Genomic DNA, 263,022 nt, shown 5'->3' with positions numbered 1-263,022 from the left:
GTGGAGGTGTTCGCACGCCGGTAGCGACCAGAGGAAGCGACCCAGCCGCTCGATGTTCCCTCCTTGTTGGAGGACTTCGCAGACACATGCCACTTGTTCCTGCGTAAAACCAAACGTCGGAAGCATGGACATGGCGACAATGTAAATCAATTCAGATTATATTGTGCCTTACTTCCACGGTGCTCCGCTCAGTCTCACATTAAATCAAAACGCAATAAGTCCATGAGCGACAAAAGGTCCCAAAATAGACTTAAACTTCAAACAGCCTCAGGTTAAGTGTAATATCCAACAGCGTGTTGTGGAGTAAACTCAAGTCTACCCAGCCATGCGGAACCCCAGGCGACAAATCCTCATAAAGTTGTTGAGAAAGAGAGAACGTCGCTGCTCCTTCACCGTCCTCCTCCACCTTTTCTTTGGCGTTTCAACATAACCTTCTCGCGGAGACCGGGCTCGCTGGCTCGTTTTAATAATATTATTCTAAGCTGGCAAGACAAGCGATCATATGAACTCTGATTGGTCGGTTATCTGACCCGGGGATGGTGAGGATAAGACAATAGCCTTAGTCAAATTATTCTCCATGGTTACGCTGTCACTCAAAGTAACCTGAGACGCTTTGAGGTGGCTCCCTGGCAAAGTCAACTCGATTGTTCCCTTCACTAGCAGCCCGCCTACCAACAGAAATATTGCTCAGATTTTTCTTCTAAAACAGTTTTTTTTTTTCTCCCCCTCACTTTGACGGACACCCCGGGCAGCCAAAGAGCGCAGAGCTGTGAGAGTGTGGAGCAGGAGAAGGAGGCGCACAGGTCCCGCAGCTGGGGGAAGGATGGCGCCAGAGCGCACAGAGTCTGTTGAAGTTTGTCTTCAAGCCTCAAGCGGTTGTACTAATCAATCAAGATGTCCAGGAGCTTTAAAGTTCATCACCATTTTATATAAGAGGAACGACAAGAAGTGTACAGTTTGATGAAAAGTTTGTGAAAAGTATGTGACCTGCTTACTGAAACTGACATTAAGCAAAACTAACAAATAATTTCAATGTATTCTCCCAGACAGGACAGGAAAAATATGTCTACTCATCTCAAATTAATAAAGAGAAATGTGATTTCTGATCACCTCAAGTTTTCTTTTAAATGAAACTAAGAACCATCTTTATCTAAAGAACTTAAAGTTGGTTTACAAGTGAATGAAAATGGAAAATAGCTTCACTTATTGCTGCTGTATACAAGACTATATTGTACGCGTAAAAATTCCTAACATTTAGACACGTATTACAGATTATCACAAAATAAAATGAGAAACAAAAAAACAAATATGACTTAAGACGCGTGGAAAGTATTCATAAAATAAAAAATTGCATCAATGAAATCTGTGCCCAAGTGATCATAAAGTGCCCACTTGCTGGTTTGATTCGAATTTACATGAATAATTGAATTAATTGTTTATGTGGTACATTGTTCATGGTCACTTTTTTTTTTTTTTTTTTAAATGTAATGCTTGCATAAAATAAACAAATTCCTCTAGAATATAGGCTATTCGGTGATATGGTTTTGTTAGTTGGTGAATGTGATAGAGAAAAAGATGGAACTTGGTAGGCCAAATGAAGTGTGAGGTGATGACGGCACGAGAGCACAGAATGACAAACATTGTTAAGGTGTGCTGACGGTCTGAAGCGCTCGTGAGAGCTGCGGAGTTTGTTGGACGGAGAGCAGAGGAGGAGGAAGAGGAGGAGGAGGAGGAGGAGGAGGAGGAGGAGGAGAGGCTGCCGTGTAGAGGAGAAGAAAAAGCGGAATCAAAACCTGCAGCGCACCGGTGAGACTAAACTTTCTGTTTGTGTTTAGGTCGTCTGGCTGACACGTTTTAGTGACAGAGCAAAGGAAGATGGATGTCAGAAATTAAAATCCCGATCTGATTTGAAGACAAGATTTATAGAAATGCCATAAGTAAATATTAAAATATAATGATTAGGAAAAATCAAAGCTGAAAACAAACTTTAGAAATGATCTGCCCGTTGAAAAAGATTACTTTTTTTTTGCAGACTGCCTTACGCTTGGAGAAAAATGGCAAGATGTTGAGCATAAAAACAGCCATGTGCTGTCGTGATGTTGTCAGGTGAATTGTACCGTATGTCACGGTATGCCCCCCCTCCTCCCCCACATGTGTTATTGACTGTTGGCTCAAAGATTGACCAGTTGCTAGATTTCTATCGCCTCACCATGGGACCTCTTCATTATAGACACTCAGGATCACATCACTGCGCACTGCTGCCTCCACACACACGCACGCACGCACACACACACACACACGCGCGCGCGCGCGCACACACACACGCACACGCGCGCGCGCACACACACACACACACACACACACACACACACACACACACACACAGCTTTCATCTCATAACGTAATATTACCTGTGCGCCACTAAAAAGCCTAGACTCAACTTAAAAGACAAATTGAACTTCTGACGCTTGTCTAATAAAAAGGCAGCCTGCAAAAAATGTACGAATTAAAAAGTGTCTTTTTGGAGGTAATTCGCGTTCCTCTTTAACTTATTGCTTTCATCTAATGACAAGCGTTTTACATTATTATCATCACATTTTATATTTGCAGCAAAGCGCCAATCTGACTCAAGAGCTGTGCAAAATCTTAGGGGTTTAGAAATCGATGTTGTGTCACTTATTTTTGCTGATCAAAATTAATTAATAAATTATTTCCCGCTGTTTGGCCTAAGAGGCTATTCCTGTAAGTGAAGCATTTTGAAATGTACCATTTCCTGTATTTATGAAGTAAGTTTATCAGTAGAGATGTGGAGTCCTGTAAGATGAGCCTGATCCCTGTTTCGCGTTGTGTTCTCCCTGTGTTTAATAAATTGTCTTGGGTTTGGCCTGAAGCACAGTTCACACAGTATTAAGGCATTAGGCTGACTGCTGGTCGTCAGGGGAGCGGGGCCCGTCTGAAATTGATAGTGAGAAAATTCGAGCAAGCGTAAGGCTACATACACTGCTCACACAGAATCACACAGAAAGAAACAAAAAAACATAAATATTAATAAAGTAATCATAATAATCCGATCTGTTAAAAAATAATTACGATGTCATATATTAATAATAATATAACGTTGCAAATAAACTATGAAATAACTTCATTCTTTCAATTTGTTGACTTTGATTCAGACAGCTTCAAAGAAAGCTCGTGCGCAGAGGCGCGAGGCCGATGAGTGAACGTAAGAGCGCCTCTTAGCTACACAGTTTGACAGACGATAAAAACTTATCAGCTACCCCCATCTAACACACACACACACACACACACACACACACACACACACACACACACACACACACAAACCCTCACAGTGCACTCACTGTTTCACTGTGCGGTTATAGCACAGTCCTGTCCTGTTTTGACTCTTAATATAGAGCATCATATTGCCTAACGTGTCCATACATTTTACGGACTAAAAATATTCTTGAACGTGTAATTTAAAAGTAAATAAATTGGAATATCAGTGTTAGCTCTACATAGGGACCATGAGGGGTCTCATTAGATAATATGCTAATGCTAAGACCATATAAGCATGACTTTGTCCTTGTTGATAATTGAATTAATTTTCTTTTTTTTGCAAAGTTGCAGTTTAGCCATATCTGTTGAGAACTGACTGTGTCCTTAGTCATTAGGATTGATTTAGGGGATAATGGGGGCAGATGTAGCCAAAAATAGGGTTTTGACTCTGCATGGGGGTCATGAGGGGTCTCTTAATGCCCATGCAATGACTGTATGCTGGCTTTCATCTGACATGTATTTATAATCTCACATTAGTTTGTAAAAGGTTTCCAGTTTTAGTTATAATCACTTCTAACCTACAGATTGAGTTGAACAAGTAAAACTATTAAACAAAATAATGTGTTAAATGGGATTCTTTGGCATCATTGGTTGAAAAACACTTTCAATATTCCATCCCTGAGGAAAGCTTCCCATCACCCTCATCCTGTTGACATCTCTCAACAGACCCCTGCTTTTGTTCTACTAGAATGCATCTGACAAAAAAGTTGTACAATCAGGAAAAATGTTTTTTTTTTTTTTTTTTTTTTATGTGAAGATGAATCAGAACCAACTCAAGAGAAGAATTGTCAGTTAAATTGTACAAATACAAAACAAATACAAAACCTCTTCTATTGAACCAGCTGTAAAGTATGCTGCATGTGTGTGTGTGTTTGTGTGTGTGTGTGTGTGTGTGTGTGTGTGTGTGTGTGTGTGTGTGTGTGTGTGTGTACGAGCAGTTACAGGGCAGATCTGGGTCCTGTGTCTGGCCCTTGACAGTGTTTGTAAACTGCTTGTTTCCACGCATCAGTTTGATCAGAGGGAAACAGTCATTATTACAGCCGCTGATGAATGAAGATCACATTTCTCCTAATAGCCAACCCCCTTATTTTCACAACCTCCCTCTGCTCTTCACCAGGACCTGCACTAATTGAGCTGATTACTGCAAGATGTGTGTTTTGGTGTGTGTTGCAATGCCTATGTGTTGGGATTGAAGGGACATGGCTTTTATTTTCTACGCACAGTGACCTGAGACAGGCACAACAAGGGGTTGATGAGTAACATTCTTTCAGACAGACATGCAAAGGAATTATTAAAGCCAGAACCGGTGTGTCTATACTGGTTAGAGGGATGTGAATGAGGGCCTATCCAATAATTGGTTGTTTACATCTATCTTGTTACCCCAGAGGCCGGGGCTATCCTGCAGAGCGAGGAAGAGATTTCAATAAACCACACAGGCAAGCAGCAGTGAGGGGCGGGACAGAGGGGCGTGTGTGTATGTGTGGAAGTCTTGTCTTGATTTTCAGAAATCTCTTACCGGCAGCAGGTTCATCAGATTGAAAGTTTTGTATTTAAGGCCCACTCCAAAATCTAAAGGCCTGAAGGAAAACAGCATTTTCACAGGTAGCTGAAACAATGAGACAAGCATTACTTACCGTTCATGAAGATCACAGAAGAATGAACTAAATCAGCCAGAAAAGACTATTCTATATATTGTTGACTCAATATTGGAACATGTTGTTGTCTTTTAAAAAAGAGCCTCTAAATTTAGTTCAAAAATCCTGCTGATTTGTTGCATAAATACTCAGTACGAGATGTTTTAGATGTTCTATTCTCTATCAGTTATCACTTTAAATTATATCAAAACATACAGTGTACAAGTAGTTTAACTTTCATGTCGTTAAAAATATGAGTCAACATTTTTATTAAACAAGTAAAAAATACTGTGATACAGGAACGTTTTGATGAAGTACTATTTACAAATTCTCATATACTGACTCTAAAAGTCATAAACAATTTCTGATGAGGTGATATTATGTCCTGGATGGAAATATAAACTGATTTCAATCTGCAATTAGCAGGTATGACGTTTTAAGCAAAAATCCGCTCGGGGCATCTACCTTCCACAAATTTGCAACCTAAACAATTAACTGGAGTGAGGATTATGAATCAAGCACAGCATGTTCATGTGTGCGGTTCTATCTATCACAAGCAAGCAGAAAAAAGATTTAACAAACCAGACTGCTGTGGAGCAATTTTACGCCTTAATTGCAGCTGCCCTGAGAACAGGAGCAAATAGCAACAAGTGTCTGCTTTTCTACAAGGCTGGTCATTGGAGCTGATGAGCTTAAGTGTGTTCGTGTGAAAGAGAGAGAGAGAGAGTGTGTGTGTGTGTGTGTGTGTGTGTGTGTGTGTGTGTGTGTGTGTCTGTGTGTGTGTGTGTGTGTGTGAGTGTGTGTGCCGCCTGCTGCTGATGTTAATTTATTCGATCAATCACCCCATTTGATTCCTGTTTATTTTCAGGAGTCATATGGTCATTTCAGCCGCACACTGAGCCCTTTATGCTCTGCCAAGGCGTTTCCCACTAAGAGCTTATAGCATGCATGCGTCTACAATTTGGAGAGGAGAAGGGTTCCAGCACCCTCAGATATTTCACGGTTGCTAACCTTCATCGCGAAATCCCCCCAGACCTGTATCTCGTCAAAGCTGCAGTGAGCGAGCGTGCAGGTATATGAGCTTCACACATACCCTGATTTATGCCAATACTCTGGACTTGTTTTAAATGTCCGCAAACACACTTATGTGCAATTATGTCTTATCATCTACAATTTTGCAAATGCTGCACACGAGAAAGTGTAGACTTTTTTTCTAGAAGTTTTCTAGCTTTAAACTAATACAATTTGTGCAGTAGATGTAGTTTCTAGAGCTGCATGTTGACAATTTATTGCAAACCCTGCTAGCCCTTAACCTGCTCCTGCTTCACAGTATTTTAATATGACAAGTAACTAAGAAACCTCCCTGGGACCCATATGCACTAGGATCAGATAAACCTCAGCCTACTTGGCATTAAAGCAGGCACAAGACTGGGACATTTAATAGGATCACGATAAGCAAATGCATCTGGTCTTGTAAGATTTGCAATAGCAAATTAATGCCTGTTTTGGCCAGACACAAGCGGGAGAAGTTTTCTCCACCCCAAAAACAAATAAAAAGAGGACTCCTCTACGATACCGCAATGTTATTTTAGTGTGACTTTAAGGCTCAAACTTGGATCAGAACTTGTTTTGAAAAGTGAAACAGTGAGGGAAGCAAATAAGACATAAAACAACAACATGTGAAAATACCCACAGAGAGCCCCCTGCAGCTTTACACTGTTCTGCTTGTTAATTAATAACTCTGAGAAAACTTGGCCCATATGGACAGCTTTTGATTTTTATTCGAGTAAATGTGTGAGTTCCTAAACTTAGGATTCTCTTAAAGCCCAACCAGGGGATCTCAGTATCCTGTGTGAACCATATAGATCTTATAGTATTCCTTTACATACATTCAGGATTTCTACTTATAGCAAAAGTCTGCAGCATCGCTTAAAATGTCCCTTATGCAACGTTCTTACTTTTTACAGAGCTGGAACTCATATGTCAGGAAAGAATTTATTAAAAGTGACCGGCAGTAATTAGTAATGTGCTAATGCTTGAATTTGTACCCAGTCCTGTATGCAGGCCTTTTACAACTCTTGGTGGTTTCACTTGAAACACAGGCCTGACCCCGTGTCAGCGGCCATATGGGCAGTAAATAGTTCCATGATAGAGTCAGTGGCTGTAGTGATACAGTATCAGAGCGTAAAGTCTTATTATATGTGATCTGTATGGTGTTTTTTATGGCATGAATACGATTGAAAATAAGGTTTAAATATGTGATTGATGGTTTGTTTTACTGTGTCCAGTTTTACTTTTTGGCATTGGCCTCAGTGTGTTAGCATATAGAAATAACTTTTGTCAATGCTTTGCCATCATGCCTTTATCATTATATATAACACTAATTCATAAACAATTACAATTTTCAACAGCTATATATATTTGTTGCGACCGTATTATCATAAACCTATGTTATCACTGAGGATTCTATTGACGCTGCACCCCACACCTGCTCGTAACTCGCCATTTGGATGCTAGCATTGGAACTCTCTCACAATGATATTGCTTATAATCTTATGTTTGGCAGGATTGGTTTTTAACATAGTTAATCTAAGTTTAGCAGGCTAGTATGCTAAGATGTTTTAAAAGAGCTTAACAAAATGTACAGCTGAGGATAGGTATCAGTTCTGTAGGTATCTGAAAATAAACCTGAATATTAAATAAAACAATATTTTCCGATTATGGAGAAAAATTAAGACTCTTAAAAATGTCACGGTTGGTTATATAAGTGTTAACAAAATTTCAGTGAAATACATCAAGTTGTTGAAATATTTCAGTCTGGAAATTAGTGGTGGACTGACCAATAGACCAACATAAAGCATAAAACACAAACCAAAGGGTAAAACGTGCCCACAAAAATACATATTCTCTCTAGCAGCTCATAATGGATTCTAAACAACACAAGAAGATTTAAATGAGGAGTGATTCATGCTGTCATCACAGAAAATACCACCAAAATATCCTCTGATCAGTCCTTAAATGAGATCTTTATTGCCCCTAAGGGATATCCACCATGCATCAAGAGCACAAATACCATGGTCACTGCCTTTTCTGCATTTTTTACTTTTATCTTTTTTTCACATTTTTTTTAACATGCCAAATGTAATAGTTATTCCAGCTCTGCAAACCCCACTTCAAATCTGAGGTTTCCAAGAAATCCCATTAACATTGTGTCTACTTTCATCGTCTAAATGACTTCTCACTCATTAAACCAACCCATCCATCAAACTTTTCGCTGTTCTCTGCACAGTATTTGGCATTAAATGACATATTGTGAAGATGAAGGCAAGTGTTTGTTTTGTAAATAGGAGTGTGTCCCGGAGTATCACGCATTTGTTTTTATTAGATTTCCTGATTGCTTTTTAACTCTGCCTGCAGGGTATATTAAATGCCTGAAAACCTCTGAACACTGGGTCCAGGAAGCTAACAATTATAGTCAATCTGAGCATATGGCAACCACAGCTCTGTGAGAGAATGGATGGGGCTTCGGCTGAGGAACGGACACATGCATCGTTACACTTAGGCTTAGTTTCACTAGACAAGTTGCTGTTTATGTCAGTGACTCAACATATTCCTTATAAACGTTTTAATACAAATCAGATGGAAAAGTACTCAGATGTACAACATTTTTGGGAGACCCTAAATCAACCAGATGATATTTTTGTTCATGATCTGTTTTAAATGTATATGAGGTTCACAAGCCTATAAATCCAATCTATTAGCTCCATCTTTTTATGTATGAGCATATCAATTCAATTTAAAAATCTTTCTAAAGACTCATGCTTGGCATCAGAGTGAACTTTGGTCAGCTGCAAAGTAGAACTTTAGAACACAACTGGAAAACAATCATTGTCAAAAGTTTCATTGGTCCACACAATATCTCCCCATGGATGACCACAACACCAGTCAGAATAATAGTCAGATAATTGTTTTGGTGAAATAGAAGTCAATACTGACTTAAAGGAGATATGAAAACTTCAGTATTTCACCAAAACCTTCCTCTCATTTTATCAGAGTGTAATAAAGCTTAAATCCAATACCATGTGGGGCACAAACATACCTCTCTGGAGGCAAAGTCATGTGCTTTCAGGCTAAAACTTCCAGTGACCAACCTCTACTTACCTATAAAATAATTACAACGCTGAATTTTAGAAGACTTGAACAGTAAATGTGATTCGTACTGTGGAATAGAGGCTTAACTCCAGAGCTCTCAGCTCTCTTAATCACCACGGAACAGCAAAGCATGTCTCCTTTAAAGTCACTACTGAATCGAAGAGATAGTCAGCAGATGGTTGTGTTTTGACTGAATGTCCTGAGAGTTGCAAGCAATTCCATTGCAGTTCACTGTTATGTTTTAGCTTTTGGGTCTATAAAAGCATAAGCACGAGTATTTTGGCTGTAAAATGAAATAATTCCTTCATGGAACTGCTATCCCTGTGTCTACATACATTTGTGCTGAGTTTCCCTGAGAGAGTGTGTTCGAGTTCACTCTAAGAGTCCTCTCCGGACCACCAACAAAAAGTTGGCGTCAAGCTGATAATGATATACAGTCTGATCTACAACCAATAGAGCTTTTTGTACGAGCTCTCGGGGTCATCTCTTATGAAGACGTGCCTCTCAGCTTGCAGGGGGATGATGAGCTTCACACAAGCAGAAAGAGAGGATTACTGTCAATTGCTCCCAAATTGCAATAATACCCGTTGCCGGGCCACCCACACATGTGCTGAGAGACAAGTGATAAATTGCTGCATGTGTCCATTCCACAGTGGCAACTCATGACTCCAGCACACTGTCCATAAACATCTCCGTTCTCTTACACCGTTTGACAAATGGAAACAAGTGGAGGGCTATCACTGTCTAAATTGTTAAGTTGGATAAAGAGGTTCAAGATAACGGGCTGATTTTTTTAGCTTAATATTTGTTATCAGGCTAAATGTTTCTCTTTACATTGTTTATCTTTCTCTTAATAAGAAGTTTTAAAGAGGCGAAGAAAAACAAGTGTGTAGGCTGGATAATGTAACTCGTGTAGTGTTGTCTTTGGAAGAAAAAGAACAAGAAATGTTTGCAGTTAGCGGTTGCTGTAGCTTTAACATTTTTGAGGTGAAAGTGTATTTTTGGCAAATCAAATGTTATCTCACATTTTTATCTTTTGAGTACACATGAACGTTTCCCATAGGCAGCTGTTTCAAAAGATCAATATTTGTCATAAGAGTTTAAAAAAAATGGTGTATCTATCTCATAATCATACGTCTTTAAGGGCTAATATCTATGAACACTGAGTTTTTTTTGCTGTGGCTATTGGTAGTTTGCATTTCTAAATGTCACTGGAAAACTGTTGCTGTTGCAAAGCAAAAATGGAGCAATCGGTGGTGCAGCAGTTCAGTTCCCTAAAGCCTCAGCTTAATGCCTTGTCATTTCTAAATACGGGACTTGTTCTCTGTTGGTACTGTCTTGGTGAGAAAGGCATTATTTCAAAATAGTTCAAAAACGTTTAACAAGATGACTACACACTATTTCGATACATCACAGTGCCCTATTGTAGAGTGGACAGTAAGTAAATATAAGAAAGATTTCCACCATGCAGCGAATTCTAGCCACTCAAAATAAATACAGCATATCATATTTGGGATCCATGGCAATTAGTCCTGATCGTATCATTCCTCTGCTCAAAAGCCGAGCAGATGGCTAATCCAGTCTCACTATCTAATCAGAGCCGTCTTCTAATGACGAGATAATTTCATAAGAGGCCTTTTGTCTGTGAATATTCAGGAGCAGCATGGGGGAGATCGCAGATATTCATCATCGGCACAGACTGGAGACAGAGCCCAATAAATGACACATTTGCTTCCTGCCTGTCTCTAACAGAGGAATGGCAGAATGCAGTGAATGTGGTACAGTGTGTTTGTGTGTTGTAATGTGTGGGTGGACAGCAGCTGCAGAGTTTTGCATTTGCTTTTCTGAATATGTATGTGTATGTTCTCTTGTGCATATTGGTGTTTGTGTGCGGACGTGGAGTTTAGTCAAGCTAATAGACAAGGCATTAATGTAGAATTAACACCTTCAGGTCAGGGCACCCCAAAAGAAAAAAAAACTCTTCAGGTCAGGGCACCCCAAAAGTAAAAAAAACTCTAACAATGTAGCTGCTTAATAAAGTGTGTGTGTGTGTGTGTGTGTGTGTGTGTGTTTTGTCTTTATTTCTTTCTTTTTAATGTTTTTCTTTATGGTTATGACTGTTAAAGTCTCAATTCTTTATAATAAGACAAATCCAGAAAAAAAAGGTGTAGAAATGACATAATACAAAATCATTTATCTTTATAAAATCCGATGCGGCAGTAAAATGCAGCCATGTTTCTGTGTGTTCACCACATGGACACACCAACTCGTGAGGAGACATGTTATTTATTGCACAGCAGGAAGTCACAACCCGGGACAGACAGACAAATAATATATAGATGCACGACGGGCAAGATCTTCTTTTAGCCAGCTCTAAGCTCAGAGCTGTTCATCATGTTGGATTTCTGCTCGCTGTTTCCTGCAAACTGCACGTAGCCTGACGTTGTGCTTCTATCATGGGATGGAGTTCAGGAAGTAAATATCAAACACACACAGTGAATCTTTTCCTGAACTCAACCACCAGTTAGACACACACACACACACACACACACACACACACATACCCTACACACACACACACACACAAACATACCCTACACACACACGCACACACACATGAGCTTAGTGGCAGACAGGGTTGTTGCTGCAGAGTCATATTTACATCAGCCAGTGTAATATTATCAATAAAAGCCAAGAGGACAGCAGCTTGCCATAACTCACGACAGGCAGTGAGCGGCACACAGCTGCTCAGAGTTCATCTTCCTCTGAAGCCACGGGGGAGACAAAGAGAGATGTTAGAGCGGGACAAGAAAGAGAGACCGCAGTGAGGGTAAAAATGAAAGAAGAAAGGACCAAGGGCGATAAAGACATGAAAAGAAAGAGGTGTGTGCTGCTTCTTTAGGACAGCTATCTATCAAAGTAATTTTACAGGGCTGATAATTATTATGTTTTATGGTAAGGGCTCCAACAAACCATTGTTTGTATTATTGACACGTAAGCTTTAATTGATCACGGTAAATTAAAAAATATTACACAATTTCAGGATCGAGTAAAAAGTCCCATTGCAACTTCCAATCCCATATGACGTTGTTAAATGTGATGTTGTACAAAGTCAATATTCCAAACACTTTAAAGTAAGATTTAAATCATAGAAAACAGAACTGTTGAAAATCCTGGGGGGGGGGGGGGGGGGGGGGGGGATGCTTGATAGCTTGACCAATGACTCAAATGATTAAATAATTATAAAGACCACTCACAGATTTATTTACTAGACTAGAGATACAGTTTAGTTTTAGCTCTTAATGTCATAAATTGATTTTAGGTATCATTGATACATAATAAGATTATTTTTATTTTTATGTAAAACAATTTTAATGTCCAATTAATTCTTTGAATTTAATTTTGAATACATTAAATGTAACAAGTAACAATAAGTAAAAAAAATAAAACATGTATAAAGGATTTTTTTGGGCTGTTGTACCAAACAGTTGGACAAGATTTGAGGCACTGAAATCAGTTTGATTCCCATGCTTATGAATAAGCTCACTCATTTTCCATATCATAAGCACTTAATGTCTACTTTTAAAAAACTTATCTGTATCACAATACTGACTTCAGCTAAAAATCTAATTTAAAACCATTCTAGACCCACCTGTCCAGACTGTCTAACCCAGTGATTTTGTGAGTCACGGATGGATTTTGGTTGATGAGTTCAATCTGAATCAATAGGAGTTCTACTTTGGTCATCATGTTTTTTCTTCTTTGATTAAATTAGGTGTCACGTCTCATTTTGGAACCATGCTCATCAAATACTTCATCACTGGCCCGCTCGGTTTCACAGCAGACTCTGGTTGACCTCATCGAGTGACCTTAACCAATCACAGATCAAAGTCATCAGGTTCCTGGCTGCTCGGGTTAATCAGAGGACCACCCCGAAGAGCCAATCAGGTAACGTCTTACTCGACTTAAACGAATTAGGCTGCTTTTGACCAGAATCTATGTAAGATTTAGGTTCTTCTACTTTCTCTAAGCAGTGAGTCCGTCCAGAGGGGATTTAATTCTTTGATTTCATTACATCAGTCATTAGTCATTTGTTTAATTTGGGCTTTGAGGGATATGGGTGTGTGTGCAAAACAATAGTGAGTGAGTCAACTGTAGGGAAGGAAACAATTAGGCTTCAAACAGAAAGAATTAAACTCTAGAGCACTCAAGTCTTACTATGAAACTTCATATATTGTCCTTATTGTTTAGTTTTGAGCAAGTATTCAAAAATAAATCCATTGTTTGGATTCTTTATTCAAAAACAAATCTCACAGTCAAACTTGTGTTTGTGGATGGTGTGTATGTGTCCACACATATGTATGCGTATATGTGTGTTTCTGTGTGTTGCTGAGAATGGAGCACTTGTATTCGTTGCCCCTTTTTGAGGGGAAGTGACATGAGATACTTAAAGACCAAAATTGCCTCACTTAGCCAAACAAACTGGCTCTCCGGACATACACACTCACTCACTCACACGCACGCACGCACGCACGCACGCACACACACACACACACACACACACACACACACACACACACACACACACACACACACACACACACACACACACACACACACACACACACACACGTCTAGAGCACTCTAATAGCCAATAAAGTCAGGATGTTCATTCCTCCTCTCAGGCTCACAAAAACTGAACGGCAAAATTATTGAGAGTAAACGGATTCCACTGTAGCTCTGCCCTAATGACCACACACACACACACACACACACACACACACACACACACACACACACACACACACACACACACACACACACGCACAATTATACACATATGGTTGGGGGGGTCAGTGAAGATAGCAGAGAGGATATACATAATAACCCTGACATGGCTTTTATTAGCCTTCAGCTCCTTTGAAACATCCCTGGCTGGGAGAGAATGCAGGCCTGCATATAAAAATACTCAACGTATATTGCAGCAAGACTTTGAAGTTTTCTTCACCTTTTTCTCAAGTTTTGAGACACTAGAAGTACATGCAACCATAGGACAAAACCTTAGGCGAATGGGAGTACATAAATATGAGTTTTAGGCACGTTTACCGTTAAAGGTCAGGCGTGTACAGGACAGTTCAGATACATGCAGAGAATCCCTATTTTAAATCTGTCTAATATATAAATAGTCCCTCCTAGATGGAAACCCCTCCAAGTCTTTATAAAATACAAAAACACTATAATATTTGAGTATCTGTGTCATGCAACAGAGGAGCTTTAGGCTTCCCAAACTCTAACCTACTGTTCTCAACACATGAGTAACGGTATACCTTCTAAACAGAGACAGTGCAACCTAGAGTCTTGAGGGTTTGAATGCATAGAAAGAGACACTGCTTCCAAAAATGTACAGTTCATTTCCTTCCTTGTCTTGATACTCCCATTTGTCCCATTTGCAAATTATTGTCCCGTCTCACATGGGGAATTTACTTTCCCTCCAAAGGACAATGTTTCCTCTAATCCCTCTACAAATTTAAAGAATTCTGTCAATTTATAGGGATGGATTAGGGAGGGATATGGGCCACGTACAGTGCAAGTGTGTGTGTGTGTGTGTGTGTGTGTGTGTGTGTGTGTGTGTGTGTGTGTGTGGAGAATCCATTCCCCCAATTCTTCTCATGGTTACTTTGGGGACCATACGTCCTTTGCGTCACCACAGCAGCAGAACAGCCTCTACAGTTACAGTCAGGCTCGGTGTGGAAGACAGAAGTGTTGTATAATAGAAGGCGGGAGGTGGGAGGTGGAGGGCATTAAATTGTGTGTGTGTATGTGTTTCTGTGTGTGTGTGTGTGTGTGTGTGTGTGTGTGTGTGTATGTGTGTGTGTGTGTGTGTGTGTGTGTGTGTGTGTGTATGTGTCGCTGCAGTGTTTTTGAAGAAGCAGATCTCTCCATATTGCCTTACCATCAATAAATCTAGGAGCTCGCTATAGTGCTGACATAAATTAGCCTGCAAACCCAACCCACCTACTAGTTCACAACTTCAACCTTTTCTTTAACATACACACTGATGCATCCATGCACACTTTGCACACTAACACACAAAGGCACAGACACCGTTTGGGGTAATTAGCGTTCTTCCTAGCTGGTGAGCCTGTTTCCTCCTCAGGGTCACTGATAGCAAAACGCCTGTTAAACTTTATATTCCCTGATGGGGCGAAACAGAAGGAGAGTACACTCTCATTAACACACTGCCCCTTATGTGTGTGCGTGTGTGTGTGTGTGTGTGTGTGTGTGTGTGTGTGTGTGTGTGTGTGCTTGTGAGTGTATACCTGGAGTTTAAAATATGTGTGTAGCTGTTTGGGTGGTGTTTCCATGGTCAGGCAGTCTTGTAAAGGTGAAAGGATACTCTTTAACTTCAGTTTAGACGGAGCCTTACTGCTCACATCTGTATTTGTAAGAAGAGGGACGATGTGTGTTTTACATTCTATGATGCCTCACACCATCTGTTTCTTCAATTATTATTATTTTTTATAATAGTTTAACTTATTTGTATGCCAGTAAAAAAATCACAGGATTTTGACTATAAAGCATTTGTCTTGGTTGATAATGAGATGAAAAGGAAACATGTCAGATAGATTAATCTTAATCCCTGCAGTCAAATTATGAAGTGGTAAAACATTGTTTAAACACACTCTAAACAAAGTGGTGCTGAGCAGATGTATTGAAGTTAGTTGTCAAGCAAACATTCTCTTGTTCTATCACCTAAAAAAATAATAATTTGGCTTCTTTGCGTCGCAATATGGGACAGAACAATAAACATGATTAGATTTGGAAGATCGGTCAGATATACTTTGAGATGTTGTTTGGGCTGAAAATTTGGATTTTTCTAATTGTTTCAAATTCAACACAATTTACCAGGCAATCAAATAATTGTCATAAAAAAATGTGAAAAAAATGGGTTTTTTTTGCAGCTCTCAACAAAAAATGTAGCCCTTAGTTCTATGACTGACCAGTACAAAGTATTTCAATCAATCAAAGCAGGTCTTCTGTTTTGTAAATGCATATTTTGTGTAGAGAAGAGCTCATTTTCAAAAGCAGATAACGCATATCAATTTATTGTTTATTTCAGGTAATAAAACTCAGACTGAAGTTATGTGACTTTGTCCCAGTTCTCCATTGGCTGTATTGTGTCGTTGCACCAGAAGAGATTTTGGATCAGGCAACAGCTCTATTTAATGTGCTTATCAAAACTCTCATTTATCTGTTTTTGCAAATTAACTCGTTGCAAAACGTTGAAAATTATTCTTCCCTGCCCAACAACACAAACAAGCAGCTTTTATGTATTTGTTCAAGAAGCAATTATTTCCAGAATTTATAAATGTGTCTTTGAATGACAATAAAAGTAAAAGAGCATGATGGATATAAATAATGTTAAATGAAATAATGTTTGCCTTCAATGTGTTGTATTATTCTCTAATCTTTATAATTTATTATTTTATAGTGTAACTAGAAAAGCCAAATACTGATATAGTAAGATCTAGAGATAATACCAAACACATCAGTCATAGATGAATCATTCGTATATGCACACTGGATCACTCTGTACAAAATGAGGGATGTGGGTGATTTTAATGGACTCAGCAAAAAAAAAAAAAAAAAGTGCTCTGAGGCACTCTGACGTTTGAAAACACACACCTAATTCACACTAGTTTACTTCACACTGGGTGAATTAAAGTGATTCTGTAGATAGCTGTGAAAGCTTATCCCTTGCAACTCAGCAGAATCTAAAGCCCTTTTTCTTATGTGATCATTTTAGGTAATTGAATAAATTCCCAGCGCTCTGTGTGGAATTAGAAGAAGGGAGACTTTGGTCAGAGGAGAGCTTTTAAGAAACCCGGGAACACACATCAGAGGGCCGGCAGTCGATGCTAATGTAATGAACGTTTACAATTACCTGCCTCTCACCTTCCCTGTTGGCGTATATCTGCAATCTTAACTGCTCTCGTCCAGTTTGTTTTCATAAATATACTCTATCACTTTTTTTCTCATCTCTGGCCTGCCTTGAACATGAAATATTTGGTGTTTGAGAGAAGGGGTTCTGTGTGTGCGTGGAGGGGACGGGGGCTGTGTACGATGCCAGAACTCGCACTTCTGGTTGGAAAAAAAGGGCTCTGAGTTTTTCGTCAGACGTGCGGCACAGACAGACACGGTGAAGGAAAGACTTTTTGAAAGCGCAGGCCAAGAGCAACAGAAAACACTCCCTCTTGACCGTGTGGTCAAAAATGGGTGTAGAGGGAGCAGCGGCATCTGGCCGCTCGCCCAGAGAGAGAAGGGGGAGCGTGTGTACCCGCCTCGGCAAATCTGCGATGTGCCCCTCTCTGCTGCCAGCTGCAGGACAAGGGTTTAATGTAGGAGATGGTGGAGGGGACAAGTAGAGCTGAGAGAGGAAGACGGGCAGACAGATTAAAAAAAAAAAGGAGCATCAGTGAGTAAGACAGGCAGACAGGGAGACAGAATCAGGTAAAGTAGCGCCAGGGAGGAGGATACTGAGAAGCGCAGAGGTGTATCATGAACAAGGTCAGAAAGACACAGCTAGGAAGAACAGGAAATGATACAGGATATATCCTCTCGTTCTCTCTCGGCCCATGCTGTAAGTGACAGCGCTGCAGAGGGAAGTTGACATTGCTGAAGTATGAATTTCACCCGTTTGTGTTTTGCGGAAAACACAGAATCGAGGCTGTCTGTCTGGATCAGGCGGCTGCGCCCTTGACCCCTGGATGCCCCCTCTGAAGCAGACGGCAGGGTTTTATTGGCCAGTCAGGTTCAATTTATTAAACACTACGTAACTCTATTCTCGGTGTTTGAATTAGGCTTTCCAAACGTGGTTGTGATATGTCTTTGGACATGCATATAAAAGGCATGTCAGACTTTTCTGATAGATACATGCTGTGCTCCCCACAGTGTCACTGCTAAACTAGCATGCATGCTAACCTATAAAACAGATGCTTATATGAAAAAGTGCACACTTATAAAACAATGCTCCTTCAGCATTTTTAGATACATGTTCCAGCTGTCATTATTTTCAGCTTAGAATGAAACCAACATGTCCTATGAGAGACAAAAGGGCTTGAGGCGGACTCCTCATATGTACAGATTCTTTGGAAAGTAATTTTGAATGTTTGTCTCATAGAAATACAAACAAATGCATCAAACATGATACATTCTCTTAAAGTGCAACGTAAATACCGCTTTAAGGTTTCTCAGTGAAATGAAAGGAAATATTTTCTACTAATTCAACCTCGGCTCAGGCAAAAAAATCTGCCTCAATCAGAAACACAAACAAAATGCACGTAGAACCAAAGTTTACATATCGGGATACACATGAATATTCGCACACAGATGCACTCACGCACACACGCACAGAACAGAAGGGAATGGGATATACTCAGCTGTAGAGTGGTGGGGTAAAGTGAGACCTTCCTGTAATCAAAGGAAACTGTGCTTTACAATAAAGGCTGTTTTGAAATGGTCTGTGGCCTGAAGGATGGATCCCGGTGTTGGAATGAGGAAGAGAAAAAAAAACCACAAAGACAAGAAAAAAGTAGAACAGAGCAGCTGAGAAGTAGCGGACTGAGCAATATTAATGATAATGTGTTGTGAAGCGTTTTGTCTGGTTTTCTTTTGTATTCTCTTCTTTTCTTCTAACATTGTAGTTTGCAGTGTGTTTGTGAGTATCATGGGTGACATCCATCACTTGAATGGATGGAGACTCTGCAAAAGCAGCCTTACAGTGAAAGCAGGGCGGGGCATATTCCCTTTCCAAAATCTACAAAAACCACGAGTCTGGAATCAATCTGCTATCATACAAGACACACACAAACACACACGTTTTAATCTTTAACCCTGGTGAGACTGTGCCGTGCTATTTTTCATCCCTGTTAGTTTATGTGTTGTAATGTTGGATCAGGTCTGGGATTCTGGTTTCGCCGCTACATCTCTGGCTTCACCTGCTGCTGAAGCTCTTTACCAGAGCGCTGGGAGTTAACGGCTGCCATAAATAGTCAGAGGAGTGTGTGCAGCGGCCTGCAGGGCAGCCCAGGGCAAAGATATATCTGACAGGAAAGAAGCAAATCTCTGCTCCATGATACCTGCTATAAAAAGTCACGTTTCAGCCCTTAAAGCTTTCAGATCAGAGACGAGGTTATTTCTGATAGACTGAACAAACAAATACAAAGAAAGTATGTGAGGTGTCTGCAGCAGTACACTTTCTTTGATTTGTAAGCTACTGTCTCAGAAATAGATTACACATGGACAGAGTCTTTACAGCAAACATAAATAAAGTCAGTTCAGAGTGAAAGCGCATCAAATTTTGTTTTTGATACATGAAGCCAAAGAATTTGATTTGACCTAACTTTATATTTTTTCCATTTTGGGGCCAACTGGCCTGTGAAGATATCGATTCAACAAGACTATTTTTGTGTAAGGATTTTAAAGTATGAAGGTGGTTAGCAGTGCACTAGGGACTTTTGAGGTGAATATAAGCAGAGTATATTCAAAGGCATCAATCATGCAAATATACCAAAATTCTGTCTTCATTTTTTTTCACAATTATTCTTCATTAATAGTCAGTCCTTATTTGTAACTTTATCCTGATCATATCTAAATAGCCTGCCTTGGGTCACCAATTATACAAGTATTTAATAGTTTATTTTCTTGATTGATTAATGACTTATCGTTTTTTAATCTTTTGAGATAAAAATATAAATTCATCAACTATCGTGAATAAACCAAACAAATCTAACACACACTGTTAATGAAAAGGCCACCAAATTAAGAAAAAAGTCGATTAGCTTCCACGTGCAAATGACAAGAAAAACTTGAGTCTAATGGTTGCTGGAGTGCAGGAAAAAAAAGTGTTTACATTACTGTAAGCAAGCAGTAAAGGCTTCTATATTTAGTTTACATCAGGATATGAAAATTTGAGCTGGATAGAATTAAATATTTTTTATTGTGTCAGGGTCTGACCTGTATCAGCAAGATAGGCAAACATATGTCAAATGTGCTTTGAGGTTAGATCTTTAAGAAGTGCAACAGGTGTTATAAACATTTAAAGATTATGAGAAAAACAATTGTGAAGTGAACAAAAGGAAAAGTCAGTGAGTGACGAGATGGAAAAGGGGATCATGCTCTACAAGCATGCTTGGGGTTAGAATATTTGATGTAAATCTGCCCATAAAATCAGAATACAAACTAGAGCAAACACCTTTAACCTGATGATGTACCAGAAGAAAAAGTCCGACCAAGTTATATCCCCATTATAAGTGATGAAACAACATTTTTAGGGGACTAAAAATAATCTCCCATTGATTCTTCCTGTCTATTTTTACTCCTAAATAGTGTTTTCAGGATCTCGGTTGCTAAGAAAAATCAATCTTATTTACCTTATGAGAAAAAGGGATGATTATGTAATTTATTTCAGATAATGTGAGCTGTAGCAAACTGTTCTGACTTCTGATACTCATGACTCTCAGGGCTTTCAGGTGAAAGATGCCTCCAAGGGATTAATAGTTCTTTAATTCTAAAATGTTATGAACCAGTCCAAGCCAGATGTATCTATCAGACATCAGGAAGTGACTCAGACACTCCACTAAACGAACAGACAGCATATTGTTCCTCTGTGGCTCTTTGCCGCCTCACCTCTGCCTCTGCCTGCTTAATTAAAGGTTAATTACGTGGAATAAGAACGCACGTCCTTTTGTCTTTCCATCCACGCAGAGCAGAGCAGAGCGGAGCAGAGCAGAGCGTGTGTGCTGGGTGAGTCGGATATCTGGAATTTATCAACTTGTTCAGGAAATGAGAGCCAAGCCCCACCTAACTCTTGAAGTGTGTGAGCAGGTACAAAATCAACATATGGGAGTGTGGGTAGTGCTTATTCGCACACATACACACACACACACGCACGCACACACACACACGCACACACACAGAAGAATTCAGCTCTCCCTCTGTCATTTGTAATCAAGAATATGATCCCTCATCCCATCTGGGTTGTCTGACTAGGTGGGCTGTAACATGCACACAACAACACATCCTACAAAACACATGCACGGATGGAAATGCAGACAAATGCAAAGATGGCCAGACTATCTGTGGGTTACTGATGGTTGAAACAACTGTATGCTTCACCTTAACCATCACAAATTGCAGATGGTTCTTGTATAAGTTGGCATTGTAGCCACTCTGACACAAGCATGCGCATGCACACATGCACGCACGCACACACACACACGCACACACGCACAGCACACAACACACACACATATAAACATAAAAACATTTTGTATCTTCTCTCAAGCATTCTAAAAAAAAAAAAAAAGGCAGCGATGCATTGGAGTTGGCCTCGAGAACAAAATTACAAGTTCTATTGTAAAGGTGAGTTTGTGTATGCGTTTTGTGTGTTAGTGTGTTTGTTCACCTTCAGGTTGATTTAGTCAAGTAAATCCTTGTCTTACTGTAAGAGGCCTCCTCATCACATCATGATCCCCTCTGGTCACTTTCTCAATTGGGTGCTGTGTGTGTGTGTGTGTATGTGTGCAAGCGAAGACAGAGGTCAATAAGATAACATTTGGAGGACCACCTGCCAGGAAGCTTAGTTTGCACAATACAAAGTCTCAACTAACCCGTCACTGTGTGTGTCTCTGTGTGTGTGTTTGTGTGACTGTGTCCACATCTTGGCACAGACATGTGAACATACATTAAACCAGACACAAACAACACGTCTTCTCATCCAGGTCACGTGTTTGTTACACTGAAACAAACTGAATCAATAGTTTTAATTAAAGACAGATAAGGCTGAAATAAAAACACTCAATGTACAAATTTGTAAAATCAATCTTCTATTCCCAAGGTTGTATTGTTACACAACCACAGATTCCCTTTTCTAATCATCAGTCCATTGTCAGAAGAAAAGTTTTCCTTTAAAGGACAAAGAAACAAAGCACTCTTCTTGGAAAAAAAAGTTAAAATCATTTACACAATAAAGCTATTTCATGGTGAAAATCATAAAAATGCACAATTCGTTACTTTGTTGTTACTATTGAAATAGACTTTAACAAGTTTTGCGACCAGCTCACTGCCCCATAACCTGGAGTAGAGGAGCGTCTACATCATTAGCTTTAACTAGCTTCACAAATAGCAACTCACAGGACGGTTCACTTCACACAGACACACATAGGGAGGTACAAATGTAGGAAAAAAAGTTCTTAATGGTCCTTCAGTTGGTACATTAACCTAAGTCTTTAGCTTTTAGATTTTAGAGAAGGAACTAAAACTCTGAGTTTAATCAGAGTTTAAGTTTTAATCCACAAGAGAGCAAAGATGAGCTGAACATTTTATTGTGACTGTGTGTGTGTGTGTGTGTGTGTGTGTGTGTATGTGTGTGTTCATTCAGCTCTGTGCTCGCACTTGAAGTGTGTAGGTGTGTGTGCGCATGCCTCACAACTAGAGGAATTTAAATTGTCTGAGACATAGGAGGATTTAATTTTTTCCCTGTACATCTATCTTTCACTCCCTTTGCTCCTTTTTTTTTTTTCGCTGTCCTTTCTTCCATGAAACAATAAAATTGTCTGGCTCTAAGTTATGGAGAGCGTTTGAAGTGGCTGGAGGAGCCAGTAAATTTAGTGGGCACCTTTGGGAGCCTGTTCAGCGGTGCAGTGGCTGTACCTATATTTCATGTGTGCATGTGCTCGTGCCTGAGTTTGTATGTGTGCGTGTGCTCACATGAGTCCAGGCTGTGTTTCTGTGTGTGATACAAATGTGCTCAGATTTGGTGTGTGCACTTGCATGTGTGTCTTTTTTGTGTGTGTTTCTCTCTATTTCATTGTCACACCGATTTGTGGCCCTCTACATCGGGTTTCCCAGGATGCTGTAAATCTTGTTGGAAAAACTGAATAAGAGATAGATACACTCGTCTTTGTGTATATGTGATTGAGCACTTACATGTTGCATAGAAAGTTCATATTTCCCTTTTTTTTAGCAAATCAATGATTTTTTTTAATCTATTTTTCCCTTCAACCTTTTTCTTCTAGTTTCTTCTTTGAACCACATATTTTTTATTTGGATTACAAGCATATTATGAGAACTAACTATGCATGTCAAGAGTTAGCTGGTGATCAATGGTCTTTGTCGTGTGCCAAAGTGTAATGTCAAAGGAAAGAAATGAGGAGCATAAAACGTCTTTGACTTGCCATTTTTCTCTGCAATATTTTTTGATGTGTCAGGGCCCCAACCCATTTTAGACTGGTGACTTGATCCTTTCTTCAAACTCTTCTCAATTCCCCAACATGGCCAAGTCACATGGGAGTTATAGGTCTACTTAAAACTTCTGACTCACTACAAAGTGATCTTTGTATCCTTACTGTAGGTCCTTATAGCTTTGAACAATCCAGCTCACTGCACTGTTCCAGTTTTAAGACATCCTCTGTGTTGATGCTACTAGAGAAGCTCCTCTTCTTTGGGATTGTTGTCCAATCAAAATGTACGCTCACCTGAATCACTGAAAACTAAACTTAAAACTTGTCTGTTTACGTCAGCTTACAAGTTTTCCTGCTCTTAGAAATAAACAATTGTAATCTACATTATATTCAGTTGTTTTTGGCCATGGTAACCTGTATTAACTGTATATTACACATTTAAGTATTGGTGTACTTGCATCTGTATGTATTTATGAATGTACTGGGGATTCATGTGAATATTGCACGTTGTCTTTTATGACCTTATTTATGTATATTTCATAAATTTGAACACAATTGCTTCATATTTCAAATGTTGTGCAACTAATTTGTGTATCCTACAAATATTGCTCAATACCGTTTTATTTTCAGAACAGCCCTTTAAGACATACGGCACCTTTTAATATCTGGCCATATTAAACTTTGAATTGGCTTTGAACTTAATCCTCATTAAAAATGGAAAAGGGGACTGCTAAACGTTTAAACAATGGGTCAAAATTTCCATACTAAGAAAAAAGTCAAAAAAAGCCTTGTATTTAGTCTGCAATCATGAGCACAATATGAGAAAGGCATTATTGTATTCTGTCACTCAGTGAGCTTTTTTAATGTGTTATCTAAACTACAACTACGCTCAGACAGGCTTTCCCTGCATTAAGTGAACTTTATTGAGTCTATTGTCTTGCTCAACGGTACTACAGCAGGTGTAGTACACTACTGTGTCGTCTGGATTCAGTAGATTCACATTTTCAAACAAGAATCTACATAACTTTAACCATCGAAGCTGCATCGAGTCCTCTTCTATTTCATGTTTAATAATATTTATATCATATATCATATAATTATATTAACATATCTATGTTAAATGGTGCCATTATTGATATACTAAAAATGTATAAAACATCTGTTATGATATAAACTGTGCTTCATTTGAGTAATGTTAGCAGGATATTTAATTCTGATTCCACTGATTCCAAGTTTCTTCAATCCCTTCACTTATATGTAGTATCATAGTCTACATTTTATTAACTGGGTGTATATTATACTCTGTAGTAAATGCAGCATTAAAAATTAGTTCTAAAACACGGCAGGGATGTGATGATATGAAAAATGAATATGCAAATTTTTAATGTATCCTCTGCCCCTGTCTTTTTCTACTCCTCTTTTTATTTCCCATCCTTCCCTGCCTACCGCCTCACCTCTCTCTCTCTGTCTTTCTCCCTTCCTCTCTCAGTTTTCCTAGACACCTGTGCAGGTCTAGTGTTTCAGCCGAGTCCCTGAAAAATAAATGTGGAGCTCCAATCTCTTAATCCACTCGGCTCCACGCAGCCACGTCACATGACACCACCCAGACAACAGTGGAGGGAGAGATTGTTTTGTCTGACGGTGTGTGTGTGTGTGTGTGTGTGTGTGTGTGTGTGTGTGTGTGTGTGTGTGTGTGTGTGTGTGTGTGTGTGTGTGTGTGTGTCTGAATGAGAGAGAGCCAAAGAAAGGGAAAGCAAAAAGAAATCACTTGAAAAAAAAATTGGGGTTTGTATTTTCTATTCTCATGTCTGTCTAGGTGTCTGGATGCTGTTTGTGTTTGAAAAGAGGAACTAAAGTTGGGAAAGAGGAGTGGAATGATCTCTTTTCATTCAAATCAAGGCCCTTGGCCCTTGATTTGTGTGAGTGTGTGTGTGTGTGTGTGTGTGTGTGTGTGTGTGTGTCTGTGTGTGACTGTGTTTTGGGATGATACCTTATCCACGGCAATCAGTCTGACCTCCACTCTGGAGTGAACTGCGCTCAATGATTAATGGATCTGCCTCCGTGCTCAGTCGCCAAGGCAACCCGAAACCCGATAGCCCTCAGGAATTCACTAGCTCGCCCTCAAAGTTAGGTTGTATGTGTGTGTTGCTAGGCTGTGGGTGGGAGGAAGACTGAGGCTGAATGTGAGGCTTTGGAAAGATGGAGTTGCTTGTGGTAAAAGTAGGGAAAGCATTTCTGTATATTTTATATTTAATAATTTTCAGTTTTGGTTTAAAAATTTGTCTTGAATGTTTTTACTATCACTACCTCTCTTTTTTTGAGAAAATGCAAAATCATTACATCATTGCAATCAACTTCAATAAGTGATTTGTGGTTTAATCCTTGTTCAGAGATCAGGGCTCAGCTTTCTTTGTGTCAAAATGTCAAACACAAGCCAAAAATGTTATTTTGTATGAAAATTTGCTGATTTTTTTGCTTAAATGCTGTTTGCTTCTGTGTGTTGTGTGTTTGCTTGCTGTCCAGTCTTGTTTGTAAGCTTGTGAGAGGCCCTTCGTCAATCTGAACCTGCTGATGAGTAAATCCATGTTAACAAGATGGCAGCTCTTAAGTTGAAGTGCTGCGGCCCAGCTTTTGGACTATACGCCTGACAGACCAACTTAACACTACCATGTTATTTTTAAAGGGGCCACTTAACACCTTATTGATCTGCAGACCACGGGGGCTCATTAGACGAAGGCTCAGGGTTAGTGTGGTGTACATGAAGCAAGGTCTGAAGATTCCATGCCACAGGACAAATTCTAATAAAGAACTATTTTACTCCCTGTAGCTGGCTCGTTACTCAGTTGTGGTTTTGGTCAGCCTTAGCTCTTACCGATGTAATTCTGAAGGTCCTCATCTCATTTTTGAACTTTTCAGTTAATAAGTGTTTTCCAGGAAGGTCATCTTAAGCAGAGCTGCCAAGTGTCACGTACTTGAACTTAAGAGTCATGCAATTGAGCATCATCACACAGTCACCACTAATCCTCCTATTTCACACTGAGAATCATAAATCTGCCATACTCAGATCCCTATTCTGCTTCTTATTGGCTTACCCAGATATTAACCCTAACCCCCCCATCAGTCCTCATGCCTGAATCTAACCAAGAGACAATGAGGACTAACCAATCAGAGGCAAAGTAGGGCGGGTCATGCTGTCACCATCTCAGGAGAAGAAAACAAACTTTCACATGACAGGCTTGCAAACATTTAAAAAAAAACAACTGTGTTAGCTGAATAATGCAGTGACCATCTTTCAACTGAAGCAGAAGGATAAATGGTATGTAACCAACTCATTTTGAAATGAATTATGTTATTTTCTTAGCCTAATAAAGTGCGTTCTTAAATAGTCACTCCGAGCAGGAGTAAGTAATTGGCTGGTAAACAGGGGTGACTTTTGCAGAGGAACAGCTATGACTAAAAAGTTTAGTCATTTTTCATTTTAGTGTAGGGTGTCAGATTTGCACACATGCAGCTCAGGAGTTTTGTGCACGGGTAAAGACAACACTAGACTATTAAGCTCTCCATATCTTAAACACACAGTGTACAATTTCTGTCCACAGTGGTCTCGGGTTTCTAAACAAAATTATTAGAAGAAGTTGTATAATGTTATGAAGTGTGGGATAATTTTCTATCTTCATTCCTTATTTTTAGCTGTTTTTTTTGTTTCCCTCGAAATTGGTCGAACACACTGAACACACTGAACACACTGAACACACTGAACACACTGATACCTTCAGTATTTACAGATTTCTGAGGATCCAGAGTTGGAAACATTTGGGATCATTTCAGAGCACAACACAACTAAATATAAAGTAAAGGTCTGGTTGAATTTAGACATTTAAAATGAAGAAATGTTACTTGTCGTTTTGGGGGGTATTGCCTTGTGTTTGAGTAAGGGGCTGACGATATGTGTGTGTGTGTGTGTGTGTGTGTGTGTGTATGAGTGGATATGTATCTGGTACATATCAGAGCCTGTGTGATAGTTAAAGGATGAATCTCTAGCAGGAAAGCACAAAGATGGCACTCTCACAATCTCTGTATTATATCTAACATACACAGAAATACCATCCCTGTGTGTGTGAATGTGTGTATCTGCATAATGTTTGTGCATCTGTGTGTGTAAATACAATAACTAGCACGCTTAGCTTCATGTTATCCTGTCTGTGATATCTTCGATTTCTTTTTGTTACACTTTCAATCCAGGGAATAAAAGTCACCTTTCTGATTTACTCTTCCTCATTTTTTCTTTTATAAATTACACAGTGGGAAACACTGCACTGTCTAGTGTAACACTGAATATATGCAATACATTTATCAATGGGATTATCATTTTGGGGGAAAGAAGAAACAAACAGAGACATTATGCCATTAACATGGAAATAATTCAGCTGATATAAGCATATTTTGTTTGTACATCTCTTCTCCATGGGTTTTAAATAGGATTTTTGTTGTATTATTTACTAAGAGATAAAACCTTTCCCATAAAGAGAAATGAACCAACTCAAACTGTATAATAAGGATTTATCTACAGAGTCTGAAATATATTTCTGATTAAAGTTTTTGTGTCTTACTGTCAGATACTGATCAGACTGCTGGTAATGTTGGTGCTCACCTGTGAGAGTGTGTTTGTGTGTCACTGTCTGGTCTATGTGTGTATGTGCTGAGTGACGGACGCAGCGGGGGTATCAGTGACAGTGTGTCAGGCGTGCAAACTCAGACTGACCTGGGGTCAGCTTTGGCCCTCCAGATCTCTCAGCACACACACAAACACTATTTTCTTGTTTCTCTTGTTCTGTTACTATTCCTGATTACCATTGCTTCGTCAAAAAGGATACAGCTTTTAGAGTTACTTGTGGTCATATTATCTGGGCAAGCCGCAATCTCTGCTGATGAAAAAAAAAAAAAAGTGCAAAAAACCTGCGGTTCATTTAGTGTCCACTTCAGGCTGGCTACAGAGACCCCAGCAGTCACATACACACCCATTCTAAAAAGCCTGTTTTTAAAACAGGAATAACATGTTTACAGCCTGGTGCAAAAAAACAAATTGTTTCTGATTGGCTCACGTTTTATAGGCACAAACTGTACGGGGGTTGAGTTTTTCAAAAACTTATCCGATTCAATTTCATGAAGGATAAGAATTACTCATAATAAGTTGCATGGCTGACCTGAATGAAGGGCAACATGGTGTAGCTGTTTGTCAGAAGGCTTATAAGCTGCCTCAGCTTGCCTGTCATTAGGTTGACCGCAAGTTAGGTTGAGACAGCATTTTCAGTATGGTGACCTCCAGGCCCCAAAAGCCTGCTTCAGAAACTAATGGGTGACACTAAGGCTTTGTCTATGTTTATTCTATATTTCTAGAACAAGTTATAAGAAGTACACTATATGACCTAATGGCATAAACACTAACCCTTTCCTGTTCGATCAAACCTGAATAACGCAGACGGTTGACATTTCAGATGGATTGTTCTTTTGTGTAAGTGTCTTACAGCGTTACATGAAAGGAACATGCGTTAATGAAAGGATAAATTGGATGGAGAATAAAGAAGTTATAGATAATATCTTAGTGTTTATAATAGGGCAAGTCTTTTAAGGTTTGATTTGGACAAAACATAATGTCAAAGATTCATTGTGAAGAAAAAAAAATTCTAGCAGCGTATCGCCAGGGCTCTGCCCCACTTTCTAAAGTAGGCAAACAGGACTTTATAACATGTAGGGGGAAAAAACACACAACTTTGAGAAATTAGATCTTGTTTAGCGGTAGCTTTGCTAAGTTGGCTGCCCGGCTACCGGCACCATTGCCCGGCTTGAGTAGGCTACGGGACTTCCGTCTGCCAGGATTTTGAACTTGTCAGGCCCGGGGGGCAGAGGGCTCTCTGTGGGTGAAATGTCAGTGTTTGATGACAGGGAGACTGTTAAACTGTTGCAAAGAGATGAGTAGCGAGTTCAACACGGACTCCGGGGACGGCGAAAGCACAAAGTGTCAGGCTGGTAAAGCGGGTGACATTCCCCATATTTAAAAACTAACAGTGCAGCACAAAGAAATACATTTTATTGATGTCTGAGGAGAGGACTTTGGAATGGATGTAGAATAAATGGGGTTGATCCCAATGACTGGATTTTGCATGTAAACAAGGGAGTTATCTTTAAGGTCTGAACTTTAAATGTGTGATTTTATGACAAGATAATTGTGACACTTCAGGTAGATGCTTCCAGTCCCAGAAGGTAGTAAAAGCGAAAACCATCTATGTCATATTTTTCACTTGGAGGTGACTGTACATGTGTTTTTGGATCCAAACATAGACAGTTAGGTTACCATAAACAAGACAGAGTCAGACAAAGTTCAAGTGGACATACAGTCCAGTATTTCCAAACACTGAGGCAAAAGCAGCAGAAATGTTTAATCATAGTGGAACATCTGAAATAAAGACTTCACTGTGTCTCTGCCCAGGAATGAGTCCAGTCCAGAAAGTCCAGTAAAATGTTTGTTTATGGGTGTGTGTATGTTTGCATATGACACTATAATTGTTTGTGACATGGAAGGGAGGTCTCGGGCCATCTTACTGTAATTTAATAATGCATGTATGAGTATGGAGAGGAACAGGAAAGGTGTGTTTGGAAAATGTGTGTGTGATGATAAAGGAAAAAGAGAAACTATGTTCCTCAGGTCAAATTATCTGTCTCAACACATGTAGACTATGATACAATGAGCCGGAGCGTATCAATGATTGGACTTGTCATTTGCGGATGAATAGCAGAACGTTATAAAGTTCAGTGGTATTATGTTAGAGTCGCTCTGTCAGCCTGTTTTTCACACTCTGAGCCCTGATGAGCGGCTGAAATTAGTCATAATCACAACACTGACGTCTCTGTCTCCTGCAGACATGACAGCACACTGCTGTGTCCTCTGGTCCAGTGTGAGCTGTGTTTATGTCAGTGTGTACTTTTGTAAAATGACTGTCCATACATACATCAGTTCTGTGGTGGCATCCAGTTCAAGTATAGCAATGTTCAAAGATTCTTAAAGGAGCAGTGACAAAATTCAATGACAGGGACTGCTTCTGTTACTTTACTATACGTTTCTCAAAGGTCCAGTGAAGAGTTTATAACCAATGAAACAGGCTGAATTTATTGCTGATGTTTAGAGCATCAAGACCAATTCATTTATTTAGAGATTATTTTCTTATAGTAATTTCTAATGCCTGTTAATGCTGCCACCAGGTTGGTGTCAGACGAGGTTAACTGCATGACGTGGAACATTTTCCATGGAAAAGATTTGTCAGAAAACACTACTTACACACAGGATAAGATTAGCAAAGACATACGAAATACCGACATATTTCAATTCCTCACATTAATCTGAGTGAAAAGACCTAACCAACAATGAATTGTTCCTGCTTACAAGTATCACTTGTCGATTGAAGGTGAACTAGGGCCTGTTAAGGCTTGGAACTAAGCCATTTTCAAAAGGGGTTTGAAAGACTATATAACTGTACATTGATATTGATTATACTTTGGACAATTTTCTCAACTTTGAGTTATTAAACTGTCGATCACATGTCTGGTGTTTTTGCTTGCACATGGAGTACACACAGATTTACACACCCACCTCCCACTGCAAAGCAACCATGAAGAAAGTGGATGTCTTGTTGAGAAAAAAAAGAAAAACTAAGGGGAAGACAACAGACAGTGAAAGAAAGCCCCATTTATAAACTGTTATCGCATGCTTTATTTATAAGTCTTAATTCATTTGTGTGTATACATCTACCCTAAAACGTATGGAAAAGCATGGGTTAATATGTCGGCATGCACATGTGTACCCTCGCATGTGTGTGCAATGAGAAGCCTGACAAAATGAAAGGCGGCGAGTGGAGCAGGGTTCAGCACGGGCCAGACCTCCAGCCCTAATCAGGTTACATGATTAATGAGGGGGGGAAATGGGCTCATGTTGTATTAAGAAAATGTGTGTTTGAACCCAAAGCGGCGGGTATCAGCAGCCTAATGCATCAGCCATCGACTGGACACCTGAGATCCACGCTCTGCTGCAGGCGCTGTTAGCTCACTCCCAGCGGGGAGATGCTGCATCGATTCCCCTCAAACTCCCTCTTATTCACTCACTCTTTCCTGTGTCTCTTTTTTTTTTTCTCCTTTTTCTTTTTCTCATTTTCTGTCCCTCCATGCATTTCTTTCACTCCTTCTGTGTTTCATTTAATTACCCCTTTCCTGCCTCTCTTTTTCTGCTCTTAATCTGTCTTCCTCTTCTTTCCTTACCTCTTTTCTCTCCGCTAGCCAAATGTCTTAGTGGGTTAGCACAAATCACACAATAGCATCAGTGTTTTCTGTGTCTGTATTTTTCTACCTCTGTGTGATTTAAGTTCAATACTGGCTCATGAACGATGGCCAACACTCAACCCTCACAACACAAACATTGGACTGTCATTTAATCTATGGGACTCGTGGCACCACAGGTTTGTCTGATATATTAGCTAGTGCTGCCCTGTCCAATAAAGACTATATCCATAAAGAAAGTGTGTAGAAACAGGCGGACTACTTTCTGGCCAGATTTCCATGACAGGACAAAGGTTTATTCAATATTCAGGTCCTCAAGTTTCCACAAAGAAGAAAAAAAATCATTTGAAGGTTTTCATGTCAAAACAAGATTTACTTTGTAAATTAGACGTTTTCGACTTCTTTGAAGCTGTCTGTATCTGGACACTCTCTGGGGAGGTGAGTTGTTTCATGCACAGTAGCTGCAGCACACACGCAGGAGCTGAGGAGTGATTAGTCTGGATTGAAACACAAACAAACATAGTCCTCGCTTATTTTCCCCTGGAACAATATTCAGTTTTCTATCTTATCAACAGCAGTGATTACAGTGAAACAAATTGTGGAGTTATATTAATATGTTTGTGCTGATTCCTGGCCCTGCTGCAGAGTTAACCCTCGATAGACCGCATAGAGAGGCAGTTCTTTGTGTTTCACGTTAGCCACTGGTGGCGCCTGTCATATTTAAATCCTTACCAGTGTGTCAAAAACAGAAAATGAAGTACATGCTGTGTACTATTGAACTTCAAGCTATTGTCAATAACTGTAAATGAATATAAACATTCAAATGATGAGATTTGTGGGGGTTTTTTTCACTAATGAAAATCCTGTGGTTGTGCTTTAGAGAGAGATCCTGACATATTATGAACTTTGAAATTCAATAAAGGCATTGTAAGGCATATTATTGTAAAAATTCACAGCCCATCATAACAGTTGGTAAACAGTATGATATACCTGTCTGTTACAGCCGCAGATAGATGCTGTTTACCAGTGAGAGCTGTGGAGAGGAGTCAGTAGGACTGATCGGGTAACTTAACTTTTTTTGGCTTTTTTCTTCCTCATATACAGTAGTGACCTACTACTACTACATAACTCCGCTTCACCTACGTTTTGTGGGATATAGCTTATGAAATGTGTCTTATATTTAAAACTCCTGAAGCATCTGTTCTGCTGTCAGATGCTAATTGTTGACTTAGTAAGGAAACAGGAAACTGTTTAGGATCACATATTGATCATAAAATTTGAGAAAACTTTAATAGTGTGGCATTTCAGTTATTTATTGATTGTATGTAAAAAGCAACTTATTATGGTTTAAGAGCTATTTTTTTTCTGCTTTTTTTTTCTTCAAATGTTTCAACGTATATTCAGAATAAACGGCAACATGGATGTGTGGCTTATAAAATGGATACAGTTGATCTATTTATTTCTGTAGAGAGGTTTTTTTGTTTGGATTAAGTGAAAAAAAGAAAAGAAAAGGTTTTGCTCTTTTGTTAACTTCAGCAACATTCAAAAGTGTCTGGAGGGTTAGGTAGAGTGAGGGATAGAAGCTGTGGCAAGCACAAGACCAAAGGGTCACAGGGTGCAGAAAGTGTCCTTTTGACAGCATCAGGTGTGTTTCCTCAGTATGAAAGCTAACGGTGTTTAGCAAAGTAAACAGTAAGAATATGGATTGAAATCAGGATATGAAGAGGTTGTGACACGGACAAAGATGAAGTTTTCCTCCTTGTGGTGTCGTTTACTCCCTGGCTCAAGTGAATATGTCAGATTTATGAATAATCAGAGTGCAGTCTGTGTTTGCTCTCCTCAACTCAACCATCATCTCCAATGAGATAGTTTACTCTGAAAAGTTCAGTTACCGACTCACACACAAAGGAGAAAGTATGAGGCGTTCATTAAAACAAAATAACCCGCGGCTCAGAGAATCAAAGCAATAACGCAGACTGGATAAATAAATAAATGAATGAAATGAAGATCATGAAGGAGAGTCTGAGAAACGGTGACGAGACCGCAAGAAAAGCCTCCGGATATGGAAACAAACCTGCAATATATAGACAAACGATTAGCGTAGCATGTCATCAGTAAAGATGATTCACTGTTGTAGCGTCTCGTTTTGATGCACGCACACACGCACACACACACGCACACTCACACACACACACACACACACACACACACACACACACACACACACACACACACACACACACTCACACACACACACTCACACGCTCGCACTATGGATTCTGCAAATACAACAAGGAAAATATCTGTGTTTTCAAAGTATTACCAGTCATATTTTCACATTTCTTTCCCCCGCTGTTATAATTTTCTCCCCTGTCAAACAAATCAAAATGCCAAGACCAAACTGAGGCCGAGGGAGTGGCTCACATTTTCCACTGTCAGGTTCACAAACGCTGCTCTTACAAACAGGCTCTGTGCAGGAAGACATGACCTGTGTGTATACGTGCGTGCGTGGGTGTGAGGTGTGTGGGTGTAAGATGGCACTTGGCTCATGTTCAGGTCAGTTGGTACAGCTCACTCTGATGGAACTGTACTATCCTCTTACGCTGATCCGTGCGGACATCGCTTTAACGCTCTGTTAGTAAAACCAACCTTACATTTTTTTTTAAATAAAATAAAATGGTATTGCATTTTCATAACAATGTGCGCTTATGTTTTTTTTAATTTTGAAAAGTAAATGTTTTATAGAATTGAAAGTTATTCAATTTACTTGAAGAATAAAATAGCATCAACATTATAGTAAATTATATTTCATACTATAGATTGACAACACTGATAATTGCTATTAGAAATCCAGATTGTTGATGTTTAATGTAATGCTGTGTGAGTGTTTATTGAGTTAGAAATCTAGTTTAGATTCACTCAAGCGATTGTGCCTGGCCTGCAGATGTTTAACACTTCAGTGTCTGAATTCAATTTCTTTCCTAATCTGTTCAGTAGAGGGGACGATTCCATTCGCTGACACTGATATTTGTGTAAGTTTAAACCTAATTAAAATTGCCATCAAACCATTTACACTGAATTGGAGTGTTTCTTCAAAAGCCATGTGCCTAACTAAACTGAAACTATATATGTCAAAGGAAGGAAGAAAAAAAAGTGTGATGATAAAGCAGGCGTCCATTTCATCACCCAAACAGGATGGCCAGGTGATACGCTGCCCCCTGGTTACATTTCCCCTCAGAGCGCCATCCGTCATCGAGGGGTCAAAGCTCAGGAGATTTATCAAAACAGTTTGTGCAGCAAGAGGTACACAGAGGAGCCTCTCAGGATTAGAGATGGCCCGCTGTGTTTACAGCCATCTGCATTAAGACTTCTACAATCATCACCCAGGCATGTTCGGTGTGAACTCAGCAACCGGTCCAATGCGTGAACCATCACACACACACACACACACACACACACACACACACACACACACAAACACTACAGTACATACTCACTGCATTTGCTTTCTTCCCAGCTATACACTCGCACCACAGAAGAAGAATCAACATGTACTACTGTTACATGTTGGAGCACTGCTACTAGGATTGTCACAATGCCAAATTTTTAAACTGTGATTCAATACTAATCAAAATCAAACAATATTTATATCTGTTTTGATATCCTGTCGACATAAATATAAGTTCTAGTTATATATTGGCCGATTTTTTTGTTTTAAACTACAGAACTCCTGCACACTGTCTAAATTGCATAAATTAGATGGCTATGCAGTTGTGCAATTAAGACAGTGTTGTCTCTATTTTGCTTGCGGCAATATTAATGGAATAGTTTTTATAAGGCTTATGTAGCTTATACTACCAATTATAAAAATAATAGAGATCATAGGGTTTTAAAATATTGACGAATGTATCAAAGTTTCAACATTTGTGATGACGTAAACTGCTTCTTTCTGAGTACTTGTCCTTCCCATTGTTATTTTCCTTTTAAGGTAGTAAGAGCTTCTACAGGATTTTATGAAAACTGCTAAATCTGTTCCAGTGTAAACGGGAGTCTGTACTAAGGGGATCACTGAATCAATCCTTAAACTACACTGGATCCATTTTCGGACATTAGCAAACGTTGAATTTATCTGAAATCAATTATTTTCAGCAACTGTGAAACTTTCACAAAGAACCCAGACTCCTTTAACTTTCAAATAGTTTTTCTGTCTTCTTGGATAAGATATTTAAGCGTCCCCACTTATGTCTGAACAGAAGACAGCAAGAAGTAAAATTGTACCATTTTAAATTAATCAATGTGGTTGCTTGATGGAGACAAACAAAAATGTGCAGAAACCACTTATTGTCATCAGTGATTCGTGCTTCAATGCGTTATTATCTAAGTTGATGCAGCAGTGAAGCTCTTCCTTACAGCCTGGCCTGGATGCCTAGCTCTATGTTACTCATCCACAGACTGTATTTGATCCCTATTATGTTTGACGTGCGTTGATTGCTAGACAGCTGGTGTTGAATTGGAACTTGCCCCTGAGCATCTGAGTGGTCTTTTTAGCACATTATTTTGGTTTCTATGTAAACCTTAATATGATGTCTGTCTCAGCTTGGGCAACAAAGTCTATGAGGGAGGGTAACCAAAACTATCTTAATAATGAATCTTGGAAAAACTTAGGTTTAGTTCACATTTGTCCTTGTTAAAATAGAGTCCATAAATCTTTGAATGTCTCTTTCTCTCTGTGTTCTCGTCTTATGATGGTGCTGCCTCCATTAGCTGATGTTTGGACACCTGTAGGGGCTCCGGACTCGGCGAGGAAGGCTGTCATCGAGGGGCTTTGGTAAATCGAGAGATTATCCAAACAATGGGACACTAGCTAATAAAAACATGCCCCCCCCCCTTCATTGCATTAGTGCTGCATTAGCACAGAGGGTACGGAGAGAGGGGACACGGGGGTCTGAGTGATGTACGACCCAAAGCTATTAAAGGGACCTTCTGTAAATTATTAGTGATTTATTGGTCGTTCTATTGGTGAGTTGAGTTATTTAGAGGTTTTCTTATATAAGGGAGGTGAGGTGTGAAAAGACACACAGTTACAGAACAGGCAAGTAAAGACATGTTAATATTATCCTTATAATATGACAAATGATTTCATAAATATTCATAAAAATACAATATTGAGATGGTAAAGTTGTAATTAACTAATAAAGTAGCATACAGATACATATAGTGTGGATGTCTTACAAACATTTGAATTAATATTTTCATATTCTAACCTAACATACACCTATATTTCTCCTGTATGTATTATTTTTTGTTTTATTTTTTCAATGAGTAGAAACAAGAATATTGCTCTAGTGAGGATTATTGTTTTAGAAAATATCTATTTCGACATCAAATGTATGCTTAAGGTATTTAAAATAACCCTTATCCATCTCAATTTATTCTACTACAAATTCTGAATAAAATCAATGACGTCAGGTGACAAAGTCATAATTAGGAAGCTGCCTGTTTTACAGTCTGAGTGTGTGTCCCCGTGTGTGTGTGCTGTGTGTGTACTGGGCCTGAGAACACAGGGAGCACAGTATTCTCTGTGCTGCTGTACAGCAGACACACTCAGGGTGTGTACGCCGGTCATAGGCATAAACCTCAATTTCTGTCCATGACATTTATTAACTCCTACAAATACGACAGCTGCTGTTATTTTTTCTCAAGGCACGGAGAATGAAATCATCGAATTTCCTTCACATAACCTTGGGTATTTTTTTGTGAAGTTTCTCAGGGTGAATTAAGGGAAAGGTTTCAATGCATTAAATCATTTATTTACACAGCAAAATGTCTCCTTTTCCACCAGCGACCAGCATGGCGTAGGTGCCTGAACACACTGTAATCCATTTATACAGTCTGTTAATATATGAGCGAGGGGTGAAGGGTTTAATTTAAAGCAAATGAGATTGGTTAGAATAAATCTGCTTCATCTTTCTGACTTATATATATGCAATGTTCTCACTGTTTAACTCGTATGCATTATGAGAGCTTGTGCTTCAGCTCAAATATTCAAGAAATAAATGCATTAGATTAATGATTTCGAGTGTTTATTTAAACATGTGTTGTGTGAGCAGTTTGAATGTGAATAAAGCGAGACAGCGTTATGCCATTAGGGTGTAATTGCAGGTCTCTGAGGTAGTCAGGCCACTGCTGGTAATAACAGTCAGAGAGAGAGGGAATCTGCCTTTTATTAAAAACTGCTCTGGTGACTGGGAGTAAATTCATTATCTGACTCTATTAGCTTCAGCAGAGCGGGAATAAAGTAGTGACGAGGTACTGCAAAACACCTCAGGCAAATGAAGACTGTGTGTGTTTGTTGTTTTTTTTTTTTTTTTATCCCAGCTCATGAAAGCCCCTCACATTGTCTTCAATCAGTAGCTCAGCAGAGGATATCCAATGTGAAATCAGATTTGAACTCCTTTTAAAAATAGACCATTTTATGCAAAGTTTTCTTATCAAGGATGTTCATGCATAAAATCAATACATTTTATCTTTATTATAAATACAACATTTTGAGCCCTAACACTAATTAAGAATAAAAAAATGTCACCTTTTTGGGTTGAGGTGAATCCTGTGTTCTCTGCTGCAGGAGGGCTGCAGCTCAGTTGGTAGAGTCGTTGTCTGTCAACCAGTAGGTTGAGGGTTTGATCCCCAGCTGAGCCATATGTCTGTTGTGTCCTTGGGTAAGACACTTAACCCTTTTATCAGAAGTGGTGTATGAATGGGATTAGTTACTTCTGATGGATGATACTACATAGCAATCACTACCATCAGTGTGTGAAAGGGTGTGACATGCAGTGTAAAAGACTAGAAGAGCGCAATATAAGCTGAAGTCCATTTACCATTTATGATGTCCACAGTTACACTTGTTTAAGACATAAACACATACAGCAAGGTCCCTATAGTCGTCATTTATCATTTAACGCATATAGTCAATTATATCAGGGGAAACAGGCAGACCGCCGCTCATCTTCCTCTATCCTGCTTGGAAATACAGCACAGAGTACATTTCAGCTCGTATACATCCATTCATCTCCCACCACTTTACCCCGCTCTCTGCTTCCTCTGTTATGTTTCAACTTATAGGACATATTAATCCCTCAAAAAGCCTCTCCGCGTCTCCTTTTCTAAACTATTTTAGAGCAGAAACACGATGGCAGCTCAGCTAGAAGGGGCTCAGTCAGTTTGATGTATGCAGACATGTCTGTGGGAGATTTCCTCTGCAGATAAAGTCAACAGTTTCTGATTTTTAAGCGTTATCTTTCTCTGTATTATCCGCTGCTGCGACTTAAATTATGTCTCCGATAGGCTGCTTTTACACAAGGGGTTTTGGACTGTGTTGTATGAGGATGAAATAATGGTAAAATTCATGAATATCAACAAAGAAACAAAGTCAGTGCTGAGGTTAGTCTTGTTGATGTTGCTTATAAAAACACTGATTAAAGAGCTAAAACTAAACCAAAACTAAAACGTGAAACATGTACCGAAATTATGTTGAGTTTGTTTTGCAACTTGTTCCAACAAAAAAAAATCACTATTCATTTATTAACTAGAGCAACACAGTGAAATCCCTATATCTAAAAACAATACAAGTTTCAGGAGTTAGGCATCATTAGGCCGCTTAAGTTATCAATTTAGTGATCAATTCATCTTCTCCTATTTGTTTTTTTACTTTATTATTCCAGGAAGGGAAATTCAAGTTTACACTTTGTTATTGAGAGACTACTCACACACATACTGTAGAACTGAAATACTCACATGCACAAACGGGACCTATGTACATGTATTAATGGTGAAATGTCAGAGTGGGGCTGTTCACAGGGAGCACTCCTGAGCTGTTCGGAGTTTGGTACCTCATCAGTCATTTCCATACTTAAGTATGTACTTGGCGACCCTCCTGTTCCCAGCCTAAGTCCCTACATGCTGAGCTACTGCTACTGCTGCTGCTGCTGCCGCTGCTGAGGAAACTGGGGGTGAATAACTTGTTGTGCAGCAGTGACAGTGAAGGTGGGAGTCCACAGGTGTTTGAGGAGCAGACTGTGTGGGCCTATCAGGTTGCAATATTGACCTGAGGTCTGGCTCGAGTTGTAATGGAGAGTTTGAAGATAGAGGGTAAAAAAAATAAAGATTAATCACTGCGTTTGAGAAGAATAGATAGAGAAATACAATTTGGAAAAGTATCCAATATTTGAGTGTTTAAGAAACACAAAAATAAAAAATAAAATAAAATAAAAAACATTTTAAGTGACATTAACTTATTTATTATTATAATAATGAAAAAAAAGCCTCATGATAAACAGAGATGTAATATATAGCCATGAAATCTCTGCAGCTCTTTATATTGTAGAAGTTAGTTTTAATTGCCAAAGCAGAAACAAAACCAGACTTCTGCAAAATGAAATAGAGCGTATTTGTTTTTCCTTAAACAGTTTAAAATGTGATCTCATAAAGGGAAGCTGCAGATGAATGAGACAGTTGAATATGGAAATTCATCAGGTGAACAGACAATCATTGTTTGGTGTCAGGTCATCACTGCCCTTCATACTGTAAGAGAATTCCTGTGGAGTGAATTACATTTTCTATGTCTGCTTATAGAACTGTATGAATGACATGATACTCTGGATACTCAAGATAAAAAGTTTGCTAAAGAATGTGGGTGGACCTGAACTTAAAAATATTCATGCTATTTAATTTTCTTTCAGTCTTCTAAGTAACTTCTTGTACATAATGTTTTGTATTTAATATGTGATAAAATTAGAGAAGTGTGTGACCTGATGCGCCTTGTGTTTTGCCTTAAATCTTCCAACACTGTATTTAGGCTATATTAAAAATTGCCCCTTCTGGATTTCCTCTTTAACATGTATTGATTCTTCGAGAAAAAAATAAAATCTTGGTTTTTGGCTGTAAGAACGTTGATTCTGTCTCACAGAAACCCTCCTATAATTTTGGATTAAGACTGTGCCTTCAACATCAGAGAGAAGCATGCCACACCTGACTGTTAATTCCTACCTAACCACCGTTTGGGAGTTTCAACTCTGTTGCAGATGCCATAGGCTGAAAAATATTTCTTGTGGCTCTGAGGATTTTAGAACTGGCTGTTTTGCACAGCACTCTTCCATGTTGTGTTGTGTAGCTGTCTGACTTAAATGCAAAACTGAATTTCTCTTTTCTCATATTTAACATTCCCTTTAAACTTCTAAGAAAATGCAAACATTGATTCCTACTTTATTTCTTCCTCTTTTTTTTTTTTTTGTATTGAAAGGACTGGACTTTTTGGGGCGACTGCATTTCACGTCGGGGGGGCTATTAGGAACAGATGGACGAGGTGATGACCCTCCCCGGCAGGCGAGAGCAGCGGCTCAACTGCCACTCAAAATCCCAGCGTGTGGATGTGTGTGACTGTGGATTTGTGTGTCGGAGGACGGAGGGGGGTTGTGTTATGGCTGTGAGGGTGCTACGGCAAACAGGGTCCCGTGATACGAGTGACTGACACTCCTGCAACATCTGTTCTATGGAAAAAGTCGCTCTTTGTGTCACTCTGACTTCCTCACCAACAATCTCCCTGGAACCCACACATGCACACACAGAAGAGTCAGATGATCTTTTCATTTTACAGTAAAGCCGAGAGGAATGGTGAAATTACATTAGGGCAGAATAAGATACTCCATTTATGGTGTGGCTCTTTGCAGGCCTCTCTGCACGGTTGACAGAGGAGGCTGCACTGATGCCTTTACCCTTCTCTTCTCCTTCCTCCCTCCACTTCCCTGCGCCTCCACCTCCGATCAGGTTTCTCTCCGTCCATCAGTGGAGAGGAGGATGAGGGGTAGAAGAAAGAGAGGAGGTGGGGGAGGTTTGTTCTGATCAATGGCAGGAAACCAGACGATGGGAAGAGAAGACGTGAAACAGATAGGCCCCATAACCTGCCTACCTACCTACCAGGATACCGCAATCATCTCTCTCTCTCTCTCGCTCTCTCATTCTCTCCATCTCTTCCTTGCCCACTTCTGTCTTCCTATCTGTGACTAACACACAGTCATCTCTGTTGAAACACAGTCCGGACACCACACATACAAACACGTATTTGACCGCAAACATGCTGGGAAAAAAACACAGAAGGCCCCGAGCTTATATGACAAAACACACACACACACACACACACACACACACACACACACACACACACACACACACACACACACACACACACACACACACACACACACACACACACACACACACACACACACACACACACACACACACACACACACACACACTTACACACAGCATCTTGCACAAAGCATATATAGCTCTCCCTTTAGGCTGTATGCATATCTATTTACCAGCTCCTTATGGGAGAATGATTAATAATATACAAAATTAGAATATATTCTTCCCCCAGCTCTATGCAAATCACAAACATATTGCTTTCTGTCTCCAGGGGAGAGGGGGACACACACACACAATCCCACACATGAATACACTGCTGCATGTGAATACATGTACACACACGTCGTCCCAGATATGTGTAATTAAGGCAGACTGAGACAATAGCTGTCTCGTTTGAGTTTATTAATTTGTGATACTTTAATACCGTTTATCATCAGCATTTTATGGTGGACAACAGCGATGCTGATTCCTCAAGGTGCTTATTAGCAGAATGAGAGCTAGCTGGTTATTTAGCTCTATTCCTCTGGAGCAAATTATGCAGAATTAGATCCTGGCAGGGGTATGAAACTCACGCTAACCAACTAACCAATGTCTGCAATACAATGGAGACTATAGGGCTTTCATTACATTACAACACAGTGCTAAAACGATCTCCACACTTATGTTTCACAGATTTGAAAAGTAGAATTCACAATTTTTGAGTGAAGTGTTGCATATATTGTGTCCCTGAATGTGTGCGGGATGCATATACACACGTGTGTGTTTCTGATCTATACGGTGCAGCCTTCTGAGCTCTTGCCACCCCGGCTAACTCTTAACTCCTGTCAAAACATGGAGCTTTAAATTAAATTAGGAGTCCTTGCTGCAGTCCCCGCTGAGCCCCCCAACCAACGCCTTTAACACCCTACACTGCTCGGGAACACACACACACACACCCCCACACATACACACACTGCTTTCCCACATCTTTGAGATACATAGTCATATGAAAGACGCACAGTTATCAATAGCACAAATCTCTATACTTACACAAACATCACGACAATGAGTAAGAGTATGTTTGATTTTTTTAAGAGAATGCACTGAAGACACACATGCAGAGGAAAGAAACAGGAATATTTTGGCCAGCTCAGCCTTAAAAGTCAGTCTCTGTTAATTCACTGCAGCTGAAACACAGATAAAGATACCTTTCCAGTGTTGCTCAAGTCTTAAGACTTTCCTTGACCTTTGAATTATTAATAACATTATATTTATGTGGTTATTGGAGCTTATTAAGTTTACTGTATGGCCCACAGCCCTGTTTTTGGATATGAAACCAAAAGCTCTTAGTGTTACAAGAGTCAAGTTATTATTTTTTTTACTATATTTAGCCTGAATATGGAAAAGCTATTTTCTTGCAGCAAAGTAACGCAGTTCTTATTTTCTTGGCCACAATCAATGAGAAAGCACCAGAAATGTGAGTCACATGGCGTTTTAAACCACAAATATTAGCCGATAATTGGACACACACTGAGATGGTTTGTGTCTGTGTTGTGTCCACTGGAGTTTGGTCTCTGTTGCATAAGTGGCACTGTTCTGTGTTTTATCCACAGATTACGCTCGTTTTGTTCGGTGTTGTTGGCAGATCAAGTTGCTCTATTAGAAATCGTGTTAAAACAATACTGTGGAAGTGAGAGGCTCATTAATCATCGGGCTGACTAGGGCTCTGGACAATGTTGACGAGTAATGAGTGTGTTCCTAACCTATAAAACATTTGGGCTGCTGGTAGTCAGGTGGATAATTATAACAGAGGTGATGGTACAAAAATATTCTGTGTGCCATCAACTCTGCTGACAGGTGTAGTCAAGGGCAGGTTTTTTTGTGTGTTTTTTTTTACAGTTTATATACCTGCTTAGAGAAGAAGACAAATATATCACTATTCCAATTTCTGATATTAGTGTTTCTGTTTATTGGTTTGCGTACTGAATTCTCTTTCCTATAAACCAATACTAAAAACAGATAGTGTAGTTGAAGTTCATGTTGATGAACATGGAATTATTTAGAAAATATTTTATTAAACAATCTTTAAATAATAAATACTTACATAAGTTCCCCACCATTAATATCAAACCATTATTTATTTGTGAATACATTTTTATTTAACATAAAATGTGGCCCTCTCACTACACATGACTCAACACATTATTCATAAAGGTTTTTATCAGGTACATCAATTTATGAATGAGTTGCTGTTCTAGTCTGGCTCCCACGAATGACAGTTAAGTGGTGTGTGGGACATAACCTCTACTTGGGGACTGAGCAAAAGGTTACTGCAGTGCATGTGCTGATGTGTGTGTGTGTGTGTGTGTGTGTGTGTGTGTGTGTGTGTGTGTGCATGTGCATGTGCGTGCGTGGGTGTGTGCGTGTTTGGTGAGTATTGAGCAGAGGCCACTGCAATGCAACCCAACACCAGCTCTTTGTCTGAGGAGCGACTCGCCTCACTACTAACCAGAATGAATCGTCTTTTCTGCATTTATTTAACAGTGAACACATTTTTCATTTGTAATTAAATTACTTAAATTACAACTTTTAAGAACTTTCATTTTCATGACATCATGTAATTTTAACTTTCAATTTTCTTGAATAAAATGTGAATTAGTAACTTTAAAAAAAATCCTTTTCAGTCAATTTAACATCTTAATTTGCAGTGAAATTGAACTGTTAATGTAAAGCAGAGCTTGGGATACAAACTGTATTTCATCACTAACAATAAAATTCACAGCTTTAATGAGCTATAGAGTTCACTGGTTCTCCCCAGAGATTTAGAAACAAGAGGATGTAAAGGTTAAGAGCAGAAAAACCTCACCTGTTTTATCAGAATAGTCTGCCAAATCCTTTTTTTTTTCTTTACAGTTTCTTAACCACATATTGAAGGTTAGAGAAGAAAAACAAAAAGATAAACAGCTTTTAGTTATCCAAGCCTTAGACAGGAGTGTTACAATATCTCCTGTAAACTGTTTGCACGTGAGGCAGTTTGTGTGTGTGTGTGTGTGTGTGTGTGCCCATGTGTTATCCATCCCTCCAGAGACAGGACAATTGTTTGTTGTGATATTGTAATAAAGCCCTGCGGCCCTCTTAAACTAATCAGTCTCTCTCCCTCCCTCTTTGCAGATAGATCATTTGTCTGGGCCGTGGGCAGCACGGAGCAGTGAAGCTGATGTGTCTGCCTCTGGCCTTCGCCTCATGTGACACACTTTCTGCCTGTCCTGCCTGACACGTTAGCATACAGCCAGCCTATCAGTCACTCAGGCGGCTCCAGCTGCTGGTGCTTGTGGCTCTGGAGGTGATGATACATGATAATCATTTAAAGGTAACAAAGCTTAGCTATTCTGCATTATTAAAGCCAGCGATATTAGAAGGGATTAAGTTTCAGCAGGTCTAAGTGATTTTTATGAAGTTACTTGTATCATTTATCAAATTATACATGGAATTTGACATTACTTTTAAAACGTTTTATAACACTGTTGCCGTCGTTATGTATCATCTTTATTTTTTCATTAAAATGGTTTGCCTGTGCCGTTTTATTCTTGTTCTTTAAGACACTTTCAGCAGCATGTTTCTATGAAATGCAGTTTATACATTAAAGTTTAGTTAACTTAAAGTTAAGTTAAAGCTAAAAATATGTTGCAAATCACAGACACTCTGCCCTCCAGTCTAAACATGGCCTTCCTCTGTACATTCAGGTTTCCGTTGTCCATTTCCATCCTCCATTTTCTTAAGTTTGGTTGTTCAAGTCCATTAAGCTGGATGTTACAATTCACTTAGCAGACGCTGTACCTCTGAATAAATCAAACAAATCATCTGTTTATGAATTATAGATATACTGATGAAATGTGCATCACTATTTTCTGGACAAAATCTAAAGAATGAAATAATAGTTCAAATCAAATGCATTATATTGATATCTAAATTCCATAACAAGTATATGTTTCCCTTTTCAGCAGACTAACAATTTTGGAATTGCCAAGTTTTCATTTTCCTGTGTTGTACGATGATACAATCTCTGTTTCAAATTTATAGGAGGTTTTCATGATGTTCATCAATATTACAATAAGATATCAAGAATATTGTGCCACTTTCTTTTCTAATCCCTTTCTTGCAAAAACTAAACAAATGTGTCTTAATTTGTGACTCAGTTCAGTCGACTACAACTTTAACATACAAACCTGTTTTCATGTATAATACACATAAGCAATAAATGAGTTCAAGTTGACACACACACACACGCTCACACACACGCTCTCACACACACACACACACACACACACACACACACACACACACACACACACACACACACACACACACACACACACACACACACACACACACACACACACACACACACACACACACACACTTGTTTCAGTTTCAGCTGAGGTCAAGGCTGTATGAATTTGAGAAGCTTACTGTGCTTGAAAAATAAATGACTGACATTGGACAAAGTGAAAATAAAAAAAGCAGCAACACTGGTGTAAAGGAAGTCTCAGTGACGAGTCTTTAGCATGCACCGTTTGTGTGTTTGTATGTGCAATGCTTGCCTGTAGGGTGGTGATGATGGCCATGATGATGGTGATGATGATTGGTTAATTGCAGGCAGCTTGCAAGTGCAATATGGAGCTCATTCTGTGTGTGTACATGTGTGTGTGAATGTGTGTGTGTGTGAATGTGTGTGTGTGTGTGTGTGTGTGTGTGTGTTGTTCACAGGTTGTAGTGCAATGGACAGGGCCTGCGGTGGCTGTGAGAGGCATGTAATATGTTTAAATAGGGCAAAGTAGTGTTTGGAGAATTGGTAATTACTTACATCCCTGTCTGGCCAGAGGGACACTGTCCAGATCTCACCCCTCCACCACACACTCCCCCACACACCCCTCCCCACACAGACTCTCATGCACACACATACCGTACACACAAAACAATATGAGGCTCAAGACCCAAACTACACAGTCAATGCCCATGAGTGACTCTGCCAATCAACAACAATCATCCCAATAGTAGCATAGCAGGTTTCAAGGCAAAATAGACCATCAAGCTGTGGCACAATCAGGAACACCTTTCACTCTGGTGGCAATTTTTGAGAAAAAATGAGCTCTTACACATTTGCAGAAAGTTGTAGTCGCAATATCTTTATTTCCTCCCTTGTTAAAATATAGTATTTGCAATTGTTTAAAGTTAAGAAAATTTTGGGGGAACATGTGCATTATCCAATTCTTTGCCAGCAGTGTCATAACTGTTTATTTCAAAGTCAAATGTCTTTCTACTTCTCCATCATGCTGCTCAACTCTGATTTATTCAGTTTCACTAGTTTGATTAGTAAACAGCCCACTTAAACCTTTATTAGCCATATTCAGACGTTTATCTTTTAAGTGCACACTTAATTTTTTCTGGGGGAAGTGGGGGTATTATTTATTTATAATAAATAACATTTATAGAGAATCAAAAAAATAAACTGTTAAGTCTAAACTGATCCCGTTCTTTAGTGCAGAAGCTAAAGTCCTCATCTATGACTTTCATTAAAGGCCATACTTTCATTAAACTTAAAGGATAAGCTCTCTTGTGCCATTTTTCTGCTCATTTTTGTAAAAATGTAGCAACAATCATGAACCTCTGAGCTCAGGCAATACACTTACTGTGAATAAACGTCTTTAAACAGAGAACTAAACTTCTCCTAAATCACATATGTCTGCACCTATATGTGTGTGTTTTGGTTGAAAAGGTCACAAGTGGCGCCAAACTCGTTTCCGGATTGGGTGTTTAACTTGACTTTCCGCTGTCTCCTTTTCAGAAGTTCTGGCACTGAGACATGGAGTCATGACCACAATACCACATTCTGCGTAAGAGGACCTTTTCCTCACTCATAATATTGACTCTGATAATGTTTTTCATCACTACGTGGCAGCAGCAGATCAGATGATCAGCAATCTGCACAGACCAAACACATGGCAGCTTCTGCTTGAGTGAAGGACAGAACGACTAATGTTACTTTTACCTTTTTAACTCTGAATCAATAAAAGACGCTCTTTCAGTTAGGACTGATTTAAGGAGCGTGTGTGGGTGCTGTTTGCTCATTGAGAAGTATGCACTTGCTCTGCCTATCGCACTAAGAAAAATGGACATGAAAATATACAGAATTGGCTGTAATTATACGTGAAGGTTTATTTAAGTTTGAGGGTAACGAGGGAAAAAAAAAAGACAGACAGACAGAAATCCAGATGAGGGGCTTGTATGCGTGTTGAGTGCGGTGGGTTAGGCCTTTGTGTGTGTGTGTGTGTGTGTGTGTGTGTGTGTGTGTGTGTGTGTGTGTGTGTGTCTGTCTGTATTTCACATTGTGGCTTGATGATGTTGTCTGGGCCAATCTGTCGGAGTGAATGGTTTGAATTTACTAGCCCACGACAGTCAAATTGTCCTAATCACTAAGTAAATAGATACTTCCCCAAGCTATCAGGGCACACACCGACAAAACTGCCCACAAGGAAGAGGTGGAGGGGTGAAAAAACAGAAACTCTCACTGTTAATTGTTGTTTTCCTTCTTATTCCAACCTATAAACACCCGGTGTAATTATTCATAAGTGCCACTTTGATTCGGCCAAATTTGTTTGAAAGAGGCTTAAGGTGTTTCGCTTGATTTATTCCCTTACAGAGTTTGGGTTTGTGCACAGAGGGTCTCTTGCTCGCAGCGTTTTCAGTTAAATTGAAGCTGAGGGCCATGGGTTGGATCGAGTTACACACCTTGTGCCCCTTTCTGAATGACTTGTCTCTAATCTAACCCAATCTGGCTTTCTGCAAACCTTCTGGTGCTATATTTCTTTACATGCATCGGGTCTTAAGGTAGGATAACAACTGATGAATATAATCCACTCAAATGAATTAGATTTGTTGTAAAAAAAAAAAAAAAAAAAAAAAACCTTTTAGCTGCAGCGAATCCACCACCTCCTGTAAACATTTAATTTAAGTTTACAGCAGATTATGTCCTGAAACTTGAGTCTATCTTGATTTAAAAAGCACAAACAAATGGGCACACTCATAACACAGGAAATTAGCTTGGATAAGCATGTGCAACAGGGCATTCATACCACATTATGCCACTTTGCAAATACAAAAGTATAATTCAGAAATTTGTCAATCCTCTGGAATATATTTCTGGAGTTTAAGATAGTTCATGTTTTGAAATTGAATTAGATGTTATGTAAGCTAAATGAAAACATGAATATAAAGTAATTTAGAGCATCTGTTTCGAACACTTTTAATTTCTCCACATGAAACATCTGACATTATGCGTTCAGTTCATATAACATTAAATAAATGCTGTGTTTGTTGTTGAAAATCAAGGCCCAGTCAGGTTAGAGCACGGTTCACCACTGATTTGAACATTAGAGTGTAGTTCAGGCCAAGTCAGCAACCCAACACCAGAATATAGGGTGTCTGTCATGCCTGGTTTACACTGGACCCATGTCTGGAACAGGAGAAGTGAGGATCCTGTGACATGACCAAGATTGAAACTCTCAAGTGGAGCAAGACTCACACGGTGTCTTGGGAGGAGTTTTGAAAAATGCCACTTAATACATTTGACACAGATCTGGTGTTTGGTCCATTTCCACTTTGAAATACTAAAAGGAACAATTAAGAAGCCTTGAGGCAGTATTATGGCCTGTGTTGGCGCTGATACACCATGTGTTATGAAGAAAATGTCATTACGTGAGGAAACATGAGCTCAGGACAGTTACATAAATCAATTTGTAAGGTTTTATTGTACTGATCTTTGATATAAGAGTAAAACTAACTCTCACTTGGCTGAAAAAGCCTACAGGAGGAATGTCAACATGAAATAAAATCGAGGATTAAAAAATACATTTGGATTTTTATTTTGATTTGAATTTGTTTTGACTTCCCGTACTGTCCACAGTGGGCTGCGTTTGAGGAAAAAACAAGTACAAGATTGTCTAGACACTTGTGTATCAGATGTCCACATAACGTGGCTTATAGGAGCTCCCAGTCTACTTAATGTACCTAAACAGCAGCCGCAAGCTTTACAGTCTCACATTAATGACAACACCAAATACCACAGCCTGCCTTTAAGCTGTAAACTGTAAACGAGGCAGCTAACAGTGTGTGTGCGTGCGTGAGTAACAGTTCTGACTGTACTAATAGATTTTTAGCAGTTTGTAATGGAGACACAGTTTTTATAGCATGTGTACGAATGTGTGTGAACTGCGTGTCTAATGTTTCTGTGTGTGAGAGTTTGTGTGTGTTTACGGGCTAATTAGGACTGGAGTTACACCATAATTCGTTTTGTGGCATTCCCACAGCACAGAGGATCGTGTTGCAGCTCATATGCATAATTAGGGAAAATAAACATTGAGGCCTTTGGTTGGCTGCTGGAAATCTTTCAACACTATGCTTTTTTTTTTCTTCTCATCCTCCTTTCTCCTTTTATCTTCTTTGTTCTGACAATAAAACACATTTTCTTTCCTTTCTTCCAGTTTTCAAGGGTTAAAGGGGACCGAGGAACAGTTCCTATTACATTTACATAAAGACAAAAATTAAATCACATCCATGCACAACCACTTTGATTCTTAATAGCTCCCATAAAAGTGTAGAACTAGAGAAAACAGAAAGCAGAGGGATCTAATGCAGAGTCAATCAAGATAGGAGCCAGAGGAAATACAAAAATAAAGTATTTTTTAGCAAGCTTACCCTCACACAACCACACACAACCTCACAATTCAAGTTTGGAGGTAAGCCAGCTACAGTACCTTTTCTGGTACTCATTTTGGTTATGGTGGTAGAACTGAGCTAGCTTACACACCTAAATGTATGTATACCGCCTCCTGTTGCACTGCAGGATCAGCCCTTTCCAAGAAAGGAAAAGCTCTAGACTAGTGAAATATAGAAACATATATCATAACTCTATCATTGTTGGTGTGGGTATTTTGTGGCTTTTAGGAAAACTAACAGCAAAAATAAAACTTTTTTCCATCTCTGCCGTTCCATTTCTGTCTGTTTTATTTTGTTAAATTCACATTGGCTCTTCAGAGCAGACACATGATGTCAATCCCTCTATTTATTATTATGTTTATTTTGCTCACACTTTCTTCATAACAAGCTGGAAATGTCAGCCTCAGTTCCTCACTATGTGTCTCTTGGCTGAGCATTAGAAGACATGACAGCAAGGAGTCTGTTTTTCCTGTGTGTGTGTGTGTGTGTGTGTGTGTGTGTGTGTGTGTGTGTGTGTGTGTGAGTGTGTGTGTGTGTGTGTGTGTGTGTGTGTGTGTGTGTGTGTGTCTGTTACTGTATGATTTTTCTTTACACTTCAGGCTGACATTGACTTTAGCCATTTAGATGTGTATTTGTGTTTCTCCAGACTCACGGGCCATGCTCACTTTGCTGCAGCTGACAAGCTGACATGTCTATTTGTTTGTGTAGGTATGCATGTGTGCAGGTGAGTGGGTGTGTGTGCATGTGCATGAGTGTGTTGTCATATTTACAGAACTCCTTAATGAGAAATAATTGAGGTACAGTACTGACCATTGTTTTTAAGCCACAGTCAAATTATTTTTTCAGGTAACCTGTTTGTATTTTAAAACAACATGTTCCTCAACAGATGAAAAGACATTTCAGAGCAAGTGAAAAGTCGTCCCCGGCCCTCTTTGATCAGCTCTGATGGAGTTGTGTTTACAAGGCTGATTTTAAAATGGCTGTGACCTGGGGGTGTTTATAAGGTGAATTTTGCTTGAACATCTCAGAAGTCACTGAAACAGACTTGCCACAGGGGGAGAAATTAGTTCCAGAGAGGAGGGGGGAGATATATGTATGTGTGTGTGTGTGTGTGTGTGTGTGTGTGTGTGTGTGTGTGTGTGAGTGGGAGATAGAGAGAGAGAGAGAGAGAGTTTATTTCAGTCATCTTCTAACTAATGAAAACTCATACAGTAATAGAAAATAAATATTGAGAGTAAGAGGGGCAGGATTAAAATAGGTTGAGGAGAAATATGGTTGACAGGTGCAATGCTTTATTGTGTTACTGTTAAAATATGCAATTATATGAAAGCAGCAAGAGGTCTTCCCTTGAGTCTGGTTTGATAAAATAAACACACAAAAACCGTTCAGAATGTCTTAAAACTTAAATCAAATTGTATATAGGTTTATATATTAAAGCCAATAATTTATCGTGTTTATTATGAGTCTTCATGGATATGAGCGTTTGTAGTTGGGCTGTTACTGTGAGCCATGCACACTTTTCAGGCTGGATGCAGAACAGACTAACTTGTTGATAATCAGGCTGCCACTGAGTGTTAGGGTTTCCATGGTCGTGCACATAAACAACCTGAGAGGGTTTCTTTTGTTAGTAGCCGTATCTGAACGGAGGGATTAGTCCCCTGCTTTTGTCTACTCACACACACAACTGTTCTTATCCATTTATGTACCAATCAAAGCTTTTACATGTTTTGTTTTTAAAATGTTAACCTCTCAACAGTTAACACAATCTTAACCTAGCTTTTTTTTAAAAGTATATATAACTACATTATAAATGAGTTATGCATGCTACAGTTAAATAAACCAAGTTATCTTAATACATCTTAATTCATACAAATCCTGTGTGAGATCATCCATTAAGCATTACATCGGGCTATCACATCTTCTCTCATCTTGTAAACTTTATGTCAACATGCTGTCAAAACATTTTCAATACATTGCATTAGATCTTAATCTGCTTAACTGTAACACTACATATTTGGTGTGATTGTGTGAAACAGGATTAGTCCATCACTGAGAAAGACTTAGATGGATTTGAAGTAGTTCATTTTAGTCCAGGTCACATAAACGATGCCTGATAGAAAAGGTTTGATTTCCATCAAATCCACCAGGGACAGGTTCTCTTAGCTCTACAAACCAACACAACCACTCCCACAATTTAAAGCAGACACTGAAACAGACACACCTGTACAAGCCGAAGCAGCAAAGTGTAGTGATTACTTAATTCCATAAAAAAAAGTGGTGGAGGGAGAAGAAAAAAACACACACTCACACACACACACACACGGGCTCACCAAGAGTCATTGCTGAGCCCGTTTTGTCCAACAGCTGCACTTCCTCACTGCTCCGACTCAGCACATTTCCATCAACCACCTCTGCCAGACCACAACACACTGCAACAAAAGCCCACTTTAACACACACACACACACACACACACACACACACACACACACACACACACACACACACACACACACACACACACACACACACACACACACACACACACACACACACACACACAGCTGAGTGCATTAGCTGTATAGACTAATGAAAATGTCTTGCTGAACAAGAAAGAAAAAAAACGTGTACTATGAAATTGCTTGCAGACTGCTATGAATTTGTGTGTGTGTGTGTGTGTGTGTGTGTGTGTGTGTGTGTGTGTGTGTGTGTGTGTGTGTGTGTGTGTGTGTGTGTGTGTGTTTGTGTGGTGAGAACAGCAACTTTTCAATCTAATACTTTGTATCTAACTACTACAACTTCTCTCTGTCTATCTTCCCTTGTCTTCTACCCCTTCACATCCCCTTTCTGGCCATTCATTTACACTTGTCAAGAGGTGGCCATTAAGCCCAAAAAGCCCGCACTGAAATTTTATTACAAAACCATTTGTATTCCTGAAAGAAAAATAAATCCAACGTCCCCTCTGACTGCATTAGAGAGGCGGTTTGGTGATTTGTTTAGGTTGATAACACTCACGGCCCGGCGGCCACTCAAACAGAGCTGGGGCTGGAAAATAACTAGACCTTCTTTCTGTCTCCATTGCTTGCTTTCTTTCCTCATACAAGAGCCCTTGTCTGAACGTTAACCAGCTGGCTGTAACATAGAGTCATACTTTATTTGACTTCTATTAGGAGAACAAGACGTCTAATGAAGAACGCTGTTTATGCACTGTGGTATCTATATGTCTGTGGAGGGGAGGAAGAAAGAGAGTAAGGAATGGAGGAGGGGAACTGGTCTCACTAAAGCAGTTGGATTTGCTCAGAGCTCTTGTAAAAGCAATTGGGTCCAATCAAAACGACCAGGAGGGAGACGGCTAACGGGTTGGGGCGGGGGGAGGGGGACTCGTGGCTCAAATGTGTCCCATTGACTGTCTGCACTCGTGTGCTAATTGGTTTGCATGTAAGTCTGAAGGTCTTTAGTAGACATTCAGGCCAACTGCTTCTCCATTGAGCTACAAATTCTTCCATCTCCTGTTCAAAAACTTCAATCTCAGATCGTTTCTTCTGGCTGCTTCATAGTTGCAGTGTTTCATGACAGTATCCATACCCATGCGCGGGCGGATTTGGGTTTTATCTTCCTGACATAGTAGCAATTGTACAATATGATGGCCTTGGAAAAGTAATGGATATTCACATGGAGCCGCCAGAATGGAAACCCAACTCTAGATGACTGAGAAAACGCTCCCACATCTCTTGTTAAATTGTCTCAGTCTGCTCATTCATTTATTGCAATTTGTTTTTTTCTTCTCTCTCTTGGCAAAGCACATTGGGCTTTGTTTGAAGTCTACTTTGGGCCAGTAAAAGGACTCCCGGTCCTTCCCATGGCTGTGTAAATGACAGCTAGTGAAACATGATACACTGAGCCCGGCTTTAAAAAAAAAAAAAAAGGGCCATGATAGCCATGCTGCTCACTCTGTTAATCAAATTTTGCCGTAATTGTCATCCAAAGATTTTAAAGGACGCAGAGGGAAAACCATGAGACAAACCTCTGAACCTGCAGCCCTGAGGTCAGCAGGTGTGTGTGTGTGTGTGTGTGTGTGTGTGTGTGTGTGTGTGTGTGTGTGTGTGTGTGTGTGTGTGTGTGTGTGTGTGTGTGTGTGTGCGTTTGTCATCAGGGATCGTCTGAGAGTTTGTATATGGTCATGCTGAGTTAAAGAGCCGTGTCGGAGCTCTCCTGAGGGAGCCTATCTTCCACCCACTCTTTGTCTCTCAGTCTGGTTGTCTGTTTCTATGTCTCTCCATGTTAAGTCCTCCCACCGCTCTGTCTGCTTTTACTTTGTCCTTCTTCATCCTCACCGGCCTTTCACTCTCCTCATTTTTAACCGTGGTGTCTCTTTATGATATTATCCAAGAAAAGAGAACAAAAGCTTAAACGACCAATATGTAGGACATCTACTGAATTAAATCTTAAAATGACATTACCATATCACCAGACATTTAAGAAACATACTGTGTTGAAGTAGTGGCTTCTGTGACTATACTGCAGCAGCCAGTAAGTCCTCCTCCTAAGTTTTGAATCCGTTCAGATTGGTTTGTTTTTGTTTTGACCAGAGAAAGTAGGTGGTTATAGGCACCCCCACATGGCCGTTTTAGAAGCCCCTCGGTTTGCCATGAGACCAGTTATGAAGGAAAATCAATAGGTGTTGCAGTGATGGAAGCGGGCAAGCAACTGGTTCAGATATAACTGATTCTACCCGACCTCAAAATGCTCAGCTTTTTTTTTCACAACACCAGAAACACAAAAAAAATTGAGAGAGGTTATAACGCAGAAAGGTTTTAAAACCAATACACAGCTGGATAAACACTGAAACTTCCATGTCTGCAACATGCCAACAACATGACAACTCTCTCTAATGTTTTGAATTCGGACTGCAGTACCAACTTTAAACGCTTCGTGTCAAGAGTTACATATTGCTCCTTCAATCACGTCTTACTAGGTTGACGTGCTTCTTTACCATCCAATTCTCTCTGTTCCACAGCAAAGATTGATTAAAAGGCAGGAAAAAGAACAGTTCTTATTTTGAAGAAGTTGAAATTAATACAAGATCAATTAAACTTCTCCTCTTCACATACTTTGTTTGCTAATATCTCGGGATCACACATTTCAATGGCCGTATATATTTTTCTAAAATTTTATGTAGAATGAAGCTTCAGATTCTGAAACGTCAGTAAGACACATGTTCGACAATTTCTCAATTCATAGTTAAAGCCCAGTCCCAGACCAGACCAACATGTGGCTCTTCCATCAGCGGAAGTCTGGCTGCTTTAAAGGGGAGTGGGAGGTGGAGTACGATCTCTGTGAGCAATTCAGAACCAAATGAAGAGTAACAACTATTATTTTGTTTTGCCTCATACTCCAATGTGTCATTTCAAAAAAACAATGTGTCAGCATTTATTAACCAGGTCAAACACAATTAACATCTACAGTGCTATGCTGATAAAGGCAATTCAGAAAATGAGTAATAATGATCCGTGGGTGTTTTGAAACAACACGAGTCTATTGTCTGTTTTTTTTTTTTATTCTTAAATATAAAGAAGGACTAAGAAAATAGCCAAACTCGTGAAACACATTATATCGCCAATAATTCAACATGCCACCAGGACTCTAACCAGGGAATTAAATAAAAAGAGTTTCTCCCATTGGACAACCTGCATGACTTCACATCACTCAGCAAGCGTTTCACAGGGTAACAGACCGTATTACAGCACGGGGCAAATATGCACTTTATCGCCTACTCAAGCCTTTGATTTTCCTTATGCTCCATTTGGATTTGACATAAATTGTGCAATATGGTAGTCTTGATTCCTGCTCCAGGCGGACGGGCAGCTGGCTGCAGGAGATGAAAGACAGAGAGAGGGAGGAGTGTGGGGCGATTCATGGTCCGAAACGTAACTCTGTTTGTGCCAAACGAAGCATTCGAATCGTGACTGTGTTTATGTGTGTGCCTGTGCGTGTCAATTCACACCCGTGCGCTACTGACTGTGCGTTTAACAAGGCGTTCTAGTGATCCTGCAAGCACAAGTGTTTACCCAAAGTCCTGACCTCTTAGCACTGACACTTTCCCTGCTGATATAAATACCACACGCACACACAAACACACATATGGCAGCAACAGAGTAGGTAACTCAATCCTCATTGTCCTCCATTTTCTCCATTGGCTGCCACCTGCCACATGTGCCTGCTTGGACCCAATCAGAGTCCATGTCCTTAATGATACAATGGATATTTTTAAACCAAGCACTTGTTGTTGAGAGGCCTTCTGTAAAAAAAAAAATTGTGTTAGGTTGAAAGTGGGATTATATTGGGTTGCAGGGCATTCATGTGTGTGTTGGGAAACTGGATAGGTCAGAGGAACCTGTGCTAATATGTCCAGAAGAATGCTCATGACGAGGTGCTAACTCACAGTGATTGCAACTGGTGGTGCCAGAGAGAGTGAGAGAGTGAGAGAGAGAGAGAGAGAGAGAGAGAGAGAGAGAGAGAACGCTCCAGTTTTATTTGGGTGGCTGTGGAAAGGTCCCATCATGCTTCATGTTGACAGGACATTTGTCAAAGCTGCAGTGATGCAACTGGCCTGGGTCTTTTCTGTCACGTCGCATGGTTCAAGTTACCCCGAAATATTTCTTGTTGGAAAAAATTGGTTCAAATATTTTGACAGCATGGATGTCAAATGATTCAGCAAGTAAACTCAATGAGGCCTTACTCATTTCAGTCTAATGAATCTACAGATTTACAATAACAAGTGAAAATATCAAAACCATAGTCATTACTTGATTTGAAGAGTTTCAATGTTTCTGGTTTAGTTCTAAAAGTCTTCTAATAGTCTGAAATTATATGCATTGTATTATGATTAGCCAAATAAATGCAGCATTTAAACTTTAAACTAATATGCATTTTTTAAACACCACTGATGTAACAGGTGTATCTCATGTTAAAAAAAAAAAACCCAACATTTAGTTTTCCTATCCCAGTGATTCCCTAAGTGAGGCATGTGACGTCGAGAGGGTGCCTGGAGTTATGGCAGGTGGGGCCTGTCAAGACTTAACAAAAACAATGCACACCATTTTCCCCTGCCTAGCACATTTTGTGAGAGGACTTCAAGGTAAATGTAAGGCTGAAAATGAATCTACACCAGACGTCACAAATGTGGAAATGTCATGTTGCAGTTTAACTTTAATTGCTTCCTCTTTAAAAGTGGCACGTTAGGTTTTTCAGTTTGATTTCACACGCTGAAGTTGCTATAGTTTCCGCAGACAAATGTTTGAGATAAATTCGAAAAAAATAGAGGTATTTGTTCGCAAAGAGCATGAATGACAGTGTGTTGAGTGGGGGCTTGAAAATATTTTCATGTGCCAAAAGGGGGGATTGCCGGCAGAAATGTTTGGGAACCACTGCCCTAACCCAAAGTTAAGACACACTGTATTTCATCACATTTAATCATGGTCTCCTCACCATTCCAGTTGTTTATGCAACTCTTTTTTGAACTAGATTCAAGGTCTGATTTGGATAGCCTAAAATGATTATCCCTGCAGCTCACATAATTATTTAACCAGGAAACCTTGTTGAGATTTAAAATCTCTGTTTTCAGGAGTGTCCTGGCCTAGAAAGGCAGCATGCATCCCACATATGTCTGCAGTCTGTATCACTCACCGCACAGAGTTCTCGGCTGTACTGAATGCCAGCGTTTTACAGACCTTCTTCAAATTTTCAAAAATGTAATAAGAAAAACAGAAAAGATAAAGGTTTTTGGACTGTATTTTATTGCATAATGACACAGCCTGCATTATATGCTTGCCTTGTCAAAATACGCTATGTGTATGTGTAGTTGTTGAAGAGGCAAAGTGAGCTCGAATAACAAACTCTGCCTTGTCAGCTGGATCTTTAAACATTTGAAATGATCCAACACTGGGAAGCTAGAATATCAAATACCCAATAAAACTAAAAGTCTACTTGGCAAAATTCAAGTTGACTTGTACAATATAGGTCTAGTGCTCTGCAGGCAGAAGAATGTGTATGTGGTGGGCTGAAGTAGTGCTTAAACAAACTGGCTTATTGTAAAATCAAACACGTCTTTATGCCAACACTTGCATAATCATAGATTTTTAGGTTAGTTTTTCTTAAAATTAGCTAAAGTACATGGTGTGAGTGGCCGAGTCTGCCATCTAGTCTAACTCCCGTGCTGGCACTGACACGTTTCTCAAAAAAAAAGGGGTCGAGCTGACTGGCATCTCCTGCAGCTAATACACTTACTATTGACTCTCCCTTTAACACTTCAATGTTACGGCAGGATCTTCAAAGATAACTTAGTTTAACTTGTCACATACCTTTTCATGTCAATAAGGCAATTGCAGTCATACAATTAGGCATTTGACCTCTAGCCATTATTAAGTACGTCTTATTTTCTGTTGAGACTAAATAATATCCTGTTCCAGGTACATCGTTTTTTTTTCCTTTCCTCACTGAAATGCACTTCTATGACATTGTCCGACTCATGATGCGCACTTTCAAGGAAAAACATCTAACAGTATTGGGGGATGCAGCCTTTTCTAATGCACACATTCTTCTTCATGCTCAAAATAAGGAGAATTGATTGATTGCATAGTTGTAGCCTTCAGACCCGGTCACTGTTGACACAACTGACATGGCGTCGCAATTGTAGTGTTTTTCACTTTAATGCCAACCCTTAGTGCCAACACTAAGATCACTGCTCAAAAAACACTGGCAATTCTGTATATGTGCAGCACATTAAGCCAATGAGCATATTCTTTAAAAAATGATGTTTAAAATGATGTTTTGATACTTACAGCTGTTAATTTGAATGTATCTACTCTCACTAATCTCACTGATGGGTTAACACACTCTGAAAGGCTCCTCATAGTGCTGGAAATTGAGGAAAACCTGTCATTGCAAACTCCCACCACCATGTCAACCACATGGTAATGTGTGTGTAAAGTATCTCTGTGTGCATTTACATGTGTGTGTGTGTGTGTGTGTGTGTGTGTGTGTGTGTGTGTGTGTGTGTGTGTGTGTGCGCGCGCGCAGCCAGCCTATACATTAAGAGTGGAATTTATGTAAAAGCTCTCATATTCAGCAGTCATTTCCTCTTTATGTTCAGGATCACTGTTTCTGAAAATGAAACTCTAACAAAAAATTAGGTTAAAAAGAAAAATAGTAAAAATAAAACGTTATAACACTAAAAAAGGTAAATCACAGTCATGGACTAATAGACTAAATTTAACTCTCATTGAGTGTATTTGCTTTCACTGAAACTTCATACGCATACAAAGATACAGAGTATTAATTACAGTCTTGATGCTAGAAATGTAGAAATATTTTCTTTAAATCTGATATACATATAGTGTGCAAACAGCCAATTCTATAATGTGCATGTTTGCTTATTTTATCTTTTTAATTTGTGTTCTTGCATGCCTGTTAAGTGTCTGCTTCTTGCCGTGTGTTTATATGTGTAGGAAAGTGACTGCATCTGCATTTCATTGTGTGTGCACGTACGTGCATTCATGCGTGTGTCTGTGTTTATCGATAGAGCTAATGGATTTTCTGCTGGCCCATAGTTTGTTTGTTCAGTAACTCAATATGGCAGCCAGTTTACAAGGCAAGCCTTCAGAATAGAAGCATGACTCATGACTCTGTCAGACACAACCATCAATGACCTGACAACCATATCAGGTAGCGAGAGAGAGAGAGAGAGAGAGAATAGAGAGAATAAAAGGAACTGTGATGATCAATATACTATCGAGGCAGGGCGACATTTTAACCTTAAAAGTGGGAAAAGAAAAGTTTGCAGGAAGGAAAAATAGAAAATCAGGATGACACGTTAACGAGAAATCACTCAAATTAGAAAAGAGGGATTTATATCAGTAGTGTGTTTTTTTCAAAGCACTGGAACCAAACATTTTGATTTTTACAGGGCAAATGAAGGTCAACAAAACATATTCAGATTTTATTACATAATTTGATCCGCAGACACACAGATGAGCAGGCAGGCTGCAGACAGAGTGTTGCTCACACAAGTCAGGTATAGTCTGACAGTCCTTCTCATTCTCTACACTCACCACATGAAAGGGATTTGAATCAAGCCCTCTATAAAATGCTGAATGTCTTATGGTGACTGGGAGTTTGAAAAGAGCAGATATTGACTGAGGTTAAATCATGGCTGCTGAATATCATCTGGATATGTACTGTATGCAGGGAAATGGCTATGAAGTGAGATTTCACTGAGTTCAATGGACATTTGAACGAACATTTCATTACATCTCTATGCCTTTATAGCTTATATAAGCATCGATGTGAATCAAAACTGACCGTAATGAAACTAAACACCTATGGCAATGATCCATTTTCATTTCCTAAATGTCTTCCCTGTCAAATGTTTTGACCTTTTATTAAAGGGCTTCAAACTATGTTATAATTGACCCTTCAGCCTAAGGCTCATTCCGCATTGGCCACTTTATGCCTTTGTTGATAGGACAGTAGAGAGAGACAGTAAATATTGGCAAGAGAGCGTGGGGAAAGACATGCAGCAAAAAGTCCATGGTTGGACTCGAACCTGGGACGTCCCGGAGGACTGTAGCCTCTGCACGCGGGGCGGCACAAACTAACCCCTGAGCTTAATCGAATACAAACAAAGCATAATTGAATTGTACATTATAAATAGAGAGATAATCATTATCAATCTTTTTTTTTAATCAAAGTTTTTAAATATTAATATTCTGTTTTTAGAAAAATGTAAAGTTATTAGAGTGGTAACTTCAAAGCATCAAATACAAAGCAGAGCAGAGATGCAAGGAATAAAAATGCTAAAGGAAAGAAAGAAAAGAACGAGTGGATGAAAATCAGAGAGAAGGGTAAAACCAAAGAGAAAGAAAAAAAGGGTGAAAGAACACCTATAGAGGATGTTCAGAAAACAAAAGCAGAGAATGAGTAAGCCTCATAAGCATTATTATTGAGGAAAAGTGTGTCAGAATGAAGCTTATAAATCTGGAATGACTGTGATCTTGACTGACTCCATCATATATCGCAATATATAAATCTCTTTCTCTGTCTTAGTCTGTCCTGCTCTCTTCCCCTGCATCAGCTCTATCCGTCCCCCGGCATTGTTCAGAGAAAAAGAGGATGGATCGTCTTACCTTTACAGGAAGACAGAAAAAAACAAAAACAGGCAGAACCTAAAACTCCCTAAAAACAAGGGGGAGAAAAAGGGGGAAGTGTTGGCAGTGGCTGGGAGGATGGAGGGGGAGACGAGTGAGTGAGAGGGTTTTTTGGGGCTTGTTGGAGGAGGGAAATAGGAAACCATCTCTCTGATTTGGATCACAATTACCCCAAAAATCTAATTTCTGCAGAAGTTAAGGTACTGTAAAACTCTGTATGAGATCTGTTTATATATTTACAACTAAGACCAATTGTAGAGCACGTTCACAAACACATATCAGGTACACTAATGCACAAACGCACAGGCTCTCACAACTTGGCATGTTGCATCATGCCAGCCTCATCGTGTTGCACCATGACAGCAGCATGATTTATGACATTAATTAGAACAGTTGATGAAAAACAATATCAATTAAATGACTTCTCAGATTACATTCCTGTAAATCACACCTGGAGTATCACTGACCTGTTTCTACTGATCTTAGTTCATGTAGACTGCAAAACACCTTTTTTCTCACTCCATGTTTCATGTCTGAGTTTTCAGTCAATATCACATATAAATGCAAAAAAAGCTAGTTTTGTGCCTTTTGAACTCTGATCGGTGTACAGAATATAACACAGTTAATTGAGCGCCCCATGTATGGATGCTATAGTCCTCAAAGTGGGCAGCCCAGGCTCAATTCTGACTTCTGGCTCCCATCCCACACGTCTCTCTCTCTCTCTCGACAATGTCAGCCTCTATCCTCTGTCCTACTGTATCTCTAAAAAAAAAAGGCATACAGCTTTAGTAATAATAATAATAATAATAATACAATTAAGTTACATAACTACAATTTTTAATGACCATGACTGTAATTTCTCACTGGTAACCTGTTTGTCATATTGGACGCTATGTTTATTAATGTTAAAAAAAAAAGCTGATTTATTGTTTTAATCTGACTAAAACTGGACTTTTAAAATATGTCAACCTGTAATTCAGACCTAACTTGAATTTCTTGGTGTTAGTCGGGATAACATCTAATTGGAGTGGTTCAACCCATGATCTACAGTTCCTGCGCCGGACTTTGACCTGGAAGTCAACAGCAAAAACAAAACAAGACTACGGTATCAACATGGAACGCGCCAGAGCAAGAAGAACCACGCATTTTTGGACAGTGTATGTTGTGTCAGCTGAAGAGTTACACCAGTTGAAGCACATGAATGGAACAAAAACAATTTGCTGACTGCTTACTAGTGTGTTGATTGTTTTTTTATGTGAAGTAATACTGTAGGTAAAAAAAATAAAAAAGGTCAAATAGTAACTAGGTGAAAGGGGGCATATTGCCACAAACCTTAGTGGAGTCTGACAACAGACAGTAAGTGTTATGTACATTAAGTAGAAGATTAAAAGACGATCATGAGACTAAAAAGATCATGAGCCATGCCACAGTGGAAGTCTTCTACCAAGGATATCAGACCAAGTTTCAAATGAAGAGACCTTAAAGACAGAATAGTTTATGCATAGTTAGAAATTGTCCCCTAATGATGAAGAAAAATACCCCACTACAAAGTATCTATAGTATATTTAGGAAAGCAGGATCACTGACAGATGAGGATGAAAACTCTGACCTGTATAACACCGTGCCTTGTACATACAGTATACTCAGTGCTTCCCTCCCATGTTTATGGTGAGGAGAGCCAAAATAAGAGTTCAATCCTTGTCTCGCCCTGCCTGTGAGCCATATCAGAGGGACTTTACAGAAAGTTAAGTCTTCTCACACACACAGAGGGTGGATGTTATCGTCATGATCAGGTATGTATGAGAAAAACGACACACAGACTCACTTGCCCTCTAGATAAGGAGGTACAAGTTTCCAGATTTCTACTGCAGCCATATCCTGTTACTAATACCCTGCCCTGGGCATGCACGCCTACACACACAAACACACGCACACGCGCACACACGCACACACACACACGCACACACACACACACACACACACACACGCACACACACACAAAGCCCTGGGGCATAGGAACAGCAACTTCCACTGTGAGCGTCTGTTTCTCACCCTTTTGCTTGCTCCTACCTCTCGATCACCTCTCAGCTCGCACTGTGACCTTTTCACACCTGTTCACATTGAACAAAGACAAACATATCTGGGAGTGAGAAATAATTACTTGTAAAAAATATAACTCACTGCTTTGAGTATCAAGTCATGGTACATTAATGACTAATAAACTAGGACGAAAATAAAAACAAAAAACATAGGGACATAAAACAGCTGAGTCCAAGAGTAGTAGACAACATGTTTTTGTGAGTACCTGCTTTAGGACTACAGATGAAACTTAACCTTTGTGATACTTCCTGCATATTTTTTTTTTTCTGTACCAAAACACTGCCAATGTTTGCGCAATTTAGGCAATATTTAAATTGCACATATAATGTCAGACAGCAGTGGAAATGCATTAAGAGATTGTGCGTATAGTAAAAAATGAATTTTTACGGTAAACTGCAGTGGATACATTATAAATACCAGTTATCACAGAATCATTGTTCAATGATATTTCGTTATTGTGGGTCACGTATCGCAAATTGGTAACAAAACGCTGCCAATGTAGTTATCCATTATAAGGTGGTGATGGAGTTTACCTGCAATTTTTTGATAAATAAAAATAAGTAATGACCCGATACTGGGTGCTTAGGACGTATATTTTTATTGCTGTGGTATCAAAACAGGTATCGAAAAAGATTACAATTCAGGTATTGTTACAATCCTAGAGAGTGCCACATCTTGTTGTGTCAATGCAATGCTAATAATGCATGCTAGTTACTGCAATAATAATAATAATAATAATAATAAATTAGATTTATATAACGCTTTTCTAAATACTCAAAGACTAATAGGCACAGTTGTTTTCAAATGCATTCCATGTCATCGTGTGTTTCAGAAACATTTGATATAGGAAAGAGAATCCGTAAACAAAACTTGAAACATTAATTAGTGGTTTTAGTTCCATCCCATACATCCGTTCGGTCACTGCTATCAAACACTTAATTACTACAGAAGAAGAGAATCTTTACCTCATGACTTCATGTGACACAAAGGATTGTATGACTTCCTTTCCCACACACCTTCCCTTAAGGCTGCATTTGCCCTTTTGACTCCAATAAATCAAAACAATAAACACATGACTGATTTACAGCCAACACATAAAGGTGTGACAGGATTAGCAGCTTTGCAACATGACGCTAAATTGCGGGCAGATGCCTCTTGTTATGTACCGCTCCTCTCTCTGTCCCTGGGTTAGTGTTGTAACAGTTTTATTGTGTACTGACGTTTCATTTGTTCATGAGGTAAGAAATAGAAACCAGCTAGTAGGTAGATAAAAATAGAAAGACGTGGACGATCAAAAACTGCAAGTGAGAGGAGAGCGAGTGCAGGTGAGCGCACTTTGGTTGCACATGTCAGAGGACTATGAGAACTTTTCATCTCTGGAACAGGTGCGACTCACTTCCTCAAGGCCAGGTTCAAAGGTTGTGAACTGAAAAGTGAGGTCATAGCAGGGATACATGAATTTGACTCTGAAACTTTATATTTCCCCCCAGTCTGTGACACCTGCATCCTTTGTCTGTGACTTCCATGTTTACCTCCTGCCTTCCTTTCAGCACACAAGTCACATTCACAAATGCTATGACTGGATCTATTGTGTCATTCTGAATTTCCTGTATTGTTCTTTGGATTGCACAGTTATACTTCCTAGTTAATTGGAAACAATATATTGACAATCAGCGATTTCCAAAGCAGACATTTCCGCAGATTCTGTTATAATTTGAAAAGTCATTTACAGCAGATTTACTAAGAAAGACAATGGGTAGGAAAAATATTGATACAGCAATATTTTGTCTAACTGACTCGTGTGAGACAATAATGAAATAGCTTGTGCCAAATATGATTCTATTTTTTAAAGGGTGCACTTAAAAGGAGTTTATGTGTGCATGTGCCTTGTGGTTAATTGGCCGAAGAAGTTGGCAGCAGGATAGAAAAAGAAGAAGACAGCAGCATAATGTCAGTTAGAGCTGAAAATACAAGAGAAAAAATAAAGCATGATAGGAGGTGAAACTATAATAAAATAGAATAAATACATTAGAAATATATCAATACTCACACTGTCGCTTTTATCGTGATATTATTATGTTATGGTGGACCACCCTTCAAATGTATTCCCTAATTAACTGAATGTATTCAGATCTGTATTGTATTGATCATGTTGTGAGTTATGCTTTGATTCCCCTGGTCAACAAGTTTATCAGTAAATCTAAAAGTAAACCACATAATAAACTTAACAAGATTATTAATATACCTCTATACTTTCATGTCTCACTTTCTTTTAGGCTTTTAAATATGAATCTTTGGATAACTAGGTTAAATGGGGACTTGATCAAAACGTGTCAAGTTGGTGTTTTCAAGCCAACTCGTTTACAAATGTTTGAGTAGAGAAGTCAATGTGTGTAAAATATCAGCTGCCATAATCGTTTCAAAAACACCAATAATAAGCCTCTGTCTAAGAAAAAAAAGTACAGCATGGCAGTTTTTCCCCCTTTTTCCTCATAACCTAGCATGTATCCCCTGCTGATTGTGTCAACACTAAGCTTAGCAGAAGCACCTGGATAACATGACAGCCTGTCACATACTTCCAAGAAGTACACACTCATACACACAACTAAGTAAAGTCTTGACAAGTTCACTCACAGCCTTAAGAGCGAGATTAGATAGGCCTACCTAACCCTAACACACACACACACACACACACACACACACACAGGCACAGTGAGTGGTTGGATGGACAGCTCCCACAGAACTAAATGGTAAACAGCAGGTTTTAGGTGACAGAGCTGGAATGTAGAAATGCTCATAATAAGCTGCTCTCTAACACTGCAGGGCAGGTCAATCTCTGTTTCTGTGAATGTGTGAGTGCTTATGATCAACCCCTTTGTTGGGAGAGAACCTGTCACTGCCAACGGTTCTCTGAGAGTGTGTGTGTGTGTGTGTGTGTATGTGTGTGTGTGTGTGTGTGTGTGTGTGTGTGTGTGTGTGTGTGTGTGTGCGCATGTGTGTTAAAGTGGAAGATTTAGCATGATGAAGTGGTTTAGGTCTGCCGAGATTAGATGTGTGAACAGCTGAGCACAAGGTGGCAAAAAGAGAAAGGCGATTGATTCTGCATGCACATTCTCAGCTTCCATGCTCAATTGTGTACATCTAGACAGTAAGATATAGCAATGAGTTTCAAGAATGAACCAGAAAATTGTTTGAAATACCAGTTTTCTAAAGAACCTTTTAGTCTTAGTATTGTTTTAAGGAGAAGCTTGATGCTAACTTAACATTGTATTCCCAGCTAGTCATTTTTTTTTTGAACATCTGATGTTGAAAACAATATCTTTGGTTTCTGACATTTTAAACTAGCTCAAGATTCAAGATCAACCATAAGATATTCTGTTGGATTTATGAGGTTATTTAGTTTAAATAGTTATTTCTGCCAACTGGAAGATTACTAATGATATGAATAAGTAACCATGGTTACAAGGTTTGAAACAAAATCCAGTTCAGAACTCATTTTTAACTCCAGCGTAGGGATCAGATTAATGTTAAATTTGAAAACAAGCCCAGCCCTGAATAACAAAAAATAAGCATCAATGTGAACTCTAAAAATCTCAGCTTCACCATGAAGACATGGTAAACACAGATATATGCTTTGAATGTTTGTATACTTTGTCAAACTTGTATTTTTTCCTTGAATAGTGTCAGACAGCATTACTATTAAAAGTTGTCTAGTGGACAGACCAAACAAGGCAAGGACTTGTACTTTTAACAGAGCTTTTGTGCATCATGATATGGTTATTTTGGCATCTGTATGAGTCTCTTATATGAATTAAATCAACTTATCTGTTTAGTTTGAATACTTAAGCAAGATTAGAGCTGCCATGTCACTTACAGAAATAGACACAGGTTGTTGTTTTCCATTGGAGAAATCCTGTTAGCATCAGCTTTACATATTAGGTACTGTAGTTGGAATCAGCAGTAAAGTTATTCCAGACACACTTCATGGTGGAGGCAGTGAAATTAGCCAAACTGTGTGCAACTCCAGTTGATGTTATGAACCCAGGGCGCAATAAACAAACATGTACACACAACACACACCATAAATCCTACGCCAAAACCATTACTCCTGGGAGAACACACACTTAATTGCATTTAAAAATGGCAACTGTGTTTGTATTACATCTGTAACCTTTGAGTGCACTTGACACTCTCACACAACCTTCCTTTGACTCTCTCCCTGACTCACCGCCAGAAACGACGGCGCAAATCTGCTTAGTTAATTAGATAGACAAACTGGTGTGACTACATATGTCAATGTCAGCAGCCTACAATGTTTTCCTCATCTTCATGTTCAGACTTATACATAGATTTGTGAAATAACAAACGCATTGTCATTACACAGACATACTGTCTCATTTCCTCACTGATGTGGTGTGTGTGTGTGTGTGTGTGTGTGTGTGTGTGTGTGTGTGTGTGTGTGTGTGTGTGTGTGTGTGTGTGTGCGCGTGTGTGTGTGCGTGCTACTTGAGTAGTGACAGAGGAGAGTCACAGAGAGTTCATCCAACAAGAACAGGAGGATCTGCCAGGACTGTCGTGTCCCAACAACTTTACAGGAAAGCTGACACACATACAAACACTCGCGCACCTAACACACACTGACACACACACAGACAACAATGCCCTCTGTATTCTCCACGACACTGTCAAAAAAAAAAAAAAAATATATAGATTTATGGGAGCGAGAAGATGAAGAAAATGAGATTTGCAGTCGGAGGAACTAATTGCGGGAAACACTCTGAATGAGAATAAATACGTCTAGAAACCACATTTACTATCCTGCCAACATCTCCTCTACCCGGCAGCCAAATCTTTATCAACCAATTTAAGCATTAATTTAAAAAAAGGGGGATACAAGTCTTCATATTTGAAGGAAAAAAAAACTTATTTCCCACATCTTTCCTGTGTCCCTGGAGTTTTCTGGAAGTCCCCCTTGTGTAAGTTAACACGGGCTGGGTCCCTTACGTAGTCAGAGCTTCTATCCCCTCGCCTTTGCCCCTCAAAAGCCTTCTGTTTTGGGCTAAGAGAGTCCAATTTCTGGGCCCTGTGATGGCAACAGGAGAAGGGCTTGGAACGGGGAGGTGCTAAGTGAGCAGGGGGCCAAGATAGAGCTTGGGGAGGGAGTCAACGGAGGAGGCCGACTATTGGTTCCCTCGCTGGGGAGAAGAGGAATGTCAGTGGGGGACAGGAGGGGAGACAGGGCATATATAAGAGGGGTATAAGTGTATGAGTGTGTGTTACTTGTGGATGTTTGTATGAACCATTTTCCCCCCACATTGCCCCCTTTAGGGAAACCCTGGAGAGAAATACACTCAGCACTTCATTCATTATACGCAGCAGTCGTCTGTCATCTGTGTACTCACACATACTGCACACACATGTGCACCGACAAGCACATGAATACAAGATTGGGACAGTACATGCAGTAAACACAGGGTAACCTCACATTAATATGTTAAGTATGTCACAATTACAGACAGTAATTTTGCAGGTTTAATCCCCTTTGGGAAGACTGATTTTGAAAGTGGAAAGCCCTTTTTTTCTTTGATTACTAGGATTGACACTACAGGAAAGAACTGACTTTAAATACAGGAGATAATAATGCATGATTCTGTTTGAGTGACGGTTTCCATTACTACTGAATGGTTAGTATCACACTAACTATTAATGGGGAAGGTGGTTTTTATGACATTCTTATATGGGGGCTGGAAAACATATCGATAGAACAATATATCTTTGTCCTGACTCGTGTGATACAATAATCAAATGTCTAATGCCAAATATTTGTGTTAATTTTGATAAAATATGGTGTTCTAAACAGATTTCCCCACTTCATGACTCCTTACAGTGCAACTTATGACACGTCTGTCTGTGCAGCAGACTAACTACATACATACACTCGTGCATTTTTAATATCTTCATCCTCACCTAACCCCGCTCAGCTCCGCAGCTCTATGCAGCCCACAATAAAAGACGGAAGGAGCTGGAAGGATGGCGGGAAGGATGCAACACTCCTGTGATAATAAACATGTGAAACAAACACCCTGACTGTCCAGGTCGGGTTTCTCTGCTGTGACGGCCGGGAGAATGAGGCAGAGGCCATTGTAATCAGAGCCTGAACAGAACACTGTAAAAGCAATGACTAGTGGAATAAACATGCACACAAGTGATCAAAGTTCCTGTGAGGTCACCTCACAAAGCCGTACCTCTCATCTCTTTACTGATATTGTCCTGAACATGTATGAGTTGTGTGTAGTGACAAAAAATCTCATACTGCTTCTTTATTGTCTTTATTTTAATAGTTAATGATATAAGTCACTCTTCGAATCTTTGCTGTGGGAAAACAAAAGTCAAAAGGCTGTTTCGTCAGCAATTAGTTTGTCACTTTACTTGTCGACTATGATCTTGTTCACTTTTGTAGCTCATTCAGAGGAAATACTGTTAAATTCAGTCCATTTAATATCGGTGCAGAAGCAAACACTCAGATAAAACAGATAAAAAACTGATATAAATGTATAAACAGGGAATTAAAATAAACAAACGGTGACTTACCCTGACAATGGTCAGGGTAATTGGATCAGAACCCAAGAGATGACAACAATCACAAGGGGAAAAGTGACACAGTCATAACCCCCCACACTATAACACACACCCAAGGACACTGAACTTCCATGAAATCGGTACATAAGCCTGATTTATAGCAGAATGTAGTAAAGTGAGCTTATTCTCTACACTGATCGCCACAGGATGTCATTCCTGCATGTGGCCTGCAACTTTAAAATCCTCCTTCTGAAGGCCAGACATGAAATATTGTTTAGCTCTAACGATGAATAACTGTTAAAGAACTAATCGGACCTCTCACAGAATATTTTTCCCCTGATGTCAAGCTATCATAAACTCAGTTTCTCTCAGCTGCTACTCGTTTTTTTTTTCCCTCAAATTTGATTTCTTTCACTTTTATACAAGTATATTTGTCCAAATGTATTAAGAAAGGACTTTCTTTTAATTTATATTCCTAATTTGTACTGCTTTATCCGTTTCTATTCTATCTTAAAGTGAGAAACTCAAAATGTATAATCTCCCAGTGGGATCAATAAAATATGACTGATCCTGATTCGGTCACATGCAAAATTGTCTCCATCGCCCCACACACACACACACACACACACACACACACACACACACACACACACACACACACACACACACACACACACACACACACACACACACACACACACACACACACACACACACACACACACACACACACACACACACACACACACACACACAAATTAGTGCATTTACTGAGGGTGGAAATTGAAAATGTACGTGTGAATAAGCTGCAGTTTCTCTTGCTGTCTCTCCCTCTCTCACTAGTCTTCTCAGTCTCACCTGAGCTAAAGGTCCTGGGAACAACACGCGTACTCCTGCACTGAGTGACAGCTCATGGCCCCGAGGCGAGCCAGCTCCGCCTCCAGGTGAGGTCTGACCCTCTCAGGTTTCCATCTCGACCCCATCATTCATCTCCTGCCTGCCCCTCCTCACTCTCATTTTCTTGTAATGCACCTTGAGGCTCATTCTGCCACCTGACAGCACAGCATATAAAACCCTGATGCAAAGTTGTGCAAGAGTTGCACAAAGACCATGTTATACTTTCTAGTACATATGCAAAAACATGGATAATGTTGAATGAAATAAATACATAGGATGGAGTTACTCAAAAAAAGATATGCAAATATTTAGAATATTAAAATGGCATACATAGACACAGAATCATGTGTGCACACATACACAAAAAGATCATAAAAAAGACACAACCAGCACCGAGCTTGGCAAAAAGGGTCATAGCTTGGTTCTTGATGTATGCCACTGTAAGTCTGTGTGTTTGCGTGTGTGTGTGTGTGTGTGTGTGCATGCGCAGAGCCCGAGGTATTGGAGTTTCAATTACAGTGAAGCTTCCTTTCCCAGGTGAAAAAGCCAAACAGAGGGAGGCAGACTTAAATCTCAGCCTCAGGGGGCCACAACACAGGCCGCACCCCCTCATGCCTCCACAAGTACGCTCCCACCTGTCAATAGATGTGTTTACATTCACTCTGATAATTTGATCAGATGAGCTAGTATGTTCTTACCATATCTGTCATTTACTAAACTTTACCATGTAATCATACTTCTATTAATGATGAAATGTGTGTTGCACAGTTCAATACGGTATGCACTGATGTCACCTTTCCTTTCCACCGGGCCACGACCCCCTCAGTCACACAGAGTAAAAAACATTCTGAGAAATGTCTGCTTTTCCGGAGCGCATATGTGAAAAAGGCTTATGAGTGCTTTCACACTTGGAGAAAACACCTGGAAGAACTCCTGATATTTGCAGTAGGAGCTGTATGTGTGAACGCCATAAGCCTAATTTTTTACTCAGACTACCTAAGTATCTTCTGCCAGCCCCTTAGCATTTTTTGCATGAAGTTCGAGTGGGCTGAAGGGCTGGTATTGCAGTTTAACCAAGAGTTACTGTGCAGGTGTGTGTGTGTGTGTGTGTGTGTGTGTGTGCTTGTGTTGCTGTCTTTAGGCCAGTCAGATAGTCCTGGCACTCTGGTTAAAGTACGCAGAGTATGAGCTACGAGGAACTAAAACAAAAAGAGACAGGGATAATGTTCTCAAGCATTTAAATTAAAGTGCCAAAAATGAGGTCTGAAAAATGTGTAAATTGAGACGGCTGTACCTCAAGCCATTCATTTCCTGCGGTATCTGGGTAAATATTATGAACTCTACTCTGGAATACTGAGCGCACTATCCATCATGACTTTTACAAGCCAAGTTTGAGCTCACTTTCTCTCAACTACTAACATAATTAGTTAGAGAGTTAGAGTGTCTTACTGTTTTCTAAAAGCAGAAAGGTGGTAAGCCACTCACATACAGGGATAGATGCAAAAACAGTTAATGGGTTCATAATTCTTTAAGTTTTACCCTTATATCTTTTACATTTCTGCATACAGGGTAATATTTAATTTTGGCTAACTTTGAAGGACACAGGTTTTTTTCTTTTTTTTTTTTACTTCTTTTTATGAATTTCTTTTTTACTACCTTGGCTTAAGAGAGCTGGTTCACTTTTAGATTTAAATTCTGCATCCTATGGCTATATGAGGAACCAGTTGAGATGACAGATTAGTGACAGGTCCAAAAAGATTAAGTCATTTCTTTTTTGTTTATTCTGTAAACATATTTTGGGTATCATATGCAGTGGACGGCAGTAAGTGTGCTCTCTATGATCTTCAATAATCCTTTCAGATCAGTTAAACTATTTGCTTTAGTGTTAGCAGTAACCCTAACCCAACTAGGATTCATCATTGATAATCAGGGTGTTCTAACTTTTGTTTTTAGCTCTACATCAAAATTAATGGTAAAATCAATGGCCTGTTTGCAGCATGTCTCACCATCATATCAGTGTGTCTTTGATCCATTGATCTTAATTCTCAAATGTGAGTGATTGTATGATGAGTAAATGTTATAATTAATCAAAATGATTGCAAAAGCTATGAAAACAAATGTGTGAATGTAACTATGAAACATCCAGAACTCTGTGATTTGGAATAGTTTACTAAAGTTAATTAAATACACTAAATAATGGTGACAACCGTCATAAATAAGAATAATTGAGGCCTTAGGCACAAATGAGAGAAGGAAAGAGGAAACTGGATGGATTTCTCTCCTCTTTCTGACGCCTCACACACTACCTGCCAGCTGGCTCGACAGAAGCAGAGACTTCTGGGATAGATTTATTTGTAGTGGTGGTCTAAATTGGCCCCACATCAGGATGGCCTCTCACTACAGAATTAATAACGATTGTTCCTGTTGGGAGTGTGTGTGGCTGTGTAGGATTCTGGCAGTCTTTCCATGACTGGCCTGCCCTCTCTAAGCGGTTCTCCTTCAGCAATACCGCACAAGCACACAGACACACAGACACACACACAAAGAAGTCCATTACCAGAGGCACTTTCAAAGACACACACACACACACACACACACGCCCTCCTCCTCATTCCTACTTGGCACTGGATGAACCGACCGCAGCACACAAAGAGGCTCAGGAGATAGAGCGTGATGACTAAAACTGCTTCTCATTCATCACTCTCTTTTCAACCCTCTCTTTCTCTCGCCTCTTAACTCGCCCATCATAAATACCACTGGTGCAAGAAAATCTATTTCCCCCATGTCCTCACGCATGCACACTAAAATAGAGTCATTTCAATGCCTGTCTAAACAATCATTTTCATGTCTGAGGAGTCGCTTGATACTCAGCTGAGATAAATTCACTGTGCCCTAAAAACCTGTGTTGGTACTGAAAATATACACAAAGAGGTGTTTATCTGGCAAGAACTGCATGAATTGAAGCACAATGATGATGTGCTTCCACAAGCAACAGACTTTTCAGGCTTTCATACCTGCTGCTGACACTGACAAGAGCAAAACCATTGTATAACATGTATTTGACGACAGTTATTATGAAAAGAATGTGTTCAAATTATTTGAATTAAAATAAACTGAAATGCATTTTTTTGGAATTAATTTAAATACAGATAAAGACCAACAAACCTTTAAAAGTAGGGGTGCCAAACGATTAATTTTCATAATCGTGATTCATTGCTCAACATTAATTGTTAATTGTGATCAATTGCATGTTTAATATTCCATTATCTTGCATTTTAAAACACTTTTCAGTCTATACTTACAATGTGAAGCAATTCTTACTAGTGTCTTAAATTCTGGAATAGAATGAATACAAAGACATACTTCAAAGTGCTCACAGTGTTTATTTTATTTTAAAGTGTTGAAAGGATGACACACACAGAAATATGCAGGAATGCATGTACGACACGATTCACTGACGCCCAATGATCCTTAGTTGATGCAACACATGTACAGTACAGGTCCTGTATGTATGAGACGATAGTTCCCCTACAACACTAAGGCATATAACTGGTCACAACATGCCAACATGTCAACATGCCCATATAGCAATGTAGTTATCGTCTTCAATTTAGATTCATCCAAAGGTCTGTGGGGATCAGAACTCTCCAAATCAGTGCTAGGCCTGCAGTGGTGATTTGGTTGGCCATTGACATCACTGATTAGCAGCAACCATAGACTAACCTGTATGCTGCTTGTAGGTGGAAGTTCAAACTTAAAGTAATTTGGTGATATCTGAATTCCATATTCCATTTGACACAAGGTTTCTCTACATCTAACTTGTCAAATGAGCTATCTGGCAGATTGTTAAAGTAAAATCAGCCACTGAGAGGTAAGGTGTTGTTGGTGTTTTTATTCTGTCACCGTGGTAGCAGGAAGACACCATGGTGGCTTAACTGTGTGCTAAAAGGGACAAAATAACACATGATTAATGCCATTTAAAAAATGTTAATTTCTGATCCTAATCGCATCACAATATGCTCAGTTGACAGCCCTAGTAATAGGATCAGAAAATATTATATATATATATATATATATATATATATATATATATATATATATATATATGTGCCAGTTGGTCTAAGAGTATATGAATGTAAATACTGTAAAACTCTCCCTCATGTATATTAACCATCTGTTACATAATTACACATTTATTATCATGTCATCTCAGCATTTCTCCACTACTTACCATTGCATTAATTGTCTTATTTAGCCTTAGTATATTTTAGTATTTTCTTATTTATGTTTATATTTAATGTTCTGATTCTGAACGCAATAAAAGAAACGCATCCACCAAAAATAATAATAATTTTGCTATTTGCACTTACAAAGTACAGAATTGACAGAAATTCAGGATATTTTAATACAATTACCTGCCTGTTTGCTCTCTCCCAAAAAGCCAAGTCAAGAAAAAGACTGAGTTCCCTCTTCTCGTGTCACACCATCTTTTTATGTTTTCTCTTCATTGCACTGTTCCATTCCCCCTTTTAGCACCCTCACTTGCTTATTTTCTCTTACTCCTGCCTGCATCGCTCTTTTCACCACCACATTGGTCAAATTGTGTGGTTCTGCCTTTTTAAAGCACACCACAGCCGTCTGCACTGGCAGTCTGAGAACTGTCACTGAGGCCATTAGAAAACCATTAACAAAGGATCGCACTCCTCCAATGCAATCACAGCCTGTTTGCCTTGGAAATGACGGCTGAAATAACATTTAAGTACAACAGAGGGACAAGGCCAAGGTCTTATTGTAAAGACTTAGATGTACGATTCTGGTCTATGCAAGAACTTGTGCAAGTGCAACAGGGCAGAGGGTCTTTTTTAATTTATGCAACAGTAAACAAGCCCATCAACAGCTCTATGCCATTTGTGCATGTGTAAAAGATGGAGAGCTCATGTTCAGGTCATTATAAGTGGAGAAAGCAGACTCTAAGACGGATTCCCAACTTTAAGTAATGCAGACGTCATATTGTTTAATTTGTTCTGCATTGCGTCTCCAAACTGGCTGAGCAACAACCATTCGTTCCATAACCTGCTTCCCCTAGTTGTATTTCTGCAAAGTTTTGCACACCTTCAGGGAACCATCTGTCTCGGCAGCATTGTAGCATGGCCCGTAGTATATCACACCTTAGTTTATCTTCTAGGAAGAGCTGTGAAGGAAGAAATGCAATGTGATATAGCTTGTGTGCAAACACACACATACACACACAACACACTGTGGACTGTCAAAGAACATCAGAGAGATCCTGAGGAATGCAAGAGTGGACCTATCATTACAGACGTACACACACACACTCACACAGAAACTCTAGCGGTTATCCAGCGGGTAGAAATATCATTATACAGTTAACTGTACTTTACAAATGGGCTGCCAACTGTCTCTGGAGTACCACATGACCACCACCAACTTCTACGATAGGCTGGCTTGAAGAACGGCATGAGTATCAGGTTAGCGATTGATTGGGTGAAGTGTGGTGGAACAGATGGAACAGAGAGGAAGTGTATTCCCAGGAAACCACACCAAACCATTGGGTTTTTCCACAGCCAGGTGAGATAGACACACACACACAAACACACTAACAAGACAATTCCTGAACCTACACCTCTCTCTCTCTCTGACTGGCTGAGGCTCTTCCTAGCTCTCTCTCTCTCTCTCTCTCTCTCTCTCTCTCTCCCTCCATCTGCGCTCACAGGCGATTTGGTTCTGCATAGATCTTCATTATGTTTAATTACCTTCTCAGGTTTCACTGGAATGAATCCACATGTGAGCGAGCTTGGGATGGGGGGTGGGCGTCATTTTCTTCTACTTATTCTGAAGCCATTTTTTTATCTCAAGATTGATAGTTAAATCTAACTGAAGAAGAAGTTAGGAGTTAGTGGTGCTTTGCTCTCTGACAAAGATTATGTTAGTGGCGGACATTGGAAAAATGACATTGCTGGTGAAAACAGTGAGCAGTGTTTCAATAAAAAATCTTTACCCTTTCCAACTTTGTGGGTTATTCAGAAGATGTCAGGAGCTCTTTCAGATAAACTTCAGAAAGAAAGGACAATTAAGGCATTTGCACACAATGCTATTAATAGCTGGTTCTAATATTACAATCTGTTTGAGTTGGAAACATTGTGTTGCATTTATTTTCATAACTGTTAAGAAAATTAATATATTTGGTAAAGAATAAAAGAGGCTACCCAAAGATTGAAGTTTCAAAATCACTTGGAAATGACAGTTTAAAAAGGATAATGCATTCGCTTGGGGGTAATTCAGTTACAGAATTTGTGACGATTTGGCCTTAGTTTTTGTACTCTTATTTACAGTATAAATATTTAAAGCATGTTTAAAGGGTGTTTTTCACATGATTGAGGTACAGCCTATATAATTACCACGCAGAGGGAAACGCATATATAAACACACAAAGGCTATCCTGTATCTGGACAAACTAAGTGACCAATTGCAGCAGCGCAGCACATATTCGTTACGCTCATTGTTATGATATACTATAACTGCTGCTTCCTCTACATTTTCTCTGCATGCAGACTGGAAACATAGTCTTGAACACTTCTCGACTTCCTTAACAGCACCAATATAATACAAGCCTTAGCCTTCAACTATAGATCACGGAGAGTAAGTTGACTGTGAAATGACAGAAAACAGAGGAGAGCTCAGAAAGTTTGGTGCTTGATGAAAATACATATTTTACAACACAGGACAACTGGGAGCAATGACTCGTGGGTTATGTATTTGGATATTACAAATGCTTGAAACCAAAGGGGAAATGAGTAAGGCCGTGGTATTGAAACAAACAACCCAACTAGCATAGTTTGTATCAAAGCTTCAAAAAACACAGGAAAATTGATTTTCCCCCAAAAAACAAAAGAGGTGTTTACCTCTGCCTACTGTGAACATCAACTTGTTTTAATGAAATGGAGTTTCTCTTTTGAAAACTCACTTGACTAACAATGAAGTTTGATCATATTGTACATAATGCAAGCCAAATGACCAGACAATATTCCCCCTGTTTACAACTGTATCATATTCTAGGACATGCCTGGCTGGGAAACACTGTGGGAGGGCAAAAGGAATTGCTGAGGAAGATCACAGGCTAGTGATTTTATTTACTTCTGAAAATAGTCTCATCTCCTTCCTCCTTTGGTGAACTATACAGTATACATTTCAATATTTACTTTGAAAGAAAATCCATCTGCATAGCTCTCCACTCCAAAAAATTCATTCAACACCATTTTTCCTCTGAGGGAAAATAAATTGTTCAATATTTCTCCACCATTACACTGGGACCAAAAAGGGGAAAAATAAACAAAAGCAACTGGAAATAGCCTCATGGGCAAACAGCTAAAGAAAATCTGTGGAATATTCTTTTAAGTGATGTTTCTCTAGTTTTCTGTCTTATAAGAGGTCGGCTTATGCACTCTCTAAAAATGGGTAACAGGATTGTACCTTTGTTAGCCTGGAATGGGGGAATAGTATATCACAAACATTTGCAAAAACAGTTATTTAACTATTGTCATACTTCACAAAAAGAAAAGAAAATACACTCGGCTACATTACAACAGTAAGCTTAATGTCTCTGTATTTCATCACAACTATTTTCCAACTCACTACTCTACAGTCAGACCTTTCTTTTCACCTGTCAAACACAAGCAGACTGTTGGTCAAAGGAACCAAGAGCATGATTTCTCACCACCTACACACATTAACTTCCAGCAATGGAACACCCAGCACCCACTGCAAGGGACTTTACCCATCTGTTGTGGATGATGAGGTGTGTGGGCATGGCTTAATACACTGCACCTCTGGGCAGGGCATTTGATCTGCAACAAGCTGTCTTCAACTATTAGTTTGGGATGCAAGAAAAGAAAATAAACAACAATTTGATCCCTAAAAAGAACCTTTAACCTTTTGTCTGACTGCTTTCTGAAATATTAAGAACCAATACAAGTCTTCTAACAAACATACAGCAGGCCGTTGATTTCTGTTAAACCTGCAAGCGTTCTACTTTGTAACCATGTAGTTGATTAAAACGATCTTATCTAGTGTCTTACAAAACATTAATAACTTGACTGTATGACTATTTTCGAGTGTACTTCCCATTGTGATGAATTCTGCTTCGATACAGAGATAACTGTGGGGGTTTGGAGCAGCACACATCTCCCACCAGATAACAATAGGTATCTTCCCTGTTGGTTCACTTACAGCCTAACTGGCGAGGGAGTGTTTTTGTGCCGTGCTTCAATATGGAGGGGATGATTGTGCAGGTGGCAAACTGTAAAATAGCTGAAAACAGCTCATATCTTGTTTCCTGGGCAGGTAAAGAACACAGAAATCAATGATGGATGGAGAAAATAATAAGGCAAGCAAATTGCCCATTATGTTGCCAGATAGGTGTTGGAAGCAGTTTGACTCAACTCCCTTTGCAGGCTTCTTGCTGAAAAAAAAACAATAACATGACTTTAAAGGACAAAACAAGGGAAGATTATTTCAAAGATTACCCGAAAGGTGTTGGCGTTGTTACTGTGAGAGAAGTGTTTCAAGCATAACTTGAGGAACACTACAATGTCCTCATGTCTTGGACTAACAGTTATTAGTTAAGTGAAGGACAAGTAGGACAGTCATGATTTGAATCACCAAAGTTCGGTTAATGTTTACATATGTCATGTTGGATGAATGTTTACATCAGTAAAAATCTGTTGGCTGAGTCAAATGTGAATAAGTTTAGCCTGGTGAGTGAACATGTTATGTACTGTACGGTAAATGTATTGACATTGTAATGAAGTATGGGAAATAGAATCTTTCTTCTAAAAAAAACATGTTTGTTTCCTTTTAACTAGAAATATGGATTTGACAAAACTGCAGGTGTTACATTAGAAGGTGTAAAATTGTCGTGAAAGTTTTCCATCAGAGATTCTTTAGAGCTTTCCTTAAGTGTTTTCTTCCTCTTACAGGTGCATTTAAAATACAGCCACTGGGAATTCACTTTCACTGGGTTTATCATCTGTGGTCATTAAAAGGTGCACCACACCCCAAAGATTTTAACTGCAGGTTAAATCCATGTTCAGGAAGCACTACTTTGGTAGAGTAAATCCATGTGTAATCTGTGTCAAGGAAATTGCTCCCATGTGTGTTAATGTTACTGACAGCACTATTAGTCTCTGGTATTAATGGCTTGCTGAAACACACAGCTAAACAAACAACTGCCACAGCTAGCTTACCCTGTCTTTGCCCTGAGGGGTCTCTGCACCGGCTAAAGATGTTACTCAGCCTCTCATACAGTAGCAGCTGCACTAACAGCCGCAACTTGACTGCTCCAAAGTGCTAATGGTTACGACTTCAATCAATGGCATTATCACCAAAATACTACAGTGGTGATCTGTTGATTTACAGATGTAAAGAAAGGTCTTTTAGTCTGTTGCTGCTGCACCAATCTATCAATGAATCTATGTTCAAATCTATTAATTTATCCTGGGACAAATCTATTTTTTATTTTTTTTTTACATCTATTCATGTACAGTAACTAGCTGAAACTACAGATAGGATAGGAAGCTCACTCTTTCCATTACATGAAAACACATGGTTAACAGTTAATGGGTAGGCACATTTCTCTCCTTTGTCTTTCTTATTATCATTTCATTTTCAATGAGCGCTGCCCATTGTCAAGAAGAGGTAGACATAATGTAAAAGGTCAAAACAATTGAAAATTGTCTGGGAATCAGTTGTCATGAGCTGTTGAGATACTGTATGATAAAGGCTGTCAAACAAATCAATTTTTCATAGTGATTGATCAATATACATTTCATTTCAATTATTTCGCTTTTAAAAATACAAATTGTTAGGCTTTTATTTTGAATTTTTGTCAAGGAACCCATTATGAATCAACAATTAATTAAAAAACTGAAAACAAGTGAAATGACTTAGCTGTTTTTTTTGTTTTTTTTTAAAGTGAATTGAGGCATTTAGAGATGTTGTTCTTATCCATCACTGCGACTACAGGGAGACACTGTGGTTTACCCTCAGTGCACCTAAAGGAAAAATGAACAGATTAGTTTCAAACCTTAATTAACGCGTTAACTAGTTAAATGCTGACAGCCCTATTTTGATACAGGAGTTTCTAAGAAATATTGCTTGAAGGGGATAGCAATCAATGCATCCATTAATATGTCACATTTTTTATGGGCCAGATAACGAGTTATTTCCATGGCCTCTTGGCTGTCCATTATGAAAATGCAACAGTAAGCTTAAGCACACTGCTGTTTTACATGTTTTTTTTTTCCAGCTCTCCATAAAAAGAGGGGAAAATGTAATCCAAAAGAAACAAGTCAAGACAGAAGAAGTTTTCCAAAATATTCATAACTTTACTGTGTAAGTGAATTCCCCCTAAAGTTCCCACTTCCTTCCTCCCCCTAACACAGTGTTGCTGTGGTGTCAGACGGAGCTCCCTGTGGGATGTACATGAGATGTGTCCATGAGATACACTCTCTGTGTGTGTCAGAGTGAACGCTATGTCTACATGTATTTGTGTGAATGTGTATGTTTTCAGACCCTATATGTCTGTATTTCTTGCCAGTGTTCTAAACTGGATGTGTATGAAGGGTTTGCCTATAGTAACTCCCCAGAGGTGGCAGCCTAACCAAAACACTCAGCTGCCAATCACTAAAAGCCACCAACCATGGTCATGACCCGGGAACAGGAAGAGGCCTTGTTGTCCCTGAGCGGATCTCATTGAGCTTCTCTGGAGGGAGCCATGCATACAGATATGAGTGTGTGTGTGTGTGTGTGTGTGTGTGTGTTTAACTGACTTTTCTGTATTGTTTGTGTTTGTGTTGTCTGAGTTCAGGATGAGTGGTGGCCTTTATTGTATCTTATTTCTATGACAACCTTCAATCAATATCACTTGATCTGATGTCTAGATAATAAAAATGGTATTTTTTATAGTGTACACGTCTTTTGGCGGGCTACTTCCCAAAAGTTCTTATTTCAAGTGACATAATGGGGAAACACTGAAACTTAAAACAACATATGAATCAAATTATTTCATACAAAACACAATATTAAAGAACAGCTAAGAAATTCAAAAAAATTGCATGCATCTAATAAGTCGGATTGGTATCTGTATCAATACCAACCTTGTGAATGACACAACCTTGACAATATGTAAGATATTTAGTAGTTTTAAAGCACCCCCACATGGCCATTATGGACACCCCTTGGTTTGTCAGACAAACGGCAAACCAACAGGTGTAGCAGCGATGAAAGCCGGCAAGCAAACTGGTTCAGATATAACTGATTCCAACCTAAAAAGCCTCTGCATTTTTGCACTAAGCTCCACGACAAGAAACCTGGCAAAACTAGGATAAATATTGGAGGGGCTTTTTAAAAAATGGAGAAAGGTTTCTAGACCGATGCAGAGCTGGTTAAACACTGAAGCTTCAGTGTCTATGACATGGCAATCTGCGTGCACATTGACTCTAGAGGAGGAGGGAGCGGATGGAGACAGCTCTTTCCAATGTTTTGAATTTGGACTGCAGTACCCATTTTAAATGCTACGTGTCAGAGTTACATATTGCTCCTTGAAGCAGTTGCATGCACAGGTTGATAGACTCAGAGGTGACCCAGACTACAAAATGTATTTTGTACATTTTATTTTTTTCTGTCTTGAATCTGTTTTTTTTTTTTTTTTTAATTCTGACTGTAATCTAAGGTATTCTTGTCATGTTAGCATAATTTATCCATACTCCATGGAGTGACATGTGATGTCTTTAATGCATCTCTTCTGTTGTTACTTCCCCATGCCATTTAAAACCATTGATTGAAGCTCCTTGAATAAGGTTTTACGTAGGTTTGATTTTTCTGAACTTTAACAAATAAACACAACTTTAAGTTTTGGTCTGTGTTGGTAAAAAACTATGTTATAACGGTTGTTGGATGTGGTCATGATGTTGCTGAAAAGGGGGGCCAATATACAGACTAACCACCTCCTAAGTATGACAATTTAAATTGCAAAAATTGCAAAATTAGAAAAACTGTTATATACATACTGTAGGATGTCCTTTGTGTGTAAAATGAATGATCCAGGCTAAAGTAAACTTAATAGAAAAGGCCCTGTCTCTTTTGTGTTGACACTGGCAGATCTTATAGCTGGAAAGTTTGGTTCTCCTATTTTTCCTTTGCTGTGCTTGTTTTTTTTTTAAAAAGGTTATGTAAGTAAAATGAAATTATACTTTCTTATATTCTGTGTAAAAGTGAGTAGGCTAGCAATCGCACACCTGGTACCTTTAACAATATTTATCCAGGCAGGAATGACTGCTTAGGGGACTTTTTCTTGACATAACTTCTCCTCTGATTCCCCTCGCATGGTTTCCACTCCACATACAAAACGACTTAATAGTGATTAAAACAAACACACAGTCTGAAGGCATTATCCACTTTGGAGATAAGTGGTGAAGCTGCTGGGGACTGGGGATTTTAAGTGACGTAGTTTTAAAACATGGTTAGCGAAGAGTTGGGAAATGAATATCAGCAAAACAGATGAACTGGAGGAGAGAGGAGAGAAACACAGGAAGGGAAGGAGGGAAGGAGGGGAGGACACAAAATCTGTGCCGGGGATGTTTAAGAGGAAAGGAGCAGCTTCTACCCCTGAGAAAATGTCACTACCTACCTGCTACTAATCAGATGCTTGCTCAATTAAGGTCATTCATCCTCTGGCTCTCTGGGGAAGCCTTCATCAGCAAAGAAAGGCTTTTTTTTTTTTTTATAACAAGCTGAGGCTGAAGGATATGTTATGTTATGGCTCTCATAAAGTTGATCAACTTTGCAGTTATAAGGTTTTTTTAATAAAATGGAGCCTATTTCCCCTGCAAAGCTTATAATTCCATAATTTATAAAGACTAATTTTCTTTGTCAGTATTTTCATGTCGGTGGCTCTTAAACTTTTTTTGAGCGTCCTGGTGATGTAGTATGTGAAAGGTTGACAGAGAGTGTGAGAAAAAGCACAGACAGAGACAAAAACACATGTACTGCGTGTTTGTATCCAAGCCAGTGAATGAAAAATACAGCCTGAAGTGTGTGTGTGTGTGTGTGTGTGTGTGTGTGTGTGTGTGTGTGTGTGTGTGTGTGTGTGTGTGTGTGTGTGTGTGTGTGTGTGTGTGTGTGTGTGTGTGTGTGTGTGTGTGTGTGTGTGTGTGTGTGTGTGTGTGTGTGTGTGTGTGTGTGTGTGTCCTGGCACGTGTGAGGTGGTGTGTGGGCGTCAAGAGGGAAAGCTCATAAAACCCATGATCACACTGATGAGGTCACGGGGAGTGAAACCGGAGAAAGCCTTTCATTTCCTGTCTCATTCCATCCCTTTCTCTCTCTCTCTCTCTCTCTCTCTCTCACTCCTACCTCCATTCATCCATCTCTCCTCCACCCTCCTGCCTGGACTTCACGCCTGTTTTTCACAAGTGATGCCAAAAGTCATAGTCTTTCTCACCCTCTGCCTATCTGGAATTTGTCAACACATACTGAAAAAAAACAAGATTATGAAAGCAGAAAAAGAATCCTGGTTGAGAGTTTAATAGTCGTTTTTCTTTCCTCTGGTCTTCACAACTTAATTATAACACATGATTAATAAATGACTTTAGTCACGATTGTCCTTGATGTTTTACTTGATCTTTCATTCCATCAAATACAAATGCTGCATATTCTCACAAATAAGTGAGACCATTCTGCATTTCTGCTTTAAAATGTATTTAATGATTAAAACAATGAATGAAAGCTGGTGTGCTCACTGTGTGTCGGGTAATATTTGGTAATACAAGGTGCACTGTAGTATGCTTGTGTGGGAGAGGTTAAAGTAGAAAGGAAAGGGCAGAATATGTGTGCATTTTTTTTATGTCTTTTAATAACTATTAGAACATCACAATAGCAGTATTTGTTACCCATGCAAAAAAAAAGAAGCACTGAAGCTGATGTGTAAATAACAATAACTAAAAAATATATATTTCATAAATAGTTTAATATCTTTTGCAAAGCCACCATGTATAAAAAATGAAGTGGAGGACAATGTGTGGATAAAACTCAAAACTTATAATTAAGAATGTATTTGGAAATATGCTCTTTTTAGATTGAGAGTGATCTATTTGCTAAACTATGGAAACATGTGAGCTGTATGCAGACAACATTTTGGACTAGTTAAAGTCAATAGCAAATAGGTTGCATCTTACAGTTCTGAGAGACCACAATTCATAGAAGCTAAAAAGTGGGAAGCTGCTTAACAGTTGTTTCAGTAAGTGAAAAGCCGATTTAATCCCCCGCCAGATGTTGTGTGAGTGTTCATGTGAGTACACTCTTTGGTAACGCTGTCAGAGTGAATGTGTATAGACCTCAGAGAACAAGCTCACACAACTTACATCTCTAGCCAAAAAGAGATTGAGTGTATGGATGTCAGTGGTCCCACAGCTAACCTGGAGTGATTTCTCGTTGGAAAAGAGAAACCAGCTCTTGCCATTGCAACACTGGGGCAACCATAGACATTAAACAACACAAAGGAAAAGAAGTCGAGGGAGAGCTGACAGCACGGGAGACTCTGGTTAGAGGTGTACAAGTCCTCACTTTACTTATGGGAAACAGAAACTCAAAATGTAACCAGCATATTCACCATAGTGCTTCTTGCAAATGCAGCTGCAGGTGGGGGTTATACTTCAAAACATAACAGACGCACACAAGGTGCTGAAATATATTGTTTGCATCACCTGAATAAAATCTGAAGTACCTAGAAACAAGCAATATTTATCAATATTTCACCATAACTAAGACCCAGCCCAGTGTTCACATTAAACCTCCTAAGTGTGAGAACTTAAATCTGTAGTACTTTGGTTTATTACCGTCTTCTCAGCCTACCTTCTGTACATCTTACACTGAGTAATAAGGAATGATATACTGTATAGGGAATATTTATTTTAATTGTATTGCCCGTATTGGATTTTTCTTGAATACAAATGGCCTGAAAACCATTTTTCTATTTTAATATCAAACAACATAAAGCTCAGGACTGTGGTTGCCAGTTGAGCACTTGCTTGTTTAAAGCGCTGCAGTCCTTTTGAGCTGTTTGCAGGGCTTAAGGATTCTACTCGTGTTTTTCAGACAGGTGATCAGGGAATCAGAGATCAACAGAGAAAGCTATTCTTTTTCTCAAAAGTTAGCTTAGCAGGATGTAGAGTTACTAGCTGTGAGCACTATTCTATCTGCTACTGTGTGGGGAAAAAAAGTTTGAAGATGATGTTTTATCCACCTGTGACTCCACAGCTGGATCTTGGAACAAAAGATGATAAAAGAGAGCCCTGCATGACAACCTTAGTTTGTTTTTTATTGCCAGGTTGACTCTTAGAAGCCTAGGACTCATGAAACATCAAATAGGTAAGATGTTCACGCTAACAGTCAATTTTCCTCACATTTCAAAGAATAATCTAAGCACACCTGAGCTCACTCCATAACACAACAGCTTTGAGCTTGTGCAGCAAAGGATTACAGAGAACTATAAAAAAAAAAACACTCCTGCAGTCACTCTTCTTCTTTACACCGGCTCATTACTGGTCAGCGTTTGACAAACACTCTGAGGGGCAGAAGTAGCTGGCTGCCTGATAGACTGTCCCATCTGTGTGCTCACGTTTAGCAGAGGGAGGAAAATTAAAGGTGCCAAAAGCTGGAATGGTGCTGAGGGAAGCTGTGTCTACTTCAAGGATTACAATGTGTCTCCGAAAAACAAACACAGGGGAATCTTTAAAAAAAAAAAAAAAAACAAGAGATTGTGCCGGGCTACATCTTATGAGATCAAAACAAAGAGAAGACAACAAAAGGACAAAGAGAGTCACCGTCAAATAAAACACAGCACATAGTTTGGGAGATGGAATTCTTTTCAGGAAATGAAAGACGAGGAAATACAGAAAGTAAATCTAGTCTGTGTGTAGTCTCTCAGCGCATCACTATTCAAACTGCCACTTCTGATTCATCTTGATCGAACATCTTTGTGTTTGCGTGTCTAGAATATATTCTATTTGTTCCCCCAAAGGGAGAGAGTGGATCTGCAGCACTAACAGTGATTAGATATTCTGAAGTCAGTATAATGTTTAGCACAGGGGACCTCAGGCTTTCTCACAGTGTTATTTTGTGTGTGTTTTTTTTATTTATTTATCTATTCCAGTTTCATAAAAAAAAATAGATAATGTGGATGGGGAGTCTGGGATTAATTTTGAAGCAGCTGATTAGTGTGTGTTTGTGTGTCCTGGGATAATTGTGTCTGGGACCATGCCTAAAAAGCCTTCAGGCTAGACTGCAGTCTGGGAGATACAAACACTCCCTCCTCCTCTACTCCCCGTCTCCACCCATCCCCCGCCTTGCTGACTTTGTCTTATCCCATTTTTCTGTCACCCAAAAGAAAAAACTTGGTCTTTAACCGGCTTCTTCTTTCTCTTTTCCAACACGTAAAGACTCACTCTTCTATTTCTCCCACTTGTAACTCCTTGCTTCATCATGACCTCCTTCCTACTTTCATTTCTCATTCATGCCCCTCGAACAGAAATCAGATCACGCTGATGTAATTTCTCAAAATCTTCATTTTGGTTGAATGTACATCAAGAGTGCAAGGTGACCAGGAAACTTTTTTATTTTTTTATGTATCATATTTCAATTCCTTTGTTTACAGAAGAAGCAGGTCAGTGTTTGAGGAACATCTTTAGCCCATCAGTTTGTTTTTCAAGTTTCCAAAAAAACAAAAACAAATACTTTTACTCACAAACTTTTTAGAACATTGCAAATAAAATGTCTTGAAATAATATTATATTCAAAGACAAGAAGAAACAAAAGCAGCTCAAGTATCGAACTATCAGCCATATTAAAGTGCAAATTATTATGGTTTCAAGGTAGATGATCAAAGCCTCCACTGATGATCAGAGGGCAGCAGTGTGTGCAGATAGCACATCAAGAAATTGAACAAAAGAGGTTTAGAGTTTGATCCAAATAACAGTACTACTCTGAGTATTAAAGTGCTGCCTGACACAATGACTTCCGAGGAATAAAAGTGTGCCAGTTGTTAGGTAGTTTACACTAACTGTACTTCACAGGAGTTCTAACAATGGTTCACTGTGGGCCTATTTTAATAACCAAATGGTCTTTAGCTTTTGTTAATTGCAGGATCTGCATACATTTTTCAATCATAAATGTAACAGGTTGCCTCTTAAAATGCCTTGTCTTTCTGCTAAAGTGTTCATAACTTTCCTGAAGTTATTTGTTTGAAGAAGATTTGTTTTTTTCCTGAAATATGTCCAGTCAAATTACAGTGGGATGCCAGTCATAGGAATTAAATGTTTCTACTGCAAGACCCTGATCAGGTCCAAGCCGATCCTTCCCCTCTCAGGTTCCACATTCAGGACCCGGACCTCCACCCGTTCCCCAGGTCCCAGAGCTAGGCTGCGTCTGCGCTGGCTGGCAGGCAGTTTGTCCAGGGTGATGTAGCTTTTGTGGATGAGGCCCGAGCGACCAACACCAATGTCTACAAAAGCCCCGAATAGAGTCGTGTTGTCCACCCGGCCGGTCAGCACTGTACCCACCCGCAGATCACTCATGGACACAATGCCCCGCTTAAAGTCCGCCTGCCCAAAATCTGGGGATGGCAAAAAAAGAGAGAGAGAATATCAAAAAGATGAGGGGGCTAAAGTGGAAGTGAGGAGGAGGGATCTATGACAAAAAGGTAAGGGTGTCAGATGGCACAGATGTTTTTGAGGAGTGATGGGGAAAAGGGGGGGTGGGGGGGGCAGGAAAGCAAGGGATGGGGCAGAAATGACAAACAGATATTACATTTCCAGCAGCAACCCGATACTTGTGTCTGCATACTTCCAAATTCCTCAGCATTCTGCTCTCTTTCCATTTGGCCTGTTCATGAGATATCTATTTTCCTTTCTGTAGCATTAACACAAACAAGGAAGGCTCGTGCCCCAGGAAATAGTCCGGTCCAATTATCCTCCGCTCAGCACTGATTTCATGCGGTAGACTCGGCTCATCTGTTTATTCAGCTGAGCGCTGGCGAGAAGGCCAAGCGTAGTGTAGTGCGTAGCTGCAACCAAATAGGACCAACCTGAGAGTGACCCTTAAAGCTTCTTTTTAATTTCAAGAAGAGTAGCCTGCACTAACAGGCAATCCAGGCATGACATCTTTTCCTCTCCACACCAAACTATGAGAATACTGAAAGCCCGGTGAAAAGTAATTTTCTTGTATTTGATAGAACTCTCTAGAAAGGAGTTATCCAAGGGGTCAGTTTTCTGTTGTTGTTGTTGTTGTAGTCGTCTTGTATTGTCGTACTTAATTGATTCAACAACAGCAACAGTTATAGAAGCTCTTCTTAACAAATTGGAGAAAGCTGATACTGATTTGTATTCCAGAAATCGTTAGTCTCAAAAATTGTCTGAACTCCAGTGTGTTTTCTATCACTTTTCAACTTCACATTTTTTTATATTGAGTAACAAAATGATGATAAAAAGTAAGTGTGGAATTTTTTTCTTAAAGCAAATTCGAGCGACAGCAAAGAAAATCCAAACGACTGTACTGTACGTGTTAGTGTGTCTGAACTTAAGAGTATAACATTAAGTAGAAAAACAGACATCTTTGTGTATCTGTAAAGATTTTCGGTCCAAAAACACAGTCTGCTGGACCCATCACACGCCGAAAAACATAGTGCTTGTGTTGTTGGACTATGGGGGAGGAAGCCACCATACTATCAGGTCGAGTTACACTGCCAAGACATGCTGATTATAATAAATGCACAAGAACAGTCAGTGTGTGTTTTGAATACAAAACCAGTCACAGAACTGTACAAAGACAAGTCGAAATTTCTCAGTCAATCAGGAACTATAAAAGAAAGTATGGGGAAAATGACTAAAGAAGTTACTGTGACTGCAAAGTTTCAGATATGTGCAGCCTATGACATTTTATGTGTTTCAAAGGAATTCAATATTTTTGTTTAGAGAGAAGATTTCTCTGTAGAATATTTGAGATCTACCATTATTCATATTTAGCAGAGAGTGTCTGAACTTGGCTGATATCATAATCTCAGTGCGGCTGTGAGTGGCAGGGGTCTTACTTTGTCGTATGTCGAACCCCGGAGGCTGTGTGAGACCATCTATGATGAGTTTAAGGGTCTCCGTTGTGGTGTCCACCGTCCTAGCAAGTTCCTCCACACTGCTGGTCCTAACCTTGCTCTCCACGCACTGCCGCAGGCCCGCACTCCCGATCTGGTCAGCGGCTCCACCCACGAGGAGAAGAAATCTGGATGTAGATAAAGTTTTCTAATCATGAAAAACATCAATTCAGAATGTGAAAATCATACGCATATAATATCAAGGCCAATAAGTGTTTTGTTTTTTTCAGAAAACTCCTAAAAAGTTACAGAAGGGGATGAGCTGCACTCAGACATTACCTGGATTTTTACCTCACAGCCCCCTCGTAAATTTTCCACCTGAAGTCGAGGTGAGCTGATGTTCGAACTCAGTGGATAATTTTAATCCTGTGTGTCTCTATCCTGTGATCAGTACATGAGCTTAGACTGTATGCGTGCATTCATGCGATCCTCATGCACATAATGAAACTGCTTCATAATGTTTTCTGTTGCCCGGTTTGTTCATCTCCGCTCTTTCCCGATATTGTGAATGTGTCAAACTACACAAAGCATTGATAGAAAGGCAAAAAATGTCATTATAGCGTCACACTTTGCCTTTTTCTCGACTTCTAAGTTGGTCATTTTACATCATGTCTTGCCCCCTGTGATCCCTCCCCTCCCATCCAATAGGGAAAGTCTCCAGCTGTGAGGAGCATGTGTGAACAAGCACCTCAGGAAGATTTCAGGGGCAGTCTGTCGGAAATGTTCTGAAAACATTCAGTACTGCATATGTGAAAATGGTTTCTGCTGTTGACTCACAAGAACAGGTTTTCATTAAAACGTTTGTTAAGAGGTTCTGGTAGGGCTAAAGCATTGGTAAAAACCTGGGGTTTAGAAGGATGGAATGAGAGAGGAAACAAAATAAAGGATGGTGAACAATTGGCAACAGACAAGGAATATTGATGAGTTTGAGAAAAGTATATGTAGCGTTGAAGAGTCATTGAACTATAAAAGAATCAAAAATGTAAAAGATGAAAACATCAAAGATATAAGAAAGATTGAGGAAAAAGCTAAGCTACTGCAGGTAAAATGAGAAAGAGCTGGGGGGAAGGAGGTAAAGGAGGGGAGGTGTGGGAGTAATTACACCGAAAGTCATGAGCTGCCGAGGTGCGGCTTTCTGTTCTAAAAGCACAAATACACACAGTTATTTCACCCCCTATTAAATCAGGTAAAGCCACAGTGGGCCGTAAACGCCCTGACACCTTCTCTCATGAAACTGCCTCCACTTCGCAAAGGTTGGACTGTTTGTTCATCAGTCAACTGCCTGGAAAAATCTCCTTCTGTCCCTTTATTTTAGCAGGAAGTCCCACCTCCGAAATGTCTAGACAGTCAGTCAAGCTACACCATTTATAATTCACAGAGCCTGAAATTTAAATCCAAATAAATTAGCTAGTCTACACTCTCTACACAAGACTTATAACAAACTGCCGATGGAAAGTGTTGTGAGTATTGTGCGTATTTATATATCATTTACAGTAGGCTCTCTTTGCAGCTGGTGATAGATGTGAATGCGTTTGCCTCTATGCATGTGTTCTAACCAGCCGGATAGCGTCCATGATGGATGTCGCTCACTGGCAGCCTGACGCCATATAGACTCTGCAGCTGTCCCCCCCCAGTGATGGACAGAACAGGTGGAGACACACATTCAGGAGCATACGCTCACACAAAGTTGATTCATACAAGTGTTGTTCAGAAATGCTTGTTTGGCACAAGCAGGGACAGTACGGATGTAACGGGACACGTCTTGTGTACAAACTATGTATGAGACAGCTGTGAGCGGAGAGGCCCCCTGCCACTAAAGTCCCAGACTGGGGTCCAAAAGTGCGAGACGAGCGGAATCAATCCCTCAACACCAGCAAGTGGGACTGGAGTAAAATAGAAGCTATGTTAGTGCCAGAAATGGCTTAGTGGTGAAACAGCACCTTTGGGCCAAAATTGATGCATGTCTAACACTAGGATCTTTTCTCCTGCGTCTCCCTCAGCTTCTCAGTTTTCTAGCAATATATCTCTTAACAGGAAAAGAAATACTTGCATCTTGGTGGCCTAGAAGGTCTAAGACGGATATCACATAGCCCACATGGTTTGAATCCACCCTGGGACCTTTGCTGCCTTTAATTCATCTTCCCTCTCTGTTACACATAACATTTTCTGACTTTTGTTACCGTCAGAATTTATAAAAGTACCCCAAAAAAATAGGCAAAACAATCTTCACAAGGTATCATCTTCAGGATCTACTGGGGTATAAAATGCAGCACAAGGAGTTTTATAGTCCTTTTAAAAGTATGGCAAGAGAAAGTGTATCATAAGTAACTTTTCTCCATCTTAAATCCCCTTATGGATATTCAAAGGAATCACATTGTTGACTGGAAATTTAGGAAAAGCCACTGAGACTTCCAGTGGTGACTGAATTATTCTGTTGCTATATATGATACATGACATAACGGTAGACTGGAGATTAATTTCAATGTTGCTCCTGTAGTCCATCATTCCCTCAACACTAAACATCCACAGGACTCACAAACACATAAAAACAGTAGATGAATACAAGTACATACAGATTGATTTTACCGTTATTGTGTACTGTCAAAACATTTGAAAATACTAATGCTTTGGCAACATTGTTCTTGAAACCTCCATGTTATAAAATAACTTGAAGCTGAAGCTGCAATGCTACTGGGGCATTATTCTACCAACTTCTGGGCAATTAGGCTGATTAGGGTGCTTTACATAAGTTTACTTTGCTAGAGAAATAAAATATAGAAGATGGTGAGGTGAGGGGAGGGGAGAGGAGAGGCTGAAAGCAGTGTAGAATTAATAGCAGCCTACATTCTTACATGGTTTTGGGTGGGTGGTGGGCTCTACTTTCAGGTGTGTGTGTATGTGTGTGTGTGTGTGTGTGTGTGTGTGTTGCCCATCTCATTTTCCAGGGGTGTATGTTAGTATTTAAGGGGTACCAAGAGTCCAGAGGCCTCCACCACTGTTGGGTGCATACTCATAATTACTACCAACACTTAGAGTGTGTGAGAGAGGGTGTGTGTGTGTGTGTGTGTGTGTGTGTGTGTGTGTGTGTGTGTGTGTGTGTGTGTGTGTGTGTGTGTGTGTGTGTGTGTGTGTGTGTGTGTGTGTGTGTGTGAAAGTATGGTTGGGTGGGCTGGGATATAGATTTTATCCAGGCCCACAGCAAAAATTCACTCTGTCTCGTATTATGGAAATATTGGACCCCGACTGTTGCATATCAGAGAAGTATTCACAGTGGACAGGACCCCCTTGTGTTATTTCTGAGTATATTATATATTTCATGGAAAAGACCAAAGTACTGTATATTATAGCTTTACTGATATATCGATGTGAAAGGGATATTTTTATCTATAAGCCAACATTTAACATCTTTTCCTGAAACAACGGTGAATAAACTGTGTGTACATCTGTGGCTGTGTTCTTGCTTGTGTGTGTGTGTGTGTGTGTGTGTGTGTGTCTGTGTGTGTGTGTGTGTGTGTGTGTGTGTGTGTGTGTGTGTGTGCTGTATTCATTTACAAGAAGGGGGTGATGTGTGGGCTGTGAGCAGTAATGGAGTATCCCATTTCTCTAATGTGATGAACCTGATATTCCTCATACACCATAAAGACACACAAACAGCATTCCTCCACTATCCTCCCTTCATCCAACTGTTTTCATCCGCTGCAGGTGAAGATGTGAGAAGAGCAGCGAGGCATCTCAGTGATGCCTGAACATTGAAATACAATACAATATGAGACTCATCAATGTTCCGAGGGATTCAAGGTAAAATGCTCATTCTGAAACTGTTTTCTTGCCGGAATGACATCAAAACTCAAAATAAGGCGGGGCCATGTATTGTTTCTTAACTGTGATTATTTCATTTTGATTCTGTACTTAATGATCATTATCTCAGAAAAATACCAAAAAATTAACCAAGATGGCACGATTTTACAGCTGTGATGTTGAGAGCTTTTGTCAGGAGGAGCCAAATCACACTAAATAATACACTTGTTGTGTCCAATAGTCGAACACAGGGTGAAGAATACTGAATGAAAGACTACAGAGAAAAAACTAGTCAAGGAGCAAGATGGAGAGTGATGTCTACTCATAATTTATTTCTTTTTTGACATATTGACTCTTGTTTAGCTAACTATACTGTATGATGTTTATTGTACCGCGACAGCTGACAAAATGTACTGTGGAAAAAGCTTAAAGGCAGGGTTGGTAATTTTCTCCAGATACACTTTTTAAGATTTTGGTTGAACTTGACTTTAGGTCCTCACAGACATTAATGACTCATGTGCTCTGAAAATGAAATGAAGAAAATAAGTCATCTGTAGCAGTTGTAAGCATGTCAAAACTTCTATCAATGTCTGCACAATCACGCCTCCCTGTCTCCCTGCTCGTTCTATAACTCTTGCGTGCACTAGCCCACACTCAAAGCACCTCACCAATTATTGAGTTTATACTGTGAGTTTGTTGTTGGCCAATGTGAGTAGTAAAACAGTCACTTGTTTGTTTTTTGTTTTTTACATGTATTATGCTAAAGTTTAGTGCTAACCAACAGCTGATTGAGACGACATAGTTTCTACACAATGCAAGTGATGAGCTGTGGTCTTTTTCTGGAGCAATGGTGCACGTGCATTTAATTGATGGGCGTTTAAGGGAGCACAGAGGGGAGGGGGGTGGGTGTAGATGGAGCACTGAAGGAAAGCTACTTTCAGAATCATGCTAGTTTTCGAAAATCACAAACCCTGCCTTTAAGATTGAGACTTGTAAAAAATCGTTATATCTTTTCCACAATAGATATTCTGCTTTTACAAGCACTGATAGTTGTATTCAATCTGATTTAGTTTTCACTGATTGTAGTTACACTGCAACCTCTATTAAAACCAACAATTGATAGAGAACAATTGTCATTTTATAACATAACTCTGACCCTTCAGCTTTAACCAAAAGAACTTACACAAAAACTAAATGACATTTAGAAACCTGCAGCAACACCTGCACTTAAAAACACAAACACAGCCAGGTGTGAGTAAAGATGAAGTTGACTTTTTAAGGGGCCCATTATAACAGCAGCAGCTTATGGAATTGTGACAACAAACTAAACTGATAAGAATGACAAAAAAGAGAAAGAGCTGGATGGATAGATGAAAAGAGAAATATCTATGTCCATTATAGGGAAAATGAAAGAAAGAGACGAAGGGAAAGGAAATGTAGCTGTTTGTTTTGAACCAAACTTTCTGATAAAGCCCTGTACTATTAAGTCAAAGCAGATCATATTGAAACACAAACACACATTGTCACTTTGCTGAAGTAGTAAAAATAAGCAAAAACACAGTTGACATTTGCGGTATATCTCTTCTTATATATGTGCACAGAAACACAGCGACCCACACGCATGCAGGAGGCCACTAAAGGCACATCAACATGAGGGGAGCAATGCTTAGAGCCACTAGTGTCAGAATGTATGTAGACTAAACACAGTTGAGTGACTACAGCTGCAGGAGAGAGAGGCCCTCCTCCCTCTCTCTCTCTTTTCTGTCTGTTTCTCCCTCTTCACACCACACATACACACAAACACACACACAAACACACACAAGGACAGGACATACAAGTCTTGGGCAGTTGTTCAATGTGCTTTTGATATCAGCATCAGCAGCGCTAACAATCATCTCTCACACAAGGACACACACACAGTCGTACAGACATACACACATACAAAGCCGACGTCTCCTCTCTTGTGTCCCATGTGTAAATCAAATCAGAGTCCTCCTCCACTATAACCAGCCCCATATGAGATGGTGTCAAAATCAAATCCATCTTAGTCTGAACATGCTCTGGCCAGTGGGTTGGCGGCTGAATAAGTCTATTTTTTGTATGTCGGTGTGCGCTGTACCTCTGTGCCACATCATAGGACTCGGGGTGTATGCAGGTCTGGTCCAGGGGGTTCAAGGAGGTTGGTATGTTGCCACAAGTTTTTCCTTTGCCCTTCTTAGAAACTGGTTTCTCTAGCACTGCTGCTGCAGGATGAGTTGAGAATTTGGCACTGTTTTTGTGAGGGGGGAAAAGGGTACAGTTTATATAAAATAATAGTAATAGAACCCCATACATTTCAGGACCAATGTTGAAAGTTATATTAGACTGAAAAAATTATTAATTACAGATGTGGTTGTCGATTTATATGGCATCTAATCACCGTTCAACGTACTCAGAGGGAGGCTCTTTGAACAAGTGACTTAACTAAAGAATATCAGACATAATATTACACTGTGAGGATTTACTAATAATACCAATTTACGTACTAATTTACCAGAGTGATGCGTCGATAAGGCTTCATTTTAAATTAAAGTGTAGGTCAAAACATTACAAGGAAGTCAGTCCAAACAAACTTCAAATCAAATGCTCAAGATGACAAAAAATATATATCCTTAAATCATCTCTGATGTGATCTATAAACAAAAGCAGTAAAAGTTCAATTTTGTCGACCTCTGTGTGTCACTGTATCCGTGCACAGCTGTAGTACTTGTGTGTACCTGGGAAGGGTCTGCGGGTTGATTCTGATGAAGCCGGCGCACTGCTGGTAGGATTTCGGCCCCATGCCTTTGACCAGTTTGAGCTGCTCCCTGTTGTTGAAGGGACCATTCTGCTCTCTCCATTCAGCAATACTCTTCGCTCTGCCAGCATTAAGGCCTGCTACATGCCTAGTAGATAAAACAAAGGAAACATGCATCACATCATGAATTGTATTATCAAAATTGTTTGTCTTCACAATATTTCCATTTAATAACAACAGACAAAGACGGTAGTGCAGATCCTGACCTGGCACTTAAATATCTGGTGAGTTAATTTGATCTGTTTTTGCCAGGCACTGAAAAGAGGTGATTTGAAACTTAATTAGGTCTACTCTGTTAACATTCAGAGTGACTCACCCCTGCTGAAACACGCAGCAATGTCAACACTCAACATAATACCTCGGTCATCAACACGTCTGTGAGTGTTTAAAGTGTGCAAGTGTGTGCAGGGTGACTTCTGGCAGGGATGGAAAAAGCTCACTTGCTCAGCAGACAGGTAAACAGATGACCTGATGCCTGCCCTGCAGCTAATGCCAGCTCATTTTATACAGTTTGGATCCACTGCAATGTGTGTACATATGAATTCGTACAGTACACTCCGACAAGGCTATGTGCTATGTGTGTCAGAGTAATGTGTGTGTATACCTTATTTAATACAACTCGCTGATTACAGTTAGTGCAGTAAATAAGGGAGGAGTGAAGCATTAGCTTCAACAGAAAGCTGCCAGGTTGTCTGTGTGTTTGTTTGTGTTTGCATGAGTGTGAGTGAAGCTCTGCCATGTTGTGACTGCTAAGGGAAAGCAAGCCCTCTTCATCATTGTTGCACGATTTGCATGTGGTGCGTTTGTGCATGTGTGTGTGTGTGCGTGTGTGTGTGCGTGTGTGTGTGCGTGTGTATGTGCATAGAAGAGCCATTTGCTCGTGTCATTTACCTCATCAGTATCTCAGAGCAGATGTTGATGTCCACACCCACAAAGCTCACACATTCCTGCACTACACCGTCCAGCGCTGCCTTCAGAGCTCCGGCCGGTACATCATGCTACAAGAAAACACATACAAACCAACATAAATATAATGATGTGGACAGCCAAATACTGCATGCACAGACAAACACAAACAGGGGGGATGTCAGACTGAAAACTCAAATTGAAAAAAATAAAATAAAATAAAAAAAACATTTATTTTGTCTTTCTGCTAACAGGTGTAAAAGGTGTAAGAGTTTCATGATCTTAGATGAATTTATAGTAGAAAGAAGTTGAAGTCGGAGTTTCGTTAGTCCAATGTTCAACCAATAATTAGGTTTTATTGCAGACTTTTTAACAATAATTATTAGTTAATATAATTTCCATGCTGTGAATGAATTCAATACAGTATAGGAACAAAATTTCCCAAAAAGCATAAATACAACTTAATCTTTAAAGAGTTAAAAAAAAAAAAACTACAGACTGATAACAACTTATAGACATCATGTGAGTTTGATTGACAGCAAGCAAATCTATGTCATAAAGAGAAAGAGGGAAACAGAGAAGAAGAGAGTGGGTGATAAAGGAGGGAGTGAGTGTAGAGTGGAATAGTAGAGAGATAGAGAATGTTTAGTTTGGCCTATCAAAAACCTCTCCCTCCAGATCACACAGTTTTCTCATTAGTGAAGCTCGCTGTCAATCAAGATCCTCCGAATGAACTCTTCACACTTCTCAACTATTAATCAGGACGTGTTTTCCAAAGGGACAGGAATCTTTTTCTTAATTAGGAACAGAGAGGACAGCCAATAACTAAATGAATGGAAAGGAAATTGGAGAAGAGAGGCCACACATCAAAGGCAGATATTATAAATTGATATAGCTAACTCTAATAAAATTCACAAAATGGTCAAAACATAACGTCAAAGTGAAATTTAAGACATAGTATGAGATCCAGCAGTCTACAGACGAACAGAAGTCCCTGAGCTGCAGCACAGAGCTGGAGTTCAGAGACGGATGCCTCAGCAACTGTTTCAGTATTAGCTGACAGTCTAAACCAGACTACTGTTTAACTGAGTGTGTGTGTGTGTTGCTATGTGTGTTTGTGTGTGCTGCTTGCAAACATGACTGAAACTAGCATAGGTTGTCTTGTAACATAATCAAGCTATGAGCAAACACTGGCTTGTAAACAGATGACAATAACGCCAGCTAGAAAACACACCCTTCACTGTCAGCATTAACAGGTCATCAGGACACATGAGGACAGTGAGGAACAAACACACAAACAGAGTAAGGTGAAAGAATACATTATTTTTGCTCATACTACTAATAGAAAAATAGAGAGAGCCTACATCACCAAGAATGAATTGTGTCTGCTTATAGCTCCAAAAATGTTGCTCCCGCTATCTGCTCCATCTTGATGTCTGATTCATAAAGCGTACAGCACTGATGATATTCAGGAGCAAAAAGTTGTGATTCTCCATGCAATGGACAGAAGCTATCTGCACCTGTACTCTGCATGGAGCTGTGCTCTCATGCAGACGGAGCACAATTTTGTGCACATAAAGATGATCGCTAGGAGGGAAGGGGAAACTTTTTCCATGTGTATTATGAGGCATTTCAAAGTAATGTTTACAGACTGTATTTACAGGTAATTTATTTTAAGTCATACAGAGGCTAAATCATTTTACTGATCACTGAAAAGTTTCCATGTGACATTTCTTATAAGTTCTGCAGAGTAGTAACCACTAAGTCTCAACAGACATCTATTGTTTTCACTCTAACTGCACGTGTCTGTTAGCACCAGGGTTTGTGAATTAGGCTATTTTTGCAATGAAGCTGATTTGCATTAAAAGGGGCAAATTTGCCCCAGAATGATTGCATAATGGTTTATTTAGACACACAGAGACGACGTTTGCTCTGCAGCGCTGTTGTGGGAGCATTAAACCATTTTCATGTCTTTTTGTCTTATTTGGTCGAGAGTAAGCAAAACTGTTTTCTTTTGCTGCAAAATCCAATTATTATTATAAATTTTTTTAATGGGATTACATCAACATAGAGAGACATACTGGCCCAGGTTATACTCTGCAATGGAGGCACCCACAGAGTCATGTTATCAGCGTGAAAACTTCAGGCTGCTATCCATGAGAACTCACAAAGCTAAAAACCTGCAAGGTGTTTTAACACTTTTCACAATGATCACAATTATGAATGAGCAAATATGGATGATTGACGAGCTCTTCTTCACGCTCTAATTGCTAAGTAAATAAGTTATAAGTAATAAGTAAGTAAATAAGATGGACGCTGTGTCAAGGTCTAAGCTTTGAAGTCAAGCATTTATTTTGTTAGAATTTAGCAGGTTGTGTCAATAGTTTAACATTCGAGATCTCTGTTTTTACATCACTGAACTTCTACTCACACATGACACCACTTGAGTAATATTGACACTGACACTTATTATATGGATGTATGTGTCTTGTAAAGGTGGATTTAAAAACTGTGAAAAATTCTAAAATAAAACAAATGCCCGTGAACTGGCTTCCAATAAAGGTGTAATTGCCACTTTAAAAGGATAACAAACAATAAAATAAGACTAGGGATTCATTTGAGTAAGTCTTAAACAGGCATTAGATAATAAATATTGAGCATAAAAGTGTTGATTATTAAAAACAATTTTAAAAAAACATATTGTTTTAAATATGGAACCTATTTGTAAATAACTGAAGACCTTATTCAAATTTAAGTAAATACTATAAAGGTTATTTCAACCTTCATTTTCCTAAAAATTTCCATTTACTTAAAAAACACCAATAAGACTGGTTTAAACAACAGTGAAAGGCATTTTCAGATCAATGTAGAAATACTGATGGATACCTGGGGAAAAAGTTTGCGTATTGGTGTATAATTGTTGGGTTGAAGAAACTCAGGTTTATTTTTTTATTATATTTTATTTTTGATAAAGTTCAATAGTTGAATGGAGTACTGTAATACCAGGAAGCGTTAATAGAAAATGATGATCATAGTATAGAGGGTGAGGTAGATTAAGAGAGACAATACAGCACTCTTGAGAATGCCCTACAACAGCCAGAGGCATTCTGAAGACAATAAAAAATAACTTTCCTATGAATGGAAAAAGTTCCCATGAATCTAGAATGAATGATGATTCTGATTTCCGGTGAGTGTATACATAAAGATGCGAGAGACAGAGATAGTAAGGGAGGAGAAAAAAGGAAATCACCTGTAATGTCACACTAGAGAATGTTTTCACACGAGAAAGTTGGCGGTGTGTAAAGACAGTGTGAGTTTTAACCTGCAGGAAAACCTCAACGAATGTGATCTCACATTCTTATTGAAACCTTATAGAGGTGGGAGCTGCTGGAGAGGATCTAAGGTTTTGACGATGCTAACACAGAGGAGCACATTGACCTCTGAACGTAACTGTGCTCAAATGAGGAATGGTGAAAACTGCATTGAAACTTGAATAAAGTGTGCTTTTAAAAAACAAGGAAATATCCACAAAGAATGAATCAATGTTTTGCTTGCTAATTATCTTTTAAAGTAGATTCCATTTTTGTATCGATAACTTTTGAAAAACAAGTTACAAAGTGCTTCACAATTATGACAAGCCAACATGAAAAAAGACAAATACTCAAATTATGAAAAAAAATTAAAACACATGAACAAAATCATAAATAAGCTGCCCACAACCCAAGAAAGGAAGGAAAAATTAAAGAGGATTCATTTTTGAAGGTTAGGGTTTGTTGTACACCACACAAAAAAAGTAAGAGAAGTTCATCTCTGGCTCCAGCGGCAGTGATTTAGTGTGACAGTGTTGGAGAGCAGGAGAGTAACTGTTTTAGAAAATGTGCAAGTTCTGCTCTGTTAAACATACATACACAGACTGTGAAGGTCCAAGGCCCTCATGGCGCTCTTCTCAGCTTACAGTGGCACAAAGCGCACCGATGGAGCATGGAGCCTTATATCTTTCTGTCTTGTAATTTATGTGTCCTTTATTTTCTCTCTGGCTAGTCCGAGACAAACTGGCTAATATGCATCAGAAATCACAAATGCACAAATGACTGAGCAGTCTTGTGTTGAGCTCCTCACTGTCAGTCGACTGTTTTGTACTCATCATCAGTTGCAGTAAGAGCTTCCTCTATGATTCCCTTTTTCATTTTCACCTACTGTAAGCTTTTTACCCAAGGACAACTTATTTTTAAACCTTTACAAACTCTCTAAGCTGCTATTTTATTGCGCAGTTTGCGACACATTATTTTTTATGTTGATATTGGCAAAAGATACTAAGACAATGTGCAATATGTATGTTGTGTTTTATGCATGCGTGTGTTTCTACTGTGGAGGCAACTGAATGTTTACAACACTTCAATCAAGTGCATCATATTGTATTGTATCATATCGTAATCCATCAGTCCATTCTTTCTTTCAAGACCCCTCTGATGAGGTTCCTAGCACACTGACCCAAGACCTAAAGGTGGAACTACAGCAGTTAGCTAGTTGGTCAATACACACATTCTGTGTTAAAAGGGCTGAATGCACACATTGCATGTTTTCAAACATCCCTCAGACCAACCAATAACCCCAAAGTCTACATTGAGAGTAACTATCTGCAGGGGAAAGTCAAAACAGAAAAGGGTTCAGGTACATGAAGGTACAAGTTAGGTACAGGTTTAGGAGGTATTACACTAAATATGTTCCACAGCAGCATAGCTTAAGGCCATACATTTCACACTTACTCCACTCCCCCATTCCTTCATCCTGATGCCCAGACCCCGAAACCTCAAAATCATACAGAGTCAATGAACTGGATCCCTATGTGTGAAGGTCATATTTGGATTGTCTGGAAAGCTGCTAAAACCAGCCAACCAATACAACAGAACAAAGTGTTTCTGTCTGCACCTTGAGTACTTAAAAGCTGCTGCGTTACCACATGTCAATCACAGAATTAAGAGAAAAAGGAGATCAGTGAGAAGAAGAGAAAGAACGGATACAAAATAAGCTTTTTTATTGTCATTTCACCGAAAACATGAAAATCATCAACCTTTTTGTTACAGAAACACACATGCAAGTTTCCTTTGGAACATGAGGGCTAAAGTCATTGATGAGAGACGAGGTGTTGACTGACAATAAAAGGCAGAGGTCGTGGGACTGACAGAAGCTTTATTAATTGAGCCACTAAGGGCTTAGTAGCTTAAAGCATGCTGGAGCCAGACTGGTTATATGTACAGGGAACCTAAGGGCGGAAATGATGGAAGGATAAGTGATGCTTACAAACTGTATGATAACATTGAAGTCAGTCTCTTTGTCAAATTCAATCAAGGATGTGAGAGACGTAAACCCCTATTTGGCAAATTACTTTCATGTTTCTATTTTTTCACATTCGGGTCTACCAAACTACAAGAGTTCAAAACACAAACATTCTTAGTTTCAAGTCATGTTGAATTTTCTTTACCAAACATTGGACATATTACAAGAATAGCCTGCACCATAAGTCCTGGGTTGGTGACCTTAAAAACATTTTGTGCCAGCAGCACTTTCATGTGTTTCCTTTGCTCCTAGACTTTGAGTACTGCTTGGTTTCACTGGAGCAGATGGTCGCCCACCCAGAACCTGGTTCTGCATGTTAAAGGAGTTTTTCCTCCCCTTGTTGCCAAACGCTTGCTCATGGTGGGAATTGTTGGGCCTCAATAAATAATATAAAACAGTACAGTCTCAATTTGCTCTATAGGAAAAATGACCCAAGAAAATGATTCACAATCTATGATTTTGAGCTATAAATTAAATGACTTTCCCTGACTTGGAGAGTGCAATCAATGCTCAAAATACTTTTTTTGTATAATCAGGGACTGAAAAATGTGCCCACACACAGCAACTTGGAATAAATATTACAAAATGCTGATATACCGGGTGTGAAGTAAGACTTAAGGGGAAGATAGTTGACAAGTGGAGACTGATCAAGAAAGTCATCTGAACTCCTAAAGCTACAAGACGCTGCAATCATCCTGAAAGATACAAAGAGTTTGCTTGAGTTTTGAAACGACTCAAATGTTTGTGACTCCTAGTTTTTTTAACTTTTAGTTCATCTATTGGTTGGCATGATTTATTGAAAATGTTTGAATGGTATTAGTTAATACTGACGCACACTTTACCAAGTAGCCTACTAAAGAAGACTAAAAGAAGAAGACTACATACGCGCTATTCAAGCTCAAGACTGTTTGCCATTTCTAATATCATGATTTGACCGAACACACTTTTGGCCTGATTATTTTTATAGTTTGAATCCATATTGAATGCCTGAATCAAACTGAAAGAGACACGGTGCAGTGATGCACATGGTTCAGGACTCGTTTTTCAGTTTGGGATCAACAAAGAACCGGACATATATCTGTCAATCTTTGGTTGTCAACTGTGACATGAAACATTTCTACAAATTGAACCTGCTATAAACGATTCCAAGAACTATAGGGTTCGAAAACGTATGTGTGAGTCATAGGTGTGAGTTTGTGTGTGTGTGTGTATGTGTGTGTGTGTGTGTGTGTGTGTGTGCAGGTATGAATACATTCATACTGTAGTTAAATGGCGTAATAAATCAGCAGCTGAAAGTGATACGACAGCAAGGAGATGGTTTTATGCTTTCCCCACACCTTCATGTACGCCTAATGGCTACTTCTCAACTTCCTGCAAAACAATCGCACACTCGCACACACATCACCTGAGGGAGTGCAAAACGAAGCGTGAGAAAAAATCAAAACAGAGACAGGCACAGGAAGTCCAAATGACAAACTGACTTCAGTATGATTTATGTACTTAGAACTAAGATGGTTAAGACTATTTGGGGCATCATTCATTTCATTATTTAAAAAGTTAAGTGTTTAAGGGGCTCAATGGTCAGTGGGTTCTGGTTCCAATCCGACCTGTGGCTTCTTTCCCACATGTCATTCCCCACTGTCTCTCTCCCCAACTTGGACTTCTGACTCTTTCAACTGTCCTGTCACTCATCTAAAGGCATAAAAAGCCCACAAACAAAAACCTTAAAGTGAAAAGTGTTTAAGACAAGTGTTGTATGTGGGCAAAATGTTAATTTCCTGTTGGGAATCAGCTGACTTTAGAAGATCCTTACAAGTGTTTAGTTAATTGTTGAATAAGTAGAGAATTAGCATGAGCTTGTTTAAATCAATTATTCAAGCTAACATAAGAGCTTGGCTCATCTCTCAACCTCACTCAACATATGATGACACAGACGCAGGCAGTGACAGCTCGAAGGGAAACAATTAAAATAGTAGGAGACAATTATTTGGCAGCTTCTGCCACCGATCGAGTCTTTAAGAGCATGTTTTTCTCATGCCTCAAAACACCACGACAGGAACAATCAATCACCGTCAACACCCCATTTCTTACTCTCCTTCCTTTTCCCAGCGCTGTCTGCTCCTGCCTCCCCTGCAGGCATTATCATACGAGAGTGAAAAAAAACATGCACAGGCGCTCACAGTTGCACAGCTGCACACTCACCATAGCAATATTAGAACAGCAACCAAAATTTGAAACGTTACATCACATGCATTTGCTGTAGGTTAAATCTAAAACTCGGTGACATTATACTAGCTATTACTGTGGTATGAAATTTAAAAAAAACAGTTTCAAAATGTTTTAGCTCTAAGTTTTTACTTTAAAAAAAGAGGTAACTTTTGCATTTTGTAAGGGTCAAGGAGCTGCAAATTCTGGGGAAATGATGGAGTGAAAGAAATGGAAGGATTTGAGAGGGGTGAGAGGAAGAGTGACAGTTTCTTTAATATCCGGCTCACGGGCACTGTTTTCTTACACAGCAGTGTGTGTCTGTGTGTGTGTGTATTTTCCAGTAGCAGTTAGTTTTACAGAGCTGGGAATTACCCAGCTGTCAACATACTATAGCAACAAAAAAAGAGGCTGATTGACAGAAGAAGGAGCTGTCCAAAGGCCACACCCACTAAACGTGTAATGATAAAAAGCCACGAGACGCCCGGAAATGTTTGTCCATGTAAGAATTCTGAACAGGAAACACAGTGAATCTCAAACCTCTCATACTAATATTTGCATTTTAAATGTACAGTACTGTATCCAACAACTTACACACTAATGACTTTCGCTCTTCACTCAAATAGACATGTGTCTGGCAAACTCAGCATCCAGAAAAACCTGTCAGCCCCTGGTGCTGTAGTGAAAACAGTGTTCCCACACCAATAGTTACGTCCAATCTGATTTTAATGGGCCTCACTTTTTTAGCCCTCAGCTCATTTCCTCCCTTCTCTCCGAGCTGTCACTCACTGAGTCAGCAGAGGGAGAGAGAAGGAGAGAGCATGCTGTGCCAGCTGTCTAGAGTTACATCTGCCCTTATGCTTTCTGGGTCTAACAGCAATAAACTTCTACAAAGTTCAAAATGCCACAACTGAAACAAAAAAGGACTTGCAAGACAACACCCACATGCCTGAGCGCACTTTTCTCACACTTCTTCTCCTGCATATACATTCACGCTTACAGTGATATAAAGCATATACACACATATGCAAGCACATGCACACATTTAACCATGAGACTCTTAAAAAGGGAGTGTGTGCATGTGCATGTTTGCCTGAGCTGCCACACAGGTCAGAGTGATGTCCCATCTCATATCTGTCAGCACCCGGAGTTTATTTACTCGGTTATATTATCATTTGTTGACCTAGTCACATGATCTGAGAGCGGGAGGTGCAGAACCCCAGGCACCCCAGAGAGCCCAGTCAGGATGTGATGAGAGACACGGGCCTGTGACCTAACACACTCAGGCACACATGCATGAGCACAAGTCCATGCACAAGATGAACCTCAGCTTTCTCTTTCAAATCTCCATTTTCTCCCTCTCCAGAACATCTCTCATGTCATTCCTTTTCCTTTGTCTTCTGTCACCCTCTGCTGTCCTTTTGTAACCCCTCTTCCTCTCTTCTGCTTCTCATTTAGAGTGAATGCCACCTAGGATTCTTTCTTAACAATGCTGGATTCTTTACTATGTTTGCACAGAAATACACGGATCCTCTGTTGCCCATCACAGGATAATAAAACTTTCATTTGCTCTCCGTGTCAGCTGCCAAATTGTTAAATAATAATGTTGACATTTTGGTTATCATTATGTGTAAGGATTCCCTCAATCCCCAGGAAGACTGATCATGAATGTGTTGATTAATCGTTAAATCATTTGTCATCTTTTCAATACTTGAGTTCAGATGTTTGGGAAGATTGTAGTTTAATTCATTAAAACAAGAGCTTTTTCTCTTTAAGAGGGGAAAATTATGCCTCTCCACTTTAAAGAAAATGTTTGCTCAAACAGGCCTTTTTTTTATATTCTCCCTTTGTGACATCACAAAGGGCAGTAAACCCTCCCCAAGGTAGGTGACGCTCCCACAGCTCTGTGTTTTTTCTTCCCCCTGAGTTTACCTTCTCACCGTATATAATTGGGCATGGTGCAAGAAAGTCACCCAAGCCCTTCTAGAGGGGCGGGGACACAGCTCACTCTTGTTTAAAGCTGTCTTATGTCCACAGAAACAGCCTGTTCTGAGCAGGGCTAAAATAGAGGGCTTTAAAGGCTTGTTAGAATACAGGATCGGAGCGGATTTTAAGTAAGAAACTTCACAGACATGTCTTGGGGAGCGCTGAGACTTATTTTAACTTGGTAATAAGAAGTATAACAGTGTTACCCACAAACGGTGGAATTTGCGGCTGAGCTGACATCCTTCTTTAAATTTTAGTGTATATTTTAATATTAAGTTTGTATTTATATCAAATGTGTTTTTCCCTCTAAATAAATTCACTTTTTGCAACAAACAACTTTAATCAGCTCATCTTATCCACGCACGCACACAGCCAAAAACACCAGGAGTATGCCTCGCATTTTAAAAAGTTCAAATTGATATTCCGATTTATAGGCATCTCAATCGGTGCTTTTTTAAGAGGGATGTACGGACAGTTGACATTTTCTCTCCCTCTCTTTCTCTCTGAAAATGATACTTTAACATCTTTGTAGCAATACGAGCAAAAACTGAAATAAAGTGTATTTTAATATAGTCACTGATGCAAAACTACTACAAAACTACCGGTACAACATATACAGGGAACTATTGCATTAAAAGCTGGTTTAGTGGGCACAATGCTCACACAAGTACACAGCACAGACACTTGAAGTGAACTAAATCAGCACTGAGCTAATTGTTGTTTCATCTGCACACACGCTTGGGCACTTAAAACGAGGAGCGGCATGAAGACAAGAAAAAACAAAAGTCCAAACTCACGTAATGCCTGTTTTTGGGAATTAGATTAGCTGTCAGCTTGAGCATCATCTGTTGATACAGGCCTCAGTCAAGTTGATCTGCTTCCCTGCTAGTTTCTTTTCTTTCAACCTGTTTTAGTTTGTCTCATTCCTCCATTCACATCTTTAGTTCTTTAGCTCAAAAGTCAAAAAAGTCAAATCAACAACAGACAAGAGCAGACTGTCCATATAACTTAGAGAAAACACTATGCCAATAAATGTAAAGCTCCCTACAGGGTGTTTTAACCAACTATGAAACAGATTGAAATTAATACTGACGCCTCTATCTGACCAACAATCCCATTCAAGGTCATAATTGTCCAAACAGAACATTTCTAAACGGTAAGTTTTAATGCCTGAAACCTCTGCTGCAGGTTATTTGTCAGAAAAAGGGCTGAAACACCCTTTTTCATTTTGGATGGCAAAGACACACAGTGAGTGATGTGTTAAGGAAAGCATGATCAGGGTTATTAAAAATACAACACTTGTACAGTACATGTACAGGACAAAATCAGCAAAGACATGTTCACTTTTTCAACAGGGTCGCCAGAATCAACACAAAGTGAAAGTTCCTCACAGGGGCTTTTATTGTTATAGGAATTTATCATTGTTTGATTACCATGTCAAATTTTGGGTTACATTGTGTTTTAATGGCTTTCTATGTTCTTCATATTTCTGAGATGAATGGGGGTTGTATGTTGATGTATGTACATTGTAAAGATAAAAAAAATAAAAATAAAAGGTGCTTTTTTCTGCATATTTGCAGTTTGAGAGCAAAAAATAAATATAGCAGACATTACTGACAATACACAGGGTGGGTGTGTGTGTGTGTGTGTGTGTGTGTGTGTGTGTGTGTGTGTGTGTGTGTGTGTGTGCGTGTGTGCTCATGGTTTATTGCTTATGTATTTTTACACCATCATCCTGTGACACACACACACACACACACACACACACACACACACACACACACACACACACACACACACACACACACACACACACACACACACACACACACACACACACACACACACACACACACACACACACACACACACACACACACACACACACACACACACACACACACACACACACACACACACACACACACACACACACACACACACACACACACACACACACACACACACACACACACACACACACACACACCAACTCGGCTGTTAGCATCAGTCTAACTCAAAGCAGATGTTCTACTGCCCAGGGACAATACGCTTTGACCCACAAGGAGCATCCTGAAAGACAAAGACAAACACACACTCACCTGGTATGTTCCAATGCCGATGTGTTTCGGATCGATTTTGACAAGCTCAGCCAGTGGATCCTGGACACGTCTTCCAATGGACACTGAATGGAGACAGATTAGAAATTAGTTGTCTCCTGAGATTCTCCAGCTTGTGTTTCTCATGCTATCTGAATCTTAGTTATTGAATATGCAAATCCATATTGTTTATAATTACTGAGTATGCAAATTGTCTGCATATTGCAGCACTGGCCTGAGGGCAGGCCAGACTTAATTGTCATTCTCCACCCCCAATAATAATAATTAAACCTGGCCTCCAACTGGAGTCTCAGCACCTGTCATTCAGCTTCTTCAAAGAATTTAACAAGACCCGTTCACACACGGTCAAAATAAGCGCATAACATAAACACACAGCCTCTTAACGATGGAGTCTGTACAGCTTCAGCTTGCTGCTGTTTCATATAAAGCATAATGTCTTTTCTATGAATAGGCTGGCAGGCACCAGTGACAAGAAGAAAAATTACAAACAACCTTTTTCACATACACACTATAACACATGACATCACCCTCCCCAACACACACAGGCATACAGAGTGGAAGAATAGCACACAATCACATCACTGTTCACATTCATATCATTCATGAAAAAAAAACAGCTCTTAGTGTTTAAATCCTACTTAGTAAAAGTTAGAGTTGGAATATGTCCTGAAACAGTCATATATTTGAGAAAATAAATGCACTTGGGTTCCCATCCATCTTGATGCATCTGATTTATTGAATGGTTTGAGTTCCAAAAGGTTATACTTGTTCAGCAAAAATAAGCAATTTTACTGGGGTCTATCGATTATCAGCCTGGCCGATTACCTGGGGCCGATATTCAGTATTGTATTGGCGTTTTATTAGACTGATCCCAGATAAAAATCAATTTATGAATTATAAAGTGTGCTACTTTTGCTCCGCTGCAGGTGTGACTTTCCCTCTGGGTGGCTGAACTTTCTGACAGGTGGATGCATTGTAGCTGTTGCAATGAGACTAAAGGTCTACCTCTTTGCCTGTTACTAAATTCACTGAAAGTTAGGTTGAGATAGCATTTCCAACATGGGTTCAAAACGCCTCTTCAGAAACCAATGGGTGACGTCACTGAGACTAAATCAATGTTTTATACAGTCTATGGATAAAACCGAAAGTTCCAGAACAACGTTATTGGCTTGTCTGTAATTCATCCCTTCACTGTTACTTATTATGTGTTTTTTTTATTTCCAGTGGTCAGCAAAGAAGTGTGCATGAAAGGCGTCACACTTGGATCTTTGAGGTAGAACGGACAGACAAAGAGAAAGAGAGGGATGGGGAGTTACAGAGGGAGCATGTCTGGAATCAATGGCTCTCCTCTCCTCTGGCTGCGGTGGGAGGCTGCTGCCTGAGATAATATTTAGACAGGGATGGAGTTTCAACCCCGGCCTTGCTCGGTGCACCACCAAAAACTCTCCAATCTATTCTGTCTCTAACACTATCCCTCTCTCCCTCTCTCGCTTTCCTTGAGAGGATCCAATTTGCAAATGGAATTCAGCATAATTCTGCAGCACTTATTGAAAATTACAAGCCAAATGCGTCTCTACAAAACTGGGAAGTAATGAAGAATCTAGAGAGGAAGGCCCCAATCAGACACAGGCAGGTAAATCAGGAGGAGCAGAAGAATGTGAAATCCAGTATTTTGGTGGAACAGAGGGACCGCTGCGATGTGGCTTCACTTATTTAGTTGCAGAAGGAAAGGTGAGAAAACAGAGGTGAGAAAATAGTTGTACTTATGAGGAGATGCAGCATGGTTTGTATTTTCTACTAAATCCATATGAAGAATAAGGGATCCTTACTCTCGCCTAACAAAGTACCCCCTCTTTTAAAAGCCACCCAAACTGCAGATTTCTCATGGCATTCATTAAAGGTATAAATATGGCTCTCCATGTCTCCCATTGCTGCTGACCACAGGAAACTAGTGAAGAATAATCCAGTTTCACATGATTTACGTCTTTCATAGAGGAAGTCTGCTGGAAACATTTGTTCTCCTAAACTGTGAGCTATTCTATCATATACTGCACTTTGTTCCCAAATGATATAGTATGTACAGTGAGCAAGGGACAGACTCTGTGTGAGTGTTACAAAAAGAGAGTGTACGGAGAGCAAACTGAGGACCACAATGGCAGAAATTCACTGATAATGTGAAAGTTATACGGCTGTTCATCTTCACTGCTCTCATGATTCAATTTAATTGTGATTATCCTGTCAAGGATTCGATTGAATCAAAATGCATCCTCAATTTTCCATACCACTGCACATGGCTACTTTTAGTCAATAAAGACAAGCAGATAAATATGAACTCCCTTTTATTATTATTTAGAAATCAATGTCAACATAAATGTATTAAGATTGTAAATCTCCAGCAGCAGCTGGAAAAATCTAAATTGCATTTCTTTTCTGAAAGTTATTTAAAAGTACTGCTGCTATGTTTAAAAAAATATATTTTCTAACTTTGGTAAACTAATAATAAGAGTCTTTATCTTCAATGTATCTTTAGGTTTTTGATTTCTTTTTGAAAAATAAAATTTAAATAGGTCATCTGGAGCGCAGATATTTTGATGGGCATGTTCTTTTAATTTTTGGAGTTTTGTTGATAAAACAATTTAGAAAAAATACATTATTTATTCCTTCACAACTAAGGCCACTTGTCATTAGACAATGGCCAATTTAAAAGCATAGAGAGATACAATTATAACGATGAGGATACCTGCACTCCGAATGTTGGGGTCCAAGTCTGGCATCTCTTTGACGGCCTCTGGACTCACACTGTAGATAGACGCTCCAGCCTCATTGGTTATACTGTGGAAAGAACAGGAAGATAAAAAGTGAGTAGGAAATGTCTGAGAGTGAGAGACCATGGGAGAGAAATTAATACACAAGAAAAGGAAACTACAGTTCGGTTAGCTCCACTAAAGTGGAGGAGAAGGAGACAAGAAGTGATGAAGGGAAAAAACATTGAGCATTTATCACTGCTCGAAAACAGAACAGCAAGGCTATGAAAGAAAATCAATACTGCCTTGCACCTTAAATAATGCAGCTGACCACTTCTCAAACTGCTTCCTTATTTGACTTTGATTAACTTTTATCAATCAGCCGACCATCATACGATCATCATTGCTAAAAAATTATTATCGCAAGTAGTCCTGCCTCTTGACTAAAAGAGCAACAATATAATCTTCCATCCATTAAAATCATTATTAAAATGAAAGCAGGTGAAGAAACACATGTATCAAGACTGCCAACATGAGTTTTCATTACTAAAATACTAAACAGAGTTTGTCAATTAAATTCACATTTAGTGGTATGGATAACCAAGTGACTTATCAGGAGCACAGAAAGAATAAAAGATGGTACATGGTACTGTATGTGGTCCCTATGTTCAGAAAGTATGAAATGTAGGTGTGTATTTGATACAGTAAAGGGCTTTGAGTCAGCAGACCTCAGCAGTGTACTCGCAATTGATGTGACACTACTGCCATCTAGAGCTTATTGAAGGGTACTACAAATTGTTTAAATCTGGCCCAGAAATCAGGAAAAGGTTGTGCTTTTGTTCATTCTTTGGGAAATCTTAGATAAATACTGAACGTTTCTGTCCTGACTAAAACATCCCCATGGTCAGATTGCTCCTATAAATGCGTTTTCAACTCAAACAGTGAAAACATAAAAAAAGCTATTTAACAATAAGTGACATGTCTTCCAATGGACACTGAATGGAGACAGAGCTTGTGGTTGATTGATAATGTCTGATCTTCAAATTACACTGAACACTAAGATATCTGCATTTAAAAAAAATGTAGGCCAGCCTCTGTCTGTTAGTGTTTTTTAGCAAACACTAGCTGCAGTCATAAACACATCACTGAAGTCCCAGATTACAGTACTTGATCTTCTACTTTCATGACAAATATTTAAATTGGACATTTTCATGAAGAGTTTAATTTCAGTCCCAGGCACAAAACCAACAGGGAGGGCCTTTCTGATTTAATTTATTGGTTGCTGCTTGCCAGCTTCATTTTGTTACATTAAAAAGGGAATTTGAGTTCAGTATTCAATTTAACTTTGTTTATCCATGTTTGATGTAATTTCCATTGTACTCCGTTTATATAGCCTTTGAGGAAAAATATTCAAATGAGGATTTAGGTTGGTTATTTCTGAAGAAGAATCAAGCGTAGTATATCACAAACCAAAATTACTCATTTAAAAAAAGGAATATAAATAACCATAACTGGAATAATTGCTGACAAAGACCTCCTTCTTAATACTTTGCATAACTGTCCAATAAAACAAAGATAGCAAAGATTTGTTAGACTCAGCTTTTCTTAAGCTTAAGTTTATATTTCCACGTCTACATCACCTATGCTATTTAAGTATAGATACATTTTATTTTACTGTTTCTACACAAAAAGAAAGGATACTTTTTGATCCCGTGTTAATGTATTCAGTCCAAAGTATGCCGCTTATCATCCATCACAAAACAGACGGGACAGTGGTACAACAAAGCCACTGATACCCGAGATAATACAACGGAAATACAACAGAAGCTGTCATGTTGTTTAGGCCTCCTTTTCTCTCGGGTGGAAGGAGAGACAGAGAGAGGAAAGACTGGAGGAAGAAAGGGGGGGGGCTTTTTCCTCGGGGCTGACCAATATGAAGAAAGGGTCAGCACCTCCCCAACATCCACAACTGAGAATGAGGCCCTCTGTGGTACACACAATAGCACACACACATACACACATAACAGATGCCTGGACCTTGCCACACAACCTTGCCAATTACAAGTATCTTGTTAATGAGGAGTGGCAGAGGCCTTCTGATGAGAATCACATTTAAATGAACTTGTCCTCCCTCCCTCTCTCTCTATTCAACCGCTCCTCCGCCTCACTGTTCTTTTTGTCAGCTCCCTATCCATCGTGCTGACAGCTGACATATCGCCATGGTGACACTGCTAACGAGCACTGGCACATGACCTTCAACGAGGTCAGAGCAGGGCCGGTCATTAAGCTGACACACTCAGCCTGCACACAGAGACACAAAGACACGCACAAGCACACACTTATTAATGCTGAGTAAGACAGAAAAAAAAAGCAGGAAAATGTCAAAGAATCAATGAGGCCTGGACAAAGTGAGAAATATAAGAGAAAATAATAATTTTGTGACAAATATTAGCAATAACTCAGTTTTATTAAGTCTATGGATTGTCTAACACCATACCTGTGTTTTTAACATGAGTCTCCTGAATAAAAACATAACCTAAAAGCAGTTCTTTTACAACTTAATTGGCATCTAATCTAATCTGAGAGTATCTGACTGCTAGCTCGTGCTTCATACCTGTATTAATGCATGAAGATGGTCTAACAGTTAGGCCTTAATACCCAGATCTACACCCAATGGGTACAATTTCCACATGCCAAGTGAAAAAGCAGTTTGTTAAAATTAATTTTATAACTTATTGGAATCATGTCAGACTTTTGTGATTTCAATGGAATTGCCATTAAGTGCATTACCCAAGAATCAATCTACCAAAATATCATGTAGTTCATTTTGTTAGGCCTTCAATTACACTATGTAGGAAAAAACTCAAAACCAACAACTTTTGCCTCACACTCTGTCCTCATTAAAAGACAGTGATCAATGGAGGTCAAGTTAAAGATCGGTTTTGTTCAAAGAAGACAGAAAAATAGACAAAAAAGAGAAAATAAATGGTCTGGCAGGCTATAGTGAGGTGAAACATTATAAGGAATAATTAAGAAAACACAAAGGATATGGATTTAATAGAGGGAGGCCAGCAGGCCCTATCATGTCCAACCTAATTAAGGCTGCCACCGGGGCAGCTGGGTAACAGCACTGTCATGGATACAGCTCTGAGCCCTCACTGCCACAGCCTCCATGAATGTGCTATAGTGAGGGCATCAGCCTGGCAGACAGCAGAAGGTTGTCTTCTCTCCAGCTCTCTGGCCTCAGTGCATGGATGGTCCAAGCGTGGACACACAACGCACACACTTGAAGACACAAAGTCAATCATGGCCTCTTGGTGTAAAGTGATGACTTGGTGCCCCTGTAGGGTAATCATTTATTTGCACTTGTTTGCTCCCTCAATTTTGTACACACACACACAAATGCATTAATACAGGCCAGCCTTTAGCTCCGTCCCATCCTGGGGCAAAGTCACAAATTGGCTCCCCTGTTTCTTCCTCTACTGGTTGTCTTTGAGACACACCCTGGGGCCTGACACACCAACACACACACACACACACTTTGTGACTGGGCCCCTTGCTGCCCCCTAAGAAACCCTACATTGGAAGAGATGGATACACACTTTGATACCTCATTACAGCCTTCTGGCTCACACGGCCCTAATCTAAATTAAAAACAGCTCATCAGATCAGTCAGAAAAGAAGAGGGCCAAATAAGATCACCAACTGATCTGATACACAGGACAACAAGTTAGTGGGAGGGGGAAAGAAAAGTAAGAGCAGATCTTAATATGTCAATGAGACTAGAGTACTTATCAGCGCTAATATATACAACAATAATTACTTGTTTTATAGATACATGCCATAACACTGTAAAGGCACATATTATTTAGGATTCATATTTGATTGAAGTTTCTAAATTCTAAAGAAGTAAAAAACTTTTGTTTATTTAGGTGAAATTTTGAAAAAAGAACAAGTTTTTGTTATAGATCAAACAACATTACGTTAGTTAATTTGACTGTTAGGCGTAAAACATAAGGTTATTTCACATGATTGATTTGTAGATTATTTTACAACAAGAACTGATCTAAAATGGCAAAAAGGTTCAATAACATGCCAGTGAAAATATCCAAAATTCTACAGTATAGTGATGCCTTAAATGTGTTTCTTCAATTTCTTTCATAATTGAAAATGAAAGCAGATCCCCTTAAATTGAAGAAGCTTTGACAACAAATATCTGCCTTTTTTCCCCCTTTCTTTTGATCAATATCCCTTCATTCATCCATTATTTGTGGAAAAACAGGTAAGCTTCTTAAAAACCAATTGAGTTTTCTTTCTTTTACATTTTCTTTGAATGAAATGTCATTTATGGGTGGAGTTACCTGGGCTTTTGTCATCAGGTGCGCAGCGTAACCTGTAATACATTACAACAAAGGCATGGAGGAGCTCAGCGGATATTGAACATTTGCCACTTGAGGTATAGCATAGCAGAATGAGGATTACATGAAGAAACCTGCACAGTATGAGGTCATGCTATAATGGCTTCATCTCTTATCTGTTTTTTTCCCAACTTAGTTCATGTTCAAAATAATTGGATTAGCCTCGTTCTGCTGCTTTAAATGGAGCTGTGATGGTCACATGTTACGTGCCCAAAATATATTCATACTGGAAAAAAATAAAATAAAAAACACACACACACACACACACACACACACACACACACATACACACACACACACACACACACACACACATAAGTTTCTCTGTCCCGGCTGCTCAAACAGCTTGGGTCCATTGTTCAGTCAGCTGCAAAGCTTTACCCCAGGGAGACAAATTGAGGGACGCACTATGTCTAAGTCCCACACAGACACACACACACGCACACACACGTCGGGTCTGAAGACGATGACATTTTTCACAGAGAAAAGCGTCCAAATGGCAGGTGTCAGGGGCCGTCAGTCTCCAGCGAGGCGCTAGAAGGCAGGCAGGCACTCGCACACACACATAAACTCCAACTGCCAGTGTGAGGCACGTCTGAAAAGAGCAAAGCCTCACAGACACTCATGTCAATCTGGTCGCAGGAAAGGCCTGCGCTTCTGTCACGCAAAATCGCATACACACCCGTATGCGCGCACACAGAACCCAAATCGCAAGTACACACATGGCATGTCACACTGACTCATCACACATGTTTGTCAAAGGCAGGACCATCCCAGGGAACAGTGGGACCCTAGGGGAGGATGGCATTGAGGGCAGTAGGAGGGAGGGGCAGGAGATGAGACACAGGCTGACCACCAGTGAGGCATGGTGGGAGGGGAAAGGGAGCTGTGGGTGATATGGATGAGGCTTGCAGATATTCGCTGTCCACCACCTGCGAATACCAAAGATCTTAAGCCACTGCAAGCTCCACACAAAAGTAAAAATATGCCAGTATGTGTCAAGAGACACTGCCTATTTGCCATAAATCCATGATGTAATACATCAAATAGTTTAAAGTTTGCAAGCGTAGAATGCTTTAGAGACTTTAGATTATCTTCCAGAAAATTACAGTTTTATGTTAAATTGTATAGTCTTTTATAAGACTTTTAAATCTAATTATCTGGCTCATAGCATGTAAGTATCTAAAGCATATCAGATGGTTGAGAGGGAAATGGAAAAACAATGGAAATGAGGATAGGATAAAAAAAAAGGATGGAAGGAACAGATAAAATGATAAGGACTAAAGTACAGAAGGAGGCCACAGATGTCATGTGTATTTTATTAATTATTTTCATCCTATTTTTCCTTTCCTTAATGTTTAATATACACGTTGTTTGGATTTAAAAAGTTCTGCCTTCCTCTACCCATCACGTATCAAGTCAAATACTTAACCTTTTCTTGTACCTATAGGTTTTGAATTAACATGTACCCACAGCTCAGCTGAGGTCTTTCCATGCCTCTTAATCCATCTGCTCCCCCGTTTGCTCCACCTTCTACCCAACCTTCAAACCTTCAGTGAGGCCTGAGTGCCTGGATCTCACTCAGTCATTGCTAGGCCTGCCACTGTATGTTCATCACTCACTCAGCCTGGCCCTGGGAGCATGCCTGGACACAGGACATGACAGGGGATACACACAAACACAGTCACAAATACAGTCTACACCACTGTCCTCCAGGTCCATCAGCTAGCCAGTAATAATGATCTCATCCCACCAGGAGTGGGCTGCAGGGCAAGACGGTCAAGGACTTATTGTATGCATGTCTGTGTGTCAGTGCAGGCGCACACTGTTGGCTATCGAAGTATATTTCCCACTGCAAATGCCTGTAATGCTCTTGGACAACTTTGAACCAGTCAAGGAGAGAGCCATGACCACCACAAGGAAGAGACTCTTAGAGTATGGCATCAAACATAAACACTTGTAGGAGAGCATAAACGAACTGACTATGGCAAAAGTAATCAAGTATTTTTTGTATCACCATGTTTCATGTAGGCCATTTAAAATAATTAGTTTGTATTAGTGAATTTTTAAATAAAGTTCTCAATTCAAGGCAGACAGGAGTGCTGACATTGAGACCCTGAAGGATGTTTGTGTGTTTATGAAGAGCATTAACAGGGTCGGTCATCTCATTGCCTTCAGGAGTGAAAGAACAAGTGGTCAAGAAATTGGACGTCGTTTTTAGTTGCCTGTAGCTGTGGTCCCTGTGTGTGTGTGTGTGTGTGTGTGTGTGTGTGTGTGTGTATCATCATCATCACTGCCCAAAGATCTCTGTAACCTTACCCAACATGTTCTTGCCCTCTGATATCATTAACATCAGCTTGTTGTCAACTTGTCGTCTGTCATGCACACAGCCTGAAACACACGTACTGAATAATTCAAATCGTTGTACCCCAATCAATGCACTGTCACAGCAAATAGAGGTTAAATTTAGCCAGAATTAATTGGAACAAACAGGTGTTAGTGACAATAACCACTCATATTTTGAAATTCTTAACACATACTCCTCCAAATACATACAGATGGTCTTAGCCTCATAAAACTGAGATCAATTGTTTCAGCTATAAAAGTGGAGTTTTTCCCCCCAAAATGACATCACAAACTGGCGTCCAGCAGGAGGTCTTTGAATTATTGGGACACAGCTGTATGTCAAATAAGGCACTGTGCATTCAGTGGGGGCCCTCACAGGCACAGACAAACCTTGTCAGATAAATAATACCTCATGCTGTATAATGTCCTGCAGGAGTCTGGTCATACGCAGAGGCATTGTTCAAGCTTAATCATGTAAAGGTTATGTTTTTGTAAATCTAATAGAGGATGAAGAGTCGAATCTGGTGATTTATTCCCCACTTAGCAAAGACAAACGTTAATGGAGATGAAGGACAATTACATGTGATCCAGTTTGAAAGCTGTCACACTTCATACCATGGTAACACTGACTACACTCACCTGTCTGCAGGAATATATTTTTATTTGAATTTTTTGTGAAGAATAATTACCAATTAAACAGCTGACTGTATAATTTGTTTAGGCAAGCTAATAATGAGGATATCTATCTTATTACAAAATCAATTTAACTAATTTTAAATGAGAATTAAGAATGAACTGTGATAATATAATCAGTATATATATATTAAATCACAGGAGAAACACACTCATTCATCACTGCTCATTAAAAGGCCTGATCAGTAAAGATGATAGATGTAGCCTTTAAAGTACAAGGTTTCATGTGAGGTAACAGTAAGTAGTGAGGATGCCAAGCCCTTACTTGTCAATGCATGTTTTTTTTTTAACCTAAATTCTCAAGCCAACCATTACCTCGGATACTAGATGACAGAAAACATGAATCCATATAATAAACTAAAACTGATCAGCTGATCATTAGGAAATGTTCCTAACGGCTCTAGACTGAAAACATATTTCTTATCGTCAATAAAAAAAACTTAAACAAACACACAAACAAACAGTATAAACGAGTGTGTGCTCTTCTTTGGCTGCTTTGGAAAAGGCCACACTCCTTTCAAAACAGAAGAGGTGACTCAGTGAGTACGATGAGTCTACTGAAACAGGACTAGGGCACTAAAAACTACATACACACACACAAACACTCACACACAAATATACAAGTAAGGATGTCCCGCAGGCTGCCATTTCTGGCTGTCATTCCAGCTGAGCATTGAGGCATAAGGACAGAGAGAGCGAGACAGGCGGGTGGAGAAGAAAGGGTGGAGAAGGGTGGGGGTGGTGACACAATGAAGGCTCACAGGGAGACAGGAAGCAGATGGTGCAAATGAGGCCGAGATCTTTAATGAACTACTGCACTGATAAGGCTGAGAGGAGAGGACAGGACAGGGTCGAGGAGTCCATACTATCTATACATATACTGTATATGTACTAGGTGCACATGCATGTACTGTATGTGCAGGAGGTACACACAGACACACAATATAACCCACAGCCATATTATATCTCTAAAAAGTAAACACTGTTAATCACTGGGTAATGTCACATTGGGATGAAGCGATGGAGAAAATGGAGGCAAGTACCGATAATGTTATAAACAAGAATTTAGTCGATAACCGATTTTCGATACTGAATAAATTGTTGTTGCTTATTTTATTTATGTTGTTACTAATTCCTCCAATCTGGCTGACAGAACACTGTTACTCAACATTATAAAACCGTAAGACAGTTTTAAAATCCTTAAGGCCTTCTTTACACTATCTTTGAATCTGCACAGATTCAATTGTATAAATTACAAAAAACAACCTTTAATTTGAAAGTTCAACATTTTTGTAAAATATTCCTTCAAAAGCACAATTTAGAAAACATAACTCCGATTCCTGGGACTTTCACAGGTTACTTCTGACTTTTAGAATTGATTTTAAAATTGTATTGCTTGTTTTTGTAGCCTAACGTGGTCAGGCACCTCTTACATTTGTGATCTTTTAACTTTCTACGAGCCCGATTGCTGTCTTCATCACTGAACTTTTATCTCTTCCTGAATCTCACCTTTTTACTAAAGGTGATCAAGCCTTTGCTTGGTTCATAAGCTTTAAAATTCCCCTCTAGAGGATCTCAGATTAGCCAAGTGTTCATTTATAAATCATCACCGGAACTTTTATTTCAAGTTAGGGCTCTTAACGGGTGTTCTTCTTGTTATTGTTGTTAATTGAACGTCTTGATATGATTGCATTTATGTCTGCTGGGGAGGCACCTTGTAACCCTGGTTTTTAAAGGTGCATTTTGTGCCTTCATTGATATGACAGTGGATAGAGTAGCAGACAGGGATAAGAAAGTGGGGGATGATGTGCTGGAAAGGAGCTGAAAGTCAGATTCGAACCCAGGCTGCTCGCTTAAAGGCCTCCGTACATGGGGCGTGTGACATAACCATTAAGCTATCCAGCGAAGCTGAAATCTCTGTTTTAAAGTTATTATTATAACTGGCTTGCTTTGCTTAAATTGATGTGTACTGCCATCAGTTTGTGTCAAATTATTTCCTGATAGGCTGCTATGTCAAAAAAGAATAAGATGATACTCCGATCATCTCATATCGGTTAATCCCTAATTTTAATGGCTTCTCCTACAAAACAAGGTACAGATGTTAAAAATTCTCGTAAAATCTTAACCTTATTGCAGCCTCGTCAAATAAACACAAAAAAAGTCAAATTTCACACAACTTGTGGATGTTTGCCTTGGAGCCCGAATACATCCTTGCAAGTGCACAGCTGTAGGATGACAAAGACACATGAATGTATAGGTAGAGATGTTTAAGTGACCTTGTAAATAGGATCAAAGACATGACAAAAGAGTATTCAGCTTGTCTTCGCTCTAAGAATGCCGTTTGTCTGCTCGGTGGTTTTTCATCATCAAGCCTGAGCCAGCTGCCTTTACACATGGGCTGCCTGAAAGACTCTCTCTACACGTGTCAATCAAAAACTGCTTGAACATGCTTGGGTATGAGGTCATCGCCAGCCCACAAACGCTCAAGCATATAGAGGAATGCACAGAGTCAAGGATTAAAGCGAAAACTGGGTCAATTAATTGTACTGGGGACATTCACAGTAAGTACTGAGGCCCCTTGCTGTTTCTGATGCTACATAGCCATTCTCCGTCATTGCCATCATCCTTGTTGTCGTGGTAATGAGGTTTCCTTAATGGCAGGTCAGGGTCAGCTGTGGGTCAGTCAGCAGGGGAGTGAGACCCTCATAGTTAGAAACAACAGACTCTCCTCCAGGCCAAGCATCCCTCCCTGCCCTCACAGCATCATCTTTCAAGGGATGTTTAGTCAGGATCGGCCCATAAAAGACTAAAATACCAAACATCTGGATATTTCTAAGGAGTCTTAAATAAAGAATATAATGATATCTCTTCTAATTCTGATTAGAGCTAAATTAACATGCAGTGTTTTTCCTTACGACGGGAAAGGCAGGGTTAAAAGTCATATGTTGCTGCGAATCATGGATTGTTCAAACTTGTTCCTTATATTGCTCTTCTTTTTATCTTATTAGAAGATTTTCTGGAGTGACAACAGTGATGCTACAAATGCCAAATACATGTATGCATCCAAATGTATCCAAACTTCTACTCTACTGCTGCAAAAAAAACTTTGAATATAAATAGCATTGATGGAAAACCAAAATTGTATTGTAGTTTTTGTTTTTTAAAGGATAAGTTTACTTCTTACTATAAATTGGGCAGCAAAATAATGAAGTGCTTAAAATTGACATTCCTAAATGCCACTCACAAATTTGTTTTTCACCTCGTAATGACAAAAGGACATTAAGTCACATTTGTATCATTTCTGCATCATCATACTTACACCCGGTAACAACTTAATCAGGGATTCATTAATAAGACATGATATGATAAAGAATTTTTATTAACTTTATGGCTTTACAATGATGTCAATACTTAATTGTGCTCAGAGATTTGAGGTTAATCTAACCCAATGGGTCCATAAACTATGGATGTTATATTCTCTGGAAAAACATCAGAGAGAATCCCACCTAAAATGTAAGACTGAGTAGTCTCTAAATGCTGCAATTTAAAAGGAAGAAACTAAAAATGGGGCTGGAGATTTAGGAATACAAGAATGAGAAAAAAAAAAGTTGGAGTGAAGGAGTGGAAAGAAGGCAAAAAGCAGTGTGTCTTTGCATTTTAATACAGACACACAAAGCTTGCACTTGAGCATACATGCCTTCTAGCCCACATCTTCCTCGGTCCAAAGAAACCAAAGTGAGACATACGACTAAATGACTCCAGGGCAAGATGATCTGGATAACAGAAACCACATTTCTATGGCTAACGTCAAAATAAAATCTCTCTGCTCTTACAAAGGTCATGTCTTTACTCCGTAAACTCTATTAAGGCAAGGGAAGATCATTCACACGTGTTGTATGCTGCAAATATACAGTTAATAAAATCAGGTGATATAAAACATTCAGCAAAAAACACATCAATCACAGATCCAAAACTCTTGTGTGTTGTGATAAATAGAAAGGCTGTTAGCTCCAGTAAAAGAATGAACAGAGAGATGTGAAATTTTGCATTTTTGGGGCTATTCAAGCTGGAGAAAATGTCTTAAAATTAAAATAACCAAATGCAAGTGAACTTAATAAATGTTCCACTTCAACTGTTTCAGTTCTTGCAGACAGACAGAAAATGGAACTCTAGGGAAAGAAATGTGGTCTAATACACCAACAGTATGACTCTGAAGTGTGCATGTGTACATGAACCCAAAGATTCTGAGAAAAGTCTAAATATGCTCACACACACATTGAAGCACAGCTCCTGATCGTTCTACTCCGTGGTCCTGAAGCTAACCTCAAGTCAACAAACACACATGGAGCTGAGCAGAGCGAGAAAGAGACGAAGAGCCAGTGGTTATTATGCTTGGACCGAGGTTTTGGACTGTTGTACTCTGAAGTGTGGACTGAGTCCGGTTACAGACACAACCTGGACCACAAAACGTCTCTTTAATTGGACCGAAGTGAAACATGGACCAGATGGCTTTAATAGACAATATTCGCTTGGGGGACCCATTCCACTTCTTTTTTCTCTCCATCTGTGTGCAGCTCTCTCTCTCACATTTCCTTACTCTGTTCTTTTGTCTTGAACATACTGTATCTAACTACCTTATTCAGCATCTCTTTCCTCTCCACACATGCTAATTTAAAAGCTTGGAAAGTTTTCTAAACAATCACAATTACCAAGTATCAAATAGTATCAAAGCGTGTCAAAAGTATTCAATCATTTCTGTACCTGCACATGAAGAATCTTCTGTTATTTTTTCTTGGCAGGAAATAACTGCAATATTTCTTTCTTCTTTTTTTTTAGCTGTGATCATCCTACTACTGCAGCTTCAAAACCATACAGTGTAAATATAAATGGAGAGAGCATGAGTGACGTCAGCCATTGACGAGGCTGATGAGGACAACAAGTAATTAGACAAAAATGTTTTTTTGTAACCAGCTGTTCAATTCTGATGTAGAAACTGGCATTTTTAAATTGGGTGTGTATGTGACGTCCTGGTCTCTTGGAGCCACCCTGAAGGGGACACTCGACTAACTGTAGTTTTTTGCCATCCATTGCAATCCTGGAGTTTGCCACTTGGGCAAATCTCATACTAAGTGGTAAAGTGGTGTAGCAAGATTGTAACCAAAGCTTTTAGAGTATTGTAACTCTATATGCCTGTGACAACTTGTAAAAATTAAAAAAGTTAAAAAATATTTCTCAATTGCAGCGTTAGTATCATTATATTAACAATTACTTTCAAGGTGCTGGTATGCAATTCATTAAAAAGACACCCAAAAGCAAATCCCAATACATGATAAACTATGCCATTTTAGTTATCGCTCAGGACAGCAGAGCTCATCCGTACTTCTGCTCATTTTCTTAACTAACTTATTTATTCAGAGGTAGCTGGAGCCTTTTCAAACAATTACTGGATGAAAAAACCTTACCAGTAGGACACATCCAGAGGGTGAAAACGGCGCCTGGAGATTAGGTCAGCAAAGAAGGACTCAGTCTCCCGACATGCTGTCCCGTTGCCGATGACAACCCTGGTACAGCTAGTGTGGACCAAAGAAAATTAAAATGAAAGAAACAATGAGGTACAAGACAGCAAAGAAAATGGCATAAAAATGAGGATACCTGTACCATTCACTTTCCCTGTTTATCATAATTGGTCAACGATTCATCAAAAAACATACAAGTACATTTTGTGTATCTTAGGTATATCTGTGGGTATAAAAAAAAATGGAGAGCGTACATCTACTGCCATTGCATTTAACTCAACTGAAATAGTACTTGTATATTGCTGGTTAAGAAAAGCAGCAGTACCTGTATTTCATCATAAGGTGGCACAGTTTGTCTGCTTCTCGATGCTGGCCTGAATTATGCAGGTACACAACATCAGTATGCAGAATCTGACCTTAGAACGGAGAGACAAGGAGACAGAAAATACAATATTAAAGGTATTATGATGGCAAAAGGCTTGTAAAAGCAATACCAACAGCCAAAGTCTCTCTACTACCATCACACACCATGGTTGTAATAACACATCTGGTCGTTCATGTTTACATGGCATCATCATAGGGAGACTCCTTAGCTTCATAACTGCTTTAATTTTAAACGTTGTGTAACCCAATGAGAAAGAGATGCTTGACCTCATATTTCTTTGCCAGGTCTTAACTGTTAACAGCACTGATACCGAAGCCTGTGGGAGTGTTTGACATTCAACAGCGAGACAAACTCAAGTCAATAAGCCCTTAATTTGCTTTAGCACTTTTTTTGTCTGATAGAGCTGTTAACCCTTGTAATGTGACTTCAATTATAAAAAAAATACCTTTGGGAAAATAAAATGGTTCTGTTATTATAAAGGTAATAAATAAGAAGGGACACTGTAAAACTCTCCTCAGAATTATTGCCACAGCAGTTCCTGTATCATAAACAAGTGCTTACAGGTGCAACAAAAATGTGCATATTGAATTGAACTTACTAGTAGGGGAGAGAATCGCCAGCTTACAACCATGTCTAAAGCCAGGGTCCACCCCCATGATGACACAGCCCCTGACTGGACACACCAACAGCCGCTGCCGGAGGTTTCTCACAAACAGGGCGATTGACTCCTTCTCTGCTGCACTTGTCAGCTTGGTCCTAAAGAGAGGGAAAGTAAGAGAACGGCAGGGAGAGAGGGAAAGATCCGCAGAGGAAGATTAGACCAAAAACAGGGAGGAGAGAAAATTACAAGCTGGTGTGATATGTTTAATTGAAATACCTTTTTATATAAAGGGAAAGACAAAAGAAGTGGGTAAAAAGAAGGGAAGAACCCAGACACAAGTTAAATGAGTTAGTGAATTTCAATGGATGAAGGTTCTACACAATGACAAGTCCCACTTTAAATACCTGTAACTCCTGGTGAGGAACGGCAGAATCAGCCTTTTATAAGAGTCCTCTACTGCATTCCTGATGATCGCATACAGGTCTTCTCTTGCAGATGTCTTTGGCCTCCACCTGTATTAAAACAGCCGTGACAGTTTGTGTCTTTTCTTCTGGTAAATACAATCATTAAGATTAAACGTGCTTACAGCTTGTCTCGCAAACTGACTCTCACTTAAAGAGCAAACATGCCACATATTGCACCACACAAATTTAAAAATACAAATAGAATACAAAATATGAATAGTTATGAACTAAATTTAATGCAGCCACACTGTTAAGGTTTTATAAACAGACCATTTCTTTCAAACTAATCAAAAAGATTGATGTGCACATTTGTCACCATTTTAAAATGATTTCACTCGTGTATTTTGTATTCCACTTTACAAATGTACCATTAAACGTATGTTGTTTTATTTTCTGTCATCTCTCCTTCAATGTAAAATTCAAGTGTGGTTTAAAATCAACTGATCATGCAGCACAAATCAAAGTTCTATCAAGAAAACTGTTTATTGACGATTCCATTTTTAAACTGTTCTTTGTGAAGAGAGAAAATATTCATTTTCAAACTCCTTGAATTTCTTGCTTGACTGAATATTTTTTGTTTTAGAAATTAATATTTTTGATTACTGCACCAACAGGTGGCGAAAAACGTGAATTCTATAATTACCACATAATGGCATATCCAATACATGCATGTGTGTGTGTGTGTATGCCTGTCTGCAGTGTAGGAGTGTTTGTGTATTATTGTACTTTTTACCTAATGTTGATGCACCATCCAGTGAAGTCACTCTTCACCCTATCCGGGATGTTCACCTTCACTGTCAGAATCTTCAGACTCTCCCCTCGGTTAATAGCCAGGGTCTGTACACACACGCAAGTGTCCATGCACACAAGCACGTACACACATCCAAGATACAAGAAAACAAAAACACACACAGACAAATGTCCCTTGTTAAATGCAGAACAACAGACTGTAGAAACAGCAGGTGAACATGAACACATGAAAAACAGACCCACTCACAAACTGTGCAGGTTACATGATTCTAGAGACAGATAACACTCAGGAATGCAGCCCAAATCCACAAAGATTATTTACTAAGGGTCTTTTATATCTGTTTTTAATTAGAGTATAATTTTAGGGACTCAGTAAAAAAAATTGAATTGTACTATTCTATTAATTCTCTGAAACTTCAGTTGAATTTAAACAACAAAGCTCCTGGTGACTGCAAGCATAAAAATCGAAGTGTTAGGGATCTTAATTTTACGGATGACTTTCCATTTGGAATCACCTTAGAAATAAGCGGGAAAGGGGCACAAGTTTTTGTGCCAATCGCACACATCGGGCTAAGTTAGTGTTGAAAAAGGTTACTGTGTGTGTGTGTACACAGCATATATGAGTAAAAAGCAACACACAACCAACCGTCAAAACACAAGCACAAAAACCACATCTCTTAACTCTTCACACACACGTGCGTGTAAAAGTGACACGCCTAGCAGTCTATCCTGTGGCCAGGCCTGCTGTGTTGTGTGCTGCTCCCCCCCTCGGAGAAACTGTTACATGCTGTTAAGCAAACAGTAGTAAGTGTCTGACCTTTTCGGTGGGGAACCTTTATCCCGCCACAGAACAGGGCCAAGAAACAAGACGTCAATCTGGAAACCAAGCGGAAGAAGCAAGCTGACAAATGCCACCACTACGCCACCATCAGCACTGAGACCGCAAGGCCTGCCCCCACCCGCACCCACACACGTGGTGCCATAACCATTACCACTCAGCAGCGCCTTCGGATGTGCTGCAGACACAGTCAACACACACACAGACAAAAATAAAAAAACACCAAACACAGCTAATGGCGCAGCAGAGGCAGGAATTAATGCAGCAGGCTTGCTTGAATTTGATTAAAAGTTAAGATTTCTCTTCTGTTGGCATGTGTCTGCTCAGGGCTGCCACTCTTGACTGTGATGACATTTCTCAAACGATCTTCATCAAAGCTTCAAACTTCAATGTGCTGTGAAAGGAAGGGAGCGAAAACGCTTCTTACTGAATTCTCTAAACATCTGGGAAAGCCTGGAAGTGAAATCAAAGAAGTAAATACAAAGCAACCTTACTAAACAGGACTTCTCCGGGTTTGACAGCTGATCTTTTTTTTTAGATTAATGTGTTTGCAAAAAACTTTGACATACAGGCATGGCGTGATTTTCATTTCAGGTTGATTACTATATGACTATAAGAAGTAAATGTGCATGTGGGGATTTGGTGATTAAAATGAAATCAGTGAGAGTATTATCACCTGAAAGATTCAATACTTGATCAGCAAAAACTGAGAACTCAATTCACAATACCACGGGAGAACAATAAGTTAATAGACAGTATGTATAAAACTGTGACTGGCTATACAAAACACTCTAACATTATTCCTGTTAATCCTTATATATTTAATCTTTTAGATGTAGCAGACCATTTTCCAAGACAAGTCTTTCCATAGTACGCATATATCCTAAGGTGATGCATATAAGCACTAGTGCAAAACAGCAAAGCCAAACTCAGCGCTCTGCTTTTCTGCATTCTTTCATTTAACTAACCAAACTTAACTTCTACTCCAACTGTTGTGAACTAAGAGGCACAAAAATAAGAAAAAAAAAATGTGATCTTTGCCATTTGTATCCTTTCTTGGATTTCCACTGTAGCTGGCCACTTCCCTCGCTGGTGATGATAAACAACCTGGTGTGTGTCTGTGTGTCTCTCAGTTTCTGCCCGGGTTGGGTCACTGGTGGGAGACAGAGGGTGATCTGAAAGGATGGCTGATGTGAGACAGCGTGGAGAAGCATGCGTTTGTGTGTTAGATGGGGCCAGTAGTGACACATAGCCAAGTACCGGCCAAACTCTGACAAGAGCAGACAGAATGTCTTTCCTAGACGCCCCTTCACCCTTCCACCAGCCCCCGAGGGAGGGCAGTCAGCCAACAACTGTCCTCTCTCTTTCTGTCTCCATCTCTGTCGCACCCTTTCTTTGTAGGAATACTATCATCAACACATCTATCCACCCTACATATCAAGGATAAACTAACAAACACACACAAACACAGTGACACATACAGATTCACAGCAGACCAGCACACGCCTTGACCTGGCTGACATGCATGATACACACTGCACTGTGTAAGAAAGAGGGGAAATGTTGCTGTAGAAAAAAAAAAGTTATTCTCTTTGCCGTATATAAGGATAAGGCTTAGCTTTACTTTGGCAAGAGGGATAAAAAAAGAAACAGATTCAAATTTAAAAAATACCTTTGGAACCATGTAATCAATACGAATATTTTTAAGTGGGATCCTGAAAAGGAAAAACCAACAGCTGTTAGTATGATGTTTAACAGATAGAATTGTAGTCTGTTGTTGTTAAACATTTGTTTAATATTTTGATAATTAAACATGAGTTATCTTCATAAAGATAATTATTATGTATTGCACCATTATTCCTTGAGATATAAACTTAGTTAATACTTCCTTTACAGGCATCGAAAGCTTTAAGAACACTACTCAAACATACACACACTGAGTTTGTCTGAGTGTGGAAATAAACTTGTTTTTCCCCACATGTCCATCAAAAAGTAGTCTTTTATTGATGAGAAAGTTCTGTTTATCATTGTTCCACTGCAGGCAAGCCCCAGATAACAACGTTAAACTACCATTTGATCACAACGCAAATCGCATTAAAAATACCCCACTGCACATTCGACAAATCAGCCCTGGCATTTTCAAGAGCGTACCGGCTGCTTATAGCTATAAGGTAAATGCATGCCCATACAACCTCAAATTAAAGCTGACAGAATTAAATCTGAGCTAATCATCTCAGCTGGTTATGTTAACTGGCTTATTCTTAAAGGCAGGGTTCGAGTTATGTGAGAGCCAATGGGAGCTCAGCTCCCATAGAAGGCGGCCGAGCTCCCATGAAAGCAGTACAACCATACATCTGTGAGGGTCTCTTAAGCAGACGCTTCATTCCCATTCAAACTGACAGGATTTTTCTCATATCTTTTTTTTTTACTATCATTTTCATATCATATGGAGTAATGATGAATAATACCTTAAGTCAGAAGTATAATCAATATAATATTAAAAGTGCATAAGGAAAACAATGTGCTTTTACCATAAATAAAGGCTCATAACAGAATATCATGTCCTACACTATTACATTAAAATTAAGAATGCTTACAAGGAGTCAACACTTGAGTGTTACAGCCAAAGTCAGAGCGTGGTTGGCAGGTAAACGTGATGATAATATCTAATAACGATGATGACATCAACACGATGATCATGATTAACAGTTGTTTTGATTATAGTTTGTCAGAGCACTGTGTTCGATTTAGTCAGTCAGGCTTTGTAACTCACATTATGATCTGATAAAAGCTAGAAATATCTTCTGAGCAATTAGATTCAAGGAATTTAACTGTTTGATGTGTGTATGGGGTGCACGAGCCACACGTGTCATGATAGAAAAAAAACATCATTATTCTATTAAAGCACAAAGGACTTTAGTGTTGAATTTATGTTTTTATTAACAGACTTACATCAATCAATTCCTTATGAATTCCAGGTCTAAATTACAGCTTCTCTTGATCTAACTTGATTGTAAAATTAATATCTTTCGATGTTGCACTGTTGGTCAGACAAAACAAGCCATCTGATGACATTTCCGGAAACATTTTTTAACCCAGAAAATAATTGAAAAAGTATAGAAACGGCAAAAAATAACCTGTCCCAACCCAAATCTTTTCAAGCCTAAAGTGCATTTCAATCACATGATAAACACGTAATGATCATGTATCCCTACATACAGTTTAAACTACCCTACTTCACTTAAATTCAGACTAAATTTCCTGCTTTGTATCTCTTTGGTAAACTATACATAAAGTATACAGTATATGGACTATACATATGGAAGACACAAATGCTTCTTCGATTGGTTACCACAGGGTGTTATTTCCAATCTATATTTGAATTCCCATGTTCACTGGACCGACGGTAACATCTCTCTGCCTCTCCCTTCATACATTGCCCCATCCATTTCCTTCAGCAAACCAGAAACGGTGCTTTAATGAAATGTGCTAAAGCAAGTGGGCGAGTGTGTGCTCACACACATGCCTCCTGTCAAAACACATCTCCCACCTGCTCCCACTTCCTGACAACTTGACGGCTAGAAAAGGTTCATTTTAGCCGGAATCTGACAGCTAGCAGGGTCAAAGCAGCCTGTGGATTAACCCTTCATGACAAAGGCGAGTCATCGAATTAAAGGCTTCTCAAACACTGAGAGCAGAGGGGAAAAGGGGAGGTGTGGAGTGGATGGGAGGGCTGAGTTTTCATCAGAAAAAGAGGCAGCGAGGCAGAGCAGGAGAGATAAGTGACGTACAAATCTTCAGCATCGCTCATCTGTTCACTCTTTTCCTCCCTTTTCCACCCCCACTCCCTCTCCCCATCCTGCTCCCGCCCGCCTGTGGGCCCAGCAGCAGTAGCTGTCACTACAAGAGAGCGCCTGTCAATCAAAGCTTCCTAATCCAATGGCATGTCGGCAGGGGACATGTCACATATGTTAAGAGGAGAGAATGAGGGGACTTGCAGGGTGTGCTTGTGTGTGAGCAAGTGTGTGCGCATGCATGTATGTGTATGTTATTGTATGACTGTAGGGCAGAGTGCGGTTTGCCAGTGAGTGTGGTGTGGCAGAGAGGCAGCGGGTGATAGAAGCTGTGGTGACACATGAGGCCCAGGACCAACTCTGAGTAACCCACTAGTCACTTGAGGGACAGAGGGGGAGCAGAGGAGGCAGAGCAGGGCACAGGTTGGGTAAATATGGAGGCACAAACGAGATTAACTGCGACTGACATGGCTAGTATTCAGAAGCAAGAAATGACACAAACACAAACCGATGGTGCGCTTTTATTTGTGTTTGTGTCTATGTTTTTGAGAAAGTAACAGATGAGCAAAACACACAACGCAGGTGTAAATATGTTTTAACCAACTCCTGGGACAGTCAGAGTCCCAAACCATGGCACTGTTATATTTGTAGACGCGGGCTAAAAAGTTTGGAAACCCCTGTTATAAATAAAGTCAAATGTGGTACTTTTTATTGTTTAGTATCTGGCTGACAAGAAAAAAAGGTGTGTCAGGAACTAGTTACACTAAAATCCAGTGATGCTTGTAGAGCAGATAACATTCCTAGATTAATCAAAGCCGGCAAGCCAGATAAAATGCAGAATTAGTAAAGGCTGTTTCGCAGTAACTGCAGATAGTATAGAAGAAGTCAACCTAAATATGATCTATGTAGGGTCAAGCTTTTGAGAACACTCGGTTCAAAAGTTAGACCATCATTCAGTCAGGTGAGTCAGTGTCCATCAGAGTGAATGAAAATTAAAGGTAGAAACACATATTCTAGAATTAATTAGTGTTATCTGTAATTCAATTTCATTTCCTTCACTTCCTTAAAAGTTGACTGGTACTTTGAATACAGTTAACCCTCATTTTTACTCCCTGAATAAAAAGTAACTCTCATGTTTAGTGACTTAGATTTGTTTGGGACTGTATTTAGTCCAATATTTAGTGGCTGATGCATTGAATTATTAACAAAACTGATGAAAACCCTGGACTCTCTACCTACCTGATGGGACTGGATGCGCTGGATGTTGTTGTTGAAGTTGAAGTAGAGGTGAAACTTGTCAATGTCCTTGTTTTTGTTTGGTTTTTGGTGGCCCTGGACAGCCTTCTCCTGCTCCCTCTCCTTTAGAGCTGACTTGGACACAGAGGATTGGATGGTCACAAAGCTGTTTTCACACCTGACACACAAAGACAGAAACACAGAGGGCAAGAAACAGAAGCAGGGTATTGTGTTATTATTGTATAATTTAAAAGATAGTCTTGTTTCAGTAGTGAAGAAACAAAGGCTACTGTCAGAAACAGACCAGAAGTTTGAACCGCTGTGCTAATGTTCTTACAATGTTTTGATGTAGCTGAGTGTCTCTGGGTCTTTTGCTATCATATCAGCTAAGATATGCTCCACACCTGTAGCCACTTCTTCCACTGACGACAGACCTATTATAAACACAAATACACAGAATTGTGATAGTATAAGTGACACACCGCATGCATGATATATGCAAGTCTAAATCTGTATGTTTTCACCACTTAAATCAAAGCTAAGAGTCTAACAAACATTGACCATTAGCTACTTGTGTACAAGCGTTTAAATCTTACCCTCAGTGCCAGGCTTTACCCATTCCCTTAAATCCAGCGTGTGTGGGGAGTCCAATAGAGCAGAGACGGCCACCTCAAGGCCGAGCGCTTTGGCCCTGCGAGCCTTCGTCAGCTTACTGCCTTTCTTATAAGGAGAATACTACAGACAAAGACAGAAGCCCAGACTTAGATGACTGACAAGAAGAGGGGGTAAGAGCAATGCTCAGGTGTTATTAAATAATATTGGAAGACACTTTATATAGTACTTTAGCATAAAAGACATGATTCTGACCACATGATCCAGTTCATCAAATGACCGGCAGCTCCTTAGTTCATGTTCAAGCTCAGCTGTCAAAACCCCGTCCTTCTTCAGGGTCTGAATCACAGACTGGGTCTTCTTTGATAGAGAGCTAAAGAAACACAAATATACATGAAATAAAAAAAACTGAAAGCCCAAATTTGTGGACATTGCAAAATGATAACCACACACCCAAGGTAAGGTGCATACAGTACATCTTAAAAAAGACCCACAAGTGATGGGCCTCAAACCTTGACCACTAGCACCATCAAGTGGCCAATGTAAAATCTGCAATATGTCTGGAAATTTTGCCTCTCTGAATGCATCTAATAAGTGCTGGTAAGAGTGTTCAAATGAGTTATTAAATTATTTATTTGTTTGTTTGTCCTTTAATAAGGTGGTTGGAATTTTTTCCTACCATAACTCCTCATACACGAGCTGGACATCACGTACAGCGTCGGCATCCATGTGGTTTATCATCTCTTTGCGGTAGCGGACCATAAATGGCACTGTGTTTTCCTCACGAAGCAGAGAAATGATATTTACACACACCCATCGCTCCACACATGTAAGGGTGGACAGCAACTGAAGGAAAGGACAAACATGAGTATTTAAACAGCACATTTCAACACAAAATAGACAAGTGGACAGTAAGACATGCCCATGTAAACACCAACTATTATAACATTCGATTAAAAAAAAGTTATTTTTTCTATTATAGGTGCTTATACAATTTAGAAAACTTTTACAAAAAGGAAAAAGAAGCATGGTATTCTTTCTGAATTTCATTAGAAGTATGATGGATGGACAGTGAAATGATAAGAGGAAAGAAATGAATGACTTTAGTAAACCAAAATGTATAATCTCCAACTTTGCAACAGGTTTTTATTAAGTACTTTTGTCAGCTGCCAATGCACAAATACTAGCAAAGGGTTTACAACTACTTCACTGAAAAAGTCAGTGTTTAAAATACTGAAAAGACATCACGCAATAGCAAGGGTTTTTTCACTATGACAATAATTTCCAATTATTCTCAACCTTTAAGTCTTAGCATACGCATGACACCCGATTATTTAATGTAGATTTCATTTGAGTGATTTTAATGATAATCAATTCATCAGACATATTGCTTCTCTTGTTAACTTTCTAACATCTGCTTATAGAACTAGAAATGTCATTCTGGGTGTGCAGGTTGGCCACACCGAGAGTTAGTGGTCAGGTTGTTTCCCCCATGTATAGAGACAGTAGTCCTGGGGTGGGTGGCCCGGGCTCCACTCCAACCCTCGACCCTTCATCCAGCATGTCATTCCCCACTCTCTTTTTACATTTTCCTACTCTACTTTCTTCTCGGTCGTCTAAATTAAAAGGAATAAAAAGCCCCCAAAAATGGAAATCATAAAAATAAGAAACATAATCAAAAAATTGTAAAGTTTGCTGTGTGGCTAACAACTGGTAATCATAGTGTCACGGATGCCCTGTTGGGCCAACTTCAAACCGTTGAAGCATCTCAAGCATTGTGTATTTAAATAAAAGCAGAGATTCTTCACTCCTGTGAAAGAAAGGGTGTACTAAAAATTACCTGGGCCAACTATTGTTAAACAAATAACTCCCACCCTTAGCCTTTTAAAGTGGTTGATATATCAGATTTATTTGGGACAGAAAGTTGAGGAAGACCTCAGTACAGACAAAAATGTTGCCCATAAATGTCCCATTACTGTAAATGCAAGAACAGTTTGCGTCCGTCAGTGAAGCAAAAGAACTATCCCTATCATGAAATGACTTAAAATATAGGCACATACTTTCAAATAAAATACACTAACGAATCATTCAATACCTCTATAAAGTCCCAGTTCATGTTGAGGTCATTCCTCAGACCATTTGCCAATGATGGTGGTAAAGCAGTTGGTTGTCCGAAAGTGGTACCACTGGTCTTCTGTTTCTTTTGGCAGGGCTCATCAAAAGTGAAATCCTCTGTTTCCACTTCCTCTTTCTTTGCTTTAAGCCCAGCTAGTGAGGATCCTGCACCTGCCCATCTGTCTGCCTTGTGGGCTTCTGGCATGACAAATGACAACCTCTACAAAAAAGACATAAAGATTCAATTGAAAAGGACTGACGCATTTACAGATATTGGTGATATGTTCTTTGTTAGAAAGTAACAACAGAGAACCACAAAAGAGAGCTTTGCTTGTTTTATAAAAAAAGAACAACATCTCTGCAAAAAAATGACTGGATTTATAGTTCAATAAACTAAGATTATTTAAGTATTTCTAACAGACAACAGTATACAAAGTTTAAGGAAAAGTAGCAAATAAGTGTATGTGTGGGTAAACTTTAACTCAAATAGCCATTAGTCTTACCTCCTCCTTTATTCGAACACTTGGCCCACTCTCATCCTCCTTCAGTACATGTGGACCATCTGCCAGTTTTTCTCCTGCCTTATTTTTGCCCTCTTCTATATTTTTCCTCTTTGTTCCAGCCAACCCAGATGCACCAGAATCCTTCAGGACTTTGGTGGCCTTAGTTTTTCGTTCTGCTGCAGGCTTGCGTGGTGCCCTTGGCTTAGGTTCTTTAGGCACTTTGGGTTCTTTGGGTATTTTGGGCTCCTTTGGTTTAGTAGCTCTCTTGGCAGATGCTTTCTTCTCCAAGGCTGAAGGGGCTGTGGCAGTTTTGCGGGGCAGTTTTGGTTTGGGCTCCTGCGGCCTCCATTCCTCAAAATCCTCATCGCTACTCAATGTCTGTGAGAAGGACCTGAAGGGAGAGTAGGAACAAAGTGCAAAATCAGCATGCATGCTTGATGCCTGTCTATTGTTTCCCCTAATGTGCCTGGTCTAGTCACTTGTCATCAGGGGTGCAAACTCATCAGGGATGAAAAAGGTCACATGGATCCAAACCCCAGGGGCATGCCCCCCCTGGAAGATTCTTTTTTTCTTAAATATTAGCTTTAAAAATGAATTGAAGAGTGAATTTACAAACTATTTTAGCATTCAGACCGACTAAAGAAGCAGTGCAAACAATAAGAAACACACAATTGCTTGTCTATATCTATGCTCTGTTTTAACTTTTTGATAAAGTTTCAGTGAAACATGAAAAACCCATGCTCCCAACCTTAGGTCCCCCCCCCCCCCCCCCCTCCAGAAAGGTGACAAGTTTGCACCCCTGTGTCATAAACATGGACTAGTGTTTCTAATCAATTTAACAACCTAATTGTATTGTCTCGCATATTATCTTAAAATATGACATTGAGTATGTTTGTTTCCTGATTAATCCTTAAGTATCTAACAAACTGTAATCAAGACAGACCAAAACATCACACTGAACACAAAGAAAACCCTGCAAAAAGTGTATTTATATAAAAAATGTAAATCACTTACAGGTCGGTGTCACAGTCTTTATACTCGACAGCCTTGGCAGCTGTTGTTCGGTGTCTTCGCATCATCTGTGAGACAAGAGTTCAGGTTAGTTTCTGCACTTTGAAGCTGCACCAGCTTATCATAAAGTCTTAAGTCAACATTAACTGGTTGAATTGTATCCGTCATTTTAACTCTACTTACACGTAGCCTAAGATAGTTAAAGGTGTTTGTAGCTAACTGACACGCTACAGATAAGCAGGGGAGGAAACCTGAGGCAGTGTTTAAATATCAATAGTTTTCTATCTACCATATCATCACAAAGGTAAGTTAGCTTAATTTTCAAATTTGGCGCGCCTCCGCTAGTAAAGTTAGCTGGCTGAATTACACGTTGCTTTTCCACACACTCCCGCATTTTTAAACACAGCCTTACGCCCAAGTAACTAGTTGTTATTGTTTACCTTTAAATTGTTGAATTATTTGCGGGTGTTCGGTAGGAAACTGTAGCAGGAACACCTGCTTCCTGCAACAGTACGAGTTCATCCAATGATAACATCATGCAAAAGGCGTAAAGGGCTTCTTCACAAAGCACACATACCGCCACCTGCTGGACTGGAGTGCAAAGGACTAGTTGAGCTAAAAACTCCAATTAACGTTTCACTGAGAATACTGGACGCTTTGTTTTTTTGTTTTGTTTTTTACATGTATTTATTGAGTTTTTACATTTTACAAAAAATACAATACATTTAACAAAGCATATAACAGTCAAACTACATTAAAAACAAGAAAAGAAAAATCCACTCCCCCCCCACCCCAAAGGGAAAATATATAATTAAAGAAAAGACAGACCTGAAGACAAAACAAAACGCAAAAACTAGGTAACGACATTATGTAATCATACACAGCTTAGCGTCACATCACGACAGTTAGGGACATATCACCTTCAAGTTACCAGAGTTTCTCCAACTTCACAGTCCTTTAAGAATGCAAGGAAGGGATTCCAGATCTCTTTGAATTTGGCTGATTTCTTTTTCATTGTGTATGTTAACTTTTCAAGGACAAGGCATGCTGATAGTTCTTTCAACCAGCGACCAACTGAAGGGCTCTTGACGTCTTTCCAGCAAAGAGAAATCATGCGTCTAGCTTGTACTAAACATAAGTCAGTTATTTTCTTCTCTTTGCTGTTTAGCATACAGTCCTTCGGATACAAATTAAGAATACAAAGTGTTACTGGACGCTTTGTGTCTATAACCAGTGGCGGTTCTAGATCACTTTTACTGAGGGGGCCAGGCTGGGGCCAGTTGTTTTAACAGAAAGGCACAATCAGCCCAGGACAAAAATAGACAAAGATGATCTAACTTAAAAAAAACAAAATGTTTATTGTACTGAAAACCAAATGATTCTTGTTGCTTCAGAGCTGGGGGGGAGCTCAGTGTTACAGGGGCACTGGCCCCTTTTGGCCGCTGCCTAGAACCGCCCATGTCTATAACGCACCGTTTTTCTAAAGTCCAGCTCACACAAGAGGAGGGGGAACTTGATTTGATACTGTAATTGTTCAACTGCCTTAGCAAATTCCCCTTGAGCCGCCTCTGTGCTCTCGCTTCCTTCTCAAATGTCAGAATTCCCTTGAATCTGCTTTTGATGGTCTTTTTTTTTTTACCACTATAAAATAGTTCGACAAGGCTTGGTTGTTTTTATGATATGCTTGTTAAGGCTGTTAATTTAACCCTTTAGGTAGGAAAATTAATTCATTGCAGTTCTCTATTGCATCTGGGCTAAAATAACACTTTTTTTCCTGTTTTTTCAAAACATGACCTTTGTTTTCAAATGTACAATATTTATCTCCATGGATATATTGCCCATTAAGGGTATAATTCCTCTGGTTAAAAAAAGAAAAACAATAAAACACATTTAGGAGAATTATTAAGATTTTGATTCTGAAGTAGGCTGCTTGGGAACAGCAAAAACTTCTTTAGCTGTATTTTAAGAAATATAGGTCATGGAATGAGTTGAGAAGACCTAATGAGTCTGGATTTATGATCTCATAAGCCTATAGGCTATGTACATATAGGCCTAAAGAAAAGACAGATGAGAGAAGATCCAATGGTCACAATATGGAAACATTTATTTCCGATTTTATTGAAATATCAAAGAACATTGTCATTATTCCATGTAACTTTTTTTGCTCTTGCTTCATGAAAAAGACATGATAATGATAAAGCATGTAAACAAACTGTCTAAACGCTGGTGTCTGGAGGATTGTGGAGGATCGTGATCTATGATCAAACAAAAATAAGTTGAAGAGATAGTGTTTAAGGCATTACCAATCCTTATACATTAATAATTTAACTCTAAATTAATTAGAAAGACACAACTGCATCTGCGTCCCTCAACCAAGACATTAAGATAGTAGGCTACTTGAAATAATAGGCTATAATCTACTAAAACCAAAACACTATTCTTGATATTTAAAAACAATGTCAGTGGTTAATGTAGTGTTTATGATTGGTAAATGTACATGTTTCATCAATTAATAATTCAAATATCATATTGGGGTTATAGAATCAATAATTGTAGGCCTATTCTTCTGTTTTATATAGCCTATTGTTTAAATGGCATTAGGATTAAGTTTATTTACATTTAATAATATGTTTTTTCCTATTGAAATTATTAGCTTTATTAAGCCTACATAAAATTAACAGCCGTCATTCTGTAGGCCTGTATGATTTTCCACGAGAACAAACATTACATTCCAAGTTAATAACCTTTACCAATATTTTCGGTAATACATATAAAAAGGTTTAGCAGAATGTATTTGAACTCTTCTCCTGGTAACAGATGATGCGTCAGCATTAGGAACCAATCAGGAAATAAATCTTTAAAAACGTCCATCCAGAGAAGGATTTACTCGTCGAAGTTCTGCGTGCGGGTTTTCCCCGCATGTTGCTTTCAGTTCCTCCTGTCTCCTTCAACCTTAAAGGTTACTCTCTGACTAAATTCGGTCATTGATACTTGTGAAACAGCTTGTAACCCACGCTGAAAAAAGGTATTTTCCTTTGTTCATTCGTTTATTCGTGTGTGTGTGTGCTCGTATGTGCATATATCTCATATACATTGAGTATGCATTGTAAGTGTGAGTTTTGTATCAGTATTATATTTGTTGTGTTTACACACTTTGACTGTTGTGTCTGTGTTTACAAGTTTTGGAAAGATGTCTGACCCAGAGACTCAGTACCAGCCTCTCGTTGGAGCTCCCAGCCAGCAGACAGCCGTCAATGAACCAGCACAGGGGTGAGAATATGAACTTGTTTTTTATTCCATCTTTTTGGGGTCCAAGCATGTTTGTCGCTATGGTAACACAAAACACTGTTGGTATCAATCATGTTTTCTTAACCCCTTTGCTAATATACATGTCCTTTATTTTATCATTCAGGTTGTACACCCAACACATTGCTCCTCTTGACTTTTTTTCTCCAATGTATTCTGAAGCTCTAATCAGCCTTTGATTTCGATGAATCTTCGTCAAATCAAGCAGTAGAGTCTTCAAACTTTTTTTGGTTTGTGTAGTCAATTATGTTTAAAAATAATTCAGGGACTGTCAAAAATGATGGTGTGCCAAACTGTGTTTTACATTCCGACTGTATATTTTCATAAAGAATGTGGAGCGATGGCTGGCTGAAAAATGAGGAAGTTAAACACAAAAAAAAAATTAGAAAATTAGAAAATGAAATTTGTTACAAGGATATGATCCTTTAGGTTGTAATGCTTTTGAATATTTAAAGTTGCTGTTGGATGTTTGATATAATTTTGGTTTATCGGAGTTAACAATAATCTTTTGTTTTTATTTTTAAAACAAGAGTGTAGGCTACTTGATGATTTAAGGTCAAGGTAAGGTTTGGAATGAGCGCTTAAGTGATTTGAGATAGCTATCAGTGTTGTTTTAATAAATGTACATTTTCATACAAGGTCTCAGAGAGATAGAAAAAGAAGGGTACAAGTCCAAAACTTTCATTGAAGTGTCTGCTTGACAACAGTTGACGTCATCACTTAGCTGATGACTCGGATTTCTCAGTTCCTCAGCCAACAATCAGCCTAACTCTAGTCTAACTTGCTCAGCTACTCTTTCAATTTTCGGTTCATTGCTTTTTTTCTGTATCTCCTTTTTGTTTTAAACACATTTTGTTATCAAATTAAAAGAAGATACCAGGGAAGGTGGCAATATACCGATCCTCAGACAGTTTAAAACGCCTCCCTTTCATGCTTTGTCTTCCTTCTGATTCCCACTCAGTATGTCAGTGTAAAACATTTTTTTTCTTTATTTCTCTACAACCCTCTACCTCCTCTCTTCTCCCCTTGCTTTGCAGTGGCCGTCCATCCCGCGCCTACAAGGTTGCAGGTTTAACCCTGTTAGCCTGTATCCTGATTGCGGGCCAGGCAATGGTTGCGTACTTCCTCCTCAGCCAGGGCAGCGACATCAAATCTCTGGAGGAGCAGAACAACAACCTGCAGGCTCAGCTGATGAAGGGGAGATCTAGTGAGGAGGATAAACTTGATTCAGATATCATTAGGATTTCCCAGAATGTCTCTTGCTGCAAAGATAAACTTCATTAGTCTGCCATCTTGTGAACAGCTACAGAAAATGCTAAATGTCACTCAAATCAAAACTGACTTGATATATTCATTAGACTTTTAAAAATGAATGGCTGAAGACCAAACCCAAAACTGTCTTCCTTTATTTTTTTTTCGAAATGTAAAAGTATTACACTCCACAACACTTTAAATGGGTTGTCATGGGAGTTGGGTTCCATCTGGAGAAAGGATAAGACGGAAAACATCACTAAATATAACCTGAAACAAATGTATTAAAGGAGCAATTCAATCTGTGCAAAGTGAACAGGTTGTATTGGTCTCCATTGACTTTACAGTTTTATCAGTGTGGATTCATACAGCAATTTATCTCTGTTTAGATCTTTTCATGTGTACTATTTTTTCTTCCTTTGACACAATCGTTCTCTGTTTGGCTGTAGGTTCAGGTCCCATGAGGATGCACATGCCAATGAATGCTCTGTCTGACATGCTGGATGTTTCAGCGGACGAGGTAAAAGAGACCAATGACAGATTCCAATGTTGATAAGTGGGTTTAAAAATACCATGACATCCTCATTTAGTGAATATTTTTGTTCAATACTGAACAAGGACAATACCCATTTCTTTTGCTTTAGTTATCAATGAAAAAAGATGCTGATACTGATGAGCATAACTGATTCAGTATAGCAGTATAGTGTTCAATTTGATGTCAAGATATAGGATAAATCCAGTTTTAAAGGTTAGTTAAAGCTCCTGTGAGGATTTTTTAGCTGGTTGGGAAACAGACTACAAACAGAAATGTATTATGATGCCACTCTATGACCTTTAAGGCCACAAATGACTAAATGGTTATTTTTGAATGTCTGTAACTGCAGCCACAGTGTCCAACTAACTTGTTCACAGCATGCTGCCAAAAAACCCTTTCTTTGCATTTTCAATGGGATAAAAATAATCACAGTGAGTGACTCATTCAACTGTTAAAGGATGCAGGATGAGATTATTCGTCAGGAAACAAACATGTACAGGACGAGACCAACACAGAGATTAGATGTATCCCTTGGTGCACAGGGGGCGCCAATGTACCAAGATGCAGACAGACAGTTCCTCACAGGAGTTCAGGTATTTTTAAACATGGCCCCCATCTTAAAACATTTAGATGTCTCAATGACTAATAGGTACAAAACAAAATGGAATTGAACCATTAGATGACCTCATCCAGCAGTCTTGAAACAGGCTGCAGTAACCAAACATAATCCTCTGCGGCCAATTTGCCGTTAGAAGTTTTTGTCGTATTTCTGTAGTTGTCAATTTAATAGCAGTAATATGTTTTGTGCTTGACTTCTGTTAATGGTTTAACTTAACGCATCTTGGTCTTTAATAAAAGGGGCTTTCTCTGTTTCCATACTGTTCTCATTTTTGACACTTAAAACAACAATCTGGGCTTCTCAGTGGCAATAACAAGGACTTTAAGTAGATTTACTCTGATCAGGTGAAGTTACCGCCTGTTTCAAGGTTGCTGACTTAGGTGATGCACTCGTCCTGTTCCAAAGTTTTTGTACCTTTGAGACATTAAGACGGAACATTTGTAAAAAATATGGTCCAGGTTTGAAAATGCAGAAATAGAAAAAATATGGTCCAGGTTTGAAAATGCAGAAATAAAAAAATATGGTCCAGGTTTGAAAATGCAGAAACAACCGTTTAATAAAGCGAAACTAATGCCCTTTGTATTTTTCCTAAGTGGAATGTTTTCCATCGTATTCTTGAAGAATTCTTGCAAGGTGTTGAATTTATTACATTCTTATTTTTACTAATGGATTGCAGGAAACTTCGACCACGGCCCAAGGAAAAGATGGTATGTACCTTACATATTCACTGTATGCTTATATGTATAAATAAAAGTTCTGACTAAAGATGCACATCATCTTCATTGGTTTTTCCAAACCTCTTACTATCTGACAGATAAAACGTAGATTTATTTTCTTTTCAAGCACCAGAGGCTACTGAGTGCCAGCTGGAGGCGTCTGGTTTGAAGACTGTACTGGTGCCAGGTTTCCGCCCCAGCTGTGATGAGCGCGGTCTCTACCGCCCCCAGCAGTGCTTCATGGGGAACTGCTGGTGTGTGAACCAAGCTAGCGGCAATGAGATCCCTGGATCCATGACCAAAGGAGCGGCCAGCTGTGGTGCAAACTACCTCATTGGTGAGACAAAGTTACCGCGCATGAAGTCAGATAAAGACAAATATATTTTATATTGTTACCGGGAACAAACAGTTATGTTTGGTGCTGATTCTAAATTTGTTCACAATAACTTTTCAATGAAAAATTTTGACGTAGTGTACATTACACTTTCTGAATAAAAATGTTATGGTGTTTTCGGACCAAACTGTTCTTTTCAAGAGGAACTATCCACTAGGGAGTTCCTTGAGAACTACACACCATGGGGACTTCTTTCTGTCTGCATTCGCACCGCCATAGTACCTACTCTGAGGCAGGAGCTAAAAAGGTTCCTCTAAACGGGGCTCTAGGAACTAAAATAGTTCATAGTTCCTGCGGTGTGGAATCAATAAAAAAGGGGGAGGGTTTCAACAGTTCCTAGAATTATGAAGAAGTTCCTGCGGTCCGAAAGCTGCTATTGTCTTTTACTTTTTGTACTTTCATTTGGATTCAGATGGAGCAGAGTTTAAACAAGAACTGAAATATTTGTTGTAATCAAAAGAACAATGATTTTGAATCCTGGATTTAAAATGAAAATGAAATATTGCTGAAGACCACATTTCTGTCTTTGTAGGCGGCCGAAGCAAAGTGCTCTCTCTGCCTGAAGTTGCTGCCTAAAACTGTGGTGAGTACACACACGGGGCTCATTCTGTTCATTTTGTATTCATAGACAAATATCTATGAGCAGTACTTTATATAGATTATGATTACATAGATTACTGTTATTGCTCCAATGAAGTTTCATTTGGCCAAAAGTAATTTTTTCATACTGTGATTGGTTGAATACTTTTGGAAAGAGATTTTCAATTGGAAATATGCATTGCTGCAAAAACAGGAATTAACTTACTGTTTGTGTTCTTCTTCCTGTTTCCTGGATAGTTGAAGCTGATGTAATCTCCTCCAGAGACCAGCAACAGATCAACAGCAGTCCAAATGATGACATTGCAACAACTTTTTCAACTTATAATCACCAACATTTTATATTAAATGATAAGTTAATTGGGTTTAAACGGCAGTTATTATCGACATAGAACTTTTGCTTTTAATCAAATCTTTTTTTGCTTCTAGAGTTGAAAGTGATACAATAGTTTGTTTGTGTTTTCCAGACTTGACGGTTTTATTCAAATGATGATTCAGCCAGTTTTGTCTAAAATAAACTTGTCACCTAGTTCCTTAAAAAAAACCCAGAAAATCAATATATCATGGGCAGATCATATTTTTTTATTAAGAAGAAATGTGGACTTTAGCATGTTAAAAACATTGGCATTTCCACTGCCCTTCAACAGGTATTTTAAAACATATTCAGATAAAGAGAGCAGTCAGCAGGATCTTAAATGTGTGGGTGAAGCTGAAGGGAGGGTGCTGTGACTTTAAAAGAACTGTCTCACATTTTAACACAATTAGTAAACCAGAAATAATCAAGCTTTGAGACAAGTGTATTTTATCCATTTATTTGAGAGACTAAAATAAACCATATAAAGACAGTTTTGGTTTGTTTTCTTTTTCAGTATTATTACATTTTCAAACTGTGAAGTTGAATACTACACAGTTGGATTTTGAGTGTTTCTGCATTGATGTGCATGAGTGAAAACAAAGGACAGCAAAAAAAGTTGCATTGGACAGTGAAATGAACTCTCCCATCAATGTACCCGTCAACCTCTATATTCCACAGCATACAGTCTTCAAATAAACGTATTGTGTTTTTCTTTATAAAAAGAGAGAAGGCATGCAAAAAACATGAACAAAAAACTGAACTGAAAAACTTGAAGCATGCAAAGCAGGGACAATTACAGAATGATTGTCAGTAGGCACAAGTTTTTTGGGGGTTCCAGTAACCACAGTACTTATAGTTTCCCAGCATGCTTTCCAGTCAAAGTAAATATTAAAACATAAATCTGAACACAAACACCCTTTATGGCTTTACTTGTCTGCCTGTTACAGGCCTGACAAATTACACATTGTGCAATCTTTTCACTGGCAGCGAAGGAATACCTCAGTTACCTACTGTTGCTATCATTTTAAAATATCTTAGTGCAGTTTTATATTTCTTTCCTCTGATAAGAATATATTTGTCTTTGAAAAAAAAAAGTTTTAGAAGAAAAGTTTTAAAATCATAAGCTCTTTTATCTTTTTGAAATATTTGCGTAATGATGTGAAATATCTAACCACCAAATGACAATTCAACTTCTATTGTTGAATATAGGCTAATGAAGTGAGCGACCCTTTAGGTGTTCAGTGCTGTGCATCATTTTCATTTATGACATACACTGACATGTAGCCATTCTTTAGACTAAATCTCTCTCTCCCTAGACAAGGGGAGGGAAATATCTGTACAGTATGCAGAACTCATCAAAACATGATGCATAAGCAAAATTATCATGTTGCTAATTGTCTTTAAAAGGTTTGGATATTACTAGGGATGAAAAGATTTTTGTAAGACAAAGTAAAAGTTTAAAATCCCTAAAACACATACAAGTGCAAATAATCAACTAGGTTCCAGCATATGAGAAAGGCAGCCTCATCCAATCAGAAGAGGCTATTGAACACATGGCATGAGATGATTTTATCAAGTCCAACCAGAGTAGGCACTCTAAAAATACATTTAACACACAAGAAATGTACACAGACACACTTAAAGCAATCTTTTAAAAACTCCAAAACGCAATTTAAACCATATCCTAAAGTCCTTTTTAAATACAAGTTCCACTTTGGCATACATTTGATGTCTGAAGGAGTTTGTTAAGGAGGAATACGCAAACATTTGGGGAGTAGTTTCTTGAAATGGGATTTTTTTTTTGCTGTCAGCTTTATGGTAATAAAAGTGACAGCTCTTTGAAAAGTGTTTTTTATGAACTGCTACAGGGATTAGGACTTCAAATATAAAAGAAAAATACCAACTACAAAGTGACATTTGAGAAACATGGTGGGAGGGTGTGTCGTGCCCGTAAAGACAGATCACAAGACAGATCACAAGATATCGGGAACTTTGCTCTGACACCTGCAAACAATGTGGAAACTGTACAGTACAAGTTGGGCAGGTTTTACACTGAAGAGCATCATGGGATGTAAGGTGAGACAAATTTAAACATGCTCCATCAAACCCTGAGCAAATTAGCTGTGACTGCTATAACCAATTTCTGACCACTAGAGGGCAGAAGACAACATGTTTCTAAAACTCACATGCTATTCTTTTACACATTTGCACCATTTTTATGCAAATCTGTCATATAAAAAGCTCAACAATCTCCCATCTGTCTGAGGAGCCAAAGAAATGTGGTTTGTCGCTTTGTAGTGCACCTCCTTTTTACAGGGAGATAAAATAGCTAACACAGGTAGCCTGTGCATGTGGATACTAGTTGGTCTCTGTATGTAGCAATACATTTTCAGGTTAAGTTTGGAGGTCAGAGATTGATTATTGCAGCTAGCATGATGATATTAATGATGGCAGTTTGTCTTAATTTCCATTATTGACCATAATGGCAAGAATATGAATTGTATTTCTTTTAACATACATTTTATCAATATACATGTTATCCACACACCCAGTCTAAACACAAATGTGTTCAGATTATTAATTCCTCTGAATGAATTTAAAAAAAACATGAACAAATATGTTAACCTTACTCTATAATTTCAACATGATAATCTATGGGGAAGTTGACAATAATTTATGAGAAGTTTTAACTTTGAAATACATATCTGTTCCCGTATGCAGCGCTATCGGCACGCTCTTCTTATGAAGCGCTTTCTTTCTCCCCCTCCTTTGTTTTCGTTTCAGTTTTCCGCCATTCTTTTTATTTGCTCCCTCCTCTCAGGTTGCTTATGTAGTCTTTGACTGTGCTTTCAATGTTGGGAACAGCATAATTTTGTGCAGCATAGATTCCTGTACAGGTTCCAACAACAACACCCATCAGTGCCGAGGAGCGTAGCCTTGCAACAACGTAACCGGCCAGAAAACCCTTCAGGAAAGGAGAGGCGAGGAAACTGCCACCCTAAGGAGAAAAGGACAGTAGAGATTAGCTGTGCGTCTGTGTAGACTGAGCAGTTGTATGCAATTTTTATTTATTTTTTTAAATAAAACTACATTGTCTGTGAACAAACTTAAAGCTGCACTATGGAGTTGTGGTGGTGAAATTTTAAAGTTGGAGAATGTAAACAATTCTATGCTCTATTTTCTGAACTGAATACACCAACTCTACTCATAGAAAAATGTAATCCCTGGAAAGCTGTTTAGAGCTTAAAGGTCCCATATTATGCTTTTTCTGGTTTTATATGCTCTTTAGTGTGTTTTCCAAGTGTCCTGTGTCCAGTGTCCAGACTTGGCACACGTGGGGACTCTGAACGTGGGCACTTCAGAGCCTTAGAGAGTCAGAAGCGAGCCGGTGCATGGAGCGGCAGTTCATGAAAACAGACACTTTTTATTTTATCTATTGTGAACATACTTTAGTAGGTACATAGATTAAATATACGAACCCTAAAAAGAGCATAATACGACCTCTTTAAAAGTTACAGTTACCTTTTCACTGTTGCGGGCCCCCACCATAAATTCTTGCGTTGCATTTTTATCATCAAACAGTGTTACAGGGACCAGATTTCCCTCTGAAGGTAAGTGTGTGTATAGAGTTACGAACATATGCCACAGAATCAGTACACTTCTCCAACTTTCAAATTCCTCTACCAAACCTACATACTGCCCCTTTACAGGATGAGTAACCAAATAATCTACATTGAAGTGGCTGTATGAGACTTACTGGAGGAACCCCAGCTTGTATCTCATCCTCCATCCGTCTCTGGATGTCTTCCAGCTGGTCCTTCAGCTCCACCAGGTCTTTGAGCTGGCCCAGAGGATTCTGTATACACATGCAAAGCAGACACACAACAATAGGTTAGAGTCACTAACCAGGGTTTTCTAAATGGAAAAAAGAAATGACACTAGTATGGTTATTCAATACATTTATACAGATGTGCAAGACCACTCTCTCACTAGGTTAGTCAACCTCATGTTTACGTCAGGGAAATGACAAGAACAACCTGATGATGTGACTCTATGACGACTACTATCCGACTTCTCGTCAATAAGTTAGCTTTATGCTAACTCTGCTAAGCTACTCAACAGGACTGCCTGCAAAGTGCCTTTCTTCATCAGCCAACGTTAGCATCTAATGCTAATTCATGAACTACGAACGAAAAGGTGAGTAGTTATTATAATACTGCAGCGTCAAAAGCGTCCAATAGAAAGTTAAAACACAAAGTTAAGGACACCGACCTTGTCATTTCCCATGTTGTCACTTGTGTTGGTGGTACCCATAGACGGTGGTACCTCTTCCTCCTTCTTCTTCTTCTTCTGTGGATTTTATTGGCAGCTGGCATCCAAAAAGTTGCATTACTGCCACCTGCTGGATTTAATTATTACTCACATTCCTAAATCCTCCTCAACAAACCTGTTCTCAAGAGATATTTAAACAAGCATCTTCGGCCTCTCTCCCCACACTCCAGAATACTTTTGAAATCTCTTCTCACGAGTCCCTCTCTCTCTCTCTCCATTTCTGACATCATGTTATATGTCTATGTGCTGCATACTTTCTACATTTAATACCTACATGTTCATTCTGCTAGATTGCATATCTCACAAAGACCAGATGAATGTTTTCCAATGATATGTAGAGTGCTATTTAAATTACTGTGACCAATTCTTAACCTGGACATTACGACCTCCTCTATTCTGTTGCTCCCTCTGTATTTCACTTGATCTATTTCCCTCTGAATAAATGTCTTCCCTTTGTCTGATTGTTCCAATACTGTTGCCATTGGTGGTACCTCTCTAGTCTCTTCTTCTTTTACGTGCGGTTTTGTTGAAAATGATTTCTACTGCCCTCCATTGGTTAGGCCTACATATCACACATACAGACCTTACCAAAGGCTTAAGCTGGGGTTTCCTTCTTTATTATTACCCTGGCTATATTTACCAAGACTTTCTAGCTAAATTGTATATGTAGATAGATACAGCTTCAGGGTTATACTTAACAGACAAGCCTTCATACACAATTGCCTTGCTGGTATTTTATTCTTACATTCCCTCTTATTTTGATAACTCTCAAATTCCTTGTTCCATTTTAATGGTAATGTATACACACATCAATGGCAGTATTGGCATTTATTTACATTTTTTAGTCTTTCGATAAAATGGGCAAGAGGAAAACCAAAAAATAAAAACAATATAGCCTATGACGTATAAGCTATATTGCATCTCAGAACAAGCACTATATCTTGTTTTGATTGGAAAGGCTACAAGCTTCAAAAATAAGTGCATGTCTCAGGAGAATTTTCTTGGAGCATTAAATCTGCTAACTTTCGAAGAAACCCTCCAGCACACGAAGAGGAAGCCAATTAACTTGGTCCTCCTCTTTACATTGTAAAGACATTTTTTCCCCCCTGTACTGTTGCTAGAGATTGTGCATTAGAGAGCACATCTGATTCGACACTGAGAGAGAAAACGAGTGAGTAAGAAGTGGAGTAAATAATTCGAGAGACAGAAGGCTTGAGTTTCACAGAAGCAAAGAGAAACTCATTAATCAGAGCTGTTAAGTTTTGCACTGTTTTTCTAACCATCACTGCCACAACTCACAGCCGGAAGAGGAAAGACAGATGAATTAGACTGTAACTAATGAGACCAGCATTTTTGCCCAGAAAAATTATCAGAAGAGTAACATTTGAAACATTGTGTGCCCTGCAAGTTACATTTAATGTGTCAGTATAAAGAGTGTGATTGATAGGTCACAAGTTGTATTCACAGAGAGACTGCGATTGAAAAATCAGAAGGGAGGCAGTATTAGAGACTTTTCAAAGCACAAGAGAGTGACTGCCAATCAAACATAGAAAGAGACAGGCAGATTCAGACTGCAAAGATCTTTATACTGCAGACTCATTTTGAAAGATTAATCTTGTCAGAGCATACTTTAATTCTTCTTATGCACTCATGGTTTCTTTTGTCACTGTAGAGGCCTGAAAATATTTAATCCTTACATTCTGCAAAACCGGAAGTCCATTAACCTTTCCATTTTTAGGGTTATCAAAGGACCCACCTGTTAGGGACCAAAGTATTTAACAGTCTGTTCAAGCTGGAATTAAACATTTGCTTTCGCAGATGAAACACGGCTCACACACTCCGCTGGACAGCAGGCGTTCAAGAGGCAGGAGGCAGGAATGGAGGTAAGGTGTCTGATCTTCAAAGCGGTGGATGGCTCAGGGGGTGTATTGATTCTGGCTGAGGCGTTGGCTGACTAATCTTTGGATGCCACTGTATAGGAAAGGTCACTGATGCTTTTGTGGCAGTCATCACAGTGATGTGCTTACAGGCAGGGGGAATTTAAATGAACGTGTCTGTCAGAAAGTGGATTTATGTTTTGACTGTCAGCTTGAGTTAAAAAGATGTCTGACGTTTTAAAGTCTTTCACTGAGAAACACACTGAAGTACAGTACATGAGGTGGTTTTTTGGAAGTCTGTTTGGATATGTGAGTCAGAACATCTCTGATGATGAAAAAAATAATTAACATTAACAATGATCTTAACTGATGTTTTGACACCTTCTACCCTAACCAGTATTGAGCCTCCTCGCAGGCTGTGGTCATGTCGTACTAGTGGTTCAGCTCTAATCCAAGCATTAATGCACTATGCCTTTTATTAATCTGTATTTGTATCTCATTTTCTTTATTGTGTTAGCTATTTGTCTGGTTTGCTTTCAAATTGTTTCTTAGTTATGTGTTGTATGAAATAAATTGCAGGACCGCTTTCTTTTTTCAAATAATTATCTTCTTCAATCTTCAATCAAACCAGTTCCAGCAGCCTCATTAACTGTAGACTGTATTAAATTGTCATCTACTTATAATAATGATACCGTTAGCTGTAACATTTGCCCTTTCTTACTGAACCATAAAAAGGAGGTGGTTGGTCTGCTTTAGGCTCACTTATTTTCAGTCAAGGAGTCGCACAATAAAGAATTAAAGTTTGTGCCCTCATGCCCTTCATTTAGGAGGACATAATTGTTTGTTAGTTTTTATAAATGAGTCTATGAGAAAATTGTGTTAAAAGCAGTGAGTTATAGTTTCATAATGTGCTCTGCAGCTTTGACAGTGTGCTGTTGGCTCTGGTACATGCTCTGCTCTGATGGGTACTGCATTATGTGGGGTGTTACAGTACCCTGTGTTGTCGAAGATACGACCATCCCTGTGTGTCTATGTCATACATTATATGCCACACATGCATTGCTGAATTTGTTTCTGTTTTCTTTTTGTGCTGTTTCTGTGCTGGTTAAACCGATTTATAGCAATTTGTGGAAGGATTTAGTTGAACAATCATTCTGATTTATTGCACTGTAAATAAAGTGTTTTTATTTATCCATTACATTTGAAATCTGCTGGAGAATATGATGTATTTCTTCATTACTTAAAATCTGAAAGCCTTTTACTGTAGTGTGGCCTGATGTTTGTGTGGGCTGAGTTGGCCCGTGTTCAGTTTGGTTCCCTCATTAGCCTCAGTGTTCAGTATTCAGCTTGTGTTCTCTCATGGCCACCGATACAGACTCTGCTGGCAGAGAGAAATGGGATTGGCTAATAGCAGGACTGAATAGAGAGGAACTTTGTAAAAAGTCCTAGATTGTCGGAGCTTACGCACCTATGTGCATGACTCAGCACAGTTGAGATGTGTAATTTAAAAATAATGCCTCCTGAAAAAATTATGAGTACTACATTAAATTAAGTATGGATTTTGTTTTTCCCAATTGTGTAGACAAATAAGAAAAGCAATATTTTCCTCCCACACAAAGGCTGCGACTTTAGCCAGATGATGTTTCTAACAAATAATAAAGGGGAGGGAAGGTCAGATTTTCTTTAATGACTGTGATACAATGTAAAGGATTTACACTTAAATTTAAAACTTTCCAATGTATTTGTCTCAATTTAACACCTAATCCAGGATCATTTGCATGGGTGGTTCAGGCTCCCTGTAGTTTCCTCTAAGAGAAGTTTGATCCCTTAATTCATGTTCCCTTTTACTGAGGGATGATCATTCGCAACAGCATCATTCAATTTAGTCAACAATTAACCTGCACAAATATACAGTGGCAATCAGTTGCTAACCTTTAGCATTCATCTTGAATGTTAATAATGCTTCCTGATAAGTAGCTTCTTTTGTGTAATAATCAGGAAGAAGCTTTCCTGATTATTACACAGATGAAAAAACTAATCACACAGACAAATTAAAATCGTCGGATATACTTTATTCAAATAAGTGATGAGTCTTTCTGTATAGCAGATGTTTCAAGTAGTGCTTAACCCTTTCAGGAGAAATGTGCGAATACTTTTAAACCATCAAGCAGATAGTGATTCTGCTTGTGTTACTGATGGAAATTAACTGTAGTTTTAAAGCACCCTATAAACCACATGGCATTATAGTTTCCTCTTATACATATTATTATAATTGGAGCTCCAATTATATTTGTCATATAATAAGTGGATTTGGATTTGTGTTTGCATTCTGCTGCTGTCTGCAAATGTCTTATCAGTATTAGCTGAGTCAAGGCAAGCAATTAAAACAGATTGTTTCCATTTCAAAGAGTAGAAGTGCACTGGCTCTTTGCCACTAATGATTTCAACATTTAGATGGAGTGCATGTGTGTGTGTGTGTGTGTGTGTGTGTGTGTGTGTGTGTGTGTGTGTGTGTGTGTGTGTGTGTGTGTGTGTGCAGCATACATGGGTTTACCTTGATCCCAGTTATAAGCCCATTAAAATTTTTAAGCTCTGTTGCTTCTCTGGCAAGACAAGGTAAGGAGAAGATAGGTACTGCTGCCTCACTGCACCACTCTGCTGTGATGAGCCAAGGTGTGTGTGTGTGTGTGCGTGTGTGTGTGTGTGTGTGTGTGTGTGTGTGAGTGTGAGTTTGTGTCATCCAAGTTGTATGTGTGTAGCCAATGCTTTTGAATTAGGAGGAAAAAAATGTCGGTCATATTTGAGTGTTGTTGGAAGAAAAAGAGAGCATGACAGTGTATTCAGGCACTGTTAGAAAAGAATGAAAAAGTGAAAGAGGGATGTCCTGAAAGAGGCAAAAGTGAACATGAAGTGGTTGCAGTAACAAATGGTTGTCTGAAATACAGGGAGAAGTTTCTGGAGCGATTAAGGCATGGGTGTGTCCTTTGTCTCAGTCATCAGGGTCACTGGTGTCTGTTGTACACAGGGGTCTCTTCTTCCATCCTCTATGAAGCTGCATCAGCGTCACAACAATTCTGTACCCTCTCTCCTTCTACCTCTTTCTCAGTGTTTCTTTGCCCCTCCCTTCTCTCCTCTCCTCTACTTCCTCACACATACGCTCTCACTCACCGGGGATGCCTGAATCAGAAATAAGTCTTGATCAGAGTTCCTGCAGCTGGGAGCTGAGACTTACGGGCCAGTGCTCAGCTTTATGCAGCTCCATGCTGTCGGAACTAGCTCAGCAAATTTATGAGGATCTCATTCTGACAGGTTGAAGCTCTGCTATCTGGAGGTACAAATAATGAGGATTTCCAATAGCCTGTGGACATTTTCTGGCAGTGGCAAAGACAGAGAGGCTCTTAAACACAAGGTATGATGAGAATGAAAGAAATCAAGGGACTCCATTGAGAAATGTAAAGCTGAACAACACACATCTTGTGGATTTGACCGATTTTGGAGGAGTTGAAGATCTGGCTTAAATTGGAAGCTTCAAGAAACCTGCAACAGCTTGTCAGAGCACAACTTGCTGGAGCTGAATGATTCTGGCAGTACTATTTGTTTTTCAAGTCAGGTGTATCGGTGGATCCATTTTTTGCACAATGTACAAAGACAGTAAAAGATGCCGTTGAGATATGAAATGCAGCCCAGAATAGAAGAGTTTTCAACAAAGATTGACGAATGATCAACAGGTGAATTTAGTTTTGCATCAAGACAGCGGTACCATTGCAACATCCATCACGACCATATGGACCTACGAGGGAGCAGAGGACCAATAAGTAGCCATGACCTGAGGGGTCTTGGGTTAGGGTTCAGCACAATGCCAGCCAGTTCAATTATAACAACAGTGCGGCAGCAGGACTACTCAGCCAGCGTTTGGCTTCGCAGGAGAGAAAAACTGGAGCATGTAAGTTCTGAATTTGGGAGTCTGAAAAATTATTGAAGGGGGCTGAAAGGTTGAGAATAAAAGAAGTAAGCTACAATGTTTTGACCTCAATCATTGAATTTATTATTCTTGTATGTTTGTGACAGAATGGTTATTCCTTTAATTAAAAGGTGGCACAAAAGGGGGAGTCCACAGAACTCTGCCAAGGCAAGTAGCCCATTCCGTATTTATCTGCCAATATGCCTTCAACATTTGGAAATATTGAAAAACTTTTAAAAATAATTTTTGGTTATAATCGCTTTTTCATGAGTAAGGTCCTCTCTAAATGTTCTTCATGAATCAGACTTTGATCCACCTGCTAATAAACAAAATGACAAGGAAATCATAACCTCCTTCTAAAAAACTGAAAATACCAAGACTTAGGGGTAATCATTCAGTAAAGCTTAAAGTTTGGCTCTGGGTGTTTTACTGGAGTTTTAGCACTTTCATTTGCCAGCTGTAGTTGTTTCTGTGGGCTGCAAGATTTGGATATTGGCCCTCAAACTGGATTGCTATTCAACTAAGTATTCTAAGTGCATTATACATGAAATGTGCAAATCAGCCCTCAAAGCACCTGAGATACCTGATAACATTCACAATTGTATAAAAAGCAAAAACAACAAGCGGATGATGAATCCACGCTAACTTGTCAACAATTTGCTGATCAGAAGAATGTGCAGCTTGTCTCGATGCTATGAAAAATTCAGTCTGGAATATGTAGTGGTTGCAATTCATAATTTTGTTGTAACATGTTATTAACAAAAACAAGTCTTGATTCAAGAGCTGAAATCAATTGATAATGATTGATAATGTTATTGTATACATAACTGAGGTCCTATTAGAAAGCTGACCAGAGTACATTTGTTTATTCCCAACCAAACTGTAATGATGAATTTAAGCTGTACCTGTTTGAAACAGTGTAAGTTTCTCAAACTTGCACATTGTGGGAGATTTCCTCCTGTTGCATCAAGCTTTAAGGTCTGAACTCAAAACTGCATCTCTTTTTGATATCCAACACTCACTTTTGTTTTCTATTCTAAAAAAGTTATATTCTATTCTAAAAAAGTTCAGAGGTGTTTAGGAGACTTCCTACCTGCAGGTAAACAGTATCAACATCCACCAGAGAGCCTGTAGGTGCAGAGATTTAGCGTTTGGGAAAGGACTAGAAAATGTGTGTGTTGAATATTTGATGCTGGAGAAGAACAGAGCTACAGTACGTCCAGAGAGATGCTTTCAAAGCCTGTATGCATAACCAAACAGGATGATGAATCAGCCTGTCCTATTTCTCTCACACACACACACACACACACACACACACACATACTGTACAGTGCACACAGCCTGTTTAACACACACACACACACTGTAACTATTTTGTGCAGACACTAGACCAAGCATAGACGACCTCTCTCCTGCAGCAGTGGCTTAACAGACGAGGAATTCTGTGGTTTAATAAACTAAACAGACAGACACATGTTACATTTAACATAGATTATTAGGATTAATATTATGTTAAATGGGCAACAACACTGAAATTATTTTTGTCAGGATGTCTTTTTTTAAAGCAGCATTAGCCAAATCTAATAATGTGCTGGCAACGTCTCTTTGTTTGAATTTATCGTTCCACTCCAGTAACACCGTATTATTAATGGGATTTTTATGTTTGAAAGATTTTGCCCAGACAAACCGTTAACAAAAGAGCAACCTGCTGACAGTGTTGATCAATGTGAGTAAGAAGAAGAAGGAGAAGAATGAGATAAGACATTGAAACAGAGCGCTTCAGGCACTCGGGGTACATCTGTCTGAAGCAAAGGGATTCGATTAAGAGGTTTAGAAATGAACTTGTCAAACTCCGAGGCGGTCTTTGTTTTCCCCGACTCAATCACCGCAAAATAGATAAGCACGTTGAACCGGTTTAATTTTCTATGTTGTCGCCCTTTCAGTTTAAATAGGCCTCTTTTTGACTCCAAATATATAGATTTATTGCACTTGTTCCTTTTTAAGGGACATAACGGCTTTGTGAACATGAAGCATTACATTGCTTTCAAGATTTCTAATCTAATTTAGAAATAGAAGTTAGTTTCTCGAATAGAAGTATCCAAAGGTATTTATGAGATTTCTCATTGTTTCAAATAATGTAGAATACCCGAACACCATCTACATCAGTTCATAGTACAGGGAGTTTTAAGTAGTTAATATATATATTTAGTTAGAGTACCCTGATCTTTTTTATCTGCTTAAACATGTCCCTAACCTCTTTGAATCCACTTGTGTAAAGAGTAAATTATTCAGGCATCAATAAATAAAACATGATTCTCACATGATGCTGGGAATCACAAACCATTATAGCCCATTAGGAGTTGGACTATTGACAGAGCGACTAAGAAAGAGATACCCAGATCAAGTCAAGCATGACCCCCACATATTGCCTCCAATAAGCAGTGGTTTATGTTTGGGCTTTCTCCAAACAAAAGTCGACACTTGTTGGCGAAACGTACTGAAAACCGCACTGTTTTACGTCATTGTATTAAAATGAATCAAAGTCTGTGTGAACTTCTTGCATGTCCCACAGTCTTAAGTCCTTCAGACAGTCAGTTTAGTGCTCTGATGAGTCCCGCTGATAGACTTATTCATGTAGTTTTTTGTATTCATCCCTTCATCCTGTTACATGAACGGATGCTGACTTATTCTTTTCAGCTCATGTGCAGTGTGGTCACTGAGGTTGCTTTTATAAAAGTGCATCTAAGTGCATTTAATACCATTAGCAGTCTGTGGGGAATGGCTGTAAGGATACTCCATTTTTTTTATGTAAGCATTGTTCCTGTTGGTCACTACTGATAGCTTATATTTCACATGCTTGGTTTAAAATGCAGATTGTGCAGAGGAAAGTAAATCAGCATTTAAGGTTTCTAATGAAGCAATTATTGGAGGCAGAGTTTGTTACAATATGCTCTTTAAGGTGGGCTTAAAGCAGGATGATGCAGCAGTTTACAGCCAGGTGGGGATGCTTAGTCTGGATCAAAGTCTGTGAAGTCTCCCTGATGAGTTTTAAGGGTTGGCAGCTGAGGATAGAGTTGGCTGCTCACTGATTCCATTTCCAATTTCATGGTGTCTGTTCTGATGTATGGACTCAGGTGTGAGGACAAGGTGGTCAAAGTACACAGGCCCCCTGAGGCTTTCTTTCTTGGATACATACCAGCCTGAGATGTATATTGTATCTCTATATTATGTGGTTAGAAAGGAAGATAATGATGATGAAGAATGTGAAGAATGTGAAGAAGAGAGTTAAGGAAGTTTTATCCAGCTTAATGGAAACAAATATGACTCATTTTGGTTCTAGGATGATCTTTGTCAACTTTTAGCCAGTTTAAGGGATTGTTTTACAGTTACTTGGTCAATTCCAGAGAGAAGGCAGAGTTTCATTGAGGCTGCTCTCTTCTGTGGGCATTTTTTTTTTTACAAGCTGCTCAGACACATTATCCAGAAAAGACCTCCGGCATTGTCTCTAAAGATTAAAGATGGATATGTTTTCAGACTTTAATATTCCTGTCATTATTAATTGAGTGTTATCTGACTGCTATCAGCAGGAGGAAACACTCACCTGAAGCTTTTTGCTTTCTCTAAGTGATTTATCTCAGACATGAAACAGCCTCTACACAATGCAGTTAGACAGCTTTGATCTCTCAGTAAGACACTCAGACAGGTAGCATGGTTTGCTGTTATAGACCTGAAGATAACATCTGTCCAACAGAGCAATTATCTGTTGTAGTGAACATGTTTGGTCTTTGAGGAGTTTGATTGTCCAATTAAAGGTGTTCTGTCCTACCCTTTAGTCAGGATATCTTCTGTGAAAGATAGAAAAAATATGAAGAGACGTCCTTTTTAGAGATCAAGCAAATCTGGATACATGTATATGTTGGAGCCTTTGGCTAGGAGCTCACCATCATCCATCTCCCTCTCCTCATTGTGTTCGATACCAGTGTACCAATCAGATTGATGCTCGGAGTGTTTGGCTCCCTGTGTGACAGCTTGGCTCAGGTTCAGCCTCACTTCACTTTAACAGCAACTTAACACTGTGTCCAGAATTCTGGCTTTAATTAAAGTTTCCCCCTCTCTGGTCTGTTTGCTGCTCAAATGTGTGAAACTGTGAGTGATGAGGACACATTAGATGATAAATTACTCAGTGTTCATCTACACAGGTGTATCAGCTGAACCATTTCACAGGGAGGACCACTAATACTTTTCATAATGCCTTTATTTTTTAGCTTAATCTACAGAAAATGTGTTGTGTTTTTTATTTAATGAGCATTACAAGGAAATACTCAAGTATAATAACCTTAAACCTGGATAAAACTAAGCATTTTTCCTCTAATGCTTATCTCCAAACAACAACATAAACAAGAAATACTGTGCCCCCCTATTTGTTTTTTAGCTTTCAAAGTTATGATTTCTCTCCACCATCTCCAGTCATGACAGTGATCTTGATCTCAATGCATATTGAAATGAAACAGACAACAGACCATATTTTCACGGGAGCCATGCTGCTCAGGATGTTGTTATCATGGCTTATGTTATGTTCCAAGTTTAAGTAATGTCTGCCTCAGGCTTATATAAATGTGTTCAAGATGACTGTTTATATGTAGGATGAATACCTGCCTTCCACATCGTATCCGTAATTCTCAAGCCTAAATGTCAACTATAAAGTGGCTAAATGCTAACACTAGCTGTGTTCTGTTGGTTTTACAATGTTTAGTAACTCATAATAAGGCTCAATGTTTCTCTGGAATTTCAGTATTCCTTGTGTGGTTTCTCATCAGTCAGGAAGCTTTGAAATTGAAACAGTAGCTCAGATTTATGCTTCCATGACTTTAACCTGGAACCTCACAATAACATTTGAGCTTCCCACTCTGAGCGTGACGTCATGGCAACATGGGAATATCGTCTATTGTCTTTGCATCAAAAACAGTTACTTATTCCGTTTTGACTTAAAAATACATGAACTGGGGGAGCTTGTGGCGCAGTGGTTAGTGCACGCGCCCCATGTGTGGAGTCCTCCAAGAGGGTGGCCCAGGATCAAATCCCACCTGTGGCTCCCTTCCCGCATGTCATTCCCAACTCTATCCACTGCCCTATCTCTCCATTCAAAGAGCCAAAAATAAAATCTTTGAAAAAAAAAACATATGCTGGCTTGCACAGGAAGAGAAGTATAGCCCTAACAGATAAAGATTCAAGATTCAAGAATTTTATTTGTCACATGCTCATACAGATGTGCAGTGAAATGTAAAAAGGTTTCATAAGGTATAAAGGTTTCAATAAAGATGGGTGTATACATGTTTGTTTGATGTATGATGTTTCGATTTAAACAAATCTTTGTTGTGGTGTTTGCAATGAAACTCTTTCAACCTTACCAAGAGTAGACGGAGCTTTTGTCTCATAAGAAACTAGGTGTGTCTCCATGTAATATTAAACACTTACTAATTGCATATCTCCCCAGGATGCAATACATGCTGCCTGACAGTTTCCCATAATGTGAACTTTAAATCTCTCGGGTGACATCACTTTAATTGGCTGTTTTTTCCCCCTCCTCTTCTTATTAGGCTCGAAACATGTTATCCCTCTCTTCCTCTCTCTTTCTCTATTTTACTCTCTCTCTCTCTCTCTGTTTCACACACATAAACAGAATACCACATAGCGAGGCACATTAATGTTGAAAATCCACTGGAAGCCATGCCTTTGCCTTTTCATGATGTGAACTAATTAGGCAAAGTAATTAGAGCCAGTCACAGTCTCCAGTAAAGTTATTTCAGTAGAAAAAGTGTGATCTTTGGGCACTCACTGTTTTTTGAATCTATATGTCATCAGTATGTCAGACGGATTTAAACCTGAAAAAATATCTGCTTGATGTAATCTCTACATCTTACAATAGTGTGAGCCTCTGTGGGTCTTCAAATGCTTTCAGCTCTGAGCTCGGAACAGACGATTTAGAGGGAATAGGAATTTTTCACCATGACATTTAATAATGAAATGTAATATTCCATTTAGCCTGCTTTTTAATCTAGTTACATAAAAATGTTTTGTATTGAATTTCACGGAAAAACAATTCAGTCTTAATAGTTTTATTATCGGACTCTGAGTAAGCGCTCCTTGTTCTGATATTTTCATTAAGTTGCATGAAGCAGAGCTGCAGAATGTAATATCTTCATATGTGCATGGAGGGATCGCTTAACAGTCAATGCTTTTATTACGAGGTCTCTAATATCTAATATCGATGTGGTTGTCGTAGTGTTCTGAATGTGTGATGATTCATGTAAAGAGAAGCTTTGCTTCTTAGCAGTCAGGCCAGAGTCTTTCTGATGCAACATTACTTCCTGTACGCATGGGGAGTCTGATTCATTATTCACATTGTTTATGATGTTTTCTTTCATAATTCATACAAAAGTATAAGTCTGGTGATGCTTTGAGGAGACATATGCGCGAGAAATCTTCTTTGGTAACTTTGCATCTTGCACATCAGTCCCATAACTCCAATTAAAATGTCAACCTTCACACCCCTGAGATCCTGCAGTAAGATGCTTTAAAGGTGTTTTCCTGAAACAAATCAGCTGGTGCAGGTATAGAACTCTTTTCCAGGCTGTCACTTTCTGACAGTGAGTCCCACAAGAACTGTAAGTGTTTTACTCATGGCACACATCGACAGACTTAGAACAGGACTGCAACAGATCCCTCATTTCTTTTGGCCTCAGCTTTTAACATAACGTAATAGTGCCAGGTTGTGAAGCACATTTAAACATATATGAAGTGTTTTTTCTTTCATATTTAGGTTTTTGGTTGTCCCCTTTTATTTTGCTGTGAAAGTTGGACTATAGGCCACAATATACATTGAGTTAATAGGAAATGAAAATCATAATATGTTCACTTCTTTGCAAATTCATTGGGGAAATGGTTAGACTATCACAAACATATGTGCCAGGAGGTGAGCGAAGATGTTGTAAGAATGACTCTACTATGTGTCTAGTGAGTACTGTATAGATCCCAGTTAAAGTGACAGTCAAATATTATAACTGAGGCTTTGGCTTATCTAGTTGTCATTTTAACAACACCAGAGGAAAAAAAGATGCCAAGAAGTTTTTTTTATAAGCAGTACTGGAGCTTTACAGTTTGTCAAATAAAAAAAGTTGTGTTTTAATGAATGTTGCAAAAAAGGTCATCCAAACAGAGTACAGCTGGTAGATGCAGAATATGTATCAGCATGCAGCCCAGCCTCTAACAGTGATAACTGACACTGACCAGAGGGAGGCAGCAGCCTGACCCGTGATGAAGCCCAGAATCTGACAGCTCCCCATGAACTGCCCGAGGACATGGTGGGAGCTGGAGGTGATAACCGAAGACTGGCTGTGAAATGACCTGAGCCAATAATTTGTATTCACATAGACAAATACACAAACACTGTAGTCTTAAGACAGGGCCAAGTGAAGCCTCCATTTGTTTAATTTGTTGCAAAGTCAGCTAAAACTTTACATTGTTGTAAAACAAAGAAAGTATTATTAATACCTCATTAAAATACACGACAGAGACAATCTTAATCTGAAGATAAACGTCGTCCTTGACATCCTGCTAGTGATTGATGAGAGACGGCTGCAGTAAATACTGTTTGTTTACATGCTTATGTTTCCAAACAGTATAGAAAGTTATGGTTGTAAGCTATAAACTCAATATCTATCTACTAACTGGCCAAAGTATTGTCAAGAACCATAATTCAAAAGTATCATGATGGCAGATGGTTGTCAGGAAGTACATTTACTGAAGTTTAGATAGATAAGAATCATACTTAATCGGATTATTTTCTTCTTATTCACCTCTACCCTTCTACTCTATTGGTTCTCCAGCTCTCACGGGGGCTCGAGGCTTTTGTCTACTCTGACAATAAGTGTGTAGGCCTATTCTATTTGGACTTCATAAATGAAATAGAAAGATTGTTTTCAGCAATATATCACTTTTTGACGTGTGGATCCTTAGATTTCTCGAATCATCCTCGACATTTGCAAAACAGTAAGTGCATTTCTCAAAACAATTCGTACAAATAGCAAATCACCATGGATTACCTGCAAAAGCCAGTCTCTTGCTCAAAATCCTTAGTTCATCTCTCAAAAGTAAATATCTGTGTCAATGAACATGTCATGCCATCAGAATGACAAGTCCTTGTGTCATTGTTTACGAATAAGACAGTCAAATTGCTTAGTCATGTTGTCAGTATAACAGTGTACTGTGGAGGGGTGTTCTGATATAAACGATGGATAAAGTTCTGATGACAATTATTGTAAATTGTAAGTTACACCTTAGTGTATGTGAGAGATTGATTGCAAGAGACTGGACAAGATTCACATTTACTGTAATTTGTTGACAGACCATGTCATTGCGATGCAGAAAGGAAAAGACAGCACTGCATTGCACAAAGAAAAAAACTAAAGTAGAAATGTGAAGATAGGACAATCTCCTTCGGGAAAACTGTACATGCAGTGCTGTTGGAATTACAGTGCAGTCTTCCTACACCTCCTGACGTTCCTGACTGCTGGGCAACAAATTCTCATCCACATCACAACGAATATCTTCTCTTGCGATGCAGCGTGGAAATAATCTTTTAGAGTGTCTTATCCAGCCTCTGCTGTGATGTCATCACACGCTGCATCCATGGCAGCCAGAAGGGTCATCTGTGTATGTGGCTGGCGATCATATACTTTCCATTCCATGCTGAGAAAAATGGTTAGGTTCCCGCCCCGTTGGAACTGGCACATCAACTGTAGCTCTGTGGCCGATGATATTTCGCCCGTGCCTTCTGCGTTTCGTTAGGTTGAAGCCAGCCTCATCCATGTGGATGAAGTTGTGCGGTGGTTCACTTGCTTCCAATTCCATTATGCGCTATATCCAGAAGAAAACAAAATTAGTTTTATGAATTACATGCATTTTCATTTTGGACAAGATACAGTTACATCAAATGTATACAGCACATATTGCATCTTCTTTTCTACAGCCAAATGTATAAAGGTCACACTTACTGTACTGTATATCACTATACAATGTATTGTTTACTGTGAGGTACAGTTACTGCATGCTCATACATGTTTGACCTGAACATACTGGTAGCGCAGCTCCTTCACTCTTTCACCATTTCCTTCAAATGGAACAGTGTACAGCTGCTTCATATTCATTTGGTGTCTTTTCAGCACCCTGTCAGTGGTTGAGATGTTGACTTTTTGGATGTTTTCATGTCCTCTATAATGGCACTCGTTATCTCCCTTAGTCTTATGGCATTGTTTTCTACAATAGTGCAAATAGCCTCCTCCTGTTCAGGTGTGAAAAGGGGCCCTCTGCCACCCCTGTGAAGTTGTCTTGCAGTCTTATGTGGAAAAAATATAGTAATGCAAAACACAAAATTGAGTAAGATAAAATGTATGAAGTATACTGACTGTATATTGTAAAATGCAAGTGGAATACTGTAATATTGTATGAAGCATTACAGAAAGTATACAGTATTACAGTACAGTGCCTATTGTTAAATTACATACCTGTTCTGTCTGAATGATTGAGGACACAGTTGTTCTCCCAACATTTGGCTGCACCCTTCGACCAGCCTCGGCCATTGTAAGCCCATGATTGAGAACGTGGTCTACAAGTGTGGCTCATCAGGAACACGCATATGTCCTCGGCCTCTTCCTCTGTTTTGCCTCCCAGCTCCTCCGCCATGCAGCCTCACTCCTCTTCTTCTTCTTCTTCTTCTTCTTTTTCTTCTTCTTCTTCAATTTACCAATTCAGGACAGATTTAGAAAAAAAAGTCTAATGGAAATGTATAGAAATATGCTTGACATATCATGACAACTTGTTCAACCATTTTGCATGTAAAGACTTATGCGATGAACTAATGCCAAAATGTTGTGGGGATGTGAGACTATTCAACACAGACCCATTACAATCCATTTTGTACATGATGTACATAATCATTTGCATGGATGTACCAAAACATTTGCAACTTGTTCAAAAAAATGAGAAACTGCTTTTTTGATGTGCAAAAGTGACACAATGATGTGAAGATTGAACAAGTAGTTTTGAGAATTTCATTAAAGAAATGTACCAAAGCGACTGAGAAAAACTGTAATAACTATTGTGTGACAGCTAGGTTACCAATACTGTACATGATCTTTTCTTTTTTCTTAGAACCTACTTTTATTTCATAACATTTCAAATCAGGACTTTTACTTACAGTGGTGTATTTTCACGAGATCGTAGTACTTTGAATGTCTTCATTCACAAGTCGCCAACAGTGAGCTAAATAGTTCTTACAAATTATGATTGACTGATTGAAGCCTCTTCTCTGCTATGCTCTGCTCTGCTCTTCTCTTCTCTTCTCTTCTCTTCTCTTCTCTTCTCTTCTCTTCTCTTCTCGTCTCTGATTCTCATTTACACTTTACACGTGTAAAGTGTAATGGCACCCTCTTTTGGCCATTCTTTGTCAGCGCATAGCTGCAGGGCACACTGACTAAAAGATTGACCACTATTCTACTCTGCATGCCAACAGGAGCTGCAATGCATTTCAGAGTGCTGTCAACGTTGCAATTGCTCCTTTAGACATGTGTTGCTATACATTCAAGAATTACACAACAATATATTTGCTTTATATTATCAACGCACTCAAAATCAATGACATTAACTCTTGTATAACATTTCACTCTGTACAGCTCTATGATGCAAAACAGGACATAGGATGCACAAGTGTTAGTGTGTGTAAGTGTGTGTGTGTGTGTGTGTGTGTGTGTGTGTGTGTGTGTGTGTGTGTGTGTGTGTGTGTGTGTGTGTGTTTGTTTGTGTGTGTTTGTACACTTGCTTACTACATCATGATTAGAAGACAACAAACAAAGTAATGAGTCAGGATTGTAGATAAGGATGATGAAATGCAACTTTAGTTTGTCATCATTTATAACATTATGAATTTGTTTTTGGTTATACACTCTCTATTATTCATACTTTGCATCAATACGATGTTATTCTGTACATCTATTGCATCTCTGATTCATTATCTGAACAAAATAGACCAATATTGGTTAACAAAATAAACAGGAACGTAATATCTGTTTTTAACCATGGGAAGATATATGAAAGTAAACACAGGGGCGCGAGAGTATTCGAGAAAAAAGGGGGTTTTGATGGACGGTGGGAAAAAAGGGGAAAGCAGGAACATCTATCTCTTTTCCCCTACCTCCCTCTTTCTGTGTCTACATGAGAGAACAGAGAAATGTGAGCTTTCTATTAGAGGGAGAGGGTGGGGAGAAAGAGGGAGGGAGGGAGGGAGAGAGGTGGAGAGAGTTAGAAGGAAGTGGACGAACACACGATATGGTGAGACGAGAGGAGAGGAGGAAAGTGAGACTGAGAGGAGAAGGGAATACAGGAAACACACAGGAGAGAGAAGCGGAGGCGAGCGTGATACATGGAGGCAGAGAGCATCATGTTAGGATTTAGGAGTTTTCATTGAAAAAACAGGCAGGAGAGAGGCTACACACATTTCACACACATACAAGTGCATTTACAACCTATACATTTTAGCTGCGAAAAGGGACCCAATCCTCTGCCTCCCTTGGGACTCCAGAGGTAGAGTGGGAGCGACAGATTTTAAAGCTTACACACACGCACACACACACACACACTTTCTTTCTGTTTTGTCCCCACACACATTCTGAAAAAAGCATGTGCTTCAGAGTGGACCCGCAATAGAGGGATGCAACATGAAGGTGAGATTTACTTACCATGAATTGGATTTTTTGTTTTATGTGTGTGTGCATGGTCAAGAATTGGAATCATTTCCCCATTTCCTTTCATTTGATTGTATCACTGCATTCCTATCCATCTGACACTGTTGTGCTCATGATGTGTTCTGCAGATGAACACAAGTTCTTCACAGCTTAGTACAAATGAGTGTGCAGAGAGGCAGCATTGTACATAGTGTCTGATTCACAGACAGTTGTTCTTGAGGTGTTCTTTCTAATTGCGTCTTGTTTCTAAGCATCAGGATAATTATGTTGGTGTCTCTTCTTTAAACTGTTACACTGATGTTTGTATAAAAGGAAGTGGCTCAGAACTATATTCCTGTGTGTATCTTCTCATGCGAGTGTGCAGTGTGGCTCATTGACTCATTGAGTGAATGTGAAGAGTTCAGTGGCTCACTTTGTTTATTGTGACTGCTGTGCACTCTATAAACATGCCCTCAGGTATAAAACTGCATGCGACAAACCTTGAAGCAAACTTAGTCTTAGTGCAGCGTCACAGCTTGAATACTGAACCTTTTAAGGTTCATCTTTGATGCGCCGCAGAGCAAGCAAGACTTTTAAACATGGATATGTCCTTTTATCGTTTACTGCTTTTTGTTGAAATGGGAATATGGAGAATTAACCATAAACACATACACATTAGTTAAGATTGGTAATTATTGACCGATGCTGGAAGCTACAATTTATTATTCAGTATTAGTTTGAGCAAACTGTAATTGTACAGACATGACATTTTTAGTTAGAAGGTTTGTGATTTGGCTCACAAGTTGCAAAAAAAGAAAAAGAAATTGGAACAAAATGATTACAACATGTTTTTACAGTTTTCATAGTTAGTTTGTTGCCCGAAAATGGTGAAAAAGACATTTTGTCTCAACCTTGGATATTTTTTCATCAAAGTTCTTTGTAAAAATGAATTTAAGGAGTTATTATCATAATGAATAATTCTAGATTAACAAATTCTATTACGTGGAATTGCGGGAAAAACTGCTTTCAGAATCATTTTTCAAAATCCAAGTCGTTTTCTTACACTGGATATAATAACATACTCTCCAAAATAGCGAAATGTCTCTTTAACTGAACACTGAAGGTGTGACATGATCACAAACTTCATCATAACAGAAATCAAATGAAAGAAGAGGAGAAAAAGAGACTGAGATCATGTTTTATGTTTATGAGTGACTCACAAAACAGAGCAGCACTGTAACCGTGTGTTACTGTGATTTTTCCTGTCTGTGTGACAACATGATATTGAACAGCTTCAAATCATTATAAGCTTTTTGTAGAGAAATTAAAGGTTTCCCCTTTATTGTAACTCTTCATCTCTGTCTGTCTCTGTGGCTGTCGGTCTCCTGGTGCCGTCACTCTTTCACCCTGGCCACGTCTGACACTCAGAGTGTGTATCTTTGAGGAGGAGAGGGGGAGACGAGGGGGATGTGTAGTGATTGAAAGGGAGGGAGATCAAAAAAGACAGGATAGAAAAGCAGAGAGAAAAAGTGATGCGGCAGAGAGTAAAGAGAGTATTTCATAATTCTGCTCACAGCCAGCATCAGTATGCTGGGTACACGGACACACCGTTCTGCATCAGTACACAGGCACACATACAAGCATGCAAACACACAAAGAGACCAGGGAGTCATCAGACCATGTTGCAAAGAGCCAGCAGACAATGGTGCCCGAAACACCTGAAATGATGTCCATGGAAACCAAAGTGTTGACTCCTGCGTGATAGTGAAAGACAGTGGGACAGATCCAGAATCAATGTATTTACCCTCTGACACATTTCTTTAAAAACAGGTCACTCTGACACGTTTATATGGAAGATTTGCATTTTGTTTCATGTTGTCTGCAGAGACTGATTTAGACTGCATACAAAGAACAAGTGATTGATTCCTTGTGAAGATTGTTTTCTATGACCCAATTAAGTATAGGTACAGTTTTTTTTTTAAATGAGGACAAAGCTCTTATATTCTGGTTGGGCTGGTTCATTTAATGCAAATTTGGATGCACAGGTATTTGAAATGAACATCTTTATATGTGATATCAAAATACTATAAATAATTTGCAGGATTCAGCAGCATTTGCAGAGTTAACTGCAGAGGTTTGCTTACTATTGTTGTTTTTCTGCTTTTAATGTGTTTGTAATGTACACAGGGGTATGAATATGTTTGTCAATGGCATATGTTTGGAGTGTGCCTATGGGCGATACCTGGTATGACAGTGAATGCACTACAATAACACTTTGCAAATGTAAAGATATTTTCAATATCATTCTTCCAAGGGGACTAAAGATACTGTCTCCCTGTTCCTGTTGCATAAGGACAGAGCTCACACTGCTATTTGCTGAGTATGCTGGAAACTTGGTTGAGCTGTGGAAGAATGCTTTTCATTTTCACAGAAACTACCCCAAAAGAAAAGCAAAAAAAAAAGAGGTTTAAAAATGAAGCCACACTATGCAGTCGATGCCCATAGAAAGTTGTTTTTGTGCTACCTTGGCTGTCGCTGTGAAAGCTGTTTAAAGTTTGATATTGTGTCAAGGTAACATCACAGCAGCCTGATGCAGAACAACATGATTGATTTCTTCTGCAGCCAGAAAAGAGCTGTTGACAAGCTTTGTGGGGAAATAATAGAAAATCCTTGGACCGAATCAGACTCTGATCTGCCCCTGTAATCAAACATAAAAAAAGGTTTTTTGTGAAATATTTTCATCTCTTAACAATTCAAAACATAGTTTGTTGATTCTGTCAGGTCATTGTGTCTAAGACTTAAAGTTACATTGTAACTGCTGATGAGGTTCCTAGGTATGGTAGTTATAACGCAGAAGTGTAACAACATGGCTGGCATAAAGCTAAAGTTAAGTTTTACATAAGAGACAGTGGTTCTTACTTGGATCAAAGCATCATAAAAAATGTCCTCAGAGACACTCCTCACTCTAGTGTTACTTTAAATCTTGCACAGATTTCATTAAAGTCCAAAAACTCTAAAGCCAGAGGGGCATGGGTCAATTTTTGACTCAAGATACCAAGATTAAAAGCCTCTATCTTTAATTCATCATGTCCAAAAGCAGAGAAGCTGTGGTTCTTTTTTTCTGAAATATTCATATGGAAGTCACACCCCATTTGTGTGTGAGTGGTACATTTAATATGGTTGAGTAAGGAAAAATGAAACACAAGAATACCTGTTTTTTTTCTTCCATGCAGCATGCCACGCAAGCAGCTCCTCCCTCCTTTTCTACTGATTGGACACGCAAAAACCAACACACATTTAGAATCACCCGAACAGACACATTATCCATCATTCTGTGCTAACAAGGATTTAACCAGGCAAAACAAATGACACCTCTCCTCTCGGAACATTACAAGATCTTAGAAGAGAACGCACTGTCTGATATATCAGAGCATTAATTATGGATGGACCTTTATTACATTGGAGGAGAGCAGAGGAGAGGAGAGGAGAGGAGAGGAGAGGAGGTGGAGAGGAGAGGAGAGGAGAGGAGAGGAGAGGAGAGGAGAGGAGAGGATGTGGAGAGGAGAGGAGAGGAGAGGAGGTGGAGAGGAGAGGAGAGGAGAGGAGAGGAGAGGAGAGGAGAGGAGAGGAGGTGGAGAGGAGGTGGAGAGGAGAGGAGAGGAGAGGAGAGGAGAGGAGAGGGGGAGAGATTTTTACTTCTTACACCAGAGATTCGACTCCAATACTGATATAAAATAACAAGATGTTTATGAGACATGGGTGAAATTCCCTTTTGGTAATAACTATCAATACAATAACACAGTTTTATAGCTGTTGCCTTAGTGACGGAAGGCATTGTTGTGAATCTACTTTATTCACAGCTGTAAACCCAGCTCTTATGTATAAAGAGTGGAGATTGTTCGTGGTTGTAATTGATATTCAGTATGCATGGGCTCTTCAGTTGTATTCATGTTGCTGATAATTCAGTGTTTTGAACAACTAAAGTGTGAAGGCTCATCTCAGTCATGGCATGACTCAATAGTTTCACTCTGCATCCATTTTCATGAAGCTCTTGTCTCTGTGCATTCAAAGGCTACGCTAATTTAACTTTACAGAGAGAGATGATCAATTTGTCAGCATCAACTTTCTGTATTCTGTTTTTGACTTATTTGAACACAGATAGAAATTTCAACAAAAGACTAGATTCTCTCTCTAACATGTCATTGCTGACAAAATTATAATGACTTTAATTTTTTCTTTGGAAGAGGAATTTCACACAACAATATAACAGAGCTCTAACCTTTTAACAGCTATATATGGATGGGGCGAACAGGACTGCAGATGAGGAGCCAGTTTAATGTTGTAGTTTTATTATCAGTGCAGACATTTTACGTTTTCTTCCTGTCCTGGTGTTAACTCTGACAATAAATGACCTGAAGTGCCAGATCATTAATGGGAGCTTCAGCACACCCAGCAGTGAGTAGGAGGGAGAGGGATGACAGGCTGTTATGGCCACACATTCAATTCACACTATACAATTCACACACTAAGCTAAAACTAGAAACAGTTTAAAAGAACATACTTTTAAAATCAGAATGCCTGTTGATTTTTTTCTTTAATCTCAGGTCAATAATATGCGGACAGAAGAGCATACAGCCATGTTAGCACCTCTGTGTCTTTTTACAGATGTTAGATGAAAATGAATGTCAGCAAGCTTACATCTTCATGATGACAATCATAATGTGCTAATGCTCTGCAGAAATATTGTTTGCTATAGTCAACATTTCTGTTAAATATATAAATGTCACAAAGAACTGCAGAGGATGATGGGAAGTCAGGGGTTTTGCAGCTATAGTTGACGATTTGCTAAATGATTGAATTATTTACATTTTCTTTCCTGATGATGGCACCATTGTAGTTTTAAATTTCATAGGGGAAAAAAGACACACAACTATTTAGGTGCACATGGCTGTGAAAATCAAATTCCATGTGCTGAGAGAAAAGTGGTATTTATTCTCCTGGGATCGTTTATCTTGGATGGTCATTCATTGCTGTCTGGTAGTGACCAACTATCTTGGTCATTGCCAGATAGATATTTGATTTTTTTAATGTAATGCCTTGAAATAAATCCTGTTCGAGGCATTTAAAGCTTCTCATTTCTTTCATAGATATACTTTCAATTGACAAACATGGGTAAAAAATAATACGGCTGACAGGCACAGACATATAATCTACTCACACTTGACCCAACATCAAAGACACAACTCGTTCTCCTCAACTGATATATTTTGTTATACGTTATATATGGTTAAAAAAGTTGTGTAATTAAATGTTTATTGTAATTACCCAAAGCTCAAAAGCTTAGATGCAGAGACATAAAGACTGCTGTACATCACAAACTTCTGCATCATGACAAGGTAAAGTGGCCACACGGCTCTGAAAAGGTCACAGTGAAGATTTGTTGCTCAGCTTTATTATAGCTGCACTGCAGATATTGCTCAGAAGCACCTTCTGGAGAACGGTTCATCTCTCTTTCCCCAAGGTGATAGCTTTATTCAGCAATAAAAAAGCAACAACTCTGACTTTGAAGCAGCAGAAAATACTACAGTGTGGTCCTTACTTAAGTTAGAGAAGAGGGACTGAGCTGGGTTTTCTTGTTTCATGTTTATCTGTGACTGCACGTGGTGTACGTTTTCATATCCCATAGACATTATTCTATAATCTGAGTGATATCTTTCAATCCTAAATCAATATATTTTAATCTGTGTCAGGTTACCCCTGTGTCTATTTAGTCTCAGTGTTCCTTCCCTCTTGTTGTCAGTTCACGATATGTCATCCCTGAAACTTCTCCTCGTGTTTTCCCAGTTGGACATTTCCTTGTATCTTGATTGATACCTGGACATTTACAGCGTAAGCCTTTGTTTTGCTTTTTCTGTGGAATACATTCTTCAGTTTCTACACTTGGGACCTCCTCTATGTTTTTGACGAACTGTGACAGCATGCACCATATCTAATGCAGTAAGGAAATCTCAGACCCCATCAGCTATTGTCTGACAGCAGATGAAATGTTAATGGCGCATTTGATTCAGAAAAATGTAAACAGACATCTGCTTTTCAGTAAATTCTGTTTATAATCTGATAAAAGTCATATTACAACGCCAACTCCATTTCCTTCAAATTAGGAGTCAGTCTGTAAATAATAAAGTAAAAAAAGTGCTGGGTGTTGGACCAAAAAACATCAAAGATAGAAAAAAGTACTTAGTCCGCACACCAGAAGTAGCTGGATGCATAACCATTGACGATTGGTATCTGCTAATTTTATCACAGATATGTGCCGATTTTACTAGATTTATTCACCAGTCAAATAGCGTTTATTATTTGAGTATTGGTGTATTACACTAGCCGTTCTCTTTCGGTCTGTCACCATCAGAGAGTGCTATATGGATTATAACTAGCATCATCACCTTCCAGTTTGTCGAGCGGTGATGCATGTACATGTGCAGTTACTTTGAGTTGAGTGACCATCTTATTGTCATTATATATCTTTTCCACAAGTGCCTGATAAATGCATTTGATGGATCATTGCAATAGATGTTTATATCTATATCCATCTCTACAGATCGAACATATATCTAAGAAAAAGATCGGCTGATATATCGGTATTGGATTATTTTTTTCCGATTGGGGTATTGGCCTCAAAAATCCCATATGGGTCAGGCCCTAATTGTGAGGCTTTTACAAACGAAATCAACTGGATCAGTGTCTTCCATATTTAAAGTTTGAAAGCAAAATTGATGGAACATTTTGCAGAAACTAATTCTAGCCAAAAAAAAACAAGCAGACCGGGAAGTGTCAGAAAGCTGTATTGTGTTTCCAACTCACCTACAACATTCTTTTGCGTGCTAGTTTTGTCTTCTCAGCCATGACGACATCAACATGTTTTTTTTCTGATGAGAAAAATGTGTCTTTATGTGTTTTTTATTTTCTTAAGAAGTGAGATTTAACAAGCATGAGCCTGCTGCAAATCAGTAAAGCTCTGAAAACATTTGCGTTGATCAGGAGAGACAGGGACCTGAGCCTTTAATTTGAATCAATTCACGATCATCTGCCTCGCTCTGCATGGCTTTGCGCCCTGCCCTCGTGGTCATTTTGTGAAGCCTGTAGCTTGTTGAGGGATCAAACCTGAGCAGCTCTACTGGCAGAGCTTTAATGAAACAGTTCTGGCAAGGATACGTGCACATGTGTGTGTGTGTGTGTGTGTGTGTGTGTGTGTGTGTGTGTGTGTGTGTGTGTGTGTGTGTGTGTGGGTTTGTATGAGAGGGTGGATACTATCCTCTCTGTCTAAACCAGCTGAGCTTGTGTAATTGAACATCCTGCTTATTCCACCAAAACAAATAAAGTCACACATGCACAAGCCCACATACACACACACACACACACACACACACACACACACACACGCACACGACTCTAGCAGTGATGTTTATTTGGTGTACGTGACCGATGGCAATAGGATACATTTGCTGTTACGGATCTGCAGAGAAGAGCAGTGGCAGGAAATGAGAGCACTTGGTCGGAAGTGTGGAGAAAAACGCAGGGGTCTGCAGAAACATCTGCTTTTCAGTAAGATGAGAACACAGTGGGCTAGAGTACTGTAATCAACAAAATCTTGTGTATCGCTACAGCAGCAGTGTGAATGTGATATCAGGATTATATTATCTGTAGTTAGGAGTATCAGTTCTATTTTGAAAGCTTAGCGATTGCAAAGTAAGAGGGTTAAAATGTGAGCTAAGAGGTCTGTGTGTTTGAGTGTAAATGTGTGTGTGAAGGTGAACTAAGCTGGAAGTGCTAAAATATATGTTAGATTTATCTCTAAGAGTTACAAATGCTCTTCAATAAAAAGAAAACTCAAAATAACAGCAGCCCGTAGAATCATTAAACACAGAAACTAAACTGCTTAAATATGTATTTTTTAATGTAAAAGTTGAAAGTGAGATGATGTCTCACTGTTTTTTTTCTTTTTAGATTGATTTAATTTTGATTTTAGAAAAGCATCAATTACCGCACTTTAACCTCAAACCATGTTTTTCATGTCTTCAAAAAATATTTGTTTCTGTAGGATCTTTTTCTCAAGATGCACATTAATACAATTATTACAAATATAAATTTGAACATGTTTCCTGCATTAAGGTGGTCATGTAAACTTAGTATTGTCAATTCATGTACTTATTTTGATATATTTTATTTAATGATCGTGGTGCAACTGTCTTTGGTTTGTGGTTTTAATAGTTTTTACATTGGGTAGTTGTGCTGTGGATGATGGCTGTGACTTGAGTGTGGAGATGTTGTAAGTTTGAATATTTATGAAAGAAATCAAATTTTCACACCACGTTCGAAATTGAATTTGCTGGTTCGCAAATGTCAACCATTTATTTGCAGAGCCATCAGACATGCATAGTTTATGTTTTTGTTTTGTTCACTCTTTGACTGTTCTATGATGCCATAGCCACACTTTAGCAGCTAAAATTATGTTTTTTAAGGAGTTGGTGGAGACTGAAAACAAAGCTGGAAGAGTGGCTCTTGCGGTCATAGTCACCAGCTGGTACAAACTAAAAAAAAAAAAAACATGACTCCAACAAATAAGAATTCCTCTATAACTGGTGCAGTGTAAAAACAACTGTTTACTACCACATCAGAGGATGTGGGAGTAATAATGTTTTATCTTATTCAAAGATTGCAGCTGATTGAAGTAATCTCAATAGTGAATATGCATGAGGTTGATTGTTTTTGTCATTTAAGGCAAACCATGCTATATTCTTCATACCTCTTTAACACACAAAATAGAGATGATGCTATTCGGATATGTTTTATAAAAAGTGTAGATTCTAATAGTGCAAAATAAGCAAAGGAGAAAACTTCATGACACATATTTTTCTCTTCTTATTGTTGACAGAGCAAAAAATACACAATAGGCCTTGCAGTCTAAACTGTTTTCACATGTGCATCTTGTGCATAAATCTAAATACTTGCTGTATAAGAGCTGAGAAAGGCATTATTTAGCTCAGATAATGAATGCAGTGCTGCTGTGCGTCTTATGCAAACAAGTGCTCCCGATGTAAAGACTGGACCAAGAGGAAGGCTCTGACAGGGTTTGACTGAGTGGAGCGATGATTGGGTTGGTGTGGGCTCGCGTCTCATCATGGCCAGTAGGGCTCTCATGTCATTTTAATGGGACTATAATTGACTTATTGATTTTGAGAGCATGGCTGGCATTGATGGGAACCAGCTGCTTCACAAAGCAGGAGGACAGAGAGGGAAAGCTAAGAGAAATTGCATGTAGTGCGTCATAGTGGCTGAAATTGTAACTTGTGTAAAAAGGAATCTTAGATAGTAATGTTGCAAAAGACGATACAAAACAAGTGGCCACAGTGTCCTTGGTGCCAAAAAGTACGCTGCAGTTCTGTAACAACTAAAAAAGATTAAAGGCCCAGAACAGATTGTGCAACACTTTCATGGCAAGTAAAGGTCAGCGGCAGAAGCAGAAAGTGTCATTATGGAGATACTTTTAGGGTTGGTTCATTGAAATTGTATTTTTTTATTTTAAAGCTTATTTTTCTCACGTGATTGCTGCGGTGTTGTAACCATGCAAATAGTTTGGCTTTTTTTAAAAAAAAGTTATCAACATAAACGTTGAAAGAGGTTGGTCTCCATCCTAATTCAGTGGCAGTGAGTGTTGTTTCTGCATGTCCTGCTCAAAGAGTTTTAACAAACAGTGATCCAGATACTCTGAACAAGTTGATTTAAATTGAGATAATTCCTACAGTAGAAACAGTTCCAATAATAAAAAAAAACTTGAAATTATCTTCAAAACACTTTGGCTGCAGGAGTGCCATGATGGTTTTGTTGGTAATACCATTCTTTTATTACTTTTTAAGAAATATATCTCATTATTTAAAGGTACACTTTTTTCCCTTATATGGCTGTCAGGCAATCAGCAGAGATGCCAAGAAAATGTCAAACACAAAACTATTGTGTTATCATGTCTACTTTATAGCCTTAATTCGATTAACAAGGATGAAAGAGAGCTCAAAGGTTACTGGTTGCCAGGAAAGGTTAGGGGAAAATTCATGTCATACAGTGCATTAGTGCAGCAGTCTGCAGAAGATTGGACCTAAAAGTCATGTTTAACAGTTTTACAAATGGTTCAGTGCAGGCAGCTTATTGCACAGTGGTGATATAAGGCAAATGTTAATATCTGCATGCCTCCATGTCCACATCGACAATTTTAGCACGCTGATGTTTTGCAAGACTCATTATCTCTGTATAGTCTACTGGCATGCAAACATTTGCTAGCTTTTAATTTTAAGTTTGGAGGTTAGTCATAAATATTGTAACCCTCAGGAATCTCAAGTTATCACAAGTCATCCTGAGGGTGGCATCATTGTTTTAAATACAAAATGTAATGACCATTCTTTCAAAGTATTATGAAATAATTCAGACCAATGGTGTCAATACCACCAAGAACATCAAGGTATTTAGGAAATAGGAAATCGTGAAATTTTTCAAAACTACACTTGTGGACTCCTTCTAGTGAATTGTTTAAATGGTATTTTATGTTTCACTCAAATGTTCTTGAGCGGAGGGCATCTCGAGAGCATTTACAAAGCATGACCCTGAGCCAGTTCTTAGCTTTGCCCTCGATGTGTTTTCTTTTTCTTTTTCAGCGCTGATACTTAAAGACGGCTCACTTTGGGACATGAGTGAAGAACAAATAAAAACTAAATTGCCTGCACTGTTTCTTGTCACAGGGTCACATGAAAACATATGAATCTACACTGACACTGAAACCAACCACATGGCTGTAATTTTATCTGTTCGCCGGACTTTCACGAGCAGAGCATCACTTTTTTCTATTAAATGCTACTTTATAATTCATCATGTCGAGCTTTGATCCTTTACTTTGTAAATCACTTTAATGGTCTACTCCTTCTCTGCAGCCACCGTCTGTCTTCCTGTCTCACACACACACACACACACACACACACACACACACACACACACACACACACACACACACACACACACACACACACACACACACACACACACACACACACACACACACACACACACACGTAAATGAGATGAGATGAGATGAGATTCAACTTTATTGTCATTACACATATACAAGTATAGAGTAACGAAATGAGGTTTGGCATCTCACCAGAAGTGCAAATAAGCAGAAAGTGCAAGAGTCTGTGCTATGTACAGTAATTGCAAAATTTACAGATGTAGCCAGAAAAAGGGAATTATGAGGTAAATCTGGATGGCTGGATTAATGGGATGCAATAAATATAAATAAATGCTATAAATAAGTAATGCAATAAATGCTATAAATAAGTAATGCAATAAATGCTATAAATAAGTAATGCATTAATAATAATGCACTAATAGTAATGCAAAAATATGCGCAGCATTGAGGCCAGAGCTGGTGTTCATCTTCAGAGGTGGTCAGTGAGCTTTCACTGTTATGTCAGTTATCGAAAAGGTCAGGGAAAAGTTCAACCAAAAGCTACTCTTTGGGAGGATCGTACTGACTGCATTACATTATCTAGCCTTTCAAAATAAGAGGCTTTGATGGCCAACTCTTGAATTGTATAATATATAGAAACGACTTGTGTGTCAGAATTTATGATCTGCGTTGTCAGTATCAGATATATATGTCATGGCACAGGATTAAAGAAGAAAAATGTCAGCTGCAACTAGGTTCTTACAGTGTTTCTAAATCCCTCATCACACACATTAATCAGTCCTGAGTAGCTGGGGGACAAAAGTTTCTACATCAGTAGACACTGATAACATTGACCAAACAGTGCTAGTGTTCTCTGAACACAGAGGTGCATTACTCACTGCCCGTGATGTCGTGCCTGTCAGTACCTCAGACATCAATTTCTCTCTGGTCCAAACTAACTGTCAGCCTGGATACACCTCGACCAATGTGCTCCAATTGAATTCATAAATTACAGTTTTCATCTATACAGAGAGATTCTGCACATATTGCACACTAGATACACCAATACTGCATCCATGCCTCTCTTGTCAAAATATAATACATTGGATTTGTTTGAGCAATCTGTGAAGAATCCATAACCTTTTGTATGGATCAGGGGAAAGGATCCCGTAAAGATCCCATAATAACGGGTGCAGATAAAGATATAAAGGACAGCTAGAGAGACAAGAGCATAGTTCCCAAGTGAAGAGAATTAATGAGTTTTTTTTTTACTGTAGGTGTAAGAGTGCACGACTGTCAGTTTAAATCTGGGAGATTGGAGCTGCTGGTACTGCCGAGCTCAAGCTTGCTCGTCACCAGACTGCCTGCAGAGGTGATGGATGGGCTTGCCTTGCCTCTACAGAGGAGCAGTCTTTAATTGACATGCAAGCAATTTATTATAGAGCAACTGTGTTTATAAGACTCACAGGACCAGGAATATGTGGACAAAACAGATTCTGTGAAAGTCAATTTATTTATAAAGCTATTTGTCACTTGAATTAAATTAAGGGGCACCAAACCAATACACAGCAGGAAAAAGAAAAGTGTCTCCTGCAGCAATGTAATCACTGTACCAGACAATTTGAGAAGTTACAAGTTACAGCAAGGTGTTAATGATGGGTAATTATCTGTAACACTGCTTTGGACCAGTATGATTTTCACCTCAATGTATAGCTTTTTTTTTTGCCTTTTTTGGCTGAGTCTCACAGGCTGAGTTTTTTTATTCTTTCGACAGCTGCTGTGAGAGAAAATGCTTTGAAAACCTAGTTTTAGTAAAAAGTAAATAAATAAATTAAGCAAATCTCTGGTGAACCTAGTGGATCATTTAGCAGCCATTAGGTGGGGGAATTGTGTTTGTTGGAAACTAAAACTGAGCTACAAAGAGCAATTATCTGAACCAATTTTGTCTAATATTTCATTTCAAAATTTTGTGATTTGAGTCTCTAAAAACACATTTAAACGCATATTATGTCATGAAAAAGAACACGACGTGTTCAAAATGTGCGTAGTTTGTTACTGGTTTTCTAATAAACAGTAGTTTTGCTGTCCTTGTTTATCTCAGGGCCTTCAAAGTTAAATGTCCTATACGTGTCCCTTCAGTATCACAGATCATGCCCCTGTTCTTCCGTCTGTACCTGTCGTTAAGATGGATGACGGTCCTGCTCCAATCGATCAGCTCCAATTATGTTGTATAGATTCAGACGGAATTCAGATGGATGGACGGTGGCATTTAGCCAGGCTCTTTTTCTTATGGCGTAAATATGGCATAGACAGGCAGATAAAGAGGACATTTTGTAGGCATAAAGTTGCAGGTTTAAAAAGACTTCAGACAGTTTAATGACACCGGCTAGCTTGAGTCTTTTCAAAGGTATCACATGTTGCAAACTGTAGACTTATAAACTCACAACTTAGCGTTTAATATTTTCGTGATTCTAAGCTAGACGTCTCCTCTTTTTCCTCCCTGCAGGAAAACATAAAGCCAAAGCATATCTGAAAAAAGGAAAAACTGTAAGAAATGACATTGGATGGATAAAAAATGCCACTTCTGCTTATTCAAATAACAAAATGTTAGACTGAATATAAAAAAATAAAAAAAGCAGTTCAGTTTGAGTAACAGGTAAGACATCTTTAGGAATGTCATCAAGTAGGCTGTTTTCTTTTCTTATTACTATTTTTTATTTTACCTCAGAGTCGTCATAGTTGCTGTCTTTGTGAACAGGAGTTTTAATTTAATTGACAATAAGGACACTGTTATACAGGAACATTTTCTATTTTTGACTTACTGTACAACTTGTTGGTTAGCACAAATAGATGTGAGGGTTTATTGTAAAAAATGACTTTTCCACAGTCATCAACAAGAGAGCAGAAAACCACAAGACTTAACAGAGCTGTCCCACCGACTGATCGTGGAAAATCTTCAAAGATATGTAGGTCTGGTCTTCTAGCCACTACACAGACTATAGAGGCCTCGAAAGTGCTCATTCATTTCTTTCTTTCTTTTTTTGACCTTTGGCGTCAAGCTGAGGTGATCACTACTTTTTTAAATTAACCAGAGATGGAAAAAGGGCTGTCAGCCAACCAACTAGACTGCACTCTGTAATTCAAAGTATACTGGATTTGCTTTGTAGTCCTAACATTTCGAACTCATCCAAGAGGCTTTATCATCAGCTGTTCTTCATTTTAGCTCAGTGAAACTTTGCACTGCATGACCAGCTGCTTTTATCTGGAATTCCCAATCATCACAAGCATAGTCCTCTCCCGTTAGTAAGGCTTGCCCTGTTGTTAAGGAAGTGACATCCTATAAATCTGCTGTGATTGTGTTTGAATAAGCGCAGATCATTTTGACTGCACATCCGGCTGGCAGAGCTCTTGGAGCCCTGAGTTCACTCAGGAGACTGGAACAGGCAGGCAGTGAGATGAACTAAGAGCACAGTGTCTCTCTGGAGAGAAGCACTCCGTGTCACTTTCCATAAGACTTGAGGAGCAGGCGGGGGCTCAGAGGTGACAAACGTTGATGGCTCGAATGGTGCTGCACACTGTTCATTCTTAGAAAGAGAGCACCAGGTTTAATTTAATTTTTTTACTTTTTACTTAGTTTTTATGAGGACTTTTGAGGTGAAAAACAAAAGTACAATAGCTTGCACAATTTTCTTGTAACAAATGTGACCAAAGACTGCTAATAAAAAAAACACAAGCTGCACTGAACAAGACTGAGGGCAGGTGACCATATGCTGAAGTTATGAAGCAATGATGGATGGCATTGATCAAGCTTAACGGCTGTATATACAGTATGACCAGTTTTACTGTGGCATGGAGCAGATTCTTTAGCCTTGTGAGCTGCTTGTTTTAACTTTTAATGCTAATCTCCATCATGAGTCTATTTAGACAGAAGAAGTTGTTTTTTTGACCTTGAGTTATTTGATCACTTCCTAACCTTCACTCGGCTTCTAACTTGTACCTTTCAAAACCAACATTATAAAAGGTGCATATCTCATGCACCATGCATGTAGAAGAGCAAAGCATAATACATTTCACAAAAGCATTTATTTTTCATGGTGCACCAAAGTCATTCAGTGACAATGTCCATTCCAGCTGCCACTTTCCTGTCAGTGTCTGTTGCTTTTTATGTCCATCCCCTGTGTGCACACTCAGCCTTTCAAAGCAATGTGACAACTTGTTTTGTCGTGGCTGTTGCTCAGTTCTTCATTTTTAGCCCCTACATAGAAACATTTGCCTAAACTGACAAATCCCCCCCCCCCCCAACACACACACACGACCTAGAATCAAAACCTCAGTCATACTTTAAAGACAAAGTCTGTCACTTTTGAACCCTGATAAAGATGGATATTCACAAAAACGTTTCTGATTCATAATGAACTCATCCTACCCCTGTGCCAGTGCAGCTTCTTTTCATGCAAAAATGTAAGTGTAGACAGAAGGGGGCGAGGGTTCATAAGATGAAGTAGAGTTTTCTCTCAGACTAGATAAATGGTTGTCAACTGATGTGCTATGAAATAAATGGTAAGACATGTTGGGAAATACAAATAAAACGTCTGTCCAATAACTGTAATAAAATCCTTGTATACACTTTATTTTAGTAATGTAAAAAATACAACACTTGGTTATTTCTTATGCTGCTGTTTGGCTAATTATGTCGACTTTCAATAGTCATGCTTCCTTTTTTTTCCTTCTTTAAGCTAAGGTAAGCTAACTGTCGTTTAGCTGTAATGTAATCTCAATGTATATGCATTTTACTGTTCACAAAGCCAATAGGCCATTTACAAAATTGTACAATGTTGTTTTAAAATCAACTTCTATCATGAGGCTGTCAAGTCACCACCTTATAAAATAAACATGAACATATCACTACTTTTACTGTGTACACACCCTCTTGAGCAAAAAGGTTAGAGTGAAAACAGAGACAGAAATAGACACAGGAGACAGGACGCAGACTCGGGCAGTAAACAAAGTACGTTGACGGTGAGCTTTACTTTCTAAAATCTGGCTCAACTCATTACACAGAGCTAAAAAGAGATGACATGTAAGAGAGAGTGCAACCAGACAGTTTATTGGAAATGAACTGCGCTCCCAGCATTTTGCTTTAGGCATCAAAACACACACACACACTCGTGCACACAAACCCAAAGAAAACCTGCCTCCTCAGCTGTTGGAAATCAGTCAGTGCAATGTCTGATATGCTCCATTTCTGTCACTTTCTCTGCACCTCTGGCATTCAAAAGCAACTGCATGTAAATAACCTTCACATCATGACATATTGCATATATACAAAGATGAAAGTGATAGAATCTTGTAGAAGCCATATTGTGATGATGATGCTTTGTCTTTATTAAACCTTTAATACTCTGTTAGACGAAGAATTGATATTCCATAGTCAGAACCAGATGTGCCACCTGAAGGATGACTACATCATTTCAAATAATCAGTGGCTGTAAATGTTGTTGTGGTAGAAGTGGCCTTGAACTCAGAGATGTGAGCTCAGCTGTGCAGATGCTTTTACTGGTGAGGAATAAAACATTTATGTTTTCAATTGTAGAACCTAAAATGACTTTTTTTGTAGTCAAAAATTCAAGTCAGAGCTGAGAAACCTTGGAAAGTGCTTTTCTGCAATGTCTAGCGAGTTCAGATTCACTTAGTCCTATTACATCCATTTAATTAATGTGAGGGTTGCTTCATTGCTTCATTGCAATGAATAGACTTGTTGATGGTAGACCTTGGTGCAGAATCAAAGACTGCAATTCCATCATTAAGGTAGCTTAGATGAGTGACACAGTTTGTGTGTGAACCAGCATCCCTGTTCTCTGCAACTGCTCATCTATATCCCTGCTGTGAAGAACAGACATGTTGAATAGATTAATGATTTGTTCCTTATATGGAGGAGACAGTGAGTACAGTGAGAAGATCAGCAGCAGTTAAACATCACCTAAAGGAACACTGTGCAGTCACAATAAATAGATACACGCCGGAGTATGCAGTACAATGCTCCGATAAGTGAAAATAATCTGCATCTTTGATCACCTCTCTTCTTCTGATACGCATTCCTATTCCTTTTCTAAATATGACTTCCTGCCCCAAAGCAAAAAAATAAAGATGGCTACAGCCAAAATGCTTAACTCAGGGCTTCAGGTAACATATGGGTGACATCACAGGGGCATACACTTCTTTTATACAGTCTATTTCAGTAAATTTAGCAAATACATCTGAACAAGAAGATTGTGATCACTGACTCAATGATTTAAACAACACTCGTAAACCTACTGAAGAGAAATAGCCTCCTGTTGAGGCCATGCTCAGCCACAGATAGCACATTCTTTTAGCTTGATCACATCACTTTCTTTTTTAGATTTACTGTTAAAAGAGGTCTCAGTATCTTTTTGTTGATGTTGGAATAAATCCATGTCTCCATGTGTGACTGTTGAACAGTGCAAAAAGAAGTGAATATAAGACATCACTGTTGATGTTTTGGATGGATGAAAGGTTTTCTCCCACTGAAGACCATTGTAGTTGTGCCAAAAGTATTTTATTGTGACATCAAGTCATCTATGTTTGGCTCAGTATTCACAGGATTAGCGCTTTAAATCTTACTGTATATGTTGATAGACTCCAGTACAAACAATACGGCTGCTTCATTTCGTGCTCCACTGCACTCTCTGGAAAGACACACACACACACACACAAACGGTAAGATCTGTTTGCAAGTGTAATCAAATCTGACAGAGGAGCATTAATTGCAGAGTGCATGACTTTAACTTTGACAAATTATCGGAGACAACTCAAATTAGAAGGATTTTTTTTGTTGACCCATAAATCATACATCAAGGTGTCCTTCATTATCATTATGTATTTGTATTGTAGCTGTAATACCACCTGTATAAACTTGGGTCCGTGGACTTGTGTGAGTGCAACAGATACACTTACAGATAAATGTTGTTGATGCTGTAAGAAGTGTAAGGTTATTAGTTGTCAGCTTTCCAACAGCTGTGTGGACCATCTGCTTTGACTGCAGGATGAGCCAAAAACAGGATATGTGTTGTTTTTTTATTCAGTTAGGACACTTTGCTCATCACAAATGTGATTCAGCCTCAGATAATTGCAGCAAAGAGGAGAGATGGTGACGGAAAGTGACAACAGTAGCAGAGGTTTGCCAATATACGCTCAACACCTCAATTGTCCAGATAGCACAGAGCTGTGAGCTACAAACAAAGTGTCTGTGGCTTCTGGTGATTCTTATACAACCTTAGACACATTATAGCTGTAATGATGTGTTGATTGATTTACAATATGTTAAGTTAAATTTTGTATACCTTTACAATATGTTTAAAGTGGTTGAAGCAATTTTCAAGACAAGTCAGTTGTAATGGTGGAAATGGATGACCACACTGCTTATTACAATCCCTTTGTGCATGAAGTAAGTGGAGGCAGTGCACAGCTTAATATCTGTTCAAAGTAGATTGGTTTTTATCTGGCGAGCCCAGGGCCTACGTTAGCCACTGTCTAATGATCCTCACTTCTTCCCCAGTGGGAATTATTGTTAACATGGCAGTATACAAATATCAAAGGATACTATAGTATCTCCATATACACAAGCTCACTTGGTTCAATAATCCGCTCTCATGGCTTCTAATACCACTGCTATGCTGACGATACCCAGCTCTTCCTGTCATTCCCGCCAGACGATGTTACCGTCTCTACAAGAATCTCATCATGCCTTGCTGATATCTCTAAATGGATGAATGAACGGCACCTTCAACTCAATCTTTCAAAGACTGAGCTCCTTGTCATCCCAGCCAGTCCCTCTATGCAACCACTGATCAATATCCAACTTGGAACAACCAAACTCATGCCCACAAAGTCTGTCCAGAACCTGGGTGTCATGATTGATGACCAGCTAACTTTTAAGGTTCAAGTAGCCTCGATTGCCCGGTCATGTCGATTTGATGTACAACATCAGGAAGATCAGACCTTACCTGTCAGAACACGCTACACAGCTCCTGGTACAGGCTCTTGTGATATCACGCATCGATTATTGCAACTTTCTACTGGCAGGTCTTCCTACATGCACTATCAAACCTCTGCAAATGATACAAAATGCAGCAGCACGACTGGTCTTCAACCTCCCTAAAAGAGCACATGTCACTCCGCTGTTCATCTCCTTACACTGGCTCCCAGTTACTGCTCGCATCAAATTTAAAACTCTGCTGCTCGCTTACAAAACAGCGACAAAAACGGCTCCTCCTTACTTTAACTCTCTCATCCAGGTCTACACTCCCTCCAGCCCACTACGCTCTGCCAATGAAAGGCGTCTGATCCAACCTTCACAACAGGGTCCTAAGTCTCTGACTAGACTCTTCTCCTCTGTTGCCCCCCGGTGGTGGAATGAACTTCCAAACTCCATTCGATCTGCAGACTCCCTCTGCACCTTTAAGAAAAAGCTAAAGACCCAGCTCTTTCATGAATACCTATTAACTTAATGATGATGGTTTCGATTTCATTTATGATGATGATGGTTGTCAGGATTGTTTCTGTTTGATAACAACGACTTATAAGATGGTTTCTATACTGATTAGAGCTCTCAAGAACTGCCGTCAATGTTGTGCTTTGCCTCTGTGCAATGCCTGTCAGCACCTGTGAGTCCAATCGGACTCAAAGCTGATCGTTTGCTCTTACTGACATTGTTCCCTTTTTCTAGATCCTTTCTTGTGTTGTACTTACTCTCTGATGTACATCGCTTTGGATAAAAGCGTCTGCTAAGTGAATTGTAGAATTGTAGAACTATAGTCTTTCAAGTTTTAGGTCTTCAGGACAAAGTCACCAGTATCCTTAACATGATGGTCTGTGGACCTCCACTTGAGGTCTGACTTACCAGCTTTAGTTGCGTGTCATGCTGGCCATCAACGTCATTATGTGACCTAAATGGTTGATTGGACAAGTTTTACAAATGTATCCCCATTCAGTTATTAATTGTTTTTTTTTGTTTTTTTGTTTTTTTTTAACATTGTGATCAAAAGAAGAAGAAGTAGAAGTTTATTAATGTCCACATTAGAATTTCCCTCCTCCAAAAGAAGAAAAACACACTGGAGTTGTATGGAAATGAGATAAAAGTTCACTGTGGGATTAAATAAATAAATACACAATACATACATTAATAACATATGCAATGAGAAAACTGAAGTTCAGCAATTTGATTGTTTCCTGGATAACCTCAACATCGAATGTAGTTTCATTTTCATTGATGTTTTTATTTTTCTGTCTTGTTATACCTGGAGGTGGATTTTCATTTAACGTGGTATTAATGCACATTTAAATGTAAATATCATGTTATCAAGTCTCTTTTTATGCCAGGACTAAATGTGATTTATTCATAAAGCCTGGCGTCACAGGCAGTCAGCGAACATGTGACTTTTACTAAAAGGTCTTGGAGAAGCACAAGCTCTATTGGCGTTTAGTCAAAGTTCAGTAATCCAGCCTGACGATATCGTGGAAAAAAGCAGAAAAATCAATGTTGCTTTGTAGCTGTATAGTTATCGCTATTTGGCTTTTTCAGTTTGAGTCAGTCTCTACCCAATCAGCTGTCAGACTCAAAGGCTTCTTCTCACTTTATTTTTCTGTTTTTCTCTTCTCTCTACACAATCACCTCTTTGCACTGGCTGGTGAAACATGGCCATCTGTTGTGACTCCTGTCTCCAGGCTCAGGGTGATCTTGTTCCCTACCGGCCTTTTTAAGATCCACTAGACATCTGCAGTGCTCCCAGTGCAATCAAATTAGAGCAGAATATTTTGTTCAAAAAGCTTTCTCAGAGTTGGTGTAATTTAAATGTCTCTTTCCCTCAGAGCAATACCACTCCATGTCCTCCTTGTGCCTTGACACAAAGACAAAACACTTATAAAAGGATAATTGGGGCACTGATACTTTTCTCCAGCTATACCATGGAGAAAGTCATTCTGCTGCTCTGTAGGTGCTCTTATGATTTCCCTTCATTTGCTTCGAAAACCACAGGAGCAAAATGACTTCTGCATTGTTTCCACAAACAAGATTGCTCACTACATTTCTGCTCTCTTTCTGCTTAGCAACATGGTTACATACAGCACAAAACCAACTGAAGTGTAAGAAAAGCTGGTGGTGGCTGCCTGCTCTCAAACACTGTAAAGAGGTTTCAATCTCACTCCGACTTCTGCAGATGAGAAAGGTCAGACTTAACAACTTAGAGATTCATCTGGGATTTAAGAAGAGAGAGCGGACAGTTTAATAGTTCTGCCTCTGATCATAAACATCCACCCCTTCTGGCCTTCACCTGTGTCTGTGTGTTTTTGTGGAAAGAGAGTATGATAGCCAAAAAGAGACAAGAGTAACAGTGTATTTATTCTGTGTATGTGTCAGTCTATTGCTATGCCATCCACCTTGCACTCCTTTTTCAGATGGACTCTTCAGGGTTTTTTTTCAGCCAACAAGCAGTAGTTCTTGATTATGATTCCTTTTTGCACTCAAGGCTGTCTTTTTTTCTGGAAAAAGATTACAAATTTTGAGCATATATGCCAAAGTAATTAATTTGTGATTAGACACAATGCCTCTTGAGAGTAGAAACTAATAAAAACTGCAAAGAAAAATTGGATATGTGGCTCAGAAAAACAGTCGAGTCCTCAACACTTATTTCTCTAATTAATATTCAAAGTCTACCAAAACTGTGAAATTTCAGTCTTAAATTTAATAAATACTTAGTATTTTAGGTCATTGTTAAATTCTAATCTAATGGCTCCCTAATGAAGTTTGAAGATTCCGGTAGTATCATTTTTCAGAACCAGAGTTAAAGGTACAAGATATAATGTACCTTGTGTCTTTGAGTTTCTGAAAAGCTTATAATCAAAAAAATAAAATGTATTATTATAATGAAGCTTTCAATGGAAAATCCAAAATTCTTGCAGTATAGTTGACTTTAAATCCCTCTTTGATTTCCTTTATATAGGATTTCCAGTGCCAGTTCACTTCCTGATCACTACCCAAGTGCCCTTGAGCAAGACACAGAACCCCCACCAGCTCAGGAGCGCTCGCTTTGGGCAGCGCCCCCGCACTCTGACATCTCCCCGTTAGTGCTTTTTCACAGGATCCTGTTGTGCATGTGTGTGTATGTTTCAGCCTATGTGTGTGTAGTATGCTGAGTGAGAAGTTTAATAAAGTATATCTTCTTCTTCTTACTGTGCAAAACTTGGCAAACTTAGATCCAACAATATAGGTGTAGGTCTTTATTATGTGAGTGTTGTGCTCCTACCTCAATCTAATGAAGGTTAATAAAGGGCTAGTTTTTTAATGATCCCTTCATTTAAGAAGTACAAGCTTGTTTTTGTCTTGATTATCCTCTTAATATAACATACCAGTCTTTAAACAGTTAATATGAGGCAGTCTACTTCCTGTAATTGAAGGTGTATTGATCCCTTTACTGTGCTCCAGTGTCGGGTGACACTGTTCACTTTGCACACATTGTCTGACCTCTTCATATATCCACCATAATGCACGTACACAACTGACCACACGTGAATGCAAGAAATAGACAAGCACTGGAAATATGAGAAGCTTCCTCCATATTTCTGAGCAATAAGGTCCAGCAGATGAGTGGAGGATTTGATATAACCTCCGTTTATCCAGAGAGTGTTTGCTGAGTGAGCTTTAGTGAAGTGCCTGAGGCTCTTCAGCTGCAGATGTTCAGAGGTGGTGGTGGTGGGGGGGTGGGGGGGGTTTCCCCTTCACTTATATTTCTCCAATCAGGTCTCTGAATGGGAACCAGTCGCCTCCTAGTGAGGAGGTCATTCCTTTAACCTTTAAGATAGCTTTTGCACAACACAGACAATTTGAAGTGAATGTGTTAAGACTGTGGATAAGAAACAGGTGTAATAGTCCACCCTCCAACACTGCCAGCGAACAGAAACCCTATTCTCCCATCAGACATCAGCTCAGCCAGATGGCTGTGTGAAGCTGAATGTCTCTGCCAGTGTCTCGTTGGTCCTCTGGGGACCCTTTATTGACTGGTTGGCAGATTAATTTAACTCCCACAAGAGAGAATATGTGCAAAAGTGTCTTAAGCGACAATAAACACAATGAAATATTCAAGGCTTTGTGCTTGTTCAGCTTGATGAGGTTGATGGTGTATGATATGAGATTTGCCTCTGAGGATGATGAATGGGGTAGAGCTGACTGTGCTAATGATCTGCTGTGTTCTAGAGTAATTAGTTTTGGTGGTTTAACTGGGATCATGATAAAAAAAAATGTATTGTGGTACAAGTACTGTTGGCGTTTCCCAGTAACTGGATCTATCTCCTGCAGATTAATATATTGCAAACATGAAAGAAGTCCTGAAGTAGCAAAAGGTACACATACTGTTCTATAACGTTACTATTAGTGCAGGTACATCAAAAAAAGGTAATACCATAAGATTATGTTATGAAAGCTGATATAATAATACAGTTTTTACATCCTTGAAATAGTAAAACAAGAGGATACATGAGGAGGATCACAACAAAGCTTTGATCTTTAATGCCCTGACAGGTATCATGATGACTTCAATAAAGAAACAAAATCAATACTTAGGCCTCAATTCTCAATCACAGCTGTTAATAGATATTTTACACTGTCGACATTTTAATATGCCATAAAAAGGAACACATTTGTTAATATTAAACATGTTGTATTCAGTTCATGTGGGCCTTTTTAAAGCTCATGTAAGGAGTTTTATGCTGGTCAAGAGCACACTGAAATTAATACTGATGCCTCTTTAAGAGCAATAAAAGCAAACCAGAACATTAGCTAAAAATGATAACACAGAGCATGTTTTCTCCAGATAACAAAATGATTAAATTCAGTCTTCAGATAAAAGCATTAAAAACATTATTACAGGCAAGAGCATCGACTGCTTCTCCACGTTCAGAGGTGTAATAACTCACAGAGGTGTCATAACTCTCAGAGGTGTAATAACTCTGAGATGTAATAATCGTTCACTTCTTCCAAGAAGCCGTGTCAGTTAGCAATCATGTTTTACACCAAGGCCCTGAGACAGGCAAAAAATAAACAATGTCTGTTGTACAAAAATCAAGTAATTTGAATTTGCAAATACATTTTAAATAACATTTTCTCAACATCATAAGAAAATTACATATTCAATTTGTTTTCCTACAATCAGCTTGTAGAGATTCAAACATAGTAAATGTTTTATACTGTAAGGTTAAATCTGGGTACTCAAAGTTTTTGGAAAAGTTAGAGAAAGATTTCCGTTGCCGTTAAATAAACCATGTGTTAAGCGTCTTTGAGTATTTAGAAAAGTGCTATATAAATCTAATTTATTATTATTATTATTATTATTATTATGTTTCAAAAATGACTCAAAGCCAACCAAAACAGCATTTTTTGATGACATAGACAAATATCTCCAACGCTTTTGTGTGCTAAACAAAGCACAATATCTGATGGCATCATGTATTCAGAGAATAAACACAGGAAAACAAAAATCCTCTCAAGACCGCCGTCTTATCACCACCAGAGCACAACAAACAATAAAAAGTGCTGAGCGGACATTAAATGTCAGACTGTGCCACAAAGGTGAGATGAAATTAATCAAAATGAACCTCCTTTAGACACAAGTGTGTCTCTGTTAAAACTCATTCAGTGGAAATATCCTCTAGTAGTATGTAAAACTGATGTAAAAGCCAAATTGAAGTCTGTTTCATTGACTGCTCTGTATTCTTTAGAGGTAACAAATAACAACAATGACCTTTGCACAATTGTTTACTTTTCTTTTTCTTAAAAGGTCTTCTAAAGGTTCATAAATCCCCTGGGAAATACTGTGAGTAGGGAGCAGGAACACACTCCTGTCAAAAGTATTGGATATTGGAGAGTCATGTTGCACCCAAAGGGAAGTTTGACTGATGAGTTACAGAAATAGTATTTTCTTTTAAATTACCCTTTGCCAATGCACAAGACATGAGCCATAAGAGACTCACAAAGCTGATGGATCGGTAACAGCTGTGAAATAGTTTCCTTTAAAACATGTTGGTGTCTTCCTTCATCCTAACTGCTGTGTGATTTGGACCTAATCCAAATATTCCATGCTGATTTCTTAAAATGATCCATATTTTTATTTTGAGGTTGGTTTGTATAATTTGGTTTTCTTTGATAAGTTCTTCTCTTTGCTCTGTCTTTCCTCCTGCTTGTCATCATTTCTGCTTCATGTTCTGTATATGAAAGGCTGATCTTGAAACGTCAAACATCGACCCTCTGCTCATGTTTGTGTTAATTTCCCCTCTATATCATGTTATGACCTGCTGAGCTGTGCATTAAATCTGCCATTGCTAATGGGAGTCAAGGTTGGGGCACTTTGGCCTTGTTTTCACAGTACAGTGTTGAAGCACAGAAAATACACTTTGGAAATCGATGTTGTTCTCCGTCTTTCTTTTGCAGTCTCAGCAAAAGTGCATCGTGATCTTTGCCCTGGTTTGCTGCTTTGCTGTACTGGTGGCGTTGATTTTCTCAGCTGTGGACGTCTGGGGCGAAGACGAAGATGGGATCACAGAGGAGAACTGTAGCAAGAACTGCAAGTAAGAACAACACAACCACAGACAAACTTGACTTCTAATCACTCATAGCAAGTTCTGGCAGGTCTGATCTGTGAATGTGAAGGATTTTATATAAGAAAGTTGGTGAAGACATACAAGATATCCCCATAGTGGAATGTTGCCATCTTGTTTTTTTGTTGATTTTCCAGCCATAGGGGTAATAAAAAAAAACACAGCCGATATCCTAATTGTAAATCATAGTCATGCCCTAATGCAGACTCCGCCTTCATGTGTATTTTACCCTAAATGGCTCCATGATTTAAACAATTAAACATCATTCTGTATTGAATAATTGAAACTAGGAATTGAGAAAACAAACTTATTACAAAAAAATCCTCTGAACGTTAGCATCAGCTGTTATTTCCACCTCTTAAAAAGTGAGTTCATTTAGCTTTAGCTTATTTCTGAGCCGTAAAGCAATCACAGTCTATGCCTTGTTGAAATGCAACAGCTCATAATAACACAGGATATTAAGAGCGTTGTTGATGCTAAATGGATTGCATACTATGTATGGAGATTATTAAATATGTTTTACACTACATGTCAACACTCACATTCACACACTGATAAGAGTCTGCTGAGCAACATCCCAAGCTACCCATCAGGAACTAATCAAATTAAACTCACCTACAGTCACATGCTGATGGATTTGCCTTTGTTGCAATTTTGGGGCTCAGCGCTCTGACTAAGGACACTAGACTTGTGGCTGCAGGAGCCGGGAAATCAAACTGCTGTTCTATAGATTAGACAATGACCCACTTTCCTCTGAAGCCACCCCCAGTGTGGAGGCTACAGATCCTGCAGCTTTGCTTGCATTTTTTAGAGAGAGTACATTGTTTTCACAATTATAATCTTACACAGCAAACAATGCTCTGTGTCAAGAAGCACCAATTTATAACAAATATATGTTCCCCCAACCTGGCCCTATTATAGCCTCCTCTGTTGCCCTAAAATGATGACCAAGCTTTTCTGAAAGTTATCTGATATCAGACTTTACCAAGTTCCTCCAATTTATTGAAGTTTTCGAGGATGGCTTCCCCAAAGGAAAAAAAAAACCTCCACAGTACATCCTGGTGGGCCAAAGGGAAATTGGCTGATGCAGCACACTCTGTTCACTCTGCTTTCCACTTCCCACTGGTTCTCCTCCATTAGGCTTTATCATCAGATTTGCCATTCAGCCTTCAATTACTTCCCTGTCTCTTTTCTTTATGCCTGTGTCTGTCTTCTCTAACCCACATCTCCTCCAAATCAGCCATTAAACAACCTCTCCGAAAATTTTAACAGGCCTTCCTCTCCTCCACTCAATGGTTAGAGAGTTATCCCAATTTGCTGAGCTGAATTGGACTACTCTCTTGCCCAGAAGGAGCAATGGGAAGTTGGAGGTTAGAAATAGAGCTGAATACAAAAGGGACAGTGGGATGATGGAGCAGCACATTAATCCTAATATCATTATTATGGCTTAATGAGCATGTACATGAACAAATGCAAAACACAGCCTGAATTACAATAAATGTTTGTTAACACACTACACTTACTCAGCATTTGTAAATTTGACCAATAACGGCGAGCCTATCTTCAAATTAATTATTTTTCAATCTGGTTTAAAAAAAAACATTTAAATTATTTTATGTTCAGGAGGGACATGTTGTTAACACAGGTAATGAGTAAATTGTGCAGAATAGAAGATAGGACCAATAACTGTAAAGTGAAGCTTAGATACACACTTGTACATGCATGTTTATCTCACTTAATATCATCATCAGAGAATCAAACAATGTAATCACACAAATGTTTTCCTCATATTATGCAGGCCTAATAGAAAGGGATAACCAAAAGGAAGAAGACGATGGTCTCTTGGGTTGCATGACTCAGAGATGAATGGATCCATTTACTGTTATTGGCGTGTCAGCTCAAGACTGTGCACTTCTACTTTTATTCCATAATCTTAATGACACTATTTTACTTTGACATGCATCATTTGAGTGACCTATGAGGCGTGAAAGTGTGACATAACTGCTGATTTCTTCAAAGAATTTGACTGAGAGCAAGATTCTGCAGAAAATAGGAAAAGTGATTGATGACTAAGAGAGTGACATTTTTATAATGGGGTGCATTGAGACTTGTCTGTACTCCCTATATTTTTTAAATGTGCTTGTAATTAATCAAAAGAAAACAAATAACAGCCTTTTAAAGTCACACTAATGATGTAGTGATAATTTATGACATCCAAGACTTACCCTATGATGAATACTTATCTTCTCTCTATCTCTTCTTGCTTTGCAGTCTTTACACTTTCTGGGCCTTTTAAAAGCCAAATTAATGACTCAGCAGTTTATGTCTTTGATGTTATAATTCAGACAAGTTACACAGTTGGTTGTTTTGTTATTTAGATTTCCTTAATCTGGTTTTTTTTCGGCATACTGAATAATGCTAATGCTCGAATTTTAGAGACAGGCGACCTTAGATGGCCTACTGCTACCTTGTTTCCACCACATAATTAATTTGAATTTAATTTTTCCCTCTAAGCATGAACAGCTTTAGAAGTAATTGCAGTGCAACATGAATCCTATTAAGATTACATCAGGTTGTTGTTGTTTGGTTGTTGAAGCAAAAGTTGAAGCTGTTTGAACCCTCTCATCTCATCCCTGATGTGAGTGTGTAGTGGCCTGGTGTCAGATGGCTGATAAGCATGTTAGTATTGATCCGCAGTTGTCTTGTGAAAGGGCAGACTGACAGGCGTGAAGCTTTTAGCACCTCCTGAACCATCAGCTGTGTAAATTTTAAAACATTTTTAGAGCCACGGTCTTCTCCTTACATCAATATTCTAAAGATGTCAGGATGACTCCTATCACTGCTGTCACACTCAAACAGATGCAAACAGACACATTATTGTTACAAAGTTACTTAAACATGACCCATGTGTTGTTGTTTATGACTGTTAGTCCAGTGTCTTTAAATACCAAAGTTGTACTCTAAATTTATCTTTTATAAAGCATTATCCAGTTTGGTGTTATACCACTGCTCTTAAGTTGACATGCAAAGCTGTACAGGCATTTAAATGAAGGCTAGATCATTTGAAACTCTAAAAATAGTACTCTCCATGTTAAAGAGGAAATAAAAAGATTTACATTAGCAAGTGTAATAATAGTAGTAATTGTAATATACTTCAGCTATCCTCTATTTGTCATTGTGACCTAAATTTATGCCAGAACTTATACATTATATAATGCACTAATAATGTGTTGGTTTTGTTTACCTTAATCTAAAATGTTAACCCTTAACATTGATAACAAACATTAATCCCAGTAAATACATCTCAAGCTACCCTTTTGCTAGAGTTGAGATATTTTAAGAAACCAATTTTATCTCTTGTACTTGTAGTGTATGTCTCCCTGTCGATTGACTTACCTGAAGGCTGGGTAGCTGTCATCCTTGTAAGAGTAATGAACCCTTTTCACACACACGAAAATCTCCTGAAAAACTCTGGAGATTAGGCTACCCGGAGGGGCAGTACCCACGAGGCAGACACACAGACAGGGGGCTGTTTTAAGACAAATTCAACTTGTTAGGCTACTTTAAGTAAATGGAAAATTACTTAAAACAAACTCGAACCAATCATGCATAGCCTACGTCAGAGAAAGGAACATGTAGCAACCAACGGGCAGACAAGACAAAAAAGGCAGCCATGTTGCCACAGGGGCTTTGGGTGCGTTCGAATTGTCCCTCCTATCTCCTTTCACTATCCACTTCACCTTAACCCCGGAAGCATTTAAGTGGCGGCCATGATAAGAGCCATTCGAATTCTTTAAAAGTTAAGGAAAGGTGGGTCAGTGCTTTCTTTATAACCTCCTTTAGCAGAGGATACACTGGACCATCCTTTACGAAAGGAGATGAGATATGACGCCCCACAATTTCTTGCGGCCGCAACATTTAAAGCGACTCGCGCATCCGACCATTCACGAACATTAACGATGATCGTAAAGTGACACAGATGATGTTTTATTCAACATATTTCATTCACTTAAGAATGCTTTGTGTAGTTGTACATTTGTATGCTTAAAATATTATGTGTAGGCTATATCTGGCTTTCATGTAACAATTAATTTCATACAATCATATTTATTTTGATGTTGATTTCTGAGCGGACAGGAAGGTGATGGTTTCACTTTTGTTACTTGCAGCCTGGTATTTTATATTGCTTTTATTTCAATCCCAACCTTGTGGTAATTAGGATTATTTCACCGGCAAGAAGGCACAGAGGAAAGTTTTTTAGATGTGCTATTAGTAGTCCATTTTCGGTACATTGTAGTTAACCTCCGCCGGCCAGTCGCATTTAATTACGTCGCCTAGTGGAAATGTGGTCGGATTGTCAGAGGAACGAGATCGCCTTTCCCTAAGTCCTTTATGAATTCTCCTAACATCTTTTCTTAACCTCATGACGTTTTCCCCGGGGTTAAGGTAAAGTGGATAGTGAAAGGAGATAGGAGGAAGAATTCGAACGCACTCCCTATATTGGGTTTCAACTAATTAAGGGGATGGACCAGGGGAGGAGCTCTGACCTACATTCAAGAGGCTGCATTCAAGGCCAACAATGAAAAACACAGACAAGAACGACTGCTCCCACTACACTAGCTAGTTAAGTTGGTGTTGAAGTAAGTTGTTGACCATATTTAACAATGACTCATCTTATTGGCTTATTTTTGTTGTTCATTAGGAAACAAAAGAGCTAGTGCAAAATGAACTTGAAGACACCATGCATACAATTTGAAGCCATAAAACAAGAAGAATTGTATTTTTATTACTGAAGAAAACTGAAAACGCCGCAAAAAATAGGACACTGAACCAAATAGATATGACTCTTTTAAAGGTGGCTAAGAATTTGTGTCATAGGGACTTAGCCTCTAGTATTTCAACCACAAGTTTCTACAATTCACTTAGCAGATGCTTTTATCCAAAGCGACGTACATCAGAGAGTAACTAATCCATTCATTCACTGCCACTGAAGCAGTGGGAGCAATGCAGGGTTAAGTGTCTTGCCCAAGGACACATCGGTCATGTTGCTCAGCTGGGGATCAAGCCCTCGACCTTCTGGTTGAGAGGCGGTGACTCTACCAACTGAGCCACAGCCGCCCAAGTTCATCTGTATGGCCTACTGTATAGTCAGCTTCACAGGTCAAGCAAACCATGAGGCTGATTAGTCGACCTAATGCCCATCATTTAAAATGTTATAGAACACAAAGGACATGAGTCTTGATGGATAATCAGCTAAGTAAATGCAGATAAAGACTTAAATTTACACAATGTGTGTGTTCACCATTGTTTAGGATTGTTTTACAACATTGTTTAGGATGTACATGATGAAACATTTGACTTAGCATTTCTCTTTAAAATGCAGGAAGCAGAGCAGTAGCAGCTCCTGTGATCCCCATATTAATGTCCACACTGCTGTGCACCAGGAGCCCAGGGCAGCTCAAGAGAGGGTGGATAATTTATATCAGATGTCAAGAGCTGTCTCTGGCTCATTGGGCTTTTACTCTAAGTGTGCTACAGCAGGCACACAGTATCACAGGCATCTGTATGTAATTGCATTGTTTAAGAGAGTGGAGGCACTACTTGTGCCTTGGAATTGGAATCACAGGAGTCATGGGGGGTAGGTGTTTGTAGCAAGGGCTAAAGATTTTTGAAAAAACAAACTGTCTTTGCTGACTCCGGAGCTCCAGGACAGTGCCTTTAATGCAAGGTCTGGGTTTGTGGTTCCCATTTTTTTTTAAAAAGGGGGCCAGTTATCAGTGTATCACACTTCTCAGCCTCCTATAAAAGTTTATTCCAGGTTGCTGGAAAGGAGACTCTGGCCTAACTTCGAACCTACTTGGGACAGTGGACCAGCTTTTTGCCTTCACAGGACTTCTGGGGGATTATGAGAGTATGCTCTTCCAGGCTACAGGCTTGGTGATTTGGAGAAGCCCTGTGATGGCATCACTCGATAGGTCATGTTGGTGGTACTGCAGAAATACGAGGTGCAGAGGCCATTACTACAAGCTGGCACGTCCCTGCATGACTAAAGTGGGAGCTGCGTAACATGTCTGCACATTGTCAGACATGTTACCAGTGCATGTTGGCCTCCACCATGGTTGTATCCTGTCACCTGTTCTGTTTTGTTCATGGACAAGATCTCAAGGCACAGCCCTCAGGTTTTTGGTTTTATGACCTCAGAATTTAATCTCTGCTTTTTGCAGATGATGCGGTTTATGTTGGCTTCTTCTGGCTAGGACCTCCAGCATGCATCGGGGCCTTTTGCATTTGAGTAAGTGAAGGAACTTAAGTCTTCACGAGGGTAAAATGGATTGTGACGACTGACTGATTTTTGCAGCATCGGCAGTAATGCAGACGTTGTACCAGGCAGTGAAGGCTTTCAATTTACCAATCAATCAATTCCAACCCTCAACTGTGGTTGAAACGTGTGAGCTTTTGGTCGTTGACCAACAGACCAAAGAATATGATCACAGATGTGGACGAAAGGAATTTCGTCAGAAGACTGGCTGAGGTCAGGCTTTAGAGATATAGAGCTCAGACATCCAGAGGGTGTACAGAATAGAGTCGCTGCTCCTTTGTATCGAAAGGATCTGGCCTCGTAATCCCCAACGAGGAGCTAGAAAATGTTGCTAGGGAGAGGGTTGCTAAGTAAAGCATCTGCAGCACTGGCTTGGGTAAAATATGATACAGTACGTCATAAAACTTCTGCTAGCAAGCATTATCTTGCCAGCTGTAGCTAACATTAGTATCTTGAGGAAAATATCATATTGAAGCAGCTTTCTGTCAGCTCACGAAGCTAACTTAAAGCATTTGGAACTCTTTCAATTTAAATGTGCGCTATAAATAATCTTTGGATGGAACTAATTGGATTTCATCATTACTGATCGACAAGTAACTCCACGACCAGACACTGTTAAGGTAATGTATGTTGTCCTACACATGCAGTCAGGCTTGCAATGATACAAACCCTTCAGTCATTCTAAAAAAATTAAATATGTCAAATTAATATTTCTATGATAAGAATCTTTAGTTTATTTAGATGTATAAGCCTTAGCTAAATTGATATTGTTGTTCAAGAAATAGCAGGCATCAATTGGCAACTAACATAACTAATGTTCTTGTTATGTTCAGTTTTTATTTAACCTAAAAACTTTCCCCAGCTTTGGATTTAACATTAACACACACACATTCTGTCTTGCAGTTATATATGCACAGACTGTGAAGTTTACACAATTTGGGTATCAGCTGCTGGGGCTGTAACACGCCAATAAGTGTACAAATGTGTTTCAATCGGGGGGATCCAGCATTTGAGTCCACAGGCTGCATAAATCAATGTATCCCTTGCAGACAAAAATGACCACTTTCCACTTTTAATACAAAAGCCTGTCTGGCTGTTTGATCTGCTCACTATCTCCATTCATCATCACTCCCAGCCATTAGGAGTTGACTGAGAGGATTTCTCTCACAATAAGATTACCTCTCCTCCTCTTCTTTCTGTTTTCCATCCATCCTCGTTCCTCCTCATTGTCAGGTGTTTGTTGTAGCTGTCCTAGTTTTTCCTGACTTTTCAGAACAAAGGGGACTTCACGCTGTGTGATGTCAAAGTTAATCTTCTTAACAATCTCATCACAACTCAAGAGATGTGCTTTGTGCTGTGTTACAAAAACTTTTTTTCACCTTACTTTATGTTCACCCCAAAAGCTCTAAAATGTACAACAACAAGAATATCCATCAAGATAAGCGGTTACATAAGAGCTTAACTTTTACATGGTTATACCAATATCTTCTTAACTGGACTTATTGATTGTCATTTCCTTCAAGAAATCGGTATGTTGTGATCACAGAGAGTCTAATGTCCTAGAGCCTGACCCTTGGCCACTTTCCAAAACCTGACTTTGCTTTACTCCGGCCAGGAATACACTTTCAAGCTGTGAGCTGACAACGGGTCTCTCTATATGTGAAGCCACTACATTATCACCTGTACCGCTGTGCCCTTGAGCTGTGCGCTCGCAAGACCCTGAGCTGTCACACTTAACGCTCACCATGTGCTCTGATTGGTACGAGGGCTAGATCTGTTTGTTATCACAGAGCCCACCCCAGGGAGTCTGCCAGTCACAGACTGCACTGTGTTATACATCCATACTTCCGAAAAGAAAAACATAATACATAATGGTGTATGGCAATTCCCTTTTATCAGACGGCTCAAAACAGTCTCTGGAGAATCTTAAGCTGTTTGAGAATGTTGCTGCACATCAGTGGACATGAAATAGGAAAACAGATCATATTTCTCCCGTGTATATCTCCACACTGACACTCTGCAATGTCTAGAACAGCTTCTCACCTACAAAGCTCTTCATGGTAACGCACCACCATTTCTTAAAGAGCTCATAGTGCCCTGTCATCCTAAACAGTGCATATGCAGAATGCAGGCTTTCTTGTGGTGATTTAAGTCTATAAAAGTAATACTGGACATAGAGCCTTTGGTTATCAGGCCCCATTTCTTTGAAATCACCTAACCAGTCAGGGACCAGGAGGTAGACGCCCTCCATCCTTTTAGTAGTAGGCTTAATGCTTTCTGTTTTGATAATGTTTATCGTAAGGGCTGGCTATGGCTTGGACCAGCTGCTATAGGCTAAGACTGCCAGGAGACTTGATATCCCAAGATCCTGTCTCCTCCTCTTATCTTTCCCCATCCATGGAGCTTATGCTCCCTCGTCTCAGAATATTGCCTATCAGTATGCCTATATGTTTCTACAAATATCATTGACTTTGATACTACGTATGTCACTCAGAAAGAGTATGGTAGATATGAGGTATTCTTAAAATGTCATCACGCACATTTTTTTGTTTGAATTTGGCATAAATAAGTAGAATTTGATGTATTAATTGATTGATTTGAAAGCAACATTAAGTCCATGCTCGTCTGATAATTGTAACGTTTATTATAAATGTCATCCCCTTGTTTAGAATTTAATAAATCCTCGTACAGAATTTGTTCTGCATTATCCTGGATCATATTTTATCAAAAGACTTAATCAAACTCAGAGGTGCTGCGGATATTAAATCTCACTGAAGACCCTCCATCCACTTTATATTCTGTCTTAAAATCCAGTTGACAGGAATCAGTGTTGAAGCTATATGCAGAGAGAGAGTGTTGTGAGCACTGGAGCTTGGTAATAGCCTTGTTCTGTGTGGCTGCAGATCTAGGCTAATTCAATCTGTTGACTCTAGTGCTTACGCCCCCTGTCATTTTCAGGCATCATGCTGAGGGTAAAAACAGAACGTGAGATTTATGATCGTGAGCTCAGGATCAAGTTTAGCCAGATAAATTGGCATTACACCTTAGCAGAATGAGCAGATGGATATTTATATGGGTATTTATACAAAACATTGTGATGCAATACATTTTCTTACATCAATAAGCTCTCAGTCTGTATGTGACTGCTCTGCAATCTAAAGCAGTCAGGTATTTCTATGTACTGACTGAGACTGAGAGTTAATTGATGTAAGAACATTAAGTAGTTTGACAGTTATTATGTTGTTCCTTCCTGCAATCATCTGAATGATGATCCTGCATCCCTGTGGTTTTGTAATATTCAGGAAACTGAGTTCCTGACTTGAACCACCCCCCTTGAGTAGAAACAGCAAAGCCTGCCTTAATGTTAACACTTGACTTGTCACATTTCACAGAGAAACATGGTAGAAATGAAAGTAAATGTTGAGATGGTGTCAGAAACCTTTTATTTATTCATGCTTTGCATTTGAATATTTGTGTTTGTGTAATTTGTTATATGAGGTTGGAATGAAACTATAAATTAACCTAGAAGTTATTTGAAAGATGAACCCTTACTGCAATACAGGTAAAGTGATTTATTTTTGGTGCTTTAATGAAATATTCATTTCTAGTAACAAGTCTTGGACAAAATGAGAAAATAAACAAAATCACAAATAGTGGAAACAGCCATCAACTTTTGGTTTTAACTCTACAGGCAATAAAATGTAAGCCATATTCTTTGCACAATTTTTTTCTCTCACTTCGGGGAAATTGAACCATCTGAGGAGCATGGTGAATGCAACAAGACATGCAATAGATTGGTTCTCTATATATGTATGCTGCCTGCTTCATATACATTTTAATAACCTAGACTGCTGATGATTTCATTTCAATGCTCCACCACAGGAAGTAGTGTGTCTGAGATACTAACAAGAATGCAGCCAAAATGAGACATTTTTCGCTGACTGGATGTAACTGAATCTACTCTGCTGCCAGCTTTTAAAAACGACCTTTAGTTTAACCTGTTCAAGATCTCATAATGCTTGACTCAGTCTATGTGGTCAGGAAATCTTAATAACTCTCACTAAGCTTACTATCCTAATTATCCCCAGAATGGGGACGTAGGGTGTTGTTATTAACAAAAAAAAAGGTTTAAGGTATATTACCTCAACTGAGCTCATTATAATTCGGCCACTAATGCAAATATATAATTGCTTTGTGAAAGACTGTGAAAATTACAGTAATATCTTCTGTGTCATTATAGTGTCTCTTTGGCATAGCTTAGGGATGTGTTTTTTGCAGCTTTGATTCCAAACCTTTTTTTCTCTCCCCCATTACCTCGCACAGGGCAGTGCTTGTTGAAAACATCCCAGATGACATCTCCTTCTTAGACAATTCTACATCCTACCTTCCTCTCTCGACGGGTCTGTTCAGCTTATTGGACAATGCCATCCGTGCTGTAGAGATAGTTTCCCCGCTGTGGCTCCTCAACTCCTCCGATTATGAATCCAGCTTCCAGCCTGCTGCCAGACAGGTAAAATCAGAGCAAGCCAACAGAGACTGCACCTGCAGAAGTTGTGATGTTCATTCAAACTTTTTGTCTGTTCTACCTTTTCAATGTGTCCTCTTCATATATTTTTCTGAACTGGCCTATCTGTCTCCTCTTCATGATAACAAGAGTAGGCAGAAGTATTCAAATTATTTTGTTATGAGTGCAAGATTTGTTATGGTCTCCCGAGAGAAATGTAATCCGAAAATGAACCAGCAACTTCAGCTGTAAAAGATAAATGAAGTCCAAAGTCAACATGTCAATTATTTGCATAAGCCGTCCAGCTCCAGCTGTGGCTTTTAATACACAACTACAGTTTCTTTTATTAATTATATCTTCAAAGGAACATTCAAGAAAAGATGGTTTTCTGTGTGAATTTTCTGTGTCAACTAAATGAGACAACTTGTGGATAAAGAACTATTCTGTACTATTGAAGTCAGCTATTTATTTAGGATTTATACAAATGTTATCCACAGTAGCCTGGAGGGCTGACAAGGCTAAGCAAACACACACACACACACACACACACACACACACACACACACACACACACACACACACACACTGCTAGACGCTGCAATCAACTGCTTGTGGCAGTTGATTGCAAAGTAATCACTCCTTTCAAAAGCCTCGGGGCAGAGAAGAACGAATGGCTTCCAGCCTGAATCTCTGCTGCCAAAAAAATGACACCTCATCCAGAGGGAGGCAGAATATTTTACACCCTTGTCTTAGCATTGCATACTGTGGGTGTCTTAGATAATGTGATCATACTTAAAAACTTGAAAATAGTTTTTGTCATCAAATTAAGTGGACTGTTAACGTTACCCTGGTAACATCAACAGCACTTGATTTCTAAAATCAGTGGACTACCCCTATTCAGATGTATCCATTTAAATCGGTCATTCTTTAAACTTTTTAGATGAGACTACAAATGAATCATTATGAACAGTGCCACCTACAGGTTTGGTTTATGAAGTGCTGATTGCAAAACAAAACATTAAATAAATCTTAAATGAAGCCAATTTTACCCCATTCCCATTTGGGTATTACCAGTACTTATCTCTTCAGAGAGCTGCTTGAAAAAGAGTTACAAAAACATCTTGCACTGTTGTGTGTTTTAGTTTAGGTAAAAAAGAAAAAAAAAACATACTTAACAGTAATTGTGTATTAAACTAAAGCTTTTACTGCAACTTTAATAATCATTTGATAGAATTCACCATGCACAAAACTTTTTCTTTCGAGGATGTAATACGATGAGATGAATCTCTCATCACTAAACAAATAAAGAAAATCATGCCGCCACCCACAGATATGGATATTTGATCAAAACAAAAACTAGAACTGCTGACTGCGCACACAGGATCTCTGGAGAATGCAGCACAAATATAGCACATGAATGAATTCTGATGGTCCCACAATATTAAAGAAAATCTACAGTGAATAGGTTTTGTGTGACAGCAGAGGTTTTATGATGTGTCTTCGTGCAGGGCAAAGCTCTGCTGTCCAGACTTCAGGGGCTGAAAGATAAAGGGATCCAGCTGAAGATCTCCAGCGGAGTGTTCAACTCCTCTGAGCTCAACACACTCGCCAAATACAGTCAGCACTCACTCTCACCGTGTTGCACATTCTGTGTTTTTTGTTTTTTCAAATACGCTGCAGCTTAACTCTCTCTGTTTGCTTGTCAACCTTATTGTTCCATCTGCCCCTTCATCAGTTTTGGTGATTTTTTTTGTTGTTGATTCTGTTTCTGTCTTACCCAAGTCTCTCTTTATCTCTTTTTTTTTCTCTCACATGTAACTAACTTACATTTTTTTCCCTTGCTCCTTTTAACCCTAAATCTCTGTTTCTCTCTCACTTAATCACCATTACCAGAGGCTGATATCCACTATGTGAACATGACTGCACTGACCAAAGGCCACCTCCTCTCCTCTTTCTGGGTGGTTGACAGGAGACATATCTACATCGGCAGCAGCAGTATGGACTGGAGATCTTTTGCCACGGTATGTAAGATCCATCATACATATCACAGCGCACATAGAAGCACACATTTTCCCACATCAACACTTTTATACGCATAAACACAAGGCTTTGGAAGAGGCAGGAGTATATGTCATGTCATGTATGTTTTAAATGCAACACAAATTACCGGTATGTTAATTGTCATACATACATTTATAAATAACAATCTAAAAGACCGTCATTATACATAAGTCCTAAACTTGATTAAAGACTCAAAATAGTTGTTTGTGCCTTAAAGGTGCCATTTTTGTGAAAACATTTCAATAGATTCTTTTAAATATATATTAAGAATTAACTCAATTACAATTACAAGAATTAACAATTTTACAATGAACCAAATATATTAACACTGCCTTTTTTCGCTCCAATTTTCCATGGGTTGCCTATCAAAATGTGGATTAACCCCCATGATTATCACACGCGTGCTCAAGCTGGTCAAAAGTTGCAGCATCATAAAACACAGAGACACAGGTGTAGGAAGTTTTTCTGGTTTGATGTATTGGCATGCTGACAACAGGAACATCCAGCAGGGCTTTTGCCCTTGAATTCGATGGTTATTTCAATACCAAAAGTCCTCTCCAGTGTCGTTTTCAAGAATTTGGCAGTACAGCCAACCCACCTCACAAACCCAGGCAACATGTAGCCAAGCCATGGCATTGTAGATAATACGGCATGTTTCAAGTTGTATTTTATTTTGACCAGCCACAAGCACATCTGTGTATAAGCATACCTGTTAAACATCATCATAAAATGCCAGACCTGATTATTTTTTAACAAAGAACTGCTCATGGACTTACATGGATTTACATACAGTTTTGAAAGATTAAGAGAACACATTTTAAATCTTTAATCATAACTCCTGAAAAATAGTAGCAAAGACAAAAGGGCTACAGGGGTGGGGGTCTTTTGTTGGGGCATGCAAGGTGACCTGGCATCCAAAAATAGACAGTAGCCATTCTTTCATGTTCCTCTTCAAAGCTGAGCTACCTGCATGGTTCATTAAAGCACGGAGCCCTTTGTTATGCAGTTTCATCTATCCTTGGTGCTCACCCAGAGTTTTTACTGGGCCTTGATTTAGGAGGATGAATTACAAGGATCTCAAGGTGGTCACCGTAAATCATTCTTGTGAGGACACACATTCAATGCCTCCTGATATAAACTTGTAACACATTTAAATGTTTTTTTAAATGAATTTTAAAAAAGGCGCACATTAAAGGGATACTTCACCTGTTGAAACATGAATCTGTATTGACATTGGGTCATATATGTAGTAGAAATGTGAAATACATTTTGAAGTTGGTGCCTTCTTGGCCGAAAAAAGGCAGAAAGTGTCTTCTTGGCTCATGTGGATGAAAGACACCAAATCCCAGAATGCACAGCACCGCATGCCACTCCCACTAAAGTCCTCTATTTCAGAATCAGAAATACTTCAGCAGCCAAAACACAAGACCGGCCTGTCGGCAGCAGCTGTCTCGCTATATTTATATTTTTTTTCGCCATTATCAGCTTTCTCCATAGAGCCTGTTAGCATAGCTTCCAAGCAATATGGCGGACATTAAGTTTCGATTCTGGGAGTGAGTTCCCATCCACTGATCTGTGATTGGTCTGTAGCTTCAACAGGTCTGTAGCTTCCAGTGACGCAAAAATCGTCATTTTGCGTCACTGGAAGCTCCTTTTCAGACTTAGAAATACAAAGATTTCTCATCTCAGGGGAAAATGAGGGTGGGATGCACTACCATTCAAAAAGACTATACCAGGTTTCTAATGATACAAAGCTTGATGCAAATGAGTGAAGTATCCCTTTAAGTCATTTTATATGGCCTGTTTGTTTATAGAGGGAAGAATAGTATGTGTCAAATTTGACTTCAGTTAATAGGGATCTAAGCTCTATTAGAAATAATTTTCTCCTGTATACACTGTATGGAGAGAATACATGTGGTAGTAAAAGAGAGAAAGAAGACAATTTACACAAGCACAAGCTGGGAACCTACATTTGAGGAATTCCTCTTGGAAATGAAAAATCAGCAGAGAGCAAATAAAGAAGATTTGAAACAAAGAGAACAACCACTTTAGTGTCTTCTTATTTCCAGCTGTTGCTTTGGTGATGGGGGATGGTCTGTGATTGGATGACACTTGTGGACAGTTTGGCCTGACATGGGAAAATGCTTTTGTTTGTGTATGAAATAATGAGTAGAAACACATACAGGTTAATATTTCTTCAATAGGAAATCCGATGATTTTTTTTAATGAATTTTTATGAATTTTTTATTCTTTTTTTGCAATAGTTACAAAGATGTTGCTGTAAACGTTGGTTGTCTCAAGATATTTTGCTCGTCTAACACAGATTTTGTTCTCCAGAGGAAGGAGCTTGGTGTGTTGGTGTACAACTGCAGCTGTCTGGCTCTGGACCTCCACAGAGTGTTCAGTCTCTACTGGGGGCTCCAGTACAGAGACTTCATCCCCTCCTTCTGGTCCAAGCGTCTCTTTGCCCTCTTCAACAAGGACGAACCACTAGAGCTCACTCTCAACAGCACCAAAGCCCAAGCCTACGTCTCTGTGAGTCACAGTTACAGCATTATTCTTACTTTACAGAATCTGAAAGGAAACACCTGCCAATGATAAGGATTTTGCTTCCCTTTCCCTTTTTTTCCCTTTAAGTGGAAATAAAATGTCAGGGTTTATTGAAACTATGACAAGAAACCCCTCATACTCATATATACTATTACTGTGCAACAGACACTCAATGGTTGACTGTATTGCATTTAGTCAATGGATGCCTGTGACTCAGATCCAAGGTAGTAGGTATCAAAGTGCCACTGGACTTTGTTGCAACAAAAAAACATGACTAAGGTATTGCAAAGAAAAATGACTGCTTCATTGTAGGAGGTGAATGGTTCAGAGCATTTTGAGAGCATGCACTATTATCTATGAGAAATACAGTCTGTACACACTGATTTGTTTTCCTATATAAAAGTGTGAAAACTAGTCTGGCTGTAAAATGTTCTTCTTTTGCTGCTATGATAAGTCAAAATGTCTGCTGTGAAAAATAGTTTGAAATCAGACAGAGAATACAGTATCAGCTTTATTTAGACACAGATATTCAGGATTAACAAGAGGGGTATATCTAACTTTTAAACTGATGAACATAAATGCATACAGAACATTCAGTGTCCCGAGGAACAACAGCTACAAAAGCAAACAAGACTAGCAGCATAAGATTGACTTTTTCTATATTGTTAATATAAATGCCTGAAACTGCTGCTGCAGCGTATAGGTGTCAAACGAAGTGATAATAGCACTCAGCAGAAAACGCCTTTGTTTACACTTTCCATGGCACAGAGTCATGGTGACTGTTAATGAAAAGCAGGATAAAACACTACTTACACGTGTACAGGACCAAAACAGAAAAATGATCTGTCCACTGGGGTCACCAAAATAAACACAAGCAAAAGTTTCCTCACAGGAGCTCTAAAGCTGAATCTTTAAGGCTTTTGAATGACATCTATTTACAAGACAATGAAATCAAATTATTCTGGTCACTTATGCAAACACAAAGATGTGAGAGCTGAGTAAGTTGTTATTTTGATAACTGTGTTAACCATCATGAAGGTGTATATCTATAATGCTCTGACCATTTGCCCATTTGTGTTTCCTTAGAGAGGTGTAAACTGTCATCAGGACATTTTGCATCCCTTAATAACCCAACACTTCCTAATTGTCATCATTCCTCTTTTGATGACAGAGCTCCCCAGATGTTTTCATCCCAAAAGATCGCAGCGGTGATCTTGAAGCCATTTCCAGGGTCATACAGGAGGCTCGCAATTTCATATATATTTCAATCATTGACTACATGCCACTCCTGAGCAGCAACGCTCACAGGTTAGCACCATCCTAATGCTGTTTAGAGTTTCTTTCTTTGGAATGTCTTGCCCAGCATTTATCATCAAAAACTTGGATCGGTGGCTTTGGTTCAAGTATTTGAAATCAATGTGCCTGTGTCTATCTGGCTGTGTTCCCACATGTTCATGCATGTCTGTGCCAAGGTACTGGTCTCGTATCGACAGCCTTATCCGTGAGGCTCTGATCCTGAGGAAGGTCCGGGTTCGTCTGCTGATAAGTTGCTGGGAAAAGACGCATCCACTTACTTTCAACTTCGTCTGGTCCCTGAGGAGTTTGTGCATGGAGCAGGCCAACTGTTCATTTGAAGCTGTAAGTACGAGACCACTGTGTACTATTTCTTACCCACATGCAGATACACTCAATCATTGCTTGTGTGTGTGTGTGTGTGTGTGTGTGTGTGTGTGTGTGTGTGTGTGTGTAGAAGTTCTTCAGCCCCAGGGTACAGAGGGACGGCAGCCTCCAGGGAATAAACCACAACAGGTTTATGGTCACAGAGCGGGCGATTTATTTAGGTGAGCTCATTGAAAAGTCTTTATTAATGTGTCCTGTGTTTACCTAAAAGAAAAGTTCAGGGTTTTTGGAAGTACAGCTACCTCTTTAGGAGAGTGAGACAAGAAGATCAATAACACTTTTGTGTGCTTAAAGTAGAGAGCAAAAGCCAAGAATAGACTAGCTTATCTGAGCATAAAGTCTGGAAGCAGGGGAAATGAGGTAGCTTTACTTTCTCAAACAGTCTAATCACAACATCCAGTGTCTCTGACGTTTCTTATTTGATTAACTCTTACACAACCAGTCATGTTAGAAGTACCTTTTGTTATGTAAGTAAAGTTTATTTGGTAATGAAACTTTCACAGAGCAAGGTCACAATGTACCAGAAAATATTACAGTAATAATAATAATAATAAAAAACTACAATTCCACAAAAGATAGCAGCAGTAGTGCTCTTGCGAAATGGTAGGGATAGGAACCTTTTTTTGTGGCACATGTATATGCATGTCTTGGATAGACATGGGCACTGGATTAAAATATGTTGTAATCAATGAAGTAGCTTAGTAGGTTCGTATTTTATAAAGATTCCGATTGGTCGACATTTGCTATTGACAACATGTTGGCATGTAGCCTAGAAGTTCTTAAAGAAGTTAACAAGAAAATAGCAGAAATACAAAAAAAAGGAGGTCAAATAAAAAGGAGCTAAAGGCAGGCTATGACAAACTAAAGTGTTTACATCTGTCATCCACCCAGAGCACTAGTGACCTTTAGAAGTGCTGATACTTCATGAAGTATGGAGAAAGCTAAGCTAGCTGTTTCCAATCGCTTTAAGTTTTTATGCTCAGCTAAGCTAATCACTTCAGTTTCCAGCTATGTACTTGAAGTACAGATATGAAAGTGGTATCGCTCTTCTATTCATCTTTCACTCAAACAGTGGACAAAGCAATAGTCAGTGAGTCCTGTAAAAATGTATCTTTCCAATAAGTTTAAAACAGGGAACTTCGTAGAGCGGAATTATCTTTATTTGTCATATTTCTACGGCTATAACATATATATTATATGGGTTATATTTAAAAATGTGTTATTCAGCCAGTTGGTGTGTGCTTTTGTTTTATCTGAAGATAATGTTAACATGTGTTGTGATCACTTTATTTTATATTCCTCTGTGTGCTGATAGGTAACCTTGACTGGGTGGGGAATGAGTTTGCCTTTAATGCAGGAGTCGGCCTGGTGATCAGTCAGCCTGAGGGCGTCGAGGAGAGAAACTCTACGGTGGTGGATCAGCTACGGGCTGCATTTGAGAGGGACTGGTTTTCACGTTACACACGCTCACTGCAGGCCAATAAGATCCCCATCTGCAACAAGCATCAGAGCAACAGGCTGATGCCGGTCAAAGCCAGTCACATAGACAATGTGCCAGTGCCTATCAGAACAGGTGCCCACGATAATGGACCTGCACCAATGAGAAACAATCACAAAGATGACAGACAGAGGCCGGTTAAAACAAAGCACCATGAGGACAGACTAACCAAAATAAGTAGCCAAGACATGGCCAATGGACTGGTGCCAGTTATTGATACTTACCACGACAGGGGGCGAGGAAAATTGAGTCACCTTGACAACAGACAAGTGCAAAGCAAAGATAATCACCATGACACTCCAATGGTTCCACCCAGTCAGTCAGCTGAGAGCAGTGGCAGCAGAGAAATCTCGAATGGATCTCCGTGACTGTAACAATATGAACGTTGTATGGATTTGGATAACATAGATGGAAGAACTCTGAAGGGGAAGTGAAGGCTCCACCTCAGCCTGGCATTTCTGATGGACTTTTTGAGAAGAATACTGACTGATAAGCTCTAATTATAATCTAAAACCTTGCTACGTATTTAACTTTTTTTTCTCTCCATGATGAGTGCTCTCAAGCAAAGGAAAGAGAAGAAATCGTATTAATTGACCAGTTATTGTATGAAACTTGAGCTGTTCTGGCAGTCATTATTTATCACCCTTTAAAAGGAGGCAGGTTTCGGGAGGATATGCAGCATGTTTAGCTACACTAGCTACATTTAGATGTAGCAACTGTGACATCACCTATTTGTTCATTGACTACTGTTTTTGAAGCCTCAAATTTTAATGTTTGGATAAAAAGTTCAACTTGTGTTAGCAATGTTAGCAATGAGTAAGAATTGAGATGCTAATGTTATACAGATAAAAACTGGTCTTTAAACACAATTTACTTTCCACAAAAATGAAAGATGAATCCTCAGAGGATATTTTAGTATAACTAAAAGAAAAGAATACGAGAATAACCTTCCTGCATAATTGTGGATCACTTTCTGAACCTTAAACCAATTAGAAACCCTTCACTAATCAAATATCTTGTGTCTCTTTTAAATTATAATCAATGAAAAACATTTTTTGACCTTCATTGCCACTGGAGAAAAACAAGTGAAGAACACACATTGAGACTGCTGTTAGTTAAAACATTCAATTGAAAGTACATTCCTGCTTGTACCTTTTGCCTTTAACAGTTTTAAGACCTGGTAATTGTCCTTATCTTACCCATTACTTTTAAAAGAAAGCGAACACCAAACAAGAAGTTTTCTGGTCAATATGGTAGCATCTTGTCAGTCAAAGTTACCATACCATTAAATCATGTCCTGCTTGTCAGTACTGTAGGGAAATGAATCAGGTGAGAGGGAGAGACATTTTTTGACAAGCTTAAACGCGATCTCATATTTTTGCAACCTTTGGAATCGCCCCCTTGTGGCCATTACTGGGCATTCCGCTTGAAGGCACTTCCATATTGGCTCCACTTTTCACAACCCGTGGCAATGTCCACTTCTGCATTCTACATACATAGATACAGTCTTTCACATAATGGGCAAAAAAACAGTAGTTTTTAAACTTTATATTTTTGAATCAACACTGGTAACATCACCACTGATTACTTCAGATGTTCATTTCAGACAAAACCAACGTAAAATCTTAAGTTTCGTAGACCAGGTCAAATTATATTTCATAAAAACATACAACCTCATATTCAAGGGGCTCATATTCTAGGATTGTAACACAGGTTTCACTAAATGCTTATTGATTGCTTTTATGCTAATAATACACTTAAATGATGAGCATTGACATTTGTCCTGTAATAAATAAGCAACCCCACTCCTCATTTCTGTGTGCCAACCATACAGTTTAAGAGTGGCGGCTCCACAGATATTGATTAAGTCCTCCTACTTTGTCTAATATCAATACCTCAAAGATTTAAACGCAGAGAGTGGTTACATAATCCTTGCCATGATGCATCATACATCTCAACACGGATGGTTGTATATTTTATTTTACGGAGGACATAATTGGATTAGTTGATGCCACTATTGTGCTCTGTTTATTACATAACACTTATGTACTATGGCCTGGATTTTGAATTAGTCACCATTTACAAACGACAGCTTTCATTAGTTTAAGTCAAATGCAGAGATTTTTCCCTTGAGGAAAATGAGCTGTTGATCCAAATTGAACAAATACTAAAGGAGCATTTAGAAGCAGGGACCAGAGGGTCTTTGCTGTCAGACAAATCAATACAATGAATTTTTAACAGAGCTTGACAGTTGCAATTGCTGCAGTTTAACCTCAAGGACATACTGGTCTCTGTAGCCATGAGTGTGACTGAATACATTGCCTACACCTTGTACAGCTAAAAAAATATATTTAGGTGTCAGCAAAGAATAACTCATATACCCTTGTCTGAAAGCTTGATCTGACTTTAGTTTGTATTTTTGAATGATTGCATGACAATTAAAGACCTTTACCGATGTTTGCTGCCTGTGCAACTTTTTGTAACAATGCTTGCCGGTTTATACAAGCGAAGCAATTTTTTCTTACTCCTGAAGCCATTAATCAAGGAAACAGGAGGACACCACCAGAGAGACTAACATAGTGATGTCTTCATAAACAACTTGTGTGGTGTAATAGTCAGTGCTTGAACATGAGTGTTCAAGCATGAGTAGTCAGTGTTTTACCTGAAGTCACACTGCAGGAAAGTAGCACGTTATCATGATAAAAGGTTATATCCCATGATGCTTTGATGGATATCACAAGTATTTTAAATACTGTATGTTCTTATTGTGCAATATGTTAAGTTTAAACCATGACACAGACTAAGGTTTGTCATACATGTTCCTTGTATATGTGCAGGTTTTACGCATGTAGCTGAACCATTTAACAAACAGTTGTTGGTCAAAAACAGCCCACTTGACATGGTATTTGTTAGGATGGAGATATTCTGCCATCTAGAGGACAAGGCAGGGAGAATATTTTGTCTCCTTTTATCTATGGCTGTATGGCATGACTTTTTCCGCAAAATCAGCCTTGATCATTAATACATGTTGGTTGAACCATGTTTATACACCTGTCATACACATATTATACACGTATAATAAATGGCATCAAAATTACAATGTAACAAATTTCCTGCTCCAGTTGGGATGACTATTTATTGGTTATCAGAACATTACTGTTTAATTTTTTAAACACTGTTCTCTCACTTTAGCATTAGAAGTTAATATATTGATTGTTAAAGTATAAGATGTATTTAATAATAACTGAATATCAAACTTGCCGCTGTCAGTGTGCCATTCAGCTTTAAACAGACTCATGAAGCAAAAAACAACATTTCATTCCTGTGTTTGCCACACAGAGCTGTAGAACTTGACCAATGACCACATACTTCCTTGTAAAGTTTGTAATCTGACAGCTCTTCTTGAGTCACATCCGTTATCAATCGCTGCTATTATCAATGATTGTCTTACTGAGAGTGGGAACATTTTTTTACTGAATACCTTGTGAAAGGTAAAAATATGTTGTTGTTTTTTTTTTACTTAAAGACTGAGTGAGATGAACAGAAACAGAATGAAGCACTATAATATGCTCATTGTAACAGCTTTTCAATGTCACCTTAATATTGTTACATTTTTCGGCATGACCGCTGCTTGCATGCCTTGCCTTTATGAACTGTGCACAGTAGAGCCTTTTTAGAGAATATAATAAAAATGAAATCTTATATACCTTTAAAGATTATTGAAATCTTATGAACCTTTAAAAATACTAGAAAGAATGTATATTTATTGAATCCTCTTGTCCATGCACACTACTGAATTATCTGATTGACAAGTTTTTACTCTTAATAAAAAAATATGTACTCTGAGCTTTGTGTGTCAGCGTTTCTGTTAAAGAACAATTGGCTGGGGCGGTGAATAGCCAAGCGGTTGAGTTGCGCATCCCATGTGCAGATGCTGTAGTCCTCAATCCAAGATCCAAAAATATTATTTAAAAAAGATTGTTGACTTTTGTTTCGTTTCCTGATTACAAAGGCTGTTAATTCAATCATATTAGCTCAGAAGTTCCCTCAGAAGTTAATCATGAGCAATATTAACCCTGGCTGCCAGTCTTTAATGTTAGGATTAATTGCTTAACTACATTATACTTTAAAAAAAAAAAAAAAAAATCTGAGATATTGCCTAATAAAATAAGCATTATAAAAGTGTCACTTTGGGCTATGTGAAAAGTCTTTTACAAAGCCTGCTTTTTTAAAGCAGGTTTGATTGAGGATTGACTTGACTAAAGTGGAAAAAAATAACAGCAGATTTATTCATCATTATTAGGCCTGCATAACATTTCCAAAGCAGTAGGCCCACTGACCAGAGGCGCCTATATGTTTGGAGTGGAGTAGGCCTATTGGTAGCCTAGTGTCTCATTTGGGGCCTACTTACTCCAGCAATGTACAATGTGAGTCTGACTGTGTTATAATTATGTTGCATGGAAGCTGCAGCTAAAGCATCCAGATGAATCAAAAGATAGGTGTTGGTATAAAATACTGAAACTGTGAGATAGAGCGGCAGAGATTCCTGTACCTACCGACACTGCTACCTGGGCTCGAGTTGCAACAGCAGCGGACTGACGTAACTGTTTCCTTGGCAACCGATTAGGCGTCACCACTGGGCTCTGCAAATTCATGAGTGCGCTTTTCTTTCTCGGAGACTGTCCCGTTCTGTTGGGAGGGACAACACAGTCCACGTAAAGCGCTATGGGGACCAGTTTATTGAAAGGAAATTAAACCAGATGTGTTTTTCCATCTGTCTGCCTCGGTGTAATACTGGAGCTGGACGTGCCGACCTGAAGAACATCGCCGTGTTGTCGGAGCTGTTGTCGCTAACACTGCCGAGCAGCAGCAGCAGCAGCCAACATGGCTGAGGATGACAGCGAGTGGGTTCTTGAGAGCATTGTTGGCTACCTTGGCAGTCCGGAATGGGTCATTCCTGTCACGGACTTTATGGAAAACAAATGTACAGGTAATACACGATGTCGACCAATGTTCAGCTGTGGACTTAAAGCTGCACTGCACTGCGCTGTGAGCGATGTGGCTAAGCTAAGTGTAAAAAGGCCAGCGTGTGACTGCGATGTTTTGGTTGACCTAGATGTATAAACAGTGTAACATTTTACAAAATGATAACCCTGCAAGTTACTTTTTTTTTTTTTTTGCATTGTATCCGAATTTCTGAACATTTGCCTCGCATTAAGGCTCAAAAGAAAACAGATTACGACAAAGTTAGCACGTCATGGCATCGTGGAGTTCATGCAAGAAAAGTTTGCTTAATTAACTAAAAAGTAACATTATCTACTCTGTGTTTGAATTGATCGCTACAAAATACTATTGGTAATGTTAATGTAGGTAAATACAGAAAATAATATCTGCAGTGGCCACTGTTTGTATGCTGTATTACTAACATGTAGGTGTTATTGATTTCACTTCATTTTTAGTTTTTGATGATGAAGATGAAAATAAGTTGTCCTACACCGAAATCCACGTGCAGTATAAGAAACTGGTGAGTGAAAGTGTTTGGTCCTTATGTGTCAAACACATGATAAAAGATGTATTTTATTGCCTCGTCAACATTAGTCATTGGTGGCTTTATATTGCTGACTCATTAAACATATCTGATGTAAGCTGCTTTGCTTTTGTAGGTGGAGAAGCTGTTGGATAATTACATGCAAGAGGTAGGCATCAACGAGCATCAGTTTCTGGATGCATGCACCTCTCCTTTTGCCAAGTCCAAAACACTGCAGGTACGTTAAGCTCCCTGTTGGCACAACACTGTCAGTCTTCAACTTAACCTGAATAGAGAATCAGGGCTAGGATTTGCTTACATAACTGCAGCTCTGCTACTTTTTAATGGTTGACAAGGATAGAAATGTATCTTCATGTAAGGCTTACTAGTCATTTTCAGGTGAAATATTTCAATGAAAATATAGTTTGTACAATCACATTTGTCTTTCAAGCCCACCCTATAGATATGTGGTCTATCCAGACAGTCTACTGAATTTACATTACACTTAGCAGAGTATCATGCCCCACCATACATTTGTCTACACAAGTGCAAGCAGCCAGATTTTCATCTGTATTTTCTTCAAGCTGGATATTTCAGAACACTTTGTCCTATCAACATATATTTGCTGAGTTAGATCTATATAGGTGATTATCTAAAACCGCTTAGTTTAAGGACAAGACTGAAATACATATTTCAGTGCTTCCATATTTTCTAAAAAGTTTCAGAAAATCATGAATGTCATGCCCTTCACTTGTCTCCTTATAGCTTTAAATGGTTTGACTGTGACATCAATCTCTTATGTGTGAAGGTATGCTGCTAATTCGTTTACAATAATGAAAATTAAGTCAGTAATTAAATGGCAGGGATGAAGAAAAGAGATTGTCCTTTAGCCTTTAACCCTATACATACAGTACATAGTTGTTGTGGTGGTAATAAACTGCCAAACTAAGAAACTGATGAGACTCTTAAAAAGTTGGAAACTAAACTTTATGTTTGGAAGGTCATTTGTAAACAGGTGCAATAGGTGCCATGAGACCTATAATCTTTTTTGAGAGTGCATGTTCATGCTATTTCATAGCTAGTTTAGGCAAGGAATACACATTAAAGTGTTTGGGGGATTCTGGTGCTTCTGGTGCTTTTGGTGCTTTTGGTACTGCTAAACTAAAAACACATATCTGTAAAATGAAATTAAAGGGGATAAAAACTTTGTTTTATGTGTGTGATGTGGTTCTATTTTAGTTTTCTAAGTTGTAAGATGTTAGAGAAAAAAAACTTGTAAGAAATCATGAGGTTATAAACCTGGATTTCAAAGGTTAAATAAGGATCTACAGTTTAATATGTTACAGCCTATAAATAGATTTTCCTTGGCACTGATCAGTAGGTGTTATGTGGCATTGGTAGATCCGGATTTCGGAATTCAACACGCTTCACAAGAAACTTTGATCTCATCAATTACCAAATATAGTAGAAGTTAGTTAAAGCCACTTGACACCCAAATCTCCAGCAGCCTGTTTTTGTTGTGAGAACAGAGAAAGTTATTTTCTAGAGGTTTCTGCAAACACAAGAGAAAGGAAGCTGAGCATTAAGGAGCGTCATCTCTAAGAAGCTGGTGACACAGTTGTTGTGAGAACAGAAAACATGTATTAAAGGTTTGTCCCAAAGATTTTCCTAGCATTAGCCTAGATGTTTAACAAACCTTTGAATACAGACAGGAAACTAATATGAAAGGTTAAGCCTAAGTTAAGCTACCCTGTTTACAAACATATCCCATAGCCTATTATGGCTATTGGTCTTTTTTTCTCTTCCTTTTCCTCTATAATCCAAGAGGTCCCACATGGATCTGTACTGGGGCCAAATCTATTCTACATAAATACTCTCTATCTATAAATATTATTAGAATTATGACATATCTATCGTGTCACTTCTTGTGAATCTCCCTTTAAAATATATATTGAGTCCTTAAAACATCTTCTGGGTCTTTTCAAGTACATTAAAGAATGACAAGTAACTTTTTTCATTTATTAAAGGTCCCATATTATGCTTTTTCTGGTTTTATATGCTCTTCAGTGTGTTTTCCAAGTGTCCTGTGCATGTTTCGGCACATCTTTGTGCAAAAATTCAAAGTCCGTGGAAACGCGGCTTCTCCTACCTCCTCCTGTTAGCTGTAGCATTAGCCGCATGTAACGCTCGGTTCTAGCCCCCCTCGATAAATATTTGTCAGTCCGACGTCATTGTCAGTGTGAGATCACTGATCTAAGCCCATTGGCTCGTTGTGGCAAGCCCTGCAGCTCATGTTGAAATTTCCGAGACGCGTGCTGAACAACTGACCAATAACGACAGAGCGGATCGGCAGACCAATCAGAGCAGACTTGGCCCACGTGGGGTCTAACAGTGTGGGCTCAACAGAGTGCAGCTGACGGACTCAGAGCGTAGAGGGAGCAAGGAGGAGCAGTACATGAAAACAGACTTTTTTCTCGGACTTTAGCTATTGTGAACTTACAAAAGTAGGTACATAGATTAAATATACGAACCCCAAAAAGGGCATAATATAGGCTCTTAAATACCCAGAAGTCAACTCTAATTTAAGCTAGGGCAACTCAATTCTGTAATGTAATCACATGCAAAAAAATGTTTAATATGTTTACTTAAAGTAAATAAACGCTTCTAAAAAAAAGTCACATTGGTCTTTTCATGATATAGGAAAAGTGAATTAAGCCATCTTTACATCAAACCTGGAATACAGTGGTTCTTTGGTTGGGCCAAAAAATGCTGCTGCTGCTGCTGCAAGGATGTTGACTGAGTCTGAAAAGTTGGCATGTCCATATTTTTATCTTGTTGATTGATGTTGCTTTAGGTATGTTTCCCTTTGTGCTTTGTTTTTACGGTACTTTTTTTGTGGCGCACTGTGGTCTTTTGAAATTTCTAGAGAATTTGTCTCTAGAAATATACTTTTATATTTAAGTTTTAAGTTGATTTCTGATACTGAAGCAACATTAAACAGATTGGAAATATTTTATTAAATTCTTTGATTATTCTCTGGACCTTGGTTAGTTTTTAGAGTAAGGTTTAGCCAAAAAGATACTTTTAATAGCATACAATTTTACAATACTGGTACAAACTGATAAGAAGTTTCAGATGGATTTCTACACTTTGCTCCATCACCATTCATTCATAATCATGTATTATATAACGTGATTTTTCATAGTCTTCCTTTTTGTTTTTTTAGTCTGTGTTTCAGCCAGTTCTTGCTACAGACGACTTCCAAATGTTTCGCTCTCTGATGGTCCAGAAGAACATGGAGCTCCAGCTTCAAGCCCTCAGGGTCATTAAAGAAAGGAATGGTATGCACACACACACACACACACACACACACACACACACACATATATGTATATGTATATATATATATATATATATGTATGTGTATATGTAAACACACATGCACTTACAACACTTCTGATATCATTTCAAGTCTAGTAACATGCCTTTGTGTTTTTGTTTGCATAGGCGCCCTCCCAGAGTGTTTGACTGATGGTGTTGACGTGATGACAGAGCTTCAGGAGCAAGAGATGAAAATCCTGCAGGAGGTTCTCAAGTAAGTCCCATGATCTCTCTGTCCATTCTTCTCTCTCTCTCTCTCTCTAGCAATTTTTCAGCATTTTGTTATTCGTGTATGGTCTTTTTGACTTGTCTTGATTTTTGTCAAGAGGATAGGAAACAGTGCATACATTGAACAATAAAAGGTGCAATGAAAGAAATATTTTGATACCTCAATGATGAAGATGTGATGTTCAGGGTAGCAACAATCAGTGAGCTTACAACTGATTGTCATGAGGCTTGGCTTCTTTTCTCTGAATTCTGACAAAACGCTCAAATATCAGCTGTGTTTGATGGCAGTCATTTACAATGTTTACCTCGTATGTATGCCTTTTTTAAATATTCCAATCCTCAACTGTTTATAAAGCTGGGAAACATAATTTAATAATATTTATACTCACCAGCCCACCCACCAATGGAATAGATTTTTTCTTTATGATAAAGAGACATTACATATCATAATTAAATAACTTTGATACGGAAACATTTTATACATTCCTTAAGTCAGTAGATATGTATTAATTTATTTACTTTTAGTATTAAAGTAATTAAGACTTGAAATAATCAGATCTGAGATGATTCCCTATTGTGCTGTTCTGATGTTTCCAAATTGTCTTTATGTCCACATTGGCCATGTGTCCTGCTTGCCTGAAGCTCCTACCCCTGCTACCTAATGAGATTTTGCTGGCAGCCTGGCCAAGTAGAACACACTGAGTCTAATGGGACCGCAGTTAAGCTCCTTAGGATTCAGCTAATTTAGGATGGAGGGATTGACACTAAACAAGCAACTGAGGAAAAAAAGTATTTTATCCCCTTTGTCTTAACAGGGTACGCTGGCTGTTAATCAGCACTGTACTCCCCTTCATTTCCTACCTTTAAAGATATACTGTAATTACAGGGTTTCTCTATGCAATGCAAATTATTATCTCTGCAAATTATTCCCATATAATGACATCATACCTTAAAATCTTTGAGTTTCAAAGTTGACTTTAATTCTAAACTGACATGATTTAGTAATGTCTGAGTTTTTTTTACAAAGTTACTCAGCTTGAAGTGGATCATTTATTGGATTGAATATTTAAAAAATAACACGTTTTTCCTTTAAGTTTGATTAGCTACTTGTGTAAGAAGGAATTTAAGCTATTTTCCTTTTTTTAAGCAATCAGTAAATCAAATGAATTTGCAAAATATATATATATTTTTTATCTATGTCATAAGTCTGCAAATGATTGGATGGTTCACCTCAGCAGTGAAAGGTTGTTGGATACATTAGCCATAAATGAGTCAGTGGTCATTCATGTGTTCATGGGGAAATTACTTTGGCATTTTTTGCTGGGATATTTTCAAAATGTTACTGATTTCAAGCACAGGTACTCAGCTGTCTTCGGTTGAATGTCTTTTGATGCCTTGTGGTTCGAACGATTTTGGATCAAAACATTGAAGTAATGGCTTGAGGCTTTGTGAACAGAACATGTACTGCTGTGTTTATAAAAATGTTAGTCGGTCAACAGCTTGAATAGAAGGTATTCATACAGTCATTCTTAATGTAATGTTATGGATTACATTTTGTGGCAAACAACCAAAAAAACATAAGTCAATGAACATCATCCAAATGAATACACAACTTCTGACTGATACTTCAGCATGCCTCCTCTCTTCTGCAGTATCCTTCAGTTAGTCACATGTGAGTAACGGTCATAAACTCATCACTGCAGTGCTGAGATTAAAGTTCAAGCTTTTGTTTATGTTGATTTTTTTTGGCATAATTTTATTTGGATGCTCAGTTCAATCACTCGATCTGCAATGATGAGTTGTTGAATATGTTCATTAGACCATCTTTTAGTCGCTCTGTCACATGATCCCTCTCCATTTAGATACCAACTTATAAATGCTTTGTGGAAATGTAATTCAATGCCATTTAAGTTGTTGAATAAATCATATTAAAGGATCTGTGTGTGGCGCCCTGGTGATCCCTGTGATCAAGCAAGGCCACAGCATGGTTAAAAGCTAACTAGACAATGGAATCTGCTTTACTGTAGATTAACTTGGCTTTTATTACACCCAGGCTACTAATCATACTCTGGAACGGCCTAAGTGGGCTCCTGAATGCTAAAGAACATGACTTGTTAAGACAGCCTGTTTCATGCTTTCAGGAATCAGAGATGATACTTTCACTGGTGCTCATCTATGAAAAGTGAAAACAAATCCTTTTCATTAACTCCGACAATAAACCCTGAATCAAATCATACAGTGGACGCTGTCTTTCCTCTGCTTCTACTCTACTCAGGAAATCCAAAGAGGAGTACGATGAGGAAATGTCCAGGAGGCTGCAATTAGAAGAAGAGGTTGGTTCCACCTCCAGCAGCTGCTCTGATAAGCCAGTGGTAGAAAGCAAGGAAGCCCTTAATGCAACATCTGCTCCCAGCCAACAGAGCAACACTGCCAAGGTAAGGCATCATGAGATCACAGGCTCTGGGAGCCAAATTAGACTTTTGGAAATCCATGAAACCTGATGGGAGACATGTGACGCTTTTGTGCAAGCTACAAGGTTGATATCTGTAAAAATCTGCAGGCGCTGCACTTTGGTGGGGTTTTATCTACTATGATTTATTATCAACTCAGAGTTTTTGTGTGTCCATTTGGACCTCATTTCTATAACACTGTGCTATTTATTTCATGCAAAGGCCAAAACCAAGGAGAATGTTGACAGAAGCAGCAGTAATGGTCACCACGTCCCAATAGTGAACGGACACACTGAATCAAATCTGGTAATTGAACCTCTCATGTAGCAAGATTTGAACCAGTGACAGACAGTTACTGCCCACTCTAAGGATGCATTAATACTCATCATTTTACTGAGGGAAAGGTAGGTAATTGTAGGACTGAATATACAAGAACTGGGTACAGAATTGGCATCATAACCATAACAAAGGTATCAGTGCAATCTTAGAGGGGAAAGTATTTTGTCACTTCATAAACTGAATAGTGAGTTGGTCATGTAGCCGCTTTGTAGTTCAAAGTCTCAGTAATTAGGCTGCTTGTGTGGTATCAATAGAATAAAAATATGTTCTGACTGCAGGGTGACAGGTAAGTGTTTGTTTTTTGTTGCAATTTACATTGATCAAAAATCTCATGTGAAATATTGTCTTAACATATTCAGAGGAAACAAACTCACACAGACTGATTCACCAGAAAAGGACCTTCTTGGACCAGTTTATACGCAAGCAGTTTCTGGTTACAGTGCATTAAGACTTATTTGACTTTTTTAAGGACTTTGTAGAAAAACATAAGAGAGGGCTGAGGGAAGACAGTCAGAGATCAAAGGGGTTTCTGGCACATGAGGAAATCTTTATGGGGATATTATACATTTTTCTAAAAAAAAAAATCCTTTGATAATATTTAGCACCAACTTTAGCCCATAAGGTGTCATGCAACGTGGAACATGGCTTACGACTGAGTTTCCCCAAAGTTGTAATCTGCCTGCTGAATCAGGTATAGATGTGGAAGGACTGAAACATTTATTTTTTTTAAGTATCCTGTAATTTTCTACATAATTGTAAAATTAAATTTGTAGCGTTAGCTGGTTGCAAAATTGGGCTCAATTTTATGCAGTGTTTTTCAGCATGTTTATATGTATTGTACTCATGCCGGGGGTTCCTCCTTCCAGGTGAACGGCAAACCTTTGAAAAAAGATGAAGGCAGGACAGCTAATCCTGATGGTGCATCTAAGAGCAGCTGTACATCCAAACCTAAACCAGGTAAATCAGAAGAGCTATAAACTCTAAACTCTTCTTCAATACGCCTCATTAAAACTCAACACATTAATTCGGTTTACTGGCTCTATTTGAACCTGAGAGAACCTTAAATTTATTCACATAATTAAAAAAAAAATGAATAACCTTTGAAGAAAAATGTGGGGTTACAGGAGATGTATTGTATTTTTCTATTTTTAAATTAGCTGTCACTCAAATCACGTTTCCATGTAATTTATTTTTTCTTTTTCTTTTTTTTTACAACAAACTACCCTGAGGTAGCTGTGAGTAACCATACAGACATGAATGTGTGTTTTGAATGCAGATTGTGGCAGTAATGGTGTCGAGTCCAGAGTCCTCCCAGCAGTGAGAGCTTCAGTGAAGTCCTCCGAACCCCAAGTCAGCCTTGGTCCTGAATCCAAGCAGCAGAGCAGCAGCAGCCAGACTGCAGCTGAGGTGTGGCTGGAGGAGGCACACAGGGAGGCTGGCTTCTCTAAGCCATATACTGTGAGTCTGTGAGCCTGCTACAAACAGTGCATACAGTCTGTGAGCTGGATTGTGTTGTGATGCTAAGTGCTTAGGTTTTATCTAGTTGGTCTGGTGAGAAAGAAATGCCAGAGCCAACCAAATTGTTTGTCCTACATTTCTTATATTAATGAACATAGAATCTATTCAGCAGTTCATTCCATCTTCCCCTTATTAAAAGTTTTATTGTAGTGTTTTGTTAATCAGCAGGTAATCAAATTCCATCATGACCAAAATTCAAGTGTACCTAATGTTTGCTTGTGAGCGTAGTTAGAGTAAGACCTGTCCTCTTCTCTGCAGGAGTTAACAGCATCTCAGCAGGAGCAGCTCCAGCAGAGGGCGACATATCTCCGTCAGCAGCGAGACAAGCTGCATGCACTGAAGAAAGAGCAGCAGAAAAGCAAGCAGGCGACCACACCAGAGGAGTCACCCGCCACCACAATGACCACCACGACCACACCGGTAACTACAGCCTTCTCCTGTCTTTCTTATACAGCCCTTCACAAAGAGGTCAAACATCAGGATTGATCACCTGATTGTTGAGGACAGTTGACTGTCACATGACATATGACTATAGTGTACTTGATTTTCTTTGTACTAGATAAATTAACAATTCAGTATTTTCTCATGTTTCTGTCCTCACCTGACACTCTGCCAGGTTGGTCCAGCCTCTCAGTCTTTTTGTCTGCCACTCATGAAATGGACATAAAACATGTTCCATAAACCTGTAAGCACTCAAGTCTGTGGTTGCAGACGGTAGAAATGTTGATTTAAATAACCCTTGCCATGTGCTTATGTGGTTCCCTGTATCAGACCATTATAGTTATTAATGGAAGCAACAGTAAATACAGATCTTGAATTACACGAACGTAGAGTTTTCAAACCTTTTCTTTCTCGTCATTTCACCTTTTTATTCCTTTACTGCTTTCTTAATTTCCTTAAACCCACATTTCCCTCATGGTTTTCCTTTCTATCATCCATCTGACTTATTTGTTGGCTTTTTGTTTTTCATTTCCCCTCTGTGCTGTTTCTAACATGCTGTGACCTATAAGGAGGCAGTGGGGCAGTCACAGAGGAATGGGGCCTGTACCCCTCCTGCTCCTCTTCCTCCTCCTCCAGCACAACACTCTACAGCTAACTCCTCCAAACAGGTGATCCATCAGCTGCTCGTGCCTGATGTGAACACATGTACTCATTTGTGCGGCGGTGTGTTGCCTACGTTTTGCTGTGTAGTGTTTTTTGCGCTTTGGCTCTACCTAACCCACAAAAATGTACCTGAAGTCTTTGTCCTGGAAAGAGAGAAAAGTTGTTGGCTGCATTGAGAGGTATCAGTAGTTTTTCCAAGGCTGGATAAATATTGGATCATTTGATACAGCTTTGGAAACACTGATAGTTCAAAGTAGGTAGAGTCGTAATTCCCAAATTAGCTGCTTTTGCTTAGTGTTCTCATATATGTACAAAGTATTTATACATGTGCTTTGTTAGTTTGAGTACCGTTTCCCAGTGCTTTTCGCTACCTCTACATTTCATCCTAACGCAATGATGGTGTTTGTTATCTTCTGTTTGGTTGTTTACCCTCCTACCCGCTCTGTTCTCTTTACGCAGGAGATAACTGCCGAGGAGAGGAAGAAGCTGCAGAAGAGAAAACATCTGGCTGACAAGCTGAAAGAGGAAGTGATCAAGAAATAACTTCCCTCTCCAACTGCAATATTCACATTTCTTTTCAGTCTACTTTCAATCAAACATAAGGCTTCCTTTACGCAGCCTCCAGTTAATTCACTTTACAGACACAGAGTTTTTCCAAAGAAATACAAATAGCAAGAGGTCTTCCTCCATCAGCGTTCACTTTCGTTGCTGACAACAGAGGAACAAGGTGCACCTTCTTTTATAATTGTAATTTTTATAATGTACCAGTTGAGTATGCGTCAGGCAGCGCTCAAGAGATCATTTATATTGTCAGACCTTTAAGACAGTCGCATATGTTTGACTGAGCAAGTTAAGAAAATACAAGGCAAACTGAAAAGCACAAGGACAAGTCAGGCGACAAGCTGACAATGTTGAATGCCCCCCCAAAAATGGAGTACAAGTGTGTTCACAGCATGTTAAGTTATTGCTAAACATCTAACAATTCAGTGCTTCACTATTCATAGATAAGTATATGTTAATTATGCAACACAACACTGGTCAGTAATCGTGTAAAAGCACGACTGATAACCCATTTGTCTGCACACTATAGTGAAAAATACTATTTATAGCAGTGACTGAGGGAGGATTTTGGAAATATCTGAGCTACAGTCAAAAGTTTATACAGATTTACTATTAGGCACAGCTGGCCTGGCTTTGTATCTGAGATATGGGTTAATGCCCTGAGAGTAATATGTCACAGTGAAGTAATGTTAGCTAACACAAGTCTTGTTTACGTTAGCTTTGCCTGCAGGCTGAGTCAGCTGGTACACCATAAAACTGATAACAAGATAGCAGAGACAACTGTGAAGGCTGGAGAGATGATCACTGTCATGTATTGATAAAGGGGCCAAGAGAACAGTGTGTCGCTTTCTACAAGGAACGCAGTATTTCATGTACAATGTTTAATAAAATCACATTTTATAGAAACGACCCCAGACTCTGTGTGTGTATAAAAACTTTGCTACATGTCAGTACAAAGTAGTGTCAGAATTACCTTCTGATTAAATCAGAAAAAACAGGGTTTATTACCTTGTGTACTAATTGTATAAAGAACACTTGATAGGACAAAATACTGTGCATGTGTCATGTCCCGTCAAAACGCTGTTAATTCCTTGTTTTTACAGATCACAGGAGGAACTATTTAACGCAAAGACAGCATCTTACAATTCACACTAATGGTCTTCAGGTATATTTCCCCTTACTGCTGTCTTAAATAGATCTAAAATACCTGGGAAATAGTTTGGCTGATTTAAGGAATACAAACATCTGGACTCTGTTGCTCTTCAGAAAAATTAAAACAACGTTAGATTCATAAGTTCAAAGTCAGGGTCACATTTAATTTCAAATATCAAATAAACTCATACAAATGTTAAGAATGGATAGTGGTAGTAAATGCACTTGGTACAAATTCATCAAGGGAGAGCAAAAACAGTCATATTGTTTGGGTAACGCTTACAGACTGTAAGAAAGACAATTCGCTGCTCATGTACTCATGTACATCCTGAAAAGCATGTTGGAAATAATTGTCTAATTTGTGCTCTAATGCTGCTGCCTGTGGTGTAACTCAGACGGCCGTGTGATCCAGCAGGTTGTCTTTAAGCTAAATTGGACTTCCTTCCTCAGAGAGTTATTGGTGTGACCAGGAGAGAGGACACAACAGGAGAAATGTTTAACCAGACACTGAAATGTCTCATGACTGTCGCACTTCGTCAAACCTGTGCTGTCTCAAATACTTCGGAATTTGATTTAAAAAAATAGCACTGCTTGTTGTTTGTGTCAATTACTCATTTAAAAAAAGTTCACCCAATCACTGAGTTAAAAAAAAAAATTCATTCAATCTATTTTTTGTCTGCAGAGCTTTTTTTGAGGACAGGCCAGAGAAAACTAGAAGTTAGACAATCTGAAAGAAAGCTGAATGTTTTTTAAATGGATCACGTGGTGTTGAACATTCAGGACCCCAACACTGGCACTTCAAGCTCCCTATTAACTCAAAGCAATAATTCTCCATCCAAGACTAGATGTCAGATGTATGCTGAGTTAAGATGGGGAGCTTTTTTGTTTCTGATGCCTATTGAACTCTGAACCTGAGATCTGTGTGAGCGGAGGGAGGAGCTGGACCTCCTGAAACAATAGTGAGCACTAAATCTATTCTGAAGCAAGCTGAACCCAACTGCTCAGGTTTTTCACCTGGTCACAACAAAAACTGGGCAAGATGTGTATTTTAATGAGGCCACTAACTTCTTAAATCCACTGAAATACAAACTCCAGATATCCTCAAAATGTTGGCTGCAAAAAAGGACTTATCTGCAGTTTTAATTATATTTTTAAAACCAGCATTTGCAGCTTTTCTGCATTTTACATTGAATCAAATGAACTGGACTGAAAGGGTGAACAGTGACCCCACCTTTTGTGCAACGACAACAAAAATACACAGGTAGGTAGGTGTCTGTATCCCCTTTCAAAATCAGATCAGGGGCGAATGATTAAAAAGAAAAAAACAAACATCTGTACAGTAATTTTTAACAAAGCCATGAAATACAGGATTTCTGGCTAATGCAGTCCTGTGTGTGAGACACTGTGTTGTGTTGTGTGTGAGCCTTGGTCAAACTGACACCATGGCTTTGAGTCCTGCTCCTCTGGATCTAAGCCACGATACTGCTGAATTGTCATCCTGGTACATTTTGTCACCTCCCTTGTCTCTCAATGTTTTTTTGATTCCTCTACGCTGCCTGTATCCCCGACTGCAGTGAGCAGTTCTGTGGCGGGGCGGCGCACACACACTACTTCAGCCAGTCAAGCTTTTACTATCACTATGGCGGCTAGTCCTGCTAGCCTGACTGGCCCCCTCAACAGTTCATACGCTGGCTGGTTGTGTTCGGGCTCCCTCTTTCTCTGGAGCTCATTGGTTCCGGTTTGAGACGGATGGAGAAGAGAGTTCAAAACGAGTACAAGTAAGGGATCCTGTGGGGCTGCTGTAGTACCGCAGCTTCCCCGCTACTGTTGCTATAGCAACAGGGCAGAGTTGGGAACCCTCTTGGCACTGTTATTCAACCTCTGCAGCCTCTCTGGTTGATACATAGGAGTGAGGATGAAGAGGAGAATTTTGCTTAGAAGGAGTTCAAACAAAGAGAGAAGGAGAGTTTAAGAGGAGGAATGAGTTTAAAAGGGTCAATGAGTTTCTCCTCAGGAGAAAGAAAGGAGAATTTGTTATCTCCAAGAGGAGACAGTCAGAGAAAAAAGGGGGTAAAATCATCTGGCTGAAGGAGCAGACTGATCCGTCTTCCTTTCCAAAAGAGAAGCTCCCCATCTCCTTCACTGAGGGAGAAAAGAGGAGCAAAGATGAGGAGGGACTGAGTGAGGTGGGAGCTTGTCTTTGTGCGTCTCCTCGGTGAGACCGACAGGTGGCACAAGCAGGCTGAGGATGCATGAGACAACCAGAGGAAGGAGGATAGTAAGGACGTAGTGTCCCTCCATATAGACCAAACAGAGGACAGTTTGCCTTTAAGAGCTCAGACGAGGCCGCTTTCTCTGTGACTGCTCTTCCTCCTCTTCTTCTTCCTCTTCATCCTCATCGTCGGGGTAGTCTACCAAACCAACCAGAGCGGTCTGAGAGAAAAAGGAAGAGAAGCAAGCTAGAGATCAACAAAAGCAGCCAGTTATCAAGCACAACATATGTAAATTTAACTATTTCAAACACGCACACAACTTATATCTACAGGTGCTGGCTGTCCATCATGATCTGTGCTCATTTCTGAACAAGGACAGAATTAGTGTACGGCTCTGGGTGAGATACATTTGGTAAGAAAATGATAAATAAAACACTGACTTAATGGTTGCTCATTTAACACTACTGTAATAGATCAGCCTGAACCTTTAACATGTAATGGTAGTGAAATTCTCATATTTGCAGTTATGTTATATGTGAATTTTCACCATTAGGCCAGGACACACAAGTATTCAAATTTACAGATTATTAACTTCACCTTAGTTTTTGACTCAGTCCAGCATGATGAAAAAGGTTTTGAAAACATTATTAGAAATAATATTGTTTTTGCTACTTGTAAGGTTCAGGTTACTTTATTTGTAACCGTAGGAATAAACTGTTTTGCAGCCAGTGAGACGGAGTCATCCATTATGACACCCAATTACAAAAGACATGTGACATGAAACAACACTTTAGAGAAGCAAATTGTACCACTTAATCCAAAATAAATATATTTTGTTCCTGCCTTTACCCTTGCTTAATTCAAGAGGTTATTTATTTGTTAAGCAGTGAAGTGTGTTACTGACATCAGGCTGCTGTGTTTGAGGAGAGACTTACTGAAGAGATGACAGCAGAAACTCGACGTGGAACATGTGGAAACTTTTGTTTTTTTGTGGTTTGCTCACAGTCATCTTTCGGTCTGCCCAGCCGAAGTAAGATAATATATCCAAACTAAATTTAACAAATTTTTTTTAACAGTACAACAGTGATGATGATGTTGACTTTAATCTGGCTGCCAATACTGGGTTTAGAAAATAACTTGATTACACTGAGGCATTCTCAAACTATTTGTAAAGATGTATTACCTTTACTACTGGTGTGGCAGGAAGGGCAACAGTTTTGACGGAGGAAGTCGAACTGTTGTTTGGAGTGACGGCTGGTGAGGCAGGCGGGATTACAGCAGCTTTCCCATTATTATTGGCACCATTGGCTCCATTAGCAGCTCCTGCATAAACATAGATTATAAATATCAAACTTGAAGGGATGTTCTAGTCCTGGGAGAGATCTTAATGAAGACACATTCAGTCAGACCACAGCAGCTTACCTTTTTTGGCTTCCATGTACTTGCCATAGCTGTCAGAGAAATCGTCCTCCATGCGGCACTTCTCAACAGCCTCCCCATCTTCATCATCTTCGTCGTCATTGAACCACAACTCTTCATCCTCGTCCAACGAGCGTGCATCTCTGCGATATCTACAGAGAAATAACAACTGGAATATTTAATAAAGGTCGCAATTACATCAGATAAAACTAGAACCATAGCACTTTCGTTTACGGTCTACTGACCTATTGAGTCTCTGACTTTGACGGTCTTTTTCCTGCTCGTACCTTCCTTTCAGGCCCTTGAAAGTCTGGACGTACTCAATTGATTCAAGTGCTTTGTAAAAGTTATCGATAATGTGAGCAATGAGAGACTTGATGTCCTCCTGGAAAGACGAGACATGGTGTCAAAATCACAAAGAATTCTATTTACATGTGCGCACTCGGATACAAAACCTTTTCATTCATTTATTTTGTGTCTACGCACCACTTTAATGAACTCAAAGAGCTCTATGATGGCTGAGTTGAGGAGGTTGTATCGAGTGCCGTTGTCCAGCAGGGCATTGATGACAGGCTCAAACAGGTTCCCTTTGATGATATATCTGTTGTAGTACTCATCCTTCAGACCAATAATTCTGCGCATGAAACGCAGGGCACCTTTGACAAAAAAAAAAACAGAAAATACATTCAAGAAAAACTGTTTCTTTTCTGGGTCAATAAACTGCAAGAAAGTAGTACAACCATGCAGAGGGAAAGACAAAGAAACAAAAAGTGTGGGTGTTTCTTTAAAGCATTTGTGTATGTGCGCACTTACAAAGGGCGAGGAAGGTGTGTTTGGAGTTCATTAGCACCAGCACTCTCCTGAGCAGGTCTTTGTTCATGATGTAGGTCTTGATGTGATAGGTATGGTGCTCCACACAGAAGGTCAGAAGCTCCAGGATCAGTGCTAGCAGCTGAGCTGTCTGGAAGTTGTCTACCCATAAAAAAAAGAGAAAAGCTTCTTCAAAACCTGACACAACATGTATGCAAAATTTCTAAATATTAAACAAAGCTGAGGACTACGCCCTTTAAGTCCAGTCTTTTTCAAATCATAAATAAGAGACTTTGTCTGTTCAATTTAGAGCAACAGTGAATTAATTACAATACTTTGCAACTACTGCCTCATTAGAGCTATTGTTAGGTTGTTTGTCTCTATCTTTTTTCTAGAGTGTGTAGTTTAAAGAAAGGGAGAAATATAAAAGTGATGTCATTATCTGCCTTAAAAAAACTCTGGCATGCACAGTTCTTCACAGTTGAGTTGATAAAGGCATAATTCACTGACCTGGACAGACCAGATTGATTTTAGTTGAGCCCTCCTGTAGATCTGAAAGGCAACGACACAGATTCATCAGTGACAGTCTGTATTTATTTTAGTTTGAAACTCGACATTTTACAAAAAGGGCTCCGTCTTCAGCTCACCTTTTGAGTTTTTGTCATGTGTGTTTGCCAGAAGAGGAGCCGTCAGGACATGCATGCAGTACTTGTAGAAGAAACTCAGGAATTCTGTCTTCTCAGTTTTCTAAAGGGAAACCAATGACAAGAGTTGATGACCAGTGTTGATGTTTGTACAAACAAGTGGTACATTCTTCAGTTGGTGGCATTGGGGGCTGGAGAAATCGTTACTTAAAGTTATTATTCTGGCGATTAGGTTTTCTTCAAAAGCAATAGTAATAGAAAAAATAACACAAGTCTCTTAAATGAGGAATTATCTAAATTTCCCTTTGTGAGAAACATGTTTTCTTGCTTTAAAAAAAAAAAACATATTTAGTTTACATATTATAGTTTTTAATTGATGCTTATCTAAACTTCTGCCGTTTGTTTGCCTTTACTGCTGTAACAATGCAAATGCACCTGTTGTGGGGAAAGGATCTTAAGCACGGTTACACAATTTCCCGTTGAGACAGACTGACAAATTCTAGAAACAAGCAGAAGATATTTCTGAAAGTTCATGTATGGGTCTGACCGTCTCTAAATTGCTTTTTAAAAAAGCACAAACAGTCCGTTTCTATTGAGACACTTTCATCAACAGACTACGCAGCGCAGTCGGTAAAAGGCAACATAGCTCACCAACTGACGATCCATCTCCCTCCCTCAACTTTAAATAAAAACCAATATTAATCCATACAGATCACAAAAAGGGAGGACTTTCTTGAACAGAATTAAAAAATCTCTGTTGCGAACAATAGAACAATAGGAGAGCAGCGTGCTTAATGTGTGTGTATCAAGTAAAATACTAAAAGTCCACGGGTCAACAAAAGCTGTCTATCTTAAATGTTTCCAGAGAAATATCTTAAAGTAACAGTTGTAATCTTTCATCTCAGCCAAAACTCATGTCCTGGAGCTGCATCTTAGAGGAACCAGAAAGGAGATGCCGCAGTCTGTGAATTACACTCCATGTTTTTCGGTAATGCTACCAGCGGTGTGTTTTGTTAGCTTTGTAATAAACCATCAAGCTTCCTGCTCAAACAGCTCAGCGGCTGGTCAACAGGTCGGGGGTGAAAACCACCCTCGTATTGGGGAATGTTAAAAAAAAAATAGTGCTTGAAGTGCTTGTGGAAACATTGACGTAAAATGCGCGAGTTGTCATGTGAACAAGCGAGTCCTCAAAAAGAAATACTTAAAAATCATTAACGCTAAACAGAGTAGATTTGATAATATAATGTACAAGGTGACCAAGAGCAATTTAGAAGTTAATTAAAAGTCATTTATTATTCTTACTTAATGTTTGTTTGTACTTTACAGAAATTGCAATCGATGCATCTCAACAATTCAGCTATCCTTTCCAGGTTTAATTGGATTCAGACCAATAAGTCTGGCATTGGTTGAATAATTAAGGCCTTGTTTCTCTGTTTTTAACAGAGCCAGCCTCTATTAAAATACTTCTGTGTGTGCGTTGGTTTTGCTCACATTTGTTGAAGCCAGCATGTTCTCAGGGTCGATGAGCGTCCTGAGCAGACCCATTAACTGGACAGCCCCTCCTAACTCTGGATCAGAGTCACAAATCATCTGCTTGATCACAACATTTATCAGCAACACATCCTGAAAAAGACACACAGAAGAAGATACAGTCAATGATGCTGTTTCTATCTGATTGTCTCCTATGTAAAATGAACCCATGAAAATGAAAAATGTTATCTGCTTTCTGTGTGCAGATACATAAGGAAAATGACAAATAAACTGAATCTTGAATGCAGCCTTACCCCTCTGGAAGATCATTAACTACACAGAACTTCTCTGAACAGTACAATATTTCGTGTCAGTACAGACTTATTAAGTGTCAGTGTCTGGATTTTATTGATAGCCAGTAGATGAAATCAGTGAATACTTAAATGGTTCTCTTACAGTTGTAGGTCTCCCGTCCATCAAACTATGATTTTACATTTTACTCTGCTGCATGTCAGAGATTACCGAAAGCATAGATCCATTTGATATTTACAGTTTTTCTGATCTTCCTAGGTACTCAGGAGTACCGCTTAAGAACCTTACAAGCACATGAATTGTATGCAAGATTAATGCAGCACAAAGCTTACAAAGATGTGTCTGGGGGAAATACTGTAAGGCATGACACAGTAAAAAACACAACACGTCATACAAACCAACTTAAAGACAGCAGTACTTCAATATAGTTATAAACAGAAATAAATGAGAAATTAAATCCTTTCATGTGCAAGTGCAAAGTGTAAGCATTCTCTATTGTGTGTGTGTGTGTGTGTGTGTGTGTGTGTGTGTGTGTTTGTGTGTAAAGCTTCTCACGTCGTCTGTCTGCTGTGGCTCCTGCATCACAAACTCCCTGACCATGGAGGGGCTGAATTCCACCAGGTAAGAAAAGATGTCTGTAGCTGCCGCCCTCACCTGCAGGTCATCCATTCCCTAGAGGAGAAAATAAACAGTAAAAGCCTTAAAAAGAGAATGCTACAGAGACATGGGCAAAAAAAAAAAAAACACACTCTGGGGTATGTTTAACCAAAGATCAAAGTTATACACAGTTATGCAAAATCCAGAACATACCATGACTATTTCAAGAGCAGGTAGAATGCCCAGATTTGCCAATGTTTTGAAGAAAGCGTCCCTGTTCTGTGGCTGCAAGGTTTGTGAAAAAGCACAGAATTCCTTGACAAAGTTTACCTGAAGAGAAAGAGAAAAAAATTAATTGTTGATCAGCATTAAACACAATTCAAACAGTTAAAAGTGACAAAAACAATATTCCAAAGCATTGTTCCACACATGATACTGTAAAGCAGTGACATTTTTTTAAAATAGTGAACTGTCATATTCCCAGATATCCGCCTGTCAAATGTTAAAAAAGGATCAATATCAACACTTATTTATTAGTGTTGCCATAGTTATTATTTAATAAGCCAATCAAAAGAAGGCATTTAAACCCTACACAATAGTCAGGTTAAATGGTGAGTTTTTATTTCTTTAAGAAAGAAAAAAGCACAGGAGTAGGAACTAGAAACAGTAGTAGGAACAGATTTAACAGGGACAGTAATAATGAGTGCATTTCTTTTCTCACAGCGATGACTGACAGTATCAACATAAGATCCAACACCTCCAAAGCACTATCACAGCCTCCTGCCAAAAGAACTGACATGGTTTTACTTACAAGCTCCCTCCTTTTACTGTCCTCGGTGGCTTCATCTGTGAGCTGTGCGAAGACCTCTGTAAGGAATTTTTCATCCTCCTGTTGCAGGGAATAACAGGATTAAATCAATGAAAATAGGAGGCTACAATACAATGTAATACAAATTAGCAAGGGGAATAGAAAAATAAATCTTGGACAATTTGTATTAAGTTTTGGAGAAATGAACATCATGGAATGGTAATGCACTACGGTACTTCCTTACAATAGCTCCATATAAAAATGGAATTAGAAGCAATGAAATAGAACCTCACTCGCCTACTGAACAACTTTTTATTATTTTATACTTATCATTTTTAACATACTGAAAAGTCTCCTGAGCATACATACACATTGTTTTTGACTTCACATTCAGCACAATCCATCAGATTATTGAAAATAAGAAAGGACTGTACTTTGTTAGTAAGACAAATTAATTTCCCACATTATTTAACATTTCATATACCATAAGAAATCAATACATTTAACACTTGCAAAGCATTTGTTAGTCATTCATCATCGAGGATGCACCATGTTAAATTCTGGAATCAACGGGACAACAGGTCAACTTGCATGTATCAAACAAAGGTAACCTAATGCAACTCAGAAAACTGCGGATGCAACATTTTTTTTTTTTACTGACAATGAAAACAAAGCGCAAAAAAATCATTAAATACTGACTTATAAAGTATGCCATAACAAAGAATGCAGATTACCCGGTGTTGATCCTTACCTGCAACATACTGACAATCTCCACTTTGTTGAAGAAGATGAAGGAGGTGAGCGTGGACAGAAAGTTCTCCTCAAAAACAGATGGTGTGGGCAGGATGATGTCCTGGATGTACTGGACCCGGTACGTTTGGTGGATCTTCTGTCGTAGCTCAGAGTCCGTGATAGGGATCACCTCCTTAAACTTTGCTGTCTTGGTCAAGAATTCCCGATGTCGTTTAGGCTGAACCAGAGCAGGGTCATACTCAAGGCAGCCCACCACATCCATGATACAGTCATCGGAAAACATCACCTCAAAAAGAGCCGCTTTATTGAGAAACAAGACTCCTCGGACAATCTCATAGAGGTGATGTAAACCTTCCCTGTTGTCCAGGTCTTCACATACTCTGAAAAGACCCAGGAGTTTCTTGATATAGCCCTCGCTCATCAAGGCCAGGGCCAGTTTTTCCCTCCGGATTGGCGAGGACAAAACAGAGGTGACCAGGTCTGCGATTTCCTCCAAACGACTTAATTCGCAAGGAGGGAGCTCCACCAGGTGGCTTGTCTCTGGAATCTCCTCAAAGCGCTCCTCTTCCGACTCATCAATGGGGTCCTGGGTGATGTCCAGGGCAGGGTCCTTGCCTTGAACCTGTGAAACAAATCGTATGAAGATATGAAGAAATTGTGATAGCATCTATAACATTTCCACACCAGCTTAGTGGTTCCACTCCTGCTAAATCTGGTACATACACTAAATCTGGTACATACACTAAATCTGGGAAAAACTTTGTTGACTTTACCTGGCAAATCTTCTCCCAGATCTCATCGCAGCCAGCCTTTTCCTGGAAACTTAGGGCAAGGTCATAATTATCTGCTTCCGACCAAACTATCAGTGTGTCCTTAAAGAGGGAGAAAGAAACCTCAAACTGTGCACGAAAAAAAAAAAGGCTCATCATATTGACAGCATACATTTAAAAAAGGTTGTATTCACAAAATATCCGGGACATTATACACAATTACCGAGTGCTTGATCATGAATGATAAACTGGTTTCCAGTGTTTAAAATAAGAGTAGAGCCAATACTGACTTCTATTGTCTGTACTGAATCATCTTTGCAGTAATTGGCCAGCAACACTTCTCTCATTTATAATAACTAGGACAACACATTTAACTCTTCAATGTACTGATGATTTCAATCCAACATGTTTTTTAAAAACTCATCATGATGAAGATGATGATCTGTTCTTACCTGTTGTTTCTGATATGCAGTATTGGGACTTATCTTCGACTCCAATAATAGTGATCCTAAAAAAAACACACAAAGAGCAGAGTAGCCTCTCTTTAACACTAGTGTAAATTATCACAACAGATGTGAACAATAAAAAAAAAACGAAACTCCTGGAGGAGATCGTCGTTTAACCTGTGACATGGAGATCAATTAACTAAACGTAGAACAATGTAAAAAAAAAAAAAATGTTGAACAATACAAAGTTGCGAAATATACAAAAAGGTGAGACAATAAGAGAGATACTCACCTCAAGCCCCTTTACTTTAAAGTCCCACATAATGATTCACTTTAATGAGCAGTAATAAGTTAGTACGTTTCAGACTAGACTTTGAAGCCCCCCCCCCCTCCATGCTAAGACCACCTCGCCTGCTACAGCAACGAGCTCACTAGCATTAGCCATTTAATAAATTACTTTGTCTTTTCTCTCGGGACGGTGCCATTGCAGATTTTACAAAGAGCACGACACCACTGGTCCCACATGTTGCAGTCAAGTCAATGAAGCGAGGCCAGTGTGTTAACGACGTGGGGCAATTGAAGGCTTTCTGTCCGAACACAACCAGGAGGGTAGCATGCAAACCCTTAGCTCTCCCCCCCCTCCTCCTCCTCCTGGAAGGTAAATGTGGCTATGCTAACTTGAGAACTTACCGTCAGATTCCGCGCGAACTAACAGCGATATCCCCTTCAACCGTTCAACAAATGTAGACGAAACGTGTCCAGTGCCCCGATCGTCCCACTGCCGGTCTTCATTGAGCGTGTACACTTTGACTCGCCGCCGAGTGTCCGACATGGTTAACCCGAGTCCCCGAGCTAGCAGGCTAGCTGGCTGCTAACAAGCTAATCACCTCAACCCGTCTGGTGTTTTCCTCGACCTGTTAACTTCGCTCCCTCCCGCATGTTATTAAAAACATGCACTTCTAAGTAAAGTTATCAACAGCAGCGAAACACTGGGAGCTATTTCATACACGCATTACGTCAACGGAGTGAAATAACTTAACAGGAGGCCTTTTTATCAAAGAGGAAAATTCACAGAGAACACAACAACTCTGACGGCCTTCTCGCTAACGTCCACAGACCGCCATCTTGTAATCCGATCTTGTGTTCTTTTTTCCTCCTCGACGTCAATCAAGCGCTGACTGCCCGCGGGGTCTCCTCCTCCTCCGAGCGGCGTCATCCAATGGCGAACCCGCAGCCCCAGAAGTTACCGCGCCCCCTACAGGCGATACAAAAAAAATTAATTCATGCTGATGACATAAAGTAGACGTAGGCCTATTATAGCGGTGGTGTCCTAACTGTTTTTTCTTGCGGGACAAAAATTGTCGCGTTAGAATCGCTCACAAAATATATATATATATATATATATATATTTATATTTTTAAATATAGTTTTAATAGTAAGGCTTTGTTATGGAAGCCCATTTCCGCCAGTAAAAAATAATAAAAAAAACTAAAATAAAGTCTCATAATTTCGACTTATTATCTCATTATTTTGACTTATCTCATTATTATAACTTTATATCTCATAATTTCAACTTTATATCTCATAATTTCAACTTTATATCTCATAATTTTGACTTTTTATCTCATTATTTTGACTTTTTATCTCATTATTTTGACTTATCTCATTATTATGACTTTATATCTCATAATTTCAACTTTATATCTCATAATTTCAACTTTTTAGCTCATAATTTTGACTTTTTATCTCATTATTTTGACTTATCTCATTATTATGACTTTATATCTCATAATTTTGACTTTTTATCTCATTGTTATGACTTTATTGTTTTCATTTTTATTTTTTTAACTGGCGGAAATGGGCTTCCATACTTTGTAGATCGGAATCAAAAGGCTCGCTAAAGAAACCCTTTAATACAGGGGTCTCCAACCTTTCTTCATCTGAGAGCTACTTTGAAAAAATGGAAGTGGCCAAGAGCTACTTGCATCAAATCGCTTGCATTTATTTACATAGCACATATCAGGTGGATTAAGCTGCTGTTTGTACACATGTGAAATTGCAATAAGCCAATGCTTATCAATAATCTTAAATTCACATCAAGGTCCAAAAAAAAAAAATTGAATATTTTGCACTTCTTATTGTGCCACATAGTAAGATATGTTGCTGAAAATTCACATCAATGTTCAATAAAACATTACTACTTTACACTTGTTTTTATAGGCCAAATATATGAATAGTGGGAAGAGGTGCATTTACTGTAGTCAGATTTATTTTTATTTTTTAACATAGTCAGTCAACCTATAGGTGAGCTACTGAAAACCTGCCCTACCAGTAGCTCCTGAGTTACCTGTTGGAGACCCCTGCTTTAATAAAAGGAAATCAAATATTTAGATTTCTTCGTTCTACTTTATTTTTTTATTTTTTTTCTCAGAATCAAGCCTGTAACGTGGTTCATTTTTTTGGAAAAGCTTTCTGCATTTAGCTCAGGTCATTAAATGGTTAAACAACAGTCTGCTTGTTTGCAAAAACTTTGCATACTGTTTTTTTCCAACAACAACATACATGTTACTGAACATTTTCTATTTTAGGAATATTGTTCAGCCCGTGTTAACATGAAAAATAAGATAATGTGCCAATCTTTATCAAGGCCCCGGGCCAAAATCTTCTGATTCTTCACAGGCCGCAAAAAAACCCCTCAAGGGCCGCAAATGGCCCTCGGGCCGCACTTTGGACACCCCTGGCCTAAACCATTAGGCAGATTTGAATAGATATTTAATAACTAAATCAAAACAAAGACAGTGTGACAAACATAATAGCCTCTAGATATTAAATGGAAAAAGCTGAACAATTAGAGACATTCACATCATTTTAATGAATTTATTATGAATACCAAAAAAAACTTTACATTGTTTCCCTCAACTTTTTGGGCTTGAAATCCTGTCGCTCAGGCCAGGCCAAAGTGACACAAAATATCGCAATGTCTTCTCAATATATCAGCTTAGTTACTGAGCAAGTTCCGTGCCCTAAGCGAATAGAGGAGAGCAAGAACTAATTACAATATAAGCAGTACTGGACAGTGCAAGAGGACCCTTTTTGGTCTCTGTATTATAAAGGAAACATCCTCCATTTCACAAAATTTCTTTAACGAAAAAGCATATTGTTAAAAAGAATTTGAATAATTACTTAAAAGGTGTCTCAATGTTTTGCAATTCAGATCACATTTTAATTGGTCATGGTCATTATATCTCAGGCCACAGGGTTAATGGTAATAAATGTGTGCTTATTTATTATCAAATGCTGAATTGTAATCTTCCAAATCAAGCAATCAACACTACAATTTATCAGATATGTCACCAATGGGGCACCAAATCCATGTGACACAGCATCTCAATTGGATGGTTCCCCCTTTCTTTAGCCCGATTACGTTTTCTCGGTCCTCTTCATGTAAAACTGTAAAGATTTCTTTGTTTATATCCCTTTTTGAGCCACAGAGACAGGAATTACTTTGGCAGTAGGTCAATTCAGCCGTTATTACTCTGGATCACAGTTATAAACAAATAGACATGCTTTAGGATAGGCAGGAGTTTTTCTATTAAACTTAAAAGTTTTAACTACTGATTGGTCACTGGTTGATAAAGGGGAATTGTTCCTTCAGGTGCCACAGAACCTGAAAATAAGCTATTAAACACAGATTTGCTAATCTTTTTTTGAGTGAGTTTGAAATGAATTTTACCATACTGTTTTGATATAGGCTATATTTTGTTACCTGCATCCTACAGTCTTGAACCTAATGCCAGAGGTTTTTGCAAAACCTCTGGCATCTGAATTTTGTACTGAATTTAAATTCGTTTTTTTTCTGGGTTCATGATTATTTTTGAAGCTGAACATTTACACTCTAAAAGAAACATTATTTGATTTATTTGAAGGTGACTCACATATACTGTAAATAAAAAAAAAGGACATAAAAAAAAAAGAATTTAGATACAACCACTTTTTTTCTCAATTTCTTGATTGTGGCAGTCGACAAGAAACACTTGCACATTGGACAACAAATACAAATTTGTATACAAGCAGTTTTATCTCACATGGCACATGTGAACAGGAAAAGCATTGTTGGATTGCAGTGTGACTGTGGGGTAAAAGCTGTTAAGAGGACTGTGTTTTCGGGAAACTCTCTTACTTGATGTTTACCGTACTAGCTGAGGTACAAAAAATGAAACAGAACACTATAGTAGGGGTTTTTAATTCTTAATTCTAGGTTTTGCAATTCTATCAGAGTGTCCGCTGTATATCCAGTCAAGCCCGATGACAGCAGGAGGCTGTAGTTGATGAGCTGTGGGAAGTTTAACATCTGCACCAACAACTCCAGGGAGAAAGCTCCTCATGTACAGCGCCATGTCTGTTGTGACAACATCTGATGCTCTTGTTTTGATAGATTTCTCACAGGTGTGTTTGTAGATAAATCTATTCAGTTTGAATCCACTTGGGTGGTAACAACAAGCTAATGCCTGTTTTTTTTGTGTCACAAATCAGAGCTGGTTGTGGGGCTTAAGCCCATGGAGATGCTCTGTTTGTCACTCATAGTCTTGATGATTGTCGCAGCGGGAGACTGGAGCACCTTCCGTGAAAGTCTCATTCTGCCATCCGTAGGGTCCCTTCCAAAGTACTTGACCTGTTAGCATAAGTCCAGAAAGAGACAATTAGCCCCGAGGGTAAAAACGGGATATAACTTCTGACAGGACGGCCTGCAGTTAAGACACATACCTGTATCTGCTGTCCCACCTCTAAACCCAAAGCACTTGGATGTTTGATCTAAAAGAGGAAAATACAAAGAAATCAGTCGAAACACTCACAGAAACATGAACACACAGGCAAACAGTATGTAGAGCTAAATTTACTGACCCGTTTGTGGTCCAGCTGTGAGTTGTGCAGCAGAACGGCACTCATGTTGGGATAAAGTTTCACCATCACACCAATATCCCTTAAAGACAGAGCCAGAAAGACTTAAAAAGCTGAACATCTGAACTAGCTGTAGTTTGAGTTCAGAAGGCGCTTACTGACTGCAGTTCTGCAACAGCGCTGTGACAAAGTTCTGCTGTCATGATTCCCTTTAACATATTGCATCGGTAACGGTGTAATATTGGTGTACTAGTGTGTGAATTCACATTGCAGTACAACGCTGTGGAAGGCCGAGAGGAGCACGAGACGCAAGGTGTGTGTGCACACCGTGGGAGCTCCACGTACACACACACAGCTCTGTTCTGCCTCTCACCGGCTCAGACAGTACACATCTCCAGCTCCTCTGTCTCTAGTTCCCATGGTGTATCAGGGGTGGAACGACTTCGCCCTACCGTTCGGTAACCGTGGGTTACATGCTGCACGCCAGGCGGAACAGTCATGTTAGTATTCCGCCTTCAAATTGCAGTCTGTGAAGCGCCAATAGTTTTTATTTTGAATATCGACAATCTGCTTTAAGTTACCCTGAGAAGAATGTTTCAACTGAGGGCTTATGACTTGCATTGAATACTGTTTTACAGTCAACATAGCAGAGTGTTGGTTTACCTGATCTCAGTGATGGTGGCAGTGTAGATAGCACCAAACTCCAGCTGCTGTTCTTGCTGCAGACAGAACAGAAACAGCACATGTATGTTCATTAACACATTGCACACATACAGCCAAGTTTACATAGAATGCAGTTTTACATCAAGTTTGGTTTTTAAAAAGGCTCCTATAAGTGGTGGAGACTCACATCGTCCTTGCAGATTTCACCGATGAAGTCTTGGGCTTCATGCATGGCTCCTGGCGTTGGAGCGAACACGGAAAAAGTCTCCTCGTCCACCTGATTTATCGTCACGCCTTCATGAGACAGAGCGAAATATACAGTTTGAACTTGCTGTTAAGGAGTTTGTAAAGCGTAAAACAGACTGAAGAAAGGGAATGACTGATCTTCATTCATGAAGTTCTCACGTCTCAGATTGACTTTTGATTCCGTTAGATCTGAGTTTAATATTTCACCTGTTTGAGCTTGTAGTCTGCGAAGGTTGTAGCCGCCTGGACCAACAAAGCGTGCTCGTTTTGAAACAGGCACGCGAACGTTTTCTGAAACACATTAAACACAAGTAATCAATAAAGCGGAAAAGGAGCCAAGAGTTGGATGAGCTTTTTTTTTTTTTAAAGAAAGCCCAGAATTCATGTTAATGATTTTTAGACCTATTGTAGGGTTTGCAGTGAGTATAAGATTGTTCTGCCATCAACTGACTGTGCAGGATGTTTTGGCCAAGAACATGCAGAAGTACAGAACACAAACATAAATGTCCTTTTTCTTTCAAATGCAAATGCACTTAATATATGTGCCAACACAAAACTTACCAACAACAGGTCCATTTTCTTTCCTTGTGGTTCTGGGTTCGGCTAAACATTTGTTCATAATACCCAAGATCTCCCTCTTTGCCACTGGAAAGTTACATTAAAGAATCGGAGGTTATTCATCCAACAACATTTTCTACATACTTCTTTCATTATTTAAAAATATTACGTTCCACTGCTAATTCAGCTCACTGTACCTGTGGCCTGTTGGATGGCCTCCATGACCACCTTCAAAGGCAGACCTGGTATCTTCACGTCAGCCTGGAGGGTTAAAGAAAATGAGAGGTTAAACATGGACAAGAGGAACTGAAAACAGCTTTGGGAGAATAGCTGTGATATTGGTGAGCTTGGCAGGATGCAAAACTAGCACATAGTAAAGTATCAATGGTCATTAGAAATTAACATTGTAGTTTATTGTTGTGTTTGGCCAGCCCTATTTGTCCCTGGTCCCTGAATCTGTACAGTCTTCCAAGTTCCAATCAAAACAGTGTGTTTTATAATAATGTCATTTCAAAAGTGGACATTTTTCATGACACACTGAAATCTTTTTAGGAACATTTGCTTATTTTCTCCAAACCAAAAACAGACACAGTACCTGTAAAGCAGTGATGCCCTTGTTTGTTCCCGCCAACTTGAAGTCCATGTCTCCAAGATAGTCCTCTATTCCCTGTTTAGAAAATTAAAAATAAGCACAAAATCAACACTATGACATCACACAGGGACAACGTCACGATTTGATCCACTTAGTATTGATAAAAGGTTCTTTACACACCATCTGTTATAAATACATTCATCACGTACCAGAAGATCAGTAAGCAGTCTGTAGTCCTGGATCTCTGTGGGTTTCTCCGAGTTGGCTTTGGAGATGAGACCAACTGCTACTCCTGCCACAGCAGAAGTGATGGGAACGCCTGGGAGACACAGATTGAGACGTAGCTACATTAGCTACAGTTTATCACACAACTCATACAATGTGAAGAGACACACTGAAGCAGAATACAGTAAAGTAACAATCAATCATTTTGTATAGCGCAAATTCATAATAAATGTTATCTCAAGACTGTATAATAAATAACCAAAATTATACTACAGAAATTAACTGTCCTCAAGCTATTTCATGTTATCCTTCTATGCTAAAGTACCTGCATCCATTAGAGCCAGGCTGCCTCCACATGCTGAAGCCATAGACGAGGATCCTGGGTGAAGAGAAATAGGGAGGAAGAGGGAGAGGGGGGAAAGGTTGTTCAGACTTTAGTCCCCCATGTTCCTGTCTGAGACATCCTGCCAGACAATGAACACTTTTCCTGTGTTTGATTTTTACACTACAAAAGCTGTGTCCCCACTCTCACCGTTTGACTCCAGCACCTCAGCCGTGACCCTGATAGTGAAAGGGAAATCTTTTGGAATTACTGGTCTCAGAGCTTTCTCAGCCAGGGCCCCTTGGAATACAAAAAAAAAAAAACACAAACGACACAGGCAAACAGATCTTTGTAAATAAGGTTCTTCACAGGTACCAGTGATTGACAAGGATTACATAAACGTAATAAATGTAATTGTTAAAACAAACCATGTCCAAGCTCTCTCCTGTTGATGCCTCCCATCTTTCCAATCTCATTGGTTGCATATGGAGGGAACTGAAAATAAAAAGTGAATTTTAAGTTCATTGTAAAAAATAAAAGAAACACAATCAAACATTAAATGAAAAAATGAAAACAGGATTTTACTCACTTCGTAATGAAGCATGAAGTTTTTGTCCTTTATGCCACTGCAGTAAAAAATGATGAAATTGTTGTTCAGATGTAGACAGGGAGGTGGTTTAATACACTTTAAAGGTAAGTGCCAACGTGATCTGAACTGTCCTGATAATGTTAACTGGTTTAATGTTTAAAAAGAAGAAGCCTTTTACCTTAGAGCTGTGGTGATGATGTCTGCTTTAACACTGGATTCCAATGAATCAAATGTGACACTGGATAATACCTGCAGGGAAAGGAAGAGGGCAAATAATGAGCTGATGCTAATTTTTTAATTTTTAGCAAACAGTTACACTTTTCTTTTTCTTGGTTGTTTTTCTTCAGGTTGTTTTGCACTGCCCTGTCGTTTTATTTGTTGTGGTTTTGTCCACTGCTGTAAATCAAATTACCCTTCCAGGAACAATGAAGTTGCTTTTTCACAGTGAAACAGTGAAAATCAGATTCCAGAACGAAGAACCTCATTGGCCACCATCCTGCTTTTTTATTTGAGCTTTCAAAAGTGCAGAAGCAAGCCTTAATAACCCTAACCCTACTCTCAGCCATAGAATATCAACACAATGGTATACTTTTTTTTTCCTCTTCAAAGAAGGTGTATCAGTGGAGAAGCTTCTTGTTGTCCTATACCCACTTGTGTTTGTCCTCTCTGGAACAGAGCTGAGCCGTGCAGAGGTTTAAAAAGGTCCACATCGCAAGAAATGTTTCTTAAAGCAGTCAAGTCCCTCCCATCACATCTACAAAAAAATCCAAATACAGCATTAATTACAAAGGTAAAATCATGTGACATTGAAATACACATACAGCTCACCGTGGACAGCTCTTACCTCTTATACTCATTAAGAATTAAATTGCGGAAGATTTCTTTGCTCACAGTGTTGAAGGATTCAATAATTTCAAACGTTTCAGCCTGGGGGAATCGTTCTGCACATGGAGGACATTAAGACGGTTCAGTTGATACATAGGAACACATGTTTGGTCTGCAGAATCAGTTCTGTATAAGGTGATACATCGAAACACATTATTGTGTGAACAGAACAGCTCACCCAATATTAGTTCCAGTAAACATACAATGCTGAAAAATCTACCTTTGAGGTTCTCTTCAGTTTCTAGTCGGACTTTGTTGACAGCGTCATCCCTTGAAATCTAAGACAAGATTTAATTAGATGATTATGCTTATCAAGAGGAGAGGCAATTTGCAAAAAAATACACAGAGGAGAGAACATCAATGGTTCTGGCTGCACAGAAAACAGCTTATTTCACCACCTTTTGTGACACACACACACACACACACACACACACACACACACACACACACACACACACACACACACACACACACACACACACACACACACACACACACACACACACACACACACACACACACACACACACACACACACACACACACACACACACAGTTTTTACCTTATCGTGGGTGTAATCCGTGAAAACAGCATAGATCTTCCCAGAAGCTAATCTGCATGCAAGAAAAGGAAAATCTATTTATAACTAACACACCTACATTGTTTTTAAATAGTTTTTGTTACTATATTATTGACTATTTAACCTCATATTCTCTGTATGAAGGTCTCACGTTCTAAAGGTAAACCCAATAATACTTCTGTTTCATTAACAGTTTCATCTCTGCGAGCTTATTTGTTTATATTGCATTTATGACTCGGCTTACTGTCGGACATATTCCACCATGTCAGTTGGGGCTGAGAAGACCTTGACCGGGGTGCGCTTGGTGACCTTCTGTTCACGAACCAGCTGCTGGATGGCCAGTATGATCTGCTGGGTGTGCTTCACTCCCACCTTCACTGCATGGCAAAAGTCCTGCTGCAGTACGTTCTCAGCTGATGCCTCAATCATCACTGACAGACAGACGAGAAAAACAGGAAACAAAGTGCGTAGTGATGAAATCAACAGAACCTGTGACACTGATCCTGAAAGTTGGAGACACTGAGGGGATCTATTTTTTCATCTACACTAAATTAAGCTATACTTACAGGTTGATCAATCTGTGCTACCTACTTGTCCTCACGCATGACATAATGACTGAACTAAAACTATGGCTTGTCAAAACATAATAAAAATGTCATTTTCAAGCATTGGAAAATGTGATATCCAATGAGTATCATCATGTTAACATTCTGGCTTGCAAGACAGTGTTCAACTTTTCATTTTTATAGCGTTGTAATCATAACAGCCAAGGATATTTGATAATGTGTCTGACATCACATATTTATTGCAAACCTCTTTAATAAACAACATAATGTTTCAATCATGGCATTCTCCATCAGATTTGGAACAACTGCAAACAAAATTATACATCTTTAGAATTTATTCCAGTTATAACCAACATAAACTGAAGTAACTACTCATAATGCTCACTTATTACTACATACTACATCATTTTCATAGTTTTGTTGGTGATTTCTTCTTTCAGTAAATGAGCGTCTGAGCTTCTCCTGGAATATTGTTGTTGTTTTTAAACTTACCCACTTGACTACTGGGGGCTCCAGCCAGAATCAGATTGAGACTGCTGGCAGTCATCTCTGTCCTGGTGGGATTTACCACCAACTCTCCATTGACCATGCCCATACGTACAGCTCCTGAAAAAAGCAGTCACAAGATAGATTTGAACAAACCGGTTATCATTTACCCGAATATAATTTAAACAGAAAGAACATAACCAGGATTTTCAGGTCACTATATAAAAATACAATAGGCATGAATATATCCTCACCTATTGGTCCATTCCAGGGAATGTCAGACAGGGCCAGTGCAGCAGAAGCTTTGATGGAAGAAAATATTGATTCAGCTAAGACTCTAAAAATGTTTTGCACTTGCAAAAATGTGGATGGCTGGGAATGAACTCACCCGCATTAATAGCCAGCACATCGGGATCATTGACACCGTCAACAGCCAGCAGGTTACAAAGGATCTTCACACAGAGTGTTAAAGACAGATTCACATTAACATCATCTTTGTTCAAGAGGAAGAGAGAGCAAAACTATAGCTACAGTATAAACTACTGAAAATACTTTCAATCTGAACTGACCTGAGTATCATAGAAGTAACCAGAAGGGAATAGCGGTCTTATCGACCTGTCTGTGAAACAAACACATGAAAAGCTGTTATTCAAAGCACTCAAGTCGATAGCATGCACAGTACACCATCAGTGTAAAGACCTGCTACATAAAATGCCTATACATCACAAGACACATGTTTATTTACTCACCGATAAGTCTGCTAGTGAGGATTTCGTTGTCTGTTGTGCCAAGCTCTCGCCTCAAATAGTTAGTGGGGATTCGGCCGGCAGCAGCTGCTTTCTGTCTGTAATCCACCTGTTGATAAAAGTCAGCACATGTACTTAAAATAATCCAGAAATATGCTGCTAATGCTGTTTTGTATGGTGTGACTCACAAGGTCAGAAAGATCACAAAGATGCTCCAAGACTAAAGAAAAATCTATTTGAATGATATCGTTCATAAGAGGGAGGATTTATCAACTTTTCACTATTACTGTCAAGAACCAAGGATGAGTTTGATTTTAATGTTATGTTGGAAAACATACCACAAGAGGCATGAACTGTGCCACAGAAGGTTTTGTTTTGCTCACAGCAGTCACCATCACAGAGGTCTCTCCCAGCTTCAAGGAGAGAATCAGACAAAATATGTTACAAAAAAACAATCACTCATAGCATTTGGGACTACACAACATTGTCAGAAGGGGAGATCCAGACATGTTTTAGCTATATTCATCTTTAAAACACAAGCACTATTAAAACTATAGATTGACTGATCAGAGGCTCAATTTGGAATCTGTCTGCTAACCTGTTTTATTTCAGATTTACTAATAACTGACCAATCTTCAATAAAGAAAGTGCCCATGGCTTTCAATAAGGATACTTATAAACTTTGTGGATGACGAGCATACAACTGAATAAAAATCCCTCGTCTGTCCATCCAGATTGATCAGATAACAATCAAGTTAAAACCGCATTTCACAAGGCTTTTTAATCTGACAGCCTTATCTGGGTTTCACAAAAAAAAAAAAAAAAAAAAGTAAAGCTCTGTCAAAATAACTCATCATTAGGAAAATGAAAAGGAAGGACCCCAGGAAATTCGGAAGAGAAGTTTTCCTAGATTGATGAAGTAGGGAGGTGAGTTGAAAACATGACATCTGACATCTATTGATAAAGGAAGGACTCGGCTGCTCCAGCACCTGTTTTGATGAAACTGTGGACATGATTTCAGTACCTGTACTACAGCAGATCCATCAGCAAATCTAGCAAACCTCCCCGAAGAGATCTCAAGCTTCCTGCAAAAAAAAACAACAAGAGCACATGAGAGTGTCTCAGATGCTAAACTAATGTCATGTACATGCAGTGACTGTGTCCTGGGTATCCAAGTTACCTGTTATGTTTCTGGTATAGAGTTAAATGAGGAGGACTTGGAAGAAACGAACACACTAAGCAGCAAACATGGCACCATCAACATTTTAAACATGCATGCCTCTCTCGTCTACAGTTATTAAAAAAGTGAATGGAAACTGGGAAAGTCAACTTACTTTTCCCCAAGGTCCACTCGCAGGCTTCGTGGATTAGCGTGGCTGCCGTAAACACTTTGGTGACAAAGGCGGACGTGAAGGCGGGCAAACGAATGCCCCAGTCGGAGCAAATACCTCATATTTAAAGACGAAAACAAAACAAGAAAGGGTACAGCAGGATCCTTTACAATTTAGATTTGCGCGTGGGGGCTTCCATGACAGTTCGTTGCGTGTACGTAATGACGTTGCAGTTCCGCGCCGTCTGATTGGACCAACTGACGGAATGGCTCTTGTGCTGCATTCAGGTGCTGCTCCGGTGGTCCAAGTTTCCCACAAGAGTTGGGAAGTCGTTCTTCCGACTTCAGTGTGTTCACGTGAAAGCTAGAGTGTTGTGACAACAGCACAAACACGCGTTGATGCTACAAAGAAGATCAGTGAAATCTAACTGTTAAAAGTTATATTTGATTTTTTTTTAAATGTGCAATAAGCTACGTGAATTAATAAAAAGTATGTTAGCATTAACAAAAAATATCCCCCCCCCCCCCCCATTTGATGACGATTATGACATCAAGTCGGGAAGTCGGGCTCCTTATTCTTTTCCGAGTTTCCGAGTTGTTGGTCCGACTCGAGCAGGTGTTCATGTGCATTTTACAACTCGGAAATTATTTTTCCCGATGTTTCCGACACCACGTGAATGCAGCATCATTCGCCGTGGACCGATAAAGAAAGGTTGTAAATTGTAATATTTACAGTCTATGGGAATTCCCCAAGATTCTTGCGTGCTGTTGTTTAGGGTCATTAGACTTACGACACATTCATTTCCTTAATTATTGCATTTTTTTAAAAACCGTCTGAACCGTCAGATCAAAGAAATACCGACCAAAGTTGTCTAGACTGATCCTAAATCTAAAAGGCCTATGAAATGATTCCCAGTCATTATAGCCCACTCAGTTGCTTCTTAAAAACGTCTTCACGTTAGGTTAGAAAGATTAGCCATAACATTTTTAGGATTAATTTTCTTAATATGGAATATGAACTCTTTGGATCTAATTCAAGTTAGCATTACATGTGTTAAATGTTAAAGTGGATATTTCTGTGACATGGTTTCCTTTTTCATTCAGAGTTCAACATACTTAGATGTGGCCTGAAGTGCCAACCAAGTACCCATTTTTTCACAATTCATCCACTTATTATAATCTCATCTGGACTGAAATGGTCTTTCAGGGAATCAAGCTTGTCTTTCTCAGCAAACAGCATGTTGTTCAGAGTTGGTTTCCACCTGCATCACAAAATCCTGAACACCATATACCTATAGGCTACTCAGTTCTTAAGAATGATACCATTGTCATATATTCTGTAATCATATGTACATCATTGAATTTATACTATTAATTTCACCTTTTTTTTTACTGTAAAGCAGACGTTTCCCACTGGATTCTGGTTCCTGTTTGGCGACCAGGGCACTGGTCGATTTGTGTTAGAGACTAGAGAGTATTTACTCGCCATTATAGCTCGACACTTTTACAAAACGTGATCAGTAGCAGTGTTTGAAGTATTTAGGCTCAAAGTTTGTATGTGTGTTCTGTTTATTGTGGTAACTATTTTACAGATAATGAAGCCACAATGCAGATTGTTTAAATTCCCTTAATGGCACTGGCGTCCATGATGAACAGTAAATGGAAATGTTAAGGTTATTAGGACAAAAGATGTGTTTAGTTCAATGTTTAGTTCTTTACTACTACTTTGTGATGGAGTCATCTTTTGATATCCATTGAAGTACACCAGAGAGAGACCCATTTGATTCATCCTTGTTGCCTTTTTAATTAAATCTGTGTCTTGTTTGTGTAGTGATCATACTGGTCCGGGGCTCTTTCTAATGTTACGTCTTACACATGGATCTGACAGAATGGACACTAATACTAGTATTAGACTGAGTTTGAGAGGTGGCATTACAGTCACTTCATATGTCGAACAAGTCACTATGCACCTTTGTAAAATCATATTCATCATTAAAAAGTAGATAATAATAATAAGTGCATTTGCAAGCTCTGTGTGTGATTTAAAACCATCCATGTTGATCCACCCATTTTTCTTATTGTCGTGGCCAGTCATGGTTTTCATTCCATCCCACACTGCACGTAGGTTATTACTGTGAAATGTGTCCTCTATTTTGTTTGTTATATTTAAGCTTAGCTCTCTTGATTTTATATCTGGCCTCTTAGCTTCTGCTTTCTCCACAACCCCACACGAACATGTCATGTTTCCTGTGCAGTGCTATATGTGTTATATTTAGGATTATCAAGGGAAAAGAATTAAAGGATTAGAGGAAATTGCATACAGTTTATTTCCTCCATCTCTTCATTGTTAAGTTAGAAATTATGGATTATTATTTGTATTTCTTTTCCTAAATAAAGCAGGAGCTTTGCAAAAAATTTCTTCTGATTATAAAAATTATCATTTCATAATTATGAACTAAATGACTAAACAATAAAGCTAAAAATGAATACTAGTAAAAGTTATTCACGTTTATATTTAATTATTTGATTAAGTTTATATTTGTATTTCTTCAGCAAAGCCTACACATTTAATATGGTTTCCTGAGGCTACAGGATTACAACAGCAACAGTAATAACTTCCGAATAATGAAACTGAATAATTGAAAAATGACGCTTAAAAAAATGAAATCTTATGTTGTTATGCATCATAATAATGAACAGAATAATTAAACAGTAAAGCTATAAAAAAAAACATTTATATTTATTTATAGATATATTTGTAGTTCTTGCGCTCATCCAGCAGATAATGCTCTTTGTGTCACAACATCAATTCACGCCAGACCTTGCCCATCTGATTCATGAAAGCAACCCATCCGGGTACTTTGCCCAAACGATGCCGGCCCCGCCCCTTTGTGGGTGAAATCATTCCCATCTGAATCAATGGCGGTTAATGAAAAAGTCGGCGTCTTTACCGATTTAAAGGCTTTAAAATATGAAAACCGTACCTTATACGGCAAGTATGAACCTAAATACATGACCAGAGATGTACACATTTAAAACAGGACATTTGTGAACAGAGATCGGCATCATAACAATATAAAATAAACACAACTAAAAGGTGTTCAGTCTTCTCTCCGTCAAACTGGTTAAACGAGCACATGTGATCAGACTGAAGTCACATACCTGATGAGTCATTGTTAACCGCGTTACACGAGACGGATCTTCACTTTTAAATAATATTTATTTGTAATAGTTTCTAACAGTGTTCATAGCTGTAATGGAGAGGTTACAGACGTTTAGTTTAGCGGGGGGAAAAAAATGACATCAGTGTTTTGTAATCTACCGCCGAACATTGTCAGGGCTTGTTTTCACCTGAACGGGCCAGGGCGTGTTTGATTTGGCGAGCCGCGAATAAAAGCAGTCGGAGCAGTTTTAATCTACAAAGGAGAAAGAAGAGCTCTGTGTGTTATGTCCATAGACTGCAAATATTATGTCTCATAATTAAGAAACAGTACACCAAATCCATGTCAAATAAAAAGGTCTGTAACACCTCGTCTTGCCCCACTCATCACTATATACACTCACGTATGAATATAAAAGGTTTTAATATAATCCAGGTGACTTTTACGGATGGTATTATTTTCTATATCAGCTGATAACCCAGTGTTTATGTCATTTTTTTTTTAAACTAACCCTAACCCTTAACCAGTTTGACGGAGAGACTGAACAGATGAACACCTTTAATTGTGTTTATTTTATAATGTTAAAATGCCGTTATCTCTGTTCGCAAGTGTCCTATTTTAAATGTTCATCACTGGTCATCGGATTTAGGCTCATACTTGCCGTTTTTAAAATGCCGTTTTTCATATTTTTAAGCCTTTAAATCGGTAAAGACGCCGACTTCTCCATTAAACCGCCATTAATTCAGATAGAATGAGTTAACCCGGAAAAAGGCGGCATCTGTTGCGCGAAAGTACCCGGATGGGTTGCTCTTCATGACGGCCGCCCGGGGATATCCAATAAGAAGAGTGACGGGGAGGCGTCGGACATCCGGCCCCGCCTTTAATCCCGACACCGCCCCGTTCCACGGTTCGCGGCTAGGCGTTCTCGACTCATTCCGACCCGCAGCACAGCCCCGCTCAGCAGCGCCGAAAGCCAGCTGGAGAAACTACGTTGAAAATGGAGGACGAAGGAAAAATATTCATCGGAGGGCTCAGCTTCGAAACTACCGAGGACGGGGTGGCCGAGGCCTTCTGCAAATACGGAACCATCGAAAAAGTGGACGTGATCAGGGACAAAGAGACCGGAAGATCTCGCGGTTTCGGTTTTGTGAAATACGACAACGTCGAAGATGCTAAAGACGCCATGGAAGCGATGAACGGCAAGCAGCTCGATGGCCGGTGTATTCGTGTGGATGCAGCTGGAAAGAGTGCGCGGAGAGGCGGCGGAGGAGCAGGAGGATGCCCACGTGGTGGAAGATTCAGCCATAGTCGGGGGAGAGGAGGACAGGAGAGAAGCTATGAGCGGAGTTATGAAGACAGGGGAGACAGAGGCTACTCAGGAGGTGGAGATAGGAGTTATGGTGGTGGCGGCGGCGGCGGCAGCGGCGGGTACAGGAGTGGAGGACGAGGTGGACGAGGAGGATCATCCTACGGTGGAGGAGGAGGATACAGAGATAACAGGGGTCAAGGAAATTACCGCGAGGGATATGATGGCTATGAGTAAACATCCCCCCCCCGATTCAAGATCATCACGTGGCTGGCTGTATTTCAAAGATGCGCCGCTCAAGAAAAGTGTCCACGTGTTACTGCTGACCTTAGTTTTTGTAGTTCTGCTCAAGCATCTTCAAAGAAAAATTGGTAATTCCTTAACAAACCCTTCCTTAAAAAGACTCTTGCTTAATTGGGACATCTCGATTCCTCAAAGGTTGTTACATCTGTAATAACTTAAATGATTAGAACTTCAAGCAAGTCCCAGCGAGGGGCTCAAACAGCTCTCACATGGATTTTTCGTTGAACAGCCATTGCTGTGGACATTTTTTTTTCTCCTTTCTGTCCAGCACATGTTTACTGATTTTGATTACTTTTTTTTTTTATTGAAATATCCGATGGGGCTTGTTTTGTTTGCCCCCCTCCCCCGGCCGGTCTTTGTGTGACTGGCCTTCGTCTTGCCAGGTTTTAAACCGAAAGAAAAAAGTGGCTCTGTTTAATCAAATATGCTGACATTTTATGCTGAATTCTTTTTTTTTACTATTAAAAACTAAGTTTATTCGAGGCTCATGTGTGTTCAATTTCCCCCCCACAAAGAGGGAATACCTTTTCAGACAGAACTGCACATCCGGCCAGCTGTTTGTTCATGAAGGCTGTCCAAGGTATCTTCAACATCTGCATTTTAAATGTGCTTTAAAATTGACTAATCTTGTTAAAGCGATCGAAATATGTAACTACGGAGAGCCGGGAATAGTTTTGTACTTTATGTTCTGATCAATCTTTCCATTTTCTTTGTCAGTTGTGGCTTCATGTCGCAACAACCCGGAAAGATTTTCCCGGAGCATTTGAGCGCCATGAGTATCATTTAAAAATTACACAAAATTATGAATGGGTTAGTGGTAAGACACCTGAAATAAGGTCGGTGGGTAAGCTTAAGAGATGTTGGCGCTTTGTTAGGCCACATAAACTACGGCAGGTATTACCTCCCCACGTGTGAGTCCTAAAACCCGGAAGTAAGTTAGCATTTTGAGCGCCATGGGGCCTATCGTCTAAAAGTAAACGGGAATTATTAATGGCTTTGTGGCTAGACAACTGAGTTAAGGTCCGTGGTTAACAAAAGCTTTTTGGCGTTTTGTTAGACCACATAAACAACGTTTAAGTAATACCCCCCACCATTTTTAAGTTTTTACCCCCGTCTTTAAAAGGGCGGTTGCTAACGATGTGGCTAAAATAGACTACAGTGGTCGTCGGGGAGATTAATCGTCATCACGTCGGGAACTCCGTCACTAGTCTGTGGTGTCTCCTGTAGGTTTAATCTAATCTGGTTTTAAGGCCGATATTAGGTTAATAAACAATTTATTAAACTACGCGGATTAGTTTATCGGCGGTCGTGTGAAGCATAGCGGTAGTGACGTCACAATCACCCGACCGTCGTGTAGTTCTCTATAGCATAACGTTAGTTTTTCACTTCTGTCGGCCGCATTGAAGCTTCACACATAATCAAAAATGGTGTTAATTTGTGAAGATTATCCTTGCTGAACAAAACGCCCACGCATCAGCAACGTGTGTTCAGCCACAGGGCTTATTTTCTGCAATGAATCCAAAGTCCAATGCAAAAATACTCGATAGACCCCCATGGCGATGTTACTTCCGCATTGGCCTACATAAATACGTCGTATTGTTTGTTCCCTATTAAACAGATGCGTGGAAAAAAAATAAAAACCAACCGAGGGAATGTGTAACATCCGACATACTGAATATAAGTTCCATTTTGAGCACAATGTTCTACTAGGCCATCATTTTACCATGAAGTGTTTTTTTTTTGTATTGATATAGCATCTTGAAACGTGTGGATATATTGTTTTAATGGGGAATTACATTAGTAGTTTACCTGTATTAATCGTATTATATGAAAATGTCAATAAAGCCTCATGGAGGTACCCATTAAATAGTATAATCCCCTAAAATTATCATCCAAGTTATCTTCTCCTATAAATCTAGCTTTCAACTTTTTACGTTTTTTTTTTTTTGTCTTCCATCTTCAGATCATCAGTTCTTTCAGTAGCCTAAATAATGAATGACACACATGGATGAACGTCTCGATATGCATGTTAGTGTTTGTCATTTCCCAAGTAGGCCTACATTTGTAAAGATACAAATAATTAATTATTGCACACGAATAATGAAACACCTTACACACAAAACTGTATGCCCTTTAAAGCTTCATTCTAGTAGCGACATTGCTAATGGGCTCGACGTGCAGATTATTATAACAGCAGCATTGTATGCAATTTAAAGACATGACCGCTAGGTGTCAGGTTTGTATCACAAAGGGCATCTTTCAGTTCATATTACGTTTATAATGTAGTGGATTGATCTACCGAACCCCCTGCCATTAGAATAGAATAGAAAATAATATAGTTTGAAATTTACAATAAAAAACACAACAAATCACAGTTAATACTAGATAAATGGAAAACAAATATTAACTTATAATCACAATGGAGGCTGTTTTACATACAGTAGGTCAAAACAGTTACTCAGTGTTCCTGCCGTCTTGTGTGTCAGTATCAAACTCTCTGGAAATGAGTGACCTTCTTAGTCTGGACTCCTGGAGGTAAGCTTTCCAGTCAGACAGCCCTCCAGTCAGTCACTGAACCCACTCTCCATCAGTGGGCCTGCTGCAGTTGTTATGGCAACCAATGTGTTAACAGAATCTCTAACACTCTGGATTACTTTCGCACATGCACGCACTTGGGTACGCACACACAAACAGGCACACTGACACGCAAAGACATACATCCTCTTGCTAATTACAGGGAGCAATAACAGGGTTCCACATAAGCTCAGGCACACTGGAAAAACACACAAGCTCTACACATTCCTATTATTACAGAGGCTTCTACCAGTATTCTTGTTCTATGGCTCTAGGACAAAAGGGAGAGGTTATTATTACAAAATATATTCATGGTCTATTAGTGCGTAATGGTCCAGTCTGTGTTTTGTGGAATAGGCTACAAAGATAATAAACAACTCAGAGGAGAAAGCTCTGTTGATTTGTGTTTGAGAGGCTTCGCAGAGAATATTCTTGTTTAAATGTTGATCAACAAATGTTGAAATCAATAAGCCTAACTGTGTCAAGCTAGATATCCCGCCATTACGAAATCATTATGTACTCAACTGTCTTACAGAGATAATTGTTTACAAAAATACAATGTCATTGGATTGATTAATTGTTGTTGATGATTAATAAGTACTTTGAGAAATAAGTGCAGAACTTTAACCATATAGCAAGTGGTCTTCAAAGTAATGGACCATGAAGTGATACAAATGTAAACAGAGTTCCTCTTCCTTGGTTTCATATCTTTGCCAACATTTATGAATAGTGTCAAAGTTCATACTAGCTTTGGTGTTGGTGTTTGTGAGTACCGTTATCATATCAAAAGTGACAATGTTGTACTTTTTAGTTTTCATGCTGCAGTGTTTGAAGGGGTGACAACAGTGGGCTAAAGCCTGCATCAGTGCTTCACTGATCTCTGTTACACATGTGAAAAAACACACGCACATAAGCAGATTATGTAGGATTTTCAGCAGGGGTAACTTTTTTCCCCGGCTATTTGGCAGCCAGATACGTCTGTGTCTTTGATTGTCTATCATCCTAATCATCCAGTGGCAGCTTTACTTAGCAGACTTTTGTCAGTGGGAACCTGTGCCATATTTTTGGAATTAGCTTAATATCTTTTCTTGAAAAATGTATGTTTGCAAAATACCATTGGCAGTGAAATCTCCTGCATTCATCTTCTTTTGTGGTTGAAAGACATTTATCCCATGAGTCACTGGAAAGTCAGTTAATTGATCTTTCCTCCCTAAACTGATATTGACATGCAAAAGCTTGAGGGTGTCAGCATTTAGACAGCTTATAATTCATTGTGTAGGCATGATTTCCTTTGTCACAAGCGTGGTAATTACATTAAGGTGCATGGTAAAGATCCTCATTATTAGCTATAGCTCTTTCTTAACAAAGTATAACGTAATTGTAGCTTTTGGAACGATCTTACATTAAAATGTTTGCTACTTCAACAGTGGGCAAATCATTTTTTATAACAAAAAACCCTTCTGGTCTGAGTCATTGGCTGGTTCAAATGAGTTTTATTAACAACTCTCCCTATTGGACTACCTAATTTACTCAGGGGAAATGATGTGCCTGTTATTATGTTGCCAAAAAATAAAGGTGAGTATTGTCTTGTAAGGCTTCCATAATAGATTAACATCACAGGATCAGTCTGATGATTGCTCCGGTGTAGCCTGCAATTGAAATGAGAACTGAATGAAAATTAAAAAGGCAAGTTTGTTACTGTCTAAACTGAACTGAACTTGCAAAATAACAAACTGATGCCATTCTAATTAATAAAATCAGAGTACATCTCGCATGTACACCTCATCTGTATGACAAACTGATGTTAAATGGAAGAACATTTTGAACAGTGTGACTCAATCCCACTCTTTTATTTGGTCCAACAATTAATCATTTCCCGAAACAAACACAGTGATTACTCCTACACAGTAGCTCCCTGCAGGGTTGATGATGTAAAACCCTTCTCACACAGGGGGGCTGATAAAGTGATTTAAAGTCTTTAGGCCTAAAGTGCAAAGACTTGATTACTTTTTGGTCTCAAGGCTTGAATCCAGAGCGGTCTTTAGAACTCATCTTGAGAATCTCAGACTCTGATGTGACCCATATTGTGTTCAAAAATCAAGATAAAGAAATGGAAGGCCTGAACAAATCTGAAATGTGATGTACAAAATATTACAATACTTGTTAACCAAAGTTTAAAGCTGATAAAAAAAATCTTTATCAGTTTGCTGACAGTAGAAGTAACATTGTGTGTTTCCGTTGTGAAAGAGAATCACATTGCTTTCATGGGGAAATAATCGGATGTTTCTCCATTAAAGAAAAGCCTTTGTTAATTAAGAATTAATGGATGCATCAGAATCACACTTTCATGCAATGGGGCCTTGACTCAGCCAGAGGGGTCTTAATCATTCAGGGTGGATATTTGAATTGATTTCCTATGGCAGCACCACAGGATGGACAGTGACAAAGACAAAGTGGATGGCCAGAGTGACCTCTACTTTGATGATAGAGGTCACACCTTTGAATCAATTTGTCAATCTAAAGAGGCAGGTCTGTTAATCTATGTCATTGGTGATGTGCTTTGTTTGCTTTCATGGAAATATGTTTGAGTTTCATGAGACAATCTCACCATTTCTTAAAAAAACTAAAAAAGTCCACTTGACCATATGAACTTCCCTCCACTGAAAACACTTTCCAATAGTGCCAAGAACTGGTTTGCATTAGGAATGTTTGGATAAAAGCAAGACTTCCCTACACCTAATGACCAGATTAGCATTACAACTAAATTATTATCTAGAAAAACTTAATAGTCATTACATTATAGGGGAAGAAGTCAATAAAGATGTTATTTTACTTTAGGAAAGAGAAAATGGTATCTGCTCAAACAATTCTCTCATGCGTTAGTCAGCCCACCCTGCATTCAAGGTCACAAATGTTTGTGGTGACTTGTAAATTCCAAAGAAATTACTAACAGGAAACTGCAGTCACCCTATAAGAATAATCATAAAGAGCTACCCATGCTGCTGAGAGAGAGAGAGAGAGAGAGAGACTTTTTTTTCCCGTTGTGGATTTAAAAGAAGGAGCCAGTGGAATTTTTAAACCCAGGACTAGATTAAGGACACATTTCCATGTGTATGCTGGTTCTGTAGAGTTTGAGCCAAAAGAGGCGGGTGGTGGGTTTCCTCTGGATATTTTTGAGTGCTTTCATAGCTGTGTGTGTGTGTGCGTGCGTGCGTGCTTGCGTGTGTGGTGGAGGTGGATGCTGCTTTGTGACAGAAAACTTCTTAAATGCATCATGAATAATAGATGAATAATGAAACGGGCAGGAGCACCCCTTTCAATCCAAGGTTAATGAATCCAACGCCTGCACAGTAAGTACTAACATGAATACAAAATCACACAGAGCTATATAAAAAAAACATCAACCTAATCCCCCACAGTAATTGTGTGGAACAAAATTGTGTTTGGGCTGCTGCGTTGGTAACAGGCGAGACATGAGCCATGAAAGGGTTTCTTTATCTGCGTCACTGTTAAATCGGCTGCTGAGGTGATTTGATCTGAAGTAGATTTGGAAGCAAATCATCCTTACTGTATATCTCACGTCATTAAGGTAATATAAAGTTGATTGATTTTTGAGGGGTGTTTATGGCAGAAATTGACTGAAGTTGTGAGTTGTGTATAAAATGGGTTTAAATCCCCAGAACAAATTTCTCAATCAGTCTTACTCTGAGCAACACAGTCCAACAGACGATACCTATTTCTCATAAATTCAGTCCATTTGAGTTATTTAACATGAACGGTTTTTTAAGCTTTATAAAAGCTCATGTCAAAAGTTTATTAATGAGCAAAATAACAAAACCTCTTTGCTTGTTTGTGTTCTAGTGCACAATGGCTGGTGTCAGTTTACGCAAGCCGCGTTGAAAAAGAACTTTAACTTAAATTTAGTTAAATATTTAAAAAAGTGAATCAAGGCACCAGGGCTGGAATTTAAACTGAAATATATGATGTTACATAATTGCCACAACAAGTTAACTACTTATAATTACTGCATATTCTTTTGTAAAGTTATGATCATAGAGTCTATAAATTGTACTTTGGCAGTATTATCATGTCAGACCTTTTACCAAACCAGAATTATAACTTTCGAGACAGGTGACCAAAGGTATGGTCTGACATTGTATTGAAACATTGAAAAAAGGGGACTAGTACCAATGTTGAACTCCTAAAGGGTAAATGTCATTATGCCTAAACTGAGCCGTTATGTTAAAGCAAAACTTGATAATCAGTATCTACATGAAACGTATTACACTAAAAAATAAATTGACATCCCTTTTTATAGTGTGATAGTTTTAAGCAAGAAAACCTAGATTTTGGAGAGGCTGATACACATGCTCTAACCTCCTCTTGTGCGTCAAACGTGTTTTGCAGAAAACATGACACAACAAGTCTATTCAGGATCTCATACTGTATTGCCTCGAGCCGGAACACCAACCACAGCGACCGTTATGACAAATGCAAATGAGAGCCTCTGCTTACCCAAGAGAGCTGCTGCTTCTGCTAAAATGTGCTCATTCTCGACAAACAAGAATATATTCATTCTAACCAGAGAGGGGACCCAGGTCGCCAGTTCCCAAATCAATTGTGTTTTTAATTAGCTCTGTGGCC

The 263,022-nt window shown here is 39.0% G+C and overlaps 9 protein-coding genes and 2 long non-coding RNA genes across 18 annotated transcripts in view; 5 read left to right on the top strand and 6 right to left on the bottom strand.

Annotated features, from left to right (window-relative positions):
* six2a (SIX homeobox 2a) overlaps positions 1-1,463 on the bottom strand; it is a 4,657-nt gene extending 3,194 nt beyond the window's left edge. Inside the window, exon 1 of the mRNA XM_020651827.3 lies at positions 1-1,463. This exon is cut by the window's left edge and continues 428 nt beyond it. Within this exon, the coding sequence (XP_020507483.1) occupies positions 1-132 (132 nt within the window). The 5' untranslated portion in view covers positions 133-1,463.
* Positions 1,464-1,692: 229 nt separating this feature from the next.
* LOC136180391 (uncharacterized) lies at positions 1,693-46,029 on the top strand. Its single transcript, XR_010667076.1, has 3 exons — positions 1,693-1,806; positions 12,901-13,073; positions 45,050-46,029. It is a non-coding gene; the product is annotated as an uncharacterized lncRNA (long non-coding RNA).
* Positions 46,030-88,100: 42,071 nt separating this feature from the next.
* On the bottom strand, positions 88,101-138,386 carry srbd1 (S1 RNA binding domain 1). Of its 2 annotated transcripts, none has more exons than XM_020651801.3 (21): positions 138,299-138,386; positions 137,862-137,926; positions 136,848-137,238; positions 136,325-136,564; positions 134,909-135,075; positions 134,485-134,602; positions 134,214-134,352; positions 133,955-134,051; positions 133,621-133,795; positions 127,733-127,836; positions 126,940-127,047; positions 126,533-126,690; positions 125,875-125,965; positions 125,496-125,603; positions 112,573-112,664; positions 109,815-109,897; positions 98,170-98,276; positions 97,199-97,366; positions 96,562-96,711; positions 90,588-90,772; positions 88,101-89,114 (listed from the first exon to the last, which is right to left on the bottom strand). In XM_020651801.3, the coding sequence occupies exons 2-21, from the start codon at positions 137,924-137,926 to the stop codon at positions 88,822-88,824; spliced, it is 3,039 nt and encodes a 1,012-aa protein (XP_020507457.2). In that variant the 5' UTR covers positions 138,299-138,386; the 3' UTR covers positions 88,101-88,821. The 2 variants fall into 2 exon arrangements, with proteins under 2 accessions (XP_020507457.2, XP_065815796.1); XM_065959724.1 differs by lacking the exon at positions 138,299-138,386 and adding an exon at positions 138,042-138,239.
* Positions 138,387-140,730: 2,344 nt separating this feature from the next.
* Positions 140,731-146,121, top strand: LOC109997356 (HLA class II histocompatibility antigen gamma chain). 2 transcript variants are annotated; one of them, XM_029280752.2, is made up of 8 exons: positions 140,731-140,883; positions 141,039-141,128; positions 142,202-142,371; positions 142,865-142,935; positions 144,246-144,276; positions 144,413-144,622; positions 145,212-145,262; positions 145,523-146,121. In XM_029280752.2, the coding sequence occupies exons 2-7, from the start codon at positions 141,049-141,051 to the stop codon at positions 145,253-145,255; spliced, it is 606 nt and encodes a 201-aa protein (XP_029136585.1). In that variant the 5' UTR covers positions 140,731-140,883; positions 141,039-141,048; the 3' UTR covers positions 145,256-145,262; positions 145,523-146,121. The 2 variants fall into 2 exon arrangements, with proteins under 2 accessions (XP_029136585.1, XP_020507458.1); XM_020651802.3 differs by having other exon boundaries at positions 140,732-140,883; positions 145,517-146,121.
* LOC114921183 (SLC35A4 upstream open reading frame protein) lies at positions 146,073-150,039 on the bottom strand. 2 transcript variants are annotated; one of them, XM_029280753.2, is made up of 3 exons: positions 149,904-150,039; positions 149,389-149,487; positions 146,073-148,629 (listed from the first exon to the last, which is right to left on the bottom strand). In XM_029280753.2, exons 1-3 carry the CDS (start codon positions 149,943-149,945, stop codon positions 148,432-148,434), a joined length of 339 nt encoding a protein of 112 aa, XP_029136586.2. In that variant the 5' UTR covers positions 149,946-150,039; the 3' UTR covers positions 146,073-148,431. The 2 variants fall into 2 exon arrangements, with proteins under 2 accessions (XP_029136586.2, XP_065815448.1); XM_065959376.1 differs by lacking the exon at positions 149,904-150,039 and having other exon boundaries at positions 149,389-149,499.
* Positions 150,040-155,003: 4,964 nt separating this feature from the next.
* On the top strand, positions 155,004-212,632 carry LOC109997363 (inactive phospholipase D5). 2 transcript variants are annotated; one of them, XM_065959718.1, is made up of 10 exons: positions 155,004-155,783; positions 193,066-193,202; positions 203,875-204,061; positions 205,564-205,672; positions 205,949-206,076; positions 208,454-208,651; positions 209,838-209,974; positions 210,139-210,304; positions 210,417-210,507; positions 211,662-212,632. In XM_065959718.1, the coding sequence occupies exons 1-10, from the start codon at positions 155,625-155,627 to the stop codon at positions 212,210-212,212; spliced, it is 1,863 nt and encodes a 620-aa protein (XP_065815790.1). In that variant the 5' UTR covers positions 155,004-155,624; the 3' UTR covers positions 212,213-212,632. The 2 variants fall into 2 exon arrangements, with proteins under 2 accessions (XP_065815790.1, XP_020507485.2); XM_020651829.3 differs by lacking the exon at positions 155,004-155,783 and adding an exon at positions 167,184-167,578.
* Positions 163,271-166,193, bottom strand: LOC136180386 (uncharacterized). The gene is made up of 3 exons (XR_010667068.1): positions 166,057-166,193; positions 165,365-165,592; positions 163,271-164,717 (listed from the first exon to the last, which is right to left on the bottom strand). It is a non-coding gene; the product is annotated as an uncharacterized lncRNA (long non-coding RNA).
* Positions 212,633-216,449: 3,817 nt separating the features above from the next.
* Positions 216,450-227,861, top strand: cfap36 (cilia and flagella associated protein 36). 4 transcript variants are annotated; one of them, XM_065959308.1, is made up of 12 exons: positions 216,450-216,834; positions 217,304-217,368; positions 217,508-217,540; positions 220,598-220,712; positions 220,879-220,966; positions 223,256-223,415; positions 223,653-223,736; positions 224,636-224,726; positions 225,046-225,227; positions 225,546-225,707; positions 226,298-226,396; positions 226,851-227,861. In XM_065959308.1, the coding sequence occupies exons 1-12, from the start codon at positions 216,729-216,731 to the stop codon at positions 226,932-226,934; spliced, it is 1,269 nt and encodes a 422-aa protein (XP_065815380.1). In that variant the 5' UTR covers positions 216,450-216,728; the 3' UTR covers positions 226,935-227,861. The 4 variants fall into 4 exon arrangements, with proteins under 4 accessions (XP_065815380.1, XP_020507454.2, XP_020507456.2 ...); XM_020651798.3 differs by having other exon boundaries at positions 216,451-216,834; positions 217,508-217,609; XM_020651800.3 differs by lacking the exon at positions 226,298-226,396 and having other exon boundaries at positions 216,453-216,834; positions 217,508-217,609.
* A 386-nt stretch (positions 227,862-228,247) lies between these two features.
* Positions 228,248-239,503, bottom strand: LOC109997353 (protein phosphatase 4, regulatory subunit 3B). The gene is made up of 16 exons (XM_020651796.3): positions 239,037-239,503; positions 238,353-238,408; positions 237,904-238,002; positions 237,129-237,752; positions 236,381-236,458; positions 235,783-235,899; positions 235,528-235,644; positions 234,682-234,813; positions 233,194-233,293; positions 233,057-233,098; positions 232,550-232,708; positions 232,223-232,392; positions 231,982-232,121; positions 231,740-231,888; positions 231,501-231,640; positions 228,248-230,537 (listed from the first exon to the last, which is right to left on the bottom strand). Exons 1-16 carry the CDS (start codon positions 239,176-239,178, stop codon positions 230,433-230,435), a joined length of 2,370 nt encoding a protein of 789 aa, XP_020507452.1. The 5' UTR covers positions 239,179-239,503; the 3' UTR covers positions 228,248-230,432.
* Positions 239,504-241,209: 1,706 nt separating this feature from the next.
* LOC109997366 (polyribonucleotide nucleotidyltransferase 1, mitochondrial) lies at positions 241,210-251,264 on the bottom strand. Its single transcript, XM_020651831.3, has 28 exons — positions 251,039-251,264; positions 250,729-250,789; positions 250,043-250,117; positions 249,708-249,813; positions 249,528-249,577; positions 249,347-249,410; positions 249,213-249,260; positions 248,965-249,078; positions 248,151-248,337; positions 247,889-247,940; positions 247,546-247,603; positions 247,285-247,381; positions 247,092-247,194; positions 246,619-246,689; positions 246,441-246,477; positions 246,280-246,346; positions 246,062-246,151; positions 245,855-245,908; positions 245,514-245,623; positions 245,308-245,379; positions 244,910-244,973; positions 244,716-244,799; positions 244,362-244,445; positions 244,096-244,202; positions 243,909-243,964; positions 243,249-243,327; positions 243,111-243,158; positions 241,210-243,018 (listed from the first exon to the last, which is right to left on the bottom strand). Exons 1-28 carry the CDS (start codon positions 251,155-251,157, stop codon positions 242,869-242,871), a joined length of 2,307 nt encoding a protein of 768 aa, XP_020507487.1. The 5' UTR covers positions 251,158-251,264; the 3' UTR covers positions 241,210-242,868.
* A 3,823-nt stretch (positions 251,265-255,087) lies between these two features.
* LOC109997367 (cold-inducible RNA-binding protein A) lies at positions 255,088-256,281 on the top strand. Its single transcript, XM_020651832.3, has one exon. The coding sequence runs from the start codon at positions 255,193-255,195 to the stop codon at positions 255,736-255,738; it is 546 nt and encodes a 181-aa protein (XP_020507488.1). The 5' UTR covers positions 255,088-255,192; the 3' UTR covers positions 255,739-256,281.
* Positions 256,282-263,022: the final 6,741 nt, after the last annotated feature.

This window comes from Labrus bergylta, chromosome 10, assembly GCF_963930695.1.
Source record: "Labrus bergylta chromosome 10, fLabBer1.1, whole genome shotgun sequence".
Taxonomy (NCBI): domain Eukaryota; kingdom Metazoa; phylum Chordata; class Actinopteri; order Labriformes; family Labridae; genus Labrus; species Labrus bergylta.
The sequence above is the reverse complement of the archived record's forward strand: the minus strand, read 5'-3'. Positions and strand labels throughout refer to the sequence as shown.

Excerpts from the sequence above, each read along its gene's own strand:
- LOC109997353 (XM_020651796.3), bottom strand. The coding sequence starts at position 239,178 with ATGTCGGACACTCGGCGGCGAGTCAAAGTGTACACGCTCAATGAAGAC. Across the intron at positions 231,889-231,981 it reads CAAAGTCAGAGACTCAATAG|ATATCGCAGAGATGCACGCT; the intron begins GTCAGTAGACCG and ends ATTTCTCTGTAG. Across the intron at positions 231,641-231,739 it reads GTACATGGAAGCCAAAAAAG|GAGCTGCTAATGGAGCCAAT; the intron begins GTAAGCTGCTGT and ends ATGTTTATGCAG.
- LOC114921183 (XM_029280753.2), bottom strand. The coding sequence starts at position 149,945 with ATGGGTACCACCAACACAAGTGACAACATGGGAAATGACAAG. Across the intron at positions 149,488-149,903 it reads ACAACATGGGAAATGACAAG|AATCCTCTGGGCCAGCTCAA; the intron begins GTCGGTGTCCTT and ends ATGTGTATACAG. Across the intron at positions 148,630-149,388 it reads TACAAGCTGGGGTTCCTCCA|GGTGGCAGTTTCCTCGCCTC; the intron begins GTAAGTCTCATA and ends TTTTCTCCTTAG.
- LOC109997367 (XM_020651832.3), top strand. The coding sequence starts at position 255,193 with ATGGAGGACGAAGGAAAAATATTCATCGGAGGGCTCAGCTTCGAAACT.
- LOC109997356 (XM_029280752.2), top strand. The coding sequence starts at position 141,049 with ATGTCTGACCCAGAGACTCAGTACCAGCCTCTCGTTGGAGCTCCCAGC. Across the intron at positions 142,372-142,864 it reads GCTGATGAAGGGGAGATCTA|GTTCAGGTCCCATGAGGATG; the intron begins GTGAGGAGGATA and ends GTTTGGCTGTAG. Across the intron at positions 144,277-144,412 it reads CACGGCCCAAGGAAAAGATG|CACCAGAGGCTACTGAGTGC; the intron begins GTATGTACCTTA and ends TTTCTTTTCAAG.
- srbd1 (XM_020651801.3), bottom strand. The coding sequence starts at position 137,926 with ATGATGCGAAGACACCGAACAACAGCTGCCAAGGCTGTCGAGTATAAA. Across the intron at positions 97,367-98,169 it reads TGCTCTGAGATACTGATGAG|GCATGTAGCAGGCCTTAATG; the intron begins GTAAATGACACG and ends TTTATCTACTAG. Across the intron at positions 90,773-96,561 it reads TCCTATGATGTGGCACAGAG|ATTTCTTCTCCTCGTGGGTG; the intron begins GTACAGCGCACA and ends ATCTACATCCAG.
- LOC109997363 (XM_065959718.1), top strand. The coding sequence starts at position 155,625 with ATGGACCTACGAGGGAGCAGAGGACCAATAAGTAGCCATGACCTGAGG. Across the intron at positions 193,203-203,874 it reads AACTGTAGCAAGAACTGCAA|GGCAGTGCTTGTTGAAAACA; the intron begins GTAAGAACAACA and ends TACCTCGCACAG. Across the intron at positions 205,673-205,948 it reads CAACACACTCGCCAAATACA|AGGCTGATATCCACTATGTG; the intron begins GTCAGCACTCAC and ends CACCATTACCAG.
- LOC109997366 (XM_020651831.3), bottom strand. The coding sequence starts at position 251,157 with ATGAGGTATTTGCTCCGACTGGGGCATTCGTTTGCCCGCCTTCACGTC. Across the intron at positions 249,261-249,346 it reads TGTGCTGGCTATTAATGCGG|CTTCTGCTGCACTGGCCCTG; the intron begins GTGAGTTCATTC and ends CTTCCATCAAAG. Across the intron at positions 246,152-246,279 it reads CAGGAGAGAGCTTGGACATG|GGGCCCTGGCTGAGAAAGCT; the intron begins GTTTGTTTTAAC and ends TTGTATTCCAAG.
- cfap36 (XM_020651798.3), top strand. The coding sequence starts at position 216,729 with ATGGCTGAGGATGACAGCGAGTGGGTTCTTGAGAGCATTGTTGGCTAC. Across the intron at positions 217,369-217,507 it reads ACGTGCAGTATAAGAAACTG|GTGGAGAAGCTGTTGGATAA; the intron begins GTGAGTGAAAGT and ends TTGCTTTTGTAG. Across the intron at positions 223,416-223,652 it reads AACAGAGCAACACTGCCAAG|GCCAAAACCAAGGAGAATGT; the intron begins GTAAGGCATCAT and ends TTTCATGCAAAG.